Raw genomic sequence first — 243,793 nt, forward strand, 5'->3', positions numbered from 1 at the left:
ATATCGTGATACTTGTACCAACAAGAAAACAACACAGAATGCTCAAGACACTGCACTCTTTAAATATAATGTACGGTAAAAAAATTAACTTCGTCCTCCTTCATTTGTTATACTCGTTGAAGTGGTCAAAGAATATCCCATTGCGAATGCCTATCGAGCACAAATCAAGACCCTAATCTGCAACTGAAGATATAGTTTACATATTTCAATGTTAAACCAATCCTATATGAGTAGACAAAAGTATCTAATTGAGGGTCAGGTAAGGTTCAAATATGACAACAGGGTGCGCTACTAAGATTGCAAGATTTGACTAGACAAAAGGGATCTTTTAAAGATTGCCAAATAAGATATTGTTTCCATATTCCTACTTGTCATTCGGTATTCTCCGGCACATTGGCTGTCTACCTAGATCCCGAGCTGCAATATCTCAACGTGCCTATTTGTGTTCACGTGCGACTCACGTGGCCACTTCCTAACACAAACACAACTTTGATTAGCTATGGCTTTCAACAGCTTTTGGGAGCACTAACATTTTCATGTATTGGATTTTAGACTGTCGCATAAGGGGATTATGTCCCTGTTCTCTACGATAATTTTGAAAATACAACCTGAGAAATAGATGTTAAAACGTACTTAAATGTTCATGTTTAATCCAGAGCTGTAATCATTTAACTTCGTAATCTTCGTTGAAACTAAGTTCAAAAACATCGCTTATTACAAATCACAATAAAATCATCCACACTCCGGTGATTATTATTTTTCCAACGCGCGAGTTCCACAAAGAGTCGGCATCAAACATTCGCATAAAACCCAGCCCGGGGGCTGAACACGAAACTTCAACACAATACTCTAAACAAGAAACGCCAACTTTCTGTTATTACTCTTCTTTATTTTATTATCAAAAATGTTTACGAGTCATTATCCGAACTCCCGTCGCTCGGGACCTTGATAAAGATAAATTAGTTCAGCAATTGCGCCGATGATTAATGATCATGAACAACAGGTAAGCTTTTTATATTCGCGTCTAATCCTGTCTAGTTACTTACCTACCTGTCCGTATTGTTTTAAAATTCGCGAGGGAACGCGCCGTCACTCAGGCTGACGCGTCTGTATACTATGTCATTTTTTAATCTTTTCGGAAGTGAGGTTGATTAAAAATCGTGTATTGTTACTGTTTTGGCGGCGGATTGGGAATAAAGGAATATCCCGTATGTGTCGGGGTATGGTTTCCGGGAAATTGTTTGGTTGCGAGGGATTTCCACATTTTAGAGGTGTGCTGGTATACCCTAGATGGACGGAGTTTTTTGGAAATTTTTGGGAGAGCTTTGCAATGCGTTTGGTGGTTTTCACGAAACATAGTTATGGGAATTCGTTCTCTATTTTTCCTTTATACTTATTACCGTAACACCACGATAATTACCCAACTATTCCTTTCTACAGATAACATAACAATTTTCTTATGAAAAACCCTAAATAAAGTAAGCCAGTATGCGCGATAGTGTGTATGCAGGAATAGAATTTTAACGTAGGCGTGTGATGTGCCAATGAATAAACGATTCCGGTCGGTTTATGCGATACCCTTGGATTACGGCCCCCATGGCACTCGCTCACTTTACAAACATGCGCGTTATTTTGTTGTTGGGATACTCCCCAACTGAATTATGGGGCATTAAGGGGGCCTTTATTGAAATAATTCAGTTAATGTTATTGTGATGGAGAAAAATGAAAGGCTTTTAATCAGAGGTGTTGATAAGTTTGATGACGGATGTTATTAACTTCCGAGCTTGATACTATCACCCATACATATGCGGATACCTCAGAACCTTAAAATGTATCACAACTAAACATTTATCCTTAATGGAGTTTAAAGTACGGACCGGCCACGGTAGGTGCTTACCCTCGTACATTGTTACCAGTCCTGATCAACAACAGATCGCAACAACAACAAACTAAACAACAGTTGTCTGTTCTGACATTTCTGACTTCTGAAGCTATCGCTTGCAATCGTCATAAGTTTGTATCTCATTTTGATCTAAACAATAGCATTTTGCGCAAAGTGAGCGTCTAGAGAACGTAAAGTCTCGCTGAAATAGGTTATGTAAATGCAAAGAATATAAGTTCATATCAACATCGGCGATGCAAGCCGCCAGGTTGCCTTCGAAACATACTGACACATATTGTGCACAAAACTGCAGCGTCAAAAATCCTTCACCTTCTTCCCAAGTAGCAGCAATAAAAATCGATCTAAAGACCAAACTTCACTCCTAAAATAAATCTTACATAATAATTAGGCAGTAACAAAAACTCCAATTACAGTTTCCCCAGTCAGGGAATCAAACCAAAGTTTATTAGTCAGTGGTAACCGGACCTCTATAAAACACACGCGTTAAACTGAATTTATACGAAACCCGCTGAAAGGGCACAACCTTGTTATTTCATATTTGAATTAAGTCAGCTCTCAAATTATACATATATGTAATGACTTGGCGTACACGAATTACTGACAAATGTTGCTTGTGAATGTTATGTAGGAATGTTGTAATAACTTTGTCTGAATAGGAAAGCTAGGTTACGCGTGTAGGTTTACAAAACTTGTTTGTGTTATGACATAAAGATTTTAGATACTTAGCTGCTTTTCTGTGAATGGTATTGCTTTTTATAACGATAGGTGATTTAACCAAGTGATCTTGCTTGATAACTTTGAACGACTTTTTTGCAATGATGATACTTGCTAATTATTTGAGAGTATAATCACGGTTGTTTTTACATTTCTGCTGGCAGTAGCGTGATCATAATCCGTGGAGATCATCACTACGGTGTGGAACTTTTTCTGCCCTGATGGCTTGGTTGTCCCGTACATCTCAAATTGATGCTTGGTCTAATTGAATACAAGACCCAATATCAACGTTCATGGTCGTGAACGTGCGAATTCGATCCCGTGTGTCACCGCCCTTCAGCGGGCACTTGTGCCGCGGCGTCTCTTGGCAAAGCACCACTATAGTTCTCCTCAAATTGTGATTTATTCGCGACAAATGTCGAAATAAACCCTCGCCGCCGCTTTATATTGCAGGCCCCGTGTGCGCCTTTTATTTACATCGCACTTATAAAGATTCCCAAGTCTTTGTAGGTCACTCACATGTAAGAGTACACAAGAACGGTGCAAATGATGAAGTTTCATAGACATCAAATGAATAAATAACTTGAAAAATATATATCAACAGTTAAATAAAAGAAAACGAGAGTCAAAGAGCTCTGATACCTCTAAATATGCTCTTTATTCTTAAATATACTTTTATTGGACATTACCATGTCAAAAAAGATGATATTTATGTAAAATCGATATCGAAAAGGCGCTTGCATTTTATTTGCATTGATGTGAATTTTACGGCTCGGGACTAATAAAGAAATTGAAGCATATTTTTTCACTCGTAAAAATTTACTTTCGCCATTATTTCCAGGCAATGAAGTAACAAGCTTGATTGAATCTTGTTTTAATGCAGTTATATTTTAAAAGGCTTTTTCTTCAAAAACAAATAATAGGTAGCCTTTGAGTCTGTAGGTACCTACCGTTTACATAGGCAGCCTAGATATACAGACACCTAAACAATTAATCGGATTTAAATAGAAACCTTATGTGAAACTCATTAACTCAAAGTTTGTAATACCCTTTCACTTAGAACTTGAAACCGCATCTGCCTTCCCTTCGAGGAAAAACTACCGTAATTTGGAGGTTTCTATAAATATTAGTCCATCTTGAAAGGCAAAATGACTGGTTGATCGTATAAAACGTTAATATGACAAACATTGTTGTTCGGGCCAATCATGGCGGTCCTGAATCGCGCTCATATATATTTCAGTATTTACTCGCGGGAAACAAAGCGGATTTCCCTAGAATAAAGCTAATAATACCAAAGTATCGGAGTGCGGTGTATGGTATAGGAGATAGAAGGTTTTGGAGAGTGAAGGAATTTCATTACGATCAGAAGTTTACACAAAAAATAGCATTATTTAGTGGGGATGACTGAATGTGCTGTATGTATGTATGCTGTCAGAAACGCTAAACAGTGAATTGTATGAAAATACAAAGAAATAATAAACAAGCTTGCAAGATCAAATATAAAAAAAATACATTGTCTTTAAACATTCATAGAAGTACTTACCAGATTACAAACGTCACTATTTACTGTCTAGTCTGCACGAGAGTTTTTCTATTTCTTTGTGAAAATGTATAGCGAGAAAACAAGTACCTTAAGTTTCTTGAAACGCTATTCCATTTCAAGCAACATCATAATACTTTACCTGACGAACATTATTTTTTGTATACATTTCTTCATAAAATATTTGCCATGTAACCCTACTTCCGCTGTCGCTTACACCTTCACACCGTGGGCCCCAGTCGTCAATCCCGGGCGCCCGGGGCGAGGACTGGATGTTAACTATGACAAACACAATTACCCACTACACACAGCGGCTACAAGTGATACCACCAATCAGCTGATCACGATGCATCACTGATGAAACACGATGAAAATATTTGGACTTTGAAGGTTGAAATTAGTACCTACTACCTAATACCAATGGGAGAATCTACTGGTCTGATTTTGAGAGGTTGTTTAATCAGAAATGTAACTGACGAGTAATACGAAATGTGTTGTTATGTAGTCTGTGATTTCTAGCAAATCGTTACATTGTAGTAGTGTCGTACAGTTTACTCTGTAATCTAAACATTTATTAATTCAAAGCTAGATTATGCTATAACCTCGTATACACAGCTAACTCGATAGAAGAAAATAAAAATCTAAATAAAATAAGCATCTACCTCGAGTCGTTTATGCTACGTGTATCTATAACTCGATTTCTAATAATATTACCCCAAAACGTTCCATATCACAACTATATGAGGAGCACGACCACGGAATACCGAGCAGCCGGCATCATCCGGGAACAAAATAATGTATACGGTCAATTAGTCTAACGTACGGTTATCCCGGTCCGTCCGGTACATAGCAATGAGATATCCGTTACTTTATTTGCCAAGATCTGATGAATGTCGGCTCAATTGGACTCTAGTGAAATGTGGATGAAATGTATGGGAATAAAGATAGGTAGAATATACCTTGATTCGCTGACTATGATACAAATTTTGAATAACTAATCAGCAATAACACCTTTTTAGGGTTAGGTTTTTCATTTACAGAAACGAACTTTTCAGGACTCACATTTACTGCTACTGCTACTAATTACACCTTTGCTGTTATTACTTAACGGGAGACCGGTTCCTTTTACACTCCTTTGTTTGGGACTTCAGCAAAAACTATCCATAAAAATCGTTCAGCCTTCAAATGACCTAACAATCAATCAAAACTGAATCCTAAAGTCCGCATTAGCGACAACAAAGCGAGCGGAGTCCGCAAAACGTCGGAGCACACGTAATCCGCTAAACCCAAATAAATAACGTATAAAGGTGGGATCGTGACGGTCAGTAGCATTGCTCCTACATTGCTCATAAGCCGGGTTATCTTTATGAAAACTATCCGCCGGCCGGCATCTGTATGCCGCGCCCGCCGCCAACCAATCCGTCAGCGGCCTGGCACGTGATGCGAATCGGTTCGTGATACCTAGATGCTGGTGGAATGGAAGTGACAGCCTGGCTTATTGAAGAGGAGCTTATTTTTAGATTTTATAGCGGTAAATTAATTAAAGACGAGTGAATACTGATGTATCTCTGAAGATTAGTTTGACAAGAGGATTTTCGGATCGCTGACAATCCTGTCCTTATTACACCTTCTCAATAAACCATTATGATTAGGTAACCAGTCACATTTTTCTTTGACAAGCAAAGCTTAAATGGTGTCTCTTCCATTAATAATTCACTTTCTAAGTCTGTGCTGTTGTGAAATGTTAGGAACACACAATCGTTATGGCTGGCTATTGACTTAGATTCAATGACGTCATTGCGCGGACATGCCTCGCGCTACATCTACCAATGTACACTTTGTTACAGTTTCAGGGGTCCTTGGAAAAACCTGTATGAAATAACCATCATTGTGGAATGATTGAGAGATTAAGATTGTCGTATTGCACTTTAGTGTAAAATATCAATGTAAACTTTAAGACCAAAAACAATTTTATATTTATTTGAATTTCCCGCTTCGACCGAAGCTTCTACCAAAAGTTTATTAAAGCATCAGAAAATATGTTCGTACCGTACTACATATTTTAATAACTAAACGAGATTTTTTAAGGCTCTATTTAAATGAGAAAAACCGGTGCAGTAATTGAATAAATTAGATTTTTCAACACACAATCTAATCATTTCCATTAAATACTGTTGTTGCTTTTCGATGCAAAAAAAAACCGTACTATCGATTAAAAACTTCGACAGAACATTCTAAACTAATTGACATACATCAGAAAGATCTCATCTTGGCTGATTCCATCCAACTCAATTCCAGGGATTTCCCTGAAACCGCGTTAGGTATACTTCCTACGTCTGAAACATTCACTTTGACGTATGTACTGTCTGTACGTTTTGTTTGTGTAACAAGTCTAGGTTTTTTAGGTCTTACCTATTTCATATTTGACGTGAAGATGGATTCTAGTAAGAAGTTGTTGTGTGGTACAAAAATTATAATAAAAGCTATTGACAAATTATTATTATTAATTATTGGTTTTATTAACTAAAGGAAAAGGATTAGTTACCCTTTGATTCAGAGAAAAAAATATTCTGCTTAAAACTTACAATATTCTCTCAATAATATGTATGTACCTAAACAACATATAGAAAAGTTATTAGCGTCTACGACGATAAGACAGAATTGAACAAAGTGCGTCATTTAAACTCGAAGCTTGAAAGATTGTATCTAGTGAGAAACGGCTTCTTTTCCACGAGTTAGACGCCAAACACGACCCTTAGGAACACTAGGACGTTACCCAGCCAGACTGGGGACTGGGAACGACAGATATGACCCTATAAACGTATGTGTACACCGCGATATCGCACCATTAACCGCCTCCAAGGAGCTACCACGATAATAGCACAATAAAATTGGTTACAAAGATTTTAGAAATCTTGTACAATATTGTTTTAAAATGAGACTTTTTACCATCATATTTAATGATATTATAATAGGCCTCTGTGCCATAATTTTCTAAGTTTATGATTCGTCCAGAGTTCAATAAAAATAATTCAGTCATGCACCGTCAGTTCGCAGTCTACAGGTCAATGAACTAGCATTTTCAACAACATCTGTTTAAGGTTAAAGCAAAACAAAAGCCACAAGGTTCAGCCACCAGCCGCAGCTCCATCAGCAGGGCTGGCAATAAAACTGGAAACATCTATATTTTGAAGACATAAAACTCATATTTGAGCATCTGGTACTGCGTCAATATCTCAGCGGCGGCCAGGACCGAATACTTGGCGTTTTTCTCCCTTTTTCCAATTTCCCGGGGCGTGCTCGCAGTACCGTATTTATTATTATTTGTTTTCAATTGCAAAGTAATCTAGGGGCTGTGCAGCTGTTGGTAAGATGAGAGTCTGCCTCGGCGGGTGGCGCGGGCTATTATGTAGCGGGTCGCGATGCAGATTGCGTGACGACGACTAGCGGGAGGTAGCCATGTGGGGAGGTAGCGGCTGATGGTTACAGTTATATGGTTCAAGAATAGTTTTGTAACATGTAATAGTGTCTACAGTCCTCTGGGGAAAGTATGACAAAAAATGCCCATAACGCACATATTCACCCCCTAAAAATCATTTTGTTTTACTCATGTGAGCCTAACATAACTCATAACTTGGTTTGCTCAATTAATAGACTCAATTTATTTTTTATTTTTAAAGTAATTTTCTCAAAATCTCATTCTACCATTTCATACCAAAACCATTTTAAAAGTTCAAATAACTCTTGTTTCATTTGTGACTACAATAATAATTGCCAACTACGTATGATAATTTCAGTAATAAATAGCAGCATTAGTACTTAGAATCAAGAGTGTAAGACGTTAGTAATTTGTGTCGTGGCGTCTAACCGAACAAATAGCTTATTATGTCACAACACTATAATACAACTACTGTGAATTACGCCATTTTGTGGAAACTTAACTACTTTGAGCGACGCGACGTTTCATAATCAATCCACTCGGTGAACAAGGAAATTGTACTTATGTGGGTAGTTATAAAACATGTGTGCTTTGAACTTTTAAAAGTTGTGACTACAGAATGCAACATTAATAAGTATTATTACGAGAACAGAGGAGAAATTATATTAGCATTCCACTGCAATCAAATGCTGTTATATAAATTCAAATATAGAAAACATGAATGAGTTTCTACGTCCAGCCCGCACGTTGCCCTTCGACGTTGGACGTGCTGTATTCGGCATCTGTTTAATAAGGGAATCAATTAATATTGTTTGAGTATTTTCTCGGTCAGAGGGTGAGAGCAAATAGCGTGCCTATGTCTAGGAGTGCCTTTATTGAATACTGGGGGTACAAAAACAATTTAGTCTACTTCGTGACATACATGTAACGTGTCCTAATAACTACCTCAGATTAAGTCTGCTGTGCTGTCAGTTCTTATTGCAATTTAAAGGCACCTAAGCGATAACCCAAATTATTTCGCAAGCACGTTTGTGTTGAAAAATCTCTTAGTACACATGTGCTCAATACTAAGTGGATGCTTCCTTTTTTTTTTGTTTCAGCTGAGGAAAATGCCTGACGCATACACACCGCCCGGGGAGACGGTGAGAAAGTGGATGCTTCCTACTTTTCGTCACGATCCCGCTCCGCTTATCACAGTGTTCGCTCCCCATCAGACAGACTCGTTCGAATACGCCAAAATTGAGCCGTCAATACGGGCGAGAAGCAAATGATTAAAATGTGCTCCTACCCACCTTTTTATTTGTGTCGCAGGTCAAACCTAGACTCCATTCTTACTGGCGGCATTGTTCGCGAAACACGGGTTTTAGCAAATAAGCTGACGGCGTCTTAAGGAATATTTTCATTCAGGAACACAGAATTTGTCTTATTTAGTTCTTTTCTTCAGTGCTTTTGTTAGAGTTTTTCTTAGCTGTTAAATAATTTATTTAACTTATAAAGGAGTTGGGAAGTCTTTGGCGAGGCTGTGTCATAGTTTTATCTAATTGTCTGGGAGACGTTAGGCTTAAAAGAACTGCAATGAATTGAATATCATAGCTTGATAAAGGCACCTCATTTAAGTTTAAATAGCTTATCCAGCATAAGGACGAACATATAATTTAAACTTTAACATAGCTTATTTTTGCCTTGCGCAAATAAAAGTCAATCTTTAAAACAATTTCATGCATTAGTAAAACCGTCGAGAAACTCCGCAATTGCACTTACGACAACTGAACAAGAAAACCAGACATTTAAACCAGCAATTCACATAACAGTCATATTCATACCAAGAACTCCAGCATCCACAGCGTACCGGAAAAGATAACGCAGATTACATCTCCCAGATAATTCCCAGATATGGCACAGTACATTAACACCGGCAGATAATGCCGAACAACTTTCAGCAGAACCCTGGAGTGTTGTCTCCAAACTTACGTTATTATCTGTGCAACTATGCTGAAATTTGCACCAGCGCCGTGCAAAATTAGTGTTGCGCAGGAATTTGGTGCCTAGTTTCTATAAAGCGGTTGCACCTCGGTGCTAACTTTTTCATGTACCTATTATTGCTTTGTGTTCGTTTTTGTTATTTTGTTTTTTAGAGTTGATGTGGTCATACAACATAGTTAAGGATAAAATATAGCAGACTTTTTCACTTTATTAATGAACTAGCTGTTTTCCCGCGGTTTTACCCGCGTCCCGTCGTAATTACTGCCCGCACCGGGATAAAATATAACCTATGTTACTCGTGGATAATGTAGCTTTCGAATGGTGAAAGAATTTTTAAAAACGGTCCAGTAGTTTTTGAGCCTATTCATTACAACCAAACAAACAAACAAAGTTTTCCTCTTTATAATATTAGTATAGATTTAAAAGCTAAGCTTATATAGGAACTTTCTAAATCTTGATTGTTTTTCAAATGATGACATAAGACTTATCGTCTGATGCTTACAAAGCCATTACACCTGACTGGTGTAATGCGGCAGTTCTGCAGATGCCGCGACACTTATCTATTTGAGGGAAGTATTCGTGATGTTTACGTAAGTATATCCATGAAACTAGACCATCAACTCGCTATGGCAGTACACGTGGCTCATGGCTGCTCAGTTTTATAGCAGCCATAAATCCTGCGCGATGGAACATGATCCCACGTGTCGCAGCTTTCGTAATGATGTATTGGATATTCCTCAGTTCAAAACATGCATACTTTAACGAAGGACTTTCGATGTACCTGTAATATAAACCTTATGTTTTATCTCTCCAGGAATTTTATGCTTGAGACTTAAAACTATATTAATATAGTTGTTGTATGTTCGTTCATAAAACTTTAGTGGTACTTCGTAATCAGGATGCGCAAACAACGCTTAAGTTTCTATAAAGCCAATACCTTTGGCATACTTTACATTCAGGTTTATGAAACATTTCGAAGCACTATAACCATATTGCTTTAGCATGAGACAGTCTTAGAATAGATAGAGACTATTAACTGAAAATCGAGAAAAAAATACATTGAAAACAAAAAAGAGCAAGGCTTTCATTTTCAAAGCACACACTCGACATTTTAATAAAAGTAGATATCTCTATTCTATTCGAGTCATCCCCGGAGGTCACTATCGCCAATAAAACCGGTGCACCTCATATCTCGTGACTGCTAACCTCACCTACTTTCCACTCACAGAAGGCTTTACAAAAGCTCCCAGATAGTAGATATAAAATACTTTATTCAGCACATTCGCACAAACCTCAAATACGTACTTAAGTGAGATATGTACGTAGATGATAGAGCGAAAAATAGTGGAAATATCATAAAGTATTCCCCTCGCCCTCTTATAGTTGTTATCGTAATGTGCCGGTGAAGGCCGCGGCATGAGATATGTATCTTGTACGTTACGAGAATCAATTATATAATAGTACTAAGTATTTGTGCTCCAGGGCTCTTAGACAAGGTTAGTACTAAACGCTTCTGAGAAAGATGGAGCTATTTACGTCACAAATTCCTTGTTAAGTTTGTTGTTATGGAAAATATTTTAGCTGAATATAAATAAAACAAACAATACAAAAAATACAAATAAAACTAACCTAACCTAACCTAAGCTTGTCGCTTGAAATAGATATGAGTTTTGGTTATACAGGTATTTCTCAAGTCACAGTTGAGTGTGACTCTGACATGGCATTAATGTTTTGTGTATTCTTCCTACACCACAGCGAGAATAACTTTCATTCATATACATATTTCAGTAACCGAAAATATATACATAGCTGTACACAAATAGAAATCCTATTCAAACCTTATTACAAATCAAGATAACCCTCCAATTTCCTCCTTGCTTTTCCTTAGACTTAAAAAAATACATATAAAGTAAATATCTATCGTCGTATCTTAGCTGGGCAGTGGGTAATACCCCGGGGCACTTCACACTGGCCAAGTACAATATAATCCAGTGTTTTACGCGAAATCAATAGGTCACGTGCGTACAGATAAGACTGGCCGCCAATATCAGACCCCTGTCAGATACTCGATATTAAGGCCTACCGTCGATATTGGTAAAGCCGGGGAGGCCTTATTCCCGGACGCGACTGACGGGATTCAGACCTTTGGTGGCACTTTTGAAATGGAGGAATTTTATGTGATGGTATGGTTTGCCTTTTAACATTTAAATATTTGTGGGGAAAACTGTAGACCGGTTGAGATATTGGATAATTGGTTTGCTAAACTTAGTACCCATTATACAAACTGTCTCTTGATGAGATATAGACTGGAAAGCAGATTACTCGAGTACTACTCTTAGTCTAAGTCTTTGATTATTATTCTACGTCCGATTAAAAACTGGACGACAGCACGGAGAGGTACTGTCTGTTCCTAGCTTAAAATTTGTACCAGGTGCACACAAAGCCTAAGGAGGTAGGAAATTACGAGTAGCACTCTGTCTCGCCATCAATCAATGGGTAAGCATTTATTTAATTTGGCCACTCTGGCCTAATTCTATTACCAGTGGTGATGGATGGAGCTCCCGTCATGTGGACTTGGTAAACAATGCATAGACGTGACCATGAATACGACACTTTTTTCTATTCTGTGGACAGTTTTTGGCAGTTTATTTAGTAAAGTTGGCGGCTATTTTTGGTGTACTTTTGTTTGGTATGGTAAACGTTCTGTGTAGTGTTTTTGGGCCTAGCTTTTTAGATAACACTGAAGCAATAAAAATATATAAATGAACTTGAAGTAGTCAAAGCAACAGTAACAATATTTTGTACTTCGACTTGTATACTTTAGGTATTTGAAGCTGCCAATATGTTATTTTGGTCACGACAATGACCTGTGCCTATGTGTATGTGCTTTCCTACAGAATAATAAATATTTCAGTGACTGAAATACTAAATGACAACAATAATAAATAATAATAATATAAATAAATAAATAATGTCGGGACACCTTTTCACACACGGTCGGTTAGCCCCACGCTAAGTTATTAATTAACTTGTGTTATGGGTGCTAACACAACTGATAAACTACATATAGCTACATATACCCAGACCACGACCAACAAGCATGCTCATCACACAAATGTCGATCGAACCGGGAATCGAACCCGGGACCTCAGATTCGGCAGTCCGGCTTGGTGACCTTTGCGCCACAGAGGTCGTCCAAAAAACAATGAAGCTCTCCAATTCAAACGAGTTCAGAAGTTAATATTATAATAAACCTGAACAACAGAATAACAATTAACCCCCTGCTAGTTTTAATAACAAAAACAAAAAAGAACTTTGGATTGTAATCAAAAGTTCGTGTGAGGGTTTCATTAAACAAAACGAGTTTAACGTTAACGGGAACTGATAACATCTGCCTTTGAAATCACATCAAAATTTTAGTTAATAATTTGATTTCAATCAAACAATTGCAAAACTTTCGCTTCGTTACCGCCGAGTTGTTGTAACTTTTGATTTATTCACAATTCATTTGTTGAATTTGAATTTTTGATTTATATAAAATACAATCCGTTTATGTTTTAATGAATGGAAACTTTGCCATTTGGGGTCGTTGTTTTTTTTGTAATTTCTGAAATCAATCAATTAAAAGTCCTCCATCAAAAGTAGATAAGCATTCATATAATTACGAGAGTGCATCAAAAGAGGTTGGTCTCACTGTGTCGCTGGTGGCGCCTCTAGCGGCTGCGACAAAGACTAACAAGTTAATTTGCGCGCCACTGCATCGCAATCAGATTACCGCTCAGTTATTAAATTAACCGAACATTATAGCAGCAAGAATCCTTAAAATATCGATAAATTAATTTCCTATGTGCGGCTTCACTGATAATGTTGATTTATTGCTCGCTTTTGTAATGATGCGCTTAGTTAACTCTACTCTTGCCTTTTATGTTGGCGTAGATACCTCGTTCACTATATTTCCATGCAATTTTACACTGTGTTTAACCAAGAAAATCAGTTAGAAAGGTAAAATACACAAATCTCAAATCAAATATCGTGAGAAAAGTTATTAAATAATGATAGAACAGAGCTTTCATTAGCCTAATCTAATTTATAGAAAGAACATTTCGCCAGTATCATCAATAACGATATCTAAGCACTAAGTTGGCACTAGATTCTCAAGTAAAGAAGTTCTACAGAGAACCTAACGCAAGACTTCACGGTCAACTTGCGACAGCTAGATAAAAGACGCGGGTTATTTTTAAGAAGTCGCCGATTTATTAGTCTCCTATCGTCTTCAGGTAAGTTTTAATCTACGGCCGTGAACTCGCTAAGTCGTATGTATAGTCAGTGCTCGTAGCCTGGCTATCGCTACATTGCTACTATAAATCGCACGGACATTGTTACGCCCCTATAGATAAGGCGCAAAACACAGATAACGCCGCCTGGATTGATCTTCAATGAGTGGAAATTCATTTATCTCGACTAAACCTTAAGTGAACTGCCTCACTTAGGCAATTTAGTCTCTCTGTTTGTCACAATAAAGTAGATTTTGGATTGGAGAGGAGTGGTAGCGGAGAGGTTAATGGGAAGTTTTCCTAGCACGGATTTTTTGCAGCAGCTCTTCAGTATAATTTTGTCAAATTCGATTTGTGATGTGATTTTGGAATGGCGTTTCCTTTTTGTCTGCTCATTATGCCCTTTTAAGCACCATCTTTTTAGCGAGTCGATGACAGACTAACTTAAATTATGAGTTTCACATTTTCGTCAATTTTATTAGGACCGATTGCAGTAGACACTTTTACATGAAAGTAACATTATTCAACGTTTCTAACGACACGTTTATATTCCCCACGCAATCGCATTAGAGAAACCACACTCTAAACCAAGGAAGCACATAATTTGTGACCGCTATCGACACGAAGATAAAACCGTTCGATTCGGCACGACTTTAATTTCTTTCCCCACGATAAATGCTCTCGTGGCCACCTCCTGCTCACATCGCATACGTGTGAGGGGGAGGTAAGACGCTTTGTAGACAAAGAAGTTTAGTTATTGGATCTCGGCTAAGAGGTTGAATTGTGTTGTGTTTTTGGGATAAACGTGTAACCGTGGGACGAGCTGTGTGGGGAGATAACACGATTATGTTTTGAACTGAATTTCGCAGTTGAGTGTGTGAGTGTTTGTGCATGTGAGATTAGGTAATGTTTGTAAACCATTAAAGAAGATTGTGACTGAAAATGATTTGCTTTCACGTATTTTTCATTGTATTTTGAGTAATTTAAATTTCAATCTAAGAAAATGTAAAGAAATCTTCAACAAAGAGTGAAAACATAAAAATAAAAATCAGACCATAATTTGTGTTACCCATTCCTCGGTATCAGTAAAAGCTTGCATGCCTCAATACGCCACGTGCACCGCTGTGTAAGACGTTGTCTCGTGTAAAGCCAGCTTTAGCCCCCGGCTTTACAACGCGACAGACGAGCCATACCATCTTATACAAGTTACACAATTCTTAGAAATACCCATTGTAGTGTACCTCCCTCCTATCACTCCCAAGCGCCTCTAAAATAGTTTTCAAGACAAAATTTTGCCGAGAATTAAAGAGAAACATTCTCTTGGTCGTAAATTATAGGATTAGAGCGGTGGTTCTTGTAAGGATCCGAGACTTTATACAATAGTAATACGTCTTGTATGTTCGGTTTAAAGTTGTAGATGTGGTCTTACGTCGTGCTGCTGAAGTAATGGGTTGCAAATAAATCGACCTTTAATGATGTGGACTTAAATAAAAATGTTCTTAATTCGGGTCATTATTAATTACACCTAGATTCTCAATCCGAGGTTTTACTTGATTACGAACGAATTAGAACTAATTGATACAAATTGCGGGGTAACGTGATTACTTACTAAAAACAGTTACTGACGAGCTTTTATTTTAGGATTTATTTTCGTTGAATTCTACACAGAACCTACAGTAATTTCAAATCTCAAAAGCAGAAATAATATTTCACATCAAAAATACGCTTCCTTCGACTTCGCACATTACGAGTCTACAGCACCGTACTAATGAAGATATCAGTGCACATTTGACACAGCCAGGCGTCGGCTGAACAAAGAAGCTGGCCACTCGAGGGACTGATTAAATCTGAGTGACGCGGAGGAATGACCGGCCCGGCCGGAGGAGCGAAGGATTTAGACTGGGAGCCTGTTACACCGTGCTATTGGGGAAATATCTTTTAGTTACGTTAAAGTTAATTGAGGATAAAAAGTGAAATTAGGAGATACTTCGAATGCTTAGGAAAGCTTTTAGTAAGATTTGCAAGTGAATGAATAGGTTGTTTCTTGTGTAGGGGCATTCAAATTTGACTACTGAGAATTTCGTATAAACCAACAGTGAATATAATCTATACTAATATTACAAAGAGGAAAACTCTGTTTGTTTGGTTGTAATGGATAAACTCAAAAACTACTGGACCGATTTTAAATATTTTTCCACCATTAGAAAGCTATATTATCTGCAAGTAACATAGGTTATATTTTATCCCGGCACGGGCAGTAGCTCCCACGGGACGCTGGTGAAACCGCGGAAAACGGCTAGTAATAAATAAGTTCATAAGCTCTACTTGTCTCTCTGTTGTAGGTACTCGCATCTTGAACTACTTTACTAAAACCACAGAAATTACTATAGCCGTATTCCTAATTTTCTATATCTACCGCTACCTATCTATCTTACGTAGAACGCAGAACTTTTTACTTACCAAACCATAATTTTGAGCGTAACATAACACGTTCTCCCATTAGCTGCATCCTGTGTAACAGCACTCCAAGTGCACGTTTAATCTGAACCCGGTACCTGCCGGGTTTAATCTAGGCTACCTGCGGCTGCCGGAGATATGGCCGACCCACTACCAGCGGTCAGAGATATGGCCTGTCACGCACCGCCCGCTTAGCGTCATCGGCGAGACTCACCACAACCAGATGCCGCAGAATCTATTTGGGAATTACATTTGTAAGTGATGGAGTAGGTTTTGAGATGTTCTAGAGATGTTGGGGCGGATGAAGATGCAAACTGTTTCATTAGTTCGGTTTAAGATGAACGAGAACCCTTTGCTTAGCAAAATACATAGATATACCTAGTTCTACTATTTGTGTATTTCATTTTATACTCTGTCAACAAGGGCATTTTAGACAAAAATATAAAACACTTTACCTGCCAAAATCAATAAGTTTACTATCAAACTATTTAAAAGTAAAACATTAAAAAAATACTTTTCCAACACCATAGTTAAAAACAAAACCAAACTTTAACTGTGAATTCCAAGCATGTTGTCTTCTTGTCCGACTGTTGGAACTGCGTTAAAATATTCAGGCAGTTAGTCGGTAAGTTATAACTGTAAGATATGGGTCGCTCAGCTAACACGCGATAAGCTAACGACTATCGTTTCTTGCAGCTACACTCCCTGATGAGATCTCCTGGGTGTAAGGCACCTTTGCTTATATGGATGTTGTAGGTAGCACTTTTCAGGATCCAAACACGACAATAAAAATACGTGTGGCACTCGGGGACTGCCGCGGTAAAGCTATTGCATAGCATTCTGTATCAACTTATGCAATTATAATTATTTATTTTTATTTTTATTTTTTATTTTATTCATACAGTATTTCTTTTTCTTTGATATTAATTCAAGTTACACTTTATACACAAATTTTACAAGTTCACTGTTCACTGTTGTAGATAAATACTTATACACCTATATACCTACTTTCTCACAAACAGCTGATTATGTATTCGTCCGATTTCGGAGCAGCTCGTCTCGATTCGGGCGAGTTCCGTAAAGTCGTACAATACGTCTAATCGCACGACACACAGCGCCATGTCGAAGACTGCCGAACTGACACGACGTTAGATGATGCACGGCCTTCAAGCCACACCTCCGTGCCCGTCGGAGTGGGGAGCGTGAGGTTTTTTCGTTACGGAATTTCTGGATTTGGTCCCCGCGCTCAAGGCCTGCGATATAAGCTATGCAATAGCTTAAAAATTTCTTAAATGCACATAGGACGCATGAGGACACCGATCCATAACTTTTGAGTGCCCAATACGCCAAAAATACTTTAACATGTCAACCTATACTCATTCGTCTATAGCAACTTTTTGGATAGCTTCAACATCTTCACAGCTTCGTCTCTCCAAGCTAACAGGTATCTCATTGACGTACAAACGTAACTCCATTCAGTAAAGCTATACCAACATCATTTAGTCGCAACACTTCCAAACTCCTCACAAACTATCTGCAGCATCTTCCAGCTTAGTGCCAGATAACACAACTCCTGACTACACAATTAGTACTTACTGCACCGGAAGTGACGTCACCCAACAAATACTTCCACCATTCGTGGTATCATAAATCTGCACACCTAAGACTAGGTGTTAGTTTAAATTGTCCTGTTTAAGACGCTCTATATCACTAACTTAAGTACTTCCTACCGCACAAACTAAATTAGACTCTATCCGTCAATTTCTTAAGTTGAATTTAGTTCGCGAGAAGTTATGACTGGGTAAGTTGAAGTACTTTAATGGATTCCAAATACATTAGTCTCTGCTTGCTACACGTACAAACGAAGTGAAAATAATTTATTAATACAACGCGATCATTAATCAGTATAAATGTTGGCAATGGCAATGCAACTGCTTTCCATTCCGAATTTTAATAACTTGTTTAAAATTTATTATTGTTTTCATTCGGATCCGCTGGAAGAAAAATGTTTGTAGTAGTTGTATTAGCTGTTTAAGATTCTGTGCGAGCGCCTGCAAACAGTAAAGTACGTTATTTTGCTGTTTGCGGGACGTTTCCACAAAATGAACAAAAAGAAACAAAATGGCGCAGGATAACATACAAACTGTATTGAAGAGAATAGACGTGATTAAAGTAAACACAATGTGTTTGTTTTGGCTTAACTATGTACACGTATTCAGGCGATTGATGATAGCTATTTGGACATGCTGTTCTATTTAGAAATTTTGTTTGCCTACAGAGCTGTGTTTTTTCAACATTTATGGTGAAATATACCATCTAACACCAAATACGTAAATTAATTGTTCCTATTAGTGTTATTTTACTTGTACATTTTATGAAAAAGTGACTGTCAACAAAATTATGGCCTTCCTTTCAAAATGATATCATATCGAATAAAATTTTCTCGATAGTAACAAAGAGATACAAATGTAATACTAGAGCATCAATGAAATATCTATTTCTTTCCACATTAAGCGAGACATGGGTTCAAGAACTGCGGGATTTCCGAGAAATAACAACCCTCGTCAGAATTTGCAGTCGTCACACTATTTGTAAGAGAGCCCTTATTTTACTCGACTTATAAATAGACATGCATTTTTTTAAACGGTTTTATTTAGCTTACCCCGTTTGTTTTATTTATTCATTCTTGGGTCAAATTTAGTAATTCAAATTTCACCCTCTTCCTGTCAACCGATTAATCTGAAATTTTGTATACACCTTTAATTCCGATGACAATACAATATAGTAATATCAATAACATTGTAAATCCAATATGGCCGCCGGCACAAAATGGCGGATAACGTAGATTTTATCAATCCCATCAATATGGGTATCAAATGAAAGGGCTCAACAAGCAGAATACAATATACTATAAAAAATTGAAATCCAAGATGGCGGCCGCTACAAAATGGCGGATAACGTAGGTTTTATCAATCCCATCAATATGGTATCAAATGAAAGTTCTCAACCAGTAGAATACAATGTACTATATAAAATTAAAATCCAAGATGGCGGCCTCTACAAAATGGCGGATAACTTAGGTTTTATAAATCCCATCAACATGGGTATCAAATGAAAGGACTCAACAAGTAGAATACAATTTACTATAAAAAATGAAATCCAAGATGGCGGCCGCTACAAAATGGCGGATAACGTAGGTTTTATCAATCCCATCAATATGGGTATCAAATGAAAGTTCTCAACCAGTAGAATACAATGTACTATATAAAATTAAAATCCAAGATGGCGGCCTCTACAAAATGGCGGATAACTTAAGTTTTATAAATTCCATCAACATGGGTATCAAATGAAAGGTCTCAACAAGTAGAATACAATTTACTATGCAAAATTGAAATCTAAGATGGCGGATAACGTAGGTTTTATCAATCCCATCAATATGGGTATCAAATGAAAGGGCTCAACAAACAGAATACAATATACTATAAAAAATTAAATCCAAGATGGCGGCCGCTATAAAATGGCTGATAACAATTTTTTATCAATCCCACCAATACGGGTATCAAATGAAAGGGCTTCACAAGTAGAAAACTGTCAGTAACTCCAGCGGGGCCCAACAGGGCCAAGGCCTGCCTGGGCTGCGAGATTGTTCGAAAGAGTTACCGCGGCCCTGGTACATAAAAGGCCTACGACGGAACAAAACGGTTTCTAGTCAAGAGTCTGACACTCCCTCACCGCTGCTGACCCACAGCAGGAGAGGTCATGTGATGATTTTTGGGGTTGTTAAAAAAAAAAAGTATCTGGAAGGGCTATGTATTGAGGAATTAGATTGTAATAAATTGTCAGGTAAGAGACCGTGTAATAATGATACACTAAATGAATTAGATAGAATGAGGAATATTCGGTACGCATTTTCATTAAATACTAAAAACTAGAAAATAAAAAATCGGTAAAAAAACTTTTAAGTTAAACGGTTTTATCTTATGTGCACTGAAAACTAGAAAATAAAAAAATAGTTACTTACCTGTCAACCTACGTAGGTGGTCCCGGTCATATTAAACTAAAATAAAAACGTGGGGCCCCTGTGAAATCCTACCTATGGCAAAGCATATCTTTATACTTTGGTAGATCATGAGCTCGGCGTTCGCTGGTGAAGCCGCTACGGCTGATTATTGATTGTCAAAATCTCCAGTTACGATTATAGTAAGTCGATGCAATCCACACCTATTATACCTCTAGAAGAAAGTACTACAGCAATAGTTAATGGGCCCCACGTTTTTATTTTAGTTTAATATGACCGGGACCACCTACGTAGGTTGACAGGTAAGTAACTATTTTTTTATTTTCTAGTTTTCAGTGCACATAAGATAAAACCGTTTAACTTAAAAGTTTTTTTACCGATTTTTTGCTTAGATACATCGTGTGTAAAGCACGGACTTATCAACACCAGTGTTGCTCTCTTTTCTTCCGTCAACTGAATAAAACTTCCTACGTTCTAAGTCGGTCGCAGTCATAAGTACATTTATTAGAGCTTATTTCTAAAAGCGTGATCGATACCTACAATAAAATCCAAAAAAAAATCTCATTCATTATAGTAGTAGGATTAGTTTTATATTCTTTGTAAATTGTTTTTTTTATCGTTAGAATATTTTCCAATAAACTGAGATGTTAAGAACTTTGAAACTGCTATCCAATGTTTCTAGGTTTTCAATGTTTCTCCGAATTGTGATATGAAATCTAAGTACCTACCTACCAAATTAAGACCGTGGTTGAGAACTTACTTATTGTAACCAGAACTTAAGTTAAAAACTTAATTACATAAAATTACACTTTTTAGCTACAGGATCAAAAAAACAGAGTTACTAGCCCAACAAATATTTAGTTTAAAACGATTCTAGACCGTTGTACCGTTAAAATACCAGTTTATGTAGCCACTTTACCAGAAAATGTTGTTAGAAAGACGGTCATTTGCGGCTACAAGCAATTTAAAAGGTGTTTGTATGAAGAGCTGAATGCCGAACAAGTAAGCCAGTAAGTCAAGTCACTCCAGTTTGCCGAAACTTGGCCATTTTATTTCACTACTTGTTGAGAAGTTTGGCGGATCATAAAAATAAATTGTCAGCAGATAATATAGTAGTGTCTTGAGATATTTTCGCGTTCGAAGTGATGATGAGAACTGGGTTTTCCTTGGAGAATAAATAGGATTTTTTCCTGTCCAAGTTGTAAAAGTGGGTACTCTTTGACCGGGTAAAATATACTTATTTCAAAACTATTTAACACATTTCCCATTCCAAAACATATTTGCAAAATTTTACTAAAATATATTTAAACCTTCAAAATAAGATAAGTTAAGCTGAGTTTCAAAATCATATTTGCAGAACCAAGTCAAAGTACCTGCTCCTACAAGTAATATTCCAATCACAAAAGGTATTCCCAAACACGTAAATTATTTGCTAAAACCATTGAAATTCTGCGGAGTTTATTTCGCACGAACAAATCCTTGTAAAATGTAAACTAGCGTAATTTGTTACCGTGGACTTGAGATCGGGACGTGTTGATTGCGAAACACCAATTTATTTATTGTCGTTGCTTTAATCCCTGGATATATTGCCTCGGACGAATCAAGTCCTGGGACCAGATACTTGCCCTCTATTGAACACTTGGAGTTATAGGTTTCATTGGAAATTGCTCATTGAAGCCTGCTGTGGTAATCTGGAGACAAATTAATAGTGGTCACTTCAATATCTGATGAATAAACCAGTGGAATTATGTTCTATTTCTGTCCTGTTTGTACTTTAACCTTGGTTTTGCGTGGAATCAAAATAGTGGTTGTCTCAATCTTAGAAGACAGCAACCACGGTAAATTATTTTACTTGAATAACTAAAGACATAATGACCACAAACGCACCATTGAATTTCATAAATACGACCAATTTTCTATGGTATCATCACGGTATACACTCTTCAAATCAATTGAACACTCACACAAATCTATTCTTTGTGTGTCCCTGTTATCAGTATCTAAAGAACATAGATTTTTCCAAATGAATGTCACATTTCCACGGCGACTGAAAGGCGAAGGATTATTATCAATGGACTGTGAACCTAAGCGGCTTACCTCCACATTCAACTTAAAAAGGCTCGTATTAGGTAAGTATTTTATTTGTTGTCTATACGTTGTATGCTATTTTGTTCCAGACTAATTACTCAATTCTACTTCATTAAGTTTCAAAAGCTAGTATAAGCGATTATGACTAACGCTTAGTAATGTTTGTCTTGAGAAGTCTATATTTACTTAAATAGGTTGATTGATGGCAAATATCATTGAAATTGTTCAAAGCAAAAACGCGTGTGTTCGTAATTGTTTCTTTGGAATAGTCATCATAATAAGTGGGACTACGCCTAACACACACAATACACACGCCTTGATATCGTAGAGCTATTAAAGAAAAGAAAAAATGTCGTGATTCGATAGATCTCTAGTCTAGCTATCTAAAAGGCATGTAGTAGAATTGTTAAATCTCAGAGGGCATCAGTCCTGTTTTAGTGCTGTCAGTATTGTGATACTAAACGCTTATGAAGTGATGCCTAAACCAGCAGACATCAGAACACCTGACAATTTGGACACGTGAATAAAACCACTTCAATTTAGTGAGATGTCCCGCTGCGGTGTACTGCAGCAATAAAATAAAAATTTCAAATGAAACGGAGTACGTTTCAGTGTTTCCAACGAAAATGTTTCAATTTGAACGCACTCCCCTATCCTGCATTTAATGCATCCAAACTCTTCGTAGTTCCAGAGTGATGAATAGCGCCAACAAATTATTAAGTTTGCACGTTGATGCACTGCTTTTCGCTTTGTTTCCAACGCTATTGTTTTATGCTGTGGCAATGTTTTTATTTGTTTATCGTGTAATTGGATGCGGATAAAGTATTAAGTTCTGCTGACTGGTAAGAGTTTGCACTACGGAACCTTTGCTGGCTCGTGTTGATACTGCTAGGTTTTGCAGGTTGTTAACTATCGTCTTGAAATACTGTAAACGGAAATTCCAAGCTCCTGTTATTTAGTTTCTTAAATGAATAAACATCCAATATCAAAGTAATGTTAAGCGAAAAGCCGATTTTCATCAATGAAAATTATATTGACATGAAATTCCCAGAAATGTTGTTACGTAACGCACATAAATAAGTTCTAATCATAAACGGGAAACAGTTGAAAAGCGTCCTATTCGAAGTGTTCCTTCCGAATACAACTTTAATATCTGCTCACTTTTGAAGTATAACCCTGCAGAGTTTTAATGTAACTGTTATGTTCGTACTCATTTGGTTGAGTGAGCTCTTTAATTTGGCAGTGCTGGAGGGAGAAATCTGTGCTAATGAGTTGAGGCAGTAATAAGTCATTTATTCCGAGTCAGTCAGTTACCTTCGACGGCCGAGGGTAGGGAATATTTTCCAGTGTTAAGTTATGCCTCCCTCTTTGCATACGATTTTCTCCGGCTCGTTTAACAATGTGGAACATAATGGAGGACGTATGTAGATGTATCTAAATTATGTGAGTGCTGTTGTTAAATGCAGATCTAGTTTATACTATGAATCGTTTGAATTTAATATTATTTGAATACGCATTTAGAATCTGCCGAATCTATTTATATAATAGCTTCACGTTCGTGTCTATTTAGGGGCACGTGACCTAGGTACATCAGTTATTGTGAATGATAATGTAATGTGATAACATTTTCGGTCGTGATTTGAAGATTCTTACGTTATAAATATACAAATTCCAACAAAAGTTCCAATCCTACGCCTTGGCCTTAATAAAATTCTTCGAGGGCTATATTTCAGGCACCAATTGTTAGAAAAAGTCTGCCTAAAAGATATTTGAAATAACTTACAAGTTTACCAAAAGTTATTTTGTAATGTATTTCTTATGACTTATTAGTTAACTGTTATTGTTATTTGAAATAGTTTTAATACTATCGTTTTCGCGACCAACCAAATCTTTCAGGCCTTTTTGTGATAGAAATTAAATTCTTCTTCTGAAGGCTTTTGTCTGACCTCTGAACTGTTGAGGAGTGAGCTTTGTGATTAATGCTGTAGTATATTTCTTGTGGGACAAATATCTTGAGGACTGGAATAAATCTGAGGGAACGAGGAGTTCTCCCGGGAGAGTTCTGCTGAAGCCGCTGAAGGAGTATGACGTATACTTCGCGGTACATTGGCTTCGAAATCTTCAGCTTACCTATGACATGCTTTATTTAGTACAGTATACTTTTATTTTGGTCTAATTTATTCTTATTACAATTTATAAACTTATAAAGGTCTTATGAATGTGAAAATGTAGGCAGAAGGTGGCATGAAGATATCTTAAACCATAAATACTGAAAATCATGTAAAGTTAATGTAATGTGTCTTGATTGTGATTGCCAAATGCAATCATGTCTCTTTTTCTAATTACATTGTAATAAGATATGGGTACCTTAATTTTTACTCACTGCTTTGTTGTAACAAAATCTGATTTAACAATTACTTGCAATATGTGTACGAAATTATCTGAGACAAATAAACAACTGGTACATAAAATGAGAAATGGCAGGTAGTATATGACGTGAAAGTTAAATAGTACATTTAAAACAATGCACATTTCAGTGCAACGTAGATGTCAGCGCGGGCCTTTTAACCAAAGCCGAAAGTGCCGCAAAAACTAATCCTCAGTGAGGGCTGTGCACTGGAGTACTTTCAGTTTTCAGTACTAACAGGTAACCAAAACCACAGTATAGTTGTTCTATAATTCTATGCAAATGTGTTTGAAATAGACTCCAATATTGCTAGCAATTTGAACACCAACACGTTTGTTTCGAATCTGATTTCAAAATAGTATCATTTTTCCACAAGGGTTAAGTGAGAGCTCGAGTCTGCGATTCTTCTTTCTAATTTTCCTGCAGAAAAATACAATGATTGCCTTTACAATCTGTGCGTAAAATTTACAGTTGCCTTAATGTGTTGTCTGTGACTTCTGTGAGGAATGAAATATATTGAGGCAACTGTAAATTTTTCGAACAGATTGCAAAAGCAATTATTTTTATCGGTGATCACACACAGATAAATAATTCCTATCACCCCTGATGTGGCTGCTACTTCCCTCGAAGAATTTTCACGTGTAGAAATGTCTTTTCTTATAACACCATAGTTACTCATTTTCATGTCGCATCTGAATATTTTATAGTAAAATTATTTAAAGAAAAGGGTCCAAGCATCTAGTATCCCTCTTAAGTTTTCTTATGCTTTCATGTTTTACTAAATGAGGGGAAATTGCCTTGCCATATAATTAGTATCCGATCGAAGTGTGACTTTATTGGCACGTTTAACTCGTGTTATTAATCCTGTTAAAAAAACTTGTGAAAACAGAAACTTGCTTTATTAAAAAGTTTTCTATGTTACTGGTAGGACTCTCTTTTCAGTGAATAGCCTACACCTGCGACTGTTTAAATAAACGACACAAACTGTAAAGTCCCATCCACACGTGCCGACAGCGATCGTCCGACCGGCCGTCCAGCTGTCCAGCAGACACATCACCGAAGAGCCTTTAATAATAATGAATTACCCTCAACCGAAAGGACCGTACTCGACCTACTTTCCTTTTACAACACAAACGAATACCAACCTTATAAACGACCTAATAAAGGGGAATTTTCCCCGTGTAATGTTTATTTTTAACCAATTGTCTTGGCTTGGAAGTTTTACTTGTTCTAGTTGTGCGTGAGCCTGACAGCGATGTCACGATCTATGAAAGATGACTTGTAGCTACGGGCAGTCGGTGGTCTGGTCTGAGAGCTCTCTTTAAAATGGACCTTTGGCAAAATGTTTATGTAACCAGTATTACATGAGCTGTTTTCCTTTAGCAATTTCAGAATTAGGTATGTACGAAAATATCTTGGGAACGGTAGAAATATCGTTTTGGTTGTATTGTCGCGTTGCTGGGTGCGATAAGTGGGGAATAGAGAATACATAAATATTTACCCAGGTATTGTTTTGTAGGTACAATATCGAATACTGTTCTACAATTACCACAAAATAAATTGGTATTTAACGCTTCTGTATAATTATCGGCACGAATCTTGAGCTCTGACCTACATCTGAGCAGAAGTGATTTATTAGCAAAGAACCAATCCCGAGTGACGGCTATGACGCGATGCACTGCGGGCCAATCACCGCTTTAGCCCGCCCCCGCGCCTCACTTCATACCACAAAAAGGACCCAATAAATTACTTCTGCGCAGGTGAAGGTCAGAGCTCAAGATTCGTGCCCATAACTATATCTTTTATTTTAAACACAATCTCTTAAACTCAACCTATTTCTTCGAATTGACTAGAGCTTCTTAACTCAACAATATAATTTCTATGAATATCTTTAAAAATAGGCATGTGAGTAGCTCTCAAAGCGATAGATAAGTAAGGTATAATGAGAAAATCGGAATCATGTAACTTGCCTAAGTACATTAAGTGAGATTAGATTAATGATATGATATATTATGAATGACGATGGATACAAATGTAATTTTTTTAGATAACTCCTCACTACTGAAATGAAGTTAATGAAATTTTCATAGATATATTGTATCGATATTTGTCAGTCAGTCGATTACACACTCTACCAGTCTTTGGAAAACGTTTATAAAGTAAGCTAAGAACCAAAAAAAGAAACATAAATATGAATTCATTTCACAAGTATCTCTACGATAACATGTTTTTTTTTTTAAATAAAGGATTCTATTTTTATATACAAACGATTTAATAATATTTAAAAACTATAACTTTTTCAACCAGATATTTATTGTAGCTGTCTTTAAAACGAAGTCGCTAATGTCGCAGGTATCACGCTGTATTTTTCGTACCTACTGTAGCATGCTCAATAAGCAAATCTGTTCACACACGCTATAAGCACGCCCCCTTCCACCCGCGCTGCAGGTAGCATGCCCAATAATCGCACGACCGTCGATTTTCGAGCAAACTCGAAACTAGCATGCTCATTATTAGCAATGTTTCGACACACGTACCACTAAGTAGCAATTGCTCAAAAGTAGCATGCTTTCGTGCTACTAACTAGCATGTGTAACTGTACCTTAATGTCACTCTTTGAAGTATTTTGTGGGAAATTACTAATGGCCTTCCTTCAGGAAAAATCGAAGTACTCGACAAATGTTTGTGTTGTACTCCGAAGTATTTTTCCATGGTGTATATTGCTAGTAACTTGGAAATAGACTCCTTTAGTGTTGTTAAATTAGACTGATAGTAAAACCGTTTACAAATCTCAATATCAATTCTATCGTAGTTTATAATATTGTGGTCTATAAAAAGCTTTAATGATAATGAGTAAAGAACAGTCTAACAGAATTAAAATTTGCTTAAATTGTTGCACAATAAAATATTCTTTAAAACCCCCACATACCAATTAGGGCACACACCACACGTTGAAAAGATTGTGTTAAAAATTATCATATTTTCAGCCGGCGAATGAATTTTAAAGGGGAATTCAGCCAAGACAATTTTAATTAAGTCCCAGAGAGCTCATTATGTTACCGTCACCGTGCGGATGGAAGGACCAACTTAATTTTTTTTCAACAAAAATCTTTTATGTTAAGATAGCGTTATCTGGCGCAAATGTACCAACTTATACCTAGCCGCGTTAAGTTTCTTGAATTCAATTTGACTTTTGTAACAAGTTGTTCAATTGTGTGCTGTTGATATTACATATTTACTGTGAGAATTGGAATTCTTTGTCGATATATTTAGGTTCTGATGGCTTTGGTTAGCTATTTTGTTCAATATTTGTGTCTTTTAAAAGTCTCTTTGTTATTGAGATAGGACAAGAAAAAACACATGTTTAGTGCCAGTATATTACTACACTTGCCGTTGTTCCGGGGTTTTACCCGCGTCCCGTGGTAACTACTGCCCGTACCGGGATAAAATATAGCCTATGCTACTCGTGGATAATGTAGCTTTCGAACGGTGAAAGAATTTTTAAAAACGGTCCAGTTGTTTTTGAGCCTATTCATTACAACCAAACAAACAAAGTTTTCCCCCTTTTAAAATTAGTATAGATTAGTTCTATTCTTATAGTTTACTTTATTTTTAGAAACTTTAACTAATCGTCTAACCTGCCATAGTTAAAATGATTTATTTCATTAACTACAACATTTCTATTATTTTAAATTTAGAAGTCCATGATTAACTCTAGATAAAACGTATTTGAAGAGTTTACGTACGTTAAACTAAAAAGAGGTTTCAGAAAAGAGACACATTTTTATTTTCTAATTACACACAAAATTATATTATAATTACTTAAGAATTCTTATTACTGCAATTTAATCCGACCCTCCAATACTATTTAGTACTATTTAGAAGAAATTATAGAATAAATAACAGATGATTATCTAAATAATGCAGTATTCTTTAATAAAGTTAAATTTATGATACAAAATGATAAATGTGATACAAAACCTTTATTTTACAATTAATTAGTAGTGATAGAGTACAATCTCTATTATTATTTGAATTTGAATGTAAATTTAAAACCGTCGTATAATTGGGGGTGGCTAACTCTATCTAGTCGCAAACGCCAGACATGGTTAACCACTACTATCGGTTGTAATCGGTTGTTCACTAACTTATAATGCAACTGTAAATATTAATAGATTGTGAGTATTGAGCCATATAGCCAGGATTGATGTCAAGAACTATTTAAAAGTTGTCTACTTATGTACTATACATTTCTCGTAGAACATCAAAGTATCTCAAACTAATCTTTATATATACTAGTTCTATACTAAAAGTGTCTAATATGATACTTACGAGCATAACGGTTCAGTGGTTTGACGTGAAACGATAGTTCTATTAACGTATAACAACCAGTATAAATTAGTCAGTAATAGTAGTAATAAATTAGTAGTAGTTGAGTCTTACAAATGACTCACTTAACCATTTCAAACTAATACTCCCAACTAAAAAAATACTTTACACCTGCTCATCACATAATCACTTTCTCCACACTTTAAACTCACTTTCCGACTTACAATCTCCTAGTAGTTCCCCTAGGGCTCAGTAACTAAGTGGTCCTTTACGCACGAAGTGACACAATTAGGGTCAGTGTTCGTAACCCGGGTCGCGTAATGAGCCCCGTCCCTGATACACGGGGATCACTTGAATTTCTAACTGACCGCGGACGGAACGACTAGAAATAAAGTTTGGTAGAGTGACATCTGTTGATTAAAGATTTAGTTAATTAAATAAGTGGACATTTAAAAAATGCTGCATATTTTGACTAGATTAAATAGATTTGTTGTTGAGAGTATGTGCCTGCAGGTATCAAACTCGTTAAGTTTTTTAATCTAGAAAGTAAATGGGTATTATATTTAACTTTATCTGCTAAGGAATATGTTATATAATTAAGAAATAATAATATGTTCCAAAATCTTAAGATATACATCCTTTTCGCCATAATACACATTCTTTTTGCTCCAAAACATGCCCTGCCAATGTCTGGCCATTACATCCCATTAAAACCACTAGAATGTTAAAATTTTAAATAAAGAACGTAAAAGCTGCAACCTCGAACTCTTTTGTCCATTGCTCTTATAAAGCTGATGACCTAATAGCTATCTCAATGCATCTAAAAGGAGCCGTCTTTACAGCCGCGCAGTGTGCACTCGCCTTTATGTCGTCCGGTCTAGATAAATATTCATGTCGCACTTTATAGCCAGCTTTATTAGGTTTCCATGTTGTTTGGTTTAACACATGATTTGAATATTGGTGAGATTTTATAGTCGTTGTTAAAGTTTAAAATGTCGTATATTTTTAAAATAGCATTTCTCTAATCACCGTTGATAGAAAAATTAAATTACATAAACAGATGCAAACATAAATAGAGAACCACCCTCCCTTAAAATGTTTAACAACATCCACAAGGAGATATAACATTTGATACAAAACACCAACCGCCTCAATACTCCAAAATTTTCCATTTGAAAATTAGCAGAAAATCCTTTCGCTCCCAATAATGGCGCAGTTACAACTAAACCCGTCTGTCAATTAGTCCGACTGAACTCAAAGACTATCACAAAAGGTTTGTTGGAAACTTTTTAAAAAAGAAATGGAAAAAGTTCCCTCATTATAACAGATTTAAGGGCGGCTATAGAGGGGGAACTTGTAGTCCGAGCCACTTCTGATTTACGAACGCTCAAGACAGATGTTTGTGCACCCTGTAAATATTCCACTCCTTTTTTTAAAATTTATTCCGAGGATTTTTCTTGTTCTTCTTGTAAAGGGTTAATTTATTTTATTAGCTGTCTGCCTTACAAATACTATCTGATTTACCAAGTATAATTCTATATCTATATGAATAATTCTAAGTCTAGGCTTTTAAGAATGATACCGCAATAGAGTTACTACGAATCGAATTTTATAAGTAAGATTTATTTGATCCTACATGGCTATAATTTATTTGCAATCTGCAAGAGACTGATCATAAAGTGCTTTAACACAAGTTTGCAATAGCTGATACAAACATGATATACTTGAGCTTAAGTAACAATACTTTGTAAAGTTAGTTCTGCTGAACTAAGTCTCACAAGTGTGTTTTTCAAAAATAAAACTCAGTAAAGTCCAGACTAAGCATTGAGCAAACATACTGACCTTTATTTATTAAATAAAGATAAACTTAAAAACATTCTATGAGAATGACAAATGTATTACTAAAGATTAAAATTTTCTTCAAGCTTTTTTTATCAAAGTTTTTTTATTTGCTCAAACAATTAAACAATTATTACAAAGCATTATACAATTACTTTAAAACAAAAGAATGTATCTTAAAAATATCTCGGTACCATGCATCAAGCTTGCTTTGTAAATGTAAACACTTAGCCGGGAAGCCTGCGACTATCCGCCAGCCGTCACGGACACGCTCCCTAATCCTCGCTACCCGACTGCAGAAAAATACGTTTAATTCCTTGATTAAGGCGACACATCCGTCTACTGATGCACTTGCAGGAAGCTAGTATGTTTCCTTTGAATTTGTTGTTTTGGAAATCTTGTTTTAAAACCCGAAGCTATCAATGATGAATCAGTTTATTGTCATTTTATCATATCATACTTAAATGTTAATTGACAAAAGTTGCGATGTGGTTTCTGCCGTCATTTTACTGAACATAAACGAATTTTGGCACTCCACCCTATAAGAATTTTCTTCAAATTATTTTTGTAATTTGACTTTCGTGCTAAACTCACATTGTACTAGACTAAAACATGGATTACAGGCTGCCACATCCAGAACTTACATAGTATGTGGTGTTTTGGTCCGAGTCAACAGTTAAACGCCTGGAGATTCGCATGAAGTTAATATATTTGCTGCTCTACAGCCCGGGCCGGCTAATAGATTAGTTTGGACTACGAGATCAAACTAGCTAAATTATTGGGAGTTGCTCGAGAAAATGCGGAACTAAGCAATGTTCTGTTTTAGCTAGTTAAGTAGAGGTTTTGCACGATGTGTAGTTTGTTACAGTGTCAGAATTATTTCAAAGGGGTAGTTGACCGACAGGCTATCGGTTCTTGTGATTCCTGAGTCAGTGGTGTTGGTTATTTGGATGACAATGTAATGTATGTTTGAAGCAGGTACTCTTTTTTTAGAAATATAATTTATAGGCTTACAAAATAATGTTGGCATATTGAAAGTCAGTAACAATAAAAACCTTGAACAAAATGAAATATTCTCCAAAGAATAACACCACCTTGTACAATCAAGAAGTAGTAAAACTGCCCACACTGAAACAAAAACCAGTCAATTACCTTGAATGTTAACAGCGAGAGGCGTGTCCGCGTGACGTATACTAGTGATTAGCGCGCGACTGCACCCGTCACTGACATATCGAGCTGTTCAGCGCTTTTTGTCAGTGCTCAAGCGGGTGGAAGGTCATGTCGACAGCCATTTTATATGATGGGGTGAAGGTTGAAAGTGGTCATATGAATATTATACCTGAAGATGCCTTGGATTTTCCTTGCATCTTTTACAAGTAATTTAGTTGATTTAAATAATATTGTAAAGTTATAGGTCTTATCGCTATCTGGACAGCTCAGTAGTTTTATCTAAAAGATTTAAACTAAAAAATATTGGAAATCTCATCGTCTTGGTAACTATTAAAAAAGTTTTAGTTGAATAAACTTACAATAGACGTACTGTATACACAAACACAATACACAAAAAAAAACAAAAGGACAATATCTACCACCAATCTCTAACATTTTCTCTAAAATGCATGAATAAAAAATAACTTTATTAAAAAAGTTCCAGCACATTTTTACGAGAAATAATCGAGGCAGTAGTGTTGCATGCAACCTACATACCGAGTACCATAGAGTAGGAGCAGAACAATTTGGCGGGAACACCTGGTAAAATCAATTTTCTGGTGCGCGCACAACCGACTCCGCCATGTTGGCGACGAAAATATAAAATCTATTTGTTCGCACACTTTAATTATTACTAGTTGATTGAAAATCAAATGGCGGGAAACGATTTGGTTTCCAAAACAGTTTGCTGTAACTCTGATGATGTCGATTTCCGAGTTTAGATTTAGTTGAGGTAAATGTTAATTACAAATTAGGTTGGTAGTCAAAGAATTGACTCAGACATTGTTTTTATGCGATATTTACACATTACTTTACTCGCAGTTTTAATTCAGGATGAAACGGTTATAAGGCTTACCGTCATTTCATCATCATCTCAGCCATAGGACGTCCACTGCTGAACATAGGCTTCCCCCTTAGATCTCCACAGATACCTGTTGGAGGCGACCTGCATCCAGCGTCTTCCGGTGACCTTTATAAGGTCGTCTGTCCCTTGTTGGTGGACGTCCTACGTTGCGTCATTTGATTTCGTAAAATAAAAACATGACAAATATGTTACCTTCAGTTAGGTATGATATCTATACTCAGACATTCTTATTCTCAGTTATCACAATTACTAGGAAAACTCTATTCTTCAGCCATTGACCTGTCTTCCACTAAACATGAAATAAATAGGAATAGAACTAGATAGAACACGAGTATAATTTCTTGGGCCATTCCTTATTGACACCCTTTTAGTCCTTTGCCGGTCGAGCGAGCACTCGGACGCTCAAGGGCGGCCATTGTTATCATAAGTGTATGGAAATACTCTGAATACTGTATTAGTATGTATATTGTTTCTGCCCTTGGAGCCTCACTGAAGAATGACCAACATATAAATAAACACGACATACATTTCGCAACATCAGAACAACAAATAGTGCACGAATGGTAAATTGTTCATAGACTATTCTGACAGCAAAATTCTAAATACATAGCTAGTTCTATAATGATCGTTATCACAATTTATAACGGCTTACTAATGTGTGCATGGTGTGTACTAACTAAATGGGCAGATATTTAAATAATTAAATTAATATCTTTACTTATTACTTAAGAGGTTAAAGAAATAAGGTACGTACGCCCACATTTCAGCAGTATTATTAAACTTCCTTATCGAGGTAGTGTCATCAACCTCACCTCCCTACAAGGCCGCCCTGTTATTTTCTCTACATTCAATAACTCTGTGTAGTCTATAACAAAACCAGGACCTATCAGTATCGATACCTAAAAGATAACTCTTATTATACATATTCAAACAAAATCCGTAAGACATTTTTTACGAGCTAGGTATCAATTCTCGCATAAAATGGTCCTATTACTACGCTAGATATTTTTTTGGTGTAAATCATATTCATCGTATTAAAAGTCCATATTTTCGCACAGTGGTTAACGACGCAGAATAAATTTTATCTGTTGTGCATTAATAACAGTAGCTCACTGTGCGCACAGTGGTACGAGCGTGGAGCAAAGATCAAAAGGTTAGGCAAAATTGAGCGTAAGTAAGTAATTTCTATTGTGTAGACACACTGGGCATTGTATGCTCGTAAATTATAGTGACCTGAGCATACATTGAATAGTAAATAATATTAGCACCTACATTTATCGGTGAGTAAATGTTTCTAAGAAATTGTGCTAATCCTTCGAAGCTGAAAAGCTCAATAAGATATACCTAAGAATAATAAATATACCATACATGATTTAGGTAGGATTAGTATTTCTAGGATCTTTATGATCTATCTTTCATTATTATTTAAGCCTACTTGGAAAAGAAATAGACCAAAGTTTCAAACCTGTATTGTATTATCAAGAAAATCGAATAAATCCATGTTAGTATCTTGTTAGTAGATAGTAACATTTTCCAGTGAATACGTTCTGAAATCCGTTGAAATACAGTTAAACGGCCCTGTCTGTGCCTGTATGCTCGTCTCACGAACATAAGGCTGGGGATACAACTGCCACTGTCTTTTACAAAGTTTTGTTTATGATACTCCATTGGGTAAGCCTTAACGGCTCAGATACAACTAAGCCAATATTATGAAGCTGAAGAGTTGGTTTATTTGCTTCAGAAGTGTGCTACGACCTTATGATATTCATCGAGGAAGTATTTTTACCGGGTACGTGGAGTAGTTTCCAACAGCATTGCAATAAACTGTCCTGTCTGCAATTTGTTTCATTCTTTATTTATTCCGTTTTCTTCTAAAAATCATCCTACATCGATCGATACATACATAAAATCCTCTCAAGAGAACCTATAGGTTCATCCGAATATTCCAAACCACCTTAACCGCATGTGTACACCGCCTTAACCCCGGTTCGCATGCTTTTAACTGATTGCCGTCGTTTCGACCAGTTCGGCCCGATAGCCGGCGCACGTACTTAGCTGTCCATGTAACTTTTCAATTTAGATCGGTTAAGTAGCATCTTTGACTAGCTTTGGTTACTTCAAATGTTTGGTTTCGGATTGCATGGAGTGCTGCTTTATGCCTTGTGTTTACCTTTGTTGGTGGACTTGAGACTTGTAGTACATTCCATAGGTAAGATTGTATACTGCTTTCTTTTTTGCAGATAAGTTTAGGTACATATCTATTTGTGTTCTCCTCTGGTATCTGAGGATGTAATGTGAAACCCTATCGCTCTATTACAGGCCGCAACGTTCGAAACCGCTGTCAAACCCGAACCCTTTTAAGAAAAAGGTGTGATGCTAATTTCGTATGTAAGCTGGCCTATTATTTGTAACATCTTTCTTTTGTTTAGAATGCCTGAAAGATACACGTGAATAATCCCAGAAGTTTCCTAACATTGAAATGGATTGTACGGAAAGCTATTTATTTAGGCATCCTCGTGAACCTGTTCTAAGTAATAATAACTTTTTCATGCGGGTACTGTCAAGGAAAAAACTTATTCATCTGACAAATGACAAGTACCAAGGAAATCTATGAGTTTCTGTGACAAACATCAATAATTCCGCGTGATCCAGATACGTCTGTGTCGTGGAGCAGTATCTTAATATCACGTCAAATAATACAATAGTGTCACTCCTTCCACTTGCCTCCCTTTTGACGTCCGTTCGACCGAGCAATTCGTTCATTGTTTCTTTTCATTCACTCACTCCCGGCCGTTGAATGAACGAGTCTGTTGAACGGGTCGGCTCAAAGACAACTCTTTTGTCGTTCGAGATGAAAAAGCTACGATTGGAAATGTCATTTTATGTTCTGTCCGTGTTAAAATGGAGTTTCTGCACTTTTTGTGAGTAAAAGAAAGAATGCAATTGGCGTAAGAATGGGGACGTTTAAGAAAGTCTTTAAATGCCTGCAAGTTTGTTACAGGAATTCATTTTAATTATGCTAGAAACTCATTGTTGAAAATGCGTTCTACTAGAAATTGTGCGATTTTCATTCGAGATATTGCTGTTATACTGAGTTTTAATACTTTTTCTATGACAATTTTAAGTCCAACTAGCTGTTTTCCGCGGTTCCCAATGAACTTTCCTATGTCCTGTGTGAATAGCCTATGTCCTTTCTCAGATTTTAGACTTTCTGTTTCAGACATGGAAATATATTTTCGACATCAAAATGTGGGCCTTATAAAATATTATCTCTTACGAATAAATTCCAAAGATCACCTAATAACACCAAATAAAATAAAATTCCTTATAATTTAGCACATCACAGAAATATTCCCGGAGCAAATCGCACGCTATAAAGTATAAATTGGCTACAAAATTGTAGTGAAGCTCCTGGCTTTTGATTCTCGCAGTTTTGGGGGATTAGCTGTCCGCGCAGGGTAAGCGATAGAACGGTTCAGTCGAAACGTGCCGGAGCCCCTATCCCGAGGCTGCCGGTATTTTTAAATCTTTTATACTTATCTAAAGTCGATGGAATATGTATGTACGTGTTTACTTAGTTCATAGATGTGTTGCCTTAGGTTTTAGTCGGGGTCGGGGGATGGGAGAAGAGGAAAGCTACCAGAAATGTAAAGCAGGATATGAGTACTTTATAAATACAAAAGTCATTCTGTCTGCCTGTCGCATCTTTACATGAAAACTACTGAACTGATTTTAAATGAAATTGTTATACAGACAGTGTAGAGCCTGAAGAAGAACATGGACACTTTTTTATTGGTATATGGTAAGTGCCCCTTCGGACGTGAGTAGAACCGCGAGTAAATAGTAGTAAAAGACGAGTAGCTACGCTAGTAGATAATGTTCTGAAATTAATTACTTATAACGGGTGTGTCATTCACAATCACATTAAATCCTATCACATATACTTTATGATATTCTATGGCGAATTGTAAAAAAAATATCCTAATCCATTCAGTGGTTTAAACACAGGAGTCGTTTTTCGTTTTTATAATTTACAACATCATGTGTAAAGCAGAGATAAAGTTAGGAGTATCGAATGTTTTGATCAGTTGACAGCTGTCAATTTTCAAGGGAGAATTTCAGTTGTTTGTAATGACTGACTTTATATGGTGTTCTAATTTTCGCTCATTTTTATTCTATTTACTTTGTTTGAAAAATTCATTTTAAAATTTTTAGGTATCTTTCTTTTTTCTTGGGGTTAATCGACATTTAACCAGTACATTAACGCATTTCATTTAATGTGATTATGAACGACACACCCGATATATGAATAACAAGCTTCCGCCAGCGACTTCCCGCGTGGTGTGTTGATAAAAAGTAGCCTATGTATTAATCCAGGGTATCACCTATCTACATACCAAATTTCAATCAAATCGGTCCAGCCGTTTTTGCGTGATTGAATAACAAACATACATCCATACATTCTCACAAACTTTCACATTTATAATATAAGTAGGAAGTAGGATTTATATCAAACAGTACAGCTTCTTTAACCTAACCAGTCATAATTTTTAACCAATTAATTGAAACCCCGGGCAAAAGTATTAAATAAAATTTATTTCCGTCTCTAGCGGCTACAAAAAACCGCGAAAATATATTTATAACGTACGCGTACATTATCAAAAATTTACGAGCATAAGTCAATTTCAATTTGTGAGTACCATAACCAAAATGGCGAGTGCAACTCTTTGGCAAAAGTGCAGTTAAACTGCAAATGAATGGGCCCGTTAATTTAATTTAATCGCTTTATTCAATTAATTGCTCACGGCAGCGCAAAAATACAATTTTGCCTTTATTTTTACAGCAATGGAGGTCCATGATGAGTCATTTGTTGATAATGAGTGTCCTAGTGACGGACAATCCTGCGAGCCTATTAGTTACAATATAATGTCAAAGGATCCAACTTAAATGGATAGTTGCAGGTTAATTGAACGGGAACTGTGTGATCCTGATGCAGCTTGTGTTTTAATGTCGATACTGAATATTGACGGTGATAAGGTAATGTAGTGCCACATTTTGTAAAAGGAACTTAAAGCAGAAAAATGTAACCCCTCTCAAGAACAGATTTTAGGATCCTTATTAACACTCTATAAATTCGTAAGACTCTTTAAGGAGAGCATGGTCTATGGATAAAAAAATATTACATATTCATGAACATGTCGTTCACTCCGGGATGACCCAGCGGCAGCATCATGCACTCATACATACAATACATAAATTACCTTTATACGGGATAAATTGAAAATGTATACTCAGGAAGCTACATTTAATAAGAGAAAAAATTCAAATAGAGAGCGTCGCTGCCTACGTCGGAAGCCATACGCCACGACCGCGACATCATTATAATATTTCCTGCTTTATATTAAAAAAGCAAATAATTCAATAACCTTCATCTCTTCCTTCGAATGCCAATACAAACTCATTGGAAATTCCCACAAAATTCTGTATTTCTTAATTATTTCCGCATAGACGACAAAAATGTTGGCGCTGTGAGAGCTCACCGTAGGCCGGATGGGGCCATAAAACGCGCTGTTGACTGATCGTCGCTGCGAAGCTTTACGAGTGCACGAACCAGGCCGAATACCAACTTGCCTCTTGATTTTTCTGTTTGGCCACTGATCAAGCGACAATTGATGAAGGTTTCACGAAGGGCTCCAGAAGGAACATGCTTGTATTTTTTGGTCAATCGGAGTCTGACACCCTCACGCTGCACCCATAGCGGAAAGGGTCATTTGGTGAATTCCCGTCAAAAAAATATGGACAATATTTTATCAAAATATGAATTTTATACATGCTGAATTTAAAACACTTCGTATCATGCATAAAGGAAAATTAAAATGCCCAATTTCTCGCTATGTTGCGTTCGTAAAAGCTCTTTTGTCTGGATGCGCTTTTATTCAAACCGCTGGTTTTATGGCCCGCTGCTGTAACTCACTTATAAAGCTTATGCCAAGCATTTGATTGACGTAAAACTCTTTGGCCACGTGCATCGCTTCACTAACGAGTCCACGATATAAACAGACCAGCTAGGTAGAATCATACCCATTTTGTTAAATAATATTTGAATAACCGTTGACATTCATTGCTTGCCGAATGTTCGTGGAGCAGAGTAAAGCCGAACTGGACAGACACTTTTGATACATATCACTTAAAGCACCTGATACAAAAATATTTCCAATCTCATTAATATTCCCAATAATAATGCAGCTTCAGAATCAATAAACAACGTGCATTAAGCGCGATCCACCTCGTCTAATTCAATGAGCAGAGCGCTGAGAGCGGCCGCGCAGCCTGTCTTACAAAATTCCATTTCAAATAAAGTCATTACGCACGCCCGAAATCCCTTGGAAAACTGTGAATAATGACTGGGAATTATACTGTGTTTTATGCCTCCGCACCACCGGGCCACGGCGGGGGAGCGGCCGTAGCGCGGGGCGCGGGGGACACGCAAATTTTAACGAATTACTGGAAAGATTGGAGCTTTTGCCTGAAAGAATTGGTGTGTGAAATTAGATTGTTGGTTTGGGAAGCTTCACATCAGTTTATTATAACAAAGAAATTGTGAGGGACGGCCGTGTCTTTGTAGAACATTCAAGCATACCCAAGTACGCTTAACTAGGTCATAAGGTTACAAACAAATAGACGCCCCGGCGTGTTCCTCTCACAGCAAACTTACAAAGGTCCATGTAATTAATATTACAACAAGTGCTACAAAAAAGCTGCATCTCTGACGTTCAACGTGCAATTCAAAAAGTCGCATTTACCAGCAAACACAATTTTCTTAATTAACAGTCTGCCCCGAGTGTACCCAAACAAAACACTCAAAAATCATAATCAACAAAATGCTCGACTCACAAACGAAACAGCATCAAAAAATATATCCTTAATTACTTAATTTTTGTAAGGCGGGTACATTCCGGTGAAAGTTATCAAGGAGGGCCGTTGTGCTAACATCGGGTGAAGCCTCCTAATTATCAAATGAGATTTTAATCTGCCGCTTAATATCTTTAATTTAATCACTTTGATATTACCCCAGGAAGGCGTATCGGATGCGTTGTGTGATATAGTACGTCAATAATAATCAGTGGAAATTAATTAATTACTTCGTCCATGATATAGGGATCGTAGGTACCTCGAGTATAGCAATATAGCTCACCATCGCACACTTTAAAGGTTTACGATAACTGTCTGCCATTTTCTTTTTTTTTCTTAGCCCTGAATGTCCCACCGCTGGGCAAAAGACTCCCCCTGTTGTCTCCACACCTCTTTATCTTTCAATTGTTTCCACCAATTGGGGCTATAGGCATCTAGGTCATCCCGCCATCTTTTCCCGGGCCTTCCTCGTCTGCGGTGGCCGTCTTGTGGTATCCACTGGGTGACACACCTGTCTGGATGCATACGGCTGACGTGTCTAGCCCAGTCCCATTTTAATTTTACTTTCTACCATGCTATCGGAAAATTATTATCATGTTATTTTACAATTATGTTCTCAACTTTTTAAATTATTTTTACCAATATCAATACATGGACCTCCATATTATTTTCTTGTAGTTTGCGATAAAACCGTTCTATTGTAATAAAGCACTGTATATAATGTTATAACTTCCACTATTGTCCTTTTCATGCACGATAAATAATATTTTATCTAGACAATTTATTCTAAAATTCTATGAAAGAAGCCGAACGATATTTCTTTTTTATGATCACGTCTAAAACTGGACCTACAAGTTTTTATGATTTACCGTTTGGATAAACAAAACTTGCAAAAGTTTTAAATGAAGATAGAAGTTGATTAAGCAAAAAAGGGTGCAGATAAGATTACAAAAATAGATGACTCGAATTATTAAGCATCTATAAATAAAACCAATAACTTTGAGCGTATACCGCGTTACATAAATAGTTGAGTCGTGTAGCAACAAATTCTTAGCGGAGTGCAATGTATCAGGCGCCGATATATCATGTGAAACATTATACATCACTTCGACTATTTTATCCGTTCGTATTCCGGACATCGTATGCAGAATACTATTCGAAAAACTTTACAGTGAAAACATACGGAGCGCCAGGTGAATTTGGAAGCAACACAAGGATTTCCAGAATTCAGTTTTCTATGGATCTTGAGGGCTTACAAATAGAACTTGAATTAATGATGTTTATAATGCTTCATCGACTTCAGAGAAGAAACTTAGCGTAACGTACGATTAGAAAAGTTATGGAAAAGCGACAGTGGTTAGAAAATGTCTTCGTTCAACACTTTAATTTGAGTCGACTTAGCCGATGAAGTCACCAAAGTTATAACATTTATTATGTAAATCCGATATCTAAATATATGTCCCTAATATTATAATTCAGATATCTCAGCACCATAATCCTGTGCAAAAAAATCAATCGTCCTAAAAACCTCAAGAGCAAGCAGTCCCGTATATTACCTTACAGCGTACCCTTCTCAACTGGCTGTTATCAGTATATTTTCACCCAGGCTGCCGTACAAGTCGCCGCCACTACCTACCACGCATACCTCACCCTCGCCAATCAAAAAGAACCCCTCTCACAAAGATAAAAGGTCCTCTACAACTGCAGAGCTAAGTTGGCAGATCAGTAACAAGTTGGACCGAGGTTGCCAACAATTTACAGAGTCCATTCGTGGCGATCGCTGGAATTATGTTTCTGTTGATATTTGGATTTTTTGCTGTTGTTCTATAACATAAAGTATGGATGGGATGCCTTCGTTTGCCTCTAACTTTGGTTATGAATAATACCGAGTTCTGTTAAGTTTATACTCCGGTTACTGCCCTGAGTTTCGTTTTTGTTTATAACAACTTATCAAATAGGTACGTCATAATTTTATGTATATCATCAACTACTGAGCTTCTTATGTTATTTCTCATATTATGTTCTTGGCGCCTTTCCCAGAGAGACAGAGGTTTAAAAAACCTAAATCTGAGGATTGGAAGCTGAGCCAAAGTAACGTAGACACTTGAACGTTAACTAGAATTAAAATAGCAGCCTAAAGTACTCTAAACTAAGGATCAATTAGGCGTAAATAAAGTTAACAATTCGTAACACAATTGGCTCAGTTAAAGCTACTAAGTTAATCTCCGGTTAAAGTCGTTATGTAGCTGGCAGCGAGCCAGGTGTGCCGCGGTAATCATTACTACACTTTGTATTGTTACTCGAACAATTAAATAATTAAAAGAATTTCCTAGCATTACGCCCAGAATTAAAGCAGCCATTTCCAGTATTCGAGAGAAATAAAGCTGTGGTACTTTAATAAGGTCATCCACTATTTGACAGGGAAAAGATATTTCACGGTAGGAAAACACAGAACCCGGTGGATTTAAAGGTGACTGCCGATGCCAAATAGTTTAAAAGGAATAACCTGAGCAGGCATCGTAATTACCACTCGTTAAATCCTAAATAAGAATACCTACATATTTATGTAACGTAAACATTAAAACGGCTCTATGTAATTTTAGCTCTCCAAATCAGCGCAAAGTTTATGTTGAGCAGGTACAGATATTTCCTCACCTTCATAATACCTTAATCCCGGCAACGACATCTATCGGAGCCGCCGCAACCCTGCTCAAGTCCGCACCCACAAACCTTATAATTATCTTGAATGACACCAACCCCTTCAAGAGTTCACCCTTAAGAGAAACACACACTAATTACTCCATCAGGGCAGAGTAAAACATCTTCTAAATAAAACCTATTAAAATTAGCATATGCCGCGTCCTCGCCAGTAATTACATCATAGCGTTTAATTACTTCCCAGCCGTTTACCGGCTTAGTAATTAAATACAGACAATTTTACGAGAAAATTGTGAGGAATACGGGAACCTGTCGGAATTGTCACATTAATGTAGATTCTAGAAAATTGTGTACTCCCGCTAAAGACTACGACGATTTTGTTGAATTATTATGATTTGATTTTAAAAGCGATTTGCGCCGACTTCGTTACTTGGGATATTCTGCTGTGTAGGATTTTTGGAGCTGGATTGTTAATGATTTTAAACTGAAATAACTAATTGCTTAAATCTGTCATCATCAATTACGGCTTTTTTTTATATCACGTAGTTTTGTAATGTATAATGTAGGTATAATGTGGAATGCATGGTAAAGATATAGCTATGTGAAAATCTAAGTAAGTTCGAAGAAAGCCAAAAGCGCCACACTCCTTAACAAAATGACTTCTCTTCAGTTGAAATCTAATCGACTTAAAACGATTACCTTCCTCCTAATATATCAGTTGGATCCATTGGAACAGTGATTTTAGTTCGTCGGATCACAAATACGCGGTGGAACGCCAACCTGCAGCATGTATTGTGCCGGGATGAAAGCGACTCACAATGGAACTTGCCCCGAGCGACCGGCCAACTTGGACGCGACGCCGATGTACTCCTGCTAGATATACTTACGACTTATGTCTTGTTTTATATTTGAGTACTCTAGGTGAGTCTTCTAGGTGTATATTTTTTGTCATAACTGCTCATATTTTTGTCATGCTATTGGTCAAAAGTTCCTTAAGCCATAAAAGGATCTGCAAGTACATATTTATGCATCAATTTCTAAAGCTCAATGTAAAGATGATCTCTAGAAAAAAATTACAAGATTACTCGTAACTAGTCTCTACTCCACCTAGCTGTATCTCGTGTAACATAAAGTAGGTGCTATCTAGTCGAGCTATTCAGGCTACAATTTCCTTCAACAAAATAAGATTTTCTATGCTGAAACTCATTACGCGCGATAATGACTTATTACATTAGTGGTGTCGCTGAACGCAGCTCTAGATCGGGGTCAACTAGTTTACAAACTCGCTACTGTCTAGCTGTCTTAATTCAGTTCTGCTGTCGCAGCCGACCGCTGCGGCACCGCTGCGATTTGCCGACGATAAACTTGCGTTAAACTGTTGTTCACTAGAGTGGGACCGTTTAAAACGGAACTTTTTCAATTATTCCTCTTGTAGTTTATTGGATTCGATTCCAAGCTAGCAAGTTATTTGATTTGCAAGTTCCTGCAATGCCGTTGAAAACTTGCACAACTAGTTATGAACAGAGATTGAGGAAAATTTCTAGAGATGTTGAGATTGTCCGCTAACAAAGAGCTCATAACAAAAGTCAGTCCGTGGCGTGCTACGCCCCAAGGAAAAACTCTTTTGTAGTGGAGCAGCGAGGACGAGCAGCGCTCCAGCCATGTCGGGGATTGATGGCCTGCGATAACATGGAAACATTAAGCACTCACATTTAAATATCTGCTGATTAAAGCAAGCTTCGCATTTGTCTTATCCCTGCATTATTTCATCTTCTTTTCCCCTTTCCAGAGGTTTATATTGAAAACATGAAAGTCGACCTCTTTGCGCATATTTTCAATACACGACCCAAATAAAATGTCCGATAATCCTTAAACGAAACTCGTACGAGACAGTCCAGTTTTTTCAACTTTACCGCAGAACGTCTCACTGCTTCTAAAAGTGTATGAAACAATATTTTCCGATATTAAAACTGTATTTCGAATCGAGTCTCAACAAAAATTCGATTTAGTAACTTTTGTAAAACGTGCCAAAGTTTAGCAAAGTTTCCAACTTGTCGCCATATCGTGGGTAGAATATATGCTCTACGACTTTGCAGCGTATTGAAGCCTTATAGCGTACGGATAAGGGTTAAACTGGCCTGGCACGTATGCATAGACCTATTATTATCAAGAAAGATGTGATGAACATCAATGTAAATATTTAGCCAGTCGCTTTTGATGTTCATATTTATTTTATTGCTTTCAAATTAGGTATGTAAATATTATAAGAGTTGCTTTATCCGTGTACTTTATATACCGTAGGTTGTAGTCAACCCGAAAATCAGTACTATTGCCCGAGCTTAGCTACTAGAACAGGAATCTGGATTTTTTACCACTAGATAATAACGACAATTATTCAATATGCAATTTAATCCAACTAGGTACTTTACACATTCGAAGTTCTTGAAAGCTGCATTACGGTGGCAATTAGATGAGTTAGTTAATCATTCACAGATATAAACACTACATACTTATCTATAAAACCGCCGCAAAATATCTTTAAAAGAAATTACGATAAAAGGAACACTCCACATACCTTTTTTCCTTATCCAAATCCCGAGAGATTTGTGTGGAATGCTCTCACATAGTCAACGGATAACTCCAAATAAAAACAAAATAGGCTATCTCCTGTCCCCGTATCAAGTAAATCATAAAACAAATAGTAATATTGAGCGGACAGGGCCTGTATCCGCTAGATTATGTTAAATGGGTCGCTCAGTGTTTGAGATCATGATCCAACCACTTATAAAACATAGTTCGGCTGCGAGCTCCATTTACCGCTGGTCACTGTAACCGGATCGGGCCGGTTAAATCCGGTAAGTGGGCCTCGGTGCTCGAATAAATCCCCATATTATTGTTATTGCCGGAGAGGTTGCAGCTCCTTTGTATACGGACGTGTAGTGCCCGGATCAACTGCTCTCTAATACTACTTGTAGTTTTCAATATCGTTTAGGAGGCATACCTCTACTTTAGTTTCTATGTACTTAATTACATAAGTAAGTTAGAGGCCATCCCAACTCTGTTCGTAGTAAAACGCGTTTCATCCAACTACATACGTTACTTTTATTCATATTTACACACACGTAGCATAATTGTTTAAAATTAATAATTGGCGTTGAAATAAATTAAATAATATTGCAAGTACAAGACGTACTTTACCATTTCGTTACAAAGGAAACTTTCAAAAATTTACAGTCTTATGCCACTGGCTTAAAACGTTTATTGGACGAATTGTGCCTTAGAACATTTTTAAGAATTATATAAGCATATTTGAATTACAACTGCAGTTTTACAGTATGACATAAAACAGAGTTTTTTTTATCATACTGTAATGCTACGAGTACACACTGTAGTATTAGTATTAGGTAGGAAGCTATTTGTTCGCCTATTTTTGCGCTGGTATGCTATACGGCGCGTTACGGTTTTATTCTCTTACTTCTCGGTGAAGCTGCATCAACATTGCATCCCCTAATACGTTAGTTATTTACTGCATACTCCTAATTATATCATATGTAGAAACAATTATGTAAAAGGAAAAAATATTTTTAGAAAAGTGATGAACAGAAACATTTGAAATTGTATGTGCCCTACAACTCGTGCCAGTGCGAACTGTTAGTCGAGTCTCAGTTACATGATGCAACACTAACAATTGCTAATGAAATAATTAGAACAGTTTAATTGTGTACAACTCAGTATCAAAAATCATTTGGTTCCATGTAGCAACAGCGGGCTCTAAAATTGAGTAATTCGTGTAAATTGTATCATGTAAATTGACCTCAACAGACACCACGGAAACTCGATTACCAAAATGTGACATCGGACAAATCCCTTGTTTCTATTACATTGCTATTTTTTCGCTGCTTTCAATTTCTCCTCCTCTTCTAATTTCTTCCGGAGTGACTCGGGCATCTCTGCAGGCGGCGGGCGAGGCATCCTCGTGTACACCTTGAAGGCGTCGTACACGAACCACTGCAGGCCCGTCAGTGTGCCGATCATGATGATACGCGCCACCAAGCCGCGCCAGATGCCAGCGAACCCTACGTCTTTGATGATCCCGCCGATGCTAGAACCCGGCTCTTTGTTCAGTTTAGACACAATCGTGTCAGCGGGGTGCGACACTATCGCGCACAGTACGCCCGCGATGTACCCCGCAGTGAACGTCACTATCAACTGTTCCACTTTCGTGCATTGGGCCCTCGGCTTCGGAACCACTGCATCGTACAAAAACTCCAAAGTCTTCTCGAATGAAGCGAACTTCATCATGGTGTAGGGCACCTGTCTGCCCCACAGCGGCACTATGCCCTTGTAGAACGTCCCCATCCCTTCCGTGCTGAGCATGTGTGGCATGGCCCTTCTCATCTGTGAAGTGTACCCCGGCGTCGTCTGCATCCGAACTTTCGTAGCCTCGAGTGGGGCGAGGAAGAAATCGGCAATGAACTCTGCCGACGCCGCCGCAGCCAAGTAAAGGTATGTTCTGTAAATATATCCCGTTTCCTCGTCGACCATATTGGCATATCTATATTTGAAGTACTCGTAGCCAGAAAACTTGACTGCACCCTGCATGGAATATCCAAAGAAGGTGGGTGCCCAGCCCTTGACGAGGTTCTTAGCGCCTCCCTCCTTGAAGGAGACGAGGAAGCCTCGCGCGATGGACTTGTAGCGATGCGGGTCGACCTGCAGACGGCACTTGACGAGGTCGAGCGGCGTCACGAAGGTGTGCGTGGTGCCGCACGCCAGCGCGCCGCCCGCCGCGCACAGGATGAAGAACTTGTTGCTGTGCATCTTACAGTAGTACTCCTCTTTCTCTTCCCCTTCCTTCTTCGCCATGCTTACGACTTCTTTGTTTACTTTATTTTCTATTTATTACGTTTCGGCTAATTCAGGAACAAATTCGACACAGATTTCACTCCACCAGGAGGGATTTGGTGCTAGTTATATACAATGTGAAATAAATTTACTTACAGGACGATTTCATTCTTACAATGTCATATTTTTGTTTGGAGTTATTTGTTTGGAATGTAGGCAGTTTTATATTATTGTGTTTCTGTTCAAAACAGTTCAAAGACTTTTTTATATGACTGCCATAAAGATGTGCCAAAAACAATGAAGTATTCCGAGTCTGAATTTTGTGCAGTTGACAGCTGCTGTCGGTCAATCATTACCAGACGTGGAAATTTAATCACCCGCAATTAAAAAAGAGGTTTTATTCGTAATCGGAAAATATAATAAGTTTGTAGCGACATGAAACGCATACAACCTTTTCGACTGGCAACCTTCAATAGTCATGAAGAAAAATACAATACTTTCAAATGTCAAATTCAAAATTTTAAATTTTCAAAAGCTGATTTTCGTTGTCGCAGGCGTACACATATAAATAGGGCGCCGCCCGTTTAAATAAGTCAGTCGACACAAAATCTTCGTGTGAAATTCATCTCCTTAATTGGTGACCCCGACGTGATATCTGCTTCAATCGCCACCGTCGCTTCAAACGCCTCATCCACTACAGCGACGGTGCGCAGCAAAACGCCAGCCAGCTTCAAACGAGTATCCCTGACCACCAGCATGTGCGGACGCACATTCCTGGTCAGCACCCTCAGCCACATCCAGCGACCTTGGCTCCAGCTCACTGCACTTCGGCCGGTCGAGAATCTCCCTCGCCGAAGCAGCCGCTAGCCACTAGCGCGGCGCTGTGCAACTCTCGCAGCGCCGGTCCCGACCCACTGGGATTCGCAGCACCGCCGTAGCAGCCAGTTCCGACTCACCGAGAACCTCGCGGCAACATATTGGCAACAAGACTGGCTTGAAACAACATGGTCACAAGAGGCAGAACAAGCTTTTGAGAAATGCCGACAAAGCATACTCCAAGCAACAACGCTAACGCACCCGATTCCCAACGCGCCGCTAAGTTTATACACTGACGCATCGAATTCTAGCATCGGCGCCGTCCTTCAACAAAAGGTCGACAAAGTTTGGGAAACCACAGGCATTTTTCTCAAAATCCATGAGCGAAGAAACTCAACGAAGATACAGCGTGTACGATCGCGAATTATTAGCCATGTACACCGCTGTTCAACATCTTCGAAGATTGATAGATGGCAATCACTCACAATATTCACCGACGGTCCATTCGAAGTCATACATCGAGGAGAAAAACAATTTACCATCCAGATGCCTTTGCGTACAGCAGTCGTCTCTATCGACAGATTGAAACCGGCATACTTACTTAACGAAGAGGAAATCACTCCCACTTCCTCAAGCATGCAGAATAAGCAACAAGCGTCGCCATCACGTTTCCCGAGCATAGTGCCACAACCAGCAGCAGCGGCAAAACCACAGCGTGACACAATCGTCACTCGTTCCGGCCGCACAGTTAAACCAAACGTTCGCTTCGCTTAGGGGGGAGTGATGTAGCGACATGAAACGCATACAACCTTTTCGACTGGCAACCTTCAATAGTCATGAAGAAAAATACAATACGTTCAAATGTCAAATTCAAAATTTTAAATTTTCAAAAGCTGATTTTCGTTGTCGCAGGCGTACACATATAAATAGGGCGCCGTCCGTTTAAATAAGTCAGTCGACACAAAATCTTCGTGTGAAATTCATCTCCTTAAGTTTACCAAAGTGCGGAATCTCATATTATGGCTTGAATTCATCTAGCAACTTTCGTAGGAATATAGAAAATATTTTTATTACTCAGATTTTTTTTTAGGATCTACCTAGGTAATAAGTTTTTACGATAAAAGAGACTGACTGATGTGGGACATGACGGCAGATAACATAAAAATTGTAACTGACTTGTTATAAATTGTGTATTTGAAAGACCCATTTGACTGCCTCGTTAGTCTAGTGGTCGCAAGCGCTTGTTGAGTTTTCTTAAACTTTCACAAAGCAGCCCGTAGTCTGGAAGTTGGTGATTGATTCACCCGTGCATCGGAGAGCACTTACATAAATGTCGGTCCTGCGCCTGATCTCTTTCCGGTCGTATCGGATTGCCGCCCCGTCGGGTTATGAGAGTGTAAGAATAGGGAGTGCACCTGTGTCTGCGCAAATGCTCGAGCACTATAATATGTCCTGCGCAGCTGGCTGATCTCCTTTGAATGAAAACAGCCGCCGTGGCCAAAATCGGCCGTGGACGCCATTGTTATTTGAAAGACCCTAAAAGTTTAACTACCAAATTTATTGGTAAATTTCATAATATCGCCACATCGAATAAAAACTGACAGCTGTCAACTGCACAGTCAGTGGCACTTCAGGTGATATGCTTTTTTCATAATATTTTTACAGTTTATGCCTCCCTTGAAAATAGGTGGTATACTGGTTTTATTTTACCTATCTACTGTTTTATTACATTAATAATTTGTGGTTGTTGCGATTTCGTAGAGGTCACGTAGCATACTTATATTGAAAGAATTTTTGTAACCAGTCCTGTAGTTTTCGGTATGTAAACATGCAAAGTTGTAGAAGGAAATTCTTCAAAAAATGTCTTCACTATCGTAAAAATGAATTCATTTCATCCTAAAGACCTCCACTGCCGGACAAAGGCCTCAGCCATCCACTACTACAGTACTGCGCGGCGACCTTGGCTAGATCGTCCGACTATCCAGTGGAGTGGGGAGCCAATCCACGCTGCGTCTTCCGGGTCGTGGTCACCACTCGAGAACATTTCTACCCCATCGGTCATCTGTTCTGCTTTCATCTCCACTCATCCCTAGTATCCGATACGTAGGATGATGTGGTATGATGAGTTTAGCGTCCAGCCGGGGACGCGTTGATATCTTGCTAGTGTCAAGCTGAGCTAGGGAACAAAGGAATCAGCACACCATATCACTGTTCGTCGTATTCACAGATTTAAGAGGACGAATTGGAAATTTTGGCGCCAAGGATCTCAATCTTTCTCAGTAAATACAAAACGGATCAAAATACAACTTGGTTACCTGAAAGTTCATGATATAAACCTTATTTTGTTAGACTTCAAAACATGATTAGGTAACTTTTATAACAGAGAAAAATATATCAAACATACCTCTTTTTAAAAAGAGATTCACATATTATGGGCAAACGGGACCGATTTAAGCCTCTTAACTTTTTTAGTAGTTGCGTATATACATACTCTTTAAAATTGTGGAAGGAATTTTTATCAAATTATCATTTCTAAATAATAAAATTACAAAACCATTTTGTCGCTTACGACTTTTAGTTATAAGCTAGCGCGCGTATTGTAATCCTCGCCCCGCTCAGACGCTCCGTCCCCTCTTGGCGCCTTAGAAGCGCGTGCCGGTTATAGAATTATTGTTTACCAATTCGTCGCCTTAATTAGGTTTTTCCACCGCGCGAGCAGTTATTGATGCCGGCCGGCCATTGCTGAGATTCGAACTATAGTCTTGTGTATGAGGTTGATAGGTGGCGCTAGAGATGCACAGTTTTGGTGTCGCTCGGCGTGTTTTGGTGACGTATAATAGGGAAGAAAAGATGGGAAAACAAGTATTCCAAAGCCTGTTCAAGGTATATACTAGAATATTTATCAACCAGTGCGCAAACTTTGTCAATTTATAGTTAAACAAGTTTTAAAGATACCTATACTTTTACTTTGATCTTTTAGTACATAAAAAAGTAATTGATAACGAAAGATGTTTATTTTGAATCGATTTTATGGTATAACGGAAAAGCGACCAGTCACCGCTATTACATCGCACCATCGCACTTAGTGTTGCCCAAATTCAGTCTTGGTCTTGCAGTCTTGGTCTTGTTCTTGCGTTTTTGCAAGACCAAGACCAAGAACAAGACCGCGTATTTTTAGCAAGACCAAGACCAAGACTGACCGTGCAAGACTTGAGCAAGAACAAGACTTAGCCTGCAAGACTCTTGCGTCTTGCAGCTAGGACTTAGCGCTATTTCACTGAGTAGTTAGGTGTAACAGTTCGGTGTATAGGTAGGTACGCTTAGGAATTCTATGAGACGCTAAAAACTGTATCAAAGAATATGAAAAACTGGACCTATGCGCATTACCACTAATACCATAAACATAGCGAATAAAAAAATATCTATTAAAATCAAACTGAGTGCATGCCTAGTTATGTTTTAACCATCGGCACTTTGATAATGCGGCATCAAAGGTTTTGTACTTACTTCTCAAAGAAATTTGCCGCTTTTCGGAAGTACATGGTTATGATACACGCGCCGGCGGCTTCTTTTGAAATCTACAACAATCGTTGCCGCCACGCCGAAATCATAACATTTGACACTATTTGATTGCCGCCATAGGGCGTACGTAATACGTATACTCATGCAAAATAATTTCCTAGTAGAGTACATACAGGTGTTCCAAAGAATAAATAAGTTTCAGAGTGCTTAGAATGAAAATGAATACATTATACTGATCAAGCAAGTAGTATTATGATTAGGATAAAATGGTAAGGATAGGTAGTAGATGTCATATTAATTCATTCTAGTAAGTATATATTATAATATTGATTACTTATATGGTTTTAAACTAATTACTTAGGTACTATTATTGTACATTTAGTCATTATATTTCTTAAGTTTTTACAAGAAAAAATAGCAAAAGTGTTCAAATATCACCCGTTTAATAAATATTGTAGCCACTTTTAAATACACCGCGACTTTTTAGTCGTCTTACAAAGGTGGTCCACTCAATGTATCCGACATAAAATACCACTAGGCACGATTATTATTTTTACAGCATTAATTAAGATAATAGGTGCAAAGAAAAATAATTAATACATTAGAAATAAGAAACATTCTGTTAATAATGTACGTATCAAACGGTAGAAAGTAGGTACCTTCCCAGCGCTCGAGTCGAGTGATCGTTCCATCTCCATTTTTTACGAGACAAAATATCGTAAGCCAATCTAGCACAGTCCACGTGGACTGTCATCCAATGAGATTCATTCCACGAGCGGCACGACGGCACCGCCAAAGACGACGACGGCACTTTTCAAAGAGTCCACGTGGACTTTGATAAATGCCGCCTTTTACTTAAAAATAGGTTTTAAAACGTCTTGTATGATGAGTGATAGGAACCGTCGCTACTCGAATATCGAGTACCTACAAATGGTACGCGTGTACTCAATAGCTGGTGACAATTTAAGGGTAGCAAGAAGATTGTACGCTGCGCCTAACAATCTAATAATGTTACGCAACCGAGGAGTGATCAACCCGCACGAAATAAAAATATTGTGTTGCGCGCGGCGCGTGTGACTGTTGTGCGCCCTGAGCTGCGTGGGGCTGCCGGTAACCCAGCGAGTGGTAGGCATTTATCGCGCGCAAGTACAGAGAGTGACAGAGGCCTGATAATACGTCATTGTCAACTTACATCACTTTGTTTCGGTTTTATTACGAAAAATGTTTCTGACGGTCCTAAGCCCGTAAAAGTATGAAGGAAGAATTGGAATTAAGTGTTTTCTTTTTTTTCTTAATTGGAATTAATTCTACAAAACTAATAAAATAATATAAAACGCGTAGGTACTTACCTACTAATAAAATAAAAAGCCTGCGATAAGAGTTTTGTATTACTTACCAGCCCGAATATCTCTGAGAGAGATGATGAGAGTAAGTATTTCCTAGCTGTGCCCGCGACTTCGTCCACGAGGAATAGTAACTTTGGAGGTATGTGACGTTCAGGACTTATTTATTTATTTTAAAACTTCTGTCATCAAACATACAAACGAACTCTTCAGGTTTATAATATTAGTATAGATGTACTCCAAAACATTCACTTATATGTAAAAAATAAATGATAAATCGTAAAACTCTTTTATTAAATTTCTTATAAGTCGAGGGTTCAATCTCTTTCTAGACAGATAAGTATTGTTCTTTAAAATACAGTCAAGTTATTGTAATTAATTTGTTTTTTTACATGTTTTAGCAAATGTAAGCTTATAAATCATAAATGTTTATTAAGAAACAGTTACTTCCATGGAAAACGACATGTAGGTCAGTTGATTTTTCGAATTTCTTATCAAATCTTCAGTTATTTAATAATCTGCTTGATCTTTACTATGGCTATGTTAATTCAAGCTCACAATGTTCCAATTCTAATACGTTTTTCTAAGATTTAAAGTAAACTTTAATAAATAGTAATAGACTAATAGGTATTTGCAAGACTTGCAAGACTCTTGCTGCAAGACCAAGACCAAGACCAAGACTGGGAGCGCAAGACCAAGACCAAGACCAAGACCAGGTGTATTGGCGCAAGACCAAGACCAAGACTGGCTAAGTCTCGTCTTGTTCTTGCATTTGGGCAACACTAATCGCACTACGTAATTCTTTAAGGTACGTTTTGGAAGCGAGCTAGCGACTACCAACTGCCACACTGCTTAAAATTTGTTTCTGTATAGCGATTATATGAAAGTTCGTCTCCACTAGCTAGAGAGGTCTTTTGAATTAATGTTTGGAAAACGAGTACGAATCGTGAAAGTGCTTTGCACTTTGGTGCTTCGTAAAACGACACTAATCGGAAATAAAACTAGAACTCGAATTAAAAATTTATTAATTTGATTTTGATCCACTTCGTCTTACAACTACGTTAAAATAATTCTTAAAATATTTCTTACTAAAATAACTAAATATTTTATATTAATTTTAATATTTGTATACACATATTTACAAGCAAGACTATTGCATTGGTTTTTGTACTTTTTAGAGAACGACTAATAAGTGCCAAACGATGATAAAAATGTATAAAAATATCTCACATAAAATGTATCAAATATCCATTGTGTGAACCTACATAGAGAAATAACTGCAATAAAAAAATAAATAATTCAATATTTAAAGTCCTTTTCCTTTCAATAAAGATGAGGCATTTTAATTAATCTTAACTGACACAGCAATAAATTTGAATAAATTAATAAATTTCAAAGCGTGTGGGTTTTGTGTTTGTGCCCTAAATAGTGCAAAAAGAAAAAGACTTTAAAGTAAAATATTAGTTCGCTTATCATAATGAGAATAAACTTATTCACTGGCTTTTCATATCAATGGCAAATTAACTAGTGTTGTATTGTTAATATTATAAAATAATTGCATTTTATATGAAACATCGATACGTCCCAGACTTCGGTATGAGAGTCAACTAACTACGTATTATGCATTCAATCTCACACAAATTATTTAATACTGCCGACGAGGCCTGTTGGCCCGATGGGAACGTGCGGCAAATATTTTGTGGGGACGGCCATTTTCCTAATATTAAAAATAAAAACCTGATCGATAAATAATCGCAGTCACTGAATCGATCGTCACGCGAACATTAAAACAATTCCGTCGACACATAATATTTAGTCACACATAAAACAGAACCAGTCTATCATTTCAATGACACATCAATTTCAATCGGTAGTGAGACTTAATCGATACATTCCAATCGGTGAACTTAGCGTTAATTGATTTAGAAATGTCTACTTTTATAATTTACACAGGGATTGGCAGTGTTATAAATAAGGAGTATATTTACAAGTCTCACTACTGGACACTAGAGAAGTTGCAGGGAACATCTCTCGAGTAACTCGCCTAGAATTGGATAGATGACACCGCTATGCACATAAGTATTTTCGTAAACGGTTTAAAAAGATTTAAAAACATATATTTTTTTACGCAAAATTTTCTTATCTTCTCTATGTTGTTATGTATTTATAGTGTGTGCAATACGGCTCATTAACAATTTGATCGATAAATTTTTATTGATTTTGAAGTATCTTCAAATGGATATATTTTTATGTGCGTGGCGTGTCAGGTATCCCCGGTGAGGCAGGCTGCCGCAGGTCAGCGCGTGCTGGGCGCGACGCGCACGGACACGTAGAGGCGCAGCGGCGCGGGCACGGCGGCGTGGCGGCGCGAGCGGCCCGCGCGGCCGCGTCGCGCGTCTGGTGGCGCCACGAACCGCGCCTCCAGCTCCAACTGACGCTCTAGTACCACCTGGGGGGGACAACAGTGTTTTATTTTTATCATAAAACGCCAGTGTGAAAAGGACTTTAAGGTGGATTAAACTTTGATACCTTGCAAATATGCAAAATACGTACAATAAATATGTATTGTTCACACTTTTTAACTGATCCGTAGTAACTATGTACCTATATAAAAATATAAAGTAACAAAGATGTATGTGTATCCCTATAAAAATCTTTATTTTTCAAAAAGAGTTGTTATTAATATTTATTTATTTAGATATTCGCCATAAACTTTCAAAAAAGCCATACCTCTTTCTTAAGATGCCTCCTGAGCCTAAGTGCCCAGGCGCCGTCTCTCTTGGACAGCAAAAAGTCCTTGTCCTGGTCTCCATAAGCGATCCTGTAGTGTGGTCGGGCGCCACCCTCGGCCGGCACCAGCCGCAGCAGCGGGGCTCGGCCCCAAGTCTGTTGGGGAGTTGCCGATACCACGATCAGCTCTGCTTCCGGCTCCAGGATGGAACGACGACCTGCGGAAATAAGTATATGTAAGGATTACATATAAAAAACCGTGTTAGTTCCACTAATTATAAATTAAAAAAGGCTAAACCGATTTGGCTGAAGATTGATTTTGGTGGATTGGAGCTGAGGGAAAGACATAACCTGTCTGGGTATGGGAAGTAGTTCCCTCGGAACGGAAGTGAAACGGCTAGAAATTGTTAAGGGTTATTCATTGGCTGATCTGCTAAAAGGGGCAAATCTCGTGCAAAAGGGCGGAAAGGCATTCTCACTTCTTTAATATTTTTATTTCTATATAGATACTTACGGCGACTGCGCCTCTTGCGTTTCCTGACGATCATTGTACCGTTCGCGTACACTATCGCCTCGTCCGGAGCCCTTCGTCTTCGGCCATTCACCTGTACAAATCACATTATATTAAACAACTTGGAATATTAATTGCGAACTAAAATAACCGATCCATAATGTTGTTTTGCCATCAAATATTGAATTTTGACATTAGCTTCATATAAATTATGTCAAAATCTCTAATCCAAAGACAACGCAGTAAAGCACGATCTCAAAATAGACAGTATCTGCTACTTTTCTAGCAAAACAATTAGAAATAAAAGGGGAAGAAACTATTGTCACAGACTTGTCTTGAAGAATATGTAGGTATACATAACTTGACACTACCATGTGTCATTAAGTGCGGCCAGCAAGGACTTCAAAAAGTATCAATACTGTCAGTCACTCACCTTACAACTGAAGCATCCCTCGGTAGATATCAAGTCCTTATCCCCTCCGATCTTGTACTGGTCCCGGACGGGGAAGACGGGCGCGTCGCCGATGTCGCCGGGCGGCAGGGCGCCGTCCAGCGCCGTGAGGCAGTGCCCGGCACCCACTAGCTGGTAGCCCGCCGGACACCCGCACTGGTACGAGTCGCCGAACGAGTTGCACCCGTACAGGCAGCTTGCCGTCGCGCATCCGCCTGCCAGCTGGACGGAAATATCTCGTGTAAATATTTTTGCCACAAAAACTCGTAAATACTAATGACTAAAAAATGTTGGGCGATAAATTAAAAGGGATAAGAAAAATTTAAATTATAGACACAACAAGAATTAAAAGTGCATTTAACACGATGATGTGTAAGACATTTTATAATTTATTATGAGCATAAGTAGGTATGCGGTCTCATAAGTAAAAGGCATGTTCGTGATTTATTTATCCGTCCATCCCTTGACCAAATATGCGCTAACCCATTGCTGGCACCTTTAAAGTCGTAATTTCTTTAAGTTTTTAAAGTCATGTAATAATTCTCCTACTTCTTTCGTGTCGATGACATGTCATAATAAAATTATGAATCTACACTTTGTCAGCCCAATATGCCGCCACAGCGAGAGAACGGCCGAATATGCTCATTAGATCTTCCCGCGAGCAAGTTTCAGGGCACAGTGGACATGCGATGAGGTGGGACATGGTCTGCTCAACATGTAATAATTAAGAGCTGTGAGATATTGTCGTTAGTGTTACCTGCAGACACACGGCGTGACCGGCGTCCCAGCCGTACCCGGCGGGGCAGCCGCAGCGGTAGGCGCCGGCCACCGCGAAGCACGGCGACGCGCCGCACGGCGACGCCGCGCACGCGTCCTGCGGCACGCACACGCCGCTAGACGAACGAGTTGTACCTGCCAGAAGAAATAACGTTAATATGGCGTAACGGTCAAGTGATGCTTATGGTGAAACGCCGATATTTCGACGATAACTTAGTAACTCTTAGTAATCACACCATTTGGGCGGTTTGATATAATAAAATGTAAGATAACGTACGAAGTGTGGGACCACCCCTTCAATGCACTGTACGTATGTCTTCACTGCTAAAAGAACAATTCCAAAAAACTTCTCGAGTAATATGAAAAATTATCCGGGTATTACATAAGTTTCAAAGGAAACAGACAAGAAATAATGTAATTTTGATGTCACAGGACCCTATTTCTCAATAAAGAATAATTTCAAGAGTCTGCACAAAATTGTTCTTCACGCCATCTATGCTATCGCTTCTGAACTAGATTTTATTTGGGCAACACCGACGACACGACGTTCAGTGCATTGCTCCATTACGTAGCGCACAATAGAGAGGGCACTACACATAAAGGGCTCTTGTTCACCATCCATCCTCCATCCTCCGAGCCTTTTTCCCAACTACGTTGGGGTCGGTTTCCAGTCTAACTGGATGTACCTGAATACCAGTGCTTTACAAGGAGCGACTGCCCTATCTGACCACTGACATAGAGGGCTTTTGTTCACTTACATTTTAATGTAAAATCTACTGTAAATTCACCTTATGTAGGCGCGGCGATCGGTGTATGGGTGTCTATAAAACAGTTCCGTATTGTTCACGACCCGTTTGTAGAACAAGATGACTCACCAGCAGGACAGTCACAGCGGTACCCGCCGGCGTAGTTCCTGCAGGGCGCCTGGCAGCGGCCGTCGTCGCACTCGTCGCGGTCCAGGCAGCGCGTACCCTCCAGGTCTAGCCGGAACCCGCGCGGACACACGCAGCGGTACGAACCCAGCAGGTTCACGCATTTGCCAGGGGGTGGACACAGACCTTCTTCGTGGCATTCGTTCACATCTGAGGGAAGGAAATAGGATTTAATAAATTAACGAAAGAACAATGTCAGACGTCCATAGTAACTTAGGCTCAATAAAAATATTTCATGTACAGTGAAAATTCTTACAGTTTTTTGTGTAGTTTAATGTCAGAAGCTTTTCTATGTTTTCCACTTTTGCATTGAAGTTCTCAAAACCAAATTACCTTCACATACAGTACAAAGATCGATCGATCTCAGTGGCGTGCACTTGGAGAGGCCTATGTCCAGAAGTGCACTGCGATAGGCTGATGATGATGATGATGATGGATGATGATGATGATGATGATGATGATGATGATGATGATACAGTACAAAGAAAGGAGAACATAACTCACCAACACAAGCATCACCGCGCTTCTCATAGCCATCCTGACAAGAACACTCATACGAGCCATCCGTATTGCTGCAGATCTGCTGACACGTATGGGTCCCCCTCGCACACTCGTCCACGTCGCGGCAGGCGGCGCCGTCCTCGTCGAGCTCGTAGCCGGCGCGGCACAGACAGGCGTAGGAGCCGTCGGAGTTGCGGCACAGCTGCTCGCACGGCGCCGGCCGCGCCGCGCACTCGTCCACGTCCGCGCACACCTCGCCCGCCGCCTTGTAGCCGCGCCCGCACACGCAGCGGAAACTGGACATATGCGTAAGTCTATTATTCTTCTGTTTACATGTACATATTGTTGCGAATTTGACAAGCTCGAGATTTTCTAAACGGACTTTTTTTTATAATAAAAAAATTGGTTGTCTGTAAAGTCGGTTTACTGACGATAGTTGAACGTGACAACGTCATAAGAAAATACTGATGGAATGGTTGCATTTTTCAAAAGAAAATTTTCATTTTATTTGTTTGATAGATATTTTGTATGGATGTAGAGAAGGAGGTTAATGGAAATCATAATTGAACTGATCAAGTTACATTTATTTGTACGCATAAATACAATTATGTCAATTTTTTTTTTAAATATATTTATTTATTTTATCCTAAGTTCCCTAAGTAATTCCATACTGGCTCAATGATTTAAAGAAAAAATTTATATTGATTGATTTAATTGAGAAATGGAAATTGGGATGGAATTAGATAATCAAAAGTGTTTCTAATTTAAAGTATAGCTTAAATTTTCTAGTTTGACAAGAATAAAATTACTACGTACCTTGGTACTTTTCTTATTAACATTTTTTACCTCGAATTTAATTTATTCTTTAATGAAATGAAAAACATTTTTTATAAAAAAGAAAAATATATTTTATAAAAATTGGTGTCAATTAAATTGGCCCGAAGTGTTTCGTCGTCCTGACGTACGTCAACCGCCGCTAAGAACCAATCCCGAGTGACGGCTATGACGCGATGCGCTGCGGGCCAATCACCGCTTTACCGCCGCCCCCGCGCTCCCTTCATACCACCAAAGGGACCCAATAAATCACTTCTGCGCAGGTGAAAGTCAGGGCTCGACTTCCGTGCCGGTAACTGTACTTAACTAGCAAACGACAAGTCAGTACATAAACGCGCGATTGATTATTTAAAATGTGTAGGTAGTTATAAAAAGTAATCTCGTAATCGTGATTGCAACTACAATTTGTAGTTAGTAATCAAATTTTTTAACTACTTTTTACGATTATTTAATGTAATTTGCAGTTTTGATTACTAACTACAATATGTAGTTGTAGTTAGTAATCAGTAGTTAGGTTTCATTTTGCCCAACACTGGCTATGCTCCATAATTATTTCGATCGAATAGTAAAGCAATTGATTTTTTACTCATCGTGAAATAGTTCTATTACCTTATTATTATAGTTTTGTTATAGCATAACCTACAATCGCTGCACTAGCGGACTGATGCTATTTATTTTAATTATGAAAGCACGAATATTCGACAATATATCACTGAACATATATTTAATATCGAAAGAATCATTACCTTTATCGTCGCAATTATCGTTGCTATGAACAATTTACACCACATTCACTTTTCACTGCACTTCATACTTGACGAAAATATGTAAATATATTATTGAATAGCAGCTGTTTACGCGGACGCATCGCTCACTCAAGTGGGAGAGAGACAGATGTCGAACGCTGCCGAACGCGTAGGCCGATTGTGCGATGGAACGCCTCAGAGCGAGGTAACGCCTCAGAGCGAGGTAACGCCTCAGAGCGAGGTAACGCCTCAGAGCGAGGTAACGCCGCATGAGTCATGTTTTTTCGTGCGTGCAGCCGGCTCCATCGATTTATAAGACGTTGTCACGTCAAAAAGTTGTGCTCAAAAACAGTGACAGATGGCGTTGTATCTACTACGTGTACGTGCCTTTGCCAAGTTAAAAAAAAACATTGCACCAATCCCTTTGAGCCGAGACGCATGAAATTCAGATTTTTTCATCTTTGAACCCTGGAAAACAATCTATAAATCCGGACTTTTTCGGACACAATTTCATAAGCAGTTGGGCTTTTATCGGGTGTTAATTTATGGTAACTATCTGAAAAGTAGTAACATTTTGACAAAATATATTAAATCATAAAGACACTAACCTTCCAATAGTATTGATACATCTGCCAGGTGCGCAGAGTCCAGGCATGGCAGCACACTCATCTACGTCGTACATGTCGGTGCCCATGCCGTGGTTCTCGCCGACCAGGCCCGGCACGCCGGGCACCAGGCCGGGCCGCCCGGGCTGCAGGTTCTCCGGAGTACACAGCGTGCGACGCTCCGGGCTGCCCGGCGCCGGGCATAACTCGCACTCGGGGCCCCAGGCTACCCCCAGCGTGCAGCAGCATTGTGCTCTGTCGACCAAACATTACATTCATTATCAGGATCTTACCGATACGTCAATATCATTTGTCTAATACAAGGTTTCTATAACCAATGTTGTGTAACACTTTGCTGATCAAACATAAATAAGTACAATCATCTAAGAAAAAGTCGTGACTTTAAACTTTACTATTATTATTTTTGATTATATTTTCGTTTTCTCCGGCTACCCGGGATCTAAATTGACGGTACGGACCTAAGGAAAGTGGCAATTGTATTATTATTAGTTTTTATTGTACACACAACTATTTTAATACACACAATACAGAGAGGTTGTTTACAAAGACGAGCTTAACCCTGAGTTGGGTTCCCTGACAGCAATCCTTGGAGCCATAGAGAGATACGATAGGGAACTTTACAAGACAATTGCTGAAGAAACCGATTATCTACTAGAATAGTTTTTGAATAAACTGCTCATACAAAGATCCTAGATAATGTAGTACTCACTTGGTAACATGTGCGGGTGGCACGGGCGTGGACGCGATGGATCGCGGCCACGGCTCCGGCATACAGCGGCCTGACACCAGCGAACGGTGACACATGCCTGTGCGGTGATCTGAAGGACGAAAAACCTAATTTTACTTCACTCAGTGAAAGGAAATTATTCTAGACTAACCCCCGGATAGACCACATTGAAAATGTTGACATCTTCACTATGTTTTATATGGCTTTTCATGATCCACTACTACTACTACACCACTACTAAACCAATAGAAGAAAATGTAATGTAAGTAGAGTGTATATTGAATGGTTCAATAAAATTTCAATCAGTGGTACGAAGAGGAATTGAAAGTCCTTCCCGTACCACCAATGGAGATAGGAGGAGTAAGCCAATTATCACACTTCATATAAAACTCTAAAACTTATTATTAGCCAGATCCTTACCAATACAAGCCATGCCGTCCTCACTGGGCTCATAGCCAGCATCGCAGTCGCAGGCGAACCCTCCCTCGCTGTTGATGCAGACGCCGGGTGCGCAGCGGTCGGGGTTGTCCGAGCACTCGTCGATGTCCTCGCACGCGTCGGGTGCGTCGTGGGGGGATGATGTGCGTCTGTAGCCTGCAATGTCAAGTCAGGTTGATGAAACTGGTAAAAAGGGGTATTCCCGCGGTAAGGTGCAACAAAGGTAACCATGACCACACGTTGCTTCCTCGCGTTTCCATTTTAACTTCTAAATCTACCAGATTTTATACTATATTTCTTACTGTCCTTCCCTGTTGTACTTTGGCCAGAACCAGCTCAACCGCTCTATAGTCTTCTTCTTTTTCCTGCCCTGTTCCCAATTTTATTCGGGGTCACTCATCATACTGACACTCACTCCCTTCTTATTCAAGTCATGTTTCAGGTAATCCATCCATCTTTTCCTCGGTCTTCCTCTTCCTGTCCATCCATCCACATTCATACTTAGCACTTTAGCACTCAACCGATATATAGTAATATTTAAAGATATTTTTGAATGAAAGCAGCTTACCTTCAGGGCACTTGCAAATATAAGAGCCCACAACATTCTCGCAGGCATGCGGACAGACCCTGGGGTCCTGTGCACACTCGTCGATGTCCTTGCAGTGCACGCCGTCGGGCGCCACCTCGTAGCCGTAGGGGCACGTGCAGCGGAACGAGCCCAGCGTGTTGTGGCAGCGGAACGTGCAGGTAGCACGGCCTTCCATGCACTCGTCTATGTCTACACATGTCTGCGAGGGTAAAGGGATAGGTTATTATGAATAAATAAAAAGTATTTAGTTTGTCTTTTAGATAATCCTTATATGTGGCTTTTCTCCCACAACCAATAACAGCAAAAACACAACAAACTTGAATTTTGTGTTACGTCACTTCTAGGAAGAAATTTTACTTAAACGGGACGTCAGTTATAGTCTATCTTTACAAAATTGAGTCTTTTTACGAAAAATAATGACTTGTGTATCTTTTCAGACTATTTTTTATGCAACTTCAATTTAATTATGTAACTAAAACCAAAACTCACCCCATCAGGTCCCTGCGTGAATCCAAAGTTGCATCTACACTCATAACCTCCCGGGGTATTGGTACAGGTGCCGTTGCCGCATATCCTGGGATCAGCAGCACACTCATCAGCATCCACACACACGAGGCCACTGCCGTCGAGTACGTAGCCGGGCGGACACTCGCAGCGGAACGAGCCGTCCGTGTTGATGCAACGACCGCCGCGGCACACGTCTGGACGTACTTTACATTCGTCTAAGTCCTGGGTACAAAAGAAAAAATATTATAACCTTTTTTGAAGATCTTACGAAATATAGCAGTTTGTTATTCAGAGTGGTATCAAGCTGACAAGATTTCTGATAGGGTGTGTAAGTAGACGGTAAGTTTACCTGAGTAAGATTAGGTCTTCCCATTCCACCTTGACAGATGCGTAAGAATTCAGGCGAGTCAGGAGCCGGACAGCGTTCACAATATCTGCCCCAAGCAGCACCTGTGCACAAAAAAACATTATGTTTAACTTGTTGTACATAAACATGGTAAATTTTTCACATAAAATAGGTTTCATAAAATTCGTCCTTCGGGTTAGTATGACATAGACCAAAACAATAAGGTGATATTTAACAGAATAAATGCGTAAATTATTTTTATTAATAAATCCAGTCCAAGACTTTATACCTTCTGAACAACAACACTCGGGTCTTCCGAGCTGCAGAGGTCTAGCTCGATGGCATCGTCCTGAGTCCCACTCGTCATAGCATAGCTCCTTACGTTCGTCCACGCAGATGGCCGCTGCCTTGTCGAAACGCCAGCCGGGTGGACAGTCACATACGTAGCTAGAGAATAAGGTACAAAAGTAAGAAAACACCTACAATTCATGTACAAATGACTTACATTATATTATTATTACCACATTTTGTTTTCAAGTTCTTGGTTAATCCCTTAATTTACATGCTGCTTGGTAAGTCTCGATTATAATCTTTCATTATTTTTGCATTTTGTGACCATAATTTTTATTTATTTTATTTTTTGTATCGTTCAGATGTATTAAAGTAAAACTTACCCTCCATTAAAGTTTCTGCACTCGCCTCCAGCACACACGTATTGTATCTCCTTACACTCGTCGCGGTCCACGCAGCGTCTGCCTACTAGTCGCCAACCGGCACCGCATGAACATTCGTAACTAGGAATAAATAAATAAATAAGTTCAACATCATATTTTATAATATTTAAAAAATATACCATAAGGTATAATTGGTACTATTTCAATAAGGTTTTATTTTCAAAAAAAATATGTGGAGGCATATTTATGTACAATACTGAGTATCTTATTTACTCGAGGAAGTAAGAGGAAGAAGCATCGCTATAGAAACTTAAGAGTTGAATACTTAATTTGTATCTTAACAACGAAAGTCAGTCAGTTTAGACCAGAGCATTAGGTACAGGAGGTAAACGACTATTAGAAATCATGGCGTCGTTGACTCAATAGCTTTACATGGATGTTTAAGCTAATACTCCAGGAAATAGGTAATAAATATAGTAGCTACATTTCACTGACGTTAACGTTGACTACAACATCAGCAATAACACTAGGAAGCGCTAAAAAGGTGGGTCAAAAGGGGATGTCCTTTCGATAATTATTGTTTAAGTTCAACTTGACCATCGGTCGTATAAGTATGTGTTGTTACTCACCCGCCGTTAGTATTAGTACAGGAAGGCGACCCATCCCTGCCGCAGGGGTGCGGCAGCTCGGAGCACTCGTCGACGTCGCGGCAGTGGCGGGCGTCGGCGCTGAGCGCGTAGCCGGCGGCGCAGTCGCAGCGGAAGGAGCCCGCCGTGTTGCGGCAGCGCCCGTTGCGGCACACCATGCCGCCCTCGCGACACTCGTTGATGTCTGGGCGACGAGAAACATTCGATCAAATATGTGTAATGAAATGTAATTTCATTAATTACTTTATTTAATTTAAACTTGCCGCGCTTCGCGCGTTTATAAGTTGTCTGTGGCGAGTGACGCCATATAATGGCGGACGATGTCTTTCTACTAATTTTGCTGTGTGAATTTTATGGATAAAATTAAACTAATATAGAAAAGGATTATTGAGGAGACGATGTTATAAACTTAAATGTCGTTTCTTTGATTGTTTCAGAGAAACAAATTCGTTTCATTTAATCCTCAATAAATATTACAAAACGACATTTTCGTTTATTTAAAATGAAGATGGACCGGTTGCAGTTCGAATTCACTATGATATCTTCAAATGATGGCAAATCGAACGTGTTAGCCATAACCTCTATAACCACTGAGGAAGGAAAATGTTATGTTTTACCTGAAGATTTGAAGCCAGTGATTCATCATACAAGTATTATTAAAATGAACACTTTCTCAAAAATTAAAAACAGCATAAAGAAAAGGCATCAAAGTAGAAAAATATGGATAAAATTGGATGAAGACCAAAAGAAAATATATATAGATGAGGAAGGTAATATGCAGTTTTCAGATCAGTACCTAGAAGAAATGAGCACAAAACAACCAAGAGACAAAGATGACAGTTTGCAAAATATCTTGGAAAAATTAATAGAAACTACTACGAAGAAAGAAAATCAACACAACCTAAAACATATTTCTGAGAAGTTTATTATTGAAAAATTCACAAGTAAGAATTCAAATGCTATGCAATGGATAGAGAACTTTGAAAAAGAGTGTGAGCGCTTTAATATTACAAAAGATGAAACCAAAATTGATATATTGAGACTATTTTTAGAAAAGTCTTGTTTGGATTGGTATAGATCTATGATGATAAAACTAACAGTACATTCTGAATGGAATGAATGGAAAGACAAATTTTTAGAAACTTTTAAAAACCGAGGATGGGATATAGTCACAAGTGCACTCACATTCAGGTACAAAGAAGGACTGTTAATTGATTATGCTATAAAAAAGGAACGGCTTATACTAGATGTTAACAAATCAATAGACCCCAAAACTATGATAGATCTAATTGCAACAGGTTTACCTGGGTTCATCTTAAATAAGTTAAACAGGGATGAACTCGACAGCTCTACTGACTTGTTCAACGAGATAAGAAAATATGAAGGTATGATGTACAAGAAAAATTTAACTACAACAAAGAGTGGCACATTTATTTATAAGAATAAAAGTGATGAGAAGAAGCCATGTAACAATTGTAAGTCTTTGGACAAAGGAATTAGATATCATCCAGAGGAGTCATGTTGGTTCAAGAAAAACAAAATTGAATCTGAAAAGGCATTTAAAGCCAAAAATGTAAACAATAATTCCATTATTGAAGTTGATATGAATACGGATAAAAAAAACGAGTAAGTACACCATTAATCAAAATCAAGCTTTTATTAGAAGAAAAACTAGAAGTGAGTGGAATCTATGATTCAGGCTCACAGATCTCTTTAATAAATTCAAGACTGATTAAAGTAAGAGAAAAGAAAGACAATGAGAACATAGCATATATGAAAACGGTTAATGGTGTGAAGAAGACAGATGGCTTGATAACAATAAAAATAAAAATATTTGATATAGAAGAGAAGATTGACGTTTATGTAGTAGAAAATGATGATTTTGAAGATTTTATAATCGGTTTGGATATAATACAGAAATTTAAATTAACTCAAAATGAAGACTTGCAGATAGAACAAAAGAAAATAACAAATAAAATAGACATGTCTAAAGATAACAGAAATGAAGATAAGAATATAAAAACATATGCAATAAATTTCAATGAACATATAGAGACAGAGGAATTCATAAGTATGATAGACCATTTAGATAATGAAAAGAAGATTGAGATAGAAAAAAATATCAAAGAATATAAAACAATTTTTGCTAAGGACAAGTATGATATAGGATCAGTGAAAGATTATGAAGCTCACATTGATTTAATAGTAAACAGATACTGTAGTAAAAGACCCTACAGATGTACAATAGAAGACAAATTAGAAATCGAAGAGCAAATATCTATGTTACTGAAGAATAATTTAATAGAAGAATCTTACAGTCCCTTTGCTGCACCAGTGACATTGGCATTTAAAAAAGGTGAAAATAGAAAATCCCGCTTATGTGTGGATTTTAGAGACTTGAACAAAATTGTGGTACCGCAAGCTCAGCCTTTCCCATTAATAGATGATTTGATAATTAAGACTATAGTTCGGCCATTCAGAGAATGCGTTCCTGACACGTCGCGATTGAACTGACGACGTAACTTTGCAATGGCGTTGCAGTTACGATAAAAATATTTTTGCTGGTTGTTTACCGTTTTAACAATTGAGGAGCATTAAAACAACATTATTATATCAATAATCAATGAATGTAGTTACGTCGTCAGTTCAATCGCGACGTGTCAGGAACGCATTCTCTGAATGGCCGAACTATAGAAACTGTAAGTATTTTACTACACTGGATATAAACTCTGCATTTTGGGCAATACCACTGCGGGTTGAAGATAGATTTAAAACAGGATTTGTCACGCAGGATGGCCATTTCCAGTGGACCTGCCTTCCTTTTGGTTTGAAAACATCACCAGCCATTTTCCAGAGAATTTTAAGCAATATTCTAAGAAAGCACAATCTCACAGGATACTCTGTAAATTATATCGATGATATTTTAATCTACTCTGCCACCTTCGAGGAGCATATAAGACACATAAGGAATGTATTAGAGGCAATAATAAAAGAAGGCTTTAGATTGAAGTTCAAGAAATGTACCTTCGCTTCAGACTCAGTAAGATATCTCGGGCATGTGATTCAGAATAACTCGGTAAGACCACTTAAAGACAATTTGATCTCAATAAGACATTTTCCAACTCCTAAGACACAAAAGAATATTAGACAATTTCTGGGTAAAATCAACTTCTACCATGAATACATACCAAGAAGCGCGATTGTCTTAGATCCATTACATAACTTATTAAGGAAAAACGAAAAGTTTGTGTGGTCAGAGAAGTGTGAAGAATCGTTTAATCAAATAAAACAATATTTATGTTCTCAACCAGTATTGGAAATATTCGATAAAGACTTGCCTATAAAAATCTTTACAGATGCATCCTTAGAGGGTATCGGGGCAATACTGAAACAAACACAACTTGATGGTAAAGACAAACCAGTAGCATATTTCTCAAAAAAACTCAATGAATGTCAAAAACGAAAAAAGGCTATATATTTGGAGTGTTTGGCAATGAAAGAAGCTGTTAAGTATTGGCAACACTGGCTCATTGGAAAACAATTCACTATCTACTCAGACCACAAACCTCTTGAGAACATGAACATTAAATGTAGGACAGATGAAGAATTGGGTGAGCTTACATATTATCTATCTCAATATGACTTTACAGTAAAATATATACCTGGTAAAGAGAATATAGAAGCAGACTGTTTAAGCCGAAACCCTGTGCTAGAATCAGAAGATAACAAAGACGAACTACTGAAAATTGTTAATTTAATACAAATAAAAGATATAGTTGAAGATCAAGAGAAGAATGAAACAATACAAGAAAAGAAACAAAATCTAATACACAAAAATAATATCTATTATAAGAAAATAAAGAAACATGAAAAGATTATCCTATCGGAAGAGTTTAGTCAAAAATGTATAAAAAAGGTGCATGAAGATTATTTTCACATTGGAATAAGACAATTACAGAAAAAAATAAGTTCAATATATACAGCTAAAAACTTAACAAAAAATATTATAAATGTTTGTAAAACATGTGAAATATGTATAAAAAATAAATCAAGATGCCAAGCCAAATTTGGATTAATGTCACAACTGGGACCAGCAACAAAACCATTTGAAATAATGTCACTAGACACTATTGGTGGCTTCGGAGGATCTAGGTCAACAAAAAAATACCTTCACCTTTTAGTTGACCACTACACAAGATATGCATTTATTGAGACCTCAAAAACACAGAATGCAAGTGACTTTATAAAATTAGTAAAAAAAATATTAGAGACAGATGAGATTGGAATAATTTTGACAGATCAATATCCAGGAATCAATTCAAGAGAATTTAAGCAATATTTGCAAGAAAATAGTATCAAACTAATTTTTACAGCTGTGAATACACCATTCTCTAACGGCTTGAATGAAAGATTAAATCAAACAATAGTAAATAAAATACGATGTAAAATTAATGAGAGAAATAACAACAAAACATGGACAACGGTAGCAAGGGAATGTATACAAAAGTATAATGAAACAGAACACTCCGTTACAGGCTTTGCACCAAGATATTTATTAGACGGTACAAATGTTAATATTCTGCCTAACGAATTTAAAACAATAGAAAAGGAAGGCAAGTGGATTGCGGATAGAAGATTGGCATTAGAAAATACAATAAAATCCCACAAGTACAACAAGAAAATATTTGATAGAAATAGAAAAATACAAGAGTTTAATGTAGGAGACAGTGTATACGTAGAAAATGGGAATAGAATGAATAGAAAGAAATTAGATGAACTAAAAATAGGCCCTTTTAAGATAGTAGAGAAAATATCAAACTCCATTTATAGGATTGACACTGGAAACAGAAAAACAGAATCAACTTTATTTCACATAACAAAATTACAACCTGTCACCACAGAGGATGCAGAAGATAAAGTAGAAGAAGAAAACTAATATGAAGATAACTGATATGTACACTATAAACATACATTATTTACTATTTTCGTTCTTAGGGGGGGGAGATGTAATGAAATGTAATTTCATTAATTACTTTATTTAATTTAAACTTGCCGCGCTTCGCGCGTTTATAAGTTGTCTGTGGCGAGTGACGCCATATAATGGCGGACGATGTCTTTCTACTAATTTTGCTGTGTGAATTTTATGGATAAAATTAAACTAATATAGAAAAGGATTATTGAGGAGACGATGTTATAAACTTAAATGTCGTTTCTTTGATTGTTTCAGAGAAACAAATTCGTTTCATTTAATCCTCAATAAATATTACATATGTATACTGTCTGGGGTAAGAGGAATATTGACTCGCATTTACTAAAAGTTTACCTAGCTCCGAGGAGCTTGCTAGCTTTACAGGAGCGAATCTAGAACTCAAAATAGGTTGTGGCAACATCCATCGGATATGGTTAGAAATTCACATTCTAAGTGAAGGTAGCTGCATAAGAAAGCATATAGGGGAGGATATAGGAAGTATATAAGAAAAAGGAAATAAGGAAGTGCATGAGAATGTACATAAGGGAATATATTGGGGGTTAAATAAGGGAATAAAAAGGAAAAATGCACATAGAAGTACACAAGAAAGTTTATAAGGAGGTATATGAGGGAGTATATAAGGTAGTGAATATATAAGTCTGTAAATAGGGGGAGTACATAAACAAATTCGATTTTTGTCGTCTAAAAACTCACCGATACAATCATTATTAGCGCCCGGCTTGAACCCTTCATCACAGTGGCAGGTATACGACCCGGGCAGGTTCTCGCAGGTACCGTTGCGGCACATGGGCCGGGGACGGGCACACTCGTCCACGTCGCGGCACACGTTGTCGCGTAGTGTGTAGCCCGGCTTGCACTCGCATCTGTACAAGTTACAGTTTTTGGTACAATTGACAATTGTCATTAGTCAGTATAAATAACGTTATTTTCATTTGATGAAGGTTACCCCTAGATTTAACCGCAGATAAGAGGATATAACTAAATTAGGCGTATATGGCCGGTTACAACTAGCTGTAGCTGATTGAATCCGGCTGTAGCTATATTTTGAGTTTTAGCCGTAATATATAATAATGAAAAATTATGCAAATTTATTAGATAGACGGAGGATCTGATCCAGGTCGCAGGTTGCTGAAGATTGAGCAAAGTGGCGAATCTTCATCATATGAGTATGATTATTCCTAGTAGGGGGAAGTCTTTATCTAGCACTTGACGTCTTTCGACTGACACGGCGGGGTCATATGTTGAAAAAAGTTAAAACAAAATTCACCCTTAAATATATACTGACCTGTATGATCCAATAGTGTTCTTACAGTCTCCATGTTCACACAGCCTCTGGTCGGCACACTCATCCACATCATCACACTCGTCGAGCGTGGCGGACAGCGCGTACCCGGGCGGGCAGCGGCACTCGTACGCGCCGGGCAGGTTGACGCACTGCGCCAGCCCGCGGCACGGCCCGCGGCCGTCGGCACACTCGTCGATGTCGCGGCATAAGTGGGAGGTGTTGTCGTGCTCGTAGCTATGGAGAGAGAGATATATTCAATTTACAAAGACCGAGACTGTAGACACGATAAACTACAGTAATATTTCTCGTCTGTCCATTAACTTTAAACAGGTATAACATTATTAAATGCATAGCAGAAAAATTCTCATCAATTAGCACATCTCTATTAAACTGCGTATAAAAAAAAATATCTGTATTTTTACAAGATAGGAAGGGGATTGACAGAAACTCAAAATTATGACAAGACTCTTTTGTATCAGCAGTAAAAAGTTCATATTTGCCAAAAACAAAAACATACCGAAGCTAAAAGCTGAACTTACCCGTGATCGCATCCACACTGGAATCCAGTAGGAGTATCGTGGCAAGTACCAGGTTTGCATAACTGCGGCATGATGTCACACTCATTGATGGGCTTGGTCTCATTGGTCATGGGATTGATGTACTCTCCCGGCTTCTCTCCACACAAGGCCATGTGTTCCTGCGACCCCTTGTCGGGGCAAGCTTCACATGGTGCTCCCCATGCCTTGCCGACGGAGCAGCAACACAAGTACTTAGTTTGTGGCACCCCTGCGGCCCCGGTACAGCGGCCCGTGTCGGGGTCCCAGTCCATGTAGCATTGACGTTGACGTACGTCCACACATTCCTCTGTTAAAAACAAAAGATGATTTAGAGTTGGTTCTTCAAAGAACTGAACAAAAACAAATGGGAGTATACACGCAGCGGTAACTTCCGACAGCGATAAATTAGATCCCACCAAAAACATTAAATGTAAAAAAAGCCAATCCTCTACGCAATCCCTCCACCGTAAAAAGTTTTGAGATCGCATAGAAGCCAAGTCCTGTTCAACTTTATTTGTAATAATAAATCAATATTTTGTGACTATATCAATAGTTTTGTTCACATTACAATAATATTGTCTTGGCCATGAGCACAAGTTAAAAGCCGCTCCTTGAAATAATGTGTAAATACCATTGAATTGATAAATTCTATATGGACATGATTTCACGATTGGACTGATTGGAATTTGAGATCACCATGGACTAAACATGCGCCATAGTACATGTGCAGTTCATTGATGTTGGATGATACTGACTGTCGGTCATTTAGTAACAATTGAATAAACTAAAAGTATTTAATTCTGTGATATTAAACTTCATGTTTGACTTTCACCTCTCCAAGATATGCTGTATTATATTTGTAGTTTATTGTGCTCATGGCCAAGTCAATATTATTGTAATGTGAACAAAACTATTGATATAGTCACAAAATATTGATTTATTATTACAAATAAAGTTGAACAGGACTTGGCTTCTATGCGATCTCAAAACTTTTTACGGTGGAGGGATTGCGTAGATTGGCTTTTTTTTACATTTAATGTTTTTGGTGGGATGGGAGTATACACGCAGCGGTAACTTCCGACAGCGTACTTCTTTCTAATTGTGACTAAAATACAATCTTATTTATTTTAGAACTAATTATAGGTATGTGATTATTAGAGCCTGGAATTATAAAGGAAACACTCCAATTCAGGGGTAACTCTTCTAAATATCTGATATCCTGATACATTCAGCTATACTTTATCGCAATATTTTGACGCAACGACGCTTCATGTAAGTTACGGTTTAAAAATCATACAACAACGAAACCAATGCACTGAAATTATCTTCTCAACATAGGTACTCACTTCCATTAGGCATAGCGACATATCCCTCGGGACACAGACACACATACGACCCCTGCATGTTCCTGCATATCCCGGGGCCACAGATCCCCGGCACGGCACACTCGTCCACGTCGTCGCAGCGCTGCTCGTCGGGCGACAGCTGCCAGCCGTCGCCGCACGTGCACACGAAGGAGCCGAACGTGTTGGTGCACGTGCCGTGCGCGCACAGCGCCGGGTGCTGTGTGCACTCGTCTATGTCCGCCAGGGTTACTACGTATGATGGCTGGACAGAGAAGATAATATTTTTTTGCAAAATTGTTGAGAACTAAATTAATAGAAGACAAAAGAACTCAGCAACACAACAGGTAAGAATTAGAATAATAAGACAAAAAGGAAAGACACGATTTGAAAATTGCAAGATTATGTGAATAAAGTAAACCAGAGAGCAAGTACAGTATTCCTAGGGACAATGATTAAACCGCGTCAGTCAGCGAGTTATAAATCCTGCATTCATTCTATAAAGGAAAGGTATATTGAATGCAAGATACTTACAGGTTCAAGAACGGGTTGATATCCAGGACCACCAGGACAAAGTTGTCTGTAAGCTTCCGAGCCAGGCTCAGGACATAAATCACAGTAGTTGCCCCAAGCAGCACCTGCAATCACACAAAACAACATTCAATATAAACTTACGATTTCTTCTAGATTAATCGGATAGTACAAAGCATTTATTTACAACTTTGTACCTACTTAATTGTTCTAATTTAATCTTCTTTTATCAATATCTATGTACACAAATTGAAAAATAAATAAATAAACTGATAAATAAATGCTACATTTACTATGGTACTTACCAACAGAACAACAGCAAGCGGCCATGGTGCCATCTTCAGACAGTTCGTCACTATCGCGACAATGTTCCGCGCCAGATTTCAAGTCCACCTTGCCGTAGCAACGAGCCTTTCGCGAATCTACAATTAGAAACAGAAAAAAAAAATAGAATTTCCACCCCTTATCGAGATTAAATACAGCCTCCTGTACTTAATGGGGGATAGTGTAGCTCTTGAATAGTGAAAGATTTTTTCAAATCAGTTATGAAGTTTTGGAAATAAACTAAATAATCCTCTTTATAATTTTTGTTGAGAAGTTTAAATAAGTTCCAGTTTAATTTTTGAACTGACTGCGGCGACTTGCACTCGTCCACGTCCGTGCAGTTGCACCCGGGCATCACTATAGGAGCAGAACTCACCATAGCAAGCGGTGCCGTCGGAGACGAGCTCGTAGTTGGGCGGGCAGCGGCAGATGTAGGAGCCCTGCGTGTTCACGCACTGCCCGTACTGGCACGACTGCGGCGACTTGCACTCGTCCACGTCCGTGCAGTTGCACCCGGGCATCACTATAGGAGCAGAACTCACCATAGCAAGCGGTGCCGTCGGAGACGAGCTCGTAGTTGGGCGGGCAGCGGCAGATGTAGGAGCCCTGCGTGTTCACGCACTGCCCGTACTGGCACGACTGCGGCGACTTGCACTCGTCCACGTCCGTGCAGTTGCACCCGGGCATCACTATAGGAGCAGAACTCACCATAGCAAGCGGTGCCGTCGGAGACGAGCTCGTAGTTGGGCGGGCAGCGGCAGATGTAGGAGCCCTGCGTGTTCACGCACTGCCCGTACTGGCACGACTGCGGCGACTTGCACTCGTCCACGTCCGTGCAGTTGCACCCGGGCATCACTATAGGAGCAGAACTCACCATAGCAAGCGGTGCCGTCGGAGACGAGCTCGTAGTTGGGCGGGCAGCGGCAGATGTAGGAGCCCTGCGTGTTCACGCACTGCCCGTACTGGCACGACTGCGGCGACTTGCACTCGTCCACGTCCGTGCAGTTGCACCCGGGCATCACTATAGGAGCAGAACTCACCATAGCAAGCGGTGCCGTCGGAGACGAGCTCGTAGTTGGGCGGGCAGCGGCAGATGTAGGAGCCCTGCGTGTTCACGCACTGCCCGTACTGGCACGACTGCGGCGACTTGCACTCGTCCACGTCCGTGCAGTTGAACCCGGGCATCACTGACGAATAAACAAGTTATAAGTAGTACTAGTAGCAAGCAAACTTAATTTCAACCTCACACCCCACACATAAGGTCCATTCTTGCACTTACAGTCATCGATGCTGTCGGACTGGTAGCCCTTGTCGCAGATGCACTTGAACATGCCGTATGTGTTGACGCAGCGCCCGAACACGCACACGTTGTCGAACGTCGCGCACTCGTCCATGTCTGGGGGTTTAAATAAATAATATGTAATTATATTAAAAAAATACATAAATAATATATGATTCTATTTTTAATCAAATTACGAAGATATAAGACGAAACAGATGCAATCTGTAAATATCGAGATAGTTGGTGGTCTATGAGGGAACCTACGTTGAGTAGTCAGCAGAAATGGGATAATAGCAAGTTGCTTGAAAAACTTTTTTTAAGGCTGTTTGTCAAGGCAAACTTAAACAGAAGTGTTTCGTCTTTGTTTTCAAGCTACATACCGAGACAAGATCTGCCGTCAGGAGACTTGGTGAAGCCGACGTCACAATCACACTCATAGCCGCCAGGCGTGTTCGTGCAGTGACCGTTTTCACACAACGTTGGGTCGTTAGCGCACTCGTCGATGTCCACGCAAGAGTAACTACGTAGAATAGAGAGCAATCATTTACTATTTTATTTTTAAACTACGATACAAAATCTAAAGAATATATTTTTTTATCGATGAAATAGTCGATTGACAGAAACCACCGTTCTCCGACTATTATTTTTTGTTGTTCACAAGTTTGGTCATCATCAGGTATAGTCCAATTAGGAGGACTTTTTCCTGTCTCAGTAAGACAAATTTCTTCATGCCATAAAAACTTGATTCCAACTTACCCATCACCCTTATATCCCGTATCACACAGACACATAAACGACCCATCAGTATTAGTGCATGTAGCCCGCGGGTGACAGCCGCCGTTGTTGGTGAGGCACTCGTCGATGTCCTCGCACTCCGTGCCGTCACCCCGCCAGCCGTCGCGACAGCGGCATTGGAATGAACCCTGGGACAAATTATTTTTGGTTTATTTATTTTGAACGATTGCAGGCCAATTACACAAATTAAGAACACTACTATCACACTGATTTCTCACAGTATTTCAGACAGACTTTTACAGGGGCGGAATCAACGCTGATTGAAGAATGTACGCCGCGTCACATCAAGTAAGCCACTTGTAAAGAAATCGTCTGTCTATTGTTTTCGCATCACGCCGCGCTTCGCGTTCGCATCCAGATCGCGTGCGGTGCCGCTTGCCGTGCAACGGTACAGCGTGCCGCGCCACACGGCGTGTACCGGCACATACACGCTCAGCGACAGCTCAGCGTAGACATAGGTCCACGCCCCCGAGATGTGGTATGGTATTTTTTATTGGAGGGTATAAATGAAGAGACCATAAATGGGTCCGCCTTTTTACATATACTACTACAAGTAATCTCAAAAGTTCGAGAATTTCTTTGGCTATAACAGCTGGATTGCAAAAAATTGGTAATGTAGTTATACCGGCAGGTTGATGCAGTCGGCAGCAGGATGGCAGTCGCAGGTGCCGAGCTCGCACTCGTCGTCGTCGGTGCAGGCGGGGCCCTGCTCCGGCTTCACGCTGTAGCCGTCGGGGCAGCGGCATACGAAGCTGCCGATCGTGTTGTGGCATTCACCAGCACCACATAGATCGGGCACCTGGAATAAAATGAAGGTCAGTTGAAAAGGTGAGAAGTGTTCAAGAGCTGAAAACCTTTCACTGCTAAACAAAGGCCTACCAAGCTCTTCAAATTGTGTGGTCATTATAACACCACCAGTCGGCCAGGTTATCAATTGGGCCAGGACGATATTGATCTGATCCTTTACTGTGTGTGTATGTTCAATATGGTATACATAACTCAAATTCAATGCTGATAAATCAGCACATTTCGAACGTCAAATGGACAGCCCTAAAATGCCAATCCTTCACACATACTCTGTGTTATTGCTGGGAAGAAGAACAACTCAGCAATATATGTATGCCTGTAAGGTTTCAAGAATTAAAGAATCATATACACATATACGTACATCAGCACACTCATCGATATCATGGCAGGTGGGCTTAGCATCATCAGGCGAGGGCAACAACCCGTCGGTACAGGTGCAGACGTATCCGCCGGGCGTGTTGCGGCACGTGCCGCCGCCGCAGGGCCGCGCGCCGCGCCCGCACTCGTCGATGTCGCGGCACGTGCGCCCGTCCGCGCGGAGGTGCCAGCCGTCTCTGCGGAACGACGATTATGTTACATAAATGTTATTGGCACCATGTTATCATCGGCATCTTTGGCGATATGTTATGATATGGTACAGTCAAATAACAACTAAAAAGCATTTTTTGAAAGTTATCAATGCCAATGTTAAAGTAGTGACAGGCAGGAGGTATCACTACTTAATATAAAACTAAGTCGCTTTTTCTGTCCCTATGTCCCTTTGTACGCTTAAATCTTCAAAACCACGCAACCGATTTTCATGCGGTTTTTTTATCAGATAGAGTGTTTCAAGAGGAAGGTTTATATGTACAATAACATACATCAAATAGTGGGGAAATACTGTTACGCCATGCGAAGCCGGAGGGGGTCGCTAGTATAAAATAAAAAATATATATTTCCATCCCCCACTCACCTACAAGTACAGTGATAAGACCCGGGCGTATTGACACACTCGTGCTGACACCTCGTGGGGTCCTCAGTGCACTCGTCAATGTCCTCACAGTGCGACTTGACGGTAGACTGCGCGTAGCCCTCGTCGCATACACACTGGTATGTACCCATGAGGTTCTCGCAGGCACCGTTGCTGCAGATACCTGGGGAATTTAAAATAGTTTTAATTACTACTAACTTATTATTTTGTTATTTTCTGGCAAGGAATATATTTTTTTGTTTTCACGAAAATCCAATAGAAATTCTATGAATAGAAATAGGATTGACTCAGGTGTCCATTGTTAGATAACCACTTACCACACTACCAAGCAGATTCTACATCCGTACATATAATTGTTATTATTCTGAAAAGCGACAAGTTTCAAGCGGCCACGATTTTACGTTGTTGACAAGAGATTTTGCTGTCAGGAAAATAGTCATCCATCAGTTTATTGATAGTCGCTGATGTTGATATACTTAGTCTTTACTAGCTCTCTTAATTCGCTTTTATAGTTTTTGCCAAAAATAATGGCTGCTTACAATCAGCTTTAGGCATGTATATGTAGTCTTCATCATCCCTTGCTCACCTCTGCTGCCCGCTGATAACTTTTAATGGTATGATGAAAAAGAAGGTTGCTCCTTATGGCACACTGGTACTCAGCTACATCCGGTTAGGCTGGACGTCGACCCCAACATAGTTTGGGAAAGGCTCGGAAGATAGATAGATAGATGAAAAAGAAGTTGCAACTGACCCGAGGTGATGGAGCACTCGTCGACGTCCTTGCAGGAGAGGCGGTCGGGCGCCAGCTCCATGCCGGCGCCGCAGTCGCAGCGGAACGAGCCCGCCGTGTTCACGCAGCGCCCGCCGCGGCACAGCGCGCGGTTCTCCAAGCACTCGTCGATGTCTGTGGAAGAAATTAAATAAGTCATTTAAATGCTATTAGCTTGCAAATTGTCTATGGAGCTTTAGGTATTATTCCCGTACCCAGCAAAAATTACAAAAAAGTTTGGTAAGCAACTTTGTCGTGGCTGTCATATCAATGACGTACCTAGCAAAAGTCGTAATTATGTTCAAACGCACTTATCTTAGAGACAGTACACTTAGTGTTATTAGTTCCTATTTAAACGTCCGACTCGCACATGGCCGGTTTTTTGAAGTTGATATGAATAGGTTAGATCTTGATGACGTGAACTCTTGTATTTCATTAGTAGCACTGGTTCACAGCCAGTAATTTGGGTTTGAATGCGAATTTGCTTTGCCTAACGTAACAAATCTCGGTCCCAGTGAAATTTTACAATGAGGAAATTGAAACGGTCCATGTTACTACTTTTTATGAACTCTCTTTTGTACTCCCCTTATGTACTCCTCGTATGTACTCTCTTATGTACTCTCTAATATACTCTCTTATGTACTCTCTTATGTACTTTCTTATGTACTCTCTTATGTACTCTCTTGTATACTCTCTTATGTACTTACTTATGTACTCCTCTTATGTACTCCCCTTATGTACTCCTCTTATGTACTCTCTTATGTACTCTCCTATGTACTTTCTTATGTACTCTCTTATGTACTCTCTTGTACACTCTCTTATATACTTACTTATGTACTCCTCTTATGTACTCCCCTTATGTACTCCTCGTATGTACTCTTTTATGTACTCTCTTATAAACTCTCTTATATACTCTCCTATGTACTCTCTTATGTACTTACTTATGTACTCCTTTTATGTACTCTTATGTACTCTATTATGTACTCTCTTAATAATATGAGAAGATATCGAAACACCAGTTAAATAAGTAACAAACGAATTGCGAATATGGATACCACATACGATACCCGTATGTAATTCTGTTAATCTGATCTACAGTTAGAAAGTATTACATTTTTATTGGAATACTAGCTTCTGCCAGCGGTGCACCCGCATCCCGTGGGAACCTCTGCACGAACCCGGATAAAAAGCCTATAGCCTTTCTCGATAAATGGGCTATCTAATACTGAAAGAAATTTTCAAATCGGACCAGTAGTTCCTGAGATTAGCGCGTTCAAACAAACAAACAAACTCTTCAGCTTTATAATATTAGTATAGATTACACAGGAACAAGTCAAACTTTGGCATGTACTCACCGACACAAACTTTAGAGAAGTCATCAGCCTTGTGCCCGGGATGGCAGGTGCAGGAGAAGCTGCCGTCAGTGTTGCGGCAGTCGCCGGCGCCGCACACGCCGTCCACGATCTCGCACTCGTTCACGTCCACGCATGTGTGGTTCTTCGAGTCCTGGGGGAGGAATCGATGATTAGCATCAGTAATAACCGTCCACAAAAAAAACTGATTTCAACAAAAAACTTCTCCTAAGGCTAAAAAAATAGGTACTATGCTGAAAATGTCATTAACATCTCTTCATTCAAACATGAGATAATCGCGCAAACATACATGTATATACATTACATATAGGTCGAACTAAGAATCTCCAATTTTAAAAGTGTTCAAAGAAATTTAAATTCTCATCGTTTTGGTTTTCTATATGAGACAAGTCTGCATGTTGTTTGATAGCCAACTTAAAAAAAATATGATGTTTTTAAGAAGTTGCACAAACCTTTTCATAACCAGGGAAGCAGTCACAAGTAAAGGTCCCAACAAGATTCCTGCAGCGTCCATGTCCACACAGACCAGGGAAGGCCGCGCACTCATTGACTTCCATCTGGCCAGGGATGAGGCCAGGAGTCTTGTGCCAGCTGTCTCCAGTAACATTCCCCCAGTTGTCTCCCCCGCCGTGTCCCCAGTCGTAGTCGCTGCCGTCGCCGCCGCCGTGACTGCCGTCCCCCCATATGCCGGTGCCGTTGCCGGAGGGATCGCCGGGACGGTCCCAGACGGTGGGTGGGTGACCCGTGCCTTCAGAGATGCAGAGATTGCGGTAGGAGTCCGTTCCTGTGGGGACAATACATGGGATAAGCATCTCATTTAAGGGAAATAACACTGCCCAAAGTTTCACCAAAGTTTGTTTCTTTTTGTTCGGTTTGGCAGAGTCATTATTAGATTTTTTTTATATATATTTTTTTAAACATTTTAAAAATCAACTTAAAAAATATCTTGATCGAGCTTGACTTACCCTTCTTAGGACAAGGTTCGCATCGTCCATCGCCCCAGGCTTTCCCGAGAGACGAACAACAACAAACCGCTCGTAACACTTCAATCTGGAGAGGGTTGGAACAACGCCCGCCGATGAAGTCTGTATAGCAGTATTCACGACGAGTGTCCACACATCGGTTTCCTAAGAAAATAAAGCAGTTTTAGCACCATTTTTTATTTATAGAATGTACGCCAAATAGACTATATAATATTAAATATTTACCAGTAGTATCAAGCGCCAATCCAGGTGGACATTCGCATTTGTAGGAGCCGTCAGTGTTAACACAAGTCCCGCCGATACACAGCTCTGAGTCTAGCTGGCACTCGTCCACATCACGACATGTCGCACCGTCCAACTGTGAATATCATATTTGAATATAAAGAATAAATACGTCAACCTCAAGTCAAGGGTGTAAAGCAATGGGTATGAAATTCAAAATTGATGTTAATACCTATTTATTGATTTTTATTGTATACTAGCTTCTGCCCGCGACTTCGTACGCGGATAAAGTCCCTTATGCCAGCGACTACGGGGTGAGCAAAATCAAAGATCTGAACCGTCTGATATTGTATTTTAAGGGCCCGTTGACTTGAAAACAACGGAATACGCATAGCCATTAGAAACGTTCCATATATTTAATTTTTGTACTTCAACGGCAAAAGCACAGCAGACTAAACAAAACGCTGAGAACTGAACCGCAAAAGACGTGACCATAGGGATAAAAGTAGTGATTCTAATTAGTCCGCATTTAAGTTGTGTGTGGCAAAAATATTACACGTATTAATACGTTAAAAAAAACATTAAATGTTACTGAGATGACAAAGTCGTGATGACTTAGTGGAAGTCGTGGTGGTTTAGTGGGTAGAGAACCAATCTCTCAAGTATGAGCGTATGTCTTTGATTCCTGGTCTGGCAAGTACCTGCCAATGCAACTTTTCTAAGTTCGTATGTACTTTCTACGTATATTTTGGATACCAATGATCGTTATTTGGAGGGGATGTTAAACTGTAGGTTCCGGCTGTCATTGAACATTCTTGGCAGTCGTTATGGGTAGTCAGATGCCAGTAAGTCTGACCAGTTTTACCAAGGGGTATTGGGTTGAGCGGGTAACTGGGTTGTGGAGCTCAGATATGCAGTTGATCCTTGTAAAACACTGGTACTCAGTTACATCGTGACTGGAAGTCGACTCTAACATAATTGGGACAAAGGCTCTTGAGATAATAACGACAATAATAATGAGATATAAGCACCGCAGGACATCTGAGGCTGATGACGGGGAGTAGCGACCCCGGTGGGCTATATATACTGAGTTCTCCAGGGTATACTGTCCCCCATCTCCGGCCGGTCGGAGTGAACCATGACGGGGGTAGGTCTCACGCCTCTGGTTTGGCTTGGCCGTCCAGAGTGGAGTCGCTAGAGCAGGGTTAGTAGCCCTGCTCGGAGGATAGGTGCCTCGTGGTAAGTGACCCACAGGGAGCGCGTAATCTGCGTTTAAAATCCGCCGAGGTATCCTCACCATTATTTTAGGATTATGTAAAAGACGGACTAATTACTTTTTTTGATTCAACATACTACCTATTTCATAACATTCATTTCTATACATTTCAAGTGTAGTATTGCTCTTGAAGTTCCACATCAGGTGTTCCAGATCTTCGATGTATATACGTCAATAGAGAGTGCTTATCAGGTTGAACCACTTTTGCTAAAACGTCATATCTTTATATGCTATAGTCTAGCTGGGCTCCTGGCGTTCCGCATCAGGTGTTCTACATCTTCAATTTTTATAAGTCAACAGAGAGTGCTTATCAGATTGAACAACTTTTGCTAAAACGTCACACCTCTATATGCTATAGTCTAGCTGGGCCCCTGGAGTTCCACATCAGGTGTTTTAGATCTTCAATTTGTATAAGTCAATAGAAAGTGCTTATCAAATTGAACAACTTTTGCTAAAACGTCATACCTGTATATGGTACAGAGAAGCTGGGCTCTTGGGATTCCACATCAGGTGTTCCAGATCTTAAAATTTATTATCTCAGCTGAAAATGCTCATCATATGAAACAATTTTTGCCATGGCACCATATTTGTATCTCTTATAGTTTTGTTGGTCTGTTGGTGTTCTGCATCAGGTCTTCAAGTTTCGAAGATAAATTATAGCCTATATGTTGACCAGGCTTAATACTGATACAACAAAGAAAAAATCATTGAAATCCGTCCAGTAGTTCCGAAGATTAGCGTGTACAAACAAACAGACATACAGACATACAGACATACAGACATACAGACAAACAGACAGAATTTTTTTTTTGGATTTGTGCTCCATTACTGTTTCTAAACCCCACCCAATTATTATTTTTTTAATATATTCAATGTACAGACACAGTTTTTTTACAGATTTATTATATGTATAGAAGATGGATTATTAAGACTATTTAATTTTTACCTATGACCAAAAATATGGCCTGTTGATGAGCTTTGACAAAACTGGAGGAGATCGAGCAGAAACTTTCAATAAAAAAATAAAAAAAAGCTTTGTTTAATGACGTTTCTTAGCTAGTCATGTATTGTCATCAGAAGTCAGAGCGTGTTCAAAATTTCATCCTTATCGAAGACCGGGAAGTGCGTAAATTAAGATTCGAAGATTTTCTTACATACATAGTCATAAGCGAAGCTGATATAAGCGTGTTAACAAGACTGGTAACGTACCTTAGCGAATCCCTTAGGACAGGGGCAGTGGTCGGGGTCGCAGGGCTCGCAGGGCGACCCCCAGGCCAGCCCCACGCTGCAGCAGCACTCCTGCCGCAGCAGCGGCCGCAGCGCCGCCGCCTCGCACTGCCCGTCCACCACGCGCCGCCAGCACGACCCGCGACGGTTGTCTGTGTGTTATAGCTCGTCAATACACTTCGTTGATCTGAACTTAGACGACTCACGCTTGTATATAAGTCGATAAACAACAGACGTCGAATTTGATTCTGTAGCTAAATCAAAGTGGCAAGTCCGTTAACGAATGAACACTTTTGGTATTATTAGCTTGCTTATTTAGCTGTCTCCTAGCGGATCTATCTATCTTAGAAAACATCTACGTAACGCACTATGACAAAAAGCTATTCATCATCATGTTCAACAATTATTTATAATATTGCTAAAGGCACTTACCGATACAATGCTGAGCGGTGGCATCGAGAACGAATCCGTTTTCACATTCGCACTCGTAGCTGCCATGCGAGTTGATGCAGCGCCCGTTGTCACATGGGTTCGATTGTTCTACAAAACCACGGAATTATTTTAACCAGCTGTGCAAAAAGGTGTTAAAAGAGGACCTTATTTAACTAAAACTTTTAACGAAATAAATAAATTAACAAAAAGATTTATCAAATTGTTTAGCTAAAAACAATCAGTTGATGCTGGTCGTGCAATAAGCACTCGCAGAAGAAGATAATTAAATTATTTTTACAGAAAATTATTTTAAACAAGGAAAGTCAATTCGTAGTGTATTTTAACAATTACAACTTTTTGGAATATATAAGTTAATCCAGTCGAAAAGATAATCATAAGTTATTTTCAAATGATTGTGCATTCCATTACATTTTGTGCCCATCACGGCTAGTTTCATAACCTAATTTTAATAAAAAATTAATCACATGAATAATAATAATAAAATCAAGCAGTGCAATGAGATCGAATTGCGTGAAATTAATGTTCTATTAAGATATCAGGATCCATACAACGGATGGTAGGTGACCAAGCTCGGATGTTGGTCAGATGATGCTAGTCCGAGGTTAGATGTCTGGATGGCACGTGATGAAGGCTTGTCAGACAAGGGTCGTAACCTGTTCCGATGGGGATCAGAGAGGGGATGTCCCCGCGGTCGTATTCCCTGAGGCGGAAAAGAGTCTCACCCTCGCACTCGTCTATGTCGCGGCAGATCTGCTCGTCCGGCTCGTGCCGCGTGCCCGCCGGACACACGCACGAGAAGCTGCCCGGCGTGTTGCGGCACTGCCCGCCCGTGCAGTACTGGGACATACCACATCTCAATACCACATCACAGTTAGATAAAAGATAAAAGTCATTTATTCAAAGTAGGCTGAAAATCAGTACAAGTCAAATTTTAAAAAGTCTGTCTTTTTAAAATTTGCTCTTCACCACTTCTTATGTGTTTTTGCTGGGAAGAAAAAGTGGTGGAATATACTCCCCAGCAACACAATTATTCTGTCTATATGGTTTGAAGAATCGTTGATATACATTTTTTTCTAATTTTTGTATAAAATTATATAAGTAGCTAAAATTCTTTGTATTAAAAAAACAACATATTTAATCATGTTGGCTCATCCGTTCAGTAGTTGCCCGCCGTTAAACCACACAAACATTTGGCATACACTTATGAGCTTCCAACTATGTACTCACAGACTGATGCATATCACATTCATCGATATCCCTGCAGATGCCATCAGCGTCGGGATGGAAGCCAGGGTCACAGATGCACTTGTACCCCGGCTCCAGGTTCTCGCAGGTGCCGTGCGGACAGATGCCGGGGATCATGGTGCACTCGTTGATGTCGGCACCTCCGTTGTCTTTGCTGGAGCCTTCGGGGCAGAGGATGTCGTACTCCTTGCTTCCACGTTCAGGACACGCTTTGCAAGCCACACCCCAGCCTAAGTGGAGTCCTGAAATACAAAAACAGAGTGTAATAGAAATATTCCTAATTAACATACAGATAATTGAGGTATTCAAATACAGACAAAATTTTACCTTTACTTGAACTGCAACAGCATTGAGACCTAGTTACTGGATTCTGACCCGGCAGTGTACAATGTCCTTCTTCGTATTTCTCGTAACACAAATCTTGTACCTCGTCTGCAAAAATAAAATACTTTGTAGGACAAGCTTAGTATATGTATCAAGTAAATTATGTAAATTCATTAGTTAACTTACCAAGACAAGTCCTGCCATCATTGCTAAGCGTGAATCCAGGTAAACACTCGCATCTGAAGGATCCAGGAGTGTTGTGACAGCGTCCATTCCTACAGACGCGTTGTTCCGAGCACTCGTTGACGTCCACACAGGCGCCGCGGTCAGGCGTGGGTCTGTAGCCAGCTTCACACACGCACTGGAACGATCCTTCGCTGTTCACACAGCGACCACCCTATAAAAGAAAACAATGTGAAAAGTAAAATTTGAGTGGTCCGACAATATTACCCTGTGGAACACCGATATAAACATAAACATGTTTGTTACAGAACTCTGTATATTTTCGTTTATATACACAAAGACATATGAAATTATCTATTTTGACATTTTGGAACAATATCATCCATTTTCTTAAACGCATATCGCAATTTTAACTACATATCAACAGTATCAAAAGTTTTTCTTAACACCAACATTTCAGACGGAATGTTTAGCGACCCGAGATCCTATTCTTCTGGCTTTTTATAATGTTTTCCGATTAGATTTTACTCATTAAGATGTGACGCCTTCCCCTGAACAGTCACAAGGGCCTCTCTATCCCTTCTTATGTTTTATTTTCCATCAAAATAGAGATACAAACCTGACAAACACTCTTATCGGCACACTCATCGATATCGGTGCAGTATCCTCCGGCGGAGATATGGAAGCCGTGCTCGCAGTCGCAGGCGTACCCGCCGGGCGAGTTGCGGCAGCGGCCGCGGCGGCACACGCGCGGGTTGTCGCGGCACTCGTCCACGTCGCGGCACGCGTGGCCCGTCTCTGTTGACTCGTAGCCGGGATTGCAGACGCACTCGTAGCTGGGGAAAAATATTATTTTTATCATAAATGACATAGGTTAACCGGGATAGGCGACTAAAAAAAAATATAGGTAAAAACATCCTAATAATAACATCCTACTTTTTTGGGAAGATGGTTAAAAGTAATTAATCCGTAGTTTACATAAGCCTAAAACATCGGACAGATTTTTTGTCTACTCCCAGAAACTAGTAAACTAGTAACAAGAAAGACAGAACGTGATTGAGTTTTATGTCTCATCACTTTCAGGTAAAAATGTATATAAAAGTGACGTCACAAGCTCCCACTTCAGGATTTTTTCCTAATCTTACAAACTAACCAATTAGCGTAATATTTGTTTGTACCGTAAAAACTTACTGTTCTCTTATATCCTATTTAGTGGATCAAATAGCCAATGTACAAATTGTTAGTTTCATCTATCTATGCTTACCCTCCATCACTGTTTCTACAAACTCCATTAGTACACATGCCTCCATGCGTCGATTCACATTCGTTTTTGTCGCTGCATCTCAAACCTCCTTCAATCGGGTCGAAGCCGGGCGGACACCTGATCAAACAACATTCACATTTAATTTAACAACAGTCACTTTAATATTTAATTAGCTGAATTTGATCTAGTTTATTTTCGACCTGCAGTCAAATCCGCCGGGTCTGTTGATGCAAGAACCTCCTTTGCAGTATTCGAGAGCACATTCGTCGATATCGATACATGTTGGGTTGCCGTCTTGTACCACTGATTCAGCGCCGTCCCAACAGTCACATTGATATCTGGCAAACAGAAAACTCTATATTAATTTTGATCAGATACAACTAAGTTACATTTTAAAGACATCACTATTTTTGGGGTCGGGGAGAGACTTTATTCTTTTAGAATGCCTTCGGAATCTGGAATGACCCCCTTAGGCATACGCACACACAAAATCATATTTCATTAATCAACAGATTCGCTTTTCCAAAACTTTAATTCACCAAATGAAAAACTTTTATTTCGTGTTTGCGATGTATGGATTCCTTTACGTTTCATTTTTTTTTTTTTGTTTGCCTCTTTATCTACGCAATTAAATTATTTCAAAGTATTTGGTCATCTCACCCGATATCCTTATCCACACAAGTCCCGAGCCCGCATATCCCGTTCCTAAGCATGCACTCGTTGATCTTCGCGATGGCGGGCGGCTCGTAGCTGCCGCCGCCGCCGTCGTCGCCGCCGCCCGTCACGTTGCGGCGCCAGTTCGGCGGAATCGCGCCGCCACCGCACAGGTGCGTCCATTCCGCTGGGAAACGGAACATGTGGTTAGTCTAGCTTTCTTAGTCAAATCATTTATGTAAGTCTTTGCAAGTACCTTATGTATGTCAAAAATACTAACTTAGGAAAAGATGGACCATTATTGTCCAATTGGACAATTATTGTCCAGTTGAAAGCAATTATTGTTTTCACGTTTTTGGAAATTTAAACCATGATTTTACAATTTACCTAACAAGATATTTTACACTGCTTGACAGTCGCTCCTTGTAAAACACTGGTACTCAGCTGCATCAGGTAAGACTAGAAACCGACCCCAACATAGTTGGGAAAAGGCTCGGAAGATAAAAATGAGATGATTTAACAGTGTTTGACTTTCTTTTGTCTTTAAAAAAATATTAAGTTGATTAATTCCCAGATATGTTTTTTCACAAAAAAAAAGGATGCAATTGACCATTGTCCATCAGAGACTACTCACTGGATCCCCTGGGCGGGCAGGGGGTGCAGAGGTCCCCCCAGGCGCGGCCCATGTTGTACCCGCAGCAGCAGTCGCGGTTGGACAGCGGCATCGGCAGCCGGTCCGCGCACTCGCCCGTGTCGCTCATGTACGTGAAGCAGCTGCCCACTCGACCGTCTGGTGGAAACATTACATTATTTATTATAAACAAGCTGAAATTCTAAAGTTTATGAAACAGGGATTTGGTCAAAAAAGACCCTTCATAGAGTCCTGAGTCTACTTGCCAAAAGAAATGAACGACTAAATACCCTAACAATACATAGGTATGCCTGATATGTTTTCAGAACATGCTTGAGACAACCACATCTGTATAAATATTACATAGGCAATAAGTGTTGCTATGTTGGCAGCAACTCAAAAACCCCAACACATTATGTCTTTATCCTATCTAGTGGATCTTTTCCAGTAAACACTACTTACCTATACAGAACTTCTTGTCCGGACTGGGAATGAAGTGAGGGTTGCATAGACAGTAGTAGTCGCCTTCAGTGTTCACACATTTGCCGTTCTGTTAAAAGATTTATATTATTACAAACACCGAACTGTAACATAAATAACAACTACAAACACTGCTACAATCTAATCTAATGTTATTACATCAGATTTTCTTACCCATTCATCACTCACCATTTGAAGCTTATAAAACATACACATACGATTATAAATTATGACACCTTATAGTGATCCAAGTTCCAGTGCAAAGAGTCAGATTCTTGTTACCTCCACTGAAATCTGGACCACTATAACATGTGATAATATGACCCCAGACACACAAATAATGGAAGAAGTAGTACTTACAGGACAAATATCGGGGTCTTCGCACTCGTCAATATCTTCGCAGTTGTTAGTGACCCGGTGTCGCCTCTGTCCCGGCGGACACTCGCACGAGAACGATCCGATCGAGTTGATACATTTACCGCCCTGACACAGTCCTGGCACTGCAGCACATTCGTCTATGTCCTGCAAGCAAAATCACAATAATTAAACGATCTATAAAAAAATGGATGCTTTCTTCGGAGACAGCAACAGGGCAGAGGGTAAAAGGAGCCCTTATATTGAGGACTGATCCAATACAAATTAGCTGGTGACGACAATAATCTTATATAAGCGATATAAAGACGGTGAAACATAACATTTAAAAGTGGTGTCAAAACACAACATGCGTGAATTGAGGTGTCCTCATAGACTTCAGAAAAGACAAATTAAATGAAAGTAATATGACGCAGTTTTCTAACCTGACACTCCTTAGTGGCCAAGTTCCTCAAGTGTCCTTGAGGACAGTCGAGGTCTCCACAACGTTCACAAGGATGTCCCCAGGCCACTCCCACAGTAGCACAGCACAACTGCTTGGTGCACACAACGCCTTCTAGGGCGCCCGTGCACAACGCACCTCGCGTATCCGTGTAGCACGGACCTACAAGGGAAAACCATATGTATGGATGTTGAATGACCTTGGTCACATTTGGATAAAACTTCTGTGTGTTCTTATTTCTTACGAAGGACGTTCTAGGTTAATTTCAATCCAGAAGATATGGCAAAGAGACGTTACCCCTTCTAAACTGACTTAAATATGGTATGGAGGAATTTTATCAAAAACAATGTAAAGAACAAACAAGTGCAGCTTGCAACCTTCACTTTACAAATGAATCGATTGAGACTATCAACTTACCAGTTCGTCTATCGATCTCGCACCTCGTCCCTGACAGTCCGTGGAAACAGACGCACCTGTCTGGTGCTATACATCGACCGCCGTGCAAACATGGCTCCCTACATATAGCTGGAAACAAGCAAATACATATTTAATAAACGTAATTTTTAACTAGTCGAAGGATTCTACTATCTCAATAAAAAACTTACGTTCAGTACAAAATTCTCCGCTCCAACCAGGTGCGCAGGAGCAAGTACCGTTCGAACATGTGCCGCCGTTCATACAGATACGACGACAGCCACCCGGCGTCCGTACTGCAAGCAAATAACTTAGCTTCAAACCAAATTTACTAGGAATTATAAGGACAATGTTAGCCTACAAACGGATCTTAATCTTCCTAGAAGATTATTTTTGGTGTACTATCTTACCAGGATACGGGTAGAGTCCGCCGCCGCCACAAGATGGCGCTTCTACGCCACTGGCACATCGACACATGTTAGGAGCCACACAGGCTCCGGGGGAGCCGCAGTCAGGGCGGCATACAGCTGAAAATTACATCACAGTTGAAACCACTTTCAAACAAAATGAGGAAAGAAGATCTGAAATGACAGTAATGAATGGAAATGTACTTACGGACTATACAAAGTAAAGAATTCGGCCTGGACGTCCATCCGGGACAGCAATGCGTGCTGTTACGAGATCGGCATACGTGGGGGCTACAACAAACAACGACAGTTAATTCCATTTGAACATAAAAGGCCTATTTCAGAACATTTTACATACATTTTATGCAAAAACTTAAAGCACCTTGTAACATGGTGACCTACAAATCCCATAGCATTAGCTTGTACTGCAAAGCTTTACTACAAAATACTCGTAGCACGGAGGCCACCAAGAATTCCATAAAATATTAGCTTTGCATCAACAATGCAGATGACGAGCTACGAGCAGCGCTCATTAAACTCAGACAGGTGTTGTTTGAATCTGATTTATTAGCCATCGTAAACACGTTCCAAGCTTCGACATTTTATGGCAACTAATAAGTTTTTCTTATGCCACTGTCCAGATGCTATGTTAATATTTTGTCACTTTTCATACTTTGTATTCTACCTCTACTTATTTCTTAACATGAAGAGGGAATCTCTGGTTCACACCCTAAAATTTTTCAGGGAACAATTCAAGCTCCTTTTTTGTATCACTCTTTGCCTATTTATTTTGATATAATAAAATATATGATACCGACCCACCGACACGCTTTGCAGCAGCAGCCATAGGACTTCGTATGGTCCTTTTATGTGCAAAACGATAATTAAGACTGTAAACAAGTATTATTGCCACCAACAATAGGTACAAAGTTTTTGGAGATACTGTAGCTGTATTGAATGACAAATTCATTGTCGTCGGTCAATTAACACTTAGCAACAAAAAGTGTGTTAGCAACAATTACGCAAGACTCGTAAGCTCCTCTTATGAGCGATGATCCCAGTAACCTTGCTCCACGTCCAACCGTATCTAAGTTGTACCGAATAGATTCTACTCGCTTGGTTAAACTAATTTGTTCTAGGGTCAGAGAGTATCGCGAGTCCTTACACAGAAAACCTTGTATCGAAATCGAGATTTAGTGCAGCACTGCACTTAATTATATTATCACTGTTTTGCTAAATATTTGCTTATCATTCAAGAGCATTGCGGTCAATTAAACAATTAAGTATTAATAATAGATTGACTTATATTTCGCGCTTTTTATATCTACGGAATGTTGTCAGGTATTATTATTTAAATGAGATAAAGCCGTTCCGGAGTCAAGTCAGAATCAGTTTTAATAGTGTCATAACTATGCTGTGTTCATGTTAAATAGTATTGTTATTTGCGTGGTGACCATAGTAAGTGATAATTACATCATCATCAAGTCATAATATTATCACAGCAATACTAATATAGTAATCTATTAATCAATAATTTATAATCTTCGCATCGATAATGTAATTTATCCATTCATTATCCTTTCAGTGACCTTTGCTTATGTCATTCCCTGTTTTTGTAACATTTGCATTGAACATACAAATTTTTGATTGTTATAAATTACAATACATAAATAAATTGAAATTGCAGTAGCTCTGTCTAAGTTCAAGTTGTGATTCAGTATCAACTTTTTCGTCTCTGTTGCCATTTACATTTTCTAAAGCACGATTTATTGCATCACCGAATTTGGTTGTATCAGTATCATCCTTGCATTGGTTGATTGCATCCACGACCTTGGTTAGCAAACCCGCTTCGTCATAACCTGTCCCAGTGAACCAGTCGTCGGTTCCGCTATTGCCCTCTGCCCGACTCCCGAAATTATAAGCGTGAAAATCACCTACGCGCCGCCGCCCACGGTAAGAGTACTACACATATATCATGTTACTAGGTTCAGCAAATTGTTGAAAAAATGTCATTGTGTATTGTTGTATCGTTACATATTGCTGAAAAGATGTGTAATTTCTAAAATTTGGATTCCCGGGAAAATGCCGTTGAATTCAAAGGACAGATGCTGATTTCACTTCCTAAGGACACCGAAACCGTGTCCATGTGACACGGTTTTCAAAAGCATGTACCTATAAATGCTAGTCATTTAAAAAGATATTATATAAAAGTTTTTCAAGATGCGACATTCTGGATAGTGAAGGATCCGGGATGAGAGGTAATAAAGTGCAGTTAATGAATTTATAGGATTTAAGACTGGACCTCACAGTTAGCCAGAGAACAAGCTTACAAACAACAGCAGTGAGCGATATATGTAAGTAAAACGTGTAGAGCTTAAAGATGGGAATAGTGCATACGATTATAAAACCGTACGGTGTGAACTAGCAAGATTTGTATCATCGCATCAGTCGCATGCGCTTCACGTACGCTTCCAAGGAACGAAGAACGATGCACCTCCGATTAAAATGTATTTACAACACATTCTTTTACTTTGATAGTTGACTCGATTCATTTTTCCGGATCATTATATTTTAAGGCTACTGCTCATTTTAATAGTTCTTACATCCTTCATGACATATTCATTTTGTCATCATTACTTTTATCTTTTATCATACCCCTGAACCCAGTCATATCGTTACTACAACTTATTTTTTCTACTTCCTCCAAAAGCTTCATCTAGTCTCATCGTGCCCTCCATTGTTAAATATAAATTTCACCTGTTTCCAATTTTCACACACCTCAATTCCATTGAAAATCTAAAGTTTTAGCGTCATGCCACAAAAACATTTAAACGTCTGTTGAACACTTGTCTAAAAAAATACAGATTATGACGTTGAAATAAGGTCCGTTTTGCAGCCACATTTTTTTTGAAAAGGTTTTAACAGATGTTTAACTTTCTGTAGTAAGACTGTTAGTTTGTAGAGAACATGAATATTTCTTACCCTACGAAATGGTTAGGCTTGCGCTCTGACAGAGTGCGCGGCGCGCGGGGCCACAGGCGCGGCGGCCGCGTCGGCTGCGGTGCGCGCGCGTCCGCCGCGGCCACGTGAGCGCATGCGCACACCACCGCCACCGCCGCCACCAGCCGCCACATTGTCATCTTGGAACCATCACCCTGGAACAACACCAACTAGATGTAAAACTTCCACTTCGAACAAGGTGTTCAATCCAGCAGACTTTTTGTAGAGCTCTTTTTCTTGCTGATTTTGTCATGAAAAGGAAAGGAGCGTATGCATGAATTAGATCTTTGATACAGTTCATGTTCTTTGACAGTTCTTCTCAATGGTCTCATTAGTGAACTTCGCGAGTAAGATGTATAACAGAAAACAGCTAGACGCCTTATGCAGAGCTTTCAGCAGGTAGTAAATAGTAAAATATATATAATGCTATTTTCGGATCCTGGGAACACGTATCATAATTTGTAATAGAATAAGTTAAAGTGGTTAAAATAAATCAAATAATTAATTTACAAAATATTTTCAAGCTAAAAGAGTATGCGATCATTCCAACATAAGTTGCTAGAAAGAGATCTACCTAAATGAATAGGGTTATAAAAATAATTTTAAATTGTTAGTTTGTACTTGAGATAAAACTGAAAAGGCTATGAATGAACAATCGTTATCATAATATTTAGTTCATAACAAAAATAGTTTCGAATGACTATACGGATTCTATCGCCACGTAATACTACACGCGAATAAAAAACAAGATAACCGTAATACAGAATAAGATATCTCAACAAACATTAGTTATTGGCAACACATATATAAATAGTTATATAACTCATAATAAAATTGTCAAGCCGCAATACAGTAACCTTATAAAATCTTAATAAATAAACATTAATTGGGGCAAAGATTACGCGGTGAGCACTCTTATCTACAACTGCATTGATAATTGAATGTTTACACAATAAAAGCTCATTCTGATGTCAGTGCCAAAAACATTTTAGATACTATAGCGCTATCTGAAAGCTAAATGATAAACGCTTTATAAAATTGGGTCTCCGCGTATGTTAGGTAGGTCTTTAACAGTTTTAGTGTTGTACAAGAACAATTTCGGCATGTACAATGTACATATGTGAATCTAAGGGTCTGAGTCTATATCTGTTAAAAACGTGAATGAAGCTCTTGTTTGTCTCAGAAACTATGTGGATCAGAGAAAATTAATCTTAATCACATATTCCACAGATATATCTTGTAGCTTGTTAATTACACCATATATGAATTCATCGCAACTGATAGAAAAGGCAAATTTAAGAAAAGTAAAACACAGCCAAGGGACAATTCTCTAAAAACTATCTAGATGAATGTTTAACTTAAAGGCACAACATATAGCTTTTAAACTCATTAATTTTAAAAGACGAAGAACGCAGAGATAGAATAATGAGAAACCTTGTTGAATAGCAAAAGACAGCACATGTAACGCAAGAGGAGGCCCGAGAGATGGCAGGCGGAGCGGGGCGGGATCAAGCAATCTGTGCCGAAATGATAACGAGGGCCGTCGACCGCGCGCGCATCACAATCACAATCTGTTGCTATAATTAGTAAAAATTCTTCATCGGCTTTGTTCTACTAGTGACGTCATGTAAAAGCAACAACCTTACCTCAGTTGTGGACTAAATTGTAAAGCTGTGGCCTATGAATGGATCGGTGGCAAGTTATTCAGTGTCCATATTGTCCGATGGTCTACATCTATTGATGGTTACAAAAGTGTTTTGTCCGATAATGCTGTTTCAATTATTGACACATAACCACAACAATCAGCTTATATTGTAACAAATTAACTAATCTTGAATCTTGACTGAATAGATTTGGGCCAGTGTTATGTACAAAAAAAAGTTGACTTTAGATATGTAGAGAACGTCTTCAAAGCACGTGACGGTCTACGAATTCCCAAAAAATCTCCTGTCATATTTGAATATCATCAATCCGATCCTAGTTAGTTTTAGGTGGCATTATCCCAGTGGCCAGGTCTATTCGAAGTTGGGCGCCCATCAATGGCATGAGTCACGCGCAGTGAATGCCGCCGCCCACGGCGCGTCTTCCTTACTTACTACATGGTCACTTGCGGCCACACACTCCACATCATACTAATAAAATGTGACGAATTTTACGCGGCATTCGGATGTCGTGGATTAAAATATACCTGTGTACAGGATAGGTGAACAATATCTAGGAGTGCAAGAAAAATGGTGCTTTGAGACGAGCTGAAATAATAACGACGATTTCATCAAAACATAAACTGAGTATCGAAATGTTGTTCCTATAACAAAATCGAAACATTACACGTTCATTACATCAGGTGTTGGCCAAAGCTTCTAATTACGTGGTGTATACTATTTTAATTATGAAGCCACCGCATCGAATTACTCTCCGATTCAAGCGATCGTGATTTACCGATCCTGGAATGAGTACCGTTAGCCTGACCCACATGCTCCATCAAATCAATGGCATCCTAAGCAAACATCACTCCTTTCAATACATCCTGAATGGACACAAATGAACTTTCACATAACGTTGTGCTTTAAATAAATAAAACCCTCAAAAAGTTTTGACGCCCAAAAGTATTGTATAAAATTGGATTCGAAAAGATCTTAATTAAAAGATACTTCAATAAAATAAATATATCTAACTCCTAGCAATACAGACGTGGCCAGGGATTACGAGGCATACTTATTTATCGAGGACCAAGAACTAGTTTTATTTGTTGAAATAAAAATATCGCAAATGATTTAGATTTTTTAACAAACAGGAATTGATGATCATAATGAACTAAAATCAAAACTATAACAGAAGCTTATTTACGAAAACTGTATGTTTTGTTACAAAACGCCCAAATATCACAGTTTATTTTCTACTTTATCACGAATTTCTCACATTCAAGACTATGTTAGATCGAAAATCTCATCAATAGAACGTAGACCTACTATGTGGTCAAATCTTCAAGACCACACACGGATCCTATTGTTGATACATAATTTCTCAGAATTACGCGTCTTCTCATATTATTGTACACTTATTAGTGCAGTAGATTTATGCTGATTCTGATCACAATTGACTGTTAGCACCAATGTATGACAATAGCCTACCGCACCTTGGTATGCTAAATAGCCTCTAAAGTTATGACCATTCAGTAAGATCATTTATATCAATGTACAGTTCAATGTGTGTTTTGCAAAGGTAGGTAATACAAACCGTTTTCCTCAATGGAAGCGAGATTTCTAAACACTATACAGACGCGGAACCAAGCACCATAGGGAAAACCGTATCGAGAGCTTTGTCATCAATACTCATTCTTTTTTTTCAATCAACGCTTTAAAAAGCTCCAGGCTTGACTACGTATGTTTACATTGACTTTCCACATCGTTACCTTTCGTCCTTGACCAGGTTGGAATCAAAGCATCGCCCAATCAGTGTCAAGTGTCACGCAAATAGTGTGTACGGTCAACAAACGTAGTGATCAACGATGATGCGTCTAACGCTACGGCCGGGAGGAAACGTCGGCACGCGCTTACATCAATATAGTAGGGAGGGACATACAATTCATAAGCGAAAGCGATTTAGGGACTAGGGATATGATACTACATATCAAGTAAATTCGTAATTAAATGAGAAACCTACGTTTTGGTAAGTCGGCGACTCACATTAAGTTCAATTCGTTTAAAGATACAAAAAAATGTAAATGGTGAGAGATAACAAAATTATATTATATTATACAAATCAGTAAATTATATTTGCATTTGCTCTTAACTCTTGAGGCATTCATTTTTGTTTATTTATTTGAAGTTTTATAAAACACGAATGAAGATTTAATTCAATAAATCGCTCTCTCCTCTCTCCCATACCTTGCAACGGTTCCTTAAAGGCGAGCGAGTGCCCCCAATTGAGGGGTTATTAACGCACGCCGCCGCTGCGCCCGCGCCGACTTCTAACGATCCGATGCAACAAACAAACTCAACTGTCGGCCGATGCAGTTACATTGTTTAACTTAAGTTTCTTGTACGAGCTTTAAAGTGTTCAACTGGGAATCTTATTGATTTATTGGAAGACTGATAAAAGTATCGCGGAATAGCTCTGAATCATCACTTACAATACTTTGTAACAGTACTCGTGACTTGCAATATAAACAAATAATAAGACATAACTCTCAGTTCCGACATAAGGAAACTACTTCATCTTACATCATAAAAATATTCTTTTTTAACCTAGTCCCGCCATTCTGACGCACGCAACATTTCATAGACATCCGTTTACCGGTTTTATCACGAAAACAAACAGGGTAATAAATATCGATTTACTACAGATTTTGGAATGCAAGGTTATGTAAGGCAAGTTGACCTAACTAACAAATTAACTGTAATGCAATAATTAGTCCAACTCACTGAAGTAGTAGTTAAGTCAGTAATTTACAGGTTATGCATGAAGGACGATTTTCTATAAGCCTGCAGTCACGTTCGACTGAAGCCTACTGTAATCCTTACATTTCATTGAAAAACTTGAAGATTAACATTATAACTGACCTATTTACACCCGCAAGAAGTTGGTCAATGAATATGAACAGTTAATACTATTATGTGTTATGCTTATGAGCTACATTCTGAAACATATTTTTTCAGTCAGCAAGGATATCTTGTTTTTGTTTCACATATTTTAATTTAGGGATTTAAACAGGCAATAAATTGGTTTTAAAGTAGGACCTTACTAAGTATATCATGAGAATAGCTTATCATGCTACAACTCCGAAAATTATTATTTTTGAAATATCATCGCACATACAAAAATCTGGATTACCAACATAATACATTTTATTTTATTCAACTATGTATGACACAACAATAACATTATGTTAGCTGTCGGCATTTTTGTGTCAAGGGGGTGGTCTCCAGGCGGCACAGAGCGTGGCCATTAATTAAAATACGTAATTATACCAGCTTCGGAAGAACAATAATTAATTACAACCCGTATACTATAATGGTAACTTAGGGTAATTGATTGTACTCAATAATTTATTGGTCGGTTATGGAATGCAGTAATAAAGCGTAAGTATCCTTTGATTCTATGTTTTTATGTGTTTTGTTAGTTATTGCTCAAAATATCAATTTGTCTTACGATTGGATTTTAACTATTGGGTCGTGCACGAACTGAGTTCTTACGTTCTAGAAAACGCGTCCAACATTTTGATGGCGCTCTAACTAATTAAAACGTTAAATGCAGGGCGCTTGCCTACGTTTGAAGTGTTTTATTATTTGGTGTTAGTAGGTCTACAAGAGCCGTTACGGGACGTCCACCATAAAACATTAACAGCATCAACAGTGACGTAACATCCAAAACTATAAATAATACAGAATGTTCATATAACGTGTGATGGTAAGTCGCCATAAACTGAAAGTTCAACGACCTCGCCTGCATGCAGACAGCAAGGCGCCAAAACATTTGACATTGAATCGAGTGATTGATCGATCTATAATCGATGATCAATCGAATCACTCGATGTTACGATGCGGCTTTATGTAACTGTTTCTGTGCTTAGGTTAAGTACCAAGCTGTGATGTAATGCGTTAAGCTTTTAAGCTTAGTTTGAATGTTAATAATTCAATAAATGAACGAGCTTTCGAAATTGATAGTCCCGTAATGCCTTGTAAAGAACAGCGCCCAAAAAAGAAAAGTATGTATTTACATTTTGAACTTGTAAATCATTTGACAAATTTTTGATTCCTAATATTTAATGGCAGACTTTCGGCTATGTTCAGGCTACCGAGACACAACAGTTAGTGACTTTTTTTTTAATAATATGCACATGTGCGATATTCCACACTGATCAACATAATTTCCAAATTCACAATTGAAATTAACCATATTTCTGTATGTAAACAATGACACACTGAGCAGACATTAAAAACTGTTCATGCAAGTTGTTTAAATTATTTACTTTACCTGTCTGACTTTTCCGTCTACGGTCGTAGGTTTACACAAAAAATGACTGGTTTCTATTTATAATTTACAAAAAAAACATTCTGATTACCACATTTCGGTCTTTAAGTCCAAAAATATAACTAGTCCTTAGGGAAGTTGATTGATCTATTAGCGTCTACGATAAAGTTGGTACATCACTATGAACACAGCGGGCCTGCATGTTGCAACGAACCCTAAAGGACACACTGGCACCTCACAAAACTAACACAAACTATCAGCATAACCTCATTATGTTGCAAAATAAAGGTTTAAAAACCCCGGCGAGGATCAATCATGTTGATTGATCGGTCAGGTAAACAGCGCGGCCGACGGAGCAACACTATTGGAACAAGAATGCGTGACACTAATCTTAATTAGAGCGCGTGGACTAATTAATTTAAGGTGTCTGAATACCGCTGATGAAGCGTCCCCAAATGGTTTAGTGGCTTTGACCTGCTTAATGCAAACTGTCTGGAAAGTAAGCAATTTTTGAAACTTTGCTCCACGACAGAAATCTCAACATTAAATTGTAATTTAAATAACAAAGTTAGTGTAGCGATTTAAGTTTTCAATGGATGACATAAACAGCATTCAATGGGCGTCCCTTGTTTAAGCATCTTAAAATAGGCACCTACATTCAAATCTTATAATTACAAATAATGTCTTTAAACATAAAAACGATTCAGGGAAAATACTGCAAAACATTATTTTCTGGAAATATCGTAAATAAAACTAAATAGGCACTACTTCACTGTACGAATGTAAGAGATTTTTGTACCGAAAAGGAATGATTTCTTCTGACCCATATCTGGGAGGTCTGGGAGGTCACACTCGGATAAGCCAACTGTCGCCCATTCTAGGTCCACGAATATGACGAAACTGACCCAACAGGGCTAACTTCACCGATAAGTAATGGGGTCAAGGCCATTTCTTTTAGTGATTCATTATTTTACATATTACTGATAATAATATCACATAAGAGAAAGCAAGAGGAGGACTTTCTTTTAAATAACATTATTTCAAAAAGAGTCTCCTGTTCGGGTCAAGTTGAAGTAAACAATAAGTCTTACAATCCTCATTTTATCAATGTGGTTATAGATTTTCTTATTCAAAATATTTCAATACCACAGTGAAATGTGGCAGGAAATACATACATAAAAAAATATTTTAGTTTTTTTATGCTTTGCTGGAATTTCAAGAGATAGCCAGATTCCATTTGTTCAAGACTGCATAAAGCAATAGGCATGATGACAAATTTTTAAATTCCTTTGTATGATGTAGGTATACGTCTATTTTATATGAAAAATTATTAATTTTAAGAAAATGCGAAGTTTTTTTATCAAATAATTGCATTTTTCTCTGTCCACTTTGAATCCGACGCGAAAACGCTTGTCAGTGTCATGTCGTCAATTGTGACGTCACGACTGAAATTACAAGACGCAAGTAAACAACGCTCGTGCAATAATTAAGTTTTTTGTGTTATTAAATATGAATTCGAAAGGGCATAGGTGTTGTGGGGTCCCCCAGTGTAAGAACACATCCAAAACAACTCCTGATAAGTTATTTGTGTACGTTCCTCACAATAAAAAAATACGAAACAAGTGGCTTAAACTTGCAAGGCGAGATTCAAAAGCAATATTGCCCAGGGTACAACTTTATTTTTGTGAAGATCACTTTGATGTAAGTTATTACATAGTTCTCTAGATTCTAGCATAGTTTATAATGTAAATAACTATTTCGAGGTTAGGTTTCATCTCTCATTGTTTTTTAATTAAACTAGTATACTTACATGGAAGTTTTAACATTTCTAAATTCAGCTGAACAAAAATCTTTATTTGATGCCAAAAACTTTCCCAGCATTATGATATCAATTCTAGGCAAATTAGCGCTGTTTGCCTTGATAAATCCGGGCTCCATAACTCGTGTTATAAACAATTAATTAATTAAAAACAAAGATCGCAGTGGAAGTTCACAATAACGAAATATGACGTTCGCGCGCTTTCGCGCGAGTTGTTTTGAGAAATGACGTCACGAGCTCTGATTGGTGTTCAAGATATCATGGCGGATTGCCTTATTTCGTAATTTTATTTTATAAAAATACATATTAATCACATTATTAATAAAGAAAACAATGCGCGTTTTATATTCCAAGCTTCAAGTTTAATTTAATAAATATATTATTTTAATGATTTTTGATTACTGTCATCATGCCTATTATTATATAAAAGAGCAAAATGCATAAAACAGAAAGCTCCAATCAAAACGATTCCTGGAAAAACGCCCCGAAGTATCTCCGAAATTGGTACTCAGGTACGATATACCTTATATGAAACCTACATTAACGCCATACTTATGAAATAATATAGGTCATTAAACCACAGAAACCGCTTGGCAACAGAAAATAAAAAAATATAAAGCGTGAAATAGGCTCACTTAAGTTTTGTACAGATTAAACTGTAGGGATTCACTTGAACGCCGTGTTCAGTATCGATCATGCGATTAAGTTATGATGCAAACATTTGTTCTATTTTTAGAAGTAGAGCAATCGAATGGATTAGGATTTAGATTCACGTTTTAGGATTAAGGCTGTAGTAATCAGATCCATGGGCTCGGACATCGAAGGTTTGATTTGATACCGTTGTTACATTTATAGTTTCTATAGTATAGCATCTCTATCTACTTATGTACATTTTTTTGGTGGAATTTATTCAATTGACTGTCAGTGGATTGGAACTGATGGACTAGAATATGATTTAGGTCTAATGGCATATTTATTCATTGAATTTTTTCACGAAGATGCTACTGCAAATTCTAACAACAAAAACAAACGAGCAAATCTTCAACATTAGCACAAAGATCGGGACTATCTACCAGCACGTAACTTGTGAGCAATGGCAGCACATTACAAATCAGCCTATTTCGATCATAAGGAGGCCATTCATACGTCAACTAGGAAGCGCAGGCGCCGGTGTACGTTTCAGGACGATCAAAGAGCCACTTAGTGCACCACTCGCCAATGGAGATAGCTTTCGAGGGCTTGCTTTGGGAATAAATGTGCTGTTGTGTCAATATGATACTTATGCGGGAGATGTGAGAAAAGACAACAAAGCTCTTGTAAATCAGGTGCCAAGTATGTATTTTCCTTCACAGCTACTAAAGGAGGACGATATATGATGGGTCTAATTTACTAGGACCTTAATTACTACGTCTAACCTCATAAAACCTTGCCGCAATATTAGCCTTCGTTGTGCAGGTAATAAATTAATTGATGCACACAACGGTAAATAAATACAATGTGATTATAACAAAGGACGCTAATAACATCAATCGTAATAAAGTCCGAACGTATTAAGATGCAACATCGCAAATAGTGCGTGATGACAGATTGCAGGCCACGCCTCCGTACTGGCAGATACAGTTTGTAATCTATCGCGCTTAATTCACTCTAAAGGCGAAAGCACACTTGAGATACCACTTTTTTTTTTAACGACGTCAATAATCATCAAATGACCCCCCCCCCCCTGTGGGTTAGCAGCGGTGAGGGAGAGTCAGACTCTTACTGACTAAAAACCGTCGTGTTCCGTCATAGGCCTTTTGTGTACCAGGGCCGCGGTATCTCTTTCGAACAACCCGCAGCCCCGGACTTGAGATACCACTTGAGGGAACTTTGGTCCTAATAGACTACGGCTACGGCTAGAAGGCTACGAGCCAAATCGATTGGCATTTTCTGCACTTAATTTACACGCACTTGTATATGTCATCAACTAAACCACATAGCAAAGCAAGTGTTGGCAGAGAAGACTCGGTAAATGAAATATCCATTTTCAATGAAGACCTCTTTCGGAAACCGAGATTTTGTGGTAACCCAAACTCTCTCCAAAAATATTCCTAAACCTTGTAAGCAAACACGTCTAAATTCTGTGGAAATGGGTCGATTTATTGTTCTCTATGCAAAACGGATCAAGAAATCTAGTCAAGACTACTGAAAAATTCTGATTTAAAGTAGAACAAATACATTGAGGTAAATCATTGAAAAACAAAACGATTTGGGACGAATAAATAAGTATGCAAGCAGACAATGTTTTTGTTTTTTCAATGAAGAGAATGTATTCTGAAATTGTGAAATCTTAATCAAAACAACTTGACAGCTTTAGTACACTTGATTCAAACCAGTAAATAACATAAATTAATTACGCATCAACATTATGAAAATATAATATGCATTCAAGGACTCTACAGCATCATTTTATTTAAACAGGAAATTATTAACTTTTCTTTCAAAAGCAACAGTTACCAACTGCAGATGCACTATTTTATAATGACTTCTCATTTAGCAAAAAAGAAGCTTGAAGCAAGATGACATCATCTTCGACCGTATAAGTCCTCAGACACATACACATAGAAAATAAAAATCCGAACAACATGTCTCACGAAATCTGGGTAAGCAAGACGACAAATATACGCCTTATAATGGGAGTACACAAAAAACAAACAAAACCAACCAAGACATATGTTAAAACTGTGTCAAAGCAAGTTGCAGCGCAGCTGTACAGACAATTCTCATGAAGACACCACTTATTGTGCAAATGTAGGTTACACTTATTGAAAAGGATTAGGACGTCACTAAATTTTTTGACCTTAGAAAAATGTGGATTTAAGTTAAAGTTTAGTAACAAAATTATTTATATAGGTACTTCTTAGTCAGAAAGTCAAAGACGCTACTAGATGATTTTTGTTTAAGGTTTGGTGCTGTGAAATGCATTTTATGAAATAGTTAAATGTTTGAAATTGAAACCTAAGATTTTTTAAAGATTTCTCGCAAATTAGAAGAGCGAAAAAGTTGCTTGCGTTCAGCGGAAATTCTGAAATCCTTTGGAAACATATAAATTCCTTCGAAACTCTTTTTTGGAACCATTTATGTATTGAGACATAAATCTTGAATTAACAAATTGATGATGACATAAGTTTGAAACTCGTAATGTTTTATCGCTGGTGACAATACCGTTTAAAGTGTCAGATAAGTACTAGTTGTAATTCATAACGACGGGTTGTAAAATAGTGAATACAATGGAGAATTAGCTGTTAAATGTAGGGCCAATGCCGACCAGTCCCGGGACCTAACAGAGATACTATGCAAATGGCATTCATTAGAGTTAAACATGTTGGATCATGGTGTGTAATGTTGAATTGAGGCGTAGATTTACATTGACATTACAACACGTAGATGTCGTGAAATCTTGCATCTACTCTAGGATTCTCTAGGGTCCTAAACCTCTGGGAAGAAAATTAGGGTAATACACCTGTGTTTCTGCCAGGCTTTTTGTGAGTACCTGTTAGAAGAAGAAGTTCAAAAGCAAGAAATGTGAAGCGTTACCAGGACAGGCAGTTGATACAGACAGAATGATTTAATGACAAACATAACAATAATTAAACTCCAGACATGCTACAGAAAACTTCGAGAGAGCTATCAATAAACAAGCATCAATAACAGAAAATAACAAACTGGGTGCGAAGTTATCGCATCAAAGCTGTACTTTGAATAAAACAAAAGTTGCAGAGAATAAATATGACAATTAAATGGAGAACGATATTCCCACACAAGTGAATTTAGCGTCGGACGTGATATGGACCCGCCGATTGCGCAAATCGGCTAGCCTTCGGCCGGTTCCTACTCTGATAAGGGACTCATCGCTGACCAATGTTTAACCCTGGCCCTATTTACTGAGGATGTAGGCATCATGTCATATGCAACAGCAAAATTATATTGTCACTGCAAAATTCGTCGCAACTAAGTTAAAAGTTCAATTCAAGTATTAAAATATTCCTCCTCTCGCCAATTTATGCGAGGTTTTCTATTACTTGGAAAAAAGTTTGCAAAGTTCAAAGAGAAAAATAATGGCTAAAGAAATCTGATTCATTTCCAATTCACAGAGTTTCGAAAGTTTCACAACGGGTTTATAATACATGCAAGCTTATATTTTTTTCAGTCCGAATAATATTTAATTTATAGCTAAAAAAGGTTTAAAAAATAAAAATATTTTTATACACATTACGTAATACAATACCAATCTCTAGCTCTATTCAAGAGACAATAGGCGGCAAACACCCAGGATCCGTCCGTAACAAAATTAAATCAACATTATCCTGATGGAATTATTATCACAAATTACCATGCCACTGGATTCCTCTGTGGAGGGCAACCAGAATACTGTTCGCTGGTCAAGAGTGGTTCGTTTGTAGGTGATGATACGACCGGATGGATGATAAAACGCGCACGGATTCCCGCGCCGACCGAATGGGAGAACCGTCTCGATCCACGGCACGCTCCCGACTGACAACTAAAATTGCGAAGCTTTATCATCGAATATACAATGCTCGCACGCGCACGTTTGCTCAAGCACTTAGATCTATGGTGCTTCCGTTACGCTATTAGTGTTGTCTTTACCAAAATGTTTGTTTCTTTACTTCAAGCACTCCTAATTAGTGTACTTAATTATTTTAACTAATTGAAGTTACATTGGAGCTTCTTTTCATTGATATCAAAGCTTTTTGTGTGTTAAATATCGATGTTTTTAGGCGCACATATCTAAGGCACGATAAGTGAAAAGATAAGTTTGTCTACTTTTACATAATTTAAATGGACCATTGTATTATTAAACCCATGATTTGAATTATTTACGTTGGTAAGTTAATCAGTAGCCTGAAATAAAATGTTAAAGAAGGGAAATTCTAAAGCCTACCATTAAAGATACAATTGACTGGCATTGATAGTAATTGAGTGTATCCCCTGTAAATGCTCTTAAAATCTGGTTACCAGAAATTCCATTGCGCTCCAGATAAATTGGGCCGTTACTGTAACTTATTGCCTCGAAGTTTTGTTTACCGGCGCCAAGTAAGCGTGCACTCGAGTGCTCCTATGATACCCCACTGTTCATTAAATAGCCTTCATTTGCATAAATGTTTAAATGAATATGTGCCTAATGGTCACTGATACGCATTCCCGATTACTTTGTTTATGGTATGTAAGATTATTTTTAATTGTAGTGTGAAGTGTCCCGATGATAAATACAAAAACCGAAAATGGGTCCAAAACTAATCAATTACAATATGAATGTGTTTTAGGGTTCAATTTAGATAGATAGAGTCCGTGCTGGTCTTTGTATATGAACCAAAATTCAAACACAAAATCAAAAGCAATAAAACAACGATTAATGTTGGCAACCTAGACGATATAAACACAAATGCTAATCTCAACCGTTATAGGTGTCATAAAATCCTATGACCATTTAGGAGTAGTTTCTAGCATGCAAATAACGATGACTAACGAAACTGAAAAGAGCTTTTGAAAAAATACTATAGTTCCATACAGAGAGTAACAAAAATATTATATTAGGCGGATTGGTAAATTACGACGTTCAATAAAAGTATGCAAATAATAATATTTGCTGCAATGAAAGCTTTACGATGTAAAAGGACATGTCAGATTTTTGCAGACGTAAAATAAATACAAATCATGGATCTTTTGTGGAAATTCACAGATTACCTAATATAAATGGAGTGCCGTCAAGACGTCTTTACTCATAGAATACATTACAAAAGAGAGCAATCAAGAAATAAACCAAATCAAACCTGCTTGCTGCAACTCAGATACAAATCATTCAGATGGCGCCCTAGGAGTATTAACAGCAATATGCAGTAAGTTGTACAGAAAGACATGCTAACTACTCACTGCCATCTCGAGTACATAAATACATTATTATTGTATAAACGTTCGACAAGCGTTACTTAGTGCCTCTTTTGCATCTCGTTCGTATGTAGATCGCAAGAAATCTAATAAAATGGTGTTGACGTCGAATTTATTTGCGGGTGTGTGATCAGTACTAATAGGACCACCCGATCTGTAGGCATCGTAATATATAAAAATAGCTCAATGATAACAAGAAACATTTGTACGTACTTGAAAGACATATTACTGAATGCTAATTTTCATGATAGGTCACATGATAATCCCTTGGGGAACACCCTAGAACCACATAGAGAAAGAATAAATTAAAGATTGCGATAAGTACAAGTTACATATAAGTTACTTGGGTACCTCTCTCTATGTTTGTGTTCTTATCCTTAGACATCTACTGGTTTTCAAAGAAATGGACCACTAACAATCTCAGATTTTGAGTCACTAAAACAGCTCGGACATACATTTTGGACGATACATACCTACTTGTTTGTTACGTCATTGTGTACCAGACAACAATTACTTACATTTAACATAGTATTCATAGCCATTATAACTTTGACAAGAGATTGATCGTCGCCTTTGATTTCCTCGCCGATACGACACCTCCATTTTAGTGGCCCGCTCTGTTTGACCACGCTTAATTTGGAGACCGTGGGCGTTGGCTAGTATGGCATTGTGTTTAATAGTCACTACTTGATTCTGTCTCCCAAATCGTGGATATCCAAAATTGTTATTATTAGTTTTGGTTTAAGGAGACTTGGCACGGTTAGAGATATATCTTAATATCAATGACCCATAACCTTCCTTGTCTTGCTAATTCTTTTGTTGTATTTTCAAGAACTATCACCACACCACCGACATTGTGAATCTACATTTATGATGTTCTGTTAGCCCGCTATTTGATAAGTTCAGACACATCATATTCAAGTAAACAATATTTTCAGAGTTTTTCTTATATTTTGTAATTTGTTTACATTCCTCGTGACAGCAGTACCTACTATAGGGCTTACTCATCGGGAGACGTCCTTGAAGAATGGCCATGTGTTACCAGTTACTACAGCTCATAGAGTTGTGCGTCATCTGGGAACATTGTTTTACTTAAATATGGCTCTAAAACTGTCTTAAGATTAACAGCCATTAGATTATAAAATGAATTAAGCGCTGAAGCAAAGAATAAATAAAGTCTTAACTTTGACACAGTTTGCCAAAGATACCATCAGAATTAGCATTGAATTTATCGTTGATGTTAGGTCATCCATGCATTTATAAGCATTGTTTACGACCTTCCTGGTCAAGTCGACATCGTGACCTATTAAAATCATCTAATCTTTTAAGTTTCGAAGCATTTAAGACTAGTAATATGATATTTTCAATGTCAAAGTCAAATGTTTTTATTAAAGTAGTGTTATTCCAGGTTCCAATCAAGAGGCAGAAGCTTATTACATGGTTCTAAAGAGTTGGTGTCATATTAATTTGTTTATATAGTGTTCTCTATCCGAATCACAACAATCTCATTCCTCTAGATACACAACGAATAGTTACTTCACATGACAAGGTATCCCAAAATGGTTTAACACTTAAAATTTACGAAGGCGTTAACCGCAGCAACAATACCGTGTAGGCCTTGGGACTATTACCTGAGGAATTATTTAACAATTTATGTATAGGACTGACTTTGTTTGGATATGTAATTGTCTTTAAATATATACTTGTACCTTGATTGATTGATACGAAGATTTTTTGGATGTGGCGCTCCAATTCTTTTAATTGGAATTCCATTTTTGGTGCGGTATGGGTAATCGGTTGCTAAAACTAGGCCAAGATACAAAAAGTAGAATATTATCTTTTATCACTATTCAAATCCATCTAAAAAGAATTACAAAATCATTTTCTTACTTCAGCTACTTCTTCTTGGTCAAAGGTTCAACAAATTCTATAAACGAGGGAAGGCCGTTCACCTTCTCTAAAGCACGTTTATTGATACTGATGAGATAAAGCAAATTTTTCATGAGAGCACATGTTTGGTTTTCGTAGTAAAAATTACACAAAAGTAATCTTGAATTTGTTTCTAGTTGCCGCTCAGACTTTACGGAGCAAATAGTGGACTTTGTGTTGTTTTTCTTCTGTGTATTTTTCACCAACCTAATTATGGGACCCAAGTTAGACCCGATCTATGCTGAAATTACCCGTTTACAGAACTAAGTAGTGGCTCATGTTATAAGAAGCTGTTTTAAAATTAATTTGATTCAGAATCAGGCAGCCTCAAAATGAACTCATAAAGTCGTATTCAGATAGATAGCTCAGCTAAATTGTGGCCGCTCTGTAGGATGGTTTAAAAAGTTGTTGGATTTACTAAGTACCTTGGTTAACGCAATAGGGAATCAGGTTGTCTTGGAAACTCATGAATATATTCCTGCTTTCGCACAGCAACAACAAGATATTTCGCAATCTTATCTAACTGTTCTCGTGTTAATCCTCATGATGATGAGCGAATACCTGGTCTAGTACGTAATCACAGAAATATGAGCGGCTGAAAACAAATGTATCAGTTTGGCAAGTTTTATAGTGAACTAAACAAATATAACATGGGTTATGGGCATGGCTCGTTGTAAACATGAGATGGTTTCAAATTAACATGAATATGGTCATGCACGTGTAAGGTGACGTTGCTTTTCATTCATTGCAGATCACTTCTTCATGAGAGAATGTCCCCAAACTTATATTGTGTACAAATTGGTATAGCTAAAATCACACGTGTATATTGAGAAAAGCTAACCCAACCACACACGGAAACTGAAACTATGTGTACCAAAAATAACTGTATGGAATCATTACAATTTTGTCAAGATTTCCGCAGTTTATATTTTTTATAGAGGTTGTTTAGAAATCTTTAGTCTATATTATAGAAACAAAAGCCGCCATTGATAAATATTAATTATACAAAGTACAAACAGAGCACATTTGTTTCAGTCGCGAAAATTACTTGAATTCTTTTGTACGTAACTTGGACAGTTTGCAAATGACATTCCAGGGCAAGAATTAGCGGATGACTCATGAGCTCTGATTAAGAATTACGTTGATAATGGTTAACATCTTATATTTGACTTGTAATGACTTATAATAATATCACAGTTTGGTCATAGTTGAGCTGTTCAAACGTTTTTATTGCCCTTCGATACAGTAACATGTGTCTATTCATAAGGAAAATTTTTCTGGTAGTTTATTTGCTCATGAGTGCTTCAATACAATTTGTTGTTATTTTCGAATAGTCAAACGAAGCACCAACTTCTGCATGGATAATATCTAATTATTGAAGTCAAGGTCTACGTCTATTCAGAGAATATTGGCGGTTCTCTTCATTTTCTTTTTATTGAAGTTGTGCAAAGTTTAAGATTCGCCCAACAAGCCTATGGAACAGCTAGTTACCCTAGATAGCTGTAATTCATGAAAACGATCAGTTAGCTAATTAGTAAGCACGTAACGCAGGTTGGCTCGACTATCTCATGTTTGTGAACGCTATCTAATCTGTTCGCCGCAGCCTCTTCGCTAACCTGACCCAATTCGTTGACTTCCAATGTTTTCGAAGACGCTCGACGGTTTTATGTGAATTTTATTGTTTAAAACTAGAGTTTACCTGTGGTTTTACTCGGCAACTGTATGATAAATGCCTCGTATATACAAAGTATGTAGGTTATTGAACCGGAAACATAGTCTCTATCCGTCTGTGGGCCAATTATCATTCAGATCCCTTCAAAAGGGTCTGCATGTAATTTGTATCCAACATCTATCCACCTTCACAGAGATGTTTACATAAAGTTAATATGATTAATTGGGAGCGCTAATTTAGCACAGTAAACCTAAATACCTTTACTATACGCCTGCAAACTAAATATTATGAAAATATGCAAAAATATTTACATTATCCAAACAGTAGAATCTACCTAAATTAATCCATGATTGTAGCAAATACCTATCTCAAAATGCTTTTGTAGACATATCTTCTGTCATTTATTAGTACATAGTACACACGCTCCTTTTCTATCTCTTTAATGTCCACCCTTTTTCCGGTACGTCTGAAATCATCCAAATGATGGTCTTCCTCTATGTAGTTGGAAGGCAGCTGTAGTGGAAGAGATAGTCAGATTTTTACTAAATAAAAACCACCAATGTGCCCTTCGAGTTTAAGGGCCACATTAAATAGTAACTCTTTGGAACCATTCCATCCCGAATTTTGATCTGTAAAACTTTATCAAGCCTTAACTTCTTTTACATATTACATCGCGTGAAAATCTTAGCAACACTGGCAACTTTTACACTGTTGAAGATCTTCGGATTCCCTACAGGCATACATAATTGCGAAACATCTCAAACGGTACAAATTAATAGCGCCGACCAATTTGCAGTTATCTCAGCTATACATTAACTTATTACGTTATCTGCAACCTTGACTGGTTTTTAACTATTGCTATGAGCCTTATCAAACGTGTTATAACTATTAGCCGACCATTCATTTGCAAAGATCTCTGCAAGAATCTTAGACGATGTTCTTACTTTACATCCCTTTTGCTACTAGGATAAGTCTTAAAATAAATGTGCTCTAAGAATTTCCAATATCTTCTATGGGGTATTATGTTAGTCTCAGCAGACACTTGACTATCACTATTTAGTATTTCTACTTAATTTTTTTTTTAAAGTTTAAAGGAAAACTTAATCCATGATTTCTTTCTCAATAAATATTGATGGTAATCAAATAAAAATTCTACACTTTATTTGCCATCAGCAGCACAACGCTTATGTCATGTTATCACGTGTGTCTGCCAAATACAAATAAAATGATGAATTGACCGGTCATCTACATAAAGCGACAGGTAATGTAAAGCTACACATTTTCCTGAACTATTTCCCTCGCTTTTCTCGTCCTTGCCTTTGCAGCTTGTTTAGTTCTAACCGGCGAACTTTAAGCAAAATAAAATAACTTTTCGAAAGAAAACCTTCTATTCTTAATCCTCCTATTGAAGACCATGTCGATGAGCGTGTGAGAAACTAAGTTCCGTTAGAAAAACGATATTTAATATTGGTAAGAGGTCTCTACTAAATTCGAGACCTAAGAGAAATAAAAAAAATATTGCTATTCTATTTAATAGATCTAATTTATGAAGTATTCAGAAGCTTAAATCAACATCTTACTTGAAACTAGATTGCTCAACGATAGTAGTAGCAAATCTACAAACAGTAGGCCGTAGTATTATGTAACGTCAAGTAAAACAGTCGCAGGACTCTGAGATAATATTTGTTAAACATGCGAGTGGCTGTAGCTATGAGCATCTGAACCTCATGACATCATAATTTCTGACTAATAAGCACAACATATATTTTTTAGGTAATAATTTATAATTTGGTAAGACCATGCGGCGATCTAGCCGCACATTGTAGCTATTCATTTCTCATCGATTGAGATACTTAGTTTAGAAAAAAACGACCAGCTTCGAACCAGTACAAGTGGCTAGGCGTTTGATAGTCCAGTTAAAATAACTTTTAATTTTTATTGTTTCGACCACAACATTGTTAAGATGCGAAGTCAAGTAGAAAGAACAAAAATAACAGAAAGAGGTTAATATTTACATGTTTAAACTAAAACCCTGTGTTTACTGCACCTTATGACGAAGATAGCTTTACCAACTTTTTGAACTGTTTTGAATTCCTTTACAAGGCGCTCAACAGAACCCGTAAGTTTAAAAATCTTAAAACACCAATCGGAATGATTGTAAGAAATGAAAGTGTAATAAATTAATTATTCAAGATAATAATATGCTTATCATCCGATGCACAGCACACGAGATAAGTCAGACAATTGGTATGCGACCTCATACTGTGTTTGTTCTGCTATGCACCGAACATTGTGCAAATATTTTCGCATTTTTGGCCCACATCGCGTTTGCAAACACTCGACTATGCAATATCATGTTGTTACGCTATCTTGGCTGTAATTAGGTGAACTGATTTTAATGTTATCTCATGGAGCACCTGACTACCGGTTGGATGGAGGTATATAGTAGGTCCTATCCTGAGTATATATATACCTATATGTATATTTTTTATCTCTATGTGCTTCTGCGTAAATACGACTTGCTTCAATCTTCAATTGATAGAAACAAGTTGTTACTAGATTTTATGTAATTCTACGCTTGTATTGAAATACCGAAATTACGTTTAGGGAAGTAAGTACTGATCCAATAAAAAATCGCTGTCATATCAATATCACCTTCAGTTCACTAGTTGGCATTCGACTTCATGATAATTTTTTTCTTTAGTTAAAAAACTTTGGGAAAATCAATTAAAGTCTCTCCTATTATGGCACAGCCGGTGAAAATCTAAGTTAACCAAACATCATAGTGGAAATAAAACCTGGTCGTTATTTTTAACTATCTGCATAACCTGGTCACGTCTAGTTTCCAGGTCAGTTGCGCCACAGTTGTTCTGCGCCATTATCTCCTACTGATAAATTGATGTACACCTACTACATTCAATCTCTGATTATGTTCCCAAATTGTTTTTCAGCCTTATCGTAACATCAACCTTAATTGGGGGTACTACGTAATTGTTCCGTTATTTCTACGAAGCTTAATAATAGGAGGTGCCATACTATCTACCTTCGTAGACTTTTTTTACAGATACCACTTCAGGCCTGGGTTAGGGGCAAAGACTATAAAATAGGGGCAAGAAGGCAAGGGGTAGGTCATCAAAAGATAGTGGTTAGATGTCCACTGGCAACACACCGAATCCCAGTGAAAAGTCTCAATAACCATCACGTATCTAAGGCTTGTTTCAACGAACAACTGACTGTCTAATCTTAACTATAGACTACATCACGTGCATCATTACTTAGTCTGTTGACAGCTACAAAAACTAGCTCATAACAAGCTGCCGGCTTGTTAGCACTGTGTACATTGTAATGATGAAGATTGGCTGCCATCAGCCGTCAGCCGCCCCCGCGGAACCGATGCACCTGGCAACACCCGTAGGTAGATCTTAAATAACCTACCTTATTTCTGATAAACTGTCAGATATAGCTGCTGAATAATTGGCTGAAGATCCTGAGAATGAGAATTCCAGTTAACCTAGCTTATCCGTTTTCTTACCTAAGATATAACATGTTGTTGTGACTCCCATAAAAGCCTGAACCCTTCCTACATTTACATGAGTACTTTCACATTGTTGTCGAAAATTCTATAAGGATGAATTATTTTATACTTATCTAAAGCACTGGAGAAAAATACAACTAGATGATCAAAATGACCTGTTCCTGTTATAAAATGTTATCACTAAAAAGCCTAGTTGTCTTATTTAAGCTATTTTTTTTCTAATACATTGGAACAGCCCTACATCTGTACAAAAGAGGCAGCCCTACTGACGACGGAGCGTAACTTATCAGCCTGATGCTATACTAATTTTACAATTTACCATGCTCTACAATTTGCTATACTTACACCTACGCACGATAAAAATATGTGATGGTTATGTCACTTGTGACTTGATGCTTATCGGCAGGATACTTAATCGACTCCTTGAGGAATTTCCTTTATTAACATCTAATATGATGGATGTCAGCTCGCTACAATATGTAGCTAAAGTTAGGAGAAATAAAGCCATTTTCCTCATGTAGACATTACAAAGTTAAGTCAAGTTGCATGATTAATGTAATCAAGTCATTTCTCTATTTTAAAAGGCAGGGTGATGAATGTTTGTGAGCCTAAATTATACCTACTGGAAATCTTAAACGACACCATAATCCTCCCATTCATTGCCTACAACTACAATTCAGGCGTTAACATGAAAAGGTCATTTAATTTAGTTACGTAAGTACTATTATTATGACTTTTTATAAATTAGCATAAGTGCCAATATTCTTACGCTAAGCTTTATTTATAACTGTGTAGATTCGCAGTAAATGTACCTAGATATCATATTGTGGTTTGGTTCTAATGCATTCTTTAACCGCAGCTGTATTGAAATAAAAATAATTCACAGTTATGTATGATGTCATTCATTTTTTCATGTGAATTATAAAGGAACATCATGTTCCCTACCTACTTATAAAATTAGATATTACATAGTCAATTACTTTTTCGTAAGTATTGACTGTTGCAGATTTAAATACCAGAATAATTTCACTTCAACGAAGATTTGGATATAGGGTGAAGTTAGCATATCCGATATTCTCGTACCGAAATCTATGATAATATTATGATCAACTGCAAAATATACAAGGTGTTGATTTGCATTTGTGCCATAGTTCAGGAGTAGGACATACAATACGTAAATAATCGATTGGAATTACAGTAGACAGGAAATAACTAATATGCACTGCTTTTTTTGTCATTGTAATGTCGTGGTATTTCCGAAGTAATCCAATTTTATGAATGAAATTTATGAGTGATCGTTGCGTATGCTTTGTGTTTGCGTTTGTGTGAGGGTGCAGCACGATTTTAACGCCAGTAACATACGCGCCAAGTTTAAATAAGGCTAAATTACATTTACGGAATTCCGAAAAAAAAATAAAGAAAAAAAATTACGTACCGATTTTTTTATTGATTTGGGTCGAGAATCATTAGCATAATTACCTCCTTGAATATGGCACGGATGCAAATCAACAGCTTGTATTACCCGACGAAGAAATCATTGCAGTACAAATGCATCCAGGCAAGCCTGGCCTAGTTACCGCGCACTTTGCCCATCCTAGACCCCAATACAGACACCTGACGATCCGATCAACACTAATGATGATGGAATAGAAGCAGCTAGGATAATCTAACGCCTACGCTGTCACACTTACTACTTGTGTAAATAAGCCTAGGTAAGTAAAACATACGAAAATACCTATAGTTTAAAACGAATGGCTGCATTTGAAGACTTTTTTCTGCAGTGAGGCTAAAGGATTAGTCATGCATTCTACAAACGAGTAAAAAGGGGAAACCAAACCAAAAACAAAGTAGCCAAAGATTCATAAAAACTTAGGCTCCAAGAAAATTATTAGAATGAAAAAAATGAAGCGAAAATCTCTTGCTTAATATTATTCCTTTGGTAATTGAGTAACTTTGAAAGCCGTCAATTATTTTATTGCGGTTTCTAAAGAAGTACATACTCCTTAAGCGCAGTCAGTTTAACAGCATAGCTTCTTTTCAGAGAAATATCCAACTAATAAACAAACATTGTTGAAGACATAAACGTTCCAAGGTTTCCCTCGATCGGCATAGTTGAGTCAATTACAAAGAAACGAATGCCCCACACGGCTTGATTCCGCAAGTGCCACAAATAACGAGACGGTGTGGGAACGCGCTATCTTGATTGGCCAATCAGCTGCTGATCTCAGATAAATGTATCAATCAGTCCAAACACGCAAAGGATGAGAGCCTGACGTCATCTGCACTACTCACACTTGGATACGTGCATATACAATAGAGTTTAACCCGCCTTGCATTAAAGGGGAAGAGGATATTGTACATGAATAAACTTTTTTATAAGAGAAAATAAATATTTTAGGTGAGCGTCTGTAACACCAAAACACAAAATTTGAGAATAGGGAAAGGTAGGACTCTGTAAAGACTGTCTGTAAAGACTGTCTGTAAAGACTGTCTGTAAAGACAAAAACTCCTTATCGGGTAGATGTCCTCTAACATCACAATTTATTTCATAAGGAGCAACTGAATAGGCATTCACAGCTTGACGCCTGAATAAAAACCAATACATTTGAAGATTTATTTTATTTTTTCATTTATAAAAAAGCTCGATTTTACTTTTATCGATACAAAATCGGATATTCATCACAGGAAAATTATAAATTAAACTTAACTTATAAATAGCCAACATTGGCAAAGGTCCTAAGGACCTCATTATTCAAATCCGATATTACATTACTAGAGAGACAATACATATCATTTTATCATTATAACCTTTAATTTTCAATCATGTTTGGGTATAAAGCCAGACCCGTACATAGGGCAAAGAAAAAAAGTAGCACAACCTAGCTAACTTTTATAACAAACAGTTAACAGCTACTTAGTCTCTTCCCTCAGCCTTTTTTAAAGATCGATTCCTTCTAAGAAGGTTCGGCCTAGCCTTTTTCTAAATTAATTTCATGCACCCGTAGTATGCTGCGGCACAGGACAGTATGTACCCTTGTTTCCATTTAATATTATATTTACACTTTCATACATTTTTATCTTATATAAATAATAATATATCATATGAATCTTACATATATAACGATTGGATATGTGATTATAATTATAATTTAATGCATGCTGTGATTTCCTATAATTAAGGACACAAGAAAAGTAAATATCTGTTCCTAAAACCTGTCTGTAATGTGTATTTCTTGTTGGAAATCCAAATAAATAAATTAATTAATTAATAAATAATATTATTTAAAAAATGGACTACTGGGCCTCATACCGTATTCTTAAGTTTTTTTTTTTCAATTCGACTGGATAGTTGAATAAGGGACAAGTATTAACAAGGTTTTGGATGCGAAAGATTCACCTATTTAGAAAAGTTTCCCATAGTTAAAGATTTCAATTTTCATATTGACTCACACCCGGCTATAGCCATTGAGTCATTGCACATGAACTTTGTTCTACAAAATCAAGCTTTGCTTTTGAGCTAAAACTCTCCTAGACCGATACTGTTTTACAAGATAATACCAGAAGACAGACAATGCATCACTTTAAAGTTTGCATAAAACCAGATTATGAGGAGGTTATGTGGTCAACTCACTTGTTTTATGATTACTGAGACTGTCAGTCTATTCACTATCACAGAGGCTCATTATAACCATACTCCGCAACCAGAGCGCCCCGTCATTGAGGCTTCAACACATTCAACGCGTTCCCTCTATACGAATACGCTTTGAACTCCCCAATTTTCTGTCCGTCTTTGTATAAGTACTGTCTGAAGCAAGTTTCGCAGAAGAATGCGGGATCAAAAGGTACTCTAGCGCACCCGACTACTATCCACTTAGCTGGGAATTCTGCGCAAGTGGTGCAGTAAACGGTTTGGTTCTGCGCAATGGCAGACGAACACGGGTAGTTGTACAATCGTGGCGGGTCGCTTGGAGAAAGTAGACGGATCTCGGAGAATAGGAAAACATGTTCACAGTTACCTTGGTGGACGTACACCTGGAAGGAAAGTTTTTGGTCAATTAGAGGTTTCGAGACGTTTCACTCACATCCCGAAAGAACCAATTCATGGGCCCATTGAAAATCGTCCCAAATCCAATGAAAATCTATAATTGCAAAAATGAAATAAACGAAAAACAAGTTTACATTTTTAATTAAGTTGATATATTACGCCTTCCCTAAAAGTAGGTATCAAGACGTGAGAAATTAACAAGTTAAATAAAAGCTTTTAAAAACAAGTTGGTGATCAATTTTTACTGATAGTTCCTTATTTTATGTAGAGATATAATCGGAAATTTAGCTGTGTCCTCACCTCAGGATAGCCCAGCTTGAGCACGAGTTCGTCGAGCCGGACATCGCACATGTCGTACTTGGGGAAGGCGCCGATCTTCTTGCGCAGCGCCCACTCGCGGATAGGAGCGCTATAGTCGATGCAGCCCTCGCGACTGTCCACGTAGAACGCGTTGTTTATGAACAGGAAACCTGACGGGAACACTTCCTGGAAGGTGGAATATATTTTTGAACGCCAGAAGTAAAAAAAAAGTGTTTGTACTCTGCTAAAGCGGTTTGCACTTGAATTGTGAATATCTTCTTCGGCAAAACATACAATGTTTACTTTCAATGCGCTATGTACTGAATTTATTTGGAAAATTCGTACAGTGCCCATTTATGGAGAAAGGCATAGTAGCAGGCACTTTCTGGATGCAGATGAAACAGCTGGTCATGAAAATAATATAATCCACAACTAAAATGAATTTTTGATTTTCAGACATGATACAAACCTTAGCCTTAGTGTTAGGCAGCATATCAGGGTTGTTGGACACGTCGACTCGCATGTCGAAGTCATTGTGGCACACGAAGCGGTCCCGCAGGTCTGACAGCTTGTGTCTGCCCGTCAGAATGATGTCGGAGCAGAACACCGAGTGACGGGTACGGGTCTGACAATCGAACAAAATCATAGGATTCTTAAATGTAAAAGTGAAGTGAAGGTAAATTACTATTTTGTGCTATATATTGCATGGATTATATGTTTGTCTTCAACTTTTAAACTTTTTGGATTCTTATTACAAGTAGGTACTTTTAGTTTACAATGCATGTCAAATAAACTTAAATTATTTTGTTACAACAGAAAACTATTAAAAAAATTGAAAATCACTTACAAATCTATCCCTAGCCAAGTTGTAGGTATAAGGCCTGTACACCCTCACTCGATACAGTATATCTTTGCCTGGCTCCAAGTCTACATCAGGACTTTCTTCAGTAGGAGTGCCGGGCTTCAGGTGATATACCTAGAAATAAAAAGGTTTTAAACTGAAATTGAAATTCATATTATACAAACTTAGAAAACAAAAGATAACATCAATATGCATGCTTAAAGTCATACTTTGTTTTTGATGATTTCTCTGACATGTTATAACTGAAAATTACAGTGATTGCAATAATTATAACTGCTGCACAAGCAACATCTCCTACCTTAATCTTTTCTGAGATATCTGCTTACCTCCTGTGTAAATGGCAAGTTCCTCACACTCCTGTATTTGAGCTTCTTAACAAACAGTCCCTTGGTGTCCTTGTCATTCCGCATCTTGTTCTTCTTCACGATGCAGAGGTCTGGCTGCTCATCACGCTCAATCAAGTGATTGTCTTTGGGTATCATGCCCATTACCCCCATGAGCGGCACGTTTGTTCCCATAATAATTTCTTTTCCAGTTTTTAAGTGCTCTGGACTGAAAACATTAAAAAGATAATGTAATCCATAAGTCAAGAGTCAGAAACATAATAATACCTACATAATTCTAAGTTATTAAACAAACTCTTACCTGCAATAATCTTCCAATTGTTTAAACTCATAATCGCTCAAGCCACAGCCAACAAACTCTTTAATTTTATTTGAATAGTATTCCTTCAAGCTTTTACTTTCCTGTGGCTTGCCATGAATGGGCAAATATTCAAAGACTTTAGGCAAATTCTTTGTGATTATTGGTGCTGTGACTAAATTACCTTTAAGATGGTACATTTGAGGACCTGTGTCCTCAGTGAACAGCTGAACATTGTTATTGTGGAATAGTGGTGGTATTACAGGATCACCAGTGCAGGTGCCAGAGCAACCAGGAATCGGATCTGTTCTTTCAATAACCACATTTTCTTGGCTTGCTTGATCCTTATTTCGTTCTGAATCTGAATTACAAGGTACATTGACTGTAATGGCATTTTGAGCTTCTTCTACTGAAGTATTAGTTGCATTTTCATTTGAAATTTTATCATTGATGGTTCCTTCATCTGAGACTTCTTTATCAGCAGCAGTTATATCTAAAGACAGTTCACCAATTTAGAGATTATATTATCTACAAATAATATCCGATAATATGTCCTGTAGGCAGCATGTTGATAACTCTTTTTATGCTTTGTTATATAATTTACATGTTTAACACCAAGCTATGGACAAGTCAAAACTTCCTCTTGGGTGTAGCTCAGGGGTAATAGACAGCTGTGTTGCTGGGAAGTTTGTTCCTCACCACTTTTTCATCCCAGCCATAAAACCAGGAAGTGGTGAAAAGGAGGCGTTTTGAGGTTGTTGTCCTTTTGTAAATTTGACGTGAAAAAGTGCTAAAAACTACTAAAAGAAAAGCTACTTTCAATAAACGTTTTTGACTTGACTTTTGACTTTTGGTAGGGCTGCCATACATCCGGGTTTCCCCAGATTTGTCCTCATTTGGAGGCTGTCTGGGGGCCGTCCAGGCGGGGTTTCAAGAAGCACCTCAAGGTGTAAGGAAGCACCTCTCATCGAATTTAAGTATATGGTTACTTATACTAAGGGCTGATTTTTCAATCATCAGTTAACTTCTATCTGAGGAATAATTATGGCGGTTTGACATATTTTCTATACAAAAGCTGTCAAAACGTCAAACATATTCCTCTGATAAAAGTTATCTGGAGATTGAAAAATCTGCCCTAAATGGATTAAAAATGAGGTCTTATTTTGTTTAAAAAAAATCTACTCAGCTGGGAAAAAATGTGATTTAAGCCAAATGTCCGGGTTTGGCGAAATTTGAGATGGCAGTCCTACTCAGAAGTTTGTAACTATAACGTAAGAAATAAATAAGATGACATCAATGACATACCTTCTTTGGAAGAGTTTAAAATCTCCAATTCTATTTCTAACTTAATTTCCTCCTGTGATGTTACGATAGAATTATTACCATTCGTATTATCACTGCCTTCTTCAACATTTGGGTTTTCGTTGCACGACGTCGCCGGGTTTTCACTCGACGACGACATCGCTACCAAGTTGTTATTAATACTTCTATTACATTTTAATTATATTCTACTGGTTATCGCAATTCGTGACAGATTTATTCTAAATAGATGCACAAATCAATCTAATATTGTTAAAAAAGTCTAGAAAAAGGTTTAGATGTGACAATTGTGACATATTTTGAAAGTGTTTTTTTTATGTTTTTGACTGACTTGTCCATAGATTTAAAATGTGTTCGCGCCATGCGTACATTATGTATCTATGGATAGACTTATCTGCAAAATGTCTGCAAACTTGCTGTCATTTGTTTGCCGTTTGAAGTTGTTTTTGGACTACGGAACAGGGAAAACATCTAATTATACAAACCTAACTTTGGGAATGCTATAATATAATAAAGCACCGTACACTGGAGCCGGCGAAGTACCATTTCATATAATTCGAGTTGTCATATTTGATTTTTTTTTACTGAATAGATTTTTATATATTTTCAATCAAATTAGACATACAAACATTAAAACTAAGTATCAAAATATTCATCCGCATCGCTGTCAGCTGGGATCGTGCCCAAAAGGCTGGCTGCATTGCCACGCTGGATGGCAATGCATATCCTTTGACCGAAGTATAGGCCAGCCCTTTGGTCACGAGTGGACTCCACTAATCGCTTACTGATTTCTCGAAAGAGTCTGTGGGCACTTGGGCCCCATGGTCCCAAGGTTTCAACCCCAAATGGCTCAAAAATGCAATTGCCGGTGAGGTTTACATATTTGTGCCGTTTGAGGTTTTCCGCGGCTGCAGCAGCTGCACCGACACAGCTCGCCTTACTGGGAAGGTGGGAAGGTGCAAGGGTGTCGACGCAGGTTGCGTCCCACACCAAAGACCTTCCCATCTTCCAAGGCATTATAGACATCCCGTCTGGTCTCTTGCCATCGTCGCGTGCCAAGCCTCTGGGTTCTAAAATGGCTGGCACTCCGGCGGTGACAAGAGCACGACGGATAATGTCATTTATGCTGGCGTGTCGTGCCATGCGACCAGCACTTTTGCTACAGGAAAGACCATGGTGCCCAAGGCGGTCCACAGATTCGCCGCACTGACAGCGATGCGGCGCCGCAGTGGGAGCGCCGAGGCGTAGGCATGTAGCGAGCCGGAATGTTGTGTCACCCAGCATGGTCCCAACGCTGGGTGACGGCAGTGCGTGAAGCCATAAGTTGTCATATAAGTTGAGTTTGGACCACATAATATTATTTATATACCTAACTACACCACAAAGTGAATTTTAGAAAATATTTTTTTTCTAATAAAAACTTTTCGGCTGACAAAGTGTAGTTTCACTATGGCATATCATCGACACGAAAGAAGAAGAAACTTTTTTCCATACGAATAGGTCAATCTCATCGTCTCATGCTATATTCATCATTAAGAGGATAAGGAAGGCTATTGCTATTGCCTGCTTCAGTTTGATATACGGGTTGAATTGACAATATTCAATAGCCATTATTTACGTTCCATGTCAAAAATCCTTTATTAATACTACCTTACACAGAAGTGTTTTTTGCGTAAAAAGGGGTGTAATGTATATGGGTCCCCCCTTTATGGCAGAACTTTTTATGTCATAATCTTATATTGCATACCTACCAACAGAGGCCCGATTCTCCCAATTTTACTTAAGCGACATACGATTCACGTTCGACTCGATTCGACTGAGATCCGATCCCGACTCGATTACGATTGAAGCGTATGTGGCATTCCGCTATTTTTTCTTTGAAATAAACGTTTTTATCCTTTTCTGTCATTCAATAATGAATCATTTTGTCTGCAAATGATTTACGATTGCAAAATGATTGTACAGCAAACTACCGTATAGACCAAAATTACCAAAATAGCAAACCAATCGCACACCAATCAAATGTCAATCGAATACGATTGGCCTTTTAGTAGTAGCAGAATGCCCGATATGGTTAAAACTGCTATTGCGATCATATTGCGATTCGATTTCTATTCGATTTTGACATTATTAACTTAGGAGAATCGGGCCCCAGTTGGCATAATCTACATTTCGCAGAAAATTGTGTGGCATACACTCATTTGGCAGACATTAAAAACGCATAATTTTGGCAAGCAGAATCATCTTTAGGCATGAATTTCATATTCATAATACTTAAATAGTAGAAACATCATTTCGCAAAAAGTTGCCAGTCAGTATTTCCTTTTGGCATACATAAGTATCTTAAGGTCACAAACTGCGTAAGTTAAAACTTCAATACCAATCTGCGTTTAATAATCTTAGCAAATTCGGATTTGTCTCACATAGCTTAATCTCATAGTCACCCTATTAGAAAGGGACAGACAGCCGCCGTACTAACTGTTTCACTCGGCTCGTTTTTTGGGTTTATATGCGCAGTCCTGTTTACTAATATTATGTCTATGGTGATGCCAAATAAAATTCGGCCAAATAAAATTCTGCCAGGTAGGAGGAACCACAAAATGTAAATCTGTCAGTGTCATTACTACGTCATCGCATCATACGTCTAACAGTCTAACGTCAGTGCCGTTCTGTCAGTATTTATTAATACTACTGTCATAACAAAGCCGAGTAACTTTAATTTAATAAAAAATAATCATTTAAAACAATTCGCAAAATGCTCACTTTGTGGAATTTGTTTGAAGCTTCATTGCTTTGCTTGAATGCTGTCTGCGTTCTGCACGAAGAAAGATTTATGCAAAAAAGTAAGTACTCATGATAACCTCTTTTTCTAATTAGCTTACAAAGTACACTATATAAAATGCTTGTTATTTTATAAATACTGCATTATTTTAGTGGGCTGGGGTGCCAATAATCAGAACCAAGGATTCGAAGACCAATCAACAGTGAAGTTCCAAATTTTAAACTTGGTCAGATCTATCAGGACAGTCACCAGAAGTAAGTGATACCAGCTTACTGGAATTTTTAGCTGCTTCTATGTTTTTTCAGTTTATGTTAATATTCTGATACTTTTTCTTTTCAGTTCCATTGATTATACTCAATATACTAACAATAATTTTTAAATTACTACTGGGATAAGAGAGGAACATATTTTGTACTTAGGCTTATATGAAGAAACCTGTACCAGGAATACGGAACAAGAACTCGTGAAGGACATTGTTTTTGCTGGTAATTACGAAGCTTTCAGATATTAAAAACTTATTTCTATGCTCTAGTTTATTTTTTTTTCCCCCGAACTGTTAAGAATGTTATCTTTACCAAATGGAAGAGACTTTTTTCTTATCTTGGAGTAGTCAAGAATTAGATACTTACTTAAATGAACAAAATTTTTACTCATGCATCAAGCAAGTAAATAAATTGTACAATACCACTGCAAAGTTAAAGGTGAATACCATTTCAATCCAAGCTTTTAGACTTATATTTGTTTACAACTTTTAAACTTTACTGCATGTTTTATGGGCAAAGATTAAAAAATGGGAAATTCAACAAGAAATCACATAAAATTCTGCAGTAAGAAAAGTTGAAGATGAGAGAGAATGTTGATATTTTAATTTTAGTGGCAGAGAGGGATGGGTGCACAAAACATATTCGCACAATCTCAAAAAATTGGAAACAGCAGGAAGAAGAATTTGTAATATAGTACAGAAATTAATCGAAGTTATACTTCATTTATTTATTAGATGAACGCACCCTAAATAATTTCGGATCTTATTATCTATGACAGACTGTGTTGCTATTTGATTTTGCATAAATACTCGAAAAAATTGGAGATATTGCGATTGCAAAGTCTTAAATTATTCAAAAGCAGATTATTGTTATTGCGCTCATCCAAAGTTCAATTAAGTTTGATTTGAAAAGCATACATTATTTGAAACAGTTTGAATCTATTTATAATAATTGTAACATTTCGGCCGAAATTTGTCGCATCCATTTTAACCATATTATGGGTAAAAGTTTTTTTTACTAGAAACATTGACTGGTCGATAAAATTGTGGCCGCCATATTTGTCAAAGACAACCAAAACGCCGGTCTTTTCCGCTTTGAAGCGTCTGTTGTTTCGACGCGGAAAATTGGTAAATGATGGCAGCAAATAATTATTTTGGGTTTACTCATGGAGGAACCCAATACGGGTAAGTTATTTTTGCAATATCCATAAAAAGTATGATGTAGTATATCTTATGAATGTGGTATGAGAGAATTGTGATGGATGTGCCTTGTGCTCATGTTTGTCCTAATCAAAATGGCGTCTGAAATGTATTGATCGTGGGATTTTGATAGTGAAATGTGATTTTATTTGTAATGTGAGTTTGGCGTGATTTTAGAGCGGCAACGGCTAGTGCAGCGTATGGCGGTCAGACTGGGTATGCTGTAGCACCGGCTGCGACTGCCGCTACGTACGGTACCCAGCGTGCCGCCGCTACTGGGTACGACACGGCATATCAAGCGGCTGCGGCCACGCAAGGTGAGTAAAAGCTTCCAAATATGAAATAAACACTGTGAAACGTGATTTGTTTACAAAATAAACAGGTACTTTTCCCTATCTTAGTTATCTTCATCTCCATAACGACAAGCCGTATAATCGATAACACTTCGAGTAGATCGTGTAATGGAGCTATAAGCACTACTAGGAGCCCTGGTTACTGAGAAAGACACTCTGTCCAGTGTTCTTTACAAACAACTTCCTGTCAGTGACCTGTGATTCATTGGTTAGGCAAATGAATAACTGTACTTCTCTGGTTGGCTGACTACACTCAATAGATGTGAAGAGTATCTTATTCACATTACCATTTAAACACTGTTTTTGTTATTATCTTTCCCAATAATCTGCAACATGTTCTGTTCCTGTACCTATAAACATCTATATAAATGTTGCTATACATAGCAATAGAAGCACTGTTACTAATACTAGGCTTGTCAAAATCAGCTGTTACAGTATAATATCTCGGGTCCATTAATAATTACCACCAATAAACATTAATGAAAAATAATCTAGGCCCAAGTCCATCAACAACATAAACTTTGAAACTCCTATGTGAAAATTCATAATAAACTGTTGTATTAAGAATATTCATGTTTATGTTGTTGATGGACTTGAGCCTTTTTTTTTTTTTTTTAACGACGCAAAAAATCATCAAATGACCCCTCCCGCTGTGGGTTAGCAGCGGTGAGGGAGTGTCAGACTCTTACTGACTAAAAGCCGTCGTGTTCCGTCGTAGGCCTTCTTATGTGCTAGGGCCGCGGTACTTCTTTCGAACGACCAGATTATATTTACATTAATGTTAATTTGTTGCTTTGTTTCTGTTCACCATATCATTGTTGTTACACTTGCATTATGTACATGTCATTTGAATTATTTCTTGATAAAACTCACTTAAAAAAAATGTATACAATATTAATTTCACTAAAGTATTAGCATCAGGATGTTCAACATGACATGTTGCCAAGTATACAATGTGTAACCGATACAATGGTACTAGTAGTGGTAACAGGCATGGTTTTACCAGCAGCGGCTCACGCGCACGCACACGCGGCGGCCGCGGCGGCGTCGGCCTACGACGCCAGCAAGTCTGCCTACTACCAGCAGGCGGCGGCCGCGTACCCTGCGGCCGCGCCGCCGCAGCCCCAGCCCACCTACGACGCCACAGCCGCCAAGCCTGCCTACTCTACTCCTGCTACATACGCTCAGGTGAGATCATACTCACATTTTATTTCAAACATGCTGTCTGTCCTTTCAAGACCATTAGTCTGGAGATACACTCAGTAATGTTGGTTACTGAGATCAGCTAATATATTTAATAATTTATTGACACGTTATTATAGCAAACCATGTCTAAGCAGGAAACAATTAATCAATATTATATTTCTTTCAAAAGATACTATTTATTGTTTCTGGTGTTGACAAACAAGAGTTTATAACTTAGATATTTAAATAGTAATACAATGATTATTCCGTTCCAATACCACAGATCCATTTTCAATCTTTCATTTTCACTATATCTTGAAGATTTTTATATTACCTACTAGATTAAACAGAAAAATTGATAGTTATTTGCCAGTTTTTTGAATACACATCTCTAGACAGGCTACTTGCTCCTTTGAATAGTTGTAACAATTTCACATGCCTGAAAATGAGTGATTGTAGGTTTATTTACTTGAATACATTATATTAAGACTAGTGATTCTCTGAATATTAAACACATTTGATAGACCCAAGATTAGAGCTAACCCAGAAGCCATATTAACATTCAATTTCACCGAAAGTGTATTGCAACCTTGGGGGTGAGACAAACACGTGCCTTAACGCCAACCAATTTGTGCGATTGATTTTTAACGACGAAGCCCCACACCATCAATCAAGTACAATTTGTGTCATGCTCAGAATCGATTCTCAATTGCTATATTGAACCCATCCAATTTATTATACCAGAGACATCCTCTATTATAAGTATTGTTCCTGGCACTTTGTTTGGTTAGCTTTATTGGTTCTTCTTCAGATAGTCTCATACAGCCATTGGTAATAAACCTACCTATTTGTAGATAGATTATTTGCTCACTTCAATTAAAAAGATTTAAAAAAGATTTAAAAAATTAAAAGATTTAAAAATTGATAGTCAAATGAGTTTAACATACATAATAAAAAAAATTACAATGTATGTATTCTGTGTATAGGAGCTGCAACAACATACAATTTGTTATTAATTGATGTTAGACCCGCTTGTACCAGTGCTAATTAAATACGATTAATAAAATTTGAGTTAAACATGGAGACAGAATGATGTTTTAAAACACATGGAGGTGTAGCCATGTTCAGCAAGCAGTGGTGCAAGTGAGCCTCGGTGTGTGCTTATTAGTGAGTTTGTCGGACGGTATAATGTGGGGCTGAAGTCCAATCCCATGTACCAGGGAGGCGCGCGCGCGGGCGGCGGCGGCGCCAAGGCGTACGGCGGCGTGTACACCGCCACCACGGCCGCGCCCTCCTACCCCAGCCAGGCCTACAGCGCCGCGCCCGCGCAGCCCGCCAAACGTCAGTATATACACGTCAACATAGGTACCGTACTCTTTGTACACTGCGCCGCGAGGCACTGCGGTTCCTTCTCCTAACGATACACGACCCTTTGCAACGAAAGGGACTAAACCTCCCTCTTGAGCCTTCTCTAAATTCCTTCTATAACCGCACTCCCTCGCGGACGCGTACTGTACTTGTTTGTGTATCATAGCCACAGAAGCTGTAAGCAAATGGAGTGCAACGTAAATCACGATAACATTGCTCTAACAGACTTCTGTCCTGGAAACACTTGCAAATATAGTATAAGCACATTCACAATTCATTGTTACTCCACTTGCTTACTGATCTGTAATCTAAACCTTATAGTGTGAAAAAGACAACCTATTAAGCTATTTTCGTTATTAATCATAAATTAGTTTTGCTTATACTTAGTAACAGTAGCACATTAACAACAACTGAAATTAATCTAATAAATAATAAATTAAAAGTAGCACATTGTTAGAATGGTGCTAATTAGCTTTTCTTGAAGTGTTGCATGTGAGCAATGACGGGATCGGAGCCGTATTTTTAACGCTTTATAGTTAATCAAATATAGTGAAAATATGTAGGCAGATAGGGCTGTCTTTATTTTACTCTGGAGTTAGTATTATTCTAAAGTTTCTTGTATGATTAGTAGCAGTCAACTTCATTTTCCCCTCTGTTTAATAGGTGTAATTCATACTATAAGGTTTCTGCTAATGCCCCTGCCTGTGCATTGTTGATGCTTATCATCTGAGGTTTAGAAAGAAATGGAACAAACACATTGTTAACAGTCTGATAAATTCCTGGATCTGCTGATCCATATTTATGCTTTATTGAATGTTGTTATTCTATCTGGCATATCTATTTCTTCCTAAGCCTCGTAGCATTTTTATAATTCTTGCCATCATATTACCATCATTCATGATTTTCTATAAGCGGAACGATTGTCTTCTGACCTTTGCAAACCATATAGTGGAAGATTACCTACTGTTATCCTTTAGTTTAACCAGTTATTGGTACTTTGGTTGCTGCATTTTACAATCAGACTTGTTTTCATGACTTTCAAATAGATTAGTTGATTCGCAAAATGCATCAGTTATAATTTAGTGACACATTTATACTTCGGCCGTTCAGAGAATGCGTTCCTGACACCTATCAGTTAGTCACGACTAGTGATGGGCACAACATAACACTGAGTTCGTTACCGTTCCTTCAAAATGAACCGCCGCATTATTTTAAGATTATTTTCGTTTTAAATTGGCGGAATCATTTGTTTTATATTTTAGTTATTTAAGTGGAAACCCAAAAAAGGTAATATTCATATAATAAAATTGTTTTATTTATTCTTTGTTACAAGTACATTGAATTGAATGTGCGAACAGAATATTAATCAGACTCCGATTTGCTTGAGGAGGTGGTGTCTTCATCATCATCTTCGCCTACATGTATAATTATATTATTATCAATAACAGAATCAATCCTGATATCTCGGTCTAACAAAAGCCGGGTAATCAAATAAAAACAGATCGAAAACACTTGAAAAACGTGGTCTATGCGCACGAAACGACAACGGACGACTGTTTTAGCGTCACAAAATGGCGGCCCATAACGCCATTTGGGGTTACCATTTTTAATCTAAGTATAAAAATGCGGTTTGGTCATAGTTTTATTTTTATATTTCATAAAAGTTATAATTAAGTCTTATAGTCCATTATTTTCCAATTCTTAAAAAGAAAATCAAAACGTATTATTTTATATTATAACTGTATAAGAACAGATTACGATACTTGCCTGTTATTTTTAGCACAGCACTACAAAATATAAACCGCTGACATAACCTTGTAATAGCGCAGTATAGATTTAGAAAAATATTGTTTACCAAGTTATTTGACACTCAGTTTGGCACAAAATTATAACATTCATTGATTATTGATATAATAATGTTGTTTTAATGCTCCTCAATTGTTAAAACGGTAAACAACCAGCAAAAATATTTTTATCGTAACTGCAACGCCATTGCAAAGTTACGTCGTCAGTTCAATCGCGACGTGTCAGGAACGCATTCTCTGAATGGCCGAACTATAGTGTTTTTCAGACATACTTCTTAATTTTTAAAAATGCCTTTGTAACACCAAATGCTGAAAGTTTAATGACTTAGCATGCTGTGTTCTTTGGTAATAGTTTCATAGATACCAGCATTTCTACATTAAATTATTGTAGTATTAGCCATGTCATCAACAAAGCTCCTAGGCAACAAACTGACCTTGTTATTATTCCCTCATAGAGCCAACCAACAGAGGCAACACAGCGTATGACACAGCTCTCTACAACGCCGCCACCATGTACGTGGCTCAACAGAACAAGACTGGAGGTGGAACGTGAGTTACTCACACTTGCCATTTTCTGTCTGTTTACATATTCGAACTTGTTACCTTCAAAAACTTATGTTTGCTAAATATAATTGTCATCAAATAAGCTACACTAATATACTTAAATTGGTGCATAAATATAGTGCTCTACTTTTGTTATTTTGTCTTGAAAATTGTAACAACCTGCTAATTACTTAGACTAAGTATTTGAAATGTATGTGTACAGTGGCTGGAAGAACTACAACAAGAGCGGCGTAGGCGCGGGACAGACGCGGCGCCCTAAGCCTCCGCCCAAAGCGCAACAGCTGCATTACTGCGACGTGTGTCGCATCTCTTGTGCCGGCCCCCAGGTTACTACTATAAACTTTTTTGTTTGTTATTCCATGTAGAAAAAAAAGGTTACTTTGATCTTGATAAAATGTATAGCTCTTAAAATCTGAATAGTTATTTGGAAATGACTGAAAGGATATGTTTTTGTACTATCTCTTTAATCTAACGTAATGACGCAATCTAAAAATAAATTATCACGTAGTCTGTTTTTACAAAAATAGACACATAGAGAACAAGGTCATTGACACTAAATACTTATAAATATTCCACTGAAATATTGTTAGCACTGAGGGATTTTGTGTTTGGTATTTAAGATTAGCTACATTATGTAGGCCATATACAGTTTTGAAAGCATGGTGTATGTGTGTGTTGCGCAGACGTACAAGGAGCACCTGGAGGGGCAGAAGCACAAGAAGAAGGAGGCGGCCGTGAAGCTGGCGGCGGCGGGCGCGGCGGCGGCGGCGGGGCGCGGCGCGGGCGGCGGCGCGCTGCGCTGCGAGCTGTGCGACGTCACGTGCACGGGCGCCGACGCCTACGCGGCGCACGTGCGCGGCATCAAGCACCAGAAGGTCGTCAAGCTGCACACCATGCTGGGCAAGCCCATCCCCTCCACCGAGCCCACCAAGCTCGGACAAGGTATCTCACTCTACATGCTACTTTACGTCGCTATTACAAACATTTCAACAATTGATCTTCACGCTATTTCTTTTGAACAAAAAAAAAATATGTTCAATTGAGATAGTAATAAAGACACCTGCTGTTAGTATAGTTTTTAATATTAGATTGCTTTTCTTTCAATCATAAACTGTGCCTTATACTTGTAATGTTTGGTTTCGTAATTCAGTTTTGCTAATTTACATATGTTTTATAGTTTGGTTTTAACATCTTAATAAATTACAAAACTACTACTACTAATTTTTACATAATTGACATTTATATTTTTTAAAACATAATATACTTACAGAAAAGACAAAACGAATCCTAATATAATGTAATAGAAGCAACTCTGTATCCCTGTTTCATAATAAATGTGTTTTTGTATAGCTGTCATTTGTAAAATAGTGTCAACTGAAGTAGAAACTTCTGTGTATGATTGTTGTAAATCAGATATGCTCTCCAAGTACGACGCGAGTTGTACGGAGGACATATTTGTGGATGCCCCGCATCTGTGCTGACACCCGCATCGCCACAACGCCATATCTGTATAAGCGCGCGTCTAGTTGGCAGTTAGTATTGCAATAGTCAAATTTTCTCAGCGTTTACCATTTGGACACCCAGTACAGATATGTGGAGTGTGTTATATGGGCCTTTTTTATAACATTACAAAATTAACTTCAACAAAACGTAAGACAAAAACAAAAATAGAAAATAAATAAAAAACATGTAGAAAGGGCCCAAAAAGATCCTTTTCAAAACGAAACAATAAAAAAATCTAGGGGCTAATGAGTAACGAGAGAAAATTTGACTTTTCCGATCTATCAGCCAAAAAGACGGTGGCCGGGGCGCCGAAGATCGCATTCGTTGCGTCCGGCGGGCTCAGTACCGTGGCTGGAACATCCACCAAACAAGCAATCCCTGCCCAAGGAGAGAAAGACAAGGAGGGCTCCGACAAGGACGACGACGCCGACGCCGAGCCCGAGGTGCAGCCCGTCGGCCAGGACTACATCGAGGAGATCCGCGGCGACGACGGCAAGGCGCTCAGCTTCAACTGCAAGCTCTGCGACTGCAAGTTCAACGACCCCAACGCCAAGGAGATGCACATGAAGGGCCGCCGCCACCGGCTGCAGTACAAGAAGAAGGTAACCCCCACACACCACCACCACACCTGCCATTCTGTCTCATTACATTTGACCCGATGATTACTTAGTAAAAGGTTTGAGTCGCGCGTAGAGCCTGGCGGGCTCCACGCTAGCCAAGAGCTCCGCGCGACGTATGATTACACTCGCGCATGAGGGCACACTCACTCTCTCACACACACTAGTCTACCCTGGCACATGTGCTGATGCGTCTCCGTGGTGCAGGTGCAGCCCGACCTGGAGGTGAAGGTGAAGCCGTCCATGCACCAGCGCAAGCTGGCCGAGGCCAAGGCGCAGCGCATGATGGTGCGCGACGAGATGTGGGCGCGGCGACGCATGCACGATGTACGTATCATTATTTGTTCATATTGTTGGTCCAGGCTTTACCTACAGATATTTATTCAAATTCCTTTTTCTCCTGGCTTTGTAATGTGTAAATTTTATATACCAGAGCCATGTTGACTTGCTGTAATATAATATTAATCCTTTTGTACCAGGGTATGGAGGAGGAGGAACGCATGTACTGGGAGGGAGGCATGGAACCGTGGTGGGGTCGCGGGCCAGTGCCACCGCCCATGCACCATCATCATCATGTCAGTACTAACTTTGCAAGCCCTATGCTTAACAATGACTAAACTTAAAATTTGATATTAGAATTTTCATATTTATATGTCACAGATTTAACTGTAGCTAAAGGAAATCGTATTTAAAAATGATTGTTTGCCTTGGGTGTGCACAGGGCATGGGTATGCCGTACGGGCCGGTGGGACGGCGGCCGGAGACGTCGGACGACCGGCACGTGCTGGCCAAGCACGCGGAGATCTACCCCGCCGACCAGCAGCTGCAGGAGATACAGCGAGCTGTCTCGCACACTGAGAAGGCGCTCAAGTCGCTCTCCGACGCGCTCGCAGAACAGGCCAAGCCCAAGGTACCCACTTTATTACATCTCTTACTTATAGTCATTTAATGTGCCATAATTTTGCACCAAAGCAGAAGAAGCAATTCTCCATCTTATATTCAATTAAAACTTACATGTTGTTTTTTAGTGGTTATGTGATTGTAATTTCAATCTAATTTATCTAATTTTAAAAAAAGTCGTGGTGGCCTAGTGGGTAAAGGACCAATCTCTCAAGTATGAGGGCGCGGGTTCGATCCCAGGTCAGGCAAGTACCAATGCAACTTTTCTAAGTCTGTATGTACTTTCTAAGTATATCTTAGACACCATTGGCTGTGTTTCGGATGGCACTTTAAACTGTAGGTCCCGGCTGTCATTGAACATCCTTGGCAGTCGTTACGGGTAGTCAGAAGCCAGTAAGTCTGACACCAGTCTAACCAAGGGGTATCGGGTTGCCCGGGTAACTGGGTTGAGGAGGTCAGATAGGCAGTCGCTTCTTGTAAAGCACTGGTACTCAGCTGAATCCGGTTAGACTGGAAGCCGACCCCAACATGAGTGGGAAAAAGGCTCGGAGGATGATGTGATTGTAATTTTATCATGTTTTCCTTCAGCAGGGTGCTGCTAAACCTATTAAACCTGAAGACAAAAAAGATGATAAGCCTGAAGGAAAGGAAGACGGCAGGGATAATCAGTTGTGAGTAATCGTACTTTATTTAATTTTGTACTTTATGTATTTTGCTGTTACTGTATTTATTTCGTATATAAAGTGTAAATGTTCGTTTTAGTACATACTTTATTTTTGTGTTATATTGTAGAGTAAACATTGGTTGTGTGTCAGGTTCTCGTTCGTGTGCGAGGGCGAGGGCGGCGCGGCGGGCCCCGGCGCCCGCGCGCTGAAGGGCGTGATGCGCGTGGGGCTGCTGGCCAAGGGGCTGCTGCTCAAGGGCGACCGCGACGTGCGCCTCGTGGTGCTGTGCCACGACCGCCCCACCGTCACGCTGCTCAAGCGCGTCGCCACCGACCTGCCCGCGCACCTGGCGCGGCTCAAGGTGCGTGTGCTGCCGCCGGCGCCGCCCCGCCCGCCGCACCGCACTCACCACACCTCCCTCCCGCAGGCCGGCGACGAGCCCAAGTACAAGGTGGAGCTGCTGGCGGCCGAGGGCGCCGTGTCGGTGTCGGACGGCGCCGTGTCGGTGCTGGTGAGCCTGACGTCGGCCGTGATGCGCGAGCCGCAGGGTGAGTGTGGCGCCGGCTGCGGCGATGTCGACCTCGCCAATTTCGCACACACACCTCTACTGTCACTTCTGATGCTGTCGGCCGTCTTATCTCTTCTAGACTTAACTTAGCGCTGACGATACTGACACGGACGAGTGGAAATTGGTAGTCGAAATCGTCACTTTTTACTCCACCGAACGGAGGACCGATCAGCTCAGAACAAACTATCTAGATTATGGTATCATATATTTTATATTCTTTGTATTATGTATTTTACTGAGTATTTTTGTTTTAAATCTCTTGTGTGATGATGAAAAAAAAAGATAATTTGTTCAAAGTTTACCGCCCGGCGCTTGTCGCGTCGGGCAATGTGTTGAATGCTTATTTTTAGGTGTGAGTAGGTAAGATGCGGCGAGAAGAAAAGGATTTTTGATCATCTATCACGATATATCACGTGCGTTGACGCCGCACTGGTATATAACTCTACTGAAACGGAGCAAACATTCATTGTATATCTATCCCTATATATTTATTATTTTCTTTATTTACGATTATGATATAATTATAATACCCGTTAACTGATTAGGACTAATTTAGTAGATTTCATCAATTGCTATTTAAACTATTGGCACATAACGTACGATCCATATAAGTAGTACTGGTGTAAGAGCGCAGGCCACTCGTCTCCAGCGCATGCTACTGGCCCCGAGCCGGTAGCAGGCGGTCCCGCAGGCTAGGGCTAGGGCTGCTCATGTTTGCCCCGTTTTTGTCGATGTTTTGATGGTCAAACACCCTTTGTGTTGTTGTCGCTAGACGGTGGCGACATAAAGCGAGACGACAAGGATGTGCTACCGCGGCAGAAGTGTTTGGACGCGTTGGCCGCCCTACGGCACGCCAAGTGGTTCCAGGTACAGCGCCTCATTCTACTGTGTGCGCACTCCACTGCTCCTGAGCCTCACTTTCCTAACTCTTTGTTGAGCTTTACATTTTTTATCATTTCAATGCGGGAGTGCGCACGTATTTTTTAGTCACATGTTTATTTATTTTTACCAAAGTAGTAGTCTTTTATTTTAAAATTCGAGTCGAGCGAACTCCCATGAACATGTGGCTACAAGTGCTTGTATGTGTGCCCAAGCTGCGTTTCCCCGCACTCTGTAGCCAATGGGAGGGTACACGCGAACAGGAAACGCAGTTTCTGTGAAGCGTCCCCGCTGCGGTCGGTCCGTGGGCGACGCTCGCGCTCGCCCGCGGCGGCGCAGTAACCGCGTGTTGTGTGCAGGCTAGGGCGGCCACGCTGCAGTCCTGCGTCATCATCATCCGCATCATGCGCGACCTCTGCCGCCGCATCCCCAACTGGACGCCGCTCAACCCCTACGTACGTACCCCACACACACACACCCAGCTTACACCATAACGTACAGACATGATGATACCTGATGACGAGTCGTAACGTGCTCTATTAGTGCGGTGATCTAGCGATAGTATCGAGTTATTCGACGCTCCGCGATGTTCATCGCCGGTTGGGCATTTAATGACGACATGGCACTCTGATCCTACGTTATATCTTAAAGTACCTGCTATATTACATACATATTTACTAATAGACATTTGATTAAAAAAAAAATTGGTAATATAATTTGAAATTAAAAACAAAAATAGGCTAATTTATTGAGAATGAGTTTTTTTGAATTAATTACCCTTGTGGCAGTGTAGTGTATATGGTGTGGCTTGCAGGCGATGGAGCTGCTGGTGGCGGGCGTGATGCAGTCGGCGGGCGCGGCGCTGTCGCCGGGCGAGGCGCTGCGCCGCGTCATGGAGGCGGTGGCCGGCGGCCTGCTGCTGGAGCACGGGCCCGGCCTCCGGGACCCCTGCGAGAAGGACCTCATCGTCAGTACACGCACATTCTTTATCCAATACTGGTCCACTACCATTTACAGGGCTCCATATTTTAATAACTCTTTATGTATAAACAGCCTATTCTAATCACTAGAACACTTAAAAGTAATCAAAATTACAATTTTAATTGGTGCCCATTTTTTGCAAATGTTTTGTAATATTTACTAATGAATCACACGAAATCTATTTCTGTTATTAGGATGCCCTCGGCAACCTCCCACCACAGAAACGTGAAGATCTGACTGCCTCTGCGCAACAATTCCTTAGACAAATTGCCTTCAGGCAAATACACAAGGTAAGACTTTTCAGATGGCATCTTTTTTGTACCTATGAATGTAAACTATTTAAATGGGGACCCTCAGAGATAATCGTAGCATCTGATAATATACGATGTAAATGTATAGGTACTGGACATGGAGCCGCTGCCCAAGCTGAAGCACGCGACGGGCGCGTGGAAGTTCCCGCGCAAGCGCAGGCGCTCCAACACCGACACCGAGCCCGACACGCCCAACGGTACCTAGCTACGACATTATACTACTCTAGCTCTTTGAGAATATTACTATTTTTGTGAGAATCAAATATTTTAATTACTCTTGCAAAACTCAGCTTTAAATTAGTCAGTTGGATTAATTCCTCTAGTGAATATTTTCTGGACATGATGAGACTTGATGACGAGTCGTAAGATCCTCGAAACAGTGCGGTGAGCTAGCGACAGCGTCGAGTTATTCCACGCTCCGCAATGTTCACTGCCGGTCGAGTGTCTGATGACGACATGGCACCCTGATCCTAACACTAGCATGTTTGACTAAACATCTTACAATTAAAGGTATTTGGACTTATCTGTGGATGTACTCTTTCCTTAGGTGAAGGTAAGGTTGTTAAAACTGAAGAGAAGATGGACGCGTCAGAGAATCAAGCCAAGAAGTAACGCTCCCGGGCGCCGCGGCCGCCGCCGCCGCCGCTGCCGCCGCCGCAGCTGGAGTGGCGCTGGCTGCCTTGCGGCCTGCTGCTGCCGTGCTGTCGCTACACTCCTCGGAACATCTAGCGCGTACTCTTATTCTATCGTATTAGTTAATATGTGCAAATCGATCCAATATTTTGTATTATCTGTGTATTTCATTACATGAAATTTATTTTATTGGTCACATGAACTTCGTGATGATGATCTGTCCATAAAAAGATATTCTAATACACAGAAATTAAATGCCGCGGTTTACAGTAGTGTTTAATATTAGTTAGGATTAGACTATTCTATAAAATGTAAGTAGTTTTAGCGAACGCGAAGAGACAGGGATAGTCGAATTGACCAGATACTGATCGCTGTGAAGGAATTGTCATAGAGATGATTGCGATTAGACTATATGGATCTGCCTCAGGCTGGCGATTCTCGGGGATCATATAATGGGGACGAGTGCTGAGACCGTTGTTAGAAACATTACACAAGTGGAGCATCGTGTTGTGAAAGCCTGACACGAAGTCAGTCTCGCGTGTGGCCAGTCTGCGAGCAGTCGAGAGACGAGTGTAGATTACAGTATTGACTTTATTCATATTTAGTTCCTTACCGGTCCAGCCTCGCTGGACCCGGTACGTTATCCTGCGATAATGCAGTTTATTTTTAATAAACTATTACCTATATTTATTAGTTTAGTAAGGTGTATATTTTTCGTGTATGTATTTTTAAGCTGCCTCTAAAGACGGCGATATGTGAAAGTATACATAGTAACCAAGGATTCGTGTAAAGAAATGCGTATTCGTTCTTCATTGGAATCAAAAATAATGTTGAGATATGTGGCAGTAGTGTGTCTATATATAGTATCAAAATGGATACGTTAGGCTCGCGTCTATAGTTTTATGTCTTTTAGGAAGCAAAATATTCTCTGGTGGTAGACATAAAGGACAGTTTTTGATGTTCATCTCTTTATTCAGTGGTCTCTTAATTCAATGTAAGACTCAAAATGCATTACTTGCGCGAGATCTAAGTTTGTACGATTAGTTCGATACTAATCAATGTTAAGTTTTTCAACAGAGATACGCGAACACGATGTTTCCGGCAGGCACGAGCATTACATTTGGCTCGACTAAAACTCATATTGCACCATGTTATAACTAAAAATTAAAATTCGGTTTGATGTTTTTAATATATTGATTAATTTATAGGGTTATGATGAGACCCAATTTAGATAGATTTAACAAAGACTAGATTCTGTAAAACCTTTTTTATTTTTATTCTGTAAACTATGGGAGATTAATGTCAATAAAGATAATGACGAAACTTATTCGTTCTTTTATTTCACGAACGTTAGCTCATTTATTCATTCTCTCTAATTCAAATTTTGAAATAAATGAAGTCGCAACCCCATCTAGAGTCAAGTCTCCCAGTGTTCCATAGTCTGCGTGTTGAAACATATACAGTGAAAGTGAAACATGGTTAAGTGGAACCTGGATAAGTAAAATACCTCCATAATGGGAACTCATGCTGCAGTCCCATCACTTTGGCATTGAATGACCTCTGTTAGTGGGACGAAGCAAACCTCTATAACTGGAATTCGTTTTATTTTAACATAGCTTCTTCCAGCGACTTCGTCCGCGTTAGATTTGGACTATGTGCAAAGAGAGGATAATAAGAAACGAGTAATAATAATCACCAGCCTATCCAATTATCTAAATCTATGCGTACCTAGCCTATTCATCATCATCATCTCAGCCATAGGACGTCCACTGCTGAACATAGGCCTCCCCCTTTGATCTCCACAGATACCTGTTGGAAGCGACCTGCATCCAGCGTCTTCCGGCGACCTTTATAAGGTCGTCTGTCCACCTCGTTGGTGGACGTCCTACGCTGCACTTGCTAGTCCATGGTCTCCACTCCAGCACTTTTCGGCCCCATCTGCCATCTGCTCTGCGAGCAATATGGCCTGCCCATTGCCACTTCAACTTGCTAATCCCGTGGGCTATATCGGTGACTTTGGTTCGTCTACGGATCTCCTCGTTTCGGATTCGATCACGTAGAGAAACACCGAGCATAGCCCTGTCCATAGCTCGTTGAGCGACTTTGAGCTTTGAGATGAGGCCGATAGTGAGAGACCACGTTTCGGTGCCGTAAGTCATCACTGGTAACACACATTGGTTGAAGACTTTCGTCTTGAGGCACTGAGGTATGTCGGACGAAAAGACATTGCGTAGTCTCCCGAATGCTGCCCAGCCGAGTTGGATTCGGCGGTTGACCTCTTTCTCGAAGTTGGACCTACCTAATTGGACTACTTGTCCTAGGTAGATATATGAGTCAACAACTTCGAGTACCGAGCTTCCAACAGAGACTGGGGTAGGCTGAACATGGACATTTGACATAATTTTCGTCTTGTCCATGTTCATTTTCAGGCCCACCCGTTGTGAAACTCGGTCGAGGCCCTCGAGCATCATACTGAGTTCCTCCATCGACTTTGCCATGACTACGATGTCGTCGGCAAACCGAAGGTGAGTGATGTATTCGCCGTTGATGTTAATGCCAAGTCCTTGCCATTCCAGGAGCTTGAAGGCGTCTTCCATTGCGGCGGTAAACAGTTTCGGGGAGATTACGTCCCCCTGTCTTACGCCTCTTCTCAATGGAATCGGCTTCGTGCTATGCTCCTGGGGCCCGATTCTCCTAATTTTACTTAAGCGACCTTCGATTGACGTTCGACTCGATTCGACTGAGATCCAATCCCGACTCGATTACTATTGAAGCGTATGTGGCATTCCGCTATTTTTTCTTTGAAATAAACGTTTTTATTCTTTTCTGTCATTCAATAATGAATCATTTTGTCTGCAAATGTTTTACGATTGCAAAATGATTGCACGGCAAACTACCGTATAGACCAAAATTACCAAAATAGCATACCAATCGCACACCAATCAAATGTCAATCGAATACGATTGGTCTTATTAGTAGCAGAATGCCCGATATGGTTAAAACTGCTATTACGATCGTATTGCGATTCGATTACTATTCGATTTTGACATTATTAACTTAGGAGAATCGGGCCCCTGTACTCGGACCGACATGGTGGCGTTATTATACAAACACTTCAACACCTCGATGTACTGATAGTCAATATGGCATCGTTGGAGTGACTCAAGTACCGCCCATGTTTCCACCGAATCGAAGGCTTTCTCATAGTCCACAAACGCTAAGCATAATGGCAAGTTATACTCCTCGGTCTTCTGTATAACTTGCCGCAGCGTATGGATGTGGTCTATAGTACTAAAGCCTCTTCGGAAACCGGCTTGTTCGGGAGGCTGGAAGTCATCAAGCCTGTGCTCGAGACGGTTCGTGATAACCCTTGAAAACAGCTTATAAACATGGCTTATAGAAGTGTGATGGGTCTGTAGTTCTTCAATAGGCTGTTGACACCTTTTTTGAAGAACAACACCACCCCACCCCTGCTCCATGCTTCAGGCGTTTTGCCCTCGGACAGGACGGAGTTAAAGAGCTCTGGAGGACTTTAAGTACCGGTGTTCCACCCGCTCTCAGAAGCTCTGAAGTGATTCCGTCCTCACCCGGCGCCTTGTTGTTCTTAAGCTGCTTCAGGGCCATCCTAATCTCGTACAGACTGATGTCCGGGATATCTTCGGTATAATGTCGGGACAGCTTGGCTCTTGGATCTCCTGCCAAGCTGTCAACGGACTTTGCGACCTAAGTGTATAACTGTCCATAGAACCTCTCGATCTCGCCTAAAACCTCTGCCTTGGTCGACGCTATGCTGCCATCCTCCCGTTTCAGCTTAGTCACACAACACTGGAGCTGTGGTTTCGCTGTATGGTCTCTTTAACACGATTCGTATTAAAGAGACGCAGATCGTGTCGCAAGGACTTGGATATTCGTCTATTGAGCTGCCTATATGACTTCGCATCATGGGAAGACTGCAACTGTAGCAAGCGTCGTTCAGCCATGAGGTTTAAGGTTTGCTCGGTTAGTTTTTGAGGTCTATCTTTACGGCAGGGTCTAAAAAACTTAGACCCCACCGTGCGGACAGTTTCCACTAGTCCGTCGTTGATCTCGTCCACTGACACTAAGTTCTCGAGGCAAGCAAAGCGATTAGAGAGCTCGAGTTGAAAGCATTCCTGGTTTTGAATATGGGACCGAGTAGGTCGTTGCGTAGACTTCATCAGATTGGACCTTTCAAGTTTAACATTGATATTCAGTGAGGCTCTTACGATTCGGTGATCGCTACCGGTTTTTACCCTGTTGATCATAGAGACATCACTGAATATCCGTCTCTTGTCGGTCATGAAGAAGTCTATCTCGTTTCTCGTGAAACCATCGGGACTCAACCAGGTCCATTTCCTGTGAGGCGGCTTCTGGAAGAAAGAGTTCATCATGAAGAGTTCCTCTTTCTCCAGAAAGTCGGCCAGCCTCTGTCCCCTAGGGTTCCGTTGCCCATATCCAAATTGCCCCACTCTCAACTCATCACCGCATTTCTTGCCCAACCTAGCGTTAAAATCCCCCATAACAACAGTGAAGTGGGTTTTGGAACTATGTATGGCCCTACTTACGTCCTCATACAAAGTCTCAACCTCATCTTCGGAGTGTGACGAGGTCGGTGCGTATACCTGAATGACCTTTAGCGAATACCTATCTTTCGGATATTCTGAGTATTAGATATATCACCCTGTTCGACACACTGTCGATGGTTGTTATGTTGTTTACGAGGGACTTGTGAACGAGAAACCCGACACCACCTTGGGACTTTTGGTCGCCCTCCCGGTAGTAGAGCAAGTTACCAGACTTCAGGGTTACGGTGTCCTCTCCCTCTACGGACTTCGCATAACCCTATAATGTCCCAATGTAACTTGCTCAACTCCTCTTCCAGCTCGCAGATCCTTTCGTCAGTCCTCAATGTGCGTATGTTGTGTGTTACCAGGGCCAGTCGTCGTGGGGGTGGGTAGCCGGATCTCTTCCGGAGATTCTTAGCACCCCCTGCTCCACCGTTACCTTGACCGCTACCCGCACCAGGGATAGCGGAGCTGCCGGGGACTGGGGGCCTGGTTTCTGTGCTTCTCATTGGGGGGTTTAATGGCCACGCTTGGCAGGCGGGTTGGCGATCGCAGTGAGGGTGTGCAGTACGCGGAGGATGCTGCTGCCCAACCTCCGGTTTGTCCCTTAGTCGCCTCTTACGACACCCACGGGATGATTTGGGGGGAGCGCAATTCTAAGCCGGCGTCCCACGGCAAAGCCTAGCCTATTACTACTTGGCTTTAGCCACTAAGGATGCACACGTGACGGAACCTAAAAAAATGGAGTAACTTCTCCCGTTCTCACAACAATTCCCTTCACTGCTCTGCTACTATTGATCGTAGCGTGATGAAAAGTATCCTATAACCTGCCCAGGAGTATGAAGAATATTTGTGCCAAGTTTCATAAAAATCCGGTTTTTGTTTCCATAACGAACATACAGACAGACAGACAAAAATTTTACTGATTGCTTTTTTGGCATTAGTATAGATCACTAATCACCCCCTGATAGATATTTTGGAAATATATTTAACTAGCCGTTTTCCCGCGGTTTCACCCGCGTCCCGTGGGAACTACTACCCGCATCGGGATAAAATATAGCCTATGTTACTCGCAGATAATATAGCTTCTAATGGTGAAAGAATATTTAAAATCGGTCCAGTAGTTTTTGAGTTTATCCATTACAACCAAACAAACAAACAAAGTTTTGCCTCTATATAATATTAGTATAGATGTACAGAATTGACCTCTCTACCGATTTATTATTTTATTTTAACATCACAATTATGTACCTCTATAAATGAGACAGCAAATGAATTTTATATGCATACACCTCTATAACTGAGATAACTCCTTTTTTTGGGTTATTCCCGCTCGGTAACACCCTTTCGTCAACACTGTTGACGATCGGGAAAAAAAAGTTTCGTTCGTTCACAATGTTGACGAACGCTACTTGAATATTTTAGTGTAAAATATTAAGTAGCGTATATATTATTAAACATGATAAGGCCACTTTTATTGTCTAGTTAATTGTGTTTTAAAAGATCTAACAATCCATTAAAACATTTTTTACAAAGATAAAAACCAGCATTCATGGACACTGTGAACGAACGAAACTTCACGCACGGCGTCACTGCGGGATTCGGTGTGCCATACCATGCGTCTCGCCCCGCACCTAGGCGCGGGGGTGCATGTTTCTCCGCGTGTATGCGCGTGGATGCATTTTGAGTGTGTTGGACTATGCGTGTTTTCCATACAAACGGAGAAACTTACAAACAACGGAAGAACACGCGTTTGTTGCCCGTGGTTCTACCAGTAGTACCACGGGTAAATTTTTCTTCCCGTAGCACTACCAAGCGGTCTGGTAGTACCACGGGCAAGAAAAAACTACCCGTGGTACTACTGTCAATATTTTAGGTTTTTTTCAACCCTTTTGTTGTCACAATTGATATTGTCATCCTAGAAAGAGAATTGAAATATATATTTTTTTTATGTGGATATATTTTGGTACTATTTCGTAAATAGCTCTGGTAGGTAGTTGAGCATCCACGCACTACGCTGCATCATGCGGGGCAGTGTGATAATCGCCTTAGCCAGGTTTCATCAGTACAAAGATATTGAGTACCTATTCAGATTTGGTATGATATTATCATGGCAGTTGTGGTTAAGACTCTTTCATGGTTTATTTCAGTAAAACCGTTTGTTGCCCATGGTACTACCAATAGTACTACCAGTAGTACCACGGGTAAATTTTTCTTCCCGTAGTACTACCAAGCGGTCTGGTAGTACCACGGGCAAGAAAAAACTACCCGTGGTACTACTGTCAATATTTTAGGTTTTTTTCAACCCTTTTGTTGTCACAGTTGATATTGTCATCCTAGAAAGAGAATTGAAATATATATTTTTTTAATGTGGATATATTTTGGTACTATTTCGTAAATAGATCTGGTAGTTGTGAAATTTTTCATTGCTCAAAATCGACAAGAGTAAAAAGCACTTAGATTTTTTTTCACAAATTAGAATTGAATATCTACTTACCTACGTTTTTCGTTTTAACTATGGCCTGATAACATCAACAGTGAACAGTATTGGTGTTAGTACACAACCCTGCCGGACCCCTCTTCTCATTCAGTTTTTCGTTTTATTTAAAATATTAAGTAGTAGTGTTATTCATTAAAATTATCGACCGCATTGAGTATTGATATGATCATCAAAGTTATGCTGTCCTAGTACTTTATTTTTTTGGTTCGGCCGTATTCTGTAAATTAGTTTTTGACTATATAATCACCTCGTCCGGGGAAACTTCTTTCCGTACCCGGATAAAACGTACTTTGCGTTCAGCGTAGAGAGTGTAGCTTCCTAACAGTGAAAGAATCATTGGGTTTGACCCATTTGGTGCACTTCTCAACTTGTACATCATGCTCAAATGGTGCACTTCGCAACTAGTACCTACACTTCTCAAATGGCACACTTTGCAACTGGTGCTCTTCTCAAATATTTGTTATAATTATTTTGGAGTAGGTGACTCTTTCTTACATATTTTTTTTCTTATTTTCATCAATCACCGGAGTTAAAAAGTGAACCTACCAATCTCAGCATTTCGATGCAACTGCTCTCCCCGTGTACCAGGACAGCAAACTTATCTGAGTATTCCAGTTTCCCGACGGAAATGCTCACCAAGTACCAGGATAGAATAAAATACATCAAGTAAATCCCACGAGATCAAGGTATTCAATTCTTATTTGTGAAAAAAAAACTAAGTGTTTTTGACTCTTGTCGATTTTGAGCAATGAAAAATTTCACAACTACCAGATCTATTTACGAAATAGTACCAAAATATATCCACATTAAAAAAATATATATTTCAATTCTCTTTCTAGGATGACAATATCAACTGTGACAAAAAAAGGGTTGAAAAAAAAACCTAAAATATTGACAGTAGTACCACGGGTAGTTTTTTCTTGCCCGTGGTACTACCAGACCACTTGGTAGTACTACGGGAAAAAAAAATTGCCCGTGGTACTACTGGTAGTACTATTGGTAGTACCACGGGCAACAAACGAGTAAAACACATTAGTTTGGCAGTTGTATATATTTAACTATTACAGAATATTTCTTTACAATAATTTCTTTGTACAATATGGAGATAAAAATCTTGCTTGTGTTCAATAAAAATAAAATGCAACACAAGGCTAAAGTTGTCAAAAACGCGACAAAATATATATCTATACAAAAAAAAAGAGGCCATTAAGAGACGAAAATATATTACATGGTCACACTATACAGATAATTACAATAGTATACTACTTTATATCATCAATACATATATTTTAACTAATGGAAACAAGTGATTGTAAATTCAGGACGATCAATTTGCATTTTATTCCTTTGAACCACAAATACAATTGAAAAGAATTAAGTACATGTAAGATATACAGTTAACATAAATTTTGTAACAAATTCAACGGATCTAGGGCTAAGCGAGAATTTAGATTGGAAATACTGCCAAGGAGATCAAGATCAAATAACACCTTATAAATGAACAACATTATTATCTATTCAATAAATATGGAACTGCCAATCTTTACAAATATAGGACGTGAACATGGCAGTGATGTTTACAATAGTCCAAATATAGCCCGTAGTATAACAATAGTGTGTGGTGACGGTGTCCGTCGCGCCGACAATGCAGTGCCGAACAACTACCAGTCAGGCATAAAGTTACATGTCTAAAGAAATGACTGAAACCTGCGTATAATCCGGAAAGTTAAGGTTTTTTAGTTAGTTTGTATCAGACTATTTACTAACGTAGGTTTCAATAAATCTTTAGGAAAATATACTCAGTTGGATTAACATAATTCCAATTCTTGTAGTGTTACATATGAAGGTGTTGATCCTACCTAGCGAGTTTCTACAGCCAAGAGTTATTAAAGAGGTAGATTAATGGTCATTTGCCATTAAATTCTACTTGGCATAACTCACAAAATCGACAATGCGTAACTAAGAGATTGAACAGCCTGTAACCATAAAATGTAAAAAAAAAAAATATAGCGTTAACTCGGCGAGAATCCGCGAAGTTATGTAACGGAATTAACGCTACACATATTTCCTAACATTTTAAGTTATGGATTTCTACAAAGTAACGCCTGATTCCATAATTTATCAGACTGTCACCATTTTACACAAGAGTTGCCTGGCGTCAAGGCTACGAAAGGGAACTTAAACTCTTGCGCAATTATTGGAATTATGAAAGGATTAATTTTACATCAGATTTAGTGGCCAAATTGTTTATAACTTTATTGCTTCGAAATAAATAATTGGGGTAACTATTAGTATCTTCAGAAGTTAGTTTTTTTTCAAAACAACTCCAAAGGTAATCTTTTAGAAATATTTGAGAGAAATGCATAAAAATAATCATACATAAACATTGATTTAAACATTTAAAAACAGTTATAAGAGGCAGGTGGAAGCCAACTAAACATGCGATAAATTTAAATTGTCAAATAAAAATAATTTTTTCTCAGAATTTTACACTTTTTTTAGTTTTTTTTTAGTTTTTTTTATAATTTTTTGTATTTTTTTGTTTTTTTTTTGGTTTTATTTTTTTGGGAGTTCAATTTTATATTTTTTTTGTTCTTTCAATTGAGTGTCGAATTTTTTTTATAACTTTTCAAAAAATTAAACTGTTTTGAGAGACACTTTTATTTATAACTCTAATCAGTTTTCTTATATATAACTTGTTTTTAAAAATTATTTATTGTACTTTAATTATTCAGCTCGGCCAAGTGCCTCTTATGTAAAATCTTTATAAAACTTATAAGTAACGCGATATAAAATGCCAGGTGTTTAGTAATACATCAAATTGTGAGTGCTTCGGGCTATGAGGGACAACGTCCTGATGGTGAAAATTTACAATTAAATAAAATTAAAAAACAAAACTTAACAATTTCTAGTCTAGATTTAATTCTAGGAGCTAGCTATTGTAAACATAACGAAACAATCATTACGAGGCATCGATGAAAACATATCGGTAGATGCCGAATCTTAACCAGAACAATAAGCTAACATGTGATCTAACGACTAATTTATTCGACTAAAATTATTTTTCAAAAATGTAGAAATATATGTACTTTAATAAACAACAGAATTTCGATTCGAGTTCATGCGTAAAATAAAAGGCTGTAAAACTGTGGCCCACATAAATAAAAAAAGTGAATTTCATAATATAAGTATGTTCAGTTCATCAATGTGATCTGGCGACGTCGTACCCCTCAGAGGGACAGAATTCCTAAGTGTGTAAGTTATATTTTATACAATCTTTTGTATTACTTTAAAGATATGCATTGTTAGTATCCTCACATATTATAATAGGAATTCTGCTAATCGCGTACAACTTTTATCAACAAGAAAGCATCAAAATACAATTTTACTCATTTCTATTCATTTTACGCGCGAAAAATGACTATAGTGAAATGGTAAAAACAATTTTGACGCAATCTCGTCGTAATACTAGATATCTTTTTATTTAACATTATACATACATAACAAAGAATAGTTTTTAAGCGTTTCTCAATTTGAGATAAGTTAACATGTCTAACAACATGTAAATAATTATTATAAGACTATGTGGCATGAAAGATTATGGAAGGCATATAGCAGTAATTTGACAAGACTTGGAAACATTCGTTGGACGTATGTGTGTATTATTTCAGTCGAACGATCTTTATATTTGAAACTCCTTATATTACAAGTCAAAAGCAAACAATGTGTAAATATATCGTATAAAACTTCTGTGTCCTCTTAGGAAAGCCTTCAATAATCTTATGGTATCTAGCAACTGTATCATCACATCGTATATAAAGCATAGCCCAGCGCCAAATATAAGGCAACACAATCTTATAGCACCATTATTTAAGTTTTACGCGTTCGTCTGAACTTGCAAACGAATCGATGTGGCTGCGCGAGCGCCGCTGCGGCGAACACTGCCGAGCGGGGTCCGCGCAGCCGCGGCATTGAGCTGCAACCGTCGCCTCGGAGCGTAACATCTAATAGTAGCACCTTTAAACGATTACTTCAACATCAAACACTGTACACATTCACAATGTAATTTAGTTTCGTATATTATCACAGGGAATTTGTCTTCTCCCATCGTACGCTCTCCCACATATGCGTCGCGTGGCCGGGTCCTGGCTCCCTCCACGCAAAGCATGCATATCGTTATATTACTCTATATAATATATATTTTTTTGTCATTTACTCTTTCCTCATCACAAAAATACTATTTACATAAAAACCATACACGACCCTAAAATGAATATTTATGTATTTTTTTATTTCTTACTATTTACATGTATTAAATAACTTATAAATAAACAATAATAAATATTTAAAAACGAATAGGACGCCTTTTTGTCGAGGCAGCGTAATGACTTGTATTGCGACGCTCGTATCGTGTAACAGAACTGAAGGACTATCGACTAGTGAACATGACTACTACACGGGTACTAGAGTCTAGGCTCAGTCTTGTCGGCGATGCCTGGCTACTGCTAATTTGTGTGGCGCCGGCAGCCGCCGCGACGCCGCGGCCCCGAGCCGGCGTCGCGGCGTCGCGGCGGCGACGCTCAGCGCTCTTCCTTCGTCCAACATTAGTTTTGAGGTGCAATTTGTATTGTAACAACAAATACATTTACATGTGAGTACAAGTTTATAATAAATCTATTTTCACTTAACTTTGGTCCGAATTGAGCACTGGGCTTACAATAGAAGGCTATTACAGAGTGGCTAAAGAAATAATAACACTGGTGTAATACGATTATTGCACTAGCTTGCACTATAACATAATAAAACAGAACTTTAAGTAATTGAGATCAATGAATAAGCAAATGAAAATGTCAAAAGCTGCATGTTGGCTTTTGTACATTGTTAGGGCTGGGCGTCACGTTCGGCTGCAGAGCACTCGGCCGCCGGAGTCCGGCCGTGCTGGCTGAGCGGCACTTCGACATAAGCAGCGATACAACGGTCGTTTCAATAAAAAGTCCACCTCAAAACGAAGCGAAAATAACTAATAAATACAACATGGCACTATGGAATGTAAACATATAATTTTCATAGTGGCACATTTATAGTAGGCAGTAGGTCTAGGCGCCGGCGGCCGGTATCATCGCTGCGGCCAGGCGTCGGCCAGGCGCAGGCCGGTCGCCAGCCGCGCGGCCGACTCGCGGAACGTGCTGACGATCTTGTCGAAGGAGTCGGGGTCGTACACCGACCGCGCCGTGTTGGTGAGGTCGAAGGGCTCCTCCACGCACAGCAGCTTCCACTGGTGCGGGTCGTTCTTGTGGGCCCGCGCCGCCCGGCAGGCCGCCACCGGCACCCGGGCCCCCGCCCGCACCGACACCGCCATCTTGTCGTACGGGAAGTCCGCGTAGTAGCGCAGCATGTGCAGGAACAGCTCCGCCAGCGTCGTGCGGTTGTGCTGGCGCCGCGCCTCGCTGGCCTCGCTCGCGCGCGGCAGGATGGCGGGCTGCGTGCCGCCTGCGGGGGGAGGGGGTCAGTACTGGCACAGTCTACACACGGGCACACACGGGCCGCTACTCACACTGCAGGAAGTGGATGACCATGAGGGTGAGGGAGTAGGAGGACAGCGTGCGGTGCCGCGCGTCGTTGATGTCGTGCGCCTGCGCCCACAGCTTGGTCAGCGCCACCAGCGGCCGCACGCGCCAGTCCACTGCCACACATGAAGTATAACGTTACCGGCTTATTACATTCAACAAATAACAAACTAAAAGGGAAACCGTATATGTCATAACCGTATTTGATAAGTTTCAATGTCCCGTGGTAAAAAATTACCATGATGTTAATTGCTTGAAACAATATCGATACTCACGTCTTGAGTAACAGTGTAGCAGGTTAGTATTTCGGATGCCGACGACGTTGTTGCAGTTGAGGTCCACTTGCAAGCCGTTACGCGAGTCGCGGAACTTCAGGATCGGGACCTTCGCCTGTATCAGCTCGGCGTCTGGAAAACACAAAATTTACTCAATATCGCCTTTCAATTCCACATGAACCAAGAAGAAGATCAATCTTTGACAGATTGGGTTTGATTTGAAGCCGAACGTCACGCCGACCGCACGTTACTTGAGCTACGAGAAGGCTATTGACCTACCTTCCGTATGACATCTCCGGTGATGTTTCCTTGGTCCGTGGTTAGAATACTCACTGGGATCGAAGCTGCGTATATAGCTGAGTATGTAGTTGAGGTGCAGCAGCGCATTGGAGCGCGGGTCGGGCTCGTCCATGGGCCGCACGTACAGGCACAGGTCCATGTCGGACGAGTCCAGCCCGAAGCCCGACATCGTCGACCCCACCACGTACAGCCCGTACCGAGGGAATATCGTCTGCACACAACGTTTAGCTATATCACTCGCATAATCAACATAATTAGTGCAAGTCAACTCACACTCTGTGTCATCAACAATTCACTGTTACAATAGTACCTCACGGATTTTATACAAAGTGTTGAAGATATCCAAAGGTACACTTTTCTACAGTAAATAATTAGTTGATTGTTCCCGGTATATGCAAATGTTTTGCGGTATAACAGAGGTGTAAATTCTGCTGACATGAAATAGCGAAACATCAATAAAGAAAAACATAATTTATCAATCGGAAAGCTGCTAAACCCACCTTGATTGTGATGAAGAGATATCTCCAAAGGTTCATTTTCTTTCTGAAGGTTTCTTCTGTTTGCTGTGACTTTATGAACTTGTCCCAAATCTCTTGAGACAATGTGTCCCATTTTGAGCCTAAACATATGAATTACTTATTATACAAATATTTAAGTGACTGGGTCAGATGTTCCTCATCTGTTAATATTTTTAATATTATAAAATAAACACCAGCCAATTAATAAAGATCCTTGAACCCAAACTGTCATGTCATTATCTTGTTTTGATCAACTTATCGCCAAGATCAAATATTATATTACTATAACATAAATATGCACCTCACCATAATACTTACAATTAAACTTATTTGTAGATACATACTACTGTATACATTTGTGCAAATAACATTGTTTTATGAAATTAACAACCAAAATTCCTTGTGTAGTTAGTCGGTCGATTGTCATAATTTAGACCGAATCGCTTTTGTCGCAGATCATCGACATTCATCAGTAACGAACAGTTTAAGATGCTATATTTTTTGGCTAAAATAAAAAGGCTTATGTTTAACTGATCACCAGATATAGTAACAAATAGCAGAAAAAAATAGTAAATGATCACCAAAATGAAACTCGCATTTTAATGTAAAATTGTAACCAAAGTTTTAACACTTTGCTATCCTATTTAAGTGAAATAACTCCAAAATAAATCATGCGTAAGTCAAAAATAGTAAATGATCACCAAAATTAAACCACCATTTTAAAGTAAGATTATAACCAAAGTTTTTAAATTCTGCTATCCTATTTAAGCAAAATGAGTCCAAATAAATCATTGTTATCCCAAAAGTAGTAATGATCATCAAAATTATACCAGCGTTTTAATATAAAATGGTAATCAAAGTTTTTACTTCTTGCTATCCTGTTTAAGTAAACTGACTCCAAAAAAACAGTTCGGCCTGATACAATAAATGTAATAACATTGTGGGGACCCTTTTTCTGCACTATGGTGGAAAATTGTCTATTGCATGCCTCTAAACAGTGCGATAAGAGTGTTTTCGAGGGAGTGTATTGAGAAACACATTCTTCTTCTTCTTTCTCCTCCCAATGTTCCCAATTTTACTTGGGGTCGGCGCAATATGTCATTTTCTCCATTTTCCCCTGTCACTCTTCATACTGACACTCACTCCCTTCCTATTCACATCATCTTTCAGGCAATCCATCCATCTTTTCTTAGACTGACTGACTGGGGATCGTGTCCGGGCGGGCACAGCGCGGCGTTCGCGGTGCGGTGGGAGGGGCGCATATTTTGATAGCGCATGCATTGCAAGCCGGACACATAACTTAATATGGCATCATAATACTTTATTTGGTAATAAGGCTACATTTTATGGCAATCACAGTGACTTATTTAGGCAAAAATAATACATTAATCTGGTCGACAAGAGTTGGTGATCATTTACTTTTGGTGGTCGAATACAATTTAAAGTGGAATCGTGACTAAAATAGCTGGTACAATTACATTTTTAGACATTATTTTTCTGGTGTTCAGTAGATATTTTTGGGTACAAAACTAAGGGTATCAAAGCATTTTATGGTGGTCATTATATTTGTTCCTAAATAAAAATAGTACTTATTATTTAGAACATTAAAATCTTCATTCTACTCTATCTTGACAAAAGTATTGAATCACACATCCTTTATTTTCTACCCTCACATAAATATTTTATTTTACTAATCCAGTTCAGCTTAATTAGCTAATATGGGTAATCAAAAACTTTTAGTAGTAGCTTGAAATAACTGTCAAATCTGTCAGAAAATAACGCAAGGTTGCCCAGCAACGCCAGTGTAGGTACTCACCATTGAGCAAGTCGTCGGGCGTGAACTTGACCTGGAAGGGGTAGGAGCCGTTGAGGTAGCGCTCGGGCGCGATGCGGCGCTGCGGCCGCGCGTCCCGGCCGCGGCGCCCGCGCCACTCGCGCACCTGCCCGTACGCGCCCCCGAACTGCGAGCCCGCCGCGCGCTCCGAGCTGCGGGACGACTCCTCACCTGCACGGAAACAGACAACATTACTTATTGTTTTGGGAAGTTATTGGATGTGTGACACGGGACAACTTGTCAGTTTTCTTGCAATTTTCTTTAAGTCTGTTTATGATTGGCCGATTTATTAACAAACTTAGTATGAATTCCTATACCCACCGTCAGGAATGACAGTGGTTGCCCACCGTCAGGAATCTGGATCGACAATTTGTTTATAAAGAAGATGGATCAAAATTGCCCCACGTCCTATAACAATGTGACGTATCTCAAAAAAAAGATTAAAATGTTTAAAAAAAGATGGCATACTCTCTAATTTATTTTTTTTACACCTTCATACGAAAAAAATGCTTTAAAAATTGTTCAGGCGCTGTTATGAAAACATCGATTATGGGACTATTTATGAACCATTTTTATTTTTTATTTTTTTTGCTTGATAGGGTATACCACACAGGTAGTCCCATAATCATCAGGTCAGGATCTGATGATGGAAACCGTCAGAAATCCAGGGCAACTTTTGAAAGTTGCAGGCACGCGCAGGATAAAAACTTGACTATAAGGTGTATGTCTCATAACAATATGCAACAGTGAAGGTTTGGAGCTGACTTGATGATGGAGACAAAAGAAGGTCGAGGGAACTCGACAACCGAATATGTAAACTACCTCGTGTTTGGGCTTATATTATTTGTATTGAATAGACCTTTGCAACAGTGAAGGTTTGAAGCTGACTTGATGATGGAGACCAGAGAAGGGCGAGGGAACTCGAAAACTGAATATGCGAACTACCTCGTGTTTGGGCTTATATTATACGTATTGATGAGAACTTTCCACTTATGCGGATAGTGACAACTGTGCTTGTCACTGAAAAGCCAAAAATAAAAAAATACAACTTTTTACAATAAAGTAAAACCAACTCCAACCTTTCGAGTATGAGGGTGTGGGTTCGATTCCAGGGTCAGGCAAGTACCAATGCAACTTTTCTAAGTTTGTATGTACTTTCTAAGTATACTTAGACACCAATGGCTGATAAAAAGGTGAAGGAAAACATCTTGAGGAAACCTGGACTATAAAGTCTGAAATCAACTACAATGAATTACGAGAAATAGGATACCCTAATAACTACTGGTACCGTCTGGTTGAACCCTGACTAAGCATTGCCTCGCAAATTGCCCCAAGTAGATAAAGTGGACGAGGCAGGCCTTTAAAGCTTTGGTTTCCTAGGAAAGCGGTGCCGTCATATAGCGGCCGTAATACAGCGGTGAATGACGTCACCAGAACGTTGTCTATGTAAACAAAATGGGGCGGTTTCCTAGAGAGCGGTAACTGACGCCGTAACTTCAAAAAGCGGTGCCGCCATTTGCATGACGGCCGTCTTGACGGTGTCAGATAGTTTGGTGAACGTTTTATTGAAAGCGGTGAAACTTTTTTAATACGTATTTGTGTTTTTTTTTCGGAACAACGGCAAAAAGGACAATGCTCAAAAAAAACCCAAGCCCGGCGCAAACGAAAAGTAACTCAAATTATAGGTAATAATAAGTAATGAAATACTGCATAGGAGGCATCATCGAAATCAATGGCTAAATGTATGAAATTGCTATTTGATTTTTTAAAGGGGTAACATGAGCAGCTGGGGCTTTAGTTTAATTAAAGTGCTATCTGAAACAACAAACAAGTAATATGGCAAGTAATAAGCTTCTCCAAAAAGATAAATCAATACCGAAGTACAGGCTGCAGCGCCCACGTCATCGCGTCATGAGCGTTTTACATTACTTAGGGTGGGCTAGACATGAGGAACAGTTCGCGCATCCCGCAACATTTTTGGATCTCGTCGTGTGAGAAATAAAGAATCGATGACTTTTAAGCGTTATTATTAAAATGAAAAGTACATTCATATCCTGTTTTAGTTCTATCATCCTATTATCTTGTAAAAGTAGGTAGAATAGTGGAGAAGTTGCTATAAACATGTCATTATGTGCACTCTTAAACCACAACTGTATCTGTTTGCTGTTCCTTTTGCTAATACATTATGTACCTCTAAAATCTTGAGTAGCAATGTACCGCAGATGTTAAAATTCGAATAGCAATTTCACACATATAGCCACTGATTTCGATAATGCCCCCTATGTAATATTTAATTACTTATTTTTACCTATATTTTGAGTTACATTTCTTTTGCGCCGGGCCTGGGTTTTTTTCTCATACTTCATGAGCATTGTCCTTTGTTACAACTCTTGGAGCAGCGAGGACGACGAAATTTTAATAGATTTCGTTCGTAACCACGAAGCAATATATAATATAAAAAGTAAAGATTATAGAAAAAGTCAACTAAAACAGAATTGGTGTCGTGAAATTTGAGAAATATTAAATAAAACAGGTTAGTAAGTATGATAAAACTAACAAAAAGTTTATGACGGTGTGTTAAAACGGCCGTGGAACTTTCCACATGTCATCACCGTAAAGACGGCCGTCTATTTGCGTCCGTAATATGACGGCCGCTATATGACGGCACCGCTTTTCTAGGAAACCCAAGCTTAAAAATATATAGTTTAAGCCTGCTATATTGATGGCGATCGCCATTACACACATACAAGTATCATCATCATCTGCCTAGCCTTTTCCTAGCTACGAAGCGTTGCTTAACATCTTGATTGATCGATCTAGGTGGCTGTTACTTAGCCACGATCTCCAAGCATAATAGTAGCATCAGGTCAATTGCAGAAATTCAACTCTATAGACAGCTAGACGGTAGTCTGATCAAGATTTATGTAAGAACCTAAAAAATGGTGGGATAGATTTTGCTTCTTCACATCAACACATGCAACAAAATGACCAAGGTATGAAGAAAATATATTTTGCTAATGGATTTAGTATGACCGAATAAAACCGGCCTGGTAACGGTAATTATTGAACGTTAGTGGAGTGGCGATAATCATGTTTGCTACGGATTTTTTCAGTTTTACGCAGAAATGTATAATTTTATTTAATTGTAACACATAATGTATTACACTTTGTTCAGAATTGTCATGTAAAATCTAAATAACTTGAGTAGTAATCTGTGACTTGAGTAAAAGTATTGAAGGAACATAAACAAACAGTAAACCAAGTGTTCGTTTGTCATTCACCTTAAATTCTTTTTACTAGCTAGCAACACGGGGCCATACCTACCGTAGCATTATTTTGTATGTAATATAATTTAGAATGATTAAAATGCTCGAATGATTGAGTTCCTGAATAGCTCGAACACGGACGGTGTTTCAACATGCATATTATAGCTGCGTGCTTACCTTTGGAGCTAACGTCTAATTCACAAGGCATCTTGGAGACTTCTCACTTTATATCAGCTGAGCGAGAATACTGCATTTGATGCATTTGACGCATCGGTAATGCGCCTTATTCGAGAACATTCGCAATTACAACATTATTTCAGTGTTCGCGTAATTATGTGTCACACCAGGTACTCACATTCTACGAGTAATCATTTCAAAATCGTCATACTATTCAATACGTTGTTTAATATGCCTATTTTTAGAGGGAAGACAAGCTTTTGCGTAGTTGTATGCAATGTGTGAAAACCTTGAAAAGTTGTAGTCTATATTGTAAATCTTATTTTGAGCACTATTCTATATTTTAACCTTGACCGATAGATTCTTTGTGACAAAGCTTTTCAGCATTGTTATTGCACGGATTATCTGGCAAATGATTGTGAAGTTTTCATGTTTTTTGCAATTTTGTTCTGAAATTGAAATAATGACATTCTGGTGTGTATTTTTCTATTTCCGTACAGAAATTATAACCACTCCAAATATGCATAGATGTGCAATAAGAAATTCGGAATTTCGAATTGTTACATTGCAGATATGTGTAGAAAAGTGGTAATTTCGTATTTATAACAAGCACCCACAAAACGCCTGAAAATAACGCATAATTGATATTCGCGCACCACACGGCATAACGCCACTGTTTAGATTTTTATGCTAATTTGGAAATTGAACGGGCGATCTATTCTATGAAAGCGGATACTTCGCAGCTGTTATTTAGGTCGTCAAGCGAAGTAATGATGTTTTCTCGTTCTATTTACCAACGAGAACAACTCAACTCCAGTCGAGGGAGCGTTCAATTCAATATCTTTTAGTTTTTCGAGTCTTACGTAAAATTATATCGCGATTGTTATGCGCAGTTGTTTCTTCAACAGTTTACGATATAGCTATGCATTTTTCTTCTGTTGAAACAAAACCTTTTTTCCCATTAAAGTCGTGATTTCTGACTTAAGTTTAGAATATAATCAAGGCTGAGGGTAGTAAGGAAAACGGTTTTCTAAAGATAGCGTTCTAGGAGGATGATTAGCACAAAACGTGCTATAAAAACACCTTTTACGTCATAGAAATAAAATATAAGGTGTGCAAACGTAGGCATGCTTTAGATTTAGCGCGTCATTGCCCCAGTCGCTCATGAGTGCAAATGGAACGGGATAAACCGACTGCGCGCTATTTTTCTATTTCCCTCACATCGTATCTGTACCAACAGCTTCTCGAGAGATTCACACCGATCTATTTACTTATCTCTGACGTTCTCAAGGCGAAATCATTTAGATATTATTTACAATGTTATCTAATATTCAAAGTTAACGATAACTAAGCACACGGCAGACGATTGTCAACCTTTATGTATGTGCAATAAAGCATAAAGTGATAGCGTCGAGTTAAAAGTATTTCAAGCATCTAAATATAACGACGCACCAGAAAATGTGTCTACAATGGGTTTTTATTCTGGGTCTACGAAATGTAGGTGTAGATTTACGCGTGCGAAAGTGTAAACAGGAGCGCCTATGGTTACGACATCACAGCTTTATAAGAATGTTTTAGGCAACAATAAACTTGTTTACATGTTGTCCCCTTTATTTTAAACGTGTGAGCGTAACTAGTGTAAACTGGTTGTTGTCATTTTCTCGCGCAATTTAGGAGAAGCTTACGTACTATCCGTGAGATATTCATTGCTCGCGAGGGAATAATATTTAAGTGCGTTATCAAATCACGTTTTTAGTTTGTAACTAAACTACGCATGTAGTTTTGGCGCCGGGAAATTGAGAAATAAAGATTAAATATAAAATGTGTGGCGCGTGAGAAGTCGCGTGTTGCGACCAATTAGCAACAACTGGCCCACTTTGTGAAGGATACTCTTTAGTTAGACAATGTGCTTTAAAAACTGCACAATCATGTCTATCTATTGAGCTGTTTCTAACACCTACTGTCCTAAGAAGAAAATATACTTTTTGCCCATTCCGATAAACATGATTCTACTAACTTTCTGTTTATTCACTTACCCTCAGGTTAGTTCATTCATTTGAAATTAACAAATTCATAGAAAGTATTTGAACATCTACAGCGTAGTTAATAGTAGATACAACGCATGACTTTCCACTTTCAGTTAGCATTACTTGGTCACCTACCTTCATATCTTAACATCATGATAAAGTACTGGTGATAAAGGTAGAAAAAAAATAGCAGTTGCATATTTCAATACATTACTCATACCTTGGCAAATAACACAATACTATGAAATGTCCTAGCATTTTAATTAAAATGCTTATTTTTGTTTACTAATTTATAATTAGAATTACACTTACACATTTTTCTACCGTCACCCTCACTTCTAAAAGAAATAACCAAAGGCAGAAAATAATGCTTTTTGCTATGGCAAAAAAGAAGCTCTTAAGTTTTTTAGCACTTGTAAGCCCAATATTTACTATCTGACTATAATCTAAACTTAATTTACTGTTTACAATCACATGTCTGGCTTATTTATTCTTAGCTGTCTTAACAAATGTTTACACACAAATTGAAGGAGTGTTATCTGCACCAGTTCACTTAACAGATTTTAGAACATAACTGGGGCCCGATTCTCCTAATTTTACTTAAGCAACATTCGATTGACGTTCGACTCGATTCGACTGAGATCCGATCCCGACTCGATTGCGATTGAAGCGTATGTGGCATTCCGCTATTTTTTCTTTGAAATAAACGTTTTTATCCTTTTCTGTCATTCAATAATGAATCATTTTGTCTGCAAATGATTTACGATTGCAAAATGATTGTACAGCAAACTACCGTATAGACCAAAATTACCAAAATAGCAGACCAATCGCACACCAATCAAATGTCAATCGAATACGATTGGTCTTTTATTAGTAGCAGAATGCCCGATATGGTTAAAACTGCTATTGCGATCATATTGCGATTCGATTTCTATTCGATTTTGACATTATTAACTTAGGAGAATCGGGCCCCTGATTTGGATTTGTGGAACATTGGTGGAGGATTTAGAAACTAATGTTATGACTTACGAGGGTAGCATTATAATAATATAAAAACTGTTACCCTACCTGAAATTCAAATTGGATCAAGATTTTGGGGAGATATTTTTCTCACTACAATGGAGGCGCTAGGGATACAGTAACTATGATTGTTATGGATATAACGAAGGGTCTTACCTTTCTCTCCGGACTTGTTGGAGCCAGAGGCATTGCTGGAGAGGCTGGAGTCATCCGAGTCATAGCCGAAGGCTGTGTTGTCCCCCGCGGCCTTGGCGCTGGGGTGGCGGTCGCGGCGAGGCTGCCAGCGGCGCGGCGTGGCGTGGGCGGCCGGCGAGCCCGCGCCCAGGCTCTGCAGCCCGTCCAGCGGGTAGTGGCGCGGGGCGCGCTCCTGCCCGCCCATCATGAACATCTGCCCCGGCCCCCCGAACGCCCCGCTCCCGTGATACATCATCGGTGCGCCCTCGTTCATGTCCGCCTCTATACCCTGCCGGCGGACCAGGTTATGTATGAGCGACGTTCACCGGCGAATTATAGACATAAGTTTTTAGCATACCGACCTGTATTTCGACCGTTAAATCCGATGGCGTCCGGCGTGGCGGGCGACTATTGCGTCATAGTAGGCGTAGTAAATTAATTAGAGTATGGTGCGACGTCGAAATCGAGTGATTCTATTTATCTTGAGTACGCCGAAATTCGAGACGATCGTCGAGTGGGAAGTTTTTTCCGATTCGATAGCTTCCGGCCTTCAATTGTGTCGATAATAACGTGTCGCTTGCCTCCCACTGTGTGAACAAAACTAGCTATAATTATTTCGACGCCGGTAATAATAAATCTACCCACGAATTATGGCAAATCTGTAAAATCTAATGAGGAAGATCCGCCATGACTTTAGGGAGCAACACTAGCGACATCTGACGGCTTTGAGTGAAGTAGTACACGTGATTTTACTTTTTTCTACTTCAAATTCTGATGTTCCATTTTAAGCCAGTCATAAAAATAAATAAATTATGTCTGCCGTCTTACCGCATTCACCTAATTACTGCTTATGTTACGAAAAAATTTAGACATGCAGAAAATAAATGATATCACAGAAATACTAAGTCACATGACGTTATTTCTTTTGATTTATTTTTTCCCTTTGCAATAATAATTTTATGACAGTGACATTGCTTGCGTTCCATTCACAGAAAGTTATATCTTGAGGATTTTAGTTGTGTATCTCTGTCTCATAAGCACACATTGTATGATGCTATCTCTCTCTTACAAAATAAATGTCTAAAGTATTTATTTTTATTATACTGTGCAAGCTGTTTGACATAAGAATTTGTGAGACACACGTAAAAATAATAAAATTACGCACAAAAATAATATATTTTCCCGTTAAAATTCGTGTGCAGTGATAATGGAAGGCATCTCGGAATCTGTGCAATTACTATACCTATCATAAAATCTATTTACTGAGTGATGACGTTGAATGGGGACTATGTAACCTTAAAAGTGTTAAAAGAAACAAACTCTGCTTTCTCATTGTTTGATAATCATCGTTATCTCGGCGGTGCAGTGCGTTGATATGTCACATTTCGGGGATTTTATGGACGGTGTGCCCGTTAAAATATCAGAAAAGTATAAACGACCGCTCCGATTTGATTTACCTTATACTGTAAACGAATGTCCAATTAGAGCACAGAATGTCGTGGACAGCGCTAATTACTCGTGTACGTTCGAGAAGAACGTCCTCGCTAAACTCAAAGAGCTTAGAACTGCAAAAGAGACGAAGAAGAATGAGAGGCGGCATCGTCTCCAGCTGCTTCAGGAGGCGGAGCAGAAGCGCCTGGACGCGATAGCCGCCGCCGAGGACGAGGAGCGTCTCAAGCAGCTCAGCGTGTCCGAGGTGTCCTACCCCAGCACCGACGAGATCAGCCCGCTCTCGCCCGACGAGAGGGCTGACAAACACTGTGATAACACTGCTAAAGTAAACACAGAGCATGTCGATGCGTCCTCTAACATTAACTACCCCTCCACTAGCATCGCCACTGACTCACAGCTGAATATACTGCAGCCCATACAGGTGAAGGCTCATCACCAAGAGAACAGCCTGCTGGATGACCCTGACCCATTGCAGACATTGAAGTTACACACAAAGATTACTAGAATATCACACAACCCCAACATAGACACACTAACATTTAGAGATTTTGAGAATGATACATCCAGTCCATTTGATAATGTGGAGCTTAAGACTATAAATGACATGGAGCTGCTAGCACAAGTGTTGCAGGATCAGAAGGATTCATCAACAAGCTGTCACCCCCAGCCTAGTTATGTTCCAGACCCAGGTTACACCATACCTAACTGTGGATCCCAACAACTTGTAGATGGCGTCACATATTTACCTGCTACATATTTAGAACAGCCACTTCAGAATACCAATATGATGTATGGTTCTCCACAACATTATCCTGTATCAAATGGCTACTATATCCCCCCAGAGAATGATCCCAACAATATGTACATGCATAACTATCAATATTATGTTCCTCCTAACCCATACACGGGTGTAGAGCAGTATTATGGAACTCAGTTGCCGACAACGTCAGGGGATATCAGTACTTTGTCAAATGGTTCTACATACATTCCACAGCCCTACTATTACCAGTACTCTCACGTTCCTGTTCCGTACCAGCCTGCTAATGCCCCAGAACAATATCAAGCAGTTGTGCCCAATGAGGTCACAGAACAAACACCAGCACCGGCTGGGCCACTACCTACTATAAAGTCTCGGTCTAGGAGTGTACCCGATATAGTTAGAGAACTAAATGAAGAGTTGGCTAAACTGCGGATGAGCGAGAGGTCATATAATGCTAGTCCAGCTCCTAAGAACCAAAGTCCTCAGGTAGCAGTGCCAGCTACCAGTGATAGTAAGAAAGAAGAGAAGAGGACGAGGAGGAAATCAGAGAATTTGCCGAATCCATTTGAAAAACTGCCACTGAAGTTGCAGGATATGTGTAGGAAGATTCATGGAATGGGTTTTCCACTTGACAGGGTAGCTAGGGTATGTACCCTAGTAGGTGATAATGATAAGAAGGTGAGTTGTATTACAAATATTTCTTCATGCAGTGAATTGAAATTAATGTTAATACCTGAGTAATTTTTTATACTGAATATTGCTTTAGCATTAGACTATTTTCCAAATAATAAGATGTTTATACTTAGGGACAATTTCACTAACAGTTGTTTACGTAATCGGCTGGTTTGTGAGTCAATTGTTTAGCACAAAAGTCATAAATAATATCTTTATCTTCAACTGTGGGAGGTTTTAATTTATGACGAATAGCTGATAGTAAGTAAGTAGTTATTTATTTTCAAGCATGTTAGTGCTGTTCTAGTATGTATCTAGATAAAATAAATAATGTAGTATGTAATGTAAATCTAAATATAGTTCGGCATCTTAGACCTTGATTTCAATGTTACTTCGATCGGGAGGTCGTATTTCTCAGTGGGTAATTAATTTGGCTCACCCACTGCTGACAGATTTTGTCCGTCGCCGTCCAGACTTCGCTCAAATATAAGAATTGCGTTTTTCATACAGTGTCTAATAAAATATCTCTCTTCCTATAAAATAATAAAAGCCTGGCTTTATCAAAAGGAGCTTTTGAGGCGAACTTGAATCTCATTTTCCTTCACTTTAAATCGCTCGATCGCTATTCCGATTTTCTGGACGCGCACTAGTCTAAATCAGTGGATAGATATTTTTGTTTTCCCTTAATTATTACATATTACATTCATTTGCATAAGACATAATACATACAAAAAGATACTACCTACACTGTAATCTAAACCTTAACTGAAGGGCACAAGGTCGTCTACCAAAGCCAGACTTAGTCAAAAAGCAGCTCGTTTTTGGGGCTTCCAGTCTGTGATTATAATTAGTGGCTAAGAAGTACTCCAATAGTTCCTAATAATTTTAGTTTGTCCTGAGCCTGATAGCAGTGTTTATCTTAACAAGTTAGTGTCTTGTGGCTTGCGCCGTCAATTGGTCAAATAATATGATAACAAGCAGTTATCTTTCCTATTACAAAGCAATAGATCTTGTTTTTGAATGTTTCCTGATCGATCCCTGTTAGTCGATGCAGTGTGATCATAAAACAAAAGAGCGCGAATATTGTGAGGTGAAGCTTGCCCGATTCAATGGGAATTATGTGTTTGGTTGAAATCAATAAGAAAATTAAACATTCAATTATACAGTTTTGAATTTTTTATATGGCGCACGTGCTACCGCAAGCTTGTTTGACCCTTTTCGTCAATCCATAATTTCAATGCCCTACTAAGATTTCCTATAAGAATTTTAACTTATCCATATTTTTTGTCAAATTCCAGGTGATCGAAAGTCTATTAATACTTGGCGACCTCATGGACCTTGGTTTCCCAGAGGGCAAGGTGTCTGCAGCGTTGGCTAAACACGAATTTAACAGGGACAAAGCTTTGGACGAGCTCGTACCGTAAGATATAACTCCCGAATATACGTAAGAAGACTCGAAAAGTCGTAAGAAAAATGTATTTTGTTCGAAATAATGCAAGGATAATTGCTTCGTTAAGTCAGGCTGTGGCTGGCAGAAAATGGCGGCTAAGCAAAGATTTGAACAGGATAATATGTGACTACTGACACTACATAGGTCATAGATTTATGTCGAATCTTTTAGAGGTTCCAGAGGTTATGGACCCTTAAAAACGAGGTTGGTTGGATATACGCAAGAAGTTTTAATACTGGTTGGTCAACGTCAGTTAAAAGTGCTTGGACTATATGATGCATTTGAATATTTCGTAGTTTTATATAAATAAAACTCAAAGGTTCTTGCCGTTATGAAACATGTTCCTAGCTTGACAGATTCCATACTTCAGAAATATATTGGTGGGACTGATGCAATTCATAAATAACATCACAATTCAATTTATCAATAAACTTTGTATTTTTAAGTTTTAAACAATATCTTATTACTTCACCTATGCTAAAACTACAAAGACAGGTCGTATTTGTTAAATATAACAGTTTTTATGAATAAAAAGTAAGATTATGCGAGTCAATCTATAAATAATTAATTTGTAGTGTATTATTAAACTAAAAAAAATATATATTACTGTAGTGTTCCAAATGGTACACGAATTAATTATTGACAACTTTGAATTGATGTGTCGTTAATATATTAGAAGCAGTAAATAACGAATGATGAATATTCTATCGACTGGGCTGTTGCTTAGGATAAAAATTTCAGAATAGAACTTTTGAAATATTGGGCCAGGAGCAAACGCTGATCGTGTAGTCACTGTCACTTTTTGCATTTCCTTACTTATTCGAAGTTTGTAGTAAAGCGTGTGTTTTAGATGGTACCTCCGTCTGTGTGTCCTGTGTTTCTACTTTGGATTAAACACGCAGTACAGAAGTCTGAGAAAGTGGTTTACAAAAGTCGTAAATGTACGAAGTTTTCGAATTACCTATTTGATCAGATGGGCTTAGCACTTCTAAGTGATCGAGATTGGATATAGTTTTGGAAAATGTTAAGTCTGACTTACACTAACGCTTTTTTAATTTCGTTAAGACGTTTATGGAAAAGCTTTGGTGTTGGACGGAACATGCCGTGGAGGCAAATTATTTGTAAATACATTTTAGTAGCTTTGGAATTTTAAATATAATAAAAAATATTTTAAATAACAATTAGTATCGATTTGTGATTGTCAAATGTGATTCAGCCTTCCTTTATTTGATAGCAGTTAGCAATTCTGCAGGTTATTTTGTAATTTTTAGATTGCTAAAATAATTGTTGTGCAATTTTAATTGAACATTCAAAGGATTTAATAATGACAATTAATGTAACTATTGTGTCTAGGTTATATAAAATTGCCAGCAATTAAGTTTGAAGCCTTTCTCTCAGTGATTATTAATAGTTATTTTTTTACTTTATTAATAAACTAAGGGCAATATTTCAAACTGTGAAACCAAGTCTACCAATAGCCTGCCGAAAGCCAGAAAATGTAGGGTAAAGGCGGGATAGATGCCCCACTTTTTGAAATATGCTTATAATTTAATAAATATTGGTTCTACATTAATAACACCTATGAATGTAACTAGTTTAATCCTTTATGTTTATTTGTGATTTGTCTTTTTGGATCTATATACTACACGTTTTGCAGATTTTAGCTTTTTGTAGACCTCAATTTTTGGGGATAGATGCCTACCCCTATGGATACTTGCCCCACCTTGAAAATACTAGCGAGGATAGATGCCTACGATGCGGGATAGATGCCCTTCATACTGTTTAAGTATATTTATATTAATAATATTCATATAATTTTTGACTTTAATTTATTTGAAATGAAAAGTGTTTTGCAGTTTTTAAAATCTTTTTATATTAATTATCAGATTAATTAAAATTAACACAATAAAATTCTAAAAGTCTTTGTTCAACAAAAATAATGTATTTTATATTTTAAACCCTTATTATAAAATATTAATTATTTAGTTTCAACATGCAAAATCATAAAAATCATTCTTTCTTAAAAACCAAAATAACACAATATACTTAGCATCATAATATTTAACCGGACAGTGCTTTAAGTTTTCTACATCTCGAGCAAAAAATTCTGAAAAGTGTACAGGTTTCATGTAACCAGCACTGACACATTACATATTGAATCCAGTCGGATTTAGACTTTGTTTGTTCATAGTTTTCAAAGCATTCTATGCAGTTATTTTTATTTGTATCTTTAGGCTCATCCTGTTCATCTCTTTTAGTCTTCTTCACCGGCAAACCTTTAGTTTTCTATTCCTTAACTTTGTTCTTAGGTGAATTGTCTTCATCTTCACTGTTTGAACTGTAAATCATTCGTAATCAATAAAAAGTGTAAATACCTATACATAAACACATGAAAAACATATATTCAAAGCACTCATAATACATTCAGGGTACACGTGGTGTATGGAGGGATAGATGCCCCTAGGGGCACCTATACCGTAAAAAATCAGGGCAACTATCCTTTTTGACAGGGTTAGATGCCCTAGTATTTTTTTAAATAAATAAATACAATAGAGCAACTATTTACATTAAAATGTATGCTTCATGAACCAATATACATACGTAATAAAAAATTTGATGGAATTAATATCTACTTATAAAGTTATACAACAGCAAATACTCACCTTTAAAAATTTTACGCTCGCTGTAAGTTCGCCGCAGAGATGTATTCACACACGAGCGAAACGCGACCTCACCCCTCGATGGCGCGTGGCTAATTTAGGTGCGGGGTGCTTGTGGCTTCTAGTTAAACGATTGTTTCTTAATCGCGAGCATGGGAAGTTAGGTTTTTTAAAAATGGGGCATCTATCCCACTGCGGCATCTATCCCGCCTTTACCCTAAACTGATGCATGGGGAAACGCAATCGAAAGCAATCATCATCCGCCCAAGGCGATCGAAATTATATGCACTATATAATGTCGTATGACATTACCGATTACTATCGAGATTGGCGGATAAAGACATCGTTTTACTATTAACCTGATAATTTTAATTTCCTTATATAATCATCAGGCACAAAAATATTTTTGTTGCATTTTATGTCCGGATTTTATAACATTGCGATAAGCAGAAGTTTTGTTACAAAGTCTTTTAAATGTAAAGTTTGACATTAGTAGTCATAATATCAGACAAGCTAAGAAATTAAGAATCTATGTATTATTGCATCGACCCATCCTTGCACCAATGTTAGTAAGAATTGTTGAACCTCGTATCATCATCCTCCGAGCCTTTTTCCCAATCATGTTGGGGTCGGCTTCCAACAATTTCAACAACAACATTGTTCGTATGTCGAACAATTAACACTTAAAATAGTTCCGTATTGTAATGTCATTAAAAACAAATGTTTTTCCTCGTTGCCAATTTTTCCAAGTAACGCCACATATTATTGTACGGAAGTACTCATAAAAACATTAAACATGATATTTCTTAATCGTCTTATCATCTAAAAGCAATATATTGTGATCTAAGTATCGGAAATGTTCTATTTAGTTATTAGGACACGCCATTAAGATAGCGGATTGTGTTTATTTAATTGGTAATAACAATTTTCTAATAATACATTAAGTTTATTGTCGATTTAAATCTATTTATCTGTCAGGCTCGATAGTAATCTATTGTTATTGTTGTTAAGGGCGCGTTCAAATGTAGCTTTTAATTTTATTTACAGTGCAATGAGGCCTAGAATCCACCTATTGTGGAGAAGTTTTTAAACAACCAAAACCTTACTTCGCTCAGGGATACCTTTTTTTTCCGACGTTAAAAATCATCAAATGACCCCTCCCGCTGTGGGTTAGCAGCGGTGAGGGAGTGTCAGACTCTTACTGACTAAAAACCGTCGTGTTCCGTCATAGGCCTTTTATGTACCAGGGCCGCGGTATCTCTTTCGAACAACCCGCAGCCCCGGCAAGCCTTGGCCCTGCTGGGCCCCGCTGGGGTTGCTGACATCTCTTTGAGGAGCGCGTGGAACAACGCGCGCCGTCGACACGGGTCTGTCGTCTAAGCAGACAGAGGGACGATGAGCCACCCGAACTCACCGCCCATAGACCCACGCCTACGGTGGCCGGGAGTCATCTCGCGACACCCGGCGCCCATGGTGTCTACCTGGTCCAGCGCGGCGGCCGGGATGAGAGGTGCGAACTCTCTGGCGTTCCGCCTCCTCCTTCTCGAGTATGACCGCTTCGCAGAAGGAGGCGACGGCATCCCACTCCCTCTCGCCCCGGACCATGGCCTGAACCAGGGCCGGACGCGAGAGGTCGCCGCCGCCCAAAGCCTCAACGAGGATCCGGCGGTGCCCCTCCCATGCGGGGCACACCTGGACTGTGTGGTCCACCGTGTCCTCGGGGCTGTCCGCACAATGGTGACACCCGGGCGCCTCCTCACGACCGATGCGGTGCAGGTACCTCCCGAAACAACCGTGTCCGGTGAGGACCTGCGTCATGCGGTACGTGAGGGCGCTGTGACTCCTCCCGAGCCACTCCTCAAAGAGGGGACTTACCGCCACGATGGTGGCGTGCCCTGCTCAGGGATACCTGAGTGGGTGGTTGCGAAATGTTCAAATAACGAAATTCTATTGATTGTTTAAAAACTTCTTTCGCTCCACTGTGCCCTTTAGTGCTGCCTGGGCATAAGACCTCGCCTTGGCTTCGAAGTACTAGGACATAGTTACATTTTGGGATAGTATTTAATTTCAACTGTTAGCGACATCAGTTCTCGCCTTTACCAGCTTGTAATTGTACCAATAATACCATGCATTTATGTTCACGTGCGATATATTATATGATAACTATTTGTTGTGTGCCTATCGACTCGTGTACGTGTAATATCTTATTAGTTTTTATTACTTTTCGTTTGATAGATACCTACAAACAAAGTCCTTTCAAAAGTATTACTCCATCAGGATTTTCAAAAATGTAGTTATTTATGGTAATCTTATAGTATTGTACTTAGAGCCTTTTCACACAAGCTTTTTAGTTTCTTATCAAAGTTTTTAAATAAAAAGTATTAGATACTTGTTGATTGTAATATTCTTTAATAAGATCGGTCGCCATTTTCTGGCCCCTCTTCGAGTCTCAAATGCACTAGAAGCACTATGAGTTGTACTTTTCATTAATACTATGTTTATATTGTAAATATCACATGTGCAATTTTACCTTTTTTTTGTATTTCAACCGCAATCACAATTTAATTACTTAGCAAAAAAATAAGATTACTTATTAGATTCTTGTGATCTATGACTTTGATCATTACAACCGTAAATAATAAAAAAGGAACTTATATTTGATGTTAGCAAAGTATTTATAAAATATGGGCATACTGGATATAAACCTATTTTGCTGTCAGTCGGTCCTGCTACAAGAATAAGTAGTTTTACTGTTCAGATCTAATTTAATTACTTAAGTAGACCTTATAAAATATTTTTTATTTCACACTGCACGCGTTGCAAAGATATCTGATACTTTTCGCGTTTTCATACAAAACTCTTTTGTATTTTTTTAAGCCAACACTGCATAACGACGGCAAGAAAAAAAAATGTGATTTTGGATTAAAAGAGCTTTGTATGAAAATGTAATATTATTATGCGGTTCACTAATAAAGCTTATAATATATTATTTTTGTATGTAGATAATAAAAATACTCTAGAGTAATGTAAATTGAATGGATATATCCTAGAGCGAAATCTATTGACGCGGTGCAGAATACTTCACAAAGAAATGTTGACTTTGGGACAATCGCTTCGAATTTTTGGTATGTTTTTGAGATTATGAAAAATTGCGAAATTGGATCATCATTGAAGCTGACTGAATCATGGATAGGTACTTGGGTCCTGTTGCAATGAAACGTGTTCGGGTTGCTTATAAATGCACCCTTGAAGCAATTGACCCCATCATCCGACTGAGAAATATTTGCATATGATGGATTACAAGTACTGGGAAGCTAATTGTATATTATTGTGATTTGTTCTCATCGCCTCAATAGGTCTACTCGAGTATGAAGAAGTTTATTTCAATCGAAGTTTTTTATTTATTTGTAGTGTAAAGAGCGTTACTAGTAGTAAATTGTAAGTGAAGGCTTCGGTAGTACGGATGGAGGTTTTATACATTACAGCTTCACAAACGAAATGTATAAATAAAAATTGTTATTTTCATTCTGTGGTTTTACTCAACTATCTTAAGGACCGTATCAAATAGTTTGAAACCACGTTCGAAACCTATGTTTATCATAAGATCTATACTTGGGTATACTTCCAAACTGCCAACCTAAGTTAGAGGGTAAGAAACTTATTATTGTAGGTATAACAATGCCAATGTATTCCTATATTGCACTTCTTTCCTACGAATGTCAAGACCAAATAATAAAAGTTGTGATGTGTGTGTGAGTAAGAAAGTATTATGTAATGCCAGATGTCAGATGCTCGGCGTCGCATCAATTGAGTCTTCAATTTATCAAAAAGATAGTCTGAATAGTTTATGTGCATAGCAAATTAGAATAACGAAACTAGACCCGCCAAATGCTACGAGTCAATGACCATTGTACTTTGTTGAAACCTGACCCGAATAAACTAGTGCTTGTCTTTCAACTCCCGACATATTTAGTAATTTGGTCTCAACTGTACTGAGTGCTTAGTGCGAGTTTTCGTGAATTTTTTTACGGACTCACATGAGAGCGCGTATACTAAGATTTGTATGGAACAAAAACAGCTCCACCTAGTGTCAAAAATTGGAACCTGTTTTTGTTCCATACAAACAGTGTTGCCAACAGTTGTAGAAGCTTACCACCAGAGTCAACTTTTAAAACCACCAGAAAACCACTAACAAAAATTTATCCCACACTTAAAATCACCAAATTCACCACTAAAAAAATATTGTTTATATTTTATTGTAACCTAAAACAATTTAATCATCCAAAGATGTAACTCGGCAACGATAGAAAATTAAAACAGACAAAGCATTACATCTGTTTAGCAATTCATCCGACCCGATCCGAATCCTTCACAAATTATAATCGGCGTAGTAGTTTCACAAATTGTTTAGTTACGCATTTGACCAATGAATGAGTACTTAATATAATTATATAGTAGTCGTTCACCTTTTTGTTTTATAGATGCTTTTTTGACATTCCGTGAGACTTCAAATCTCCATAGTAACTCCTTAAAGTTGTACCACAAAACTTACATTTCGCTACTTGACCCGCAGTACTTTCAACATTTCGCCACTAAATAGGGGACTTAAACCACCAGTATTATAGTGTATTCACGGAGACGAGTTAGTAGAGCGCTATCTCACTCACACAATTTTTTAACTGCGATTGGTCAGTGATAAATGCTAAGGCGGTGTACACAGTACGAGTACTTTTTAGTCTACTCATACTTCCCGTATTGTGCAGACGTGCTCTTCTTTGTGACTGTGCGCTCAACTTGTGAACCGGCTGGTGTATTGGATTATATGATTGATTGCTTTGATTGAGATAATGGCGGATATCGAACAATCTGCTGTTAAAAGAAAACGGCGGGCTTTTTTGTCTACCGAGAAGACTATGATTTTAAATATGTACCACGCAATGAGAAATGCAGACTCTTCGGCCTCCAAGGGTGACATTCTGAAAGCAGTTGCATCTTCTTTAGGTGTTCACTGGGCTTCTGTTCATAGAATTGTAAAAGAGAAGAATGATAGGGGCGAGCTAAAATCTCCGAAGAAATTGAAGCAACGGTTGTCAATTGTTGATACGATTGATAACTTTACAAAATGTGCCATCAGAAATATAGTCCACAATTTCTTCGCGCAGAATGAAATACCTACTCTTGATAAGATTTTAAAGAAAATCAGTGATGATGGCACTTTGGGCGTTATAAAGAGAACGACGCTACATAAAATATTGAAAAAAATTGGTTTTAAATTTTGTAAGAGAAGCAGAAACAGCTTATTGCTGGATCGCGATGACATATTCTTTTGGAGAAGAAATTATCTGCGAGCTATCAAAAATGCACGAAATAATCATCAAAAAATCTACTATTTAGATGAAACTTGGGTGAATGAAGGTCACACTACCTCAAAAGCTTGGGTCGATACCACAGTGAAAAGCAGGCGAGACGCTTTTATTAATGGACTAACAACTGGCTTGAAAACACCTTCAGGTGTGTATTTTTTATTTATGTAATGGTCAATATTAATTTTTAAGCGGCGCATGTGTGCTAATGACCGGTTTATTGTTCTTTTGTCATAAATGAGCATTATCATAATAAAATACTTTTTCCCAATTTTTGCATAGAAAACTGGCCCAGGTGCGTTACATCCATTGTTATTATTATCATTAAGTTATAGTTATGTTCTCAGTGTTGAAACACGTGTTTTATAACATGTTTTATATTCTCTTTACAGGAAAAGGCAAAAGACTACTTATTACTCATATTGGGAGTGAGGATGGATTCGTCGAAGGTGGTCTAAATATGTTTGAGTCGAAGAAACAAGGCGATTATCACAAGGAGATGAATGCCGAAGAATTTGAAAATTGGTTTAGAGAAGTTTTAAATATGCTGGACGATAATTCTGTGATAGTCATGGATAACGCTTCCTATCACTCTAGGAAAATAGAGCGAATCCCAACGGCCAAATCTAAAAAACAGGATATATGTAATTGGTTACGCGAAAAAAATATTAGCTGTAACGCTGAAATGTTGAAACGTGAATTATTAAACATTGTTAAAAACCATAGACAGCGATACGACGCTTGTATTATAGACGAAATGGCAAAGTCACAAAACAAAACTGTACTGAGACTGCCACCGTATCATTGCGAATTAAATCCAATTGAGCTAGTGTGGGCTCAAGTTAAAGGAAATGTAGCTTCACACATGAAAACACACAAAATGGCAGAATTAAAAATTGTATTAAAGGAATCCATTCAATATATTGACGCAGAGAAATGGAAAAAATGTATAAAGCATGTCAAAGAAATAGTTGAGCCCAAAATGGATGCCATGGACAGAAATGTGGAAGCAATGACTGAAAGATTCATAATAAATGTAGGAAACGACAGTAGCGATAGTACGGAGAGTGATGATGATGATGATATGTTATGAAAATGTATACTAGGTAGATATTATAATATAATAAAGAAAATATAATCATTAACTCTCGATGTTTATTTCTTTCCTTCATATCCATCAGTTAAATAAAAAAGTAGGTAACAATAAATAAATTCTATCAAAATGTCTCTCAATTAATACGATAGACGAAGCCGCAAGAAAAAACTAAGCGTACTTTTAAGAAGCGCAGTGTGAACGCACGTTTACATTTCTAAGGTATTGTTAACGCCCACTGATCCTAAAAAAGTTTTTTTTGTCTTTGTCATTTGTATGAAAATGTGCAATAGAGAAGGCGCTATACTATAGTTCGGCCATTCAGAGAATGCGTTCCTGACACGTCGCGATTGAACTGACGACGTAACTACATTCATTGATTATTGATATAATAATGTTGTTTTAATGCTCCTCAATTGTTAAAACGGTAAACAACCAGCAAAAATATTTTTATCGTAACTGCAACGCCATTGCAAAGTTACGTCGTCAGTTCAATCGCGACGTGTCAGGAACGCATTCTCTGAATGGCCGAACTATAACTCGTCTCCGTGAATACACTATAGTGGAAAATCCACTAAGTTGGCAACACTGCATACAAATCTTAGTATACGCGCTCTCATGTGAGTCCGTAAAAAAATTCACGAAAACTCGCACTAAGCACTCTGACTTCTTGCTACTGAACGTACAAAAACAGGAAGGGTTTTTATACAAAGTGCAGTGCCGACAGACAGAAACCATACGTTGCAAATGATCTACAAGTCAACACCACATCTGGTTTTAATTTTCTCACTATCTTTCATCCTTCTGTTGCTCCAAAAAGACCCTTCTCACGTTGCGATAAGAGCGTTACCAAAGTGGGTTTTTGGTTATATTGTTCCATTTTGCGTAATAGGTCAATGCCAAGATTGTGATTAATGAATGCGTGCACGCATGCGGTTGTTTAAACACCGGCTCCGTGTTTGTATACCGTGGAGGTTAACTTGAATGTGCCAGATAAGTCGCTGCGGCGCCGGAACGAATATTGGAAGAGAATTTCGCAGAAACCTTTGCCTAGTTATTTTGTTTAGAGACTGGTATACTTGACATAATCTTGTGAACTTGGTGAAGAACTAGTGGTCTAGAACGCAAATGGAAAATCTACTTTTGGATCCTGAATATTGACATTGAAAGAACAATTTGCAACACTCGACTTACATTTTCAAGGGCACTGGAGCATAAATAAATTGCAACACTACCATCAAGCGAATTTCTACAACCTGCTAAAGAAAAGGAACTATGCTTTTTTCAATTTGGCGTAGTTCCCGGACTTTTGCAAATAGGTCATAAAATGTAGTTTCCGCGAGCCGGTGACCCACCAGACAATGGGCGACCACCGCATTGTCTATTGTCATCACCGGCCAGACATGCCGCGATGAATGGGGCAAGTTCATTCCGATCCGGCCCACATTAGCCATCCGACTGAGACGCAAATACAGCGAGCCCGCGAGCGCGACAGAGAAGCAATGCAAGATACGGTCTGCGCGGACACTCGGAATTACCGCTGCTTGAGTTTTGTTTTGGAACGGTCCAGTTGGTTGGCGGGCGGCGCACGAGTCGAACTGTTCCCACGCGCGATACGATTTGCTCGCCGCGGTGTAACGTAACATGAACGGGTCGCATTTCTATACGCGCCGCGCCTCGCCGCGCTCGCACCGCCGATAACATCTGCGAAACCGATATTTAGGCCGGCGATATCGTGATAGGGTTCGAATTCGTGCGCGACATTTCGCCGGCTCCGCGCGGCCATGTGATCGCTCCCCGACCGATGGGAGCGAAAATCGAACAAAAAAGCCGCCTGCTAATGTCTACCCCTCCCGGCCGTAACAAAAAAGGGATAAAAAGGTTATTCCTGGAATGCACACATGTGGACGCCGGGTAATAGTGGGTGCTCGTATTGAATCCGCAGTGTTAGCACGATGCCTCGGAGGAGCAGGTGGATGCATCTGGCGGCGGGCGTCGCGCTCGGCGTCACCTTCGGCATATTCCTCAAGTTGTGTTTAAGGACCTCGTCCAGGACTACTATAGAGGCATGTCCGGAATCGGCCAAACTGGTAGCCGATCCCGACCCCCTCGCCCTGATAGGGCTGATGCCCAATGAGACTGTTCACAACTCGAACAGGACATTAGTGTTCGTGGGTGTTATGACAGCTGAACAATATTTAGGGTCGCGAGCGAAAGCAGTGTACGAAACTTGGAGCCAGGACTTGCCTGGTCGGATCGCGTTTTTCAGTTCTGAAGTGTCGCGTGCGCCGGGCTTACCTTTAGTTCCCTTGCGTAATGTGGACGACAGTTATCCTCCGCAGAAGAAGTCTTTCTTGATGTTGCTGTACATGTATGAGAAATATGGGGATGCGTTCGAGTGGTTCATGCGTGCGGACGACGACGTGTATGTGAGGGGTGATAAGTTAGAGGAGTTCTTGCGTTCGGTGGACAGTAGGAAGCCTCAGTTCATAGGGCAGGCTGGCCGAGGGACAAGTGACGAGCGGGATGCGTTGGCTCTGGACTACAACGAGAACTTCTGCATGGGCGGGCCTGGCGTGCTGTTCTCCCGGGAGACACTGAAGCGGGTGGCACCGCACGTGAAGTACTGCCTGAAGCACCTGTACACCACGCACGAGGACGTGGAGCTGGGCCGCTGCGTCGCCAAGTTCGCCGGGGTGTCGTGCACGTGGAGCTACGACGTGAGTACTCCATACTATATTGTAGTAGCCGCAGTAAACAATTCACAAATGGCATCACCTATGACGAGTTCTGTTGCGATATTATCTCTGGAACATAAATAACGTGAATTATCAAACCGCATGCGAGTTTCGACATTCGGAGCTGTATCGTTATCGTATGATTTTAATTGATATGTGTGTAATTATAACATTTCAATGTTCGCATTTTTGTACGAGCTTACACGAAATACGAATTTCGTGTCAGCATTTTGACTATTATCGAAGATATTTTCCGTTTACTTAGCCAGTAAAAAAAAGTCGTGGTGGCCTATTGGGCAAAGAACCAACCTCTCGAGTATGAGTGCGCGGGTTCGATTCCAGGTCAGGCAAGTACCAATGCAACTTATAAGTTTGTATGTACTTTCTAAGTATATCTTAGACACCAATGACTGTGTTTCGGATGGCACGTTAAACTGTAGGTCCCGGCTGTCATTGAACATCCTTGGCAGTCGTTACGGGTAGTCAGAAGCCAATAAGTCTGACACCAGTCTAACCAAGGGGTATCGGGTTGCCCGGGTAACTGGGTTGAGGAGGTCAGATAGGCAGTCGCTTCTCGTAAAGCACTGGTACTCAGCTGAATCCTGTTAGACTGGAAGCCGACCCCAACATGATTGGGAAAAGGTTCGGTGGATGATGTGGATGATGATTAGCCAATACTGCACAATAATAATTGTGCACTGTAGTTAACGATTTAAGTAGGTAACGTTAATTTTTTTTCTTGCTATAATATTAATACTAGGTATGTATAAAAGACAAATACATAATCGACAAGTTGACTTGCTTATTCGCAAAACAAATCCAGCTTTTTGCACAATAGGATTTTATGGCAAAATTTAACTGTAAGCAAGTTAACAAGTAATTGCGTCGTCTGACCCATTCAGATTGGAGACAATAAGCATTAAGTTGACGATTTCCTTATCGAACAGAATATCTTGGAAAGACAAAACGGCATCAGTTTTATTGCATCAGGGAAATGAAGCGATTTAGTTGCCTCGCAAGTAATTATTCGGCGATGAATTGAGCGTAAACTATTCTTAGTGGCCAGTGTTTTTCAGTTAGAGGATCACTGACCCCTGCTACATAGGCTGTTGGGCAGTCACTTGACTTTACGGTACATTTTAAAGACATTTAAAAAAAAGTTTGACATTTGCGAAGCGATCCGCGCCTTTTGTCATGTTTCGTCGGAAGCAGAGTTTGAAACAGCTGGTTGCACAAACCAACCGAAGTTCTTATATAATTGCCTGACTTGTTTGTTCGTTTTAACCGTCAAATCCGTAGCGGACCCCAATCGGGGTCTGAACATCAATGTCACCGTAAGCTCGGTTTAGACCCCAATTGGGGTCTGCGAATCAGTCATACACTTTCCTAATTATTTACGCTCATATTTATTTTCTTTCCAATCAAACCACATTTGTGAGTACTAAATAAAATAACTAAATAAATTTAAATTATTATTACGCATTCAAACCTTTCATATTTAGCATCCCGTTAGAAATATACCTTTTTAAAATCCAATCGTAATTACCGGGAATTCTGATCGAACTCGCCATGTTTGTTTACATTAGTTGTTTTTTAAAATTTGAAGACGCATAGACAAGATGGCGACGGTGATAGAAGTTTTGCATCGAATGATCCGATTCGTTAAAATAAAGAATCGATTTAATAATTTTATATTATTTGATATTATAATATTACTAAATTGCACTTTTGTATACTTACCATAATCTGAAAATAAATTAGGAAAAGTAAAATGACTTAATTTATTTTGAAAAAAATGCTAGAAAATCAGTGGTAGAAAATACGTTGTAGCCGGAATAAAAAAAATCTTCGGTTTTTAGGGTTTCTGAAGACGGCAAATGAAGACTTATTCTTCGGGTGTTTTATGTGCAGGATTCCTGTAGATCTGCCAAACTTAATGGCGATTCGTTACTTCCAACTTTTTAACTGAGCGGCAAAGCTATTTGACGAGAGCCGTAGTTAGGTGTAGTTATCGCAAAATTTTATGACGATTTTATTGTTTGAAGGGGCAAATAGTTCGCTGTTCATCGAAAGCTGGTCCAAGATGGAAAGATGGCCGCCGCCGACTTATTTTTAACCGACTTCCCAAAAAGCGGAGGTTCTCAATTCGACCGTTTTTTTTTGTATGTTTGTTACGCGATTACTCAGCCATTTATTTATCGATTTTGATGATTCTTTTTTTGTTTGATAGCGTGTACTTCCGAGGTGGTCCCATTATCATTAGGTCAGGATCTGATGATGGAACCTTGAGAAATCGAGGGCGACTTTCGAAAGTTGCAGAAATGCATAGGTTGAAATCTTATCACTCAGGTGTTTGCCTGGTAGCACTATTCAACAGTGAAGGCTTTGAGCTGACCTGATGATGGAGACCAGTGAAGGTCGAGGGAACTCGACAACTGAATATTTAAACTTTCTCGTGTTTATGCTTATATTATTCGTATTTACGAGGCCTCTGCAACAGTGAAGGAGATGGAGACGAGAGAAGTACGGTTGTCGAGTTCCCTCGACCTTCTCTGGTCTCCATCATCAGGTCAGCTCCAAACCTTTACTGTCTCATAGTGTTATCAGATATACATCTGAGTGTCAAGTTATAACCTTATCTATGCTTACAATTTTCGAGAGCTGCCCTCGATTTCTCAAGGTTTCCATCATCAGATCCTGGACCTAATAACAAATATGGGGAACATACCCTTTCGACCAAAAACAAACATCCAAATTGAGAAACACCTCCTTTTTGGGATTCGGTTAAAAATATTTGGTGACTTTAAAATCAATCAATTATTATGTCTCTAACCGACCACGGGACTACAGAGTCCCGGATTTTTGGAAGGCGAACGTGGGGCCGAAGCCAACACGCTGAAGCCCTTTTGAGACAACTTTAATGAAATGGTGTCACCATTTCATTAAAGTTGTCAAAACCGACGATTATCCCTGTATACACTATAGAAATGTACCCAAGGACAATGCCCGGTTCTGTGCTAAACTATTGCTAACTATGGATGAAAACTACTTGGGCTATTGTGATGGGATGCTAGTGGACTAGGAATGGGGAAACTACGGGAACTATGGCACCTGCCGATAACAATGTAATAAATACACGTAAAAATGGCAGGTGGAGACTCGCCAACTCACTTACTGGGCCCCCGGGAATCAGTCGCTAAATCGCAACAAGAGGGCAACAGGTACATGAGCGGCTGAAGGGTGAGGATACCTCGGCGGACTTTAAACGCAGAGCACGCGCTCCCTGTGGGTCCAGCATCACCGGCCCACTCGCCACTTACCACGAGGCACCTACCCTCCGAGCGGGCTGCTAACCCTACTCTAGCGACTCCACTCTGACCGGCCGGTGAAGGCAAGCCAAGAGGCGGGAGACCTCTCCCCCGTCATGCTTCACTCCGGCAAGCCGGAGATGGGGGACAGTATACTCTCCCTGGAGCACTCGGATATATAGCCCCGCGGGGTCGCTACTCCCCGTCATCCGCCTCAGATGCCCTGCGGGGCAAATCAATCAATTATTATTATTGTTTCTCATCATCAAATAAGTAGATACCTTTGGTAGTTACAAATTGCATTATATTTCAGAACACCCGCATACCCTCCGCCGAAACAAAAATGTTAGAATTGTTGAGAAATAATATAAGAATAAATTAAAATTCCGTAATAGGTAATAAAAATTCAATTAAAGTTAAAAATTATTACGAATGACGCAACACCAAAATAAATAATACATATAAAAATTTAATGCTAAAAACTTACATATCTTTTTTCTTAACAACAAAAACAAATTGAACCTATAATTTAAAATTAATAAATAAAATTGAAATAAGTTGCTATTAAAAAATAGGTATATATAAAATTGGTACCTATTCGATTATTTATAATAAATTTCCGATTTAGGTATCGAATGCACACCGCTGATTGAAAAAAAAAATACTCCATTCCAAACTCTACTTGTCTGTGACTTGACTGATGTTGTAAATTGTTCATTTTTATTGTGTATTTTATGTGCTGATTTTTTAGTTATTGAACATAAATAAGTGCACGAAATGTATTGCAACGGATTGAAAATGTTATAAATATGACGTTTGTGTTGTGTTTGAGAAAGTGATGCGATTACTTATTGGTAAGTTTTCACCAAATTTGAAATGCCTAACTTTTCGATAGACTTAAAAACACCGTAATTATTATCTTTTTCTGAATTAACTGACCCCATTTGACCTTTGCACGTTGTTGTCAAATAAGTGAGCTCTAAAGTTATAGTTAAAATACTTCTGATCAGGTATTACGGACTTAGAATTCATGTGTTGAAAGTTAGTACAAATTTTTGACTTCCATGTCGCGATTCAAAATATCCCGCCGAATCAACGGTAAAGTCATATGTCAAAATCTTGTCGAGCAGAGGGGTTAAAGAAACTATCAGAAGGTAACAAAAAATTTAATTAGAACTTTAAATTGCGGCAAAAAATATGGTACATAGTATTTTGTGATGTTATTCTTGAATTAATTTGAATTTCCTTGCTGTGGGTCTATTCAACTATAAAATATGAAAAACTGAATTTTCCGACTTCGTTAATTTGAGCCGCTACTCGTACATTTAAATGTGAATGAAAACGGGATCAAGGGATTGATAAATTAAATTAGGTTAATTTGACTTTTGTCCGTTTATAAATCAAATGGATTGATATCGTTTTAATAACCGTTATTAATGATAAAGTTACTAATTAAAATAACTTTATGCGTGTACTCGAACATTCATGTTTGTAGCTTGTTAATATTGAAACATTTGCGATTGAAACTATTTCGGAAAGCGATAAAACTTATTGGCGTCATTTCCTGTAGTGTTGGAAACATCGGTACCTATAGGTATACTTACTTACTTATGGGACATAAAATATGGCAATGATATTATTAGCTAGCTGCATTTATTTGCACCTATGTTATCCAATATCAAATTAAAGTGTCCTTACCAATTTATTGCTATACCTAACTTAGGTTTGGTTACTACTAGCTTCCGCTCGCTGCATTAAATCTACCTTTATGTGTGCTCTCTAAAGACTGGTTGAGGAACAAACATCTAAACATTCAACTATTATATTATCATTATCCCTTATCCATATATTTTCTACTTCCCACATAAATCATCTATCCTATGTTCTTTTAAGTCCCTAAGATTCCTGCAGTCATTCTAATATTCGATGGTCGAATCTTGACAGAAGGGTCAAGAGTCAATTTCTGATGGATCCTAATATTGAGTATGCTCATACAGTCTCAAGTGATTACATTAAAAGCCGACTGTATTAAGAACATATGCGTGTAATGCAATAACGCCAACCGTTACATTTGCTCTTGTTTCCACGGCTCGAGTTAATTTGTGTTGCAGAATGAAAGTGTTACTATTTAATGCTCTCGATCCTCTTGTTATGTTCGTTTATACGTTTCTTTTTATAACGTTCTAAAGTGAAACTAAATCATAGTCAAATTTTCATACAGTATTTTTTATGCATTGTTTCTTATTAATTGATCTTTTCACGTGTACGATAGTGAAGTTTTCACGCCATGCTACTTTTCAGTGGCATACGGCTGGGTAAAAAACAAAATACTATCAACAAGTTCCTAGAAATACTTCTCGTTCAAGTCATCATACTCTAATAGATCAAAAACTGTTCAAAAACTGTCTGCTAAACTTCAGCAATGTCATTGACCTGCCGGTATTCTCGTCCAGCTTCCGCCTTTGGTCCTGGAGTGTTCGAGCCGGGGCTTGTTCCTTTGATCCGCGATTATTGAGTTTCTGCACGTACAACTGTCTGATCTTGATCTTTGCTGGCGGGGATTTGCTCTTGTTTGTTGGTTCCGTGTGTTAAAACTACTGTTTCTTCATATATTATTGCTATTGCTGCTTTTTATCCTAACGGTTTAAGCAGATGTGCGTTAGACACATATTTCGACGGCTCCTAAGTATACTGAGTCAACTAACAAATTTTGCGAATTGCACTTTTTTGTGTATTTACAATATTGTTATTGTTATTTGTGTTAATACACAAAAAAGTGCAATTCGCAAAATTTGTTAGTTGACTCAGTATACTTAGGAGCCGTCGATTTAATCAATATTCGAACCATGTTCTTCTCTAAAAGGTAACTCCTATTATTACATATTATCAACAATTTTTTGTAATCTAGATTCCGGTCATATGAGAATTTTCTACATTGTTATCCTCATAAAATTGAGGCAAATCAATGCAAATGCCGTGCAATTAAACCCAGCTCTTTATTCTTAGCAGTTTATTGCTATCAAGGAGGTAGTTTTTTGTGTTAGTCAATAATTTAAATTCTTAATTTGTGTCGATCTATTGCCACATACTGCATCGTCATCCACAACCTTACGAGATCTGTCTAGTTAATATATCGATTTCTTCAACAAACATTAATTACCCGACAGCAAAAAAAACTTGTGTGTCAAGTAGTTTTTCCTATTAACAGTTGATGTTGGAGCGCCTTCAAAACACTGTCACCTACGTATGAACAGCAAAAACTAAACGTCGTTGAGGCTACGTAAATTAAAGAAAAAACAATTTCAGTCTTAGTTTGAACAAAGATGTAACGCATTGTCTTTGCATAACCCGAAGTTTTTAGATGCAATGTAAGTGCCAATGCAACTTTAAATGTCAAAGATCAAATTATTTATTTGCATTTTCCTTGACCATATCTATTATTGCTTTTAGATGTAGCCTTTTCGAAGCTCATAAATCCTGGCAATTTTCTTCAATTAGTGAACTTATCGGAATTCTTGGAATGTGAAGGTAAAGTTCAGGTTATATAAAGTTTATTAGGCTTTTATGTTTTCACGGTAAAACGGCACCATTGATTACGATGACAGTTAGGAATTCAAGTGACTTTTCCAATTCACCTGAAGCCGTTAATTAATTAAATAATATTGTACAGAACGTAAACAATTTTATAAATAGAAATTGAGACATTGAAGGATGACAAAAGTATTGTGTTTTAAAACTAAATAATCTTCGCATGAGGTGAAAAAACCATTTAAGGAAAAGCGTACATTTATTGTCGCCTGCCGGAGACTTTGTGGTTTTTATGACGCAAGTACATAACTATTTCAAGGGAGAGTAAAAAACTCGAGATTCAATTGTCAATATCATTAATTTTCCTGTTACTTAAATCTCAGTACAATATGAAAAATGCCCCACTTATTAAAAATTAAAAGAAGCATAAATATAGAATGTTCGTTTACAATCTAGAACTGGCCTCAGCGTTAGACGTTAGAGTAAAACTGAGGCTAAATCTACGGCCGTAAAGTTCAAGGTAAATCACTGTTTATTTTAAACCGAGTTTCCGCGATACAGGTTTTACACGAGGCCTTAGAAAAAACATATGGTGTACAGATGATGGATTTGATTTACTGACTCTCATTTGAAAATTCCAGATTAGTTTTTTCAATCAAGACCTGTGCTTCGAAATCGAAAGTTTGGCTTTGTTTTATGAGGCGTAAAAATATAAGATCGATGGTTTGCGGTTTTGGAATTATGGTCTTCAGCTAAGTGAAACTTCCTAGATAAATGTTCTAATCTTAGATCAAATACTTAGTATTTTCGTGTGAGTCAAATGAACTAGAATAAATCTTTTACAAGTATCATGGCTGGAATCACGAACGTTGGCGAAGCACAGTTAGACTACATTAGTATGGTAATGACAAGGAGTCATGAATGTGTCTCAATTAAATTAAGTGGCGACATTAGCCGATACGGTAAAACAGTGAGTGCAAACAGTTCACGATCATCTGCATAACATGCTTTTCTCGTTACCGGTGCAGCATAAAATTTTGTTTATGGACTAAATTATCTACATCGGCATTTTGGTTCGGTAATTACTTGCAGAGCTTTTACAATGTCATTTTTTGTGTTGTAAAATACGACGTAGTATTTTTATGCTTGTTTTTCAAGTCCTGATTAATAAAACAATAGTTACTGTCAATGCATTATGAATGCAGCTCCCTAAAAGCGAACTTAATTTTTGGTTCAGAATCAGATAACGGTGCAATCACCTCACACACCTTAGGTATTCGTTGTAATACAAAAAAATATTATTACATAGGTACAGTCAAGTTACGATTATCAATTCGTTAATCCATTTTATTGGGAACAACCGGTTTTTATCTCGGATTAAGATAAAGTGACGATGGAACACTAAAACTTGGCAGAAAGTAATATTTTTGGGCATATTACACGCAGTTAGAACGTCAGAAATTTTAAGAAAGATTGCATTAAATTGGGAAATGCTTACTAAATCGAAAGTTAGTGAGACAGATTTATAGATATGAAAATAGAAGTAGGAAGCAGGCTAAGCATTTGAATAAGATGACATAACACAGAAGACTGTTAACACTAGCATACACAAACAAAAACCGAACAGATGGTACGTAGTTAAGTTTAAATCTTACAAGTAAGACTAACTATTAATTTCCTCCTACGATATACTGAAATCCTTCAAATAATTCAAATGAAACCTACGAGTAAGTTTAGCATTAGCGCTATGTCCGTAACACTTACATCGGTCGTTGTTTTAAATTAATTTGTATTCAAAACATTGTTACAAGAGTTAGTACGCAAGTATTTTATTGTAGCTCAGTGTTAGAACTTATGTGTCTGAGTGTAGGTAATTAGTTCTTCAGTTGCTGGAAATATTGGCTAGCCTAAATTTGGAACTTGAATCTTTTATTTGAGCGTTTTTCTTTCTTTGGTAATAATATCTACTGCTTCTTTTATATAATTATTTTATTTCTTCTATACCTAGTGGTTCTTATAATTTTGTTTTTATCCCCGGTCCACTCACAATTTTCTATGTAAAACATGTATACCAGATACTTATTTTTCTCTCGTTTATTGCTACAACTAACTTCACACCACCAAAGCGTCAATTACAGGTAAAAATAGCATTACCATCTACATATTCAAGCCAAGTTTTAAGAAGCCGAAGTATAAAAGCTACAATCCTGGTGGTGCAATAGCAACAGGTTTTTGCAACCACGTGATGTTATGAGATACAAACAGTCACACTTTTGGACTTTGTTTTATAGGTAGACATTAGCGTAGTATATGATCGTGCCTATTTTCTAACCCATATAAGTAGTTCCTGAGGATGTTCCTGATGTTAGCCTTTAGTGTGGGATTAGTAAAAAAATCTTCATTGAATAACGTAACTGTATTTCGTTTACTTTCGTCTTCAAGATCAGAAATAAAAGTAGCAACGAATTTTCAAAAAATAATATTGTCTGGTCTACTCTGTTTTTATAATTTTTGGTCTTGATAATCACAGTTATGGCTTTGTTTAAACAGTTATAGAGTTATCTGGGTCACTTTTCAGTGTCATGTACTTGACCAACAGACTGACAGCTATTTCCAAGAATATGATGTTACTCCAAGTCACATAAAATGTATGAGGAACAAAATTCTGTCATCAACCGGTTATGTTAGTTATGGTAATTGAAGCCCTTTCTAATGAAAGTTACGTCAAGTAATTTTGCATCTGTAATTTCAGAATGTAAGTCGGCTAGCAACTGTAATTATGCAGTAATTGAGCAAACGCTGCAGTAGCTTCCTAAAACATTGATTTAACTACGCAAACACGTCACGGCTAGGCTAGATAAGATAGCCTGGATCTGCTCTGCAGTGCATGATATCTCACGATCAGCGTAACAACTGGGTGTGAAAGCGAGATCGGCTTATCATCTTGTCAACCGATTTGACTTACAAGGACTTTTGACAATACTCTTAGTGACCTAGTGACAATCGCTACTGTTTTATAGGAAGTTATCATCATAATCACCAACGTTTTACTATTCACTTTAAGGCACAGTCCTCTTCTCACACAGAGAAGGCATTTGCGTTGATCACCACGTGCGCTCAAGACGGATTGGCAATTTTAGACTTTTAAATTCCAGGTTTCCAGGTTTCCAGTGGTGTCCAAGATATAGTAAGACAGAATATAATATATTCTACATACGCGACTATCTATCTAACTATCTACCTGGAATCAAACAGGTGCTTTAACCCGAGACCACCATGATTCTAGGCGAATAGATTGATAGATGGCCAGATGAACTCAAATGTAACGTCTGGGAGTTTTGACTTGTGCCAGATGGGTCTAATATAATTACTCGTAATTTGCGAAATAATTAGCAAGCACGTGTTACTGTAATTATTTACACATTCGGCCTTGCTACTTCTGACTGTCTGGCAGAGACATTGTTATCAAAAATGCGTAGTTTTAATTAATACGTAGCTACTATCACCCAAATGTGGGTATTTGTATCTTATCTTTTTTTGGCTTGTAGAGAGATGAATTTCGGTCACGGTGTTAGATTTCAATGCAGCCGCAGTTATACTACAGGTGCAGACAGACACACTCCCTTTACTCTTACTCTCATAGTTCAATAAAACCGAGAGAAACTAGGTGCATGACTAATGCTTTGCCCACCTGCATTCTAGTTTCTTGGTGTATTTTCGTATTACGGGAACCTATCTCTGGACTAACTAGTGTAGCTTAATCTAGCTAATCTCTCGGTGGATTGGACCCTGAATATCATGTGTAATACCGTATATATCTTATCTGCTAATGACGGTGTAGTAGGCCATCTGTTGATCTGCTAACAAAATATCACAAATGTGGATGATAAATGATCGGGACATTACCGTAGTAACTAACTGTCTTATTTTAGACACACTACACTTTGTTTCTATAAATAACAAGTGCTTCATTCGGTGCAATATTGTAATAGTTTTGTATTTCATTATTTAAAGAATACTCGTGTTTATTTATGTGCGTAGAAAAGGTTTAATGGGAAGTTTTACATGTTATATCCAGGCAGGACTAGTAAGGCTATTCACTATCTAGTAATTGGAAGCCTGGAATGGTGATAATGCTCCCGGGAGAATGATAAACATCGCACATTCCCATAAAAATAAACACTCGTTGATGGCAAAAGTTTTAGTCATAAAAACTTTTATAACTTTTCTGCGTACACAGGTGCATATTGCAAGCGTTAATTTGATAAAAATGAATGAGCATGTCTGTTACATTTACTGTTCTATGCCATTCCAGTCTGGGGGCGAATAATACAAGTTTCGTACGAAATTAAAAAAAAAATGATATCGTATCGTATAAAAATATAAACGAACTTATTTCTGGTTTTGAACGTCTTTATCGTATTTAGAGCTCGAATATAATGTGCTTGATAAAAGTTATCATTTTTATGTTACAAAAATGAGCGCAATTTTGATATGCTAAACATTTTCAAGTGAACTTTGTAATAAAGATGATAATAAATGACCTAAAGGTACCGTGTGTCCGTCTGCGTGCGCATCAACTAATGAATATTAAACAAGTTTCTTGAAAAAATAAATAATTAAGTACCATTGCAGGATGTGAGAAAGCAAAAAGTGAGAAAGAAAAACAGTTTCTATACGTCTATTTACCTTTGTGAGTGAACGTAATATTTGCACAAGGTGGATAATACATTATGCATTCGAAGCACCACTTTTTGTATGAGTGCAGATTTTGTTGCAATTGCAACGTAGGCGGCGCAGGTATCGTGACAAGTCAAAGAAATCTATATAAATTGTGCAGCAGAAATGTTTGCAATGTCATTTTAGAATTGGATCGGATGCCATCTTGATTTCAATGATGGACTTTATAGCTGCAATTTTGAAATGATTCATCGACACAGCTACTGACAGTTTCGTCGATTCCCATGCAATTTGGCGGATTCCGATGTCTCGATATCTCACGATACTGGATTATGATTGTATAATCTAGCTGGTCATACGGAACACATAGTTTGGTATGCAAGAAGCTTCATGTACGATGGACACAGATAAGCATTCACTTAACCACGTAAATGGGTAGACTGGATGGATAACTATCTCTGTCCACCAACTATAAGAGACTGTACGAAGTTGATACGGAACACGTTTTCCAAACATCCAAGGGCCCAGTTATTACTATATCGGCGCTTGTTGCGACTCTTATCTCGAGTCGGCCGACTATCTCGCGAAGGGTTACGAGAACTTGCGAAATACATAAAGATATAGATAGGGTACTGCTGGCTGGGAATGGTCAAAAGCAATTCTAGACATTGTAGGGTTTTATAAGGCTGTGAATCGTTTGATTGTGGCATTGTGCGAATGGAGTTTATAGTCTAATCTCAGTGCCTTTAAACAGCTTTGAATGCAAATTCTTTATAAGATGTTATGTAACACCTAACCCATAAAATATTTCCTGTTAGTTTTCTAATGATCTTACCGCCACAAGAATATTTCATAGAACCATCTTTATTTGAAAAACCTCTTGTTTTTAGAATTGCTTACGTGAATCATCCTATGTTCTTAGATGTCTGGATGTTGTATGTTTCATCTTTCCGTTAAATATACTTTGTATTTTTTTGCTAGAACATAATCCTGAGTTGTTGTGAACATAGACGTCACCTATCAGTTTTGAATTAGATTTTACTAGGACATCCACCATATCTTGATGCTTTAATTTTAATTATTGTCGTTCAACAGCCCTAAGTGTAGTGATAGTTAAGAGTACAATATCCAGTTGTATATTGTTGCATGTATTTACAATAGCAGTCGATGATGTTTATGAAGACAGTGGTTTAGTGAGTCGCCAAGGACGGCGAATGTCCTCCGTGGCTCGCTACGTTGCTACTTACATATCTTTGATTCTATAGTTAAGCTTCCTTTATTTTAATGTTATCTTTCTTGAAATATTAATGAGTGTTTTGTGAGTTCAGAGGTTATGAGTCATGTGATAGATTTATTTATAACTCCTCATTTATACAGAGTAATGAATTTGATAACTATAAATATGGAGTGAAACAAATTCAAAGTTCTTGGAAATTAGGAGTTTACATTACTGACTGAAATCTGGATTTGAATAAAGCTTTTTAAAATTTTGACAATGGAGTTACTTACTATCATTTTGTCTATGAAACGGTATAAACAAATGCAGCTAGACTGAAACAACGTTGTGAGTAAAACGACATTCATTTGTCACGTAGATTACATTTTTACATGAGACCTTTGTTCAATGCGCATGAGTGCGTCTCCTGTGACGTCACACGTCATATTGACGCGAATAGACCACGTCTAGTAGTTCTTGTTGAATAAACATTCGTAGCAAAACGTCGCCACAAAATTATACATGTTTTTTTATTCATTATAACTGCGCTAGAATGTAGGTGTTCGGTATAAAAATACTTTACAATGTAATCTTAGTTGATACAATATGTCATATTTATAATCTAATGACTGTTTTGCCTGATCTTACCTACTCTGCATGATAAGACTGAGTTTCCGTGGATATTTGATATTGAAATCTTTGCCGAATGTTATGAATACTATGTATAAACTCGGTTGGTTGATTCTGTGGTTGAATTTCACCGCTGAAACGATAAACGCATTTTGGTTCGGTAGTGATCGATTCTAAAAAGCACGAGGACAGTTTTAGTGCAAAAAACCACAGCAACAGTGTTACAGATTTTAGAAGCCCTAATTCAGATTTTTTGACACTGATTTTTGAAAGACTTTATAACAGCAAAAAAAAGTATTTTGCAATTACAATGGGTCTACTATCTTATACCTCAACACGACACTATCAGTTCTGTAGAACAGAGCACACAGACGTGACTCACTGGACTGATCGTCGAGTATTATCGGAGGACACTGAACTGACGACACGCCGGATTAAAACCTCACGATTCATTAACGATGATAATTGTTTTGTTGTCTATTTATAAATAGAGCTTGTTGGCTAATCGATCAACTACTTGAAAAGGTGATTTTAACAATGCCTTGTTAAATAGTAGCTGGACAGATAGCGTTACTTTTGCATTTATAATATTCAGTAGATACCTGTAACAGTTATTGATTAAGTATATACCTAGGGCTGCCATCCGTCCGGGTTTCCCCGGATTTGTCCTCGTTTGGAGGCCGTCCGGGGGCCGTCCGGGCGGGGTTTCAAGAAGTGTCCGGGGAAAACCCGGACACGTTTCATGTAAGGAAGCATATCATTGAATTTGAGTATGTGTTAATAGTTAAGGGATTACAAATTAGGTTCGGGGGCAAAATGCGATTTACGCCAAATGTCCGGGTTTTTTAAATGTTTGTCCGGGTTTGGCGAAATTCGAGATGGCAGCCCTATATATACCTAAATCAATAAGGCGTTTCGTTCTTTATATAATGCCATAGCTGCCCTGCACTATAGTCAATAAAATACACAAGTAGTTAAGTATATGCAGAGTTATTGGTTTTTATTTTCAGAAAGTATTTACGTATAAAAATACATAGACCGGTGTATTTTTATGGTTTTGGCAAGTGCATCTATTTTCCGACTTGTTGAAATGTAACCAATTTTTATGAACTGTATGCAAAGTGAAACGAAGTAGGTGTTAGAAAAATGTTCATAAAATCGGAGTGCGAATACAGTTGTTTCATAAAAGTCTACATCTGATATTACGAGCCATGCTATTTCAGTCATAGCTAGCTTTGTTAAAAGTGTGTGTTTGGCACAATTTTGTGAAATATGTCTATTATTTCAGTACTTAACGAAATAAGTAAGTAGGCACGTATCTCATTGATTTTAATGATGTAATGATTTTAATTGTAATTTAAAACTTTTACTAAGTATACATATATGTATTTTAATTCAAGATTTACAAATGTTTTCTTAAATAAGTTTCTGAAAAGTATTTCAGTGTAGGGTCTTTTACACCACGTTTACGTAATACAAGGTGTTGATTTGCATTTGTGCCATAGTTCAGGAGGAGGACATAAAATACGTAAATAATCGATTGGAATTACAGTAGACGGGAAATAGCTAATATGCACTGCTTTTTTTGGCATTGTAATGTCGTAGTATTTCAGAAGTAATCAAATTTTATGAATGAAATTTATGAATAATCGTTGCGTATTCTTTGTGTTTGCGTTTGTGTGAGTGCGCAGCACGGTTTTAAGGCCTGTAACATACGCGCCAAGTTTAAATACGGCTAGATGACAGTTTTCGGAATTCGGAAAAAAAAAAAATTACGTACCAATTTTTTTGTTGTTTTGCGTCGAGAATCATTAGCATAATTACGTCCTTGACTATGGCACGGATGCAAATCAACAGCTTGTAGAAATAATTTTAAAGTATCGTGCAGAATAAGGTAAACACAGTAGGTAGGTATACCGAGTTACACACACATACAAAGTTATTTGTGCAGCGGATTGGAGTGACAATGACTGGGTCACGATTTTACTGGACAACTTGCAAGTAATTGTCACTTTGAGTGTTTGTCACAATTAATTAGACAAATACAGGAGACTTGGGAAATCTGAAATGCATTTTGAAACCAAACCCCAACTTAAAAAAAATCTTTATAACCTCCCCACTCAGAGACATTTAATGGTTACTTAAGCCATTCCTTAGTGAAGGATTTGTATGTCATTCCGTCACTAAGGAGTGACTTAAGTAATCATTAAATGAGACCTCCCCACTCAGAGATGAGTGGGGAGGTAAAAGTTTTTTTATCATAATATACCTACCTTTTGTATGTAAATCGGCTTAAATAAACAGGAATTACAAATTGAGACAATCAATGTCAGCGGTAGTAAAGACGCCAGCAAAAACTAAATCAATAAATAATTTATGAAAATATTATAAAAACGTAACCTGTTCCCCGTCGCGAATGGCGGGGAACAAGTCTCGCTTTTTTTGCAATAAATTGGTAACTGCTTTTGATTTTATACGCGTGTTAAAAAAGATACTTACGCTGTTACAGCGATTTATTCTTTGACGTGCCGGCAAAACCTTTTTTCATTTAGGTAAGGTCTTATAGCTTTATTAAAACTAAGACTTCGTCTCATTATAAATAGTTATACTTAGGTAAGCATAATAAAATTTGCTATTTTAGGTTTAAGTAGATTTAATATTACATTACGCGATTAGTAAACTTGTAGGTAACTTGTGTTGTTTTTTCTAAATTCGCTAATAGTAAGGGTCCTTCAGATCTATTCAATGTATTTTTAAACCCTGATAAAAATAATAAACAGGTATTGCGATGGCCTTAAGCTAAAAACATTATGCAATAAATTATCTACTTATATGCAAAATGCACTTGTAAAGACTACATTCGCTGACCACGTAACTATAACAACCTGCATTTTTTGCATGTCATGTAAATATTAATATTAATATAGACATCATTTATGAAGCAGTAAATAATAATATTTTTTATAATATTATGTGACAACTGACACAGAGAAGCTAGAGAAGCGAAACTCATATGTATGACAGGAAACATAAAAATACAGTGAACATATTTCACTATTTTCACAATAAATGCTCGAGCTGTACCTATAATCCCACCCAAAACAAAAATGTGAAAGACTGCCAAGTTCGATAATATGGGAATGCTTCGCCTATAAAAGAAGTGAGATCTGAATAAGTACCAAGTTCCATACACATACCTCAGTTAAAAATAGTTACTTTTTAATGATGTTACTTGGAAAGTTTTCATACACCTTGTTATAAACCTACTAAACGCAATGAATCAAGTATTTAATTTTCTATTAAAACTTGCCAAGTAACATCATTAAAAAGTAACTATTTTTAACTGAGGTATGTGTATGGAACTTGGTACTTATTCAGATCTCACTTCTTTTATAGGCGAAGCATTCCCATATTATCGAACTTGGCAGTCTTTCACATTTTTGTTTTGGGTGGGATTTCATTTATTTTTGTAAGGTTGTTTATTTTATTTTTTTCTTATGATGAAGTTAGTTAAAGGAATGTCTCATTTATACTATCTTTTAGATTTTTTAATATGCACTATGTTTCTTACAAAGAAATGAACTAGATTAACTAAATATACTAGATTTACCAACTGACTGACATGACATGTTATCATATATTATGTTCGTGGATCAAAGTTACACATTCGTTATTTTTCGAAAGTGATTCACACTTGGCCGTTTTCAGATTTTTATTTTACTTCTAACTACACTATTTTACTTCTAACTAAACTAAATACAAACCATTCGAAGATATATTATATAAATATAGATAAATTTAGTTCGTTTTAGTTCCTTAGGGGTATAAATTTACACCGGGTATAAAACACCTTCATTATTTTGAAACCGACTCACACATGGCCATTTTCAGATTTTTCCCTTTACCTTGACATAAAGACCTACCTCCATGCCAATTTTCAAGTCAATACGACCATTGGAAGTGGTCTAGGTTTTTGATGAGTGAGTCAGTGAATCAGTCAGTCAGTGAGTGTATAGTAAAAATAGCGATTTTCTGACGTCAATATCTCAAGACCTACAATAGGTATATTAATGAAATTTTGTATTTTAGATAAGTGAGGGGGTCTCAATAGATACTAGAAATTTGATATGCGTAAATAAAATAGATTTTGAGTTACAGGGGGGTCGAATTTGGCCCGAAATGGTTCGTGTAATATAACCCACGGCCGGTGTGTCGCTTTTTTTGCTCGAACTTGGCGGACACACTGCCGTGTGTCTAGATATTACCTCCCCTCTAAATGGATAAAATGTACCCATAGTACATTAGTTTTAAGAAAATGTATGCACAAGTTTCAGCATGGACGGGTAACATACATACACTGAGCCATACGTTCTTACTTTCGCATTTATAATATTCAGTAGTATGAGTTGAGTTCTTCATTTACTCGATAATCCATGACAATAAATGAATATACTCGTAGCACACCGCCTTTGAAGCTTTTAAATGATTATTAAACATTTTTATAGCTCCATAATATTATGCGATAATAAATAATATAATATCCAAATACCTCGCTTACGTCTGAATATTACTGTTCTATTTCTAGGCCAGTGCTGCAGGTATGTGCAAACAGTTATTATTGTTAATTAATATGTTTTGAATATCAGCAACTATTCCAGTGCACCATGTTACTAGGGCTCTTTGTTTTTAAACGGTTTTATTTTTTGTTTCATCATTCAAAGTTATCAACATTACATAACATTGAACGTGGTGGTTAATTTTTATTCAACTTATGAAGGATGATTCGATATACATATACTTATTTGCAAAGTTATTTATCATTATAAAATCACTTCATATTTCTTTTTTCCATTCTACGTAGATCGAAAACACAGATAAAATTTTCGTATCGAAAATGCAAGTGTAAGAGATGGTATCAGTGAAACATCCCATTATTATAAATTGAATCGACCTGTTTTCGTCCAATAAGTTGAATACAATGGAAATGTGTTTTTCACCCAAAAATAATGAAATAATGAGAAATTATGGTACCTAGGTATATCTTCTCAGCAGTGCATAGCACCGTTTTTCTGAAGTTAGTCATTTGACTTCTTGTTCTGATTTTTACAAGATTCGATAGAATTTGGTAGAAGTTGACTATAAGTAACTTTGATAGACGATGTCTTGGTCAGAAGTTAGTATTTAACGCTAATCTTTTAAAATAAATGACCATCACGCTACGACTATTTTCTTCACATTTGCAGCCTTGAGCTATCACTAAATGCATGTTTTAGAAACAACACAAGTTCAGTTAAGTGAGGTAAAATTACAGAGACGGTAACGAGCGCCGAGTATGTTAAGATTTCGAAACTGAGCTAGTGAAGAGAAAGATAATAACTGGTCACTCTTAATTAACTCCAGTAATATGCGTGTTAATCGCTAATTAGTACTAGAATAAGTGCAGACTGACGACATGTTCTTCAAATTAAAGTTTTGCAAAAATATGTGCCTAGTTTATTTAAATAAGGCGAGTACATGCATAGCGTTCATCGTGTCTACTTATATTTACTTAGTATAATTGACATACATTTGGTCCCATCTCATCTCCATCGTGCAAGGTAGATCAGGAAAATAAATAAAAGAGGCCTGTTTTTCATTGACCATAGTTATCTAGTGCTTTAATTTAGTTTTCAATTGTTTTCTTGATTGTTGTCGCCTGGGAACATTTTAGCACTCAAGTACTACTTGGTCAAATATCTCTTAAACGTTTGTGATCTCCCATGACCCCAGATTTGGTCCTCCGTTCCACCCCACCGCGCTCTGACTCAAACTGGGCGCTCTCAACTCCAAACAATTGAGTATTAAGATCTTGAACGTGATTTATGCTTCCTACGTCTAGATTGGCTTACAGTTCAGTATCACTGGCCGAATTGAGGAAAACCTAAATAAAATTATTTTTTCCGGTCTCCTTGTTCTGAACAAAATTATCGTGGAATTCGAAACCAGTGGCATTAATGACAATTACCTAAATGTGCCTGCGGGTTGCGTGGTAGAAATAATTTTCCCTCCATATTATAACAGCGTTACCATCAGTTCGTGAGTAAAAGCCATTGAATCTGTTGTTATCTCACTAATGTGTACTCACACGTACACTCCCCCGCTAGATACTCAAACAAAGATAGATAATGATGATTGACTATTATCTGCCTGAGAATCTGTCAAGACAGTAACAGCGTGTACCATCTCCTAGGTAACTATAATAAGCATGTACTTTGAACCTATATGCAAATCATTGCCCAATCTAGACGACCAGCTTGGTGATACATAAAAATTTATTCGCTCATTAGCAAACTGCAGTAGAACGATTAATTCATTGTTCTTCAATTAGGCGACCATTATGCAAAGGATGAAGAAGTTTGTAAGCATCTACGGATATCCGGCTGTGTCCAAAAGATTAATCAGTATTACAAACTTGTTGCTTGTTTGGTAGACATAAAGACGACGTTGAGAGAATAACCGCGTTACATATGTATGCTAAACATAACGATAATATGTATCTGAAGCATCGGCTAACTGATAAATGATTTATGAGCCGCAGAAAATGATTTATGAGATAGCTCTCATACACATGATTAAATTACCACACTGATTTATAACGTTATAACCATTTCCACTGTTTACGAAACAATATAGTAGTGTCGGCAAAATAAATTAAGCGTAATCTAGATGAATTAGGTGCATTACTCTTATGAAACAGTAATTCTTTAAAATCGTAATATTACAAAATTATTAACGTTACCGTTCTCATTGCTAACGATATCCGATCCAATTTGAATCCAATTCAATTCTAACTTTATTTCCATTTATTGATACGTCTATCGGAAATTGCAAGTATTAACGTTAAAGTAGAACGATGATTTTACGGTCGATCTGTGAATTGAGTTTATAATCAACAATGAACCACGGTACAGTACTTAGTCGAGAACCATGTCAAGATGTCAGATTACAGAAGAGCTTGAAATATCATCAAGATAAATATTCAGTTTTAAATTTCCTAAAGAATTCGTTCCAATGTTAATTGCTACAAACAACATCCTTCAGCATTCCCTCCATATCCTTGCAATTGTTCCAAGTTATCAGTCTGATGTCTGTAGGATAACCAGCACAATGGGCCAACGGCCTCAAACGTAACATTCCACTGGGAAATTGAATAATGATATTCCTTAACGATCTTGTAATCGTAACCGTGACGTCTCCGTTTATCGTAACGTATACTTATGTCACTTTGTCATACCTTCCGTTTCTTATGACGATTTCAATGTCAATAAGCGTGAACTCTTTTGATTTCATATTCGCTTTTTTGGTTGCTCCGTCTTTTTTATTTACTCTTTGTTGCGGTAATATCCATTTCATTGAATTCATCTCCATTACTAACTAATGATACATTTGAAAATCTGATTATGACATCTGTACCTATATTAAAAAAGACCAGTAATATGTTTCCTGTTTTTTGTCTGGGCGTTGTTTCAAGATCATCAGCAATAATTATAAGTATCCCAATTTCCAGGAGTTATGACCGCCAGTATATGCGGTGAACATTAGATTTGTTCGTCGGCTAACCGCAACAGATCAACGTCCTTAGCGTCTGTCGTAACGTGATTCAGGCGATATCTTACACGGCTATGCTATCTTGTGTAATTGCTGCTATCTGGGAATAAAGGAGTTGTAAGATTAGCATGAAATATTTCGCGAAGACAATCGATGTATTGAAAGTTTCGCGTAAATACGTGAGGAAGATTAACAACATTGTCGTATTAACTCACAGATATTACTCTTTATGTATTATAAAGGGGAACGTTTGTTACTTTTTAGTGTTGACTCCATTCGTAGTGTTTAGCGTTATAGGTAGGCTATTTTTAATCCGGATATGGGATGTAGTTCCCTCAGGAAACTGGTCGATAAGGAAAATGTCTAATAATGGCAGCCGGAAACATCATGAAAAATACCCAATTAAGAATTAAAAGCTTTTTGAAATGTAAATTTTAACTTTAGAATTTGCAACCTTATATACTATAGTTCTACCGACGTTCTACAATTAGATGCAGCTAAGTCCAGGAACTAATTAGTCACACTATTAATAAAGGATCATCCTCATTATAAGCCTGTGAGTGATTCAGAGCATGTTTTAGCTAGCACAATAGATCAACGGCCTCAGTAGTCGAGTCTGTCGAAACGTGGCGCGATCGAGGTGTAGTTTTACATCGAGTATGCAATCGAGTCGAATCGCTGTGTTACATATTGTTGACTGATGGCTTTGTGGACTAAACAGGTGTGTCTGCTTCTGTAGGCGATTTGCAGTGACATGATTTTAGCGTGTTCTAGATTTGTGGGACAAATATTTGTTTGTGGAAGACAATATTTTTGTGTTATGAAATCCACGCTGATAATAATACCACTAAAACAAGTACAGACCACTTAACAGCTGCTTCAAATAAAGAAGAGCAACAACAAAAAGCCAATGATAATTTCATTTTCATTGACTCACTAACTCACAAACACAGCGATAACATAAATAACGCATATGTCTCAACAAGATCACAGCTTCATTTCTCAAACCATTCTCACGATGTATTGTAGTCTCCACAACTGGTTGTTGGCTACAATGGCTGAGAACGCACATGGACTTAAGTGGCATTGTTCGAAAGTGCCTTTTAAAGCTTTGTGGGGCACACCTGATAATAAACATGTTAGACTTGAAAATTATAGGATAAGGACACGGAGTTTGTTGACAAATAAATAAAGTTCGGAATTGGCCCAAGATTTTGGAAATTTTATGGAGAGTTAGATTTGAATGTAGATCAGTGAAAATGGAGAAGTAGATCTAGATTATTGAAAATTATGCTAATATTTATATGTAGGTATAGAATTTCACATAATACCGCGTCGTTTTGTGGCTTTTTGTAAAATGTTGCATTGCAACAACAGAAATTTGAGCTTACTTAATCAAACGCTAGCGATGAATCATTTACTGCATTTTTATGAAACATTGTTTACCTGTAATGACTACATGAATTATCACATAAATTATATTATTATTTATTTTCAAGTCTTAACCATGAGTTTACGATTCATAAAGATCAGGCACGTTCTATCTAGTTGGTATTCGTATAAAAGGACCAAGTTTCACAAGGGGTTTCGAATTCCTTCGAGAGTATTCTATTTATAGTGGCATAGAATGTTAATCGGTATTGCTATGGTTATATTACTTCTACGTTCTTAGTACTCTTTTGTTGTGTACCTTGCGGCATTCCTTTAACATAACATCTACTCAATCCTGATTGTTGATTTTTTGTATATACTTATCATAATAACAGTATGGTGTCTATGTAAGGAATATCACTCACTGAACAGATATACATAGAACCAAATATCAATTTATTATATTCCACTTTATATTAGATGTCATCATTTCCTTAACTAGGCTGAATATTTAGCACGTGGCCAACACTACTGCAAGTGTCCAAAGAAGCAAATCAGCTAAAAAATATTACATAATTAGAAATAGGTACTTAGAATTACCCCTTAGCCAGCACATTGCATCATTTCGCAGACGACATTTATTTTCTATTGTTCGCAAACATATTCCTTGCGTCACTTGATAATGAATTGGCTGTAACTCCTTATACTAATGTCACGTTGACGCTTACCAGTCGACAGGTCTTCTTACACTAGTTATGCTCAAAATTTAAAGGATTAACCAGTGAATCCTGAATCTCGGTTAGAAGATTGTGTAGTCTAGAAGGAAGCAGGATATTTTGTAATAACTTTGTTGCAAGGTGGGTTTGTGTCAGAAAATGATAAAAAGATTTTTGTAAACCTACTACTAGGTTCCACCTTATTTAGGTTTATTGAATGCTACTTTAAGCATTTACTTTAAAGACAAAGACACATCAATCGTTCGCTTAAGGTGTTTCTTCTCTTTAGAAGCAAAATGTCTAGTTAAATTCTGCTATATTTATTAAGGATTCGTTACATCTTTAAGAATAAGTGCATCACCGAGATTGCACATATGACCAGAATGCAGCCAAACAATTGTCGGCGCAGTTACCAACTTGATTTAAACAGCACGTCACATATTTTATTCCCGAAGGCCTTTTCAATAATTGGCCATATAAACACCAAATAAATTGTAATGCGGTTCGATGATTGTTCCTAATAAGAGACCTACATTGCTAAATATTTGCAACAATATAGATTGCCCGGTATATATCGACATTTCAGAAATGGCGCAAGTTGACATGTCAACTGATGTTGGTTCCGGATTTCCTGTAGACCAAGAAAATATGGACTTTCTATAAATGTTAATGAAGATGTGCAATTATTATTGTTACATTTCCCACGGCGATATTGGAATGTATTGATTGATGTTTTTTAATCATATTATACCATTTGTGATCATTTATTATGCATTAGATTTCACTTTTTATTACCGCAGTCGCAAACCATTTACACTCTTTCATAGTGCAAAGAAGCATTAAATTGATGAAGAAGAACTTTAATTACTGGTTTTTATTACAATTGACGCTAGTAAATTTCAAGTGCATTTTTTATCGGTGCACATTAAATAACGCTAAAGGGCAGGTTATGTCTTAATTGCAATTAAAGTCGGACAACTCAACTCCTTACTCCGAACTTATAAACGATGTTTATGTTCAAGTGAAACATGAAGGTCATTTTCATATGACACACATAAAAAATGAAATTGACCCTCGGGACCAGGATGATAAAGGACCATAAAATTTCAATTACCACCCACCTTCCTGCTTAAAAAAGAAGGATGAACAGAAGTATCTCAAAGTAAGGATGGAACGCACTGGCCAGAAAACTGACGCGATTATTTGTCATCATCATGTCAGGAATTCGTTTTCACGGTAAAATTGATTGAGGATAATGAAAATTGCCATGGTCATAGATTTTAATGTGGGAAAGTGTAAGTGGTAAAAATCTTAGGACTTAAAAATTTACGACATGAAGGAATCTGCCGCAGCCAGGTACCTAAACCTTTCAGTGCGTTTGCATTATTAATTTAAATATCCCGTGCAATGTCCTGTTTGCGTGCACCCAGAAAAACACAGTTTATGTCCATTCTTCGCCATAATAAGTACTTTACGGTTTGCTGAGCAAAAAGTTAATAACATACACTCTTTATAATAATTCCGGTGTCCAGCCTTTGGCGCCAAAAAAAGACTTGAAGTTAGCTCCTGCAGCGTCATGGGAGTTTACTGCAGGGGTCAATGAACCTATTATTATGATATTTTTATTTAAACAGTTTTAAATTAATGCTTTCTGGACATAATTGACCATTTATAAGGCGATTTGTCAATGTGCGCTAATGTGTACGGAGTTCGAAATATGAATGCGTTAAATCTTTTCTCTTATTACGGCAGTTAATTAAGTTGGTGAGTAATAATGATATATGTATGTATGATTCAACATCATATTAAGAAGACATAATGATGAAGTAAGATTAAGCATCAAATTGGTACATCACAAAATTGAGAACATTATAGTAGCAGTGGTCTACCAGTCTCTGATAGTTTATTGGTCTAGTTTCCAGTCATTCAATTTAATTGGTCAACTAAAAAAACTGGAAGTCGATCCATTATAATTAAAAGAATAGCCTAGAATTTGTGTAAGTACATCCTGCTCTTAGTGGAATTAATTTGAATTCGAGTATCATTATTTTCATCTTCACATTTCTCTGACGTTTTCTGAGCCTTATTGCCAGTTCATTAAGAAATAAATAAAAAACAAGGGTGATTATTTATTGTATTATTTTGAAGTGAAACTGCACTTTTAAGTAAGTGTAAATCAGGATAGCTGATGCACCGGTCATCGTATCTTTCCTCAAGAAAAGGCAATTCCGACTTATAATGGCAGCACCGGCATCACCCACCTCCGGGCCAATGACCGCTGCCAATCAAGTTTGCCAAATATACTGCCAGAGAGCTACTATACTCTTTGGAGAGCTACTTGCGCGATTCAAAAATCGAAAGTGTTGTCTTTTTTATTGCATTTTATGGCATCTTAAGAATAACGATGACTATTTCAATAAATACTTTTTAGTTGCATTTTATTGGCAACCTTGAATCATTGAGTTGTAATGTAAGTTCGTTGAAAAGCGATGAGGAAAATATCAATGCGAAATGTTTTATCACATTTTGCACATGCTATTGTTGAATTCAACCGCGTATTAACGTTTAATTAATGTAAAACTAACAGCTGGCAACAATCTGAAACTCGGTCAATTTCCAGACAATAATCAACTCACTGAGATTATCTAGTACGGGACCGGATGGGACAGTACTTAAAAAGGTTTAATTCTACGATCTCTCTATAAAAACATTAAAAAAAAATTATACCAAAGAGATGCAATATGTTGTACCTATTTACTCGGGTACCGTCCCTGAATTAGGTAAAGCTTATTACTTTTAATTAACCACGTTTATTCCGTAATATCTGAGGTCCTTACGTCAGAGTAGAGTACTTAATCTAGCATCTACCTGGATACCAGTCCGGTTTAACATGAGACATTATAAGCTATATGTATAGGTATATTTCTTATATATAAAAAAAAGTCGTGGTGGCCTAGTGGGTAAAGGACCAATCTCTCAAGTATGAGGGCGCGGGTTCGATCCCAGGTCAGGCAAGTACCAATGCAACTTTTCTAAGTCTGTATGTACTTTCTAAGTATATCTTAGACACCATTGGCTGTGTTTCGGATGGCACGTTAAACTGTAGGTCCCGGCTGTCATTGAACATCCTTGGCAGTCGTTACGGGTAGTCAGAAGCCAGTAAGTCTGACACCAGTCTAACCAAGGGGTATCGGGTTGCCCGGGTAACTGGGTTGAGGAGGTCAGATAGGCAGTCGCTTCTTGTAAAGCACTGGTACTCAGCTGAATCCGGTTAGACTGGAAGCCGACCCCAACATGATTGGGAAAAAGGCTCGGAGGATGATGTATAGGTATATTTCTTCTTAAACTCTCCCAAGAGAATCCAACATAAGTTAGAATATTTTATTTATTTCCATATCGACTGCGAACCTTGAAATAATTAGCGATGGTAAAAAAATATTTTTTATGCACATATTTTTAATGATCAATAAGTAGATACTGCTAGACGGTATAATCTCCTGATAAAATCTAGCAGACAGGTCTAAAATGAATACAAACTGCATTTACCATTTTCCTAATGTTTCTTACGAACTTAGCCCGCATATCACTGTCATGCGAGCTACTGGGTGCATTCCATCACCAGATCAGGTTTCGTATAAAAATATTTTGCTCAAAGCTCCCTTTTCATAAGGCCATCAACCCGCAAATTGAAAAAGGACTAAGATTTTGATCGCTCGTGTACCATATAACGACCAATTACTGGAGGGTAGTAATTTTGAGGTACCAGGGGATCATAAAAAAGAGGGGCCATGTTTGTCGGCACCAATTCCGCGAATTAGAGACAGTTGAGACTTTAATCAATGTGCATGTGTTATGGATCATACAGACAACATAATGTGTGACGCACATTGCTTGGTATCGATGAAGGATTCTGGGTTTTTTGAGCTGCATTTCAAACAGTTTGGTTTTACCGTAATATTCATATTTTAGAAGGCGTAGTTAGTCGATATTAATCTAAATAGATGGCATAATGAATTGAGCTGTCAAAAATATAGATAATTGAAACGAATGAGTGATTGTACAGGGACAAACATGTGCTGGTACATTGGCCTCAACTGTCGAGGTGTAAAGTTTTTATAAAGTCTTAGCTACCGTAATGTTGACTACATACTTAATTACCATACTTATACACAAGTATCTCTTGGTTTGTTTCAAACAAAAATGATTACCGTTACGAGTCCCCTTTACCGGTGGCTGTACAGCGGCTAAATATTACGGCAAACAACTAAACTGCCTTGAGGATGCCTAGCTGTACTTGAGAGTTTCTCTAACTATAGTTCAAGTGTATCTAAAACTAATATTGGAAATACTTCCTTAACCCGCTTAATACCTGGTAAACGTTATCAGACACACGTATTGTTATCCTCACCGCACCGAATTTCAGTTACGGTAGTCAAGACAAGGGCACTCCGTGGCTAATAAAATTGCACAAGAGTATGCGCAGACATTGAGTATCCACACCATTATCGATATAAAAGAATTCCGAAGGTTTTTGCTGCCACCGAAATTCGCTAGCTTAGAAGGTAGACAAAAATCGATAAAAAAAGCTAACAGTATTTTCAGGCACGTTGCTACGATCGTGTCGTCTCGTAAACCAGCAGACAAACAGACGAGTCAATGAGCTCCAAATAATACAATTAATGTACGATGAGATGTGACTGAGTTTTTCTGGCTGTACAAAAAGTGATGATAAAATCCGGTAGTATCCGCAGTTGGTACTATTAATAGATAACATATTAACTTAACGTTCTTCGAGATCGATATATTCATGGTTCAATAACATCTGATCGTTAAGTTAGTTTTCTCTGAAGGATTACGTCTAGAATTTCCCTCCATATTCGGTGTTTTTATGGGGATAGCTTGTTATAAACCGTGCTTAAATCCAGACTCCAGGAAACTCTCTCTCATACTACTAAGAAACTTCACTCAACATTCTTAGATCTAACTTCTTCTAACATTAAAATCTCAACAAATTCCTTGATACTCAGTTGCTAAATATGTTGTGGTCACGAGACTTAGTTGTGGTAGTTGCATAATTAGATTTTGATTTTGAGAGCATTCAGCTTCTCGGCGACGAAATACCACCAAAAAATAAAGAAACTGCATGATTAAAAGTAAAATTAATAAGAGATGCAGAATTAAATACACCTGTTTAAACATACTTACCGGTTTGAAGGATTTTTGCAAAAATCAGACTCAATTTTGAGACTAGTTTGAATTGAGACCAATTAATTTTATAAAAAATAGCATTAAATATTTTATTGCATTTTGATGTACAATAACAGCACAGAACCTTAATTAACTTTTATTATCTTAATGAAGCATCTCAGATCGTTCACCGATTGGAAAATAAGTTTTGGTAAATACATATTTTTCTGTAAGTAGACTTAGAGAAATCTATAAATTAGAAACAATGAAAACCTTTCGTTTTTGCAACCCTAGGTTCTACAGAAGTTACAAGGAACATCGGATGAAACTGCTGGCTGATTACAAGATACCTGTAAATCAGCAGATTGGCTTGACTATTTATAAATCATTTTATTTGCGAGAAATATGGTGTTACATTAGATCTTGATATGTGTAAGTTTGCGTACTGAAACATATTTCACCCTTATTAAGGGTATGCAAAATACAAATACTTAAAACTAATCAAAAGCTAATATTTAGTACTAGAGGATATTTAAAACTAAAACAATATATTTAAAATAAGTTAAATTAAAATAGCAATTCTTAAATTACGATAACAAAAGAAGAATAGGAACAGTACGGCGTTTAGTGGGCACCAAAACGACATTTACTTTTGTTGATAATTTGCAAAGATACTTACAACATACACCATTACTGCCAATCGTGGGAGTTATTTAAACGCACACACGTCTTTGCCTATACGAAATTCGTGTCATGGAAACAATTCATTCTAAAAGCCAATTTCTGATCGCCACAAATTGAGTCATAATATTTTAGTATGCAACTGCAATAACTATACATACATGTAAATCTTGCTGCAACTGGTTAAGTGCGTATATAGGGTTGCCACTTGGTGTAACTTGTCACCTGATTTTCTAAGCCCCGCCTCGAGAGTCAAACGAGTTCCTATTCAAGGAGGTTTCTCTGCGCCTGCGCCCACTGTATGCAAACAGAGCCTAGTTGATTATGTAACTGAGCTCCCGAGACCTGGTTTAGCTGAATATTTGAATACATCGAGATTTGTCTAGCTCTCTCAGACGTGATGGATGGGGTGTTGTTAGATAATCTGCTGTAATCCCAGTTTCTATTGCATGTTGAAGGTATTTTGATTAGAAGGATAAAGACCTGCCTACCGTTCGTGCTTATATTATAAATACATACATTGATACAATCAGATTTAAAGAGTTATTTATATTAATGACATATTAAAATTAAATTACCCGAGTAGGTAATACTCATAAGATTGCTTCAAATGAGTCAACAGCAAAGATAAGCCAAGAGATCAAAGTTTTAATTGATTATTATTAATACACATTATCAATAATAGCCGAGCAATTTGCTAGACTGGCTGATGTCTGGATCAAATGTCACTGGTTAATAGAAAACATGTCAATATCTACTTTGTATAGCGGTCGAACAATGACAAATGTTTTGGAGTCAATTGCCTAGTTGTGTCTGAACTTTTTCGACGCTTGCACATTACTTACATACAATTCAATGAGGTGTATTAAAAAAAATACAATATGCACTTCATCTTTAACGAAAAAAAATAAGCACAAATAATAATCGTTTCGCATTTTTTTTCAGATGAATATTTCCATTATTTTTCACAAATATGATTTACAGGTGTTCAAGTAGTTTCATATACCTACCTACATTTTTTTATAAAGTTCGTGTCATGTTTTCTAAGTGTTTTCGATATATTTACAATCATAGTTGGTATCGTCACGTTATTTATGTGTTTAGGTAATGATAATATTTATGCTAGTTCAATTTCCTACTTATATCATAATTAATTGATGTCAATAGATTAATAAAATGGGCTTTTGATGTACCGGAACTATGATGTCATAAAAACTAATTTTGAAGGTAATCCTCATCAGTTATTTACCTATTTATTGACGTAAAATCATCGATATTTTAATGTGATATTGAATGTCTATTAGTTATTGCATAATTTCTCTATTAGATACTATTTAATTGCAATTATTTTATTATTTAAAATAATCTTGCTGTAGATACAAGTTATACGTACCGTGGTACTTGCAAAGTTTTTTACTAATATTTTACAAGTGAATTAATATCAACCACACCTCTTTAGTATCTACTAACAGTATTTAAATCCAATCAAACTAAAGTCCAAAGCAAAATATAAGTGTAGAGAATAATTCTTTGAAATATTTCCCGTCGTGAACTCGTGATCTTCATTCGTTAAACAATGGGGTAAACTGTCTACTTAGCAGTGTTAACTGCCGAGGATTCAGCAGCTTGTGAAGGTAATTTTAGCTCAAATGGTGCAGCCGTACATCGCGGAAGCTTTTCGAAATACTCGTCTTTGAGTGGAATGGGTAAATAGGATCGAAGGGTGTAAGAACCAGGGTTGGGAGTTTGATTTTCAGTTTTAGGTTGGTAGGAATATGGTCTATTTTGGATGAGTAACAATCGTATGCCATAGGTGTGTCGTTCGTAGTGTGTATGGACACGTTGAAATCCAAAAAATATTTAAGGCTCATAGAGTGTGGTCAAACTTGAAAGTATGTTTCAAAATATCATGATGAATTCGTTTAATATTTTTCGTTACATCGGCAGTGGTCAAGAACAAAATGCATAAAGGAGAGAGGTTCGACTGATTTGGTGATATTTTCCGTAATAAGATAAATGTGGTTTTATAAACCACATTTCAGTTAGACTTATCTTGTATTAAGACTTCACGAGTACATACTTGCAGCATAACTTATCTTTGAGATGTTGCCTAGCGCGTATCTAGATTTAGCGAAAAACGTATCATCATTTTCATGGTTTCAGTTAAAAACTGTCCTCTTATTTTCTGCGTTTTAACTACTCACCTTCGTAGTTTATCCGGTCTTCGATTGGTGTGAGTGACCGATTAGTTAATTAATCTCTTACGACTGAAGCAAGTGCCTACTTAGTATAAACACTTAGCGGCACTTACAACCGCTTAACACGTACTTGAAATAATCACTTGAAGAATCTTCGTGTATAAAGATTAGGTGCAGAATAATCTTTTGTTGAAAAGTTCTTTCATCTTTGGGATAGCTGAATGAGTGTACTTTTCTGGATAATGTACTATACTTAGTTACAAAAGGAATTATCAAGACAACTTGAAACTTCAAATTGAAATAGTTACTTCCTTTTCCTAATTTCTTCGAGCACGCGATACCGAATTATGTCAAGATGTCCGTCATCCTTGGCAATCGGGAAGCGAAGACAGTTTCTCCTGGTAAGATTGACGTATCCTTGCGTGTAGTCGCAGGCGCAGGGGGCCAAATGGGTGCTTCCTTTATACCGTTGTTCTTTCATTGCCCACAAATTGCAGACAGCCTAACTAGCGAACGTGAGGTGACCTTCCGACATGCGGGATTTTAAACTGTTCTTAAGGATCTTGTTAAGGATTCTTAAAGGATTGATTTTAGAGCCTTTTTGTATGTGACTTGACAAGTAAAAAAAATGGTTGGTTATATTTAAAACGTGTGACAAAGTGTGGTTCGCTTTGAACGCGAGCTGTTTCCTGAGAATCTTATGACAGAGGTGCATTTGGGTCTTCATCTTCGTCATCTTAGGGTTTTCGCAAAATATACTTTACTTGGGTATACAGTATGAATTATGGCTTTGTTTGCAATGCCAATAACTTTTCGAAAGCATTAGGTACCAAACCCAAAATATCGTATTTTTCATTGTCATCCTTGCATTATTATGAAGTGCTAAGTATATTTAACTTAGCATGATAGAGTGGGTATGATTGTTATTCACTTTTGGTGTGTTCAAAGTTTTTGGTCTTTATTTTAAAACTTGTTTTGTTCATACTTTCACACTGACCGGTTTAGTGTTAAGACTTTGCATAATCTGGTCTGCACTTTGCATTCACAATGTCTTGTGCAAATATATTTTAACAGGTCATTAAACTAATAAAATCAACCTTTTCTCCCAAAAGCCAAGACTTCATGATCAGCTTATATCCATTTACCTTACATAATTATAGACTCCCTTGTTCTAAGAACCTTCGCATGGAAAACCCCAATTACAGATAGCCCATTCTGATGAAACCTTATAAGTTTAATGTCTACAATGCCATAAATTGCTTGTACCTTTCTTAAACAGAACATTTACTCTGCTCTGATATAAATCAATCACGGCAAAGGCATGTGAAATAATTCTTGGATTTTATTACCAGATGACTTAATCTCCCATTGTTTGGGGACATTTGTATTCTTCACATTGCTTGATGCCAAACTTTTCACACGGAAATCTCTTCGTGGTCGTGATAGTTTGCCGTAGGTATTACTTGTATAACACCTGGTATGTTGTGACCTTTAAGTAAGGAATCCTTAATGACTTTCTTGAATTTCAGAATAGGTTTAAAAGGATTTCTTGAGATACTTATTTTTCTTTTCTGCTTTAAGCGTCATTATGAATGTCTTTAAGGTTTGAAGAGAACCTGTGCTGCCTTCTTAATTACATGGTCACCATAAGTATACAATTGGGTCGTACCATGTAATATACATCTTTAGCTTGTTTATTGCAATAACTTATCTGTCGTCCCATCGGGCTATGAGAGTGAAGGAATAGTGAGTGCACCTGTGTCTGCGCAAATGCTTGTGCACTATAAAAGTCCTGCGCAGTTGGCTAATCTCCTTACATGAGAACAGCCGCCGTAGCCGATAATCGGCTAGAAGGACATCTACTTATCTGACAGGAACTTGATCTATATGGAGCCTTAACTTATATGGAGCCAACGACAAAATTCTATTCCTTAATTCTATCTCTCGTAAGTACATCAACAGACAGGTTATTGAAATTCGTAACTTGTAACGATTTGTATTAGCGCCACATTTTGCACACACATACTTATCGATAGATAAGATATGTATTACAGTCAAGGATGTCGGTGATTTGATATAAAATAACTGGCTGATCGAAAACGAAAGGTTTGGAGATAACTGTTAACAACTGAACTATGGCACGAGTTTTATGTAACATGATATTCCGTCATTTACATAATAGCAACTTTAACATATCAATGAGCTGTGATGAATCATCAAGATTTGTTCGTTATTTCATACCTACAGTGAATGTTGAACTATCTATATATTGCTTGGCTAAGATAGAATTTTGACATAACACCCAAACAAGTTATGTCTTTCTTTCTATAGCAATCAAAACCACTGATAGATTTAATATTGGGAATGGCCTTTGGTAGTTAGATAATAATAGATGTATTATCCAGTTTAAACTGAAACAGTCTTCACAAGCAAGTGCTAATTTTGTTGTTTCAGGTATTCTACAATTAACACCCAATTACCTAGTTGTCATCACCCACTAACTCAGTAATGACAGCTGTCTTTGTGACGTCACCGATAGCATAGACAAAAAGAGTGCGCATGCGATCGATTGCAATATAGATCACAGTGATTAGCGCTGTATAAGCGATGCTTTTCAGTTTTATAATATAGTACAGTTCAGTAATATTATCAGAGTAACAAAATATGTATGTATGAATTGCTTTATCTTTTCTATCATGTGGAATATAATATCCTTTTTCCTTTTTTTTCAAATAATTTTTATTCGGTTATTGTTAATGAGATTATTTATGTAGAGGAAAATTGATAAGAAGTGAAATGTAATTTTGCGTTTTTGTGTTTTGAAAATTAGTGCAATAAGTCAAAACAACTATGAAGCCTCCTCAGTGACAACTAGGTAGAAAACAAGTACCTATACATATATACCTGGACATGTCTAATTAAACTTAAACTTAGCTTAGACCACACAAAACTACATGAATAATTCACAGAAGAAGACGATATAACAACAGCAATCGATTCAAAACATAATTTAGCAAAAATGAAATTCTCGAGCACAGGCGAGGCCGGCAGTCGCGACTAGTTTTTGTCCCGGCATTGTGTGCTAATAAGATTGTCAGTCTTTGTCGGCGATTGTAAGGAACCCACTTTCTTTGGGAATAACTGTTTTATTGTCTAGATTTTTTGCGTCTTTAAGCAAGGGGTGTCTAACTTGTGCTAGGTCAAGTTTGGTTATTATATGAAAAAGTGTCAGTTAACAGATGCATCTACTTTTGAAATATTTTACCGAGAACTGAGACATCTTTAGTTAGGCAGCGGATACGAATGATAAACTTAGAGAACTCGGTGGATCTATTCTTGAACCCCTGATACCAGTGACTCCACAAGACAGTAAATGAATTGTTTGATCGAAAACAATTGCTAACTAAGTTCCGTACTCGGCACGTTAGATGTTCAGTAATCCAGTTGACCCATTAATTGCGTTGTGAAGTTCTGCGAATGACTACAATGAACCCTTGATTGCTGTGACATGAGATCAACGACTTCCTTTAACTCAACTAAATAATCAGTGTTTGTGGCACATTCAATTAGATTTGATGATCAATGATCTGAGGACCATTGGGGATACAGAAACTGAAAAACACTTTAGAGATGGATTAAGATGATTACAGTAGTCATAGATAAGCTAAAGCTACAAATGATTCAGTACGATTTTATAATGTTCTCCGGGACCACACGGAGATAACAGAATAACAGTGTTATTCACACAACCCTTTTATTATTTTCATCAAGAGTTACGTGTATCATTAAACTTATTAGAAACTCGTGTTCATCATGTCTGATGCATTTGCTAATAGAATCTCGTGGCGATAAAAACGAGAGAAGTAGTGAAGTTGGCGCACTTTCTCGCGGCGGCCGGCAACCGGTCCTGGCGCCCTATATCTTAGTACACATGCTGAGATATAACTTATAAGATATGACTTTATAACCAGACTGCGAAGGACGAAAATGACTCCTATTCTGTCAAGTTGTAACGAAACAGGTAATAAGTAAATTGGTCGTTGCAATCTGCATATTCCACGTCTTGTCAAAATTTATAGCTAATGATTAGCGAACTGGTGCAAAAAAATCTGACTGATGAGAGCTGAGTTTCATCAGCGAATGTCACGGCCAATGTCTACGTAAATCATAAACTTCCATTGCCAGATCACTTTAAAACCGATAAAGCTATTACCAATACTCAATAAAAGACACCACAATCAAATCCTATCGGTGGACATTTAACAACCGTGTGTGCAGTTTAATGACCCCTTAAACTAACAGAACGGTACACTATCCATCAATTTACTTAATAAAAACTCCTTTATATCCAATAAAATCGTTTGCTGAATGACGCGATTCTGCAAACGTACAGATGTGACCTGATTTGTTTAGGCTGTGAAATTACGAGCATTGTCCTCTTGTGACCTTACTGGTGACTGCGTCTTGTCTGCCCAGAGTGATGGGAGGAATAAAATAAATTGAGTTGTATGTGCATTACAATGAACGTCAGTAGCGTAAGGGTGTCATTAGACAGTCGTCACGAGCGAGATGATACTTCGGAGAGCGTTGCGTACTTTAAGGCTGTTAATCTTGCAGACTAGGTGAAGCTATCATTATGAGCGATAATAACTACCTCCGCAGTATTTCGACGATAAGAAAGCGACATTTTTCCTCAATTGATGCCTCTGCTAGGATTTATAAAGTGATCATTAACATTAGGCTGTCTAACTTTTCATAAACAAATTCATTTGATTCTTAAACTTCCATCCGCGTCACTGGTCGCCAAGTTGCCACTTACAACATCCCAAAATTGCTTCTTATCCTTATCTACATCTAATCGATCTGTTACTGTTATTATCACATTATACTCAGTAAGTGTATAATCAAGAATGTACCGCATTGATACGTATAATTCAATTACTTTAACTGTTAGTTTCTTGTTCTCAGCGCACTTTCGCTCAGCGGTTACAGCGACCTGTTCTAGTTGAACGTCTGCTTGACAACACTTTCCTCCTAGTTTAATTTCTTTATAATCGCCATAAAGAAAATAATCACTAATTGATGTATGTTCCTATTTTGAGATAAATCTAATTAATACACCTTGGGTTTTGGGACTATTTTTCTTAATTTTTTTGGTTTTGGAGCCAATTTATTTAAAACAGAAAGCATAATGACATGACAATATAAGCATCTATTTAGTGAGCAAAAAACCGAGTTCTTTATTGAAGTAGTTGTAGCTTTTTTGTTTCAAGTGTGTATGCGAACATATTTTTTTAGACTTAAAATCCTGAATAACTTGTTTTCTCATTGTAGCATAAATAAATGATGCTACTAATTCAATAGTTTTTATGTCAAGTTATTTAAAATCTTTGATTGTTAAATTAGTTCCTCGACAAGTCTTTAATTGATTTTATACAGACACTTTTAATGTAATCGTAAGTGTGTCACTTGCTAGTTTTTGGTACCGTTATTTTCTGCTAGTGTGGGTGATTAGTTCCGAGCACAATGGTCTATCTTGTCTAGAATGACGCAGCTCTCTCTTGCGCATCCCGCGGGAGGTGACTTACTACCAGTGGCTTACGTGACAGACTCCACGTCCTAATGCCTTGATCTTGGGTCTAAATCGTTTTACTTATTTATATGGTATTACATTTTAGGCTTCTTTGATTTTGCCTGCCTTCATATATCAATTGGTATTGCCTTTGTGTTTTAGCAAAGATGCTTCGAAAACATAATCCGATTAACGCAACAGTAAAGTTTATAGACTAAATAACGTAATGTGAAAAAATCTGGATTACACAACGTTTAAAATTAACGCAGCTTTATCTCCATTCACAACCTCCGCGCAATCAATGGTTTCCAAGTTGTCGGCACCTACTGGAACAAATATCGTCGTAGGAGTGATTTACGCACATACCACGCGATCTAGGCCATAGTATCTTACCTAGACACAAAACAGACTCAGCCATTTTATTACATAATACAACAACGAAAAAGTATTTACTCGACCAGTAATAAATAAAGAGAAAAATGCGTTGACGTAAGAACAAACCAAAGGATTTTACAACCGTTATGTTTGTAAATATTTTGAGCGCTTTGTACATTTACTTTATTTATTTTTTGAGCGGGCAATGAGAGAAATATGCACTGTTCAAAATACAGTGTAAAGTTTTCGCGGTTTTTTGAAATATTTACACTGAGAAGTGGTTTGTCTTGATTTTGTTTTAGTATGCACCCACTGTTGTGCGATTTATGACTGCAGTTTGCAAGTTATCGTGGGCCTTGTCTTAAACTCGTAAATACATTATATCATCTGTTGTTTTACCTGTGAGATAAATATTTTTCAGATACTTAGTAGACAAGCAGGTATTTTTATCTAATTTAATGAAATCTGAAAAGCTGCGTACGGTAATAGAGTAATCATAAATGATTGTTAGTCAGAAGTTGATGACATTGCTGGGAAAAGGCTAGGCAGATGATGTAAAACTCTGTAAAGTTCTGTTGACTGGAGTTGTATGTTCGTATTCGAATTCGTTTATTAAAATGGCGCCAATAATTTTATCTAGATATTCTGACACGAATTTTTTTAGCACTTACCTTATCGCTAGCCGATAATTATGTTTATTTTAATTAATTCGACTATATTTAATGTACTTACTTTTTTCAAAGTATATGTATGTAGTTATATATATTTTGTTATCAATGTTTTATGATTACCTAAATAATTTTTCGCGGTCTGTTTCACAAAAGGTTTTAGGCTTAGATTTTAAATTGATTATGTTAAACAATTTATTATCTGATTTAAAATTTTAATTACTCTGATACCGATCTACAATTACAAGTATTTTAATAAGGAACTGATGAATCTTGGGGAAATTATTGTTCTCCGCAATATTATAAAAAAAATCTAGAATAAAAAAGATTTGGTTTGAATTTGTTTTAAAATGATGTAGATATCTATAAATATTTGTAGTAAATAGGTACGTTAAACAATGCATGCTGGAAAAGAAACCAGGTGTATTGATGAACCCTACTATTATCTAGCTATGTTATTGTGTTCATGAACTATGTACAGGTCACTTGGTCTTTAACCCGTTTCGTTAAACGTGCATCTGATTGAAGCCGATGCGCAGTTTTACATATTTTTACGAATTAGTTGTTTTTTGTACCTAAAATATGTTTTTGTAGTAAAATAGATCAAGAAATATTTAAAATGGTTGAAGGGAAATCAAAATCTGCAATGGTTGATTTGTAATTAGTTCTGTTTACTGACAGACATGGTTAAAACTCATTTTAAATAAAATGAATATAGGTATACCTATATCCTTTATTTACTTACATATATTTACAACTTTAGCAGTATCTCATAAAGTAAACATAGAATCGGTCAGTTTGTACAACGGATTATCTCGAAGAGAAGGCTGTTTGGCGCTAACCTATGCCTGAGGTATTTGACGTTTTCAAGGCCCGTATAAACAATTGCTCGTTTGAATTTAAAATCGAGATTTGTTTTTATTGACAATTATTTTAAGAAAAATTTACAAGCACTGGTACTCGGCTGCATGCGGTTAGACTGGAAGCCGATTCCAACAAATTTGGGAAAAGGCTCGGAAGATGATGATTATTTAGTTTAAGTTACCACATATGTACGTGAATGTTGGTTCACCTGTAATTGGCGACTGTGTAAGCCTTTTACTACTTAAAACCTCTTATTTTGTTAATTTGTACACATAAGCTGTTGGTGTTCCTTTCTTAAATAAATAAATAAAAAATAAATAAAATGATTATATAGCCAAAGATATTTTTCTGTTAGCAGAAATGCTAACAATTTTATTGAAAAATAAAATGTAATTTTAACCCGATACGAAAGTCCGTGATGCCCTCGAAAATATCTTGGTGATGAAATAGGATAACATAATCACGCTGTTATTTTGTTCTGTTAACAGAAGGTCCAAATCTTTAGCTTATACATCAGTCTAACAACCATACTAATGATTCTCCTATGCATTTTCCAGATGCAAACGATTCTGCACCACAACGGCAGCGGCGCGCTGGCATACACAGGCAGGTTGAAGAACAGGGAGGTGCACCGAGCCATCACGCTGCATCCCGTCAAAGATCACCGGCAGATGTACCGGATACACTCTTATTTTAAGGTGAGAGTTTGTTTGGGAAGGCGATTGAACTTGAGAGCAGTCCATGACTTACATAGCTAACACTGGGAAGGAACTTGCTCTAGGCGATGTGAGACTTAAAAAAAAATATAAATAAAATTCATATATTTCAGTCAAAACACATAGAAAATTAAAAAAAAACATATAATAAAGTAATTACCTATTACATAAACATAGAAAGTAGGTACTTTATATAACAACTTAAAAAAGTTACACTGGTACTTGCCTGTCTTGAAATCGAGTTTACTGTAAACATACTCAGATTTAAATAAGTACCTGGGATGGGTAGATAGAATAGTCGTTACACTTAGCTCCTATGGGTTGATTGACATGTGAAAATTCCTTTTACAGTTGTAATCCAAAAATACAGTTGAAAGAAAAAAGATTTTGAATGAAAATGATTCACCTACATGTGATGTACGATGACTCCTGTTTAAAAAAAAAAACAAGAGTAGCCCGATGATTTATTTTAACACATGGACAGTGACTTTAATAGTTTCAGTTCAGAACATATGTTCAGATTTAGTACTACCAAACTTGCTGTGTCCCGCGGTTTTATCCACCCGTAAGTCACCCGGAGTCTGATATCCTCCCTTCCATACTATTTGGATTTAGTATGATTTTTCAGGTTTTATAGGGTGTGTAGTTGTCGTCAAACAATAAATAAACGTGCTTACTTACTGAATACATTCGAGAAGTTTACCTAGTTACTTTTCAAGCACTCATTATGAAGTAGGTACGTCAAAAGTAGGCACACCTCTATTCTATTTCTACAGGTAGCTATCTAAATCAGTTTTACTAAGTATTTTGTTGTGTTGTAGTGTAACAAACAAACGTACGTTCCCATTAAAGAGTAGGGACTTACTATTTAGCTTTATGTTTACAATATTATGTTTAAAACATCTCATTTCCTGAAGTTCGATGTTCCCGGACATTGTATCCACGTGTTAAGATATTATTGTGTTAGTTTATTTTCAATACTTTTCTCAGTAATTGCTGGAGTGGAGAGGATTTAGTTGTTCGCTAGCAAATTATTTTATTGTTATGATTTATTGTTTTAGTTTCTGTAAGATATCCAATTGCCTGGTAGCTTTGTTGTTTATGCTCTTATATTTTTTGCTGAAGTTAACTAAGGCTGGCCTGAGCTCACAATATGCAGATATTAAATAATTTATTTCATCAGAGATCTTTGTTAATAATAGTTTAATTAAAATAGATCGTAAAATTAAAGATTTTGTCTTAAATTTCTTTGATTTTAACATGATTAATTTAACTTAGTTAATTGTTAACTTTAATAAAAGCCTACTGTTAAAGCATTTCGTAATAAAGTTTTTACTGTGTGTTAGCAATGTCAAGTCACACTTAGCAAGTTATGATGTCAGCTGATGTCAAGTTTGTCTGGTTATTTGACCATGAGTGTAATACATTCGGCGTGATTCGGATGCCGAGTTAATGGCTATTTTTGGTGTTTATTATTATTGTTGATTTTACCTCTAGTATTAGCAGTTATGAAATGGAATGTTGTTCTAGCATGAGTACCTAATTTGGAAAATAAAAGCGACTATATAGTAGGAGTAGGAGGCGTAGTATTTTCGTAGAATGATAAGCCTGGCCTGATAATTATATTTTTCCGTACTAACCATGCCAATTATTTTATAAATAAAAAACAAAATTAGCAATTAATGGTATTTAAAAAGTTGTCGTAGATTTGCCTTTAATCAAGTTACATCCTTTTACATTGATTGATCGATTACTATCATCGAAGTATTAATAGACTCATCATTTATGTATGTATAAGGTATATATTAATCAACTACATAGGACCGAGGAACCCAGATCTATGTGGAAGCTATAAATCTGCGCGTACCTACGCACTAAGCAAGCCTTTGATCTTTAATGTTCATCTGCGTCTGTGCGTATTGATCATACCAGCCTTAGTTTCGTAACCCTTGATATACCTAATTATTTCAGATTGTACTATAATATGATATCAAAAAAATCATTTATTCAAACTTGGCTACAAAACAGCACTTTTTGAACGTCAGAAAACATAAGACAGTCCCCAAAACGCCCACCCTTCACCACTTCCTATGTGTTTTTTCTGGGATAATGAAGTGGCGTAACAAAATCCCCATCAAGCAATAACTTCTTCAAATTGCTCCTAACAGAAAGATAGCATAATCTTGAATTGACTGTTTATAGTACTAAGATCGAATGTTTTTATTTTCAAAGACAACCTGTTCTTTGCCTCTTTCAATGTCTCGCTTAACTGAAATGCGTTTAAATATGCTTTGATACAAAGTTGCTCAAAGGATCACCTATAGTAATTCATACCTTGTAACATGCATACTCCCATTGAAAGGGTTTTCCAGTGTTATTTTATTTTTAGCGAAACCCACTTCGTTATTGTTTATGATACTTTGATTACACAGATGAGCTGTATTCGCCATTTTTTTATCTATTTGTTCTTCAGCCGTAAACTGTGTGTTTAATGGCTGTGAATTTAGTACAGGATGCAGGTTTATTGTGATTATTTCGAAGAAACTTGAGCAGCTGCCTGTTAGGCCGACTTACTTTCTGATGTTAATATACAACCTCATTGACTTAGTCTTTGGTGTTGATATCTTTGACACATGAAAGGTTTTAAGCTTTTCGGAGTTTTTACTTAGTATTGTGTTAGTGACTCTAATAAGTATAAAAAGTAGGTACGCAAAAATAATTTTTGTTTCTGTGATAACGTTATAATATCTGTCAACTTACTTTTGCAGATAGCAAATATGTCAATGAGCAAATCATAGCTTGTGTTGTGCATGTGGTTCCGACAGGATTAGTGATCCATTCTGACATGGCGGTTTCCTTGTATTCCACTACAATATACCTATATTAATGTTATTCTCATGCAACTCGCCAGATCAATTCGTACGTTTAACTCTGACTCTCCCTTATCGAAAGCTAATTTATTGATATAAATAAATATATATGAAATGCACATTATAGGATAACGGATGTAAACAAGATAAAACGGGTGCAATAAACGCATTAACATTTGCACGAGCCTTATCAAGTTAGTTATCATGAAGTTTTAGCCAATCTTTGTTATCTTTACCTTTATTCTGAACTTTTGGACTGTCTTTTTATCAGTCAACAGGTCAAATATGTGGTAAGTACCTAATAATTTTGGTTACAGAAATCTTCGTTGTGTAATCTTTATTTATGTTAAGGTACCTACTGCGGTTACCAATTAGGTACTTAGCCGTGAAATACAGCGCAAAAAATCTTATCACTGTAGATATGTCTGAGAATTGTCTGCTAACTACAGTCTTGATTACTTAAGATACTTGATTTTCATGTGTAATATTTAGAGGGACATATTTTTAATGTATTTTGTAAGTTTCCAGACCAATCCTATGGGCCAAACAGCCCAAACATCCCCTAAGCGTATTTAAAATGTCGTATATGAATTCCTATAGATTTTAGTAGGTACTAATGAAGGAAATAGCATTTCACGTGCCTTTTTACATTAAATCTCACTTTTCAAGTAAGCATATTCAAAAAGACCTTTATCTGATTCCAGAACCTCCGAATCCAAGAGCTTCGAGAACGTTCCCTGGACTTGCACCGGGACATCGCATCAGCCATGCGCGAGCTGGACGTGCCTGAAGACCTGGTGGCGAACTACCAGCTGCAGGAGGGGGTGCCGCTGTTTCCCGCCAAGATCGGAGAGACGGATTACTTGGGGAATAATAAGATATTGGGTAAGGGCTGAATATTACTGAGCTAAGCTGAAGCTATGCGATGGCTAGATCTAGGCAAAGTAAAAATGTTTGCCCGCGACTGGACGTCAGACTTTCTGACCACTCCATTGGTGACCGTTCTACGCTGCGGTCGCCCTAGTTCGTGGTCTCTACTCTAACATCTTGAACTCAAACTCAAAATATTTATTAGCATGTTAAGGTTGTACAGTTGTTAAATACATATAATTGAAGTTCAGCTTAGTGACATTTTTCAGGCGTTGCAAAAATGGCTCATTCAGCCATAGTTTACCGTCCTATATGGCTGATGCATTACCATTTAAAATAAGCTTTTTACATTAATCTTCATTTCGATATTTAAATCATCGATATTTAAAAAAAATACGTTGAGAAAAAAAAAGCGATTCATTAAAAGAAACACGATTAGGACTTTACTACTCGACAAGGTAACTTAATCCTTTAATGTATGATTTCAGGAGCACCGATAGACATGAACCGCTACAAGGCGAACACGGTGGAGGACATCGTGCCGTTCGAGTTCATCAGCAAGTCGCTGTACTCCGCCGCGCACTCCAACCCCAAGCGCCGCATCGAGGGCCCGCTGCGGGAGGCGCTCGATGATGTCATTAGAGAGGTCACTCAATATCCAGTAGTATTTAATATCCTGAGGACTAGCACGAGGCAAATTTTACAATAGCCAAGTTTCTGACAGAAATTGTAGCATTTAGCGAAGTAACACTGGAGGTTCTTAGAGCACTTCTTTGTTCACAGAAAATTCACATCTTTGTCCTTTGAACATTTTTATCTTTAGAGCTCACCAATATCTATGACCCGCGCGGTATTATGGCAAACCGCCGCTTAGAAGAGGCTTTTGTTCAAGGACTTTTCACGGTTGTGACGACGATGACCACTAGACATTTCAGGGATGTGACGACGACGATGATCATAAGAGCCAAAAGTGCAACCTTGAAGATGGAGAGTGTTTCGGATTTCATGGATTGAAACATCTTCGCCTAATTTAAATCTGAGAAAGTATACTATCTGTACACCTTTTGCATACCAAAATGTTGTTATTTACAACTATTTAAACCAAGTTCTTTCCAAATTCCAGGTAATGGAGATAATAAACGCGCCGTCCCGTCAGCGCGGGCGCGTGATCGACTTCAACGAGCTGCTGTACGGCTACACGCGCCTGCAGCCGCTGCACGGCGCCGACCACGTGCTCGACCTGCTGCTCAAGTACAGGAGGTACCGGGGGAGGAAGATGACGGCTGCCGTCAGGAGGCATGCTTATCTGCAGCAGAGTTTCACTGGTAATATACTTTTAAGGAGTTTGAGTTACGATGTTTGAGAATTTTTACAGACAAGGGGTTTGGACCTTGGTGGCTTCGGAAAGTGACGCTGGTTCTACCAACTGACCATGCAAGTTCTACATAAATAATATGTCTGTCAAGCAGTTTTAGTAAGGCTGTGAAGGTTTCCCAGCAGCCTAACAATATAAAATATTCAGATAAATGGATGCAGCAAAATATATTCCTGTTCATATACAATTAACCAAAACATGTACTAATGCAGCATTATCGTGATTTTTCAGGTATGGAAATCAGAGAACTGCCAATGGGAGATCCACCTCCTTTCGAGGATCCAGAAGTTTTAGAAAAGGCTGATATTAACCTTAACCCAGAGTACGAAGACTTCGACGAATCGCGACAACAACAAGACGGTATCTTAGACAAGCTAAACGTTAGAGAGGCTCTCGAGAGTGGACTCATGAAGCTGCAAAACTTGCCTAATGTACTGAAGTGGGGAGATGATGGCGCTGAAGATTACCCAGTCTACGACAGACGAATACATTTCATACTACCTCTGTCCGGCAGACAAGAAACCTTCGGAAGATTCATGAGAAATTACGAAGATATCGTACTCAAAACCAATGAGGCTGTGTCTTTGATAGTTGTAGTGTACCTAGATACTAACAACCCACTAGACTATAAGAACACAGAAAACTTAGTCAAATACTACGTCGACTTGTACGGTAAAGACATAAGAGTTGTGTCGATGGGCGCGGAAACTTTCTCAAGAGGTGCAGCGCTAACAGAAGGACTCAAGTTATGCTCGGATGACGATTTAGTATTTTTCATCGATGTCGACATGATGTTTAATTTCGATACTCTTAGGAGAATAAGGATACACACTATTAAATATCACCAAGTATATTTCCCAGTAGTGTTTAGTGAGTACAATAATGAAGTGGTGAACAGTGATGATTATAACAAACTCATAGGTGACACTGTTGCGGAGGAACCTACTTTTGACGAAATGGACGAAAATGAAGAGATAGTAGAAGAAGAAATTAAATCTGAGAGGGAATTGATTAACTTAAAGTACACTAAAGAAATAAGCAATGAAAATGGTTACTTTAGACAGTATGGATTTGGTATTCTAGCTATGTACAAGTGTGATTTCGAACGAGTTGGTGGATTTGATTTGAAAATCAAGGGTTGGGGAATGGAAGACGTTCAAATGTTCGAAACATTAATCAAATCGAATTTATCTGTATTTAGAACGGCAGACGATAGTCTAATACATATTTTCCACGCTGTGAGCTGTGATAAGACTTTGGAAAGGCCTCAATTTTTAATGTGCCTCGGTACGAAAGCCTCTACTTACGGTAGTGAGAAGCAGATGATTTACTATATGTTGAATCATCCTGAGGTGTTGTGGCCTGAGGAGAGTGAGATAGATGAGAAAAAGATTGAGGAGGAGAAGAAAGCTGAGGAACTGAAGAAAGAAGAGGAACAGAAGAAGATAGAAGCTGAGAAGAAGGCTGAGGAGGAGAAAAAAGCTAAAGCTGAGGCTGACAAGAAAGCAGAACAAGATAAAAAGTCTGAAGCAGATAAGAAGGCTTCGGCGGAAAAGAAAGTTGAAGCCGATAAAAAGTCAGATACAGAAAATAAAGCCTCAGCTGAAAAGAAAGTCGAGGAAGAGAAAAAAGGTGCTAGATAGTACAGGGTTTAAATATGAACTAGATATTCGGTGCAAGTGAACTAAGTGATTTGTATAAATATGAGTACGAATTCTAGTATTTTTTAAAATAGTTTTTGTTGTCCTTTTCTGTACATATTAAGCTAGAAAAGGGAGTCCTGTTTTTTATAAGATGTAAATTATAAGAAACTTTTATAATTTTTGTCTTAGGAGATTGAGACGTGAACGAATTGACGCAACAAAATCGCAAATCCGATTTCGAACGATAAATTACTTTTTTGCTATTAAATGTGATTTTAGTATTAAGAATTCTTGTATAAAGTTATATATCTTTATATTATTGTTACTCTAGCTTGCGTCAACATATCAATTGTATATTTTAATCCTATTTTTATTGAAGATTCCATATTGAAATGATGCATTTAAATCTATTTTATTTAATTTACTCTCTACGCTATTTATTTATATATATTTTTGTTTCGTCCCTGTAGCCTAATTTATAATAACCACTATGTTATTCCAATCCAACTGAAAATGTAATTAATCAAAGTATCCAATTTATAACGTACTATAAGCATTTACACTTTAGCCTCATTGTCCATTATTTCGTTATTTTTTTGTTAAAACTTTTAGAAGACGAATTCTCCAATTTATATTTGTTCTATAGTTGTTTTTATAACAAACAGTTCTTTATATAAATGTAAGTTTTTTTAGGAATTGTTGAATTTAAAATCCCATGCCATTTTTTTACGAGTAAAGTTTATGAGAACAAAAACATGATTTGAGTTAAATATTAATATAAAATTCATTTACGTTTTATATAAATAAATTGAAAATTTTCGCAGAATATACACTATGTTACGGTACGTTTTAGTGGACAAACGGCTTTATAATATTTTAGAGTAAAATAATATCTTTGTTCCTATTGCAAACAAATTAAATATAACGATTATTTAGTTTTTATTATACGACATAATCTATACCTGCTTACAGGTGTTGCTCTTTAATATTTTATTTATATTGTTAATCTTCTCTATTATATTATAAACTATTGAAATTATATCAAACATATTTTAGTCTAATGACATCAATAACCGAAACATATATTTATTGAATTACATAGCTATGAAAAAATATTAAGGCGGATAGGATTGGTATAAAATAAAAAGGTACATATTGGAACTTAAAACGGCTCAAAATAGCCAAAATCAGGCTTAAAATTACTAGCCTGTATATAGCATAATAAACTAGAATAATACTTCACTGCCACAAACAAGCCTCAAGCATTTCAATAGATATTATTTCCAAAATATTTAAAATCCTTTTAATGTTTATCTTTTGTATAAAATCTTTCTTTTGTCATCTACAGTCCATGTCATACAGAATACTCGAAACTTTGGTTGTGACAAAGCTTATTTATGAAAAAACTATAAATAAGCTCGTTCGGAATAGGCAATACCACTTAAAAGGCAATATTACTTACTTTACTTTATTAAGGAGAAATATTGTGGATGATGTCAGGCTTAAACGACAATTTATAAAATGGCGTAAATGTTTTTGCATAATCACGAATTTAAATTAACCTAACAATCGCCTCACCAATATAATTTTAGTTTTCTTTAGAAGAAAACCAACACCCTAAATACGTGTTTGATAAATATCGAATTGACATTTGTAATCGCTATGAAACGCATGACATTAAATAATAAATAATCGGTTTTAAAAAAACAGAAGCATGATGGAGTATCGCAATAAATTGCCATCAAGGGATATCGAGTTACGTAAACACAAGGGCGTAAATGTAAATTTGGTCTTTATTCATTTAAACCTGGCATCATCTTACGAACTATAGTTCGGCCATTCAGAGAATGCGTTCCTGACACGTCGCGATTGAACTGACGACGTAACTTTGCAATGGCGTTGCAGTTACGATAAAAATATTTTTGCTGGTTGTTTACCGTTTTAACAATTGAGGAGCATTAAAACAACATTATTATATCAATAATCAATGAATGTAGTTACGTCGTCAGTTCAATCGCGACGTGTCAGGAACGCATTCTCTGAATGGCCGAACTATAGTGATCCGTCTTTGTCTCCAACCCAGTGCTCTATCATAATACGTAAAACTAAGTATTATTTTTAAATAAATGTAAATAATCATGTACATTTTATTATTGTGCTCACTAAGTGCCAATCCCTAGTATTATAAGTAGAACAATGAACGATAAACAACACATGTGTACTATATTGAAATTATTTCATGTCGATATTAGAAAAAACTAAATTTGAAATTGCATTGTGATTTGAAAGTGATGAAATTAATTGAAATAGTACCTATGGAAAATAAATATATTTTGTGATGAATTATTTTATGGATTTTTATTTTTTTATTTACCCGTTAGTGTCGTAATTTCTAAGTTTACAAAAGAGTTGCTCTTTTGTTATGAAATTAAGATTTAGGTACCTACCTATCTGGTTTGCATAGAAAGTATATTCTGTGAAATCATTAGAATCTGGTAAAATATATTGATGTACGCAATAGTCAAGAGATCGTTAGGCCATATAAAAAATCAATGTTTAAGTTACACTTAAAGTCTAGTGGCACTTGAGAAATACGCGTTTTCTAAAGCACTCAATACCGAGACTAGAAAGTCCATGTTTTACTATGTCACTTGTACTATCGAAAACTGCAAGCCTATACCCGTAAAGAAATAACGAAAGAGAAAATGCTTTTAGCCTTCTAAAACAGGACCATCATAAAATAGTTGTGACATTTGTTCTTTTAATTTTTATTATTATAAATATCTGTAAAAACAAACATGAGTCTTATAAACTTTTTAGGGATATTGATTTATTTTCTCCTGTAATCAGTCATTATTTCACTTTCACATCGTGAACTATTTTATAACAGAAACATTAGCGATATTGTCTCAAGTGAAGTCATCAATCACTTTGTATCTATATAAATTAATCGCGTACGTTACAATTACTCGTCTTCTCGTGTTACGAGGCAAAGAATCTGTGTTATCTAGCAGACACATCGTTTAGCCTACATAGCGTAAAGCCTACATAAAAAGATAATTATCCACGATGATTGATAACTGTCCCACAGTCGTGTTATTGTGCAAAGACATAGGTGCACCTACTCGTACATATCTTGCTGAGTTTGTGCGTTCTATGATTCCACCAAAATGGTTCGCGAACAAACGTGTATGCATCAACACTAACTAGTCCACTGGCAAGCTAATGCTCGCGCTCAATGGTTGCAATTTTGTGGACATTTAAGTAATGTTCGCACGCAATTTGTTACGGTTTGCTGTGTGAGACAGAGTGCTGTACATCGGTGGCATGTCGCCTCAGGGCTGGCAACGCATTTGCAACTCCTCTGGGGCTGTCCATGGGAGGCGATAATCGCGTTCCAATCAGCTTTAGATTATATTCAGGTCTTATTTTCATTTGTCTTTTTAAATGTTCTCATTGAAAAACGGCTGACTGGGTTTTAGGTCATAATGTCTATAATTTAGAACAACCATATTATGGTAGTTGTACCGATCGCTGAGAAGTAAAGCCGCGGGAAAGATTTAGTAATAGATGTCTAAACTCTAAACATCCCACAGTCATTGTGCAAACCTGTGATAGATCGTGAGATGTATGGAAGATTAGCTTCTTATATAAAACGCTTTCAATTAATTCTGTAGGCAAATAAAGAATCGATTTCTCTTCAAGTATTAATCCCGTGTTTGGTTAAATTCTGTTTTTGTTACTTTTACTTTAGGCAGTTTGTTTAGCGCTTTACTGATTGACAACTGGTTATAAATAGCGGATAAAAGCAGCATTATGTATCTTTAAGAAATTATTTTTACCATTAACACTGTCATTTAGCGAATCAATATTATACTTTCTTTCTATGGACGGACATTGCAAATATGTATGGATATGCATGTCACTGTTTAGGCAAACCAATATATTCTAAGATCCTGAGTCTTCGAGGTATAGGTACACTAATGTTATGATACCTAGCTCGTTTTAACACTTTCTAGTACTTAACCATCTTCCTTGTGTGGTCCTAACAGGCGTTGAAAAGAATTTAAATGGAAATGTTGTGTTACGGTATTTACTTTGCTAATTAACATCTGCACAATAAGTATGTTTTGTCGAATCGTGCGGGAAAGTGGTATTCAATGTTAGAAATACTTGTTTTGGTAAATTCACAGCTGTTGAATCAATCGGGGACATAACTACTTAATCAAGCTTTATTTGCTTTAACAATTTAAGCGGGCGAAGACATAATCGATTCTTTTTTTGAATGATTATTCTGTGTGGTCCTTTTGCCCACAGGCGCAATTTTAAGTTGGACCACACATACGTGGTACCTCTGCTTATATAAATTGATTAGGTACCATAACTAAAAAATATTTATTTTCTGCTTCTAGTATTTACTATTCTCCTTACAATGTTTTCTGATTTTATGCAGATTCCAGATTCCAGCATAAGATAAAATAAGATCACCATAAGACCAGACACAAAATCTTTTCGTTAATTTGGGAATCTACATTTGAAACCAACGCACAATGGACATTTGTTAATCTTTCAAACCACAAATCAACCTTAACGAGAGCCCCCTGGCGTTAACAAAGCTGAGCACAACAGTAATTAGCAATTAAACAAACAATGGTCACGCAACTGGAGAGGCATCGCCATCAGCGTGCCATTGCAAAAGGAATGCGATTACATTGCGTACAGCTTAGATGAGGCGCCGATTGTGAAGCATCTCTGTTACTATTTCATATTTGATAGCTAAGCACATATTGCTAAGTTTCCCATGATTTGAAGAAACATTCTTCGGTGTGAATGTTATATTCAATCTAAGATTTGGCGTGAAGTGTGAATGTCGGATCTCAGGTTTGTACTCAGACTTAAGGACCAAAAAGTTCCTGTCATCTTATGCCTTTCACGTTTCGATTAGATATTGCAATGATGGTCATTCTAAGATAAATTTGGATTCAGTCGATAAAAGAGGCTTTGTTTTACCGATGTTATCGCACCCAGTTCAATGAAGATAATGTAAAGTTTTATCAGATGGTCACCTAACAAATATATTATGCGGTCTCTTCAGAGAAATTATCCATGTAGATTTGAAGTCCTAACTAGAGGACACTTAGTATTCGCAAGCCAATTTGTTAGACTACTTGTTGACATCACCTTCATAGCTTCCCAGAAGTTTACTACTTCTCGCACGGCTAGAATTATAAGTTGATTGCAATGGTTTGTTTAATTTGCTACTCCTAGAATATGGAGAGGACACTTGCAAAAAAGATTTTAGGATTCTTAGCTTTTTCCAAAATTACTTAGATACCAGGTTTCGAATGAACATGCTTATGATTAGGAGTAACATGCAGAACAATTAATTTTAAAATCTTTTAAAGTGAAGTGTGAGCTACATAATTGATGTATGAGGTAAATTCATTAGCCAGCTTCAGGAAGCGTTGAATTTTCATTGACCCGAATGACATCGTTCGTTTCACAACATCATCATCCATGTCTGGCCGCAGTCGCCGCCGGGTGATGACCATTGTCTTCTAACTCGCATTGGATGACGTAATTTTATGTAACATGCATTACGCCCGCAATTTTAGAGAGATTAGCCGTGGGATTGCCATGTTTCTCAACTATTGATGGTACTCGCCCATTGGGATCGCGCTTGCCCACATGAACAGAGGTTTCCATTGAGATGTCATCACTAACGACTTTATGCTGCCCTGGTACATCGAATTTGGGTGAATATGAAATGTTACCAAATGTTGTGTATGGTTATTATTTACGTAATAGGTTTGTTTGGCGTTTGATTTGATTAATAGATTGTTGATGTAATTCGTGTGTGGATAATTTGTCTATATATTTCTTATGGTGAGCAAGAAAAGTGTTGGCATGTAAGTATCATAAAAGTATTATTTAATACATGTGAGCAATTTGCTATCCAGTTGATCCAATCGATATTTTAAACCTCGAGCACTAACTAAAGCTTGTGGCACATTATAGCAGCACGGCAACAGCACGGCTGCAGCACGGCGTCGCCTCGAATTAAGACTACGGCGAGCGGACAGCGCGCCAACCACGCGCTGTCCGCTCGCCGTCGGCGCGCCGTCCGCTCGCCGTCGGCGCGCCGTCCGCTCGCCGTCGGCGCGCCGTCCGCGCGCCGGCCGCGAGGTGTAAGCTTGCTGTCACCGCAAACTCAATATTATTTTAAGACGATTATGATTGATGTTATGATTGAACACGACGTAATGACGTTGTTTCGCTGCCGGCTCGGAGTCGGCGGGCAATTAGCACGCCGTCGGCGCGCTGTACGCATGAGGACCGCTCGCTTGCAGCACGCGGGCGGCGAGTCGAGTTGTGTGGAAGCGGCAAGCACGCTGACTGCTCGCCGTTGGCTTTTTCATATTGACATTACGAAATATATTATAATATACACGATTTAATGCTCTAAATTGAATGACAACTTAAATGCTGGTGTGGAGCCGTGCTGTTGCGGTGCTGCTGTAATGTGCCACGTCCTTAATACATAAGGTGTTTCTATGATGGACTTTAAAAAGTGGTTTTTGGGTACTCATATCTTGTGAACTAGATAGCTTTATTTGTCGTTTACTTTTTCGTCAACAGAACCAGTTATGCATTTACGTCTGCTCATCGTTTATATGTAGTCGTGCCTAATCCTAAAGGACCACTTTGGGGCCATCCGTTCACTTTCGTGTCGAAAACGAAGCATTTAGACATAATATAAAGTTTACATTACAACAGGTATGTAAGTACCTACCCTTCACTCCACGACATCTCACGGGTAAGTCATCAAAAGTTTCAGAATAGGCTTGCACCATTGCTTGCTAAATTGTTTTTAAAAGGATCTTAAGAATTTTTTGGATTGTCATGGACAAACAGCAACTCACTATATTGTTAATGTTGATAGAAGTTATCGACTTAGCCTTAACATGTTAAATGAGTCTTCTTTTTCCTTGTATTCAAAAGCTGTTTAGATAAAGCTTTTTTATAAAACTTAAGTAATGTTCTTGTGATGAGAAGCTTTCACAGACAATTTCGCTATTTTCGAGGCTGTGGTTGACCTTCATTCACCTTTTGATTTACATCTGTTTCCCATAGAGTCCATATATTGCTATTACATTCTAAATTATTTTGGAAAGGTATCTTCATGATGCCATCAGCAGGCCCGTGGTCATTTGTGATGAAACTCGATATTGCCAAGCAATGAACTTTTCCTATAATTCTGTAAATTGAACTATCACGATCTGTACAAGATGGCACGATTGTTCATTTATAGATGTTTTGTAATGTTATTGAGCGCTTACTGATGTTATGCATCGCTTTATTTGCTGTGGTCAATTCACAAGTAGTCTTGGACGGTTATTTGCATTTGTTTGGTTTGTCTCTTTGACTACGGTAGCTACTTATTAGATCTTGAGGAAGGTATCTGAGTAGTGAGGTGAGATGAAGTAAATAATCAGTTTACGGTGTCAAAATGTATTTATTTTCTCTTTTTTGTAAAATAAAAACATAAACTTAATAATAAAAATAAGCTAACCTTACGATAAACTTTATACAAGATGTGATCCAAACCCAGCGGCTATCCACTTCACGCTTCGCAGCATGACGTGCCAGTTGTCAACCTGTCAGCATGACAGAAGTGACAGCTGTCACAGTCCGCTGCCAGTGACTGGTTAGCCGCTGGGACATGTTCACCCGTGTGCGTGCACAGTCGCAAGCGTTGGCCAGGGCGGTGACGAGGGCCAGGCCGGCGCCACCTACATTGTACGTGACCGCCGGCCGATTCGAATACACATTCGAGCTGCTCGGGGATGTTGCGAGCCAGCCCGAATAACGTCGACCATCCGAACTTTATGTGACTACGGCATCTAGACGCTTCCTAAGTTTTTAATCTTTGATGTTGCTGCACGTCTAAATGTACTTGACAAGTTCGGATATTTTAGTTAATTTAGTAAGGAGCGCCGTAGCTGCCGGAGGGGATGGCCGCGGGGTAGCCGCCGCCGGTGGATGACTGCTGCTCGTATTGCGCGACCTGGATGGCCTGGCGGACTCCCTCAAGCACGACTCCGACGACGCGGGCAGATGGGACGCCGTAGCTGGTGGATGGAGCTCCGTAGGAAGATGAGGGCACTCCGTAGGATGAGGAGGGGGCACCGCCTCCGTGTCCTCCGTGACCACCACCGATGGAACCGGAGGAAGCCTCTTCTCTGAGAAGGATGGAGCGGATTTGCTCAAGGAGTTGGGGGTCGACGTTCTGTCCCTCGGAGGTCTGGTAGCCGGTGGAGACGGCCTGGTAGCCACCGCCGCCGCTGAGTCCGCCGGAGAAACCGCCGTGTCCGCCGCCGGATGGCCGGTTGTAGTTGTAGCCGCCCGGGGCTTCACCGCTGGCACACGCCACCAACGCGAGGGCTATGCACTGCGGGAAAATATACTCTATTAGTTCATTGTCAGGTTTTTTATTAACGTTTATTGTTTTTTTTAATAAGTGACAAGTGCGTGTTACAGTTATCTTTGGGTAGTTCAGTTGTCAATGCGCCAAAAAGTTAATGCAGCTATGTCCTACGTCTATCAAAATATTTTCCTATCCTACGTTTTTTACAGCTGAAACGTTTACAAAGGCTACAATATTGTTGCTTTCTGTTTGCCCTCCCATTAACGCGTGCGCATCAGAAGGTGTGCAAATAATTATACGTTGCGCAAGCGACCATACAGCATACAGCGGTACCATTTTAGATCTTTGGGTTAATTGCGAGTGAAGTGCTTTTCAGATGTCAACTCAGATTTATGTAATAGTTTTTTGGTTCAGGAACCTCGAACTGTGACATTTATGACGTAAGAAACTGTCTATTGGTAGAAAGGTGGTATTTATTTAAAAGGACCAAAGGACCAAGTTATTGAATTGGTCTTTTAGGTCACAAAGCTCAGTGGCAATTAACAATCTTTTCCGATACGAGAGATTTCTTCCAAGAATCAATTAATACCGATTTTAAAAAATAATAATCATTAAGTTGTGAACTAGGAACAATAGTCGCCCAGTGAAAGCGAGGTCAAATGAGAAGCAAAGGCAACGTTACGTCACAAGCTAAGCTATACGAGCGATTTATGTGAGAACACGAACTTTGACTTGCGAACAGGAAGGCGAGATGCTTCGATTTATGCGAATCTTGTTTACCTTTCGCCAAAGGATTGGAGGTTTTGATCCTACTTCATTTCATATTGCATAAGATCTGTCTTATCGTATGCTGTGAAGCGTGGGAATGTCTAAATGTCTATCTGTTTTTTAGAGATTAGTGTAGAATGCTCTGAATGTAAATAAAACATATCGAGGTCTGCGCATAGTTGTTCGCTTTTAGTGTGATCTTATCCTTATCCTTAATTTCACACAGTTCATTCTTATGAATAAACAACATTAACAGAAAGATAATATAATTAATATTGTGTAATATGATGGTCTGCGCAAGAGTGGATTCTTTACAAAAGTAGTTTCGCCGACCGCGGAAGATGCGCGGGTCATGCCATAATGACCAGTTCATATTTCCTCAGAACGCTTTCTAATGTTAGATCGGTAAGATGCTAAAATACCAGACACTTCTATGCCGAGTTTTTTATCTAAAAAGTATTTGTCATTATTTGTTTGTAAGAGATTATGCGATCATCCAGCCAGCCTTTAATTTTCGAACCGTATTTGAAATTCGGAATCCAATTCTTTTGTTACATAAAATACATTGTTCATGCAGTTACATATTTTGACGCATTGTTCCATTTTGTTTGCTCATTAAGCTCAGATTTCTCCGCGCGATATTGTCTATTGCACTTTGACATGCGCAGGTTGCGTCACAAGATGGCGCCAGTTCCGCCGGAAGGCACGGAGCCTCCATTATGGAGCTTTCGACTGATCACAATCGTGCTTACTGACATAATGACTTTTTATTTTATGGACGCAAATTATGGAGCACATGCTACATAGACGAAAGGGCAATTTGTCATGATAATCGGTCTGGTGACTTTTAGAATAACCTGCTTCATGTGTGTAGAATGGAAAGATTCCATAGGTATTTGACATGGTGGTGGTAGCCCGAAATGTGTAGCAGAATTTAGACATAATAAAAAACAAAAGAATGACTTTAGCAGATATAGGTCAGTTTACTCATAATTGCTAAGGCTATACTAAGCTATGACATGCTATTTTACTTTTCGGGTAAAAGGACCAGTTTTATAGACAATTGAAAAAGATACAATGCTGATGATCTTCTAAATTAAAAGATACATTTTTAGAAACTGCTATTATGTATTTAATTTTATGGATTCAACACATTCACATTAGAATTTCTATCGTTAGGTACCTTTCATTTCTACAAAGTTATGACCGTAAAATATAATGGGCTTTTATTATGACAGTAAAAGTGTTTGCGTCTTATTCAAGATCATAAAACAACGTTTTATTTTGAAGATAATAGAATATGTATTATTTTCTTTTTAATCATTTATATTTGTAATTATGCAGGTTGTTTTTGTTATTGATTTATGTAAATTAAAAAACGAGAAATCGTAAGTTTAACTACCTTGCGAATATCTTATGGCTTTCACTATAAAAATGCTTACTAATAAACGTGGGACATTGTGCATTCATTGTTTTATGGGCTGTTACTTTTATTGACACTTAATTTTTATGCGTTTTATATTGATAGTTTTGAAGACTAAGCTGTGGTTTTTATTACTATTGTTTAAACAATGGGCATTTTGATGTTGTTTTTATTTTTATTAATTGCTATTGTTATTCTTTAAGATTTATTTTAGATCCTTTTGTCGAAAACTAGCATACTTATATCATAAAAAAAAAGTTTTCGTATCGATAGAAATATTAAATTCTTTCTTTCAAACCAAGAAAATGAAATGTCAAATTCAAAAATCGAAACACGTTCGAATCTACATCTCGAAGTCATGTGTTTTTAGAATCCTAATGAGAATTAAATCAGTTACGGCACGGTTTGTGTTTGAATTTAGAATAAGATTCGAACGTATTAGTGCCAAACCGTATATGGTCATATGAACAGCTGGTGATGCACCATATTTGCATTTATTTATGGCCAGTTTCGATTTAAATTATCGCCATTTTTAAATGGGATGATCTCGATTCGTTAAGTTTGATGTCGCTCAAAAAGCAGCGATTTTAATTGGTTTAACGTTTTTATTTTTTTGGATTCAAAAGGTATTACTTAAACTATTTTTTAAAGTAATAAATAATATTTTAGCTGCCTTTCTTCGGATGTAATATTGATTGTAAATCAACTTATGTTATGACAAAACCATGTAATCAGTTGTTGAATTAATTAACGTCACAATAATTTATAACAAACTTTAGAAAGTGAAGACTTAAATTAATCGTACACAATCAGATTCTTTGTTACATAGATAAACATTGGTGATAATTCATAAAGTTTTATATTAGGTATGCAAATGACTTTTTTTCGGTCGGTAGTAATATTAGGATTTCTCCGTGATAATCGAAAGAATGCAGAGAAGTTAAAAGTTCTAGAATTTAGATGACAAGAAAATCTAACATATTCTTAAGTTCTCGGAGTTTAAAAAGGCCTTAGAGAACGTACAAAAGATTAAAATTTCGACAATAACCAAAAGCAAATATATTCAAACATTAAAACCTATCTTCTTCAAACAGTGTTTGCTAACAGCTTAAGCTAAACTATAAAAGCGCTTATAAGCGGTCGTAAATCGCTTGATTACATTACAAGTATCAGTAGCTGCTTGACATATGACCCGTCTCCTTGCGTAACGTTCTACGCTGCAATGTGCACGCGTAAATTATCACTCTTGCGCATAGCTATTACTGTATGTGCGTCTTTGTAGTGAAAGATGTATGGGGTCTAAACTGGGGTAAGAGATGAGAAGTGGGACTGTCATTAGTGCTGTAAACTGTGGGAATCTGTCTGGAATGCTTTTTGTTCTAGTTTGGCAAGATCTTAGCAATTTTTTTTCATGGGAGTTTGGATTTTCTGTTCTTGTAGTCTCTAATACAGTTGTAGGTATGGAGGTTCTGATCTGGATTTTACAATGTTTTCCAAAAGAAAATTCTCAAAATTTTAAATATAATTTTATCGAAGTTTTTTTGCAACATTTCAGAAAATTTGTGCAAGCGATTTAACAGTTGTATCAATAAACCCAGCTTTTATTAGTTATGGGAACATTCTATTGTTACATAATACCAAAGAAACGAAACTCCGGTATTCTAATGAGAATGACAAAAGTGATGCGACAAAAACCGTAGATAAACTTAAACACAATGGCGCGACAAACGTGTGAAAATCATTTAAAATGTATGCGTTTTGACATTTGAATCGCTTTTCGTGACGCTTCAAGATTTATCATATCGATATTTAATTGTTTGAGAAAATAGTGACGTGACTTTCACTGTTTTTTTTTACGTTTGCAGAGGAAAGTTATTGCAAGAAAGGTCAAAGGTAGCAAGTCAATCTGTGGTTGGTTTAATTGTTTTTGGACAAAACGGTTTAGAATGTTGGCAGTTTTTATACGCCTTTGATTTTTTGCACTACGTTTTGAGTTGAAAAATTTAAATACATAGAATATATTTTATTTGCTTTAGAACTTGATTGATTGATTGCTGAGACCCTTAAACAATCTCAGATCTTAACGATAAGCGTAATAATTAATATAAAAAAGCTATGGAGATCAGATTACGATCGTGTCTTCAATACAAACAACATTTATGTTTTTATGTGGGTTTCGGTAGGTAGTAAGTCTCCGAATTAATTTTGACTCTACATACTGTAATAAAGTCGTAATTATTAATTACTCCTGCTAGATGTCCTTTTGTTTTAATCCATTTGCTGATCAAGGATTAAAGGACTAGTAATGGCTTTTTAAATGACGCTGTTAATCAAATCCACGATCGTAATCCAATTCGCATGAAACTGTAAAGTTCAGAAATCAACACGAGTGCATAGTCTGGATCACATTCCAAAAACTAAAAAAAAAAACGAACACACGCGATTGATGCACTGTTTGATTTCGGAACGACACGGCACTTGTCACTTTGTTTTATTTTTCTTCACAAGCACAGGCACTGCACTGGACTTACCGCTACGAAGGCTTTCATGATGTTTAGTGATGGGTCACTTCGGTACGTAGCGAAGTAATGTGATGTGTTTGGATTCTGTCTGGTGATATATACTAAACTATGGCCGCGGTGGGGCGGAGAAAGGATAGCTTCGGTTGTGTAAGCACGGGAGATGCTACCATCCGAATAGGAAGTTTTGGTTAATTGGAGGGCGTCATGCAATTTTTTTTTTTGAGATTTTTTCTATGATTGATCGGCGAGGTCAAGGGTTTGGAGTGACTCTTTGAGGTTAGAGGCAATTTTTGGTCTTCTTTGAGAGTACTAAGATGATTTCATAGACAGTTCTGACCTTAGAAAATGTTTGCGGTTTTGATAGTTAAAGCTATTTGCTTCGAAGCTAGATTTTTATTGAATTAATTCGCTCATATGTAATGGATTACACGTAATTCCATCCAATTTAAAAAGACCTCGGAACTTTTGAATTCATTAACGTGATAAGTAAAGGACTCGATAATTATAAAATCCTTAATATAATTAAGTCTAATTATTCAAATACTTAGAATAGTAAAACGCAGTTGGCCTAGAGTCAGGCAGTTGGACCCATAACTAAGACACATACCATAGGCAGAGTCTAGATACTCAGAGATTCCCGTAGAAAAAATGAACCAAATGCGTCTGCACGAGAAGTCAAATGGGTAACTTTGTTTTGTAACAAGATTTCTTGGTTTCATGAACTTTTCGAACACTACAGTAATGCTTAACTAGATAGTCCTTAGGTTCACTGAAGTAGGTAATCGTAACTTAGTAAGGTAAGGCGAAAGGTCACATAGGTGACAAAGTCACATAATGTACACGATATTGCGAGGAATTACTTAAATAATAACTGTCTGCATTTCAATAGCTTACCGGGCACGATGTTCAATTGATATTTATAAATGACCAATAAAACTGTTTGAAAAGATTTCATTACTATTGCTCAAAGCGGATTTATTTAGCTGAAACATACCTGAATCCGGTTAAACTGGAAGCCGACGTCCAATGTCGCTGCTGCATAGTTGGGAAAAGTCTAGGCAGATGATGAGTTTAACAAACATTGATTATACACCTATTTTTTTCCCTTTTTAAAAACAATAGGTATGTAAAAAGCTTTCAGCAGCATTTACAAGTTTCCTACCGGTAGAAATCTATGTAAATAATATAAAAGACAAACACATATTGTCTCAAAGTAAATAAATAGGTAAAAGTTACAGCATGTGAGTCAGCCAACTGGTTGTAGGACCACGTAACTTAGTGATAATTGTTAGACAAAGATATAAACGTGCGTGAGATAGTAAATCACGCTTGAGTATCTTAACTTAGATGTATGATTCATTAGGTAGTTAAATATGGCTAAGGGCATAAAAATAGCTTGGAACTTAAATAGAAATAAAAATGTTTGCTTGTTGTAAGTTAGATTGAGAGTGAACTGATTCAAGTACGGTATTATTGGAAATATTTTTCTTAAGGTGCTACTTCATCAACTGCATAGGCTTTTCCTAACTACGTTGGGGTCGGCTTTCAGCCTAACCGGATGTAGCTGAGTATCAGTGTTTTACATGGAGCGACTGCCTTTCTGATCTTCACAGCCCAGTTACCCGGGCCACCCGATACCCCTTGAGAAGACTGGTTGCCAAAATTTTTAGCTTCTGAGTACCCGTAATGACTGCCAAAGATGTTCAAATGACAGCCGGGACGCACCAGTTTGCGTATCGTGCCTTCCGAAACACGGAATTACTTAATTTTTTTAATAATTTTTACGGCGAATAGTATTTTTTTCTATAGACATGCACATTAAAAGCGCAATTTAATTTATAAGCGGTTATTAACTGTCACTCTGTCGCTTAAATTAATTGACGGCGATAGCGTGACATTTAAGCGCCGTTTAATTGATTGAAGTTTCAGAGTTTTTGAAGATAGTCATTAAACGTAATTATCTAATTACGTAGGATATTATGAAGTTTATATTGTTTGCTATTAAGAATTTCAAAAATTGTCACTGAGTGTCTTAGGTAGGTGCCTGCACTCTTCTCAAAGAGGGCACTAAAACCATGTATATTAAACGCCTTGTCTGTAGGTCAATAATGAAAACGGTTGATGACTTTGTGTTACCATATAAGCATAAATTACTAGAACTGTGTTCCAGTGTTTTGCATGAAACGACTGCCAATCTGATCTTCTCGAAGTAAGACTGGTTCTGAATATCCGTAACGACTGGTCTAAGAAATAGCAGCTGGGATTCTGTTAAAACACAAACGAATTTTTTAAGACAAGACGTAGATGGATCACCCATTCACGGACCAACCTACCATACAAGGACCAAGCGTGGCTTAACTTTGGTCTTACTGACTTAGCTACGAGCTCTTATGAACCCAGTTCCTAATCACCTCATGTAAAAGTGAAGCCGCGGAAATGAGATAGTTATATACCAGACGACAAACTGACAAACCGATGAGGAAGTAATACATAAAGCATTAGTATAAAAACCCTTGGCTGAAGTGTATTGTGTAATATTATTGTAACAGGTCATCGGCGTCCGTGGACGTCATTGCTGCATGAATTATGTATTATATATTAAGATTATATGCAACTTAGGTAATAATATGCATGTTTTAAACACTATACATAATTGTCTCTTTCACATTGACGTTAGCTAAAATGATTTTGTAGCTTTTTAGGAAAGTTAAACATTACCTATATTTTCAACTTCAGAAGGTTGACATATATCTTTCACTGTCAATCAGAACATAAGTTTTTAAATATTTGATTTTCTTTTGATCAACTTGGCCTTAAAAATATTAAAAATACGCAACATTGGAAAAATGAATAATAAATGAGTACCTTTAATGATTCCGATGGCTCGCATGCTAATGACTGTTTTACTATACAAAATATTTCGTTGCAAAATGTTGACGATGAAGGAATCGTAGTGGTCTTGACTTTAACCTTCGATTCTGTTATAGGCGTCATTAGGCCTATGTTGTAAACAAAACACTGCAGGTTTCCTAAGCTAAACAGACTTTTCTCAAATTCCTTTGATGGCATCTAACTAGGAATTATTGCTATAGTCCTCGATTCGGACGGGTAAAATAGGTATAAAATATGCGGCTTTTCTGAAAAAATGCCTTCAATTTATATTATATAAGTCATCGTTATTTCTTTACGTCTTGTTTTGTTCAGGCGCCTAGGCGGGTCGATCTCGCCATATTTCATTAGTTTAGAGAAGATCGGCTACCTCCAAAATATACAGGGTTACTTGTAAGAAGACCGCATCCTTTCATGAGGTGATAGTATAGGTCAATACGGACAAATTTGACCATGGAATACACTGGGAAAAAGTTAACCCGTTTCAAGATAATCGAATTTCAAGATCAGTCGTCTAGGTACACGTATACATTTTTATTATTAGTCAAAAGTCTCGTTTTTGTGGATTTTTGTGTGTTTATGGATAGAAGATGAATCACTTCATAATAACAAACCATAAAACTGTACAAATCACAGAGGAAATTATAGCGAACCGCAATTACTTTTTTAGTAGCTATTTTCTCAAAAATATAACTCTTCATTTTTTTGTGCAGAATACTTAAAAAACATCTAGATTTATCTAGCTATCCAAAAGGCACAAAACACACACAGATATATTTTTTTTAATATTATACTTTTTGCACACATTTTACAAAAAAAAAAGGCGGACTTAACGCCTTAGGCGTTCTCTACCAGTCAACCTTTAGGTGGAGGAGAAATTTCATGGCAGGTGCACTAAATATATAAGACAAGTCGAAAATATATACGTACGTAGACTTATTATACATACACATATACATATATATAATATTAAATAAACTTTAATACATATATAAATAACACAAAATTAAATGCACAGTTGTGTCGATTCTGCAAACTCTGGTGAAGATACTCACGAAGCTTCAATTTGAATGTCAATCGGCTATTTACCATCCTAATTTCCGAGGGCAACTTCTTCCATAAAAGAATAGACTTTCAAGTTGCTATTTAATTATTCTCGTTTCTAAATCGACATTTATTAATTAGCACTACGGCGTTAATTTGTCAAACTTATCTATTACGTAGTAGCAGCATATAATTTCGTCGACGCTACCTTTTTCCTACTTTTTAGTTAGCGATATTTTACAAATGAAAGAATGTGAAATCCTAGATCCCCATTAGTGTTAATATTCAAATTAATTCACGATTAACAAATAATATACTTACGTAGGTATTGTAGAAATTAAAATACTAGTTTTAAGGAAAAAACTGTATAGGAATTTAAACTTTTACTTTCTTTTCTATTATGGAATTATGGAACTGTGATTGTGAACGTTTCGGCATTCGTAACTAGTAAAAAGTTTATGCAAAATAAAATTATGTAAATAATAAAACAATAACCGTCTTACCACAAAAACTTTTAAACGTCAGTTTATGCCTTGTCTAAAAAAATGTCAAATTATGACGTTGACATACGGTTCATTTTGCAGCCAAAATTTTATTAGACAAGTGTAAAACAGGGGTTAAAGTTTTTGTAGTAAGGCCATAACCGTCTTACCACAAAAATTTTTAAACGTCAGTTTAAGCCTTGTCTAAAAAAATGTCAAATTATGACGTTGACATATGGTTCATTTTGCAGCAGACAACTGTAAACCAGGCGTTAAAGTTTTTGTAGTAAGGCCATTTCCGTCTTACCACTAAAACTTTTAAACGTCAGTTTATGCCTTGTCTAAAAAAATGTCAAATTATGACGTTGACATATGGTTCATTTTGCAGCCAAAATTTTATTAGACAAGTGTAAAACAGGGTTTAAAGTTTTTGTAGTAAGGCCATAAACATCTTAGGTTATTCTAAAATGTTAGCGATAGATCAATTTCCACAAATGGACACAAATGGATTTGAAAGAACAGTCCAATGAGTTCGTATTAAGTCCACTATTTCATACAAAGAAGAAAGCATTTCTTTTGTTATATACATACATGTTAGTTGAACATAACTGACCAATTAAGCAGAAATGCGCCAGCTTTTTGCTGGAAAAGAATTGACGTCACATCTTAGAATCCGCTTCTTAAAGAAATGCACATCTAAGACACCAGTAGACTAGATCTACATAAAACGAGCCTTAACTAAGCAGCTGTGCTATTTACTAACGAGACCTCGTACTAACCGACCTACCTACCGACTAAAAAGAACCTATCTACCAACCACGTTAAAACTAATTAAGCCCTTTTTACTTTTTGGTGGTATTGTAAGGACCTGTAGGTACATGAAGATGCGTCTATTGAATTTGTGCAACAATAGAATTACGTACTTAGGTATATAGTAATTAGTTTTGCCAGACTCAGTTGCACTTAGATATGCGAGTGGGAAGCCCGAGGTCGACATGTCTCGAATAGGTACTTTAACTTTGTTTCTAGACGAAGATTGTTTTGGTTTACATCAATTAGTCGTAGGTAGTAGACGTTAATTAGTTACATTCTATTGTAGTGACACAATGGGTGGACTGACTTAAGCAATATATTTTTTCGTATTCGATGGAATTTATATTGTTACGATGCGCTTGTATTACAAACGTGAAAATTTTTGGGGATAATAATTTATGATATTATGTTATGTAGACTGGGATAAGAGCAGGGGAATGACAATTATGTCAAATAAATATATTTGTACGCCTTTGGGTAAAACATTTACCGTCTTACCACAAAAACTTTTAAACGTCAGTTTATGCCTTGTCTAAAAAAATGTCAAATTATGACGTTGACATATGGTTCATTTTGCAGCCAAAATTTTATTAGACAAGTGTAAAACAGGGTTTAAAGTTTTTGTAGTAAGGCCCAAAGACACTAAATCCTACTTGTAACATCTCACATTGCTATAATTTGACCTCTGTTTACAAATAAAGCATTCTGATTCTGATTCTGACTGACTAAAAGTAACTCTGACTGACTGACGGTCGCACCACAAAACTACTGCACCGATGAAGCCTATGGTGCACAGTTAGTTTAGATCCGTAAAATACATTCATTGGATTTTTATATAGGTGCGGGAATCCGTTTCATTGAGACGCGGGTAGAACGGCGAACAGCTAGTAGATAGCTTTCAGAAAAATACTGCCTGTAGGCGACGGGAGCACTCTCGTTCCTTAGTAACTTGTAAGACCAATAGACCTTTCAGAATGAAAAATCAAAAAAAATGGTGAATATTCTTTCTATATACTTTTTGAAAGGTTTCCGAAAAATACAAGGATGTATTAAAATACATTTGCGGTTTTTTAGAAACCGAAGATAATGGATGCGATTCCAAAACTATGCCAAGATTTCACATAGCCATGTGAAATGGGATTTTAGGTAAGTGGAATAATGATCTATGAATTGCATGGACTACGAAGGTTGACTTGGATAGGCTAACTCTACTTTGGATAATAAATCACATTGAACCGACTTGTACCTATCGGAGAAATAGAATCAACATTATCAGAATTTGAGACCTTAGAAAGTCTTTAAATTAACGCCGTGTTATCATAATTTTGAGATCACGTTCTTACTGTTAATAAAGACACTATTCTGCAATTAACTTCAGGATCTTTTATAAGTAGTCACAAATGCCCAGACAAGGATATCTTTTTGCCGTTTTTAAGGTGTTATGTTCTAAAGTGCGATTAAAAGATGATGATGCATCCGTATTATTAGAATCTACGCGACATCTGCAAATATGAAGTCAAATAAGAAAGGCTTTGCTAATACAAACGGTAAAGTGTGAGATCTTTTAGCAGACGTGAGAATAACTTACATAATTATTAAGTTTGGCGCTTTTATCCAAGAACTTATGACGTTCATTAGCCTTTCAAGATACTCACTTATAATACCACAAGAGCTTCAAAATTATCGGGTATTTTCCGATAGGTTCGTTGCAAACAAATGAAGGAGTCAAGTTTTTCAGGTTAAAAAATAACGAGCGCGAAGCGCGAGTGATTTTTCCTGAAAAACTTGACGACTTTATTTGTTTGCAGGGAACCTTGAGGGAAATGCCAGATAATTATGAAGCTCGTGTGGTATTCGGGAGATTATTTTTCCGTCCCAAATGTCGGCCACAACCTGTCAGTTTGACGTAGCAACGACCAGAGAAAATATTCAAAAAATTTTCAGTATAATACCATGTAGGTTGTACCACGTGACGTCGAATGGTGCAATTCTATTGGTCGATATTTGGGTCGGAAAAATAATCAATAGTTATTGATAATAAAATAACTCGTTGCATTAATGCAGTCTGAAATTAATTTAGTTCTATTGGTCATAAGCGCACTCAAATGAGTACACAGTACAGTTATGAGAAAGGTGTAACAGATCTGCAAATTATATTCTGAACTAGTAAATAAAGCCTTGATGAAAAATGCAACTTATTGAAGACATGCTCTCATACTGAACTGTTTATTAATGAGTTAAAAAACAAAAAAAAGGAGATGGTTATTCAACTACTATTATAAATAAAAATAAACAGAAGAGTAGGTACTGAATATCTTCAAGGGTAAACCACATTTAATATAACTTTTATTGATCCTTCGGTACTCGTTATAATAAATCGATAGTTACATAAGGAGCTGGTTTATATTCCTTAGGCGTGGGGACATTGACCTAGTCTGTATCAAGGTCGAAGCATCATCAGAAAGTCAGTAAACTGCATAGGTAATGTATGCCAAGTTCAGTTTAGTCAATATTTCAGGTGT

At 37.9% G+C, this 243,793-nt stretch overlaps 10 protein-coding genes and 1 long non-coding RNA gene across 24 annotated transcripts; 6 read left to right on the forward strand and 5 right to left on the reverse strand.

Moving 5' to 3' along the window:
- Positions 1-28,846: 28,846 nt before the first annotated feature.
- On the forward strand, positions 28,847-49,204 carry LOC124636762. Its single transcript, XR_006985151.1, has 3 exons — positions 28,847-28,866; positions 29,256-29,259; positions 48,823-49,204. It is a non-coding gene; the product is annotated as an uncharacterized LOC124636762 (long non-coding RNA).
- LOC124636761 (phosphate carrier protein, mitochondrial-like) lies at positions 46,518-47,501 on the reverse strand. The gene has a single exon (XM_047172895.1). The coding sequence runs from the start codon at positions 47,499-47,501 to the stop codon at positions 46,521-46,523; it is 981 nt and encodes a 326-aa protein (XP_047028851.1). The 3' UTR covers positions 46,518-46,520.
- Positions 49,205-54,169: 4,965 nt separating the features above from the next.
- Positions 54,170-106,114, reverse strand: LOC124636760 (fibrillin-2-like). Of its 2 annotated transcripts, none has more exons than XM_047172893.1 (54): positions 105,964-106,114; positions 93,782-93,954; positions 91,008-91,090; positions 90,803-90,919; positions 90,584-90,688; positions 90,396-90,503; positions 89,962-90,140; positions 89,525-89,686; positions 89,147-89,234; positions 88,688-88,843; positions 88,060-88,240; positions 87,600-87,737; positions 87,400-87,516; positions 86,755-86,971; positions 86,139-86,349; positions 85,956-86,060; positions 85,611-85,870; positions 85,106-85,220; positions 84,363-84,470; positions 83,913-84,082; positions 81,431-81,563; positions 81,188-81,349; positions 80,675-81,006; positions 80,205-80,355; positions 78,832-78,984; positions 78,063-78,243; positions 77,472-77,664; positions 76,929-77,102; positions 76,265-76,431; positions 75,889-76,028; positions 75,507-75,623; positions 75,268-75,414; positions 74,209-74,325; positions 73,907-74,010; positions 73,376-73,637; positions 72,012-72,336; positions 71,473-71,706; positions 70,881-71,050; positions 65,180-65,381; positions 64,551-64,670; positions 64,166-64,323; positions 63,880-63,980; positions 63,513-63,752; positions 63,003-63,222; positions 62,417-62,590; positions 61,979-62,087; positions 61,252-61,503; positions 59,067-59,359; positions 58,506-58,712; positions 57,611-57,765; positions 56,836-57,075; positions 56,406-56,496; positions 55,892-56,109; positions 54,170-55,610 (listed from the first exon to the last, which is right to left on the reverse strand). In XM_047172893.1, exons 1-54 carry the CDS (start codon positions 105,964-105,966, stop codon positions 55,458-55,460), a joined length of 8,991 nt encoding a protein of 2,996 aa, XP_047028849.1. In that variant the 5' UTR covers positions 105,967-106,114; the 3' UTR covers positions 54,170-55,457. The 2 variants fall into 2 exon arrangements, with proteins under 2 accessions (XP_047028849.1, XP_047028848.1); XM_047172892.1 differs by having other exon boundaries at positions 85,037-85,220.
- An 11,163-nt stretch (positions 106,115-117,277) lies between these two features.
- Positions 117,278-122,153, reverse strand: LOC124637028 (snRNA-activating protein complex subunit 3). 2 transcript variants are annotated; one of them, XR_006985172.1, is made up of 8 exons: positions 121,828-122,153; positions 120,526-121,015; positions 120,207-120,432; positions 119,866-119,994; positions 119,488-119,643; positions 119,019-119,204; positions 118,291-118,705; positions 117,278-117,993 (listed from the first exon to the last, which is right to left on the reverse strand). XR_006985172.1 is itself a non-coding variant. In XM_047173344.1 (7 exons), the coding sequence occupies exons 1-7, from the start codon at positions 121,982-121,984 to the stop codon at positions 118,388-118,390; spliced, it is 1,662 nt and encodes a 553-aa protein (XP_047029300.1). In that variant the 5' UTR covers positions 121,985-122,153; the 3' UTR covers positions 117,278-118,387. The 2 variants fall into 2 exon arrangements, 1 of the variants encoding a protein (XP_047029300.1); XM_047173344.1 differs by having other exon boundaries at positions 117,278-118,705.
- A 2,332-nt stretch (positions 122,154-124,485) lies between these two features.
- LOC124636923 (immediate early response 3-interacting protein 1) lies at positions 124,486-125,148 on the forward strand. Its single transcript, XM_047173197.1, has 3 exons — positions 124,486-124,685; positions 124,777-124,878; positions 124,964-125,148. The coding sequence occupies exons 1-3, from the start codon at positions 124,598-124,600 to the stop codon at positions 125,017-125,019; spliced, it is 246 nt and encodes an 81-aa protein (XP_047029153.1). The 5' UTR covers positions 124,486-124,597; the 3' UTR covers positions 125,020-125,148.
- Positions 125,149-125,915: 767 nt separating this feature from the next.
- On the forward strand, positions 125,916-139,745 carry LOC124636805 (zinc finger RNA-binding protein). 11 transcript variants are annotated; one of them, XM_047172957.1, is made up of 20 exons: positions 125,916-126,071; positions 126,264-126,403; positions 127,422-127,627; positions 128,827-128,989; positions 131,253-131,346; positions 131,564-131,687; positions 132,045-132,303; positions 133,150-133,466; positions 133,689-133,808; positions 133,961-134,056; positions 134,203-134,391; positions 134,970-135,052; positions 135,197-135,407; positions 135,474-135,594; positions 136,387-136,481; positions 136,853-136,948; positions 137,308-137,460; positions 137,669-137,764; positions 137,874-137,982; positions 138,333-139,745. In XM_047172957.1, exons 1-20 carry the CDS (start codon positions 126,019-126,021, stop codon positions 138,395-138,397), a joined length of 2,790 nt encoding a protein of 929 aa, XP_047028913.1. In that variant the 5' UTR covers positions 125,916-126,018; the 3' UTR covers positions 138,398-139,745. The 11 variants fall into 11 exon arrangements, with proteins under 11 accessions (XP_047028913.1, XP_047028914.1, XP_047028920.1 ...); XM_047172958.1 differs by having other exon boundaries at positions 134,973-135,052; XM_047172964.1 differs by having other exon boundaries at positions 133,252-133,466.
- Positions 139,746-146,537: 6,792 nt separating this feature from the next.
- Positions 146,538-161,388, reverse strand: LOC124636841 (poly(A) RNA polymerase gld-2 homolog A-like). Of its 2 annotated transcripts, none has more exons than XM_047173028.1 (8): positions 161,022-161,388; positions 160,642-160,948; positions 153,978-154,166; positions 152,144-152,262; positions 151,623-151,854; positions 151,344-151,475; positions 151,056-151,184; positions 146,538-150,991 (listed from the first exon to the last, which is right to left on the reverse strand). In XM_047173028.1, the coding sequence occupies exons 2-8, from the start codon at positions 160,931-160,933 to the stop codon at positions 150,618-150,620; spliced, it is 1,467 nt and encodes a 488-aa protein (XP_047028984.1). In that variant the 5' UTR covers positions 160,934-160,948; positions 161,022-161,388; the 3' UTR covers positions 146,538-150,617. The 2 variants fall into 2 exon arrangements, with proteins under 2 accessions (XP_047028984.1, XP_047028985.1); XM_047173029.1 differs by having other exon boundaries at positions 151,677-151,854; positions 161,022-161,387.
- A 382-nt stretch (positions 161,389-161,770) lies between these two features.
- LOC124636995 lies at positions 161,771-166,177 on the forward strand. Its single transcript, XM_047173295.1, has 2 exons — positions 161,771-163,549; positions 164,842-166,177. Exons 1-2 carry the CDS (start codon positions 162,035-162,037, stop codon positions 164,965-164,967), a joined length of 1,641 nt encoding a protein of 546 aa, XP_047029251.1. The 5' UTR covers positions 161,771-162,034; the 3' UTR covers positions 164,968-166,177.
- A 6,093-nt stretch (positions 166,178-172,270) lies between these two features.
- Positions 172,271-174,161, forward strand: LOC124637089. Its single transcript, XM_047173421.1, has 2 exons — positions 172,271-173,164; positions 173,409-174,161. Exons 1-2 carry the CDS (start codon positions 172,501-172,503, stop codon positions 174,107-174,109), a joined length of 1,365 nt encoding a protein of 454 aa, XP_047029377.1. The 5' UTR covers positions 172,271-172,500; the 3' UTR covers positions 174,110-174,161.
- Positions 174,162-175,683: 1,522 nt separating this feature from the next.
- Positions 175,684-225,248, forward strand: LOC124636821 (chondroitin sulfate synthase 1). The gene is made up of 7 exons (XM_047172995.1): positions 175,684-176,829; positions 215,986-216,126; positions 219,719-219,899; positions 220,373-220,530; positions 221,008-221,209; positions 221,491-224,729; positions 224,959-225,248. Exons 1-6 carry the CDS (start codon positions 176,065-176,067, stop codon positions 222,900-222,902), a joined length of 2,859 nt encoding a protein of 952 aa, XP_047028951.1. The 5' UTR covers positions 175,684-176,064; the 3' UTR covers positions 222,903-224,729; positions 224,959-225,248.
- Positions 225,249-230,398: 5,150 nt separating this feature from the next.
- On the reverse strand, positions 230,399-236,110 carry LOC124636822 (pro-resilin). Its single transcript, XM_047172996.1, has 2 exons — positions 236,053-236,110; positions 230,399-231,354 (listed from the first exon to the last, which is right to left on the reverse strand). Exons 1-2 carry the CDS (start codon positions 236,068-236,070, stop codon positions 230,887-230,889), a joined length of 486 nt encoding a protein of 161 aa, XP_047028952.1. The 5' UTR covers positions 236,071-236,110; the 3' UTR covers positions 230,399-230,886.
- Between the last annotated feature and the right edge of the window lie 7,683 nt (positions 236,111-243,793).

The sequence above is a fragment of the Helicoverpa zea genome, chromosome 15, assembly GCF_022581195.2.
Source record: "Helicoverpa zea isolate HzStark_Cry1AcR chromosome 15, ilHelZeax1.1, whole genome shotgun sequence".
Taxonomy (NCBI): Eukaryota; Metazoa; Arthropoda; class Insecta; order Lepidoptera; family Noctuidae; genus Helicoverpa; species Helicoverpa zea.

Excerpts from the sequence above, each read along its gene's own strand:
- LOC124636761 (XM_047172895.1), bottom strand. The coding sequence starts at position 47,501 with ATGGCGAAGAAGGAAGGGGAAGAGAAAGAGGAGTACTACTGTAAGATG.
- LOC124636760 (XM_047172892.1), bottom strand. Across the intron at positions 62,591-63,002 it reads TATTTGCAAGTGCCCTGAAG|GCTACAGACGCACATCATCC; the intron begins GTAAGCTGCTTT and ends TTGACATTGCAG. Across the intron at positions 55,611-55,891 it reads GGAGGCATCTTAAGAAAGAG|GTGGTACTAGAGCGTCAGTT; the intron begins GTATGGCTTTTT and ends TGTCCCCCCCAG.
- LOC124637028 (XM_047173344.1), bottom strand. The coding sequence starts at position 121,984 with ATGTCGTCGTCGAGTGAAAACCCGGCGACGTCGTGCAACGAAAACCCA. Across the intron at positions 120,433-120,525 it reads CAATTGGAAGATTATTGCAG|TCCAGAGCACTTAAAAACTG; the intron begins GTAAGAGTTTGT and ends TAATGTTTTCAG. Across the intron at positions 119,205-119,487 it reads TGCCTAACACTAAGGCTAAG|GAAGTGTTCCCGTCAGGTTT; the intron begins GTTTGTATCATG and ends TCCACCTTCCAG.
- LOC124636923 (XM_047173197.1), top strand. The coding sequence starts at position 124,598 with ATGCTCACTTTGTGGAATTTGTTTGAAGCTTCATTGCTTTGCTTGAAT. Across the intron at positions 124,686-124,776 it reads AGAAAGATTTATGCAAAAAA|TGGGCTGGGGTGCCAATAAT; the intron begins GTAAGTACTCAT and ends GCATTATTTTAG. Across the intron at positions 124,879-124,963 it reads TATCAGGACAGTCACCAGAA|TTCCATTGATTATACTCAAT; the intron begins GTAAGTGATACC and ends TTTTCTTTTCAG.
- LOC124636805 (XM_047172957.1), top strand. The coding sequence starts at position 126,019 with ATGATGGCAGCAAATAATTATTTTGGGTTTACTCATGGAGGAACCCAA. Across the intron at positions 131,688-132,044 it reads TCTCTTGTGCCGGCCCCCAG|ACGTACAAGGAGCACCTGGA; the intron begins GTTACTACTATA and ends TGTGTTGCGCAG. Across the intron at positions 137,765-137,873 it reads CCTTCAGGCAAATACACAAG|GTACTGGACATGGAGCCGCT; the intron begins GTAAGACTTTTC and ends GTAAATGTATAG.
- LOC124636841 (XM_047173028.1), bottom strand. The coding sequence starts at position 160,933 with ATGAACGAGGGCGCACCGATGATGTATCACGGGAGCGGGGCGTTCGGG. Across the intron at positions 154,167-160,641 it reads CAACAAGTCCGGAGAGAAAG|GTGAGGAGTCGTCCCGCAGC; the intron begins GTAAGACCCTTC and ends GTTTCCGTGCAG. Across the intron at positions 151,855-152,143 it reads ATCTCTTCATCACAATCAAG|ACGATATTCCCTCGGTACGG; the intron begins GTGGGTTTAGCA and ends CGTTGTGTGCAG.
- LOC124636995 (XM_047173295.1), top strand. The coding sequence starts at position 162,035 with ATGTCACATTTCGGGGATTTTATGGACGGTGTGCCCGTTAAAATATCA. Across the intron at positions 163,550-164,841 it reads TAGGTGATAATGATAAGAAG|GTGATCGAAAGTCTATTAAT; the intron begins GTGAGTTGTATT and ends GTCAAATTCCAG.
- LOC124637089 (XM_047173421.1), top strand. The coding sequence starts at position 172,501 with ATGGCGGATATCGAACAATCTGCTGTTAAAAGAAAACGGCGGGCTTTT. Across the intron at positions 173,165-173,408 it reads TGGCTTGAAAACACCTTCAG|GAAAAGGCAAAAGACTACTT; the intron begins GTGTGTATTTTT and ends TTCTCTTTACAG.
- LOC124636821 (XM_047172995.1), top strand. The coding sequence starts at position 176,065 with ATGCCTCGGAGGAGCAGGTGGATGCATCTGGCGGCGGGCGTCGCGCTC. Across the intron at positions 176,830-215,985 it reads CGTGCACGTGGAGCTACGAC|ATGCAAACGATTCTGCACCA; the intron begins GTGAGTACTCCA and ends TGCATTTTCCAG. Across the intron at positions 220,531-221,007 it reads TCGATGATGTCATTAGAGAG|GTAATGGAGATAATAAACGC; the intron begins GTCACTCAATAT and ends TCCAAATTCCAG.